This window comes from Rhinopithecus roxellana, chromosome 18 (genome assembly GCF_007565055.1).
Source record: "Rhinopithecus roxellana isolate Shanxi Qingling chromosome 18, ASM756505v1, whole genome shotgun sequence".
Lineage (NCBI taxonomy): Eukaryota > Metazoa > Chordata > Mammalia > Primates > Cercopithecidae > Rhinopithecus > Rhinopithecus roxellana.
Window position 1 is genome coordinate 70,359,524 of NC_044566.1, and position 288,358 is coordinate 70,647,881.

A 288,358-nucleotide genomic window follows, 5' to 3' on the forward strand; every position below is an offset into this window, starting at 1 on the left:
GGAAAGTACTTACTTACTGAATCTTAATTTTGTGAAACATCAGTGATGTGAGATTTATTTATATAATTATGTCTGTAATCCCAGGGATGAGCTAAGTGAGTTTTATCCAGTTTGCTTTCTTTGTAAAATGGTAATGGTTTAGTAGCCCCTAAACAAAATCCACATCTTTCTGACATTTAATCACGTGAATTATTAATCACACAGATTATTCTTGTGATGCATTTGTACCTTTGATAATTGCACTGTTTGGTAGAGAAATTTAGTAGAGTTTAATTTATATTTACAATTAGAATAAAGGGTCATGTTGAAATTTATAGCCAAACTCTCTGGAGGTATCAATTCATATAGATTTCAATATCAATTTCTTTAATGTTTGGATACATTATGACCATTAAACTAAAAATGTAAATAAAATTCACTCACTATTCAGTTACTGAGCACCTACTACGTTTCAAATCCTGTTTTGGCAGCTGGGATTAGAAGAATGTTACCGGTCCTGCCTTCGAGAGTTAAACTAATTTGTACCAACCTTGAGTGCTGAGGCACGTCTGAGTTCAGCTCGCCACCCCTTTCATTTTATGGATGAGGAAACTGAAGCATAAAGAGAATGAGCAACTGTCCCAATGTCAGGTCAGCTTGGAGCTGCCAATTTCATTTTCGTTCCTGGCTTACATCAGCAACGAAAACTAGTTAACAAAATAGCATGGGGTTGCTTTCCTACTATGTGACATTCTGGAAAAGGCAAACCTATGGAGGCAATAAAAGGATCAGTGGTTGCCTAGGGTTAGGGAGAAGGGAGGGATGAATAGGCAGAGCACAGGGAATTTTTACTGCAGTAGTACTGTTCTGTAGAACACTCTAATGGTAGATACATACGAATTTGCCAGAACCAATAACGTGCAACACCAAGAGTGAACCCTAATGTAAACTATGGACTCTGGATGATAATGTGTCAATGGAGGTTCATGGATTGTAATAAATGCACCACTCTGCAAGATGATGGTAGAAAGGAAGGCTGTGAGTAATGGGGTCAACACTATATGGGAACTCTGTACAATTTTGCCATGAACCTAAAACTGCTATAAAAAAATAAAGCCTATTAAAAAATAGCATGGAATTCAATTATAACCAATCATCACTTTAATTTTTTAAAGAATTGGTTGGAATATTCTGTGTTACTTACTTATTTGAGATGGAGTCTTGCCCTGTCTCCCAGGCTGGAGTGTGGTGCAGTCTCAGCTCACTGAAACCTCTGCCTTCCGGGTTGAAGTGATTTTGGTGCCTCAGCATCCTGAGTAGTTGAAGTTACACGCATGCACCACCAAGCCCAGCTAATCTTTGTTTTTAATAGAGATAGGGTTTCACCACGTTGGCCATGCTGGTCCATAACTCCTGACTTAAAGTGATCCACCTGCCTTGGCCTCTTTAAGTGCTGGGATTACAGGTGTGAGTCACTGTGCCCAGCCTGTATTAAACACAGAAGTTTTCAAAATAATCAACAAAAGACTAAATGTTGCAAGCTGAGCACAGTGGCTCACGTCTGTAATTGCATCACTTTGGGAGGCTAAGGCGCAAGAATTGCTTGGGGGCAGAAGTTTGAAACCAGCCTGGGCAACATAGGGATACTCCACCTCTACAAATTTAAAATTTAGCCCGGCATGGTGGTGTGTCCGGAATATGGTGGGCTCTTGGTCTCATTGACTTCACGAATGAAGCCACGGGCCTTGCAGTGAGTGTTACAGCTCTTAAAAGATGGTGTGTCCAGAGTTTGTTCCGTCAGACATTCAGATATGGCTAAAGCTTCTTCCTTCTGGTGGGTGGTTTCGCTGTCAGTATTGAAGCTGCAGACCTTCCCGGTAAGTGTTACAGCTCTTAAAGGCAGCGCGTCTGGAGTTGTTCCTTCTTCCCTGGTGGGTTCAAGGTCTCGTTGGCTTCAGCAGTGAACCTGCAGACCTTCACAGTGTTAAAAAGGCAGCGTGGACCCAATGAGTGAGCAGCAGCGAGATTTATTGCAAAGAATGAAAGAACAAAATCTCCAAACCCTGATAAACACCTGAGCAGGATGCCACTGCTGGTGCCGGCAGCCTGCTTTTATTCCCTTATCTGGCCCCACCCACATCCTGCTGATTGGTCCACTTTACAGAGAGCTGATTGGTCCGTTTTGACAGAGTACTGACTGGCGCCTTTACAATCCTTGAGCTAGACACAGAGTCACAGAGGGCTAGTTAGCTAGATACAGAGTTAGGTAGACACAGAGTACCAATTGGTGTATTTACAAACCTTGAGCTAGATGCAGAGTAGTGATTGGTGTATTTACAAACCCTGAGCTAGATACAGGGTGCTGATTGGTGCATTTACAATCCTTGAGCTAGACACAGAGTCACAGAGTGCTAGTCCTCCACGTCTCCACTAGGTTAGCTAGATACAGAGTACAAATTGGTGTATTCACAAACCCTGAGCTAGACACAGAGTGCTGACTGGTGTATTTACAAACCCTGAGCTAGACACAGAGTGCTGATTGGTGCACATACGATCCTCCGGCTAGATATAAAAGTTATCCAAGTCCCCATTCAGTTCAGGAGCCCAGCTGGCTTCACCCAGTAAATCCTGCACCTGGGCTGCAGGCAGAGCTGCCCGCCAGTCCCCAGCCGCGCCAGCACTCCTCAGCCCTTGGGCTGTCGATGGGACCGGGCGCCATGGAGCAGGGGGCAGTGCCCGTTGGGGAGGCTTAGGCCCCGCGGGAGCCCACCGCAGTGGGAGGAGCTCAAACACGGAGGGCTGCAGGTCCCCAGTCCTGCCTGGCGGGGAGGCAGCTAAGGCCCAGCGAGAATTTGAGTGCGGCACCGGCGGGCCAGCACTGCTGGGGTACCTGGCACCACCTCCGAAGCTGCTGGCCCGGGTGCTAAGTCCCTCACGGCCCTGGGCCGGCCGCTCTGTGTGCGGGGCCCACCGAACCCGCACCGGCGCCGGAACTCACACCCGCCTGGGAAAGCAGCCCGGGTTCCCGCCCGCGCCTCTCCCTCCACACCTCCCCTCAGGCAGAGGGAGGAGGCTCCGGTCTCAGCCAGCCTAGAGAGGGGCTCCCACGGTGCCGTGGCGGGCTGAAGGGCTCCTCAAGCACCGCCAGAGTGGACGCCGAGGCCGAAGGCCGAGGAGGCGCTGAGAGTGAGGGCTGCTAGCACATTGTCACCTCTCAGTGGTGTGTTCCTGTGGAGCAGATATTTAGAAGACTGAGGTGGGAGGATCACTTGAGTCCAGGAGGTCAAGGCTGTAGTGTAAGCTGTGATTGCACCACTGCACTTCAGCCTAGGTGACAGAACAAACCTGTCTAGAATAAGCAAAATAAAAGGAGCAAAGGTTGCAGAAAAGAAGACAGGACAGTTGGCCTTAGAAGGAAGGCGGTCCTACTCTGGAATCACACAGATCTGAATTCAGCCCAGTAGCCACCCCTCCCGCTAACCAGGGACTGAGAGGGGTCTGTCTGGATACAGATTGTTCATCGCCCTCAGTGTGATGGAAGCACTGCAGGAGAAGTGGAAAAGGGGGCCGGGAATCTTGTCTTCCAGTTTCTTCTCCTGGGAGGGGTAACAAAAAAAAAAAGACCAGAAACGGCTGGGATTCTGTTTTTTTTGTTTTTTTTTTAAATAGTTGAATGGGTGACCTTTAAAGATGCTTAGAAGGTAGAACTTCCTCCAAAATAGCTTTATTTTAGCCTTGAAAACACATCCATTTCCTTAAATCCTTTGAGATTTATTTATTTTTTCTTTCTTTCTTTCTTTTTTTGAGACAGGGTCTCACTGTGTCATCCAGGTTGGAGTGCAGTGGTGTAGTCATGGCTCACTGCAGCCTTGATCTCCTGGGCTCAAGTGATCCTCCCACCTCAGCCTCCTGAGTAGCTGGGACCACAGGGTGTGCCACCATGACTGGCTAATTTTTTGCTTTTTGGAGAAATGAGGGTCTCCCTATGTTGTCCAGGCTGGTCTCTAACTGCTGGTCTCAAGTGATCCTCCCACCTTGGCCTCCCAAAGTGCTGGGATTACAGGTGTGAGCCATTGCCTCCTTTCTTTTTTTGATTGAGAATACCCAGTATGCTAGTACTAACGTGGAGTTCCCATGGTCTCTGCAGCATGGCCAAGGCAGCTCCAGGGCCTCCCCTCTGCCTGGATTGCCTGGGACTCATCTAGGAGAGTCTCAAGAAAGAGCCATCTCCCCCATAAGGACTCTGGGTCCATGGGCACCCCCTACAAGCTCATGAGAACTGCAGACTCTCAGGCTCTGCAATCCCCAATCTACAAAGTCAGAATCTGTGTTAAAGGGTGAGCAGCTCTGCTGAGGACTCATCTGGGAGGCTGGCCCAGACCTGTGCACTGCTCGTTGGAAGCAAAGCATGTCATCAAACCAAAGTGGGTCCGTTTGCCTGTGTGCAACAGAAAGCCAAACACTGAGTCACTGGGGTTTGGCTGTGAGAAGGGTTTAGTGTGAGTTGACTGACAAGGAGACAGGGGGCTATGCTCAAAGCTATCTCCCTGAGCTGGGTGCTGGTTTGGGTTTTTATAAGCACAAGGTAAAGAGGTGTGATCTGATGGGATCTTGCAATGAGGTGATGCCAGGAAGCATGATCTGACTGGATCCAGCCATGGAATGTTTGCATCTTAACTCAATCCCAGCTCCTTAAGCACTTAGGTCCGCCAGTGGTTACATGCTTAGTTCATCTGAGCATGCTCAGGTTATGTGATCTTCAACCTGGGAGCCCGTGGCAACTGAAAAACACAGGTTTGTTAAATAAAAGTTGAACCAGATTGGTTTGATGGGTTACCAGCAGAGGCCTTTGGGGGTTGGCTGGAGTAGCACCCCTCTGTGGTGTGCACCTGGAGCACCCTGGAGCACCAATTCACATAGGCCCCAATGACGAGATAGCATTAACCACCAGCTGTCCCGGTAGAAACCCAGCCACTGTGGATGGCCACATCATGGATGGGGAGGTCCCAGGTTTTAACCTGGGCTTCTTTATTGGAAACGACATGCTTCTTCTCACATGACTTTGTGGGCACAGAACCCAAGAGCTGAAACAATTCTTTCCCAAAAGAAGACACTGAGATTATTGGGCGGGAAGGAAGTTTTGGGCTTACTGAAGAAGTCTTGTCTGTATAAAATGACGACTACTTGTGACATCTGCTCTTTCAATTGTTTCCTGTACTCTCTTTGTCAACTTGGAGCACCATAATGCACTTTGATTTATGGCTGCTGTCCTTAAAACCCACTTGAAAATAAGAACTCCCTCTTAACCTGTGTGCAGAACTAGAACCCTGCCCCAATAACAGCTAATACTAATTTTTATTTAGTGCTTGCCAGTCATCTCACAGCTAGGGGTGATGGAAGTGGATTTAACCAATATGCCTTAATGCTACCGTTTATGTGTGTCTGGCACTGTGCTGGATGGTTTCCATTTTATTTCTCATCCTGAAGATAGCCCTGAAAGATATTGTTTATCTTGATTTTTCAGATGAGGAATCAGGGCTCAGAGATGTTAAATAGCTTGCCTGATGTCACAAAGCCAACGTGTGATTGGCTCAGATTTCTAAACCTGCCTCTGTCTGACCCCCGATGCTGTCTGTGTCCTTCCCACTACCCCACACTGCCCTTCCAGCAAAGGTGGCATCCATGTGGAGGCAAGAATTGGGCTCCAATTTGCAGGAAGTGCAGATATGTCGGGGAGAGACTCAGGGTATCAGAGCTGGAAAGAACGGTTCCATTGAGGGTTTTCCAGCTTCACGGTCCATGGACAAGCGTCTGGCTTGCGTGGATAGTGTATGATCCCCTAGATTTGGGAGCGTCTTGTGACCCCCTAGATCTAGGGGTAGTGTGTGTCCCCCTGGATTTAGGGGTAGTACATGACCTCCTGGATTTTTGTACAGATGAAGAAATAGGCCCAGATAGGTGACATGGTTTGCCAATGGCCAGAACCGGTTGGTGAAGGGCTCAGACTCTCTGACTCTCTTCCTTCCTGAGCCAAATACATCATTATCCCTTCCAGAGTATGGACAACTGGCGGTGACTGCTCACTTTGCTTCCAAATCTGGGATTTAAGGCCTGAGTTTTTCATGACCGTGGCATTTGATACACAGATGTGTGGCTTCTGAAACAGAGGCCTCAGCTTTCCTGCTGCTTCATCTACTCCTGAGATAAAGACAGCCTTATGGGCACAGTGGCTCACACCTGTAATCCCAGTACTTTGGGAGGCCAAGGTGGGCGGATCACTTGAGGTCAGGAGTTCGGGACTAACCTGGCCAACATGGTGAAACCCCGTCTCTACTAAAAAAAAAAAAAAAAAAACAAAAACTAAAATCAGTTGAGTGTGGTGGTGTGCGCCTGTAATCCCAGCTACTCAGGAGGCTGAGGCAGAAGAATCACTTGAACCCAGGAGGTGGAGGTTGCAGTGAGTCGAGATCCACCAATGCATTCCCGCCTGGGCAACAGAGTGAGACTGTCTCAAAAAAAGAGACAGCCTTATGGTTTCATTAGAATGGGGAAGGGCAGCAGGGCTGAAGGGAATTACCCAAGACTCGACACACACTTGTTTATGAATCAGAACATTACCCTTCTATGAGACCAAGTCTCATATATGCGTTTTTAAGCTGGTACGGTATTTACTTCCACTTACCTACTGTCTCACGGTCAGGGACCAGCCTCAGATACTCCCTAGCGAAAACATCCCAGGAGAGCATGGCCACCATGACACACCTCAGGTCTTGGTCAGGGACACAGAGGTGGAAAGGGGTGCTGCCTGGGAAGGGCCTCCTCCTCCTGGAACATAGACCCAAGAAGGTCTAGTGAGGCTCCGGAAGTCAAATGTCCCACACGCCCATGTCTGGGTACCCTCCCACGACCGGCATCACTTAGTCACTTTTATATTTAAATTGCCAGAAGCCTGAAAAGTGTAGAAGGGACTTGTCCCAGGTGATTCGCTGGGGATCCCAGTCACAGTCTTTTGCTTTCATCCTCAAAGGCCTACGATGACAAACATAGCCAGGCTCAGCCCCAGCCCACCTGACAGGTAAAGACAGCCACCAGCATGCCGTGGAAGCTCAGATGTCCCTAGTTTACAGAGCTCCAACCCTCTGCTGGGTTTGTACAGGAGCTCATGGTTGAAAGAGGCAGCCTCCATTGGAACAAACACCAATCAGACATTGTGGAAAACAGAGAGCATCCCCTGAGGAATTTTTCGGTGGGGATTCCTACCTAAGGAGATGAATACAGTACTTCTCTCACCTGCACTCCTGAAAGCGTCATATCTGGTTCTGTTCTTCACGATCTAACCCTCCTTCTAATCTGTTCTCCATTTGGCAGCTAGGATGTTCTTTGTTTATAAAAATTGGTTAAAATACACATAACATAACATTTACCGTTTTAACCATTTTTAAGCTGAAGTTCAGTGGTATTAAGAACATTTACATTGTTGTGCAACCAGCACCATGATCCATCTCCAGAACTCCCTTCATCTTCTCAAATAGAAGCTCTGTGCTCATTAAACAACCACTCCCCATTCCTGCCTTCCCCAGCCACCGGCCACCACCGTTCTATTTTCTGTCTCTAGGAACCTGACTGCTCCGGTACCTCACATTAAGTGGAATCTTGCAGTGCTTATCCCTTTGTGACTGGCATAGCATGATGTTCTCAGAGTTTATCCAGTCATAGCATGTGACAGGATTTCCTTTGCTTTTAAGGCTAAATCATATTCCACATTTTGCATATCTGTTCATCCATTGATGGACACTGGTTTTAGAATGTTCTTTGCAAAAACCCTTGTCTGATTGTATGACTGCAGGTAGCATGAGGCCCAAATCTTTAAAAAGCCATCAGGCTGTGCCCCCTTTGCAGGACCATCAGCCTCCCTCTGTCCCAGGCCCCCCGTGTCCTCTCATTCTTCTGGGGTCTGGGCCTGGGAATCTGCTCCCACAGCTCTTCACCTGGTTAACTCCCCGCGCCAGTCCAATCCAAACCCAGGGCCCCATCCAAGTCAGGAGTGCAACCTCCTCTCTCAGTACCCCTCGTGCTTCCTCCCAGCACAGCTCAGACCCGTCATTACACATCTGGTTCTGTGGGGGACCCCTGTTCTGCCAGTGGACTTCAAACCCAATGTTTAGTTCACCCCTGGCAGTCCTGAATGTCTGGAAGACAGGCAGTGCTCCACAGACGTGGATGTGATGGAAGAATAAATGTGGGGAGGAGCACGGAGCTGGAGCCAGGCTAAATTGATTGATTGATTGATTGACAGTCTTGCTCTCTCACCCAGGCTGGAGTGCAGTGGTGCAATCTTGGCTCACTGCAACCTCCACCTCCTGGGTTCAAGCAATTCTCCTGCCTCAGCCTCCCGAGTAGCTGGGACTACAGGCATGCACCACCATGCCCGGCTAATTTTTTTGTTTTTAGTAGAGATGGGGTTTTGCCATGCTGGCCAGGCTGGTCTCGAACTCCTGACCTCAGGTGATCTGCCCACCTCGGCCTCCCGAAGTGCTGGGATTACAAGCGTAAGTCACCATGCCTGGCCATTGCTTGAAGAATTTAGAGAATAAAGCACTAGCGCAGTACCCAGCACAGAGTAGACACTCAGCAACATCGCTGCCCTTCTTTTCTGTTACCCTAAATCCAGTCTGAAGGGAGATATGGGTGAGAACACTTTTGTTCCCATAAGTACCCTGAATTGTATTGACTCACATGTAAGGTGGCATTTCCCTTGGAGAGAACGATGGTGGAAAGGGTCTGGGGCCTTGCGTACCTTATAAGGTCCAGAAACCCTCTTGGCAAGACCTGAACGCCCTACCTCAGCTCCGTCAGCATTACCACCACCTGACCTTGTCCTGAGCCTTACGCCCTGGTGTTAGCTGGGGATGCAGGAGTGCAGGCTTGGGAGCGGGGGTGAAATTCTCCTTAGAACTGGACAACTTGAAGGACACCCAGCAGGAGAAAGCCTCAATATGATTGTGTAAGATCACAGTGGTTCAGGAATCCTTTTTTTCCTACACTGTCCTGAGCAGGCTGAGCTCAGAACCACGAACATCTGCACACACGGGCGGCTGGCTCCGTCCCCGGCCTCCAGGGGCAGTGCCCCAGCCATTATTAGTCATTACTAGAGCAAACATTAGTACAAGTACACACACAATTGCAGAATCATTGCTCTGATTGGAAACACTGGTATGGAGCCTTGCAAACGCTCACCGGGTGAGAGAGAAACTGTGAACTTGTTTGTCTAGGCTCAGATACTTCTTTCAGATCCAGGGCTGACAAAGGAAGGCCCATTATGTGGGACACCTCCCCCAGGATTTCCTCTTCAAATATCAGCTGGGTCAGGTTCCTTCTATGCAAATCATTTGCGCATTTATCCTGCTTTTCATTAACATAATATCTCATGAGCCATCACCCTAGCCTCTCTCCTTGAAACATTTCACAGTCAAACGGAGCTCAGCAGAAAGAGGGGCGATACCAGCGTCTTTGTTAAGGCAGTAATCTTTGTTTGTGTCTCCTCTGCCTGCTATATATTACTGTATGCCATAGCCACATCCAGAATGCTTTATTTTTTCAGTAAAGAACAAAATAAAGCTGAGATGAACTACTCCTGGATTCAGAAGCTCCCAAATCTCAAGGGAGATGTGAATTCTACCTGTCCGCACACAGTACACGATACTATGCTTGTTATCTACGAGACAGGCCAGATACTAGGTAGAACCTAAGAATAAATTGTGCAGGGGATGTGCTCTTTGCAAAAGACACTTATTACTGAGGACACATCTCCTTTTGATGGAGAATTTATTCTGTGCAGGAGGGGACTGAAGTGGGGGTTTCTACACCACCCTCTCTTCTGGGAAAGCATGCTTCATTGCTTTGCCAGGTAGGGTCAGGTGGATGGGGTGGGCACCCCCACAGTCCTATTCTGCTACCGACCACTTCTTCCCAATGCCACCTTTTTACAGTTTCTCACTTGATTTGTGCACAAACACACAAGGACGCTCTTTTGGGGTCTCTATATGGTGATGTCAGCATGTTTCCACTTCATTCTTCCTTTGTACCAGTGCTTAGTAGGGTAACATAGGAGAGAACTCACTCGATATTGTTAAGCTGAATTAATTTCATGTTTTGGGGTGGGAGGTAGGGACTTTCTGACTTCAAAGAGCCTTTGATCCTTTGATTCTTATGTGATACAACATATTAAGATAAAATCTTAGATATGAATACAACCAATCCTGACACACACACACACACACACACACACACACTTGTGCATATATGCAATTTAAAAAAAGACTTCAGACTGGGCGCGGTGGCTCACGCCTGTAATCCCAGCACTTTGGGAGGCTGAGGAGGGCGGATCACGAGGTCAGAAGTTTGAGACCAGTCTGGCCAACAAGGTGAAACCCCATCTCTACTAAAAATACAAAAAATTAGCTGGGCGCAGTGGCGTGCACCCATAGTCCCAGCTACTTGGGAGGCTGAGGCAGGAGAATCGCTTGAACCCAGGAAGTGGTGGTTGCAGTGAGCCAAGATCGTGCCATTGCACTCCAGCCTGGGTGACAGTATGAAACTCCGTATCAAAAAATAAAATAAAATAAAATAAAATAAAATAAAATAAAATAAAATAAAAAAAGACTTCATACTGATACATCATAATGTTAAGAGAGCTGCTTCTGAGAGGCTGGGATTATCATTGGTTTTTAGCTTTTTTATTTTTTCTTTCAAAATGTCTATAGAAGCTTTCATTACTCTTGTAATCAAAAAAGGTTACAAGAGTAATCTTTTATTTTGTTTCTTTTATAAAATAAAATCTTTTTTTTCTCTATAAAAATACCCTGGAAACTGATTCTTAAGTAGTCATCAGACAAATTTTTCAGAGGAATTAATTAACAGCTAGCTTAGAGCAAGGCATTGGAGAAATAGAACACGACATTAATATTCCAGTTTGAGGGAAAGATAGAGTGGTAACAGGGAAGAGGAGAGGAGCATGGTCATTCAGGATAATCTTACCAATGCCATGGGTTTCTTACTGATGCTTATCTGGGACACACACATACACACAGCTGCTTCTTCTGCCACCTCCTAGGTCTGACACTCAGCCCTGAGCAGCCCTCAATCCAAGCAGTTGGAATACCTCCATGCCCAGGCTTTAAGGCCACAATCAAACTAATACTGTCTTAGTTCATTTTGTGCTGCTATACCAGAATACCTAAGACTGGGTAATTTATAAAGAACATAAACTTTCTTCTCACAGCTCTGGAGGCTGAGTAGTTCAAGATCAAGGCACTGTCATCTGGCAAGGGCCTTCTTGCTGAGTCCTCACGTGGCAGAAGATGGAAGGGCAAAAAAGAACCCAACTTCTGCCGTCAAGCCCTTTTAAAACAGTATTAAACTATTCGAAAGAGCAGAGCCCTTGTGACCCAAACACCTCCCAACATTGTTGCATAGGGATTAAGTTTCCAACATACTGGATTTTGAGGGACACATTCAGATCATAGCAGATATTAGCAGTCAAGGTCCAACCAGGAAAATGAAAATATCTCCAAATATTTAAAACGAGGAAAATAAATTTAGGAATTGGCTTCATAAGTGAAGGAAGAGCTAAGAGGCCAACCAGGACCATGAAGCCACTGAGAGATTAGTACCAGCAGGAAGCTACTCCATACACTTGGACTGAGTGTTTCTGGTGAATCTAAGGCTAAAGAAACCACAGGGGTGGGGAGAAATGTCCTGGTTTCTCCCTTCCTTCCTCTGGTCTTGTACCAGCACCTCCTACACCAAACCCGGCTGGCAGTAGCTGCCCCTGAAGCCCACTGTGATACCAAGCAGGGCAGAGGAGGGAGGAGTAGTAGGTCTGAGGGCAGGGAAGCCACAGACTGGACACCACCTATCACTGGGCTAAAGAGCCTGTGAGCTGCCAGCTTGTCTCTTTCCCTCCCACCCTATCCCCCTGCCTGTTAGCACGATGCACTCGAATCATGCCAGGTAATTTGTTGTTGTTGTTGTTGTTGTTGTTGTTGTTGTTGTTATTTTCTGAGATGGAGTCTTGCTCTGTCGCCCAGGCTGGAGTGCAGTGGCCGGATCTCAGCTCACTGCAAGCTCCGCCTCCCGGGTTCACGCCATTCTCCTGCCTCAGCCTCCTGAGTAGCTGGGACTACAGGCGCCCACCACCTCGCCCGGCTAGTTTTTTGTATTTTTTAGTAGAGACGGGGTTTCACCGTGTTAGCCAGGATGGTCTCGATCTCCTGACCTTGTGATCCGCCCACCTCGGCCTCCCAAAGTGCTGGGATTACAGACATGAGCCACTGCGCCCGGCCCATGCCAGGTAATTTTTTCCTAGTCTAATATCACCTGCCAGATTACAAAGATGAAAATATTACATTAGTTAAAAACGACTTTGTAGTCATTTTCATAAACGAGGGAACTGAAGTTTCAGAATGGCAGTCGCTCTCAGCCCTTGCTTCCAAGTTTCACCAAACTGAGAACAACTTCAGGGGCCAGAGAGGATCAGCTTTACAACTGAAGCTCATTTGAAAACTAGTCTGCCCCTGGCAACGTAGGAGCTTTCTTCTCCCTTTCCCAAAGTCACCAACTGAAAGTCCTGATTGCCAGCAGGTCGAGAAGCAGGAAGGGGAAGTCCTCTAACTCAGGAGGGGCATCCCTAAGGGCGGACAGATCCAAGGAACAGGAGAGGAGGGCTGGGGCTGGTGGTGTTTTTTTGGCACAGTGATCTTACCTCTGCCACTGTGGTCCAATAGACAGAGGGTCTCACTAATTAGATTACTACTGCTCCCTTGTAGGGGGGTGCTATGCTTTGAATGTCCATCCCATCCAAAACTCATGTTGAAATTTAATCCCCAAAGGGGCAATATTGAGAGGTGGGGCCTTCACAAGATGACTGGATCATGAGAGGGCTCTACCCTCATGCATGGATTAATCTCTTCATGGACTAGTGAATTAATGGGTTATCATGATAATAGGACTGGCTGCTTTAGAGGAAGTGGAAGAGAGATCTGAACTAGCATGTGAGCTTGCTCAGCCCCTGACATGTGATGCCCTGCACTGCCTGGGGCCTCTGCAGAGAATCCCCAGCAGCAGGAAGGTCCTCACCAGATGCAGCCCCTCGGCCTTGACCTTCTAAACCTTCATGGGCGTAAAAAAGAATTTTCTTTTCTTTATAAATTACCCAGCTTCAGGTGTTCTGTTATAAGCAACAGAAAACAGATTAGGACGAGGAGTGAAAACGGAGGTGAGGCATCCGAAGCTGCCTTTATAATATTTCTGTGAGTGGCACAAATGTGCATAGAAGATCCTATTTTATGAGCCAAGGCAGGAATTAAAGAAATGAAACAGGAGGGAAGCCTCCTCCCACCCACACCTCCACCCTCAACTGTGAAGATAACTTAGGGCATTTGGGGGCTGCCTCAGCATTGAAATTGTAGTCATGATAGAAAAAAAGGCTACCTGGAGCAAACTGAATAGGACAAAATAAACCTACCCATACTTGACAACTGAGAGATAATCTGTTTATCTCTCATAAACCTCATTTAGCCTCATGTTTACATTTATTCCCAGTTCCTTAGATGGTTCTATTTTTGATAGGTAAGTGTAATACAAATGGATCATACATATGTATAGTTTTAAATTCTGCTTTTAAAAATTAACATTATGGCCGGGCGCGGTGGCTCAAGCCTGTAATCCCAGCACTTTGGGAGGCCGAGACGGGCGGATCACGAGGTCAGGAGATCGAGACCATCCTGGCCAACACGGTGAAACCCCGTCTCTACTAAAAAATACAAAAAACTAGCCGGGCGACGTGGCGGGCGCCTGTAGTCCCAGCTACTTGGGAGGCTGAGGCAGGAGAATGGCGTAAACCCAGGAGGCGGGGCTTGCAGTGAGCTGAGATCCGGCCATTGCACTCCAGCCTGGGCGGCAGAGCGAGACTCCGTCTCAAAAAAAAAAAAAAAAAAAAAAAAAAATTAACATTATGTTATATAGCGTATATCAGTAAGTATTCTTCTGAAACATTATATCAGTAGGTTTATAGCTGGTCGTCGAATGGCTGCTCAAAATTTAAATGCAGATTGTAAGACTTGTTCTACACAGTGTAAAAATATGGTCATACCTCTTCCATTAAAGCTGCAATTACTTTTGCACCAACTTGTTTTTTGTTTTTTTTGAGACAGAGTCTTGCCGTGTCACCCTGGCTAGGGTGCAGTAGCATGACCTTGGCTCACTGCAACCTCCACCTCCCAGGTTCAAGCAATTCTCCTACCTCAGTCTCCCGAGTAGCTGGTACTACAGGCATACACCGCCACCCTCAGCTAATTTTTTGTACTTTTAGTAGAGACGGGGTTTCCCCATGTTGGCCAGGCTGGTCTCAAACTCCTGACCTCAAGGGATCCACCCACCTCGGCCTCCCAAAGTACTGGGATTATAGGTGTCAGTCACCGTGCCCAGCCTATATTCTTTTGAAATTAATTGCTGAAGCATCCCAGGCCCTTTGAGCGGAAAGTCTAACTTGTCCCTCTCAAAATTCCGTGTATTTCACCCAAGTTGTCCAAGAATGCTGGATCCTTCCTCATCTCCAAGAGGACTCCAGGTAACAGGCTAGGCGCTCCAGCCTGCAGTTCCCGGTGGTTGCCACGTGGTGTCAGTGTTGAAGAGTAGTCCTGTACACTGCAGCCGGCAATGACCATGCATCCTGGGATGTCCCTCCGCGGCTAGCCCCTTGTAGTTTACATTTCCGTGCTCAGATATTGCCCTCTAAGACACAGTCACTGGGCAAGGCTTTTAGGGGTCGGAGTAGGGGTTGGAGGTACTTCCAAGGTCAGCCATATACTTAATGCTCTGGAATCAATTCCACTACCAATTGTTTGGCCCTTGTGAAATTGGGACATGAAACTTGAATCTCCTTCCTGTAGGATGACTATTTCAAGGTCTTGTTCACTTCCCTCTTACTAGATTTGAATACCCCTTTTGTACGTTTCTAATTTCACATCAGACCTTTCTAATTTCAAATTTGAGAAAGTGGTGATAGGACTGCTGATCCCTTTAGAAAACTCTGAGCTTCTCAGGGAAATCAGCCCACTTCTTCCCCAGCCAACAGCTCTGCAAATCAAGGACTATGTCAGATTTTGCTAAGCCATTCAGGGAAACTAAATGTTTTATGGTTTTTTGTTTGTTTGTTGTTTTTGTTTTGTAAAATGGGTGCCTCCTTGTCCTCTGTTTATGAGACCACTGACACCATTCTTTATAGATTGAAGATCTATTTCAGTGTGATTTTCTATACCTGTCTTGAAATTTCTTTCTAAATAAAAATCTCATCCTCTATGTACCCCCATGACCTGAGAGTTGTTCTATTGCTGGACTTCAAGTTGTTACCATGTTTTAAAAGTCATAATAATAAATAATGCTGACTTTTGGCTTAAAGATGTCAAATTGTCATGTGTTTATTTCTACTCCCTCCTGGTATCTTACTGAAATATATGACAACAACAAAAAAGTAAACAATGTGGGAAATATCTGGCAGAGAGAGATAGTGGGAAAACACACCATTGATAGAGAAGAAACATGGAGACGTTCTGATGTGATAATAATGGCTATGTGGGTTTACTGTGCACCAGCCCTGCTCAATGCCTTTACATGTATGCATCATTTCACCAAAGAATATGAGACAGGCAGAAGCTCCAAGCAGATGGAACTGGACTGCTGGGCACATCATATGGTTTGGCTCTGTGTCCCCGCCGAAATCTCATCTAGAATTGTAACCCCCACGTGTACAGGGAGGGACCTGTAATCCCTATGTGTGGAGGGCGGGAGGTGATTAGATCATAGGGGCGGTTTCCCCTGTGCTGTGCTCTGGATAGTGAGTTCTCACAGGTCTGATACTTTTATAAGGGGTTCTTCCCCTTTCACTTTCTCTTCTCGCTCCTGCTGCCTTGTGAAGAAAGTGCTTGCTTCCCCTTACGCCACGATTATAAGTTTCCTGAGGCCTTCCCAGCTTGCAGAACTGTGAGTCAATTAAACCTCTTTCCTTTATAAATTACCCAGTCTCAGGGAAGTTCTTTATAGTAGTGTGAAAATGGACTAATCCAGCACATCAAGCAACACTCCTGTTTCTCCTTTTTCACACAGGAAAAGAAGAGGAGGGCTCCTCTGAGACCTAATAGGATGCATTTCCCAGCTGAGCCCAGGTGTGCGCTGCTCATGGGGCATCGTGAGGGTGCGGGGAGGGTTTGAAGGGCAAATGTGTCAGTGCGCTTCTGGGACTCCGCTCCAAGCCAGGCACCCAAAGGCAGGGCTGGGGACTCAGACTACCCATGAGGATGAAGCCCAGCTGGGAAATCCAGGTGCTTCAACTCCTCAGAACTCCTTCCAGGGACGTGGGGGCAAGGCGATGCAGCCCCCTGCCCGTCGTCTGGACTCCAGCAGGTGCAGAGTGAGCACGCTGGTTGGAACTGCTTGACAGCAAGCTGTCGCCTGGGCTTCTCTTCCAGGGGCCCCACAGTGCCCCAACCCTCCAGCAGGCGCCTGGACCCACTGCCATGCTGTTTCGCTTGCCAAAATCAGGGGAACTCCTTTTCCTGGCTGGGCCTTTTTTTCTTTCCGGGTGGGCCATGAGGTGAAAACTTTAGGACTCTACGAACTGAGACCAGTCAAGGCTCCTTACGGTTTTGTCTTCACTGCCCTTGATTTTCAGTCCAAAGCCATTTTCAAGGACAACCGGCCATGGCCCCCACTGGCTCAGCGTTCTGCCTGAAGGAGAGCTGCCTTCAGCAGCACATCTCAATTGCCCACCTTTTGGAGGTGGACCAAGGAGTCTTGCCTGCAACCAAATGATAACCTCAAAGTGGACCAGGTGTTTTCTTTAACCTGTTTATAACCTGAGGCGTAAATGATTGGCAGTGGAAGGTTAAGCCGTACCTCCTGTGATGAATTGGGGCAGGTTAAATGGACTGATCTGTTTCTGTTCATCCATAGTAACGTCATGCAGCCTCCCAGCAACATATTTGAACAAGAGTTTTGTAATCATCACATGTAAAATCTTTCTGTTGGAAAAAGGCACCCATATACGTTGGTAGAATATATTTGTTAATTGCTATTTGTTAGCTTCCTCTCTTCTTCAAAATAGAGGGGAAATTATTACTTTGATAATGGGTAGAGGGGTTTCAGGCTTAAAAAGAAGAACTTTCCAAGGGTATTAAGAATAAATACACCAGGGCAGGCCGGGCGCGGTGGCTCAAGCCTGTAATCCCAGCACTTTGGGAGGCCGAGACGGGCGGATCACGAGGTCAGGAGATCGAGACCATCCTGGCTAATACGGTGAAACCCCGTCTCTACTAAAAAAATACAAAAAAACAGCCGGGCGACGAGGCGGGCGCCTGTAGTCCCAGCTACTCGGGAGGCTGAGACAGGAGAATGGCGTCAACCCGGGAGGCGGAGCTTGCAGTGAGCTGAGATCCGGCCACTGCACTCCAGCCTGGGTGACAGAGCAAGACTCCGTCTCAAAAAAAAAAAAAAAAAAAAAAAGAATAAATACACCAGGGCAAAAACTGCTGTCTGCCATCTGCACCCACACATGATGCTAGTTGTTGGGGAGAGTGTGTCCATTTGGAATCAGATGCAATTGCTGAGTGAACTACTGATGCTTGTGTACCATGGCATGTGATACATGGAAACAGACAATAACAACACAGAATCACTGGATGTTTGTGGAGAATCAGCACCTCTAAGGAAAGAAAGTATTTCAAGCCATCAATATCAATACCTGTCCCTACATATTATAGAGTTATTTCAGGAGACAAGAAATAAGACAATTATAAGTAGTAGTCTTAGAAATATCCAAGCATGGCCTGGCACAGTGGCTTACGCCTGTAATCCCAGCACTTTGGGAGGCTGAGGTAGGCGGATCACTTGAGGCCAGGGGTTCGAGACCAGCCTGGCCAACATGGAGAAACCCAGTCTCTACTAAAAATACAAAAATTAGCTGGGCATTGTGGTGCACACCTGTAGTCCCAGCTACTCAGGAGGCTGAGGCAGGAGAATCACTTGAACCTGGGAGGTGAAGGTTGCAGTGAGCTGAGATTGTGCCACTGCACTCCAGCCTGGGCAATAGAGTGAGACTCTGTCTATATATACATAATTTTTGGATATGTATATATCCAAGCAGATATTCCTTCATTAAAGCAAGAGCAGACTTGGAAAAGAGCAATTAGATAAGAAAGAAGCATATTTTAGAAATTAAAAAATTCAAATGGAAACAAAAGATGATATAACCATACAACGAAATACTACTGAGCAATAAAAAGGGAAAAAAATTACTGATTGATACACTCTATGGCATGGGTAAACCTCAAAAACATTATGTTGAGCTAAGGAAGCCAGATGCAAAAAGTGCATGCTATATGGTTTCTTTCACATAAAACTCTAACACAGGCAAAATTAATCCATGATATTAGAGATCGTTCATGATTTCTGGGGAGGGGTAATGAATTGACCAGAAGGAGATGGAAAAACTTTCTGGGGTCATGGAAATGTTCTATATCTTGATTGGATGGCTATACGGGTTATATGTATGCATTCATTACAACTGACTGTGCACTTAAAATTTGTGCATTCTATTATATGAATATTATACAGCTATTTAAGAACATGAATGGACTCTCCTCTCAAAAGCAACAGCAGCAGCAACAACAAAACACCTTTAAGTATACTCTGACTTATAGTAATTCAGCTGAAAACAATTAGTGAACTAGAGGAAAAGGTGATGGAAGTCATGAGAGATGGTGAAATATAAATCCAGTGTCACCATCACTTGTATAATAGGAATTTCATGATGAGAAAATAGGAAAATATGTAATAAATTGTTTCCTGAGTGGAAAAAAAAAAAAAGGTCATTGAATGCCAAGTAGGAATTCTCAAAAACTACCTTCAGCCTGGGCAACACAGCAAGACTTCATTTCTATTAAAAAAAATAGCTGGATGTGGTGGCACACACCTGTAGTCTCAGCTAGTCAGGAAGCTGAGGTGGGAGGATCACTTGAGCCCGGGATAAGCCTGCAGTGGGCTGTGATAGTGCCACTGCACTCCAGCCTGGGTGAATGTATAATGTACGCTATCATCAATAGTGCACAAGAGGTAAGACTCTGTTTCAAAAAAAAAGGAAAAGAAGAGAGACAGAAAAAAAGAAAAACTACCTAAACATAGTCTGATGAAATTTCTCAATTCTATGGTTAAAGAGAAAAATGTATAAGCTTCAAGACAGGAAAAAAAAATTACCCTCATAGAAAAGAGAATCAAACTTGTAACTTACAAACCAAATGCTAGAAGATTGTGAAACCACGCTCCTAGGGTTGCCTCTTGGAAAGAATTGTTAGTAGCATTCCATACCCATTCAAGTTATCTATCCTGTGTCAGGGTAAAAGAAGAAAAGAAGGCACAGACAGTATCCTACTCACATTCCTCCTCTGCTAAAAACAAAACAGCACTAAGAAATCTCAAGAAAGAAATTTTTTAAAGCTTCCAAATAGGCCAGGCACGGTGGCTTACACCTGTAATCCCAGTACTTTGGGAGGCCAAGGTGGGCAGATCAGAAGGTCAGGAGTTTGAGACCAGCCTGGCCAACATAATGAAGCCCTGTCTCTACTAAAAATACAAAAAATTAGCTGGGCCTGGTGGCGCAAGCCTGTAATCCCAGCTACTTGGGAGGCTGAGGCAGGAGAATCATTTGAACCCGGGAGGCAGAGGTTGCTGTGAGCCGAGATTGCACCACTGCACTCCAGCTTGGGCAACAGTGCTAGACTCCAGATAGAAAAAGAAAAGCATTAAAATAATTAATTAAGAAAAGATGAGGACAAAAAACAGTAATAAACAATAAAATCTGTAAAGTTTAAGTAATTATTGGTAACATGGCTGTTTAGTACATTTTAAAGCTTTTTTTGTTCTGTTTTGTTTTGTCTGGAGAGCGAGTCTCGCTCTGTTGCCCAGGCTGGAGTGCAGTAGTGCAATCTCAGCTCACTGCAACCTCTGCCTCTCGGGTTCAAGCGATTCTCATGCCTCAGCCTCTGGAGTAGCTGGGGTCACAGGCATGCGCCACCAAGCCCAGCTAATTTTTTTTGTGTTTTCAGTAGAGACGGGGTTTTACCATGTTGCCCAGGCTGATCTTGAACTCCTGACCTCAAGTGATCCACCTGCCTTGGCCTTCCAAAGGGATGAAATTACAGGCATGAGCCAGTGTACCTGGCCTTTAAAGCTTTCTTAAAGTGGAAGAGTCATCATGTTAAAAAAAAAAAAAAAAAAAAAAAAATGAGAGAGATACCCAGCAGGGGAGGCAGAGAGGAGTTAGAAGTATGTGAACCACCCTTTTTGAAGTCAGGGGAGTTATTGATATTGTTTGATACTTGACACTGATGAAAAATACATGTTCAGATATGTCTGTTAGAATTGAAACAGTATTTTAAAAATCTTTCATTTCCCACTGTAGCAGCACATACACTAAAATTGGAATGACAGAGCATGGCCCCTGAACAGGGACAGCATGCAAATTTATGAAGTGTTCCATAGTTTTGATGACGGGATGAAGAAAATCTGGTATACTTACTCCATGGAATATTTCTCAGCCATAAAAAAACATAAAATCCTGTCATTTGCGGCAACATGAATGGAACTCGAGGACATTCTGTTAAGAGAAATAAGCCAGGAACAGGAAGTTAAACACCACGTGGGATTCATTAGATTCTTATACGGAGTGTGCAGTTCACAATAGTGTTTGCGCTGCTACGAGACTCTAATGCTGCCACTCATCTGACAGGAGGCAGAGCTCAGGCTGTAATGCTCACTGGCCCGCCGCCTGCCTCCTGCTGTGTGGGCCAGTTCCTAACAGGTCACAGAGCGGTACAGGGATCCCTGCTCTAGAACAGTAGTATAATGTACACTTTCATCAATAGTGCACAATAACCATTTCATTGTAACTGCAGCAATACTGCATATTTTAATTTAAAAAAATTAGTGGCCGGGCACGGTGGCTCATGCCTGTAATCCCAGCACTTTGGGAGGTCGAGGTGGGTGGATCATGAAGTCAGGAGATCAAGACCATCCTGGCTAACATGGTGAAACCCCATCTCTACTAAAAATACAAAAAAATGAGCCGGGTGTGGTGGCGGGCGCCTGTAGTCCCAGCTACTCGGGAGGCTGAGGCAGGAGAGTGGCGTGATCCCAGGAGGCGGAGCTTGCAGTGAACCGAGATCGGGCCACTGCACTCCAGCCGGGGTGACAGAGCGAGACTCTGTCTCAAAACAAAACAAAACAAAACAAAACAAATTAGCCAATTTGTTGAAAAGAAGAGTATTTAGGGGTAGCACTTCATCAATGTTGAAGTCGAATATTTTTTCTATATGCTTATTTTTGTCAATTATGATTCCATTTATTTAAAACTGTAGAACACATGGAATTGGGGGAGATAGTTTTTGTTTTTACTATTTATATAACTTCTATAAGTTGCTTTGTAAGTCTTTTACTCATCTTTCTAAGACAGACTTAATATTTTTCTTGTTGATTTTCATAAACTTTTCACATATTAAAGATATTAATTCCTTACCCTATTTCATTCAAATATTCTCCCAGTTTTTCATTTGCCTTTCAATAGTGCCCTTTGACATATTCAGAATGATTCATTTTGGTCTTAAAATTTATTTGTGCTTAGATAAGTTCTTATGCATCTAAAACTCAGATATGCATATTTGCTGGGTTTTGTTTACATTTTACTCTATATTCCATGTGAAATTTTAACCTATATTATGAGATAGGAATTTAACTTTATATCCCCCTAATAAGTCATAATCTGTACAACACTGAAACAGTCCTGAACTCAAATCCTGGCCCAGAGACGAATTCTATTTTTTTTTTTTGGAGACAGTCTCGCTCTGTCACCCAGGCTGGAGTGCAGTGGCGTGATCTTGGCTCACTGTAAGCTCTGCCTCCCGGGTTCTGGCCATTCTCCTGCCTCAGTCTCCCGAGTAGCTGGGACTACAGGCACCCGCCACCACGTCCTGCTACTTTTTTGTATTTTTAGTAGAGACGGGGTTTCACCGTGTTAGCCAGCATGGTGTCAATCTCTTGAGAGCTTGTGATCCGCCCGCCTCAGCCTCCCAAAGTGCTGGGATTACAGGCTTGAGCCACCGTGCCCGGCCGAGATGAATTCTTGTTTGACCTTGGACAAGTTACTTAATCTCTTTAAACGTTGCTTTTATCATCTGTAAAATGGAGATAATAACAGCTACTTTATAGAGTTATAATGATTAAATAATATAATAAATGCAAAATTTCTAATAAGTATCCTGTTGAATAACTGTGAAGAGCCTGAGATTTTACTCTACTTGCCAGCTGACAAGTTAGCCTGCCAGTTTCACAGATGTTGGCAGAAGACATGAGACTCCTGGATCAGAAACAAAGGACTTTATTATTATTTAATGCACAGCAGGCAGCAAAAGTATCACCATATGTGCATCAGTTTTCCTTGACTGCAGTCCCATGGTGGTGAAAGGATGAGTCCAGATACTTACCTAAACATGCAGTGGGTTGCATTATAGGAGAGGAACTCTGAGTTTAGCTTATCCAAATTTTCTAAAGCATTCCGTAAGCATGCCTGCCCTTTGCTCTGTAGGAGCCCCTCTTTCTATTTTCCAAGGATGTTTGCTAAATGAAGAGCCATAAAAAGATAATCTAAAACAAAGGAGAGTTAGTCCCCCACAAGACTTGCAGAAAAGTGAAAGACTCAAGGGGAATTGTCTCCCAACACCTGCATGTAGACAATGTTCAATTAATGGAACTGTGTGTGTTATTATCTACTAAATTACTGTATACATCTGTCTCTGGGCTTTCTATTCTCTTTTATTTTATCAGCACTATGTTTATGTAATCTTATGTTCCATGAGAAAAATCTATGTTAATTAAAAAAATACTTTTATATAAAAGCTGAACAGATGATGAATTTAAATAACGTAGTATATAGCAAAGTTAAACAACTTTGCTTGCTATATATGGTTTTGGTTATGGTAGAAAAATTGGTTCACATGGAAGTCATCCCCCACTTCCTTTTGTGCTCTAAATACATAACAATGATAGACAAAACATCTTTAGCAACATGTGAAAGACATAACTATCTTAAAAACAAGATAAACATGTCTGGGAACCAGAGTCAGGATAGAAACGTGAAGGCATTATTACATAAAACCACAAGTCTACTGGGGTCCAGATCCAGAAGCAGGCAAAATTGGCCACAGGGCTGCCACATTACACTACTATAGGGGCAGCATTCACATTGCTGGGTTTTTTAAAAATATATTTTTATTTTTCTCTTTAGAAAAAACAGGAGAGATACATTGTTATCTATGTGAATAACCTCTCCTGGAGCACAGCTCCACTGGAGGGAGGGATCTGGAAACAGTTTCACTCATAAAGCATCCTAGAAAACAGTGTGACAAAGTTGAGAACGCTGCTGATCCGGACTGTGTTGGTATGGAGCTGCATGTCTGCTGGAGTGAACATTTGTCATTTGTGGCTGCTTAATGTTTTGAGCACTGCCATGGTTTGAACGATGCCTCTGAAACTCATATTGAAATGTAATTGCCACTGTCACACTATTAAGAGGTGATTAGTCATGCAGGCTGTGCTCTCATGAATGGAGCAACGGTATTGCCATGGGAGTGGGTTTGTTACTGTGAGAGTTGGGCCTCCTTCCCCTCTCAGTCTCGCTTGCTCTGGCCTGTTGCCGTGTGATGCCTTCCACGTTATGATGCAGCAAGAAGACCCTCGCCAGATGTGGCCCCCTGGTTTTCGCCTTCCCAGCCTCCATAGCCATGAGCCAAAGAAATATTTTTTCGTTATAAATTACCCAGTCTGTATTCTGTTATACCTGCGGAAACACAGACCAAGACAACCACCTTGCCCTGATTGTGTAATTCTCCATACTGAGTCTTGCCTTCCTATAGCAGAAACCAGAAAATGTGCATTCCAGGAATTCCCCGAAACTAGGCTCCGGGCATGAGACCCTGTCTCGGCCAATCAGGTGTATTCCCACGAGACGCGGACTTGGGTAAGCAAGGTGTTAGGGACTGATTGTGTTCCCCTAAAAATCGTATGTTGAAGCCCTAGTAAAGATAAAGCCTTTAAGTAGGCAATTAAGGCGAAACGAGCACATAAGGATGGGGGCCTAATTCAGCAGGACGAATGTCCTTCCAGGAAGAGGAAGAAGCACGAGGGATGTGGACACACAGAGGAAAGGCCATGTGAGGACACGGCAAGAACGCACCGTCCACAAGCCCAGGAGAGAGGCCTGCCGCCGTGATGGGAACGCTTCCCCCCAGATCCGCACATTGAAACTTCATGGCTAGTGGGACAGTATTAAGAAATGGGGCCTTTTGGAGGTGATTAAGCCCTGAGGGCAAAGTTCTCATGGATTGGACTAGGGCTCTTGAGGGAAAGGGTTCGCCCTGTTCTGTTCTTCTGCTGTGTGAGGACACAGGGTTCATCCCCTCCAGAGGAGGCCAGGCAGAGAGACCAGGCCCTCACCCGAAAACCGAGCCTATTGGTGCCTTGATCCAGGCCATCCAGCCTGCAGAACTGTGATAAATAAATTTCTGGGTTGTTGTTTTTGTTGTTTGTTTTTTGAGATGGAGTCTTGCTCTTGTTGCCAGGCTAGAGTGCAATGGCACAATCTCAGCTCACAGCAACCTCCACCTCCCAAGTTCAAGCGATTTTCCTGCCTCAGCCTCCTGAGTAGCTGGGATTATAGGCATGCGACAACATGCCTGGCTAATTTTATTTTTAGTAGAGATGCGGTTTCGCCATGCTGGTCAGGCTGGTCTCGAACTCCTGACCTCAGGTGATCCACCCACCTTGGCCTCCCAAAGTGGTGGGATTACAGGCATGAGCCACCATGCCTGGCCTAAATTTCTGTTTTTTTAAGCCACACAGTCTGTGCCACATGCTGACAGAGGCATCTATTTATTTGGGGGACAGCAATGGTGCAGAGTTGGGACCTAGTTCTGAATATCATCAGTGAACAAGTAGCAGTGGTGTTTTTGCTAAAACAGACCCTGTGACGTCACTGGGCCCCGTCCCTAGTTGTGTAGCTCCAGAGCTTGGATTTCTAGCCCTGCCAGAGACCCTTGCATTACCTAACATCCTATCATAAGTTCCTTTTCTGCTTAAACACCGCTGTTATTTGCACCTAACACCCCCAATTGATATAGTAATTTTCTGTAGAAGACAGTATTGCAGAAAACCTGACTGCAGTGTCTTAAATATAAGGAAAGTTTGTGTCATGCTCCAGGCATCCTTGACTTGGGCTGGCCAGGTGAGTACAAGGGGTTTTATGAGGGACTCAGGCTCCTTTCTTACCTGCTCTGCTGTCCTCCCTGTGGGACTTCTGTCCTCACGGCCATAAGTTGCCTGTTGCATCTTCTGTATCGGGCGTCAGCAAACTGTGAAGGGGCCAAATGATGATGAACGCTGTGCCCTCACATGGCGAAGAACAGAAAAGGGCAAACCCATTCCCAAGCCCTTGTTTAAGAGCCCTACTCCAATCCATGAAGTGTGGGCCATAGGTCTTTGCTACAGCTACTCACCTCTGCCATTGCAGCATGAAATAGTCACACACATGTTATATAAATGCGCAGAGCTGCGTTCCAAAACTATTTATGAAACTAGGCAGCAGGTGGAACTGGGCCTGTGGGCCACAGTTTGCGGATCCCTGTTCTATATCCAGGAGGAGGAGGAAGCAAGGGCTGGAGGCAGCACCTTCAGCTTAAAGCTTAATGGCCAGAGCTGTGTCACATGACTACCCCTAGCTGCAAAGACAGTTGGATGTCTGAGCATCTATTAACATTTACAGCCTTTGGAGCAGGGCCCCCCAAACATTGTCATGCCATGAGATGCGTAGAAAATAGGGGTACATATTTGATGTTACTTACTGCCAACTGGCTTCGGGGCAATGGCTGGCCCAAGTCCTACCTGGCTGCCGCAAAGGTGGAAGGGATCAATTTATTGGTCACACCTGTAACCCATTTGCAGACACTGATTGGAAAGCTCCACCCTGGAGTCAAACAGGCAAGGAAGAAGGTTGTAGGACAGAACAAGCTCCTTTACATGTGTACAGACTCAGGGACTGTACCTTTAATATTCTTATGGCATGAAAACTCCAGCCACCATGGAAAACCTGGTTTTCATTAAATACATATCCTAAACTTTGATTGCAAAATGCTTCATAAATAGAGCATTCTTAAAATGTTTTTTAACATGGTGTGACACTCTTATTCTGGTACTTCCCAGGAAGTGGGAGTTGACACTTCAAATTGTAGTTTCTCCACCAGAAATAAGGGCTTCTTTTTGCATCCTGTGAGTAATTGTGACAGGGTGACAAGACACCCTAGCACTGGCCAAAACCACAAAGCTCCATATTTTTGGATTAGTGTGGATATTTAAAAAATGTTTCCAATCCCTCACAAAGCTTTTTCTCTGCCCAGGCCCAGCTCTGGCTTTCCCTGGGGCCTCGAGTTCCCCCGTCCTTTTGTGCTCCAGTCCATGCTCTATTTCTACTTTGCTTTACTTCTTGTGACTGAGACACATACGGTGTGATGGCACAGTGGTCTCTAGACTGCCTTTGCCATAACTCCAGGTATATTCCCTGAAACACGTTTAACCATTCTCTCTACCTGGCCCATATGTACTTTGGCTGCAAATAATAGAATATTTTGCTAGTGGCCCTCAAGCAGGAGAATATGTATTGCTTACTTAACAAAAAGTTGGGAGGTAGGCATCCCGAGGGTGGGTTTGGCAACTCAACAATGTTACTGAGACCCCGACTCTTTTCTGCCACCCTCCGTAGGTCAGGTGACTTTTTTCTTCATGGACACAAGCATTGACTTCTCCTGACAACACCCATGAAGGAAAGGGATGTTGTCAAAACCTTTCTCTCCCTGCACCTCTCTTAGAGAAGGAGCCCCCAACATATTTCTCCATATGTCTCACTGCCAGAATTGGGCCACAGCCCAGCCTTAGATTAAACGATGTCAACAAGAGGAGACTGGCCAATCTCAAATCAACCTACACCGCTGAGATCAATCATGGATCAACCTGCATGGCTGAGACTAATCACAAGTCAACCTGCATGGCTAAGACCAATCAAAAATCAACCCGCATGGCTGAGACCAATCACCAATCAACCTGCATGGCTGAGACCAATTACAAGTCAACCTGCATGGCTGAGGCCAATCACAAAGCAGCCTGTATGGCTGACACCAATCACAAGTCAACCTGCATGGCTGAGACCAATTACAAGTCAACCTGCATGGCTGAGGCCAATCACAAGTCAACGTGCATGGCTGAGGCCAATCACAAAACAGCCTGTATGGCTGACACCAATCACAAGTCAACCTGCATGGCTGAGACCAATCACAAGTCAACCTGCATGGCTGAGACCAATCACAAGTCAACCTGCATGGCTGAGACCAATCACAAGTCAACCTGCATGGCTGAGGCCAATCACAAAACAGCCTGTATGGCTGACACCAATCACAAGTCAACCCGCATGGCTGAGCATACTACTGACCAGACAAAAGGGGATTCCAAGAGCAAGAGAAAGGAAGGATGGTTATTGGGTAGAAAACCAATATCACCTGCCATTGTCCCCTCAGCTCTGAGTCCGTTTCCTTGGTGCTTGTTCCTTAGAGTGGCAGAGGTCCTGTCTTCTGTGTCTTTATGATCCCCTCTTAGAATCCACTAGAGTGGCCTGTCCAAAAGAAGATTAAAAAATATGTGTTCTCATGGAATACTACTCAGCAACTAAAAGGACAAATCACTGGCACGTGAAACAACATGGATGAATGTCACCAATGATATTATGCTGAGTGAACACGGCCAGCATACTACTTTTTTGTAGCATAGTGCAAAGAGTATATACTGTGTGATTGCCTTTATATGACGATAGATAGAACAGGCAAAAATAATCCAAGGTGGAAAAAAAATCAGAACCTCTGAGGGGTGTGGAGATTACCTGGGAAAGGAGCCAAGAAAACTTTCTGGGAGAAGGGAAATGTTCTGTTTTGTGTAATGTGTGGATTACAAGGGTATGTCTATTTGTCAAAATCATACTGCTAAGCTGTCAGTGCATTTGAGTGTATGCACCTTTTACAATAATAATTGAGTGCGGGAAGTGGAGAATGAGGGAGCTATAGAGATGAAACAAGAATGACAGAATGTTGCTAATTGTTGGAGCTGGTGGATGAGAACTTGGAACATGGGGTTCACTATCTTCATTCTGTTTATTTTGTATGTCTGAAATTTTCTACAGTTAAAAATTGTTCAAAAAGAATTTCTCCCTTCTCTTTCATGCCACTGGGTTTTCAGTTTGCATCTCCTTTCTCCGAGGCTCTTCTCAGACCTGGATAAGCAGCCTTCTGCTGTCTTCTGACATCACGGGACCAGAACTCGGTATTGTAACCGTGAGCATCTCCATCATCGGACAGGGGGCCCAAGTGCAGGCTCCACAATATGCAATCCGACTCGAGATGGCCACTCTCCCTGTGTGCCTGTTCTCTAGCCCAACAGCCTGCTCAGAGTGGGTGCTCACCAAATGTTTGGTGAATGAATAAATGAATTATGAATTAACAGAAGAATGAAACTAATAAATGATCATTGCAATAACCTGTAAAAAAAACTTAAAAAAAAAAAGTGTATCATAGGCAGGACCCAATTTATATAAATGGATCATGCTCCAAAGATTCATTTGTCACTTGTTGGGATTTCTTGAATTTCTTCTTAGTGGTAAAATTTCCAGATCAGCCACTAAATATGGTGACCTACTTCGAGTGAAAACGTGTAACATCGTTTCAAAGGAAAAAAATGCATTCTCAGATGTACCTCCAGAAAACCAGTCTCTAGTTGAAAGCTACGCATCGCCCTGCAGCCTGGCCTGAAGCTCTGCTTTCTTGCCTTATGCAACCTGGCTGACTGTAGGATGGAATTAAGTAGTCTGTATTTACTGAGAGGCAATTACTCAAAGCAAGGTGGACAATACAGCTCCTGGAGCCTGTCCCGTCCCATGTTCTGTCTCATTTCCCATCACTAAGGGCAGCTTCAGAATTGCTACCTGGGAAAGGGCTCAGGGGCCTTGTCTAGAAGCTGTGCTGGTTTTTATTTAGATCACAGATGTATTTGGAGTTGCTTAGCGGGGGTGGCAGAGGCCCCCTAAGGCACCCCTGGGCACTGTCACTCCTCATACATTGCAGTTGTTATTGCTTTTACAAATATAAATCTTCCACCAGTTAATGGCCTGCCTGGTTAAGGCAAGCTTCGTGCTGTTTTCCACGCCATTAACCCCATCACGGGGGCAGCACTCCATAGCTGTTGTGGAATGGTGATGTCTGGGAGTGAGGCAGCTGAGTGTGGTGCACGCATGGGATCTGCAGGTTCTTCCAGACCCCCAGCAGAACATCACCAGCCACTGCAGGCTGGGAATGGATTGGACCCCTTTGCAGGTGGCTATGGAGGCATCTCCCATGGATATTGAAATAACGCTGTCTAGGACACAGAAGAATGTTTACCCCATGCTATGTGCTAGTGTTTTGATGTACGTGATCTCCTTTTACCTTCACAAACTACCCAGTGAGAATTAGTAGCCCCATTTAACAGATAAGGAAACAGAGGCTTGGAGTGTAGTTCTGCTTGGAGATAAGAAAGTGTACAAACTCACTAAGATATCTAATCCTCAGGGCCAAAGCCCTCAGCACATTGAGGACACTGAATCACTCCTGTCCCCAGGCTCAGTTACTATCATGTTGCAGCTACTTTTTGGATGTCAAAAAATTTCATCCTACAGTCAGCCAGGCTGTATAAGGCAGGAAAGTGGAGCTGCAGGCCAGGCTGCAGGGTGACGCGTAGCCCCCTTACCACACATTCAAGGACACCCAGTGTGTTGGTGTCATATTGCCACTGTCACGAATGAACACAAACCGAGTGGCTGAAAACAACATATATGTATTCTCTTACCGTTCTGGAAGCCAGAAGTTCAAGCTCAGTTTCACTCAGTGAACATTCAGCTGTCAGCCAACTGGTATTTCCGGAAGGCTCTCGGGGGATTCCATTTCCTTGCTTATTCCAACTTCTAGAAGCTGCTGAATTCCTTGGCTGATCCCCCTGCCTTACACCCTTCTACCCCTTGCTTCCCTTGCCCCATCTCTTACTTCTGTAGTCTAATCTCCTCTGCTTCCCTCTCAAGAGGACCCTTGTGATGATGGGGGCGCACGTGGATAGCGCGGGATCTGTACTCAGTCCCATCTGCAAAGTCCATTTTGCTGTATGAGGCAACATTTGAAGTTCTGGGGATTAGGCCAGGGGCATCCTATGGGGGCCCTCACTCAACCGACCACCTTCAGCACCACCGCAAGGATCTGGTGTGGGCAGGCCTAGGAGCAGGGTCAAAATGCCAGGAAGAGAATGCCCTTGGAAATGGAAATATCGATATTCCACTTGTTTAAGGATAGAAGAGAAAAATCATTCCACTGCAACTTGAATGAACTGACCATTTCTATTTTTCCTGTTTCCCTCCCTGTTCTTGGCTAAATGCAGAGGTAATTTTATCTAATTGCAGTGATAGGATTAATATAATTTTCTGTTATGCTTTTTTCACTTAACATCACTTTTTTTTTTTTTTAATGGAGTCTCAGTCTGTCGCCCAGGTTGGAGCACAGTGGTGCAATCTTGGCCCACTGTAACCTCCACCTCCTGGGTCCAAGTGATTCTCCTGCCTCAGCCTCCTGAGTAGCTGGGATTACAGGTGCGTGCCACCACACCCAGCTACTTTTTTTTTCTCGTATTTTTAGTAGAGATGGGGTTTCACCATGTTGGCCAGGCTGGTCTCGAACTCCTGACCTCTGGTGATCCGCCCGTCTCAGTCTCCCAAAGTGCTGGGATTACGGGCGTGAGGCACTGTGCCCGGCCCACATATATTTTAAACTAGTCATAATTGCAACTCAGAACTCATGTTAAATTATTCTTCAATGTAAAAGAGGGTGATTAAGAGGCTTCCTTTAAGCACCAAAGACCCACTAAGGTTAACAGATGTGCACAAGGCTGTACCTGTGTTTCCTAGGCCAGGTCTGTGCCACAATTCTTCCCCCAACACAAGCCCTGCTCCCCACTCTCCTGATGGCTCAATCCCAGGACAGTTTAAGATGCTTTCAGTTGAAAGTCTTAGAAATCTCTCTAACCCTTTGATATCTATTGGGTCCCTCTTGTTTTCTGCTGGATGAAAAGGCCATGCAGGAACCACATTGATGGCAGAGAAGAGAAAATAGATGTGTAAGGGGACACGCTACATAGACACTGGCCTAGGTCTCATTCCAAATGTAGTTCCTAACACGTCGACGCCCAGCAGCTGAGTTATCAGAAGACTCTGGTGATGGCTAGATGTTTAGGTCTTTCCTAGACTGGAAATATTTCTTGCTGAAATAGCAGCTGCATATGCCTCCCACAGAGAAGGAAAAGACAACCAGCAAGAAAAGTCGTCTGAAAGTTGATTCAATTCCTGCGTCCAAAGGTTATTCTGACTCTGCTGTTTCTCTTTTTAAATCCTACAAAGGTAAGGCTGGAGCAAATTTTACCATAATAGAAAAAAAAAAAAAAAAACAACAACAAAAAACCACCCAACCCTTGGGCCTGTGTTTTCAGTAATTAGCTCAATGTGCTAATGAGAGTCTTCAGGGAGAACAGCATTAATTAATGGGTGAATTTCACTTTAATAAATGTATAGGCAATTTTCTAAATGCAGATGGCAGAGTCCGCCCTGATGGCTCTACCTAGAGCCACTCAACGTGGTAAGTGTCGGAGGAAAGTGGTTAATTTGTAAAATGTTTCATGATCCTGATTAGAAGAGAAATAATGCTTGTGTTTGCTTTCCAATGTATTATTCATCTCTTCTCAGCCCAAGAACTCCACATCCTTCCCCACCTCCCAGTGTCCTGAGGCTCTTTGTCACTCCTATTGTCCCGACTCGGGAAGACCTCTCCCGCAGGAGGACTGGGGGCTCTCTATCTCCACCAGTTTCTAATCCGGAGGGAAGCTGAGTGCCTTCGACTTTGTCTCTGAGTAGACAGAAAAGGGCACAATGTTGCCCAAGCAAGATCAATGACACCATTTAAAAGAAAGTGCCTTCTAGGCTAGGAAATGTAATGCCCCAAAGTCATCATTTCTTTAGGAAATAATTTGCTGATAGTTGGTTACAGACTTTTATTTTTATTTATTTATTTTGAGACAGAGTCTCGCTCTGTCGCCCAGGCTGGAGTGCAGTGGCGCAATCTCGACTCAATGCAAGCTCCACCTCCCAGGTTCACGTCATTCTCCGGCTCATTTTTTTGTATTTTTAGTAGAGACGGGATTTCACCGTGTTAGCCAGGATGGTCTCAATCTCCTGACCTTGTGATCCGCCTGCCTCAGCCTCCCAAAGTGCTGGGATTACCGGCGTGAGCCACCGCGCCCGGCCTGGTTACAGACTTTTAAAAACACCAGTCATGATAGGGAGCTAAGAGAAATTCTGTTGTTTTAACCAACCCTCTGAGTCAGTGTTATCTTCCTCCTTCACAGTCAGGCGAACAAGGGACGGGGTGAGAACCTGGGCTGCGATTTGAAAACATATTTCCAGGCTTTCCAGATGGGCTCATCTCAATGTTTGGAGAATTAAATTGGAAAGTACACCACAATTGTTGCTATTGCTTCGGGAAGAAGAGATGAAGGACAAGATCATCCATTTGTACCCGGTGCAAAGAGATTTATTGAGCACTTGCTTGTGCAAACCTATTGAGGGGGAGTTATGTGACAACAAAATCAAACTGCTCTGGATCAACAAACTTTAGCAATTCCATCAAGTCCAGGTTCATTACAACCATTATCTTGACAATAAAATCTCAATCTAACTAATGTATTAGCTGTACTCAAAATAATTGAAAAATCCAGTTAAATGGAAATGCCCTGGCCTGTCACTCGATGTTTTAAGAATCAAAATGGAAACGTGCTCCACATTTGTTGCTGTTGCTTAAGAGACACAAAGATGAAGGTCAAGATGACCTATTTGTGCCTGGGGCAAACTCCATCCTCATTGGGTGTCGGCCGCACTCACCACAGACTCTGTCACCATCACGTACCTTACAAATCTGCATTGATATCAGAATATGACTCAGAGGAATTGCACAATTCTCAAAGCAGATCCCACCCACCTCATCTTCCTATGACATCTTGTCGGGGGAGGCAAATCATCACATTCCAGGGACACTTTTTTATACATAAGGTGGAATTCCCCCCCCCGCTCAGCCCATGATGACTCAAAAACCAAGTTAATCGGGTGTGATATTCTGATAGATTCTAAATGCAGCACAGAAATCCAGCATAACCACAGAATTTATATAGTCTTGAAATCACAATTTTTATTTTTCTTTTTAAGAACCAGAATGAAATTTGGGATTATCAAGTATTCATCACCCAGATGAGAAAACCCAGGCATGGAGGAGTTGAGATATTTGCTCCAAGCCAGGTGGCTACAACAGACTGATGTCCAGACCCAGCTCCTAATCTGCAGCGGCCCCATGACCCAAGAGGGAAAGGAGATTTGCCCACTTGTGTTTTTCTTGCCAGTCTGCTGGTGTGCACGCTTCTGGGACCCGGGCATGAATGCCCTGGCACCATCGCCCTAGGCTTGGCTGGATTCTAGTCTTTGGAGTCAACAGGCTGCTAAATTCAGACAAGTGGAGCAGAGCTAGCAAAATGAAGAACCAGCATTGCCATGTCAGGACGCACCACAGCTTCACCAGATGCAATCCCTGTGTCTGCTGGGGACTCCTTCCTAATTCACCCGTCCTGGGAAGGCAGGAAACAGCAAACGATGTCTCATTTCATAATAAAGCTGAGAAGAGAAATATGTGCCAGTCTCCACTCCATGACATTGGTTATTGGGAGTTGGATAATTTTTGAAAAAGTGAAAAAGTGGATAAGTTTTGAAAAACATGGTGAAACCATGTTGTATTTTTAGTCTCTACTAAAAAAAAATATAAAAATTAGCTGGGCGTGATGGCGGATGCCTGTAATCCCAGCTACTTGGGAGGCTGAGGCAGGGGAATCACTTGAACCCAGGAGGCGGAGGTTGCAGTGAGCCGAGATCGTGCCATTGCACTCCAGTCTGGGTGACAAGAGTGAGACTCCGTTTCAAAAAAAAAAAGGAAGAAGAAGAAAAAAGAAAATTCTTGCTACACTTGCTACAAGTTAGAAGAAACAGTGTGTGAATGGCCAGGAGCATGTTGACGCCTTCTCACTCCAGCCATACCCAGTTCAGGGGCTCTGGCTGGAACCAGGAGTGGCCTCTGCTTTGCTGTTATGAGAAAGTAAGGACCATTGATGGTCAGTGTCATGGGGTCTATTTTGAAAAGTCCCTGGGTCACATGAGCATTGAGAGGAAAACCATTTACAGGTCTACTCCTGGACCATGTTGAAAACTCCCAGGAGAATGCACAAACCCTGCCCACGCCTCCGTTAGTGTACCCAGTTAGTGATTTCCACCCTTCAGCAATTCATCCATTTACTCCATGAGCCTTTAACTGACCACCTTTTCTGTGCCAGGTACTTGGGCTGGGGATAAAATGATGAGGAAAGTGAATGCAATTTCTGTCCTCAAGGAGCATTCAATCCAGTGGTGGAGAGCAAGAAAAATCATCTCCACAGTGAATGGATTAGGTGACTGGTGTTCCCTTTGCCTTGCCTAGCCAATCTAGCCAATATGCCCACGTGGGCACTAACAGGATGGGTCAGCTTAGTTGAGACCAGGAGCGAAATCCATCTAGGCTGGAGGCTTAGACAGCAGAGAGATTCAGAGGGTGACTTCTGGAGTAAGACTGCTCTGGTCACTGTTTTGTCCCTGTCGCTGTCCAGTTTTGTAAGCAGGAGACATGGGCAGGTAACTGAGCATGTCCTGGTCTGTCTTTGCGGTTGTGGAATGTGGGGTAATGTCTCCTTTGTAGGCCTGCTGTGAGCCTCCAGTGAACTGATGCTCTTGCACAGAGCCTGGTACATGGGGAGTGTTGGCTGTTAGCGCACCAAGAGTTCACGGCCGGAAATGCAGTTTGCTGAAAGCAAGATTAACAATAACACTAATCTAAGCAGCACAGAGGGCCTGGGGTGTGTCACGGGAATATATTCATAGTAGCAGAACTTGGCCCGGCATGATGGCTCACACCTGTTATCCCAGCACTTTGGGAGGCCGAGGCGGGTGGATCACCTGAGGTCAGGAGTTTGAGACCAGCCTGGGCAACATGGTGAAACCCCATCTCTACTAAAAATACAAAAATTAGCTGGGTGCCTGTAGTCCCAGCTACTTGGGAGGTTGAGGCAGGAGAATTGCTTCAATCCGGGAGGTGGAGGTTGCAGTGAGCTGAGATCGCACCACTGCACTCCACTCTGTGTGACACAGCAAGACTCCAATTCAAAAAATAATAATAATAATAGCAGAGTTCAAAAATGAGGCTGGTGTCAGGCAGGAAGGTGACACCGGACTGACCAACAGGCAGTTTGCGAGTGCTGTCCTCAGAGCTGGAAGGCGACGTGGCCAACAGCCTGCTGTGAACAGATGTGGCCCTTGACCCCCAGGCTGACCTGAAGGCTCTGATTTGCATTTCCTGAGGCATCAAGATAGGGGTTGCAGCAGAATAGGGAGGCCAGGAGTGTGAAGGGGAGACAGACTTACGTTTAATGCTGTTTTAAGTTTTAAAATCAGAAGGTTAAACTGAAACTTTCCCTCTTGCTCACCTTTAGGAAGAACAAGCTCAATCGAGGTCACATTCACCGTGATGCACCTGTTTTTCAGCCCAACTATTCAGAGGAAGGCAGGACCAAATGTTATTCTCTGTCTTGATTTTCACTAGAAGCATAAGAAGTGAGGATGCCTGTCCTGTGCGTGTGTGTAGGAGAGTTTAAGTTCATAGTAAAACTGCAATTGGAGCCCATTAGGGAGAGATTGGGCTGCTGACACACATGGGAAACAGTGCATTAGCCTATTTCCTTCCCGTAAAGACCTGTAAAAGCCACTGTGATTTTTGCAGAATGAGACTCTTGCAGTCAGTAATCGGTTCGGGCAGCACCAGAAGCCCTGAAATCAACCAGACCGGGTCAAAGAGGCTCTGTGCTGGCTGTAGAATGGGAACTAATTTATCTCAACAGTCACAATGATCAGATGGGGTCATCATCACCTTACTGCTTCTTGAGAGCTCTGCTGTCGCCTGAACTCCTTACATGCTCTGGGGTTTTTGGTGATCTAATGTGTGTGCTTGAGTTTTGTATCCCTTGAGAACACAAATGGCATCTCGTCTCAGCTGGAGAAGGGGAGAGAGGGGAGGGACTGGCCAAGGGGCAGTTTGTGAGTGCTGTCCTCAGAGGTGGAAGGCGATGTGACTTTGGGAGCGCCGTGTGCCACACTGAGGGCCTCACGCATGCCCAGCCATTTACCAGCTGAGTGTACCCAGCTCCTGGCCACGCAGTAGCCTGATGCAGCTTCCCGCTTACTTTATGAAATGAGGATCTCAAAAGAGTGTAATCGTGTGACTATTTATTCCTTATAAATCACTCACTGGCTTGTCTGGGACAGTTCTTTCCCATTGATATCTGAGTTAGAGAAACCCGACAGCTGCTGTGAACAGTCTCTGAGTAATTTGATCCTAAAACAAGAACCCAGAAGCAATCAAAGGCACAGTTCTGTTGGAGAGACAGTGCCTTCCCGTGAACAGCTCAGAAATCACTGACGTAAGTGATGGAAGAAGAATTTCCAGATTCAGACCAACAAGGAATTCTTAACACCTTTGGATGGCACCACTCCAAGCCCAGAACCGCTGCTCAGGAGTCACTCCTATCACGGCATTCCCCGGGGGACCAGGGCACACAGTCCGGCACCGTCTAGTTTGTGATCATCCCGCTCATTCAAGAAGGTTCTATGCAGAGCTTTCCCTCTGTGTGATTTATGGTTTATTATCCTGTTTGGAGCTCCTTTAAATTAAGACAATCCACGCCAGTGTGGCGGTCTCATTGTTGCCTCTGGTCTGTTTACTCCCAGCTCTCTTTAGGGAGGAAAAGGCTGGAAACTGCATCCTAATGGCCCAATTAGTCCTAATGCTGCGTAGTGTTGACTGTTTAGTCACTACCATATTGTGTACAGAACTAATTGTGGTGAAAGCAAATGAATGGTCAGGAAACAAACAGGCTACTAGAAAATAATTATTTGGAGTGTTTCTCTTTAGTGCCTGTGCAGCAGATTTCACTATAGTCAACAGCCTCTAAGCTGCTCGAAATAGTGGTATTTGTCATTTTCATAGAAACTTGATAATGACATTAATTTATCTTAATGGCCTGTTCTATTGTTATAAATAGTAAAATTAGCTTAAATTGTCTTGCTTTTGCTGGTTTTGGATGGCAGAAGAGGGCCCCACAGCAGCCGACGAGTAGATAATTTGGTGTGCTTGACAAATTTCCAATAATTTGTTATGTGGAACATGAGTAATGCTAGTACCATTAATGTTCATTTTCCTCTAAATTCATTACTGCCCTTTTCCCTTTTATCTTTTTTAATGTCTGGGCCATTTTTCTATATTTCAAGTGGAGCCACAGAGCCTATTCATATTCAGCCGGCTATTAACATTCTGCACATAGCGAACATCCTGTAGAAAAACAACTCGTTATGAAATGATGAGCCTGGTTGCTCTATCTGAGAGAAAAGCAGGCAAAATGGGGCTTACTGGTATCAGGGACTGGGTATAATTAAGTCAAATGTAATTTTAAAGAAATTTAAATGTTTTCATTTTATGGCAAAGGTAAAACACACTCCAGGGAGAATCGAAGAAGGTGTAAATGCATTAATAACATTCATTCCTCCCTTTCATATTACTCCTATTTCAACTTCACATGGCATTTTATCAAAGGTCATTATTCAGCGTTCTCTATAAATTTGATTCTAATTAATCCCTAAGAAATATGGTGACTAATTTCATTTCTGTAAGCAGATATGTTGACATAATATCTGGAACAAATGTGAGGACTCTTTCTTACTAGAAAAACCTCTAGAATTTAGTATGTTTACTTTCGGTTCCACATCTTTGTCTTTCATTCATTATGGTTGGGGGAAGCCGCCTCATCAGTTGATTCAGTCTTTCTGCAGTTTCTAAGCATCTCCTCTACTTTCCTTCGTGTTGTCCTATGAAGGCTACCAAACAATAAAGAGGCTGACTACAGCTTTGTATCAATTAAATAATGTATGTAAAACATGTAAATTACGAACAAGAAAACAATGTGTGCAATATCTATCCTGTACAAAGGAATGGACATTGAGACCCAAATTCAGTTTCTTTCTACAGTTTGGGTAGAATGATGTCGAAAGCTCAGGGCTTATCTACATTAATTCTTAGACTGGCACAATCCACCCCACTTTCACTCCAGGTTAAAATGCACATCTAGGGTATAAAGAAAACACAAGCATATGTGGGGAGAAATAGGCATCTTAAGAAAAAAGAGGCCAGGTGTGGTGGGTCACGCCTGTAATCCCAGCACTTTGGGAGGCCGAGGCGGGCGGATCACGAGGTCAGGAGATGGAGACCGTCCTGGCTATCACGGTGAAACCCTGTCTCTACTAAAAATACAAAAAATTAGCCAAGCGTGGTGGCGGGCACCTGTAGTCCCAGCTACTCAGGAGGCTGAGGCAGGAGAACGGCATGAACCCAGGAGGCGGAGCTTGCAGTGAGCTGAGATTGTGCCACTGCACTCCAGCCTGGGTGACAGAGCAAGACTCCATCTCAAAGAAAAAAAAAGAAAAAAGAAAGGTTGACTTTCTTAGGATGCCTTGCTCTCTGAAAAAGGAAGAGTCTCCTTTCTGGAATCGTGCAAAATTCTTCCCAGTATTGTCTGGTCCTATTGGGGAATGCCAAGGAGGAAAGATTAGCTATTTTTCCATTTCTATTTCTATTTCTATTTCTTTACTTTTCTTTTAAGAGATGAGGTCTTGCTATGTTGCTCAGGCTGGTCTCAAACTCCTGGCCTCAAGTGATCCTCCTGCCTTGGCCTCCCAAAGTGCTGGGATTTGAGGTGTGAGCCACCGCACCCCACTGCTGATTTTTTTAAAAGTAGACCTTAGACATTTCCATCAACCTAAAAGTCCCTGGATGGCGACTGTCACACTGAAACAGCAAATCAGCATTTAAAGAACTTTTCTTTTCATGAGACAAAATTATTCTTCTTTTTCCACTAATACAAACAGATTTTAAAAGCAGCCTATTCAATAAAATCACCCAAATGTACTCCTGAGTGTGTACCCAGGCTCTTCAAACCTCAGGGAGGGATGAAGGATAATGTACTAATAATGTAATGTATCAGCGGGGCAATTCATAAAATATTTATCCTAAAGCAGAAAATGTGTCTGTCTGCCTTGTTCATTTGTAAAATAATAGTTTAGGGGAATTAGGTACCAGCTAGATCCCTTAGTCAATGTAGTTGGCTTCACCCAGAGTCCATTAGACTAGGTTATGTATCTGCTAAGGAAGACGCAGCCTGTCAGTGGTGCATAATGGATCATGAAAGATAAATGGAATTAGGCAATTGAATAATTAGAGCGGTGCCTCCCAGAGTGGCTCTAAGTAAAGGGTTGCAGGGATTTCCATTAGAAACCTCCATTTCCATGGTTAGAAATCCATCTGGAAAAATTTGGCTGGGGCTGAAAGTTAGTACCAGGTGGGGAACTGAAGGGAAGGAATCTCCCCAGAGGGACTGTGGTCCTCAAAGGCCACGGCTGGGTGATTTAGGAGTCATGATACTGGAGAGACTCAAGCCCCACCCCGTTCCTCACCTAAATAAGCCTCCCAGGCACGAAAGCACCAGATTTGATGGAAGTGAACATTTCCCAGCTTGGAGGAAGGGTGTTAAGTCTGATCTGCTCCTCTGTCCTCAGGCTTGGAGCACACAGTGATGCCTTCGGGAAAGGCTGGGACAGTGCAGTGTACAATCTACACAACTGTGCGCAGTCACCCTTCAAAGGCCGCATCCCCAACACCTAGCAGAGTGCCTGGCACACAGGAACTGCTCAACAATATCCGATTAATAAACACACAAATTACTATGACCTTTACAGAATTCAGTGAAAAGCAAGAGCAGACAAACTGCAAACGAAGGTATTCCCAGGCTTGGCAGACAAAGTTAGAAGAAGAGCAGCTGCACCTCTGTGCGGATGCCTTATGAGAAGAGAATAAAGTCTCCGGACCATTTTTAAAGACCCCAGAATAAATTTCTCCAGTCACTGGTGTTTACTCAGCAGCTACAATGTACCAGGCTGTTCTAAGTGCTGGGAATACAAAGATGAAAACACAAGGATCCTGCCTTTGTGTGTATGGGAGAGACATCAAGCTGGAGTAGAGGACGGTGCCCAGGGCAGGGGAGCACTAGGCAAGAGCCCCTCAGTCTGCCTCGAGAGCCCCGAGGGCTCTAAGCACACTCGTTTAAAGTAAAACCTGCACCAACATTCAACTGCCTGTGTTCATTCAATGGGATCTAGCTCTATTCTGAAAACTATTAGTGGAGGGGAAGGTTTTTATTCAATATGTGACTACAAATAGAGGGAAAAGCAAAGTCACCTGGCCCCTGGCTTGGCCTCTTATTAGATGTGTCACCTTGGACAAGTCACTGAACATCTTTAAGCTTCAGTTTCCTCAATGTTAAAATGTTAATACGTCGATAATAGCCAACTTACAGGTTCTGGGGTTTAAGCGAGAGATTCTATGCCCGAGCATACTGTGAACTCCACGTGTGCACAGTTTAGTTATGGCCAACACTATTTAAGGGAAATTTGAATAAGTCCATGTAGCCTTTTCTTTTTTTTTTTTTTTTTTTGGACAGAGTCTGGCTCTGTCGCCCAGGCTAGAGTACAGTGGCATGATCTCAGCTCACTGCAACCTCCACCTCCCATGTTCAAGTGATTCTCGTGCCTCAGCCTCCCACGTAGCTGAGACTACAGGTGTGTGCCACCATGCCTGAATAATTTTTGTATTTTTAGTAGAAAGAGGGTTTCACATGTTGGCCAGGCTGGTCTCAAACCCCTGGCCTCAAGTGATCCACCTGCCTCAGCCTCCCAAAGTGTCGGGGTTATAGGCATGAGCCACTGTGCCCGGCCCATGTAGCCTTCATACATGAAATACATGACATGTTATCATCCACCACACACATTTGCATTAGGTCATCGGGCCCTATTTTATAGAGGAGGAAAGTGTGCCTTTAGAAGACCTGGTAATTTGCTCTAATTCAATGGATTGATAATATGGGCGGGACTCAATCTCAGGGCACGGGGCTGTTGGGCAGCGGTTTTGCTTGGCCTGCACAGTGGGGAGGGCCTGGCACAATAGGGTGCAAGCTGGGAACTCATGCGTGGACACACAAGCCTGGTCCACAGGGGAGGTGGGTTTCCACCTGCAAGCTCCTGCTGGTGGAGATGCACCAGGGACAGATATTCCCGAGGAGATGCTGTTAGGGGCTGGTGTGTGACCATCGTGGCTTCAGGGAGCAAGCCTCGGGAGGGCCAATGGCCTCATTACTGTCCACATAGTTGCTTTATTAACAACTTTGTCCAGAGTGGCCCATAAATGGTTCAGCACCTCTTTAGGTCTTGCTCAATACAAAGGTGTGCTTCCACCCTGTTTTCTTCTCCATCTTCCTGATCCTCATCCCTCCTCCCTCTCTCCCAAGCCCACCCCCACCGTGTGCTGGCCCCCGTCTGTCCTGCTGCTTTCACATCCTCACACTAACAACCCTTCCCACTTCTCTATCTCCAGCTGTCTCTTTCCCCCAACTCTTTCATGTCAGCTTAAAGATATGCTCCATCCTCCCAATCCTAAACGTAAATTCCTTAAACAACAGTCTTCCAACCATTCTTTCGGTCCCTCAGCTACCGTAAGAGTCCAGGTTCTTTCTGTCCCCGGCCCTCTATCTCCATCCCCTTCATGCAGGCTCCGTTTCTGCTGTGGTGACTGATGACCTCCTGCCTGGACATCCAGTGTTTTCATGTCCTCAACCCAGCAGTGGGTGCGGGTTGTGTACCTCCTTCTCAGGGTTCTCTTGTCCCTGCAACACCCCCTTATCTTTCCACTTGTCTATCTACACCATCATTGATTCCTCCTCCTGCTCCAGCCCTTGCAAACATGGTTTTCCCTACTTCTTTGTCCCATAGCCTCAATGCTATGCTCATACATATCATATAGGTGATATTGTCCTCTTCACCTGCGATCCTGATACTGAATACGTCCAGGTCAATGAGCGGATCCCACTGCTCTCTATCCCTTTCTGGTAGCATTTTTATCCTTCCCTTCTTCCCTCTTTGTCTCTCTCTTTCTTACAATATTTATTCAGTGCCTGTCATGTGTCTGCTTCTGTGCTTGGCCCTGGATACTGACAAAGACTGACGGGGTCCACCCTAGCTCTGGGCCTGAGTGATCCTCGCCATCTGCTGCCACCTACTCCAGGACATCCCTCCCACAAGGAAACCACCCAGGTACTCTATCCTGAAGCTTTAGAAACAGATCACATTTCACCTCTCCCTCTCACTCCACATCCAATCCATCCCAAGCCCTCTCGTCCTTGTCTCATAAACGTGCTTCATCCTGCAGCCACTGTCCTCTGCTTCCTGCTGTTGTTGCTGGTTATCTTCCCATAACCGGAAATCTGCCAGAGTCACCCAACTGCTTTCTAGCTCGTGCCCCGTGCTCCATTCTGTTTTCCGCACGCCCACAGAATGGTCTTGCTAAAGTGCAAACCGGGCGATTTGTTCTTTCAACATCTGCTGTGCTGGGCGCCGGAGACGCAATAGTGGAGCAGCAGGTGACGCCCCTGCCCTCTGGAGCTTACAGCCCAGGCTGGGTGGGGATGGACACTGCAGTGTTGTGGGGGTCTCAAGGGAGATGTGCTCTATGCTGGGAACTTTCTTTTTTTTTTTTTTTTTTTTTTTTTTTTTGAGACGGAGTCTCGCTGTGTCGCCCGGGCTGGAGTGCAGTGGCCGGATCTCAGCTCACTGAAAGCTTTGCCTCCCGGGTTTATGCCATTCTCCTGCCTCAGCCTCCCGAGTAGCTGGGACTACAGGCGCCCGCCACCTCGCCCGGCTAGTTTTTTGTATTTTTTAGTAGAGACGGGGTTTCACCAGGTTAGCCAGGATGGTCTCGATCTCCTGACCTCGTGATCCGCCCGTCTCGGCCTCCCAAAGTGCTGGGATTACAGGCTTGAGCCACCGCGTCCGGCCTATGCTGGGAACTTTCAATGGCTCCTAACAGTTCAAGCTCAATCTCCTTAAATGATAACCCAGGCCCTTCCTATCCAGTGCCCACCTACATCACCAGTGCCATCTCCCACATCCCCCCTGGTGTCCTTCACACTCACCACACACCGGCTCGCTGTTCCTTGCAGACGTCCTGGGCTCTTTCAAGGCTCCACACTTAGGGGTGCTCTTATCTGCCAGGACGTTCTCTATTCTTTGTTTTTTCTGTTTAAAAATGTTAATTGTGATAAAACATACACAAATAAAATGTACCATCTTGACCATTTTTAAGTGTGCAGTTCAGGCCGAGCATGGTGGCTCATGCCTGTAATCCCAGCACTTCGGGAGGCCAAGGTGCGAGGATCACTTGAGGTCAGGAGTTCAAGACTAGCCTGGCCAACATGGCGAAACCACATCTCTAGTAAAAATACAAAAGTTAGCTGGGTGTGGTGGTACATGCCTATAATCCCAGCTACTGGGGAGGCTGAGGCTGAAGAATTGCTTGAACCCAGAAGGCGGAGGCTGCAGTGAGCCAAGATTGCTCCACTGTACTCCAGCCTCAGCAATAGAGCAAGACTCCATCTCAAAAAAAAAAAAAAAAAAAAGTGTGCAGTTCAGTGGCATTAAGGACATTCCCATTACTGTGCAACCATCATCACCATCCATCTCCAGAACTCTTTCATCTTGCAAAACTGAAACTTGGTACCCATTAAACACTAACTCCCACTCCCTTTCCCCTCAGCCCTTTGCAACCACCACTCTGCTTTCTTTAAAAAAAGAAAATTTTTATTTTTAATTATTTTGGGTACATAATAGGTATATATATTTATGGGTACATGCAATGCTTTGATACGGACATATGATGTGTAATGATCAAATCTGGGTAATTGGGGATATTCATTACCCCAAGCATTTATCATTTCTTTCTGTGAGGAATCTTCCAATTCTACTCTTTTAGTTATTTAAAAATATACAATAGATTACTATGGGCTATAGTCACCCTGTTGTGTATCAAACACTAGATCCTATTCATTCTATCTAACTGTATTTGTGTACCCATTAACCTTCCCCACTTTATTCCCTTCTACTTCCGTCTCTGGATTTGACCACCCTAACTACCTCATGTAAGTGGAATCACACAGTTTTTGTCCTTTTGTGACTGGCTTATTTCACTTAGCATAATGTCCTCAAAGTTTATCCACATTATATCATGTGTCAGAATTTCCTTTCTTTTCAAGGCCGAGTAATATTTCATTATATCTGTATCTATCTCACATTTTGTTTATCTATTCATCCACCAATGGACACTTGGATTGCTTCCATCTGTTGGCTATTGTGAAAAATTCTGCAGTGAACATGGGTGTCCGCATACTTCTTTGAGTCTCTGCTTTCATCTCCTTGAGATATATACCCAGAAGTGGAATTGCTAGATCATATGCTAGTGCTATTTTTTTTTCTTTTTTTTGAGATGGACTCTCGCTCTGTCACCCAGGCTGCAGTGCAGTGGCGCCATATCAGCTCATTGCAAGCTCCGCCTCCCAGGTTCATGCCATTCTCCTGCTTCAGCTTCCTGAGTAGCTGGAACTACAGGCGCCCGCCTCCATGCCCGGCTAATTTTTCGTATTTTTAGTAGGGATTTCACCATGTTAGCCAGGATGGTCTCGATCTCCTGACCTTGTGATCTGCGCGCCTCAGCCTTGCAAACCGCGCCCTGCCGGTAGTGCTATTTTCTGAGGGACTGTCATACTGTTCTCCATAGTGATTGCACCATTTACATCCCTACCAACAGTACACAGGGTTCCCTTTGCTCTGTCATTCCCAACACTTGTTATTTTACATTCTTTTTGATCGTAGTAATCCTAATGGGTGGGAGGTGTGTTTCACGGTGGTTCTACTCATTTTTGACCTCAATCAAATCTCTTCTCTCTTGTTAAAATTCCCCTGATTTCCCCAAGGAGAGTGAGTGTCCCATGACACCTGCCTCCCACTCGGGCACATTTCATGAGGTTCTGTATGTATTTGCTGATCTGATTCCCCTCGGGACCTGGAGTTCCTAGAGGATGGTCTCATTCAGTCAGTGAGGTGTCCTCAGCATTCCAGGCACAAGAACTATTTTGGAAGTGTTTGTTGAATGAATAAAAAGTCTTGTATCACACGTATTTGACACATTTTTGTTTGTTGATTTGCTGGTTTTAAATTTTTATCAAACTATGGCTTACATACGTTAAAGTGCACATATTAAGTGTGCAGCTCTATGAACTTTTTTACATTTCCACTTGTGCAACCATCATCCAGAGCAAGACACAGAACATTTCCAACACCCTAAAAAGTTCCCCAGGCAAATACCTGCCCCACCGCAAAAGTAACTCCTGTTTTGACTTTTAAAAACTCTCAATTGGTATGCCTGCTTTTGAACACCCTACAAATGAAATCACAGAGAATGTACTCCGAAGTGTCTGCGAGATTCACCCACGTGTGTCAGTGACTCACTCGTTTCGATTGCTGAGCTCTGCTCCATTGTCTGAATGTACCACAATTTACTTATTCATTCTCCTGTTGGTAGGTATTTGGATTGTTTCTAGTTTCTTGGCTATGGTGAATAAAGATGCTCTAAATATCTTGTACATGTCATTTGAAAGATATATGCCCTCATTTCTGTTACGTACATGCCTTAGAGTGGATTGTACACAGCTTTAGTAGGTAGTCCCAAACAGTTTTCAAAGCAGGCGAGTAAATTTACAACGCACTCCCCAACAATGAGTTCTGGTTGCTCCCTATCCCCACCAACACTTGGGTAGTGTCCTTCTTTTAATTTCAGTCGTTCTGGTGGTGGAGCACAGCCACCACCAGAACGACTGAAATTAACAAATCATGATCTTGTATCTAATTTCAAACTTCTTTGTAGCAGCATTTTTATTTTTTACCAGCTTTTAAAGAATCACTTGTCAATGATAATTTCTTTGTCTTTCTTTTCTTTTTCTTTTTCTGGTCTCACTCTGTTGTGAGGACTGCAGTGCAGTGGTACAATCCTAACTCACCACAGCCTTGAACTCCTGGGCTCCAGGGATCCTCCTGCCTCAGCCTCTCATGTAGCTCGGACTATAGGCGTGTACCACCATGCCCAGCTAATTTTTTATTTTTTATAGAGATGGAGTCTCACTATGTTGCCCTAGGCTGGTCTTGAACTCCTGGGCTCAAGTCATCCTTCTATGCTGGCCTCCCAAAGTGCTAGGATTATAGGCCTGTAATTGTGTAATTGTGTAACTGACACACCTGGCAGATAATTTCTTCTATTTATTAAGTGCCAGTATATTTACCTCCTTCTGCATTTGAGATACATATTAAACACATTTTTTATGTTAGCTTTTTTTTTTTTTTTTTTTTTTTGAGGCAGTCTTACTCTGTCACCCAGGCTAGAGTGCAGTGGCACTCTACCTCCCAGGTTCAAGCAATTCTCCTGTCTCAGCCACCTGAGTAGCTGGGATTACAGGCATGCACCATCACACCCAACTAATTTTTGTATTTTTGGTAGAGACAGAGTTTCACCATGTTGACCAGGTTGGTCTCGAACTCCTGGCCGCCCAAAGTGCTGGGATTATAGGTGCTGGGACTAAAACAGGACCGCATGTGGGCTATTTTAGCATTTTTAGTAGGGTTGTTAAAGCCTATTTAAACTGTTGGGCTGGAGTTCTCTTCTCACTTTAGCATGAGAGGAGCTACAGCATGGGGCTTGAGAGGCCTGGAGTGAGAATGCTTTGGTGAAAATTCCAGCTCTGCCACAGAGCTGCTGTGTGACTTTGGGCAGATTTATACAAGCTCTTGGTAACTCAGTTTCTTCATTCATAAAATAGAGATAATAACATAACATGCCTTATGAAGTTGTCATTAGTATAAATGAATTATTGCACTTAGAGTAACTCCTGACGCAGAGTTAATTCTCATTAAATATTAGCAGTTATTGTCACCCAGCTTCCCCATGACACTATTAAAAGTCACTTCCTTTCCCATTATTTTCTTATTCCCAGTTAGTCTTAATAATAGTTCCCAAAAAGGTTAGGCATATATAAGGAATCTGTGCTTTATTTTATTCATTATTTTTCCTCTTCTTACACCGATATCATCTACTTTTGTTGATTGTCATTTAACAATATATTTTATAGTTATCTGGGAAGTTTAGTTCTCCTGGTTCTGCTGTTATTTTCCTTCCCAATTGTAATATTCTTAACTGTTTATTCTTCCAGATGGATTTTGATGTGATTTCTGTGGGAATTTTAATTGCTGCAGGAGCTCTTCGGTCTTTAGCATTTTAAATTGTCCTAGACTGAAACAGAGACCAACACCCAACTCTTCAATACTTTCTTTATTTCTCCCACCAGAATTTTGTAATTTTTTTCCATACCAGGTTAATTTCCAAGTATATTCTTTAAAACTTTCGTGAACTGGATTTCCTCCTTCACTGTTCTTAGTTTATCCCTTATATTAGAAAGCGATTGTATTTGTGGATTTATCTTACAGCATGTCAGTTTTGGGAGCCCACTGATTGTCTCTAATAGTTTTCTGCTTGGTGAGAGAGCAAACAGCAGTGGGAAGGACATGGGCTTTGGGGCAGATGGGCCAGGCTGAAACACACCTCCTCTCATGACCTGCATGTAAGACTTCGGGCAAGTTTCCACCTTCCCTGAGACTCAGGGTCCTCACTGGTAAGGGGAGCAGGCAGTTACAGCTAGGGAGGGCTCATGCTGGAACTCTAGAGCTTCTTTCTTAAACATCATACAATCTGCTGGGTATATACCCAAAATAACTGAAAGCAGGATCTCAGAATGGTATTTGAACATCCACATTCATAGCAGCATTATTCACAATAGCCAAGAGGGGAAGGGAACTCAAGTATCCATTGATGGGTGAATGGATAAACAAAATATAATATATACATACAATGAAATACGATTCAGCCTTAAAAAGGAATGAAGCTCTGATATATGCTATAACATGAATGAACCTTGAGGACGTTAAGCTAAGTGAAATAAACCAGTTACAAAGAGCAAATATTATAAAACTTAATATGATATGCCAAGAGTAGCCAAATAGAGACAGAAAGTAGAATGGTGGTTGCCAGTGGCTGGAATCTGGGGAAAAGGAGAGTTATTGTTTAATGAGAACAGACTTTCAGTTTTGCAAGTTGGAAGAGTTCTGGAGATGGATGGTGGTGATGGTTGCACAATCATGTGACTGTACTTAATGTCAATGAAACATCCAGTTCAAGATGATCAAGAAGGTATATTTTATGTTACCATGCATACCATGTGTATTTTACCATAATTAAGAAGAATAATCACTTTTAAAAATTATATAAGCTGGAGTTGCCATTCTGGAAACAGATCCTGAGCAGATGGAGGTTATCAGCGCAGCAAAACTTTCGTATCTCCTGATATGTGATAAAGGGAGTCATATTTGCTCCTTTCTGAAGCTAGCAAGTTGAAGGGAAGAGTATTCCTTCCACAAGCTACACTGGTGAGTAAGTGGGGGATTCCAGGTGAGAGAAAGGGGAGCGCAAAGCTGCACATGCAGAACAACCTTGTTTATAACATTAATAACATTAAATTAGCAGGTAGTATTTATTGAGTCTTTGTGCTAAACAGTTTAAATCATTAATCATTACTTTATTAAGTATCCATAGCAACCCATGAGATAAGAATAACTCCAATTTTCCCAGCAGGAAAACTGAGGTTTAGGGAGGGTTGTGTGTGTGTGTGTGTGTGTGTGTGTGTGTGTGTGTGTGTGTCTGAGAGAGAAAGAGGTAGCAGTCTTATTTTGCTGTTCCTGCAACTGTTCTTTTTCACTCCGCAGAGGATATGGGGTTGGTATTTCTGAGTGAATTCTTACAGTTTTCCAATCAAAGAGGCGAGAATAGATTATTCGCTCCTCAATCCAGTTTGACAGATCGTAGAAGAAGGCTGATGGGCCAGCTTGTTACATGTCCTTTCCTGAAGCAATCACTCTGGCCAGGGGATATGTAATACTATAATTTTCCCAGAGAAAGACAGGAGCCTTTATATACCCTTATCTTGTGCCTAGTTTTAAGGGAGATGCATCTGACCTATTACCATTAAAATGATGGATTTTTAAAAATCTAAAATGCTTTACTCAACATTGTATTCAAGGTCTTACAGTAGTAAGAGAAGAAATATAAATAAAAGATATGTGTTTTGGAGAGGTGAGGTGGCTTGTGTCTATAACCCCAGGCTGAGACAGGAGGATCACTTGAGCCTAGGAGTATGAGGCTACAGTGAGCTATGATCATACCACTGCCCTCCAGCCTGGGAGACAGCATAGACTCTATCAAACAAAAAAAAAAAAAAGGAAAGAAAAGAAAAGTAATGGCTACTGGTGGAAAGTAATAAATAAATCTAAATCTTATGACAGTTGATGTTTTCATTTACACACAAAACTCAAGGGATCTGTGGAAATATTATTAAAATTAATAAAAATTTTGTAAGGTGCCTATGTGTAAGATTGATATGTAAAAAGCAACTAAATCACAAAGTAAATTATAATATACTGTGAGATGAATAAAAACAGAACACAACATACCAATACTGATGGGATGTAGCTAAAGCAGTGCTAAGTGGAAAATTTATAGCTTTTAAAAACCTCTGTTTAAAAAGGAGAAATATTTCAAATTAATGACCTAAACTTCCACCATAAGAAAAAACTATGAACAAAGAACAAACTAAACCCAGAGCAAGCAGAGGAAGAAAACAATAAAGTTTAAGGTGAAAATTAATAAAACAAAGAAACAAATAGTAGAGAAAATCAATGAAACCAAAAGTTGGTTTTTAGTAACAATCAACAAAATGAAAAAACCTTTAGCTAGACTGAGCAAGAAAAAAAGAAAGAAGAGTCAAATTACTGCACGGCCTAGTGAGATTTCTCCCAGGAATACAAGGCTTTTTCAAGATACAAAACCAATCAATATAATACATCATGTTAACAAAATAAAGGACAGAAACCATAGGATAATCATCTCAATCAATGCAGAAAAAGCATTTGACAAAATCTACCACTTGTTCATGATTGAACAAACTAAGACTAGAAGGAAACGTCATGAATCTGATAAGGGGCATCTATGAGAAGCTTCAGCCAACTCCATATTTAGTGGTGAAAGACTGAAGGCTTTCCTCTCAAGAGGAAAAACTTAAGATGTCTATTTTTGCCACTTTCATTCAACATTGTACTGAAGATTCTAGCCAGGACAATTAGAGAAATAAACAAAAATTAGAAAAGGGAAAGACTGAAAATGAAGAAATAAAACTGTCTTTCTTTGCAGATTATATAATCTTGTGTATGGAAAATCTGAGGATCCTCATCCACAGAAAACTATTAGAACTCATAAACAAGTTCAGCAAGATTGCAGGATACAGGATCAATAGACACAAATTGATTGCATTTCTATACAATAGCAAGTGTGTTATTTTTATTTTTGCAATCTCCTTAAATGTTATACAAAATTAGTTTACACACACAGAAAAACACAAAAAAATTTTGTTTTCATGATGCAGTTTCAAGAAGTGTGGGATGGCTAGAAACCCCAGGAGATGTCTCCAGGAAGACCCTGGGGTCTCCACATGGGCCACCTGCACCCTTGACAGAACCAGGGACACAGAGGGGGAGGCTGGGCTTGGGAGGAAGGTGGTGGATGCTTTGGGTCAGTCAGAGGAGCTGGCGATCTGTGGGAGCTCAGCACAGAACTGCTGCTCTGGCTACAGGCCAGGCGAGTGGGAAGCAAGAGAAAAACACCCAGCTTCTTTCCTGAGTGCCACTGACAGAGGAGGGAGAATGCCTCATGCCAGGCAGTGGGAAGGCAGGGCTGTGACTGCCAGGAGAGCCCATCAACCCTCATATCAATGAGGCCCCAAGGCTTCCAGCCAGAGCATCCCAAACCCGACTTCTTAGATGTATTTTCAGTTTTGAAACCTGAACGTTAGAAAAGAGATTGAAAATGGAATCGGATGTTTGATGACATTAAAAATGTAAACATTCATTAACGTATAAAGCACATAAATAAAAGTGCACAGATCACAAATGTGCATCACAAAGTGAATACAGCCATGCAGCCACCACCCGGGCCAAGAAACAAAATCTCTGCAGACCCCCAGAAGCCTGATCTCTCATCCCCCCGCTTCCAGTATCTAATCTTTAAAGTTTTAGAAAATGTCTACTGTAAACAATAATAATAAAAAGAGTAAAACAGTTCCTACACATGGGCCACCTGTCCATTCATGCACCCAGGTACCACCAAGACGCACATTCTCTCAGCAGTCCCCCTGGTCTTTGAAACCATTTCATCCCAGATGCAGCGCCACACTTAGGAGGTATTACATCCGAGCATTAGAGAGTGCCAGAGCTGTGCGGTACTCGGAGAGCCTCCTGTTCAATCCCCTCATTTTTCAAATGCAGAAACCATTATGGAGATTAGTATTAACTTGATGATGATGAGGCTTCTCATGCACCTGTTTCAAGACTTGCCCCCCACCACCGCCACTGAAAGTAAATAAGCAAAGTCTATGAGAGAAAACTCCAAGTTTTAATACACTTTCTTATTCACCACTCCTCTTTTCTTAATTCCTTGTTAGCTGTGGAGCTGGGGTCTGTTAAGGTGTCTTTTAGTCATTCTAAGCAGAGCAAGTCACAGAAAAGGTTGTGGCCTGATAACTGTCTGTGTTGTTGGGTTAAGAATCCCATGTGGGTCAGGGATTATCTGCTGGAAACTTCAGAATCTCCTTTCAGTGAGATCCTTGTAAATCCATCCTGCTCTGTGATTGACAGGGGTTAGAGAGGCATTTTTTCTTGTCGCCAGTACTCCATGCAAATGCTCACTGCTCTTTTGATTTTATAACTGGAGCTCCAAGCTCCTGTCTGGCTCAAGTTTCCAGGGATGATCCCTGAAGCAGGAGTCCATTCTCTGACTGCAGGGGGGCATCCTCACCCTGCACAGACGGGGGTGTCATGTGGAGACCCTGGGTACCCCCTCCTGAGTGCACTCCCTCTCTTGAAGCCTCATGCCAAAACCCCTCCACTCCTGAATACCATCTGTTTGCCTTCTATTTTTATTCCTTTGGTTTTTGTCTTCTTAATTGTCCCAACCTGACTAGCTCAAGGATGCTAGAACTACGTTCTCACCATTGCCAGAAGAATAGACAAACAGAAGACTGAGTTTCACCTAAAGATAGAATGACAATCTCTACTTGTATATTTGTCTCTCTTTCTAGAATGGGTTAGACAGAGCCCCATTTGCCCCTGTGCCCCTGGCTCCTCATGGGCATGGGTCCTGACACTCATTCATTGGGGGCTCCAAGCTCTATCAGCTTGGAGTTTGCCTGGTGCCATCATCTGACTCCTTGACAGGCTGCTGCAAGCTGCCTGGGTGCAGAGCAGTGTCCCTGCCTTCCGCAGGAGGCAGCTGTATCAGCACTGCAGAATTCTCTTCCACACAACATATGGGCAGAGAACAAGCATGAAGAACAATGAAAATAACTCCTTACATCGATTTGCACACTTCTTTCTAGTTTACAAACTATGTTCACATTAGTTATCTCCTTTTAGTTTATGTTTCCTCCGTCACTTTGTCAGGTTGGAAAGGCTATTATTATCCCTTGGTACCGAGGAAGACACTGAGGTTCAGAGGTGAGATGTTTTGCCCAAAGCCCACAGCTAATAGGAGTGAACCCAGAATTGGATCAAGCTTTCTCTTGACTCCAGTTCCAATGCTCTTCTTCCTTTCCCAGTGGGAAACTCAAATTCCCTTAGGTAAGTTCAACCTCTCCCTTGGTGTTTAAGCCCAAATGCTCCCCTTTCCTCCTCCTCCAAGACAGGAGAGCCTCCATGCATTGCTGTGCCCTTGAAGGAAACTCAAAGGCAGCAAAGTTCAAAGAGATCCCAGAGATGACTTGACTCTGTGGTTCCCAGGTCACTTTTACAGATATACTTGAGCCTTGGTGTCGAAGAACACCTCAGGGGCTTTCCTTGGAAGGTACCTTGAACTTCTCACTATCTCAGGAAGCCTTGGTGAGTTGGTGCCCTGCAAAGGTCTCAAGCAGTGTTGAGCTGGAATCAGGTGCTACCAGCTCCCAAGAGTCAACCGTGCATGTCTCTTCCCAACTCTGCATTCAGCAACACCACATTGGCAGCTTGAGTTGGCCATGGTGGGAATATTTACACCATGAAAAGCAGCAAACGTTACTCATCAAGGCTTTCCCTCTCCTGAGGTGGGGGTGGTTTACCAGCATAACACTGGAAAGTCAAGTTCAATCCATGAGTTAGAAGTAAATTAGTGGAATGCCACTGTGGTGACCAATTGAATGGGGCTAGAAAGTTGCATCTTGTTTTTTGTTTGTTTGTTTTCTGAGACGGAGTCTGGCTCTGTCACCAAGCTGGAGTGCAGTGGTGCAATCTCCGCTCACTGCAACCTCTGCCTCCTGGGTTCAAGGGATTCTCCTGCCTCAGCCTCCGAGTAGCTGGGGCTACAGGCATACGTCACCACACCCAGCTAATTTTTGTGTTTTTAGTAGAGACAGGGTTTCACCATCTTGGCCAGGATGGTCTCAATATCTTGACCTTGTGATCTGCCCACCTCAGCCTCCCAAAGTGCTGGGATTACAGGCGTGAGCCACCATGCCCAGCCTTGGTTTGTTTTTTTAAAACAAGGTGTGGCCAAGGAAACGCTGTACATGAAGGGTGCACATAACATGGTTAGAAGGCAGTGTTCTGTGTGTATCTGTTTCAGCTGAGTAACAGAAGACATGCTGGCTCAGAAGTGGAGGATAATTTGCTGTCACAAGAGACTCTGTTCAGTTGTGTTGGCATAGACTATGTGGCCACCCAGAGTCCAAGGCAAGGAAGAGAGGCACTGCCAGTGGTGAGACAGCAGAGTGGGCACACAGCAAACTCCCTAAGATAACCCAGCAACCGCCACTAAGTGCTTGGGGGTGTCATTTGCTGACGTTGACCAGGAAGTCAAGCAGTTGCCCTCTGCCCACAGGAAATCCTGTGGCAACTTGCCATGGTTTGAATGTTTGTCCCCTCCAAGACTCATGTTGAAATCTAATTTTCATTGTAACAGTGTTGAGGGATAGGATCTTTAAGAGGTGACTAGGCCGTGAGGACTCTGACCTTATGAGTGGGATTAATGCCATTAGGAAAGGGCAAATTCAGCCCCTTCCCCTTTTGCCTCCTTGCCCTTCTGCCTTTACTCATCAGAGGACAAAGCATTCCTCCCCTCTGGAGGAGGCAGCATTCAAGGCACCATCTGGAAATCAGAATCGCCTAACCCACTGGAACCTTGGTCTTGGACTTCCCAGTCTCCAGAGCCAATACATTTCTACTCTCTGTAAATTACCCATTCTGTGGTATTCTGTCATGGCAGCACAAATGGATCAAGACACACCTTCAGCTCACAAAGCCCATCCCCATCACTGAGTCATAAAAACTTGTTCAACAGGTGTCCCTCACAGGTGGAAACTTAGGCTCAGAGCATAGGTGCTATGGTTTGTCCCCACCAAAACTCAGGTTTAAATTTGATCCCCAATATGACAATGTTAGGAGGTAGGGCCTAGTGGGAGGTGTCTGGGTCATGGGGGTGAACCCCTCATGAATGACTTTCTGTCATTCTGAAAGTAGTGAGTGAGTTTTGATCTCACGAGACTGGGTTAGTTCTCACAGGAATGGATTCGTTGTCACAAGAGTGTGTTGTTATAAAACCAGGAGGCCCCTTGGTTTTTCCTCTTTGCATGTGTCATTTCTCCTTTGACCTTCTACCATGTTGTGACACAGCATGAAAGCCCTCACCAGACACTGAGCAGATGCTGGTGCCCTGCTTCTTGAACTTTTCAACCTGCAGAACCGTGAGCTAAATAAACCTCTTCTCTTTATAAATTACCCAGTCTCAGGTACTCTGTCATAGCAACAGAAAAGGGACAAAGACAGGAAACAGGGCTATTCAGGGTCAAATTTGGCTCCAAACACTGTCTTCTCAGTTCTCCCCCATGCTGGGTCCGTCTGGATGCCTTTTTCAGGGTTACCTTCTGAGCAGCAGCAATACTTATAAGGCTACCTCTCAGGGAAGAAGAGGGGACAGAGACACCCGGATCGTCTGGAAGTGGGTAATGAGGAATGGTGGCTGAGCTCCATGAGCACACACCAATGCTGGGAGGATGCCACATGTGCCAACCTGGGAAAGAGCTGATGATGCTCAGGCTCAGAGAGGTTAAGTGATGTGTCCAAGCTCACACAGGTAGCTTGTGGCATGGCCAGGATTCAAACCCAAGGTAGCTGGCTCTGAAAATCCACTCTACAGGCTATAGGCAGGAGTGCCGGGAGGTGAGGCACCCAGCCTCACAGGAACCAGGAACCAGGAACCAGGGCTCTAGGCCTAAGGAGAAGTGTCTTCCCTGAAGAAAGGGCATGCATTTGGTCTCCTCTCCTCCTTTTGTTTGTGGTCATCTCAAATGAGATTTCCTTCTCCCTTGGCCTCACCACCCACTTTCTTACACACTGGCCTCCTGTGTGGTAGGTGAGCAGGGGAAGGTGGAGCTAACATTAGCCCTAGAGGCAAGAGCCTGGATCCTGGTTCTGGTTCAGCCCAGCTCTGGGGAAGTCATTTAACTTATCTGAAGTCCGGTTTCCTCACCTGAAAACCAGGGGGTTGAGCAGGTGATTCCTTGCTGAGGTGTCCTCACCTGCAGCATCCAGGACTCTGACACCTCCAAGATCCACAACCCTCTCCTCTTCTCATACCCTCCACCTGCCTACCTCTGCCACCCTCATGGGGGTACAGATGACCTGGCACAAGGCACTGTCACTATCAGCCAAAGCCGGCTAAGGAAGACAATGCCAGCCAGCTAGTGCCGAGACACCCCATTCTGAGGAATGTTGGCACAGTGAACTGCTCTGTAGAATACATCTATTTTCTTGTTCTTAAAATGGTTCCCAGTAGCTGTGTCTTGGGCCGCCAGAAGTGCCCTGCAGGAGATAACTCAGTCCTATATGCTCTTCACTCTTGTTTTGCATGACTTTAAGCAGTAAGTGCCCTCCGACACTCCTTATCTTGAATGTTCCCCACTAGAAACTCCCTGATATAGTTTGTGTATTTGTCCCCTCCAAATCTCATGTTGGAAAGTAATTCCCAGTGTTGGAGGTGGGGCCTGGTGGAAGGTGTTTGGATCATGGGGGTGGCTCATGAGGAGGCCCTCATGAATGGCTTGGGCCATCCCCTTGGTGATAAGTGAGCCCCTGTTCGAGTTCACACGAGATCTGATCAAAAGTGTGTGGCACCTTCCGCCACTCTCCTACTCTGGTGCTTGCTCCTGCTTTTGCCCTGGGAAGTACTTGCTCTCCCTTTGCCTTCTGCCCCGATTGGAAGCTTCCTGAGGCCTCCCCAGAAGCCAGGCAGATGGCAGTATCATACTTCCTGTAAAGCCTGCAGAACCGTGAGCCAATTAAACCTCTTTTCTTTATAAATTACCCAGTCTTAAGTATTTCTTTATAGCAATGTGAGAACAGCCTAATACACCCCTCCACCCACCCAAGGGAGCCCCATGGATGTGATGGAAAGGCATGGCCCTGACACCTTCTTCCCCTGAGTCCTAAGGCACCAGCCAGAATCTTAGTGTTGGAGGCCACCTCCTCCAACCTCGCTCCCATGCAAGAAGAGTCTCTCCTGATGCCCGCTTGGCTTTTTCATGGAGCCTTCTAGAGACACTGGCCTGGTGCCAGAGTGCCTGGAATTGTTGGGACCTGTCTTGGCACTCTGACCCCTAATCTGCCTCCCCACAATGCTCAACACGAGCACCTGCTCAGCCCTCGGTAGTGATGCAGGAAGTGTCAGCTCTCTTCTGCAGGACGGCCTGGAAGCTCATGAAGACAGCCGGTGTGTGCCCTGGGCCGTGGCACGGTCAACGTCTACAGTTTCCTGTTATAGCTCAGATGATGAGGTTTCCACAGCTCCCTTCTGGACACAATCCAGCTTCCCACGTCCACCTCTGGGAGTGCTCACAAGAGCGGGATGTGTTGTACTGAGAACAGAGGAGAGCAGGGGCCACCCTCCCTTCATGTAGACGCCATGCTCCACTGGGTGAATGGAGCTGATGGCTGCACCGGCAGCCAAGTTACACACCAGTTCATGCTGAATTTGTGGCTGTCCAGAATTTCCAACTTTTCCCCATTTTGTTCATATGCAATTAATCCTTTGAGCCTAAATGAGACACTTTACCTTTTAAAAGTCCATCCTTTCTGTTTCAGTATCATCTGACTTTAGTTTTTCGGCCTAGCTTTGTGACATTTTGAAGTAACAAGTCATACAGGACCACCCCCAGGACAGAGTTCTAACCCAGTTTTTACATCACACACACTCTTAGTTGACTCTGAAGTGCTGGAAATTAGGCATTATTTCTCAACTACATCTTAATAGCTCCGAATGCAATAACATCCGTCCCACATCTCAGAAGTTTTTTAGAAAATCTTTTTCACCCCAGGTTTTCTAACGGGAAGGAGCACACATCGGGCAAGTTCCTTTTCCTTCATTTCTACCTCTATAAAATGAAAACGAGAATACTTACTTTGCAGGGTTGTTTTTTGTGAGCATTAGATGAAACAATTCGCTTCCATTTCCACGAGTAAGTTCCTTTTACACCTCCTTGGGGACGGTGGCTTGCACGCAAGCGTACCCTGAACATTTCTTTCAGTTTACATTTGAGACACAACATATGTGTTATAAAAATTCATGTTCACTGTGCAAAAATGATAAAATATGCTGAAATCAACCAAAATCACCCTACTAATCAGATGTGACCACTGTAAACACTTTGAAACATCCTTCCATTCCTTTTGAATGGATAATTGCACATATACTCACACGCACATAGTCTTTCACAACCATTTGTATAATCTGAACAGTTCGTATCCTGTTTTTGCCATTAACATATTCATAAGCATATTTCCATGCCAATAAGCACATTTATAAAATATTTAATTTTTTCACTGTGGTAAAATACGCATAACGTATTTCATGCATAGCATAACACCATTTTAACCATTCTAAAGTACATAGCTGGATGGCATTAAGTGCATTCTCATTGTTGTGAAACCATCACCATCATCCGTCTCCAGAACTTTTGCATCTTCCCAAACTGAAACTCTGTGCCCATTAAACACTAACTCCCCACTCCCCACACCTTTCTCCAGCCCCTGGCTGCCACCATTCTACTGTCTATGAATTTGACTACTCTGGGTGCCTCATATGAGTGGAATCATACAGTATTGTCCTTTGTGACTGACTTATTTCACTTAGTATAAAGTCCTCACAGTTCATTGACGTCACAGCATGTGTCAGAATTGCATTCCTTCTTCATACTGAATCATATTCATTGTACGTATAGACCACATTTGGTTTACCCACTCATCCATCAGTGGAGACTTGGGCTGTTTCCACCTTTTCGCTGTTGTGAATAATGCTGCTGCTGTAAACATGGGTGTGCAAATATCTGTTAAAGTCCCTGCTTTCATGTGTTTATCAGTAGAGACTCAGAAGTGAAACTGCTGGATAATTAGACAATTCTATCTTCAATCTTTTGAGGAACAACAATACCGTTTTCCATGCTGGCTGTACAATTTCACATTTCCTCCAGTAAGGCACAAGGGATCTGATTTCTCCACACTTGTTATTTTCTGTTGTTGCTGATTTTTTGTTTTGTTTTGTTTTTGTTTTTGTTTTTGATGGGGTTTTGCTCTTGTTGCCCAGGCTGGAGGGCAGCGGCACAATCAGTGCTCACTGCAACCTCCACGTCCCAGGTTCAAGGGTCCTCATGCCTCAGCCTCCTGAGTAGCTGGGATTACAGGAGCGCCCCATCACGCCTGGCTAATTTTTGTGTTTTTGGTAGAGACAGGGTTTCACCATGTTGGCCAGGCTATGCTCGACCTCCTGACCTCAAGTGATTCACCTGCCTCGGCCCCACAAAGTTCTGGGATTACAGGTGTGAGCCATGCACCCGGCCTGTTGTTTTGTTTTTAATGGTAGCCATCCTCATGGTGTGAAGTGGTATCTCATGGTTTTTAGTTGCATTTCCCTAATGATCAGTGATGTTGAGCATCTTATCATGTGCTTATTAGACATCTGTATATCCTCTTTGAAGAAATGTCTATTCAACTCCTTTGCCCATTTTTTTCATTGGGTTTTTGTTTGCTGTTGTTATTGTTGCATTATAGAGCTTCTTTGTATATACTGGATATTAATCTCTTATCAGATATATGATTTGCAAATATTTTCTCCCATTATGTGAGTGTCCTTTGATATACAATTTGTTAATTTTAGTGAAATCCAATTTATCTTTTCGTCATTGTTGTTGCCTGTTCTTTCTGTCATATCCAATAAATCATTGCTAGAAAACTTTTTGCCTGGTTTCTTATAAAAGTTTTATAGTTGTTACATTTAGATTTTCGAGTTAACTTTTAAAAAACTATGGTGTTAGGTAAGGGTCCAGCTTCATTCTTTGTCATGTGGACATCCAGTTTTCCCAGCATTTGTTGAAAAGACTGTCTTTTCCCCCATTGAATGGTCTTGGCCCCTTTGTTGAAAATCATCTCACCATATAGGCAAGGGTTTATTTCTGGGCCCCCTATTCTCTTCCGTTGGTCTATATGTCTGTCTTCATGTCAGTACCACAGTTTTGATGACTGTAGCTATGCAGCAAGTTTGAAATCAGGAAGAATGAGACCCTCAACTTTGTTCTGGGCACCTTTAAATTCCATATGAATTTTAGGATGGATATTTCTATTTCTGCAGAAAACATGGTTGGGATTGTGATATTGTATTGAGCCTGTAGACCATTCTGGGTAGTATTGATCTTAACAATACGAAGCCTTTCAATCTATGAACAGAAAATGTCTTTCCATTTATTTATGTCTTTTTAAAGTTCTTTCAGCAATATTCTGTAGTTTTCAGTGTACATGTCTTTCATCTCTTTGATCAAGTTTATTCCTAAACATTTTATTCTTTATAATGCTGTTGTAAATGACATTATTTTAACTTCCTTTTGGGATTGTTCATTGTTAGTGTTTAGAAATGCAACTAGCTTTTGTGTGTTGATTTTGTATCTTGCAACTTTGCTGAATTCAACATGATTTTAATTGCTTCTTAGGTTTTATTCTTATAAATTGAAATGGGGACCCCAGCCAGAGAATACTCTGGACCACACAATATTTTGTCCTCAACCTCCATATCCCAGTCTCCCCATAGTCCAAAGATTCCCTTACCCTGCACTGCCAGAGGGTTAAAGGGTCATTTCCGGGCAGCTCCTTTGTCAGGATTGCTGGCCTCCAAAGCTCCACCTCGCTAACTCTGAGTTTCTTCATTGTCAAATAAGGAGGTCCATCTCTATGTCCTCTTAGGTCTTCTGCAGCACTGAATACCATGTGTTAGCTCACATACCTGAGTTCAGTTTTCATGAGAGTTCGTGATGACTGAGGTATGGTTAATCATTTGTTAAATAGTTGGATTTTTATTCCAGAGAAACACCTACTATACAGAGCACATATGAAACAGGTTTGCATTGCATGAATTATTTTCCCATTTGAAACCCAGAATCTGACTCAAATGGCTTTCCAACCCATATTGTACTGAAGTATCCTGTTTGTTCCATTAACTATTCACAGAGTCAACTGGGGAACCGTTGTTATTAATTTCAATGGAAAGCTAAAATGCAGTTCATTTTCTGTAATTGCAGGCCCACGGTCTAAAGAGCCAGCAAAAGCTTTTAATCTGAGGCTTTTTTAGAGGAGTATGATCAGAATTACATTGAACATCTTTTGAAGGTGCATAATTATCAAAACCTCAATAACATTGACATTCAAAGAGCCCTACAGCATAGAAGCGAAACTCACATGCAGGGAGCAAGGCAAATTACGGTCTGAGTTATCCAGCGAGAGAGAAATGGCCACGGGGAAGGTCGACAATGTTTGCACATCTTGCTTTGCTATTTTATTCCAACTATGAGGCTCTTCATGCCACATGGGAAGGGGACAGACGCACTCCCTTCATATATGTAAGCTGTTTGTGGGCCTCAGAGATCCAACCCTTCTTGCTGCAGCTTCCCTGACCTCCTGCACCAGAAGCCACCGGCTGCAAACACCAAGGACCTGCAAGCGAGGGCAGCCAGTCCATCCAGCCAGCAGAGGGCGCTGGAACGCGGCCCCGTGAACCAGGGACGTCCCAGGCCTGGCGCTGACCACTGGTGGTGTCCGAGCTCCCAGGGTCGTGATGCCCGCCCGGCTGCTCCAGTCCGCAGAGAAAATTAAACGGACACTCCATTGCTACCTTCTTCCCCATGCTCATGAGTCTCACCTTTGGTCAGGGCTGTCACCCTTTAGCCGCAGTTCTGTGAGAGAACCACCTCCTTTTCCCCCATAGAAGGAAGGACAGCGGCAGAGGAGGCCAAGGGAGTGGCTTGCGCAGTGACAAGGGACTGCAAGGCCATCCCCACCACAGTTTCCACAGGTGGCACCACATGTGCACTTCTGCTCAAAACTGAAGCGGGGGGTGACAGCACAATGCTCGGCATGGGGACAGAGACAAAGGAGGCGGGCACCGGGGACAGGGTGTCAGCCTGTATGTGCATATATATGTGTGTGTCTATATACACAGACACACACATATACATATATATACACACACACAGACATACATATATATACACATACATACATATACATACACATACGTGTATATATATATTTTTAGTTAAAATCCAGATTGATGATGCTGGCATCATCATTTACTCCAAATGTCAAAGTCACACGTTATGAGGTGGGTGAGATAGGCCATCCACGCTCACATACCCATTCATCTTCGGCATGTTGCCACTTACAATAATTTGTGTGCACCGGATTTAAGGATTTCATTATTCAGTGTTAACTAAATTAAATTTGGAAAAAATGTATATGTAGCTTTTAAAATATCATTGCAAAGAATCTGTAGGTTGGCAACATTAGTAACGGAAGCACAAGTGAACTCAAAGGAAACGGCAGAGCTCTGGCATCTCTTACTCCTAGGAAGGCCCCTTTATCAGCCACTCGGCGGGAGAAGCAATGATGAGCTCAGCAGATCTGACAGTCTTAGGCCAACCAGCATTTGTTTTAGAAAAGCAAACAAATCTGTCACTTCAAGCAAAAGATGTTGCCACAATAAGTGAGAATGTAATTGTTCCTTTTTTGCCCCCTGGGGGTGGGGGGAAATAAAAGAAAGAAAACAGGAAATCCTTCCTAAAACCAAGTAAAAATAACCATGCATTGAGCATAGCTCTTACCATGAAGTGGCAGGAGACACATCAGAATCGTGGCAGGGCACACGCTCCTTCCAAGTGGCAGGGATTGTCCAGGGAGCAGCTGAGTCAGCAGCAGGGCCTGTCCCACCCAGGCACTATTTCCTTCTTTCTTTTACTGCCACGCCATGTCAGATGGTGACAAGATCACGACGAACAAGAGGCAAAGGTCAGACCAGAAGTCAGAGTCAAAGGCAGGGTCAGCGTGCAGATTTCTGACTCCTTGACCAGTGCTCACAAAGGAATCAAGCCCGCATCCAGTGTGGGCCGTGGCATGGCCTTGGTATTAAACACACGACAGAGCATAGCATGATGGACTCTAAACCCAGAAATCAGACTCCCCCGACAACTTCCAGCCCTGAGACCCAAACTCTCTGTGCCTGTCCTCTCTGATTGTAGAACTGGGAAAGTTAATGGTACTTGCTTTGGAAGCTTGTTGTGAGAAATGAATGGATAAACACATGTGAACGATGCTTGGTGCATACTCAACTTCTAACACACGTTAGCTGTTGTAATCTCATTTTACCACCGAAGCTGAAGAAACTTTTTTCAGGTTGAGATACTGCATTCCTGGAGTCCTTCAAATCTTTAACCAAATTCCAATGTCAAGTTCTCAACTTCCACAGTCTCTGAATCCTGAAGTACACTTGAGATTTTTTGCCAAAATATGCACCTTCAGAGCCAAGAGCAGGAATTAAGAGACCAGTGAAGTTCTCCTGTTTAGACATTACAATGGAAAATTTGAAAGCAAATATCTCAGACAACAAGGATGGCTGAAATACAGTACAAACCAAGAATGCTAATCTTTTTCAAAGTCAAAAAGTAAATTGGGACACCGATTTAGCACAGCTTGCAACCTTGCAAAATTCCTGCTCCACAGAACTGTATATCCTGGCCTCTCCAAAGGTTGCGCAGAGTGTACTTTATTTACATTTTATCCAAGCTTGCTACTTTACAGTGTGGACTTCCCAAAGGGCAGGGCTGTCTCACTCATTTCTGTGTTTGTTGAATGAATGTCGAACATGGCAGTCTACAGCCGTACCACCCTGAACGCGCTCAATCTTGTCTGAATGTTGAATGTGGCGGAGTGATCCTCGTGGTGAAAGAAAATGCAAGAAGAGGTGGGAAGCAATTATTTCCTTGTTTTCAGGATGGGCAGTGTGATCAGGATACTAATGTGAAATGTAACGATGCCAAGTCCTTTTGCAGTGGGCAGGGAAGGGTCACTGAGGTGCCGGTGACTGGTGTGTACTTTTCCACTTGCCAGTTATGTGCAAATGAGTAAGTTGTGAACTCTCAGTGGTTTTCATTTACCCAATGGGAACAGTCTATTTGAAACATACCTCACAAGTCTATTCTGAGGATCAGATGAAATGTTTGTAAAGAATGCAAAAGAGTGCAGAAGTGAAACGGTGTGCTGAGTGCGTGGGTGTTAGACACACGCGTGGTGTTGCTCATCATTTGCCACCCGCACTTCTTGAACATGTACAGAAGGTAAAAGAATCAAGTCTGCCTAGAAATTAGGCCAACATAGGTAAAGGAAAATAAATGACATATTTCTTCTACAGGCTCACTCTGTCCATTTCAAACGGCGGGGCCTGGCTAACGACAGCCTTTTCTCTCATTTCCAAACGTTTTCACTCATTTGTTTCTGCTGTTCTATTTCCATTATGAAAACCTTCAAACAGTCCCTTACTCCCATTTTCTCTTCTTTGTTTCCTGGATGCTTTGAAAGCAGACCCCAGACATCATGTCGTTTCATCCACAGGTACTTGCACATTTTGCCAAACTTTTTGTAAGAGCAGCTGAGAACAACTCTGCGGCCTCAGTGTCCAGTCCTTAGCCCTTTGCCATTGGATTTCCCAGCTCTACCCTGCCATGGAACCTATTCTCTGAAAAGTCACCAAGGATGTAAACCCAGAGGTTGTTTCTCAACCCTCACCCTCTCAATTTCTCTGCAGCTTCAGACACTGCTGAGTCAAAGTCAGCAGGCATCGCACGAACACCACGTGCAGGCGCTGTCAGGTGTGTGGGTGGCTGAACACCCAGGCCCTGGAGGAGCTCTCAGGTGCTGAGGGGCACAGACAGAAGTGGCAGCCAGCGTGTGCTTCCAGGAAAGTGCAAGAACAGTGAGGGGCAGTGGGGCTGCAGGTGCCAGGCAGCCGTGGTGCCGCTGGCATTGGGCTGGGCTTAGAAAGATAAGCGGGGTTTGATGGCTGAGGTCAGATTAGAGAATCGGCAGGACAAGGCATTCCTGGAGGAGCGGCACAGTGTGAGCAGGAGCTGGCTCGTTGGAAAGCTCAGGGTGACGCCTGGGGAATGTGAAGCACTTGTGTGATTAAAGGCACAGGAGAGAACTTGCTGACTGTGTCATATTCACGAAAACACACACCATGCTGAGAGTAAACAAAAGTTTAAGTTCAGAGGAACCTCTAAGAGTAGATTTTTTTCTCCCTTGCAGTCTAAAGGGAGCTGTTTCAATAATTCATTTGTAGTGTGATTATTGGTCATTTCCAGGGATGAGTAATTCTAGACAGAATCTCTCTGTGTCTATAACGTCTGCTTACAGCAATCAAGCAAGGTAGGTATTAACCTCGGGCTGCCTGGCTCTACCCACTGTGCCACACCACTGGCCTCCCTCTCGATCTGGATCATGTGTGCACCAACATACTTCGTGTTTCCCTGTTACAGGACAGAGAGAAAAAGGAGTGGAAGTCAGCCAGCAGGCTGTGCCCCCAGAGTCCATCATACCGACACAGCTTTCTGAGAATGGTCACTATTGAGACAAAAATATCCCATAGTCATGAAGCTTTCCACACATGCACACAAGTCAAAACCCAACATGCCACTGAGAACCTGTGGATGCAGCCTCCGTATGTCTCCTCAGACAGGCCTTCCCCGCACACCTCTCTTACGTGGTTCATTTCCATCCTGTGTTCTCCATTTACCTGGCTTTGTTTCCTCATTGCATTTATCAGCGTCTCAAGTCATGTTACTTCTTGATTATGTCCCTGTGTATCTCTGTGTAAGCACAGAGATAGCAATTACTTCGTCTTAAAAACTGATGAATTCTGAGCCTCTAGAGCCGTGCCTGGCACACAGTAGAGAACACTGGCCAAGTCAAATGAAAAGATGAATTAATAAGTGTTTTGTGTCTTGAGCCTGCCTAATATTCATTTAAATATGAAAAGTAACAAATGAAGAGACATCCCACCTGCCTGGCCTCCTTGTTTCTACACTTTAGCCGGGAAGAGGGACAGAGACAAATTATTACTAAAAAGCAATCACTTACAATTAGACATGCGCAATGGTGGTGACGCCTGGAATGCAGCAGGGAGGTCCCTGTCACGGGAAGCCTTCAAGCAGGAGCTAGATGACCACATCAGAGCGGGCAATCTGTACACCAGAAAAATGGACAAAGAGCTTCCCTTTCTAAGGTTCCATGACTTGGGATCTGCAGGGGAAAAAAGTATGTCTCATGTGGGGACCTGGATGACAAGGACATCATATCCTTTGGAATGACTTACATATGAGAGGTGACAAGGACTGCTTTTCCTTAAACATTTACTAATTATCCATGGAGGGAGTTTTGCTGCTGTGAGCACCCCCCACCCTCCACAGGTGCCCATCTATCTCAGCACGGGCGAGGACTCCAGGAGCAGGAGTTTAGCCCACAGCCACCAAGAGACCAGGCAAGGATCCCAGGCTCCAGCTCTTTAGGACTGAGCCACGCAGAAAGGAACAGGCACAGAGAGGGGTGAATCTACAAAGGGCTCTGGGGTATCCCTTCCCTGGCGGGAGAGGCTAGCAGTCAGGAGAATGGGACTAAACACATCCCATAAGCTAAGACATTCTTGGGTCATTTCTAGAGGTGAGTGAAAGGAGACCTTTCAACGAAACCTAGGTAAATAAAAACTTCATTTTTTTGAGACAGGGTTCCACTCTGTTGCCCAGGCTGGAGTGCTGTGGCTCAGTCACTGCTCATTGCAGCCTCCACCTCTTGGGCTCAATGATCCTCCCACCTCAGCCTCCTGAGTAGCTGGGACTACAGGTGCACACCACCACGGCTGGCAATTTTTTTATTTTTTGCAGAGATGGGGTCTCCCTCTGTTGCTTTGGCTGGTCTTGAACTCCTGGGCACAAGTGATCCTCCCACTTCAGCCTCCCAAAGTGCTAAGATTACAGTTTGAGTCACCTCACCCTATCTCAAAAAAGACTTTATTTTTAATAGCTGCCGCCACCCTCACAACTTTGACATTGGACAAGTAGTTGTTGCTTCTCATCTGTTAGAGTCTAGGCAATAGATGTCTCTAACTTAACCGTTCTTGGTCAGCTTTCAGACAATCTAAAGGAGGCAGTTCTTGTTGAATTCACCCTTAAACTGAAAACTTTTCAAGAAACAAGGCAAATACTGATCCAAGTTTATGAAACAGCCCATCTTGAAAGTGTTATTTGCAGGTGAGTGAAGAGAGCTGAAATGGAAATCTCTAAGTGCTTTTCACTCAGCCAGGGAGCCAAGCCACCTTCTCCTGGTGGGAGGCACACTCTGTGGCACCTGCGGGGATGGTGTGAGTCCTCCAAGTGCTAGTCTTTTTTTTTTTTTTTTTTGAGGCGGAGTCTTTCTCTGTCACCCAGGCTAGAGTGCAGTGGCGGGATCTCGGCTCACTGCAAGCTCCGCCTCCCCAGTTCATGCCATTCTCCTGCCTCAGCCTCCTGAGTAGCTGGGACTACAGGTGCCTGCCACCACGCCCGTTTAATTTTTTGTATTTTTGTTGTTTTTAGTAGAGACGGGGTTTCACGGTGTTAGCCAGGATGGTCTCTAACTCCTGACCTTGTGATCCGCCCGCCTCAGCCTCCCAAAGTGCTGAGATTACAGGCGTGAGCCACCGCGCCAGGCCTAGTCTTTTATTCTTATAGGTGATTAAAGTTTTAGCATTTCTTACTTAGGTAGTTTATAGCTATTAGGCAGTTTATAGCTATTAGGCACTGTGCTTACCTGTACAACTTCACTTCTAAAGAGCTTTTGTGTTGCCATAGAAATTAATTAGTAGTATATTTACACCATAAAACGGCAAAAGAGCTTTCTAATAAATAAGGACGTTAGGGAGCTGAAATCTTTCCCTTAGCAAGGAGACAAGACAGACTTAAGAGAGAAAGCTCAACTCATGAATTCCTAGCCTGTGACCAGGGCAGCAGTTGACCATGTTGGTGTGTGATCTATATGGTTTTGTTGATCACCCAAGGTGGACAAATGAAAGAAAATCTGCGTTGTAAAAGATGAAATTAGGTGCTGTGAAGAAGTGACGCAGAGCCTCTCACTATGTGTTGTGCGTAGTAGGTGCTGGATAAACTGTTTAAATGCTTCCATGGAAAAGCAACATAGCCATCACTCGAATGAGCCTGGGTATTCTACAGTGCTTAAGGAAACTTGGAAACGGTATACTTTAGCATGCACCTGAAACATCTCACTGTCCATTTTTAATGTTGATTACAGATACTTATTGCTTATATAAAGTACCAAGTTAATCTCAACTCTCTTTAAGCTTTCAAATTCCAAATCAATTAAGTCTGAATTAACATGTAACACGGGTGTCAGGCATGATGAAATGGGTGAAGTGCCCACAGAAGCTGAAATTCAGGTTAACTTCAGATTTAATTTTAACCATCCATGTATCTGATTACAGCTTCAAACATGTGAGGAATCATAAAGCAGCAGCCCATTTTCATTTATAAAAGAATGGATATCAAGTTCTGAAGGTACAGCAATAGAATGAACAGACCTCAGGGTCTTCTAGTGAGAAAAGAACCACAGCTAGGATGGAGAGGGGGGATTCAGCTGTTTGAGAACCAGTCACCGTGCACAGTATCTTGAGAAAACAAAACCCTCTGAATCTGCCTTCCAAAATTTCCTCTGGATTTACAACGCAAGTTGCATTTGCTCTGGAAAAGTTGGTGATAATGATCTTTGCTGAACTCCCCTTCCCCCAACCCCTCCCAGAACATGGCAAATTGCTTAAGTTATTTCCAGACTGCTTGGAAATGGGCAATATAATGGTGAAAATGTTGTTGCATCCCAAGCTTTTATAAAGTCTTTCCTTATATCTGGATTGCAACTTCAACTTTCAGATCGTATGGGTCAGCGTGCTGCCATTAATCCCACTCTGGCCTTCAGTTGCCCATGTGTCCTTTGTGGGATGTTACTGGAATGTTAGGAACTATCATAAACTGTGCTTCAATCAGCCTTTCAGTATTTTACATAGCTCTGAAATGAAATCTAACCAAACCCTAACAGTATATAACAATTACAATACTACTAATGAGGAGCGGCTACAACACTGGCCACTAAGTCAGACCTCAGGGTGGTTGGAGTCACGTGGTCTCAGGTCCTTGTACCGTGCAGAGGGGATAGACCTATCATTCAAGTTGAAACTTTATGTTAAATATGCATGAAGAAAAATTCAAGGGTAACTGCAAAGTGAACAGAAACAGAGCTATAATTCAGTAAAAGAAAACAAAGCACAGAGAGGCAGAGCAAATTAATATAGGATGGAAAGAAAACATGTAATAATAATCACAACATAAATGGACAACAACCCTTGGCAAAGTAACAAATTCCAAAAGTAACAGAAAAGAATCTGCTTATATGCTTATATTCATACACTTGTCCACATTGTAATAATGAACTTCGGTTTATCACATGATTACAGTTGAAATGAGGTCACAAATTGGGAGAAGATATTTATGCCTCACATCATCCACTAAGTATTAATATCCAGAATAAAGAATGTCTATACATCAAAAAGAGAAACACAAATAGCCCTTTAGAAAATGGTCAAACAGGTTATCCACCAAAGAAAGGACCTGAAAGACAAGTAAACATGTGAGAAGTTCCTGACTTCACCAGTAAATGGGGAGATGTGAATTGCAGTCACAGTGGGATACCATTTTCACCCTCTTCGGTTTGAGAACACCAAATGTGGGCAAGAATGTAGATCAACAAAACTTACCCAATTCCTAGTGGAAATGTAACATTAGTGCAACCACTTGGGAAATTACCTCATAAAGATGCACCTACTCTAAAACCCAGGAATGCAATTCCTAGAGCAGTGGTTTTCAACTATGGCTGCATGTAACCCCCCTGATCAGGGAACACATAAAACCAAACAAAATTGATGTCCAAGCTCTAGCCCAGACCAACTAAAACAGCAAAGCTCCCCAAAAGATTCCTGTGTGCAGCCAGGATTAAATGAGAATCACTGCCCTGCAGAAACTCTCCACATGCACATGAATACTTGTTTTTGGTGCTCCCACCAGCACTGTTAATGATGAAAAACAAAAAATAACCTAAATGTCAAATAACTAAAATATGGATAGAAAATTGTCATAATCATTGACTAGCAATAAAAACTTGAGCTACATAAACATGCATGAATCTTGCAGCAAAAGTAGTTGCAGACCACCACATATACACATCATTTACATATTTAAAACCACATACACAATACTATATTTGAATGATGCATAAATATGTAGTATAACCATGAAAAACAGTGGGAAGGCGAGAGGGTAGACACAAATGGAGAAGGACGTCGAATGGCAGCGGCCCTGCTTATATTTAAGCTGGGTGGTGGGTACACAAGTGTTCACTGTATTATTTCTGACTTTTGTGTCAGAAAAACTGTTATGAATTAAAAATAGCTAAAGAATGCAAAATGGAGACAACTCTTTTGGGAAACTTTACTACGAATAGCAGAGTCAAGAGAGGGTTATTTATTATTAGAGACAGGGTCTTGCTCTGTTGTCCAGGCTGGAGTGCAGTGGCGCAATTGCAGCTCACTACAGCCTTGACTTCCCAGGTTCAAGCGCTCCTCTCACCTTAGCCTCCCAAAGTGCTGGGATTACAGGCATGAGCCACTGTGCCTGGCTGAGTTTGTTTAAAATGTGAAATATGCCCCTGATATATTTTCTTTTTTTGAGATGGAGTTTTCACTGTCACCCAGGCTGGAGTGCAGTAGTGCAATCTCGGCTCACTGCAACCTCTGCCTCTCGGGTTCATGCGATTCTTGTGCCTCAGCCTCCCGAGTAGCTGGGCTTACAGGCACCCACCAGCACACTCAGTTAATTTTTGTATTTTTTAATAGAGATGAAGTTTCACCATGTTGGACGGGCTGGTCTCAAACTCCTGACCTCAAGTCATCCGCCTGCCTCGGCCTCCCAAAGTGGCTGGGATTACAGGCATGAGCCATCGCGCCTGGACTATTGCCCCTGATACTCTTAACCAAGGATTTCCAGCTACCTTCTACCCACAAGGTGCTCCCTAAGCAGCACCAGAGGCCTCAATTTTCCTGACCAGCTCAAAGATAAACGGAGAGAATAACTCCCACTGCTCAAGCATGGGCTGTGCACACTACTGTAGAGAAACAGGGTAAGTAGTGCAGAGGCCGGGTGGTCGAGGCCAAGTTCAGCAGCCATAAATCACACAGACAGGAGGTATCCTTGACATGAGGACAACAGCATTTTACCTTGGGGATATTGCTCCAAAAACCCATTTGCCAGTCTGATAAGAAAAAACAGCAAATTCCAATAGAGAGCAACTTGCAATATAACTGACCAGCATCAGCATTCTCAGAACGCTCATGAGCAAGGAGTCTGAGAAAATGGCACAGCCAAGAGAAGACGACGACACGATGACTAAACGTACTGTAGACCCCTGGAACAGAAAAAGAAATTAAGCCTCGATTCTAACTTGGCAGTATCTTGAGCTCTTCAGAAGCGACAGAATCTCTGACATTTATTGTCTAATTTTAAAACAGTGTCACAGATGGGGTAATCAAGCATCTACTTGGCAAGTTTTCTTCTTCCTAGCATATAGCCATGACCATAAATGTAACTTAATGGAATCTTTAAAAGGAGCCAGAAAAGGCTTGGCCAGAGAGATTGGTAAAGATTTCTTAAAAGAGTGGTGTCACTTGAGCCAAGTCAGCCCCTGCAGATGCAAAGGGCAGGGGATGTATGTGGGCTGGGGTGGTTTATATAGGAAGAAAGGGTGGAAATGAGGCCACAGGGGAAAGCGGGGAGGCCAAACCACGAAAAGCCTTTTGTGCTGTACCAAGTCTTTTGATTTATACTGCAGACAACATGAACAAATGAAGATTTTTTTTTTTTTTTTTTTTTTGAGACAGAGTCTTGCTCTGTCACCCAGGCTGGAGAGCAGTGGAGCCATCTCAGCTCACTGCAAGCTCCACCTTCTGGGTTCACACCATTCTCCTGCCTCAGCCTCCCAAGTAGCTGAGACTACAGGCGCCGCCACCACGCCCAGCTAAGTGCTTGTATTTTTAGTAGAGACGGGGTTTCACCGTGTTAGCCAGGATGGTCTTTATCTCCTGACCTCATGATCCACCCACCTCAGCCTCCCAAAGTGCTGGGATCACAGGCGTGAGCCACTGTGCCCAGCCAAATGAAGATTTTTAAACAGGGCAAAGATATGATTAGAGCTGGGGTTTAGAAAAGTTACTCTGAAGGCTTAAGAGTTTGGACTGAAAGATGAAGAGACAGGACGTAGGCAAACGCTTGGGAAAGCACAGATTTGAGTTTTGGAGGTGCTGAGATCTAGGTGTCTGTCTCAGGCTATGGACTGTGGGAGCTGTAGACTTAGGTGTCAGTGGTACTCAAAGTCGCAAGGTTAAAGATTGGTACTTAAAACTCTAATTAGGTAGCAAGAGATCAAGGCCAGAAGAAATGCATACACAAAGGCCTACCGAGATTCACCATTAGGAAGGAAAGTGGGGAGTGAAGAGTGAGATAGATGGAGTGTCACTTAAGCCCTCACTCCAGATATGGGAACAATGTGAACCAGCAGAGAAGAAAAAGCTTTACAGTTAGAGGAAACACCCTAAATGTGTGCTGGAGGCAGGAACTGGGGCGGGGCAGTGGCGCGATGTGTGTGTGTGTTCTGGGGAGGCTGCTGGAGCAAGGGAGGGTAAACCGGACCACGGAGTCATCTGGAAAATCCGATTAGGAGTCTGACCACAGAGGCCTCGGTTTGAACTTAACTTGCTAGAAAACTAGGAGACAACTTTGTTTCTTTCAGTCAAAAAAATTTTTTTCCCTCGTAACCATATTAGAAAAGAAAAAGGCCAGGCATGGTGGCTCACCTCTGTAATCCCAGTGCCTTGGGAGGCTGAGGTGGGCGGATCACCTGAGGCCAGCAGTTCGAGACCAGCCTGGCCCACATGGTGAAACCGTCTCTACTAAAACTACAAAAATTAGCCAGACCTGGTGGCGGGCACCTGTAGTTCCAGCTACTCAGGAGGCTGAGGTAGGAGAATTGCTCGAACCAGGGAGGCAGAGGTTGCAGTGAGCCAAGATCGTGCCACTGCACTCCAGCCTGGGCGACAGACTGAGACTCTGTCAAAAAAAAAAAAAAAAAAAAAGGAAAAGAAACTGTGGGGTGAGAATAAGGTGGGTTTGTGATCCTGAGTTTCACACTCGGTATATTATAAGGACAGCGGAGCTAGCAACAAAAATACAGATCACAGACTAAGTTAACAGCTGCTGTTCAAGAAAAGAGACAACGTCACTATTACAGAAAAGATGACTTTTATTTCCATCCTGAATGATTCACACCATTATTTAAACATCTGAAAAATCCTGAAATAATTTAAACTGAAGGCACAGAACAAACCAAAATATTTAACTATCAGAACTAAAAATGAGAAAATCCAAATAGTTCTGTAGTAACAATAAATTATGAACAAGTTTCCATCACCAAATATCACTCTGACCAAAAACGACTGTCTTTTGTCATAAAAGCTACAGCTTAAGCTGATTCCAAGATTTCTATGATAAAAATCAGAGTGAAAAAATTTCTTCTTTCAAAAGACTCATTATGCCACCAGGTTCAATGTAAGTATTTTGTATATAACAAAGTAGCAGTCAGGATATTTGTTGATGGATGGCTGCTCCCCAAGGAACGACACATTCTTACAAACTTTAAAAAAATAGCAAAGTTGGTTACAAAATTCTATTTGGGGAGCAGGGAAAAAACTTGTTCCATGTCAATTAGAATATCAAAGCATTTCAATTATCAAATTGCTTCCAAAGCCAATCATCACACGACAGTAATATACTGTACGGGCCATTCCACCGCATCTTGTTATATGTTGATCGTACAGTGTAGTTAAGGGGTCGAACAAGTCAGTAGCAATGACTGTTGCTGTATCTTATTTATTCCAAATAGATGTTTTTAAAAAATAATTATAAAACTAACTGAAATAATCTGTGACATGCTACAGATACAATAAACCCCAGCAATGCAATTGCTAAGTTTGAAAATAAAGTGGTCATGCTTCATAATATATTGTACTGTAGTATTCTGAAATACATTCTCTGATTATCAATACCATTTATTACAGAGGTCACTTGTAAATTAGCTCAGATTCTGAACTAGGTTTCTAAATGAAACTTTTTTCAAGTATGTATAATATTAATAAGGTAAAGATATTTTTATCTTATTCACTTATTTATGTGTTCTTCAGAGGACAAGTATGTTGAACAAAAGACAAAAAATGGGCTAGTCATAATTTTCAAAAACATTTCAAAAAATATGAAATAGTCTAGTGACTGAGATCTGACTGAAAGATACATCTAAAACCTACATTTCCAATAAAACAGAACTTTTCTGTCTCCTACTTGGAACAACTAAGCTCATAAGAAATAATGGGAAAAATAATTGTTTCTAAAATACACAACAAATACTCCTACCCGAACAAAATAAAAAGGTCTCCCTTTCTCCTACTTAGCTGTGATATATATGTATTTAATAATATGGTTTTATCTTTATTTCGTTTAATTGCATAAATCACAAAAACATTTCTAGCCAAGATTACTGCTAAGAATAACATAACTCTAGAAACAATTTTTTTTTAGCAAAAACTACTTCAAAATTTCCCTACATACCAAAAGATTCCTTTGGAAATAGATTTTTAATGCTTTTGGGCTGTTCAAGTAAGTGCAGCTTTACCATCTCTAACATTAAGTTATAATTATCATCCAAATTTCTTTGTAACTGGATAACATTATCTTTTATTCTCTACTATTCTAATAATAGTATATTATTTAAGAAATCTTAGTGTTGTCAGACTTATTTCTTCATCTTCTATAAGTATTGAGAGATTACAGTAGAAATAAACAAGAAAATCACTTTATAAACAGTATGAAGTTTTGAAATGTTGGCACCAATAAAAAATGGGGAACGGCAGGGTGTGGTGGCTCATGCCTGTAATCCCAGCACTTTGGGAGGCTGAGGCGGGCGGATCACAAGGTCAGGAGATCAAGACCATCCTGGCTAACACGGTGAAACCCCGTCTCTACTAAAAGTACAAAAAATTAGCTGGGCGTAGTGATGCGTGCCTGTAGTACCAGCTACTCGAGAGGCTGAGGCGGGAGAATGGCATGAACCCAGGAGGTGGAGGTTGCAGTGAGCTGAGATCACACCACTGCACTCCAGCCTGGGTGACAGAGCAAGACTCTGTCTCAAAAAAAAAAAGGGGGGGGGCGGGGGAACAGTTATCATCAAAATTTAAAGTATACTCATTCATGGTATTGGTTATGACACTGGCAGTACATGCTGTTGTTACTGGCTTCGCTGACATCAGGTCTGAGGGATACAGGACTCATTCTATGATTCAGTTGCTGAAAACAAAGACCCACCAGAAGGTGTTTACTCCAGCTGGGACACAGTTTGGGTAAACTTTGCTCATTACCGTAGGTAACATTTTAACAACTAAGTTTGAATTCTGAAAATATAAACTCACAAAGGTTAGTGGAAGTTTCCAAGCTAAAAGAAATGTCACTAACTTAGGAAACCATTTAAATAAACAGAGAGGGACAATCTTGGTGGGTTTTGGCCCTGTGTATACCAGCGGTGTCAGCAGCTCCTAAACCACAAACACAATGAAACCAAAGGGTTTTCTTTCAAAAACCTAAAAAAGGAAGATGCAAGATTTGAAACCAATTTCCAAAATCTATACAAGGCTGCCAGGCCAACAAATAACAGTCAGGGTGACTTTGTTCCTCTGCTCCTTCAACATGGGAACTAGTGCAGAGTGGCTCATGCCCACGGTCGACAGCCCATTTACGGCCACAATCATGTCACCACACCTGGACAAAGAGAGACAGATACAGAATGTTACTATTTTCATGGTATTAAAAATATCCCAATTGAGATTTATTTAGCATGAAAAATGCAGTTTCACTTACCACTTAACTGTCAATGATTAGGGTGTATAATCTACTTTGTCTGGGACGGCTGTTAAGCCTATGCTGGCTTTCCCTTGCCAATCAAGGAAACCCCTGTGCCAACGACTCCATAACCAGTCGGTGAATGTCAAGGACAAGCAGAGTAATTTTCACACTAATTTAAGCAAAATATAGAGTAAATACGCTCTCTCTTTAAAAAAATATCAAGTCATGCATTTGAAGGGGGTTGCTTATTATTTTGACTGCTATTTCTCTATTCATTCTTAGAGCTCATACATCTGAGGGTTGAATTAAGTTGGAAATAAGACCCATACTTCCTCTTCTTTCAGCTGTTGACACTCACTGTACTCTAAGCAGAATTATCATGGATGATGAACTGGAAGACCTTTCCAGCCTTATAATTACCATAATTATCCTTATGGTTTCTGGTCTTCTATTTATACCATAAATATGCTATTTTACTGTTGACTACTTCAATTTCTTTTTGGAAGTAGGAGGAATACAAATTATAATTAACAGAGGCCCAGACTGGTTGAGTAACTTAGCTAAGAGAGTGATTAATTCATTTTTCCCTATGCTTTCCTCATTTTTTTTTCATCTTTATCAATATAGGCTGACCTGGAGCATACCACTCCCAATCACCTTTCCACACATTATTTAGATGTCACTTACCCCTTGCAAACAGTGTACATTTTCCATCTGCATAGCATTCTATATAGAGTGTCAACATTTACTGTTTAAGAAATGGTTCTTCCTTCATAAAGCAGGTATTAAGAATTTACAACCAACCACCTCCTCTCTGCTGGTGATGATCTCTTGCCATGACACCTTCTCTTTTCTTCTCCCAGTGCCCGAGCTTTGATAAGACGCTGTACACTGAGCGAGGACTTTTGCGCAGTGGTAGAGGCTGGCAGAGGGGTTAAAGTCCAGGGATCTAGAGCCAGATAGTCCTGGGTCTGAATGCCAGCCAATCACTTTCAGCTATTTCATTGTGGGCAAGTTTCTTAACCTTTCCAAACCTCAGTTATCTTGTTTGTTTTAAAACAGAAATAATAAAGAAACTTACCTCATAGGATTGTTAAGATTACATAATGAATGCACAGCACTTAGCACTGCGCCAGGCATCCTGTAAGCTATGGTACATTCATTCATCAAATATTTATGGAGATCTTACTTTATGTAAGGTATTGTTATGACTGCTAGGGATATACCAATAAATGCAACAAGATCCCTCCCTTATGGAGCTTGCATAAATACGATCTCAGGTAGAGAGGAATGCTATGGAGAAAAACAAAGCAGAGTCATCTAATGACAGGACAGAACCTGAGTAGGCTGTGTGGGAAACTTAGTGCTCAACGTCACATCACATGATGAATGAAATATGTCCGATGAAATACCTCAGGTTCAGTTTCTGTCATCAGATTAATGAAACAGCTATAAGTGACAAGATAGTAAAGGTAACACTTCAGTCTAGATCGGGATTGGCAAATTTTTTTTCTGTAAGGGGTCAGATGGTAAATATTTTAGGCTTCAAGACCCACACAGTCTGTCACGACGACACCAACTCTGCTAGTGTAGTGTGGGAGCCAGAGAGTACATAAACCAGCAAGTGTAGCTGCACTGCAATGAAACTTTATTTTCAAAAACAGATAATGGGCTGGATTTGGTGCTGACCCCTGACCCCTGGTCTAGATCATGTTCGGTGTCATCAACATGAATCACATCATTAATTAAAACAAGACTCACTTTAATCTTCCATCATAATAAGCAGGAGTTCCCAAGACAATAGTTTTAATGAAAAAAGGCTGATTGGTGTGGTTCTCTTCGTATCCACCAACGATACTAAAGCCCCAACTTCCCAAGTAGCTTCTTCGTAAAACTATATCATGGCAGCTATGAAGTGTACTATAAACAAACACAAAAATAAAGAAAACATTAACATGGAGGCTTTTATAGCCGCTTATTTTTGTTATTACCTCACACCATGTTATATTTACCACTCTTGGAAAAAAGAAAAAGGGCTATTAATAAATAGATTATTTTGACAATCCATTTTCTAGCAGAGACACAGTCCTAGGTAGACTCGAATTTCTCCAACGTTTTTTAGTCTTCCCAAGTGAAGACACACACACACACACACACACACACACACACACACACACACACACACACACACACACGTAGAGAACCTGGTTACAAATTACACCTCAGTAACCTGTACAGAAAGGTTATGTACCTATATCTGCTCACTGCATTGTCAACAAAGTCCTCAATTCTACTAATCACTTTCATCTACAAGAGGACTTGTAACGTGGGATGAAAGAGGTCTAGTACTGCCAAGCCCAGCACGCGAATGAAAGAAGAAAAAGACTAGGAGCACAGCTTCCAAAAAGAAGGCAGATCATTATTTCTCTTTTCTGAAGGTCCTGCAGGCTTTTAGTCTACATGAGGAGTTGTTATTTTCTCCTTTCCTTAGGATGTTTTCATTTTAAGGGAGACTCTTACTTCCCAAAATAGAGAAATCAATCTGGAAAACACTAACAAAAAATCTTTTTCTTTTTTTTTTCTGTCATAGACAAGCTGGGTACAGTGTCACGTGCCTGTAGTCCCAGCTACTGGGAGGCTGAGACAGGAAGATGGCTTGAGCCCAGGAGCTTGAGGCTGCAGTGAGCTATGATCATCCCAGCTTGGGTGACAGAGCAAGACCTCATCTTTTTTAAAAAAAGAAAATATATACACATCTATACACACACATGCATATATAAATGTATCATAGACACTGAGAAACTATAGTTAGAATGATACTGCCAGATTGGAGGATGTGTCCAGAGAGGGAGGGGAAAAAAATGTACTTATGTTTCCATAGCTCTATGGATTCGGGAAGAAACAGTGAGTAAAATCTTAAAAACAAAACAAAAAAACAAAAAAACCACACCTAAATGACACAGAAAAAAAAATCTCTTTATAATAAATAAGTATCTTTCATCTTTAGGTGGAACCAGATCTAAATGCATGGAAGGCAAGATTTCCTGTTTTTAATCCATAATAAAATAATAAATATATATAATATAAATAAAATAGTTTTAAAGATCATGTTTTATTATTTCTTAATAAAGCCAATTCTATAAAGCGATGTTTACCATGCCAGACCTTCTCATCTTATCTAGTTTCTTAGCTCACTGATAAGAAAGGCTTCTGGGATGGAACAAGGTCCCATGCACTGGCCTGGATTTAAAGGGACAGTGCTGGTTATTTTCCTAATGCTGCATCTTCTGAAACAAATAGCTTTCTTGTATACACGAACAAATTGCAGTGGAAGAAACCTCCCTTTTCAAGAAAAGCAGAGTAGAGCTGCCACACTATTTGGTGTGAAACCTGCATGTAGGGGCCACCTGTACCCATCGAGGAGGACACATGGCTGTTGAATATAGCTTTGCATTCAACAGAAACCTCCATGCACACATTGAATAGTAGCCTTTTATTGACAGGTATTCTTTCAACACCGGTGGGCTCAAAAATAGATTTTACTATACTGTTATTTCTCATCTAAAATCTTTGCTATTATGCCTGGCACACCAGAAAATGCTCTGAACAAAGAGGTCAATGTGCCAATCCCCAAACTAGACTGGTATAACAGATAAGGAAATTAAAGGAAGCACTAGGGACCAAGTTTCTCCAGGACCCTGTTGCTCTCTGCCTGCTCCATCATTAGAGGTGCAGACGAGTTCCGAGGTCTGCGACGTGCTGCCCGGCCACTGCATGAGTAGACCACTTCTCACCCACTACGCACAAAGAGCCTTGAAGCACTATCTAAACGCTAGTTGTTGTTATGAACGTATCCAAGTCAGGTGGCTCAGAAAATAGCAAATTCTTATTGTTTATTTTTATTTTAAAGAATCAATACTTTTCATACGTGGTCAAGAGTCAAAATGCTTCATAGTTTTAGTATTCTTATGTACAGTAAGAATCTAAATGGATTAGGCAACAACAACAAATAATGATAGGAACACACATTCTTCCTATCTCAAATGTCAAACAACAACAACCGTGGAAAGGAATGCACCCTGGGATGCTACTGGAGGTTCTACGTGCTTCTGTGACCCCAGCGCTGACCAACCACAGCATATCTTGGCTGGTCACACTGATAAAAAACAAAAGTGAAACAGCCATTCTTGAACACTTATGGTTTGGCTTAACAGACTCTTGCATCCAATAAAAATTGAGTTTAAATACTGCCTCTTTTAGGGAGAGTTTAAAAAAATTAAAAAGGTATTAAGAAAGGCTTCTGAGATCGGGGGAGGCCCCAAGATTGGCCTGGTTTTTCTGATGAAAAATGCATGAAGTCTCAGCACATAGCAGAATGAGTGCTGGTAAATGACAGCTTTTCTAAGCAAGAGGCCGGGTTATCCAATCTCATGGCTAGCCCACTGAGGAGCCTTACAGGAATAGACACAACTGCTTTCTTTGTGTACCTTTTAAAATGTAATATCCTAAGAAAAATTATCCTTTTCTTTTGTAGTTTGATTTGATGTTGCTACTTTTATTGAATTAAAGCTTTTTTTTATTCCAACGGGTAAATTTATCATGCTACACACTGATAAGGGTTGCAAGTATGATTATGATTTCCATAAAACAAGAAAGCGCTCAGTACCTTGGAAGCCCAAGCCACATGACCCATGATGGGGACCAACTGGCATCATACTCATTTTCGCTGAAAGTACTTGGCTGCTCCTCGGTGTTCTGAGTCGCCTCCTCAACAATCTGGACCTCAAGTGCTTTAAGGGCAACAGCAGGGGATGCGGCACTGGCTTTCAGCATTGCAACTGCCTCACTGTGACTTAAATTGGTCAAATCAATGCCGTTGATATTCAGCAACACATCACCTATTCAGATGAAGAAACAAGAAAAATGAGCTGAGCCACTGAGTATTCACCTGCAATTCTTTTTGTTTATAAACTAAGCAACAAAAGTTAGTTTCCACAACTCTGATGAGATAAGGTATAATAATAAATGGCATTTATTATTTGTTTGTAAATTTTATAATGAGAAGAAACCCAACACACAGAAAACATTTCATAATTTTAAAATAATGTCATAATACATGGGAAAAAGTGTGGCCTGAGGCAGCTTGACATGATTGGAAGTTCGAATCATCAGTTTAAGTTTAGTTGTGTACAGGCCCTGGGCAGGTTCATTTCTCTTCTTAGAGTTTCAGAGATTTCTACAATTCTGTTCAATCAAAAATCATTTGATCCTTTGCCCTTAGAAATAAATGTTTAATATATTCTGCTTTATATTTACACAGTTCTATACATAAGGACAGCCCTGTATAGTTCATTCAGGGCAAATATCAGAATATGTACAGAGAAGCTATCCCTGGGCCCACACAAAGAAATGAAACTTGTGGTCTGAATGCCTTCCCTGTTTGAGGAAGAAAAGAACTGTTGCTCTGTTAAGTAATATAATAAAAAACAGCAATGGGGATTATATCAAAGGTTAGGAAAGATTAGTTTTGTAGGAAGCAGACATTTGTGCTACAAAGTCTACAGAAATTTATCTCTCCCAATTTATCATCAGCTTTTCAGATTATTACAGCAAATCATTAAAAGAACAAAAAGGAAATAAAATTACCCAATACTACAACTGGACAAATAACCTTTACTTAATAGCAGCTTGAGAAAATAATTCACATACTATTCAATTCACCCATTTAAAGAATATAATTTTAAGGTTTTAGTATATTCACAGTTGTGCAAGCATCACTACAGTAATTTTGAGAACATTTTAATTACTCCCTCTATACCCATCATTCCCCTTCCCCAACCCTAAGCAACTACTAATTTACTTTCTGTCTCTACAGATTTGCCTCTTCTGAACATTTCATGTAAATAGACTCATACATGGTCTTTTATATCTAGCTTCTTTTACTTGAATAATATTTTCAGGGTTCACCCTGTAATTTGTGCCAGTACTTCAGTCCTTTTCACGGCCAAATCATATTTTGTTGTATGGGTAGACCACATTCCATTGATCCATTCATCAGCTGATAGACATTCGAGGTTCTACTTTTTGGCTATTGTGAATAATGCTGCTATGAACACTGGTATACAAGTTTTCATATGAACAGTTGTTTTCATATCTCTAGAAGTGGAATTGCTGGTCACATGGTTAACTATATGAGGAATCAGTTTAACTCTTTGAGGAGCTACCAAACTGTTTTCCAAAAACAGTTGTACCACTTTATATTCCCACCAGCAATTAATGAGAGTTTCCATTGCTCCACATCCTTGCCAGTGTTTATTATTGGCTGTCTTTTTTATTATTGTCATCCTACTGGTTGTGAAGTAGTATCTCACTGTGGTTTTGATTTGCATTTGAGACAGGGTCTCACTCTGATGCCAGGCTGGAGTACAGTGGCATGATCTCATCTCACTGTAGCCTTGACCTCTGGAGCTCAGGTGATCCTCCCACCTCAGCTCCTGAGTAACTGGGATTACTACAGGTTCACACCACCACAGCTGGCTAATTTTTGTATTTTTTGTAGAGACAAGGTTGTGCCATATTGCCCAGACTGTTCTCAAACTCTTGGGCTCAAACGATCCACCTGCCTTGGCCTCCCAAAGTCATGGGATTACAGGTGTGAGCCACCACACCCAGCCTGAGCATCTTTTCATGGGAATACTGGCTATTTATTTATCTTCTTGGAGAAATGTCTATTCAGATTCTTTCCTCATCTTTAGGTTGTGCTTTCTGACTTTTAGAGTTGTAAGAACATATATTCTAGACACAAGCCATTTGTCATATATATAATTTTCAAATGTTTTTCCCATTCTGTGGGTTATTTTTTCATTTGCTTGGTTGTGTTCTTTGCAGCACTAAAGTTTGCAGTTTTAAAGTCCAGTCTGTCTACATTTTCTTTTGTTGCTTTTGCTTATAGTGACATATCTAAGAAACTACTGTCTAATCCAAGGTCATGAGGATTTACATTTGTGTTCTCTTCTAAGAGTTTCAGCTCTTATATTTAGATCTTGAATCCATTATGATTTAATTTGTGTTTATGGTGTGAGGTAGGGGTTCAACTTCATTCCTGGAAAAGTAAGTTTTCAGAGTCACTTTTCTTACCTCATACAAACTAAGTCAATGGAGACTGCTATTTTTACCATGGTAATAGAGGCTAGCTGCAACCCCTATCTATACAAATTATATAGCATTGATAAGGAATATGAAACGGCAAATGCATTTATCCCTAAAATTAATTTTGTCTTCTACTTCACCTCCTCTCTGAGTCCCCTTCTACAGACACTTTATTAAAAGAAACATTTATTTTTCAGTGAGATGGCCCTTTGGAGTATCTAAGTCTGTTTTAATGCTAGAGGATCTTTTCCTAAGATAAAATAATCTAACAGTCTGAGTAACTATTAGCAAATTCTGGTACTGTCGTCAAGGTTCAGCAACTTCCCTTTATATAAGGCATTTTTCTAACCTCATAGAATGCCTTTATGCTTCCATATGCAAGGGACAGTTTAAAGGATTTTAAAAAGTCATGTTTAATAGATACTTTGTAGATACTCTTTTATTTTTTTAAATGTGCATTTAATTCAGAAATAAGATGTGCTAAAATTTTTCAAGATCCCATCTTACCTCTCTTTATTCTGCCATCTCGTGCAAGGCAGCCATGGGGCGGCACACTGGTCACAAAGATGGGCAGTTCACCACTCTTACTTCCCCTGCCCCCAGCAACAGTCATGCCAAGGGACTCATGTGGTTCCTTCTTTACAGTAATGTGTTTTTCTTGGCATGTAACACACTGAGTAAGATCCTAAAACATACAAGAAAAAAATCATTGGAAAATGAATAAAATATAGTTGAAGTGAAGTTATTACTTCAAACTAAGGTAATAACATACAAGGCATTTATACAGTAATTATTTTTTATATTCCTTAATTGCAAATGAAAGTAATATACAGTTCTTAATAAGTCTACTGTGGATCAGTGTCAAATTTTGGACTATGTTATTTTCATATGACTGTTTATGTACCTGAAGAAACTCAGGACTGCTAAAATCCGGCAGTCAAAGTAAAATAAGCACATCATTTGTATAATTTGTTTGAGCTTCATCTTTGATCAGCTGCACTAAAGTAAATGATGCTTTTGAGTTTTAAGATTCTGAAGACAAATCAATTAATTTTACTTCCATCTTTCTCCTCATTTCTTTGAAAGACAAGTTGACAGAATAGCACGAAAGTATAGATTTTGTCAACTGCCAAAAAAGGCCATCGACCTATCTCCTGATTCTCACTGACTAGGACTATGAGTGTTCAAATCATGAAGAAGTTGCAAATCTACCTCCAAAATCTTCATGAAAAGCTAAAAGGATACAAAGTGACTGAATTTTTGAAAAAGTTGATGACAGGGAAATAAATTCCCAATGAATTAATATTCTCCCATTTTTACTGACATTTGTTACTACTATTTATTATTGAGATGCTCCTGAAAGAAAAAGAATTTAAAACATCACGTTTCTTTTGAATTAGAACTCAGTAAAAAATAAGATGTACATATGCAATATTAATATTAAAGTAATAATTAACATTTGGGCTTAGCCTGTGAAAAGCTAATGCCTTTACATGCATTATTTCCTTTAAACTTCACAAAAGTCCTGAAATTATATATTATTACTGACCCCATTTTACAAATGATGAAACAAACTTAGGGAGGTCATGTAACTTGTCCCGAGTCATGTTAATATAGGCAACTGTCCTGGGATTCAAAACTTACGTGTGTTAAAAGTATGTATGATATATATTAATATAAATAGTATTTTGTATATGTCTGTATAGTGTGATAGACTACATGTACATATTGTATATATGCACCCACACAAGAACTATCCCATTAAGTGTACAGTGCAAGATAATGTCTCAGAAGGTTTTAAAACTTATTAACTGTTAAGAGAATGTTGTAGATAATTAACATTGTTAATATAAAAAATAAAAAATACAAATTATGTTTACAGAATTATAACATTTCCTTAAGTCACATTAGTTTAGAGAACTGACATGTATTTAACTGTTAATAATGGCATTTATCAAATCTCTAAATCAGGGCCTGGAATTCTAGGCCTATCTACCCTTCTCCAGATGTAAAATTATACTCTTGAAATTTTACCAAAGGAGCTATCTGTAATAGCAGCATAGTATTCCCAGAAAATGTTATGACCAAGGAGAAAATTTGTAAACATTTTAAGGCAGTCTCCTATCCAAAGGTATGACATTTTTGTCAGCAGCCTTCAAAATTAGACAAACACAACTTTATTCTGAAGACAACTCAGGTAAACTCAACCTTGAGTATATTTATTTAAGCAGGTTCAGTTCTTACATATTTAAGCAGTTAAGTGTGGGTGTTTTATTACTCTAAGTGTCTGAAATGTATGGAACCAAACCAAACTTCAAAGATTATACTCAGTATGCTTCAAGGAACTTCCTAAAACTACATGAATGTTTATCAAAACAGCTACTGGGAAGCTTTGTAGTAGACTAACATATATACTTTATTTTTTTCAGAATGATTATAATTGTCTGGAAAGATTGTTCTGGTGAATTTGCATGTGTTTTCCCTAGGAGACTTTTACTATGCTGTATCAGGATTTGACATAACAAGCAGAGCATGTTAGTAGTAAATAGCTAAATGAACACATTCCATTTCAAGTGGTTTTTCTAACCAGCCAGGTTTGCAGAGTGCTTGGAATAGAATAAGTTCAGCATCACTATTTAGAATACTGTCATATAAAATTAAAGAGAATCAGAATTAGCATAGTTATAACAGAAAAATACATGTGCCCAAAACAAATTGAATTAAGGACAGTTTGCTATATGAATACTGGAATTATTAATTACAGTTTTTCAAACTCTCTTAAAACTATAATACTGTTATATATACCCATATCTCCAATTATAAAATTCAATAACATAAAAGATTCAATTACCAACTTGTACCTTATACTATAGTTTTATATGTATACAAAACTTGTGAAACAAGGACTAGGTATATGAAACAACGCCTATTCAAAAATTCCTATTTAAAACAATTACTCCTTTTCCACAGTCATTATTTAAAGGCAAATTATAGGTTTCCTTCATACATTTTGAGTTTTGCTCAGAAATGAGAATGATGTCTGTGATTATAATTTCTTTTAAGTATTAACTAAACCAAAGACCAGTGACAAGTCTGTACAGAACTTAAGCTCAGAAAACTATATAAACCTGATGGGCCAAAAATACTGTGTCTTTAAGCTATGCTTTCTTAGGGTACCAGAGACAGACTCCAAAGCTAATTATTCACTCAAATGTTGTACTTTCAGGTGACAATAAGAAAGTTTTTGCTTAGTAAAGCAATTTAATTTTACTTAAGGTGAATTACTCTGGTAGCTCACATTTAGCTTTTATTTTCACGTAATTGGGTAAGCATCATTCGCATCATTGTTTTAAAACTCCTGGCCCACTGGAAGTTAAGAGTTCAAATGAGGGATCAAATGAAGTAAATTGTATCAAGAATGCGAAAGTACCATCCTTTCAGATTTTTGGACTGAAAGTGAGGTAGTATCAAAATTCTCAGCTGAGGTAGAATACATTATAAAACCAGTGAAATACTGATTCTGAAGAAACAGTAACAAAGTTTAACATATGGGAATTTTAAATGATTTAGGGTAATATTCTTCTAAGCTTTAACATAAAAAGAAATATGCTATATATGTACCTATCAAAATTCATGATTTATATGTTTAATCTTCACGTATCTAATTCTGGTTCTGTAGGCAACAGGCTCAATTGCCAAGTATACATTTGTCAATCTTGTCTTCATTATGTTTTTTCAATAACTAACTCTTACATTTAAACAAGCAACCCAAGATAATTCCACTTTCAAGTAGGATTAAACAAGCAGAAGATTTCATGCCTCTCGTTTATCACCTGGCAAAGGAAACTTCCCCTCCAAGAAACTATCTCTAGTTCTAAGGAACAACGCAGTCACTCTCCAAGGTAGCAAAACATATACATTTCACATTCCAAACACCTATATTTTTCAACAGAATAACAACCCTCATTTGAATCTTTTTTAAAAAAACTGCTTTACTGAGGTATGAGTGACACACAAAAACCCTTCATTGAAATCTTACCAGCTTGTAATGATGATCCTTTGATGGTGGCATAAAAAAAAAATCCTCACCTTATGTGAGCTTGGTCTGCTGTAATACGGTGGTGGTGTGTGGTGCTGGCTGCTGCTGCTGCTGCTATGATTTCCTGCTTCTCTAATGGTGTTACCAGCCTGGGGTTTCCCTGGTCTAGCAATTGTTAAATTCACTCTCTCCCCACTGGCCTAGAGAAAACACAAATACATTACCACAAGTGACTAATGATGTTTGTCATTTTAAAGATTACACGCAGTGTAACTTTCAATGCACTTCTCAATCACGGTACCAGGGTGTCATCTGGGCAGTGACTGTAAGCACCTGGTGGCAAAAGGAATGAGTTTGTCTCATTAGCTAATATCTTAAAACTGCTGCAGTTGAAGCGCATACACACAAAAAATCTTGGGCATGCCCTCTGCAACCCCACCTCCAAAATGACCTAGGCAAAGTGGTCACACTGCCTGGGTTCTTATCTCCCCATGACTGGTAACTTTTCTTGTAATACTTCTTTGCATCTTCAAGGTTGGCCTTGATATTGCAAGACAGAGCAAAGGAAAGAAAATAAAAGGAAGAACTGCTTTGAAACTTGATTAAAGTCCATTGTGACTTCTGAAATAAATTTCCATGGTGGCTACTTCCAAAATAATAATGAAATTCTGCACAGCTTTGTTTCTGCTGCTATAGCTCTAAGTCAAAACTAGGACATCAGCATCAACATTCTTGAAAAGAATGACTACAGAAATCCTGCATAACAAGACTTTGTATGTATGTGTGTATATATATATAGCATATGTGTGTGAATGTGACACACACATCTCAAGTGTTAAATTATTTTAGAGGTTCATGACTATTGTTTTAAACTTAGAGGCTTGTTAGCTATCATATTTTGAACATACGTTTACATTGGTTTACATTTTTACAAGTTATTTAATGCTTCCTTTTAAAGTATAAGTCTAATTTATTTGATGCTGAGTCTTGGTCATGACCACAATGCCATTTGGCTGTAATTCCTATAGGAAAATATGATAGCCTGCTTTAAAGAAATTGTGGTACAAAGTGGAGACCTCTCCCATGATTATAGTCAATAATGTTAAGAAATCACTTTATTTTCAATTCTTACATTAGAAAATATGTGAGAAACAAGTTTAATGCCTTACTAAAATCATTTACTATTGGTCTCCTTTTAAGACATGGAGTATACGTTATTTTTTTAAAATCCAAAAACAATAAGGCTTTTACTTATTTTCAAAAAGAAACAAATTGAGCAACTTCAGTTTTCCATTATTTGGAGAAAACTATAGCACAAAATACGATGAAACTATAACATCCAAATATAAAATATGATCATGGACAATTTAAAATATATTTTCTACCTGTGTATCTATATTTTTCACATTTTGGTTAGAAATTTAGTTAGAATCATCCAAATGAATGAACTAGATTAGATAATTTAAACATTGCCTGAAATACATATAGTCCATCTATTACTTTGTCTTATTGATCTGGCCTCTCACTTGACTCTTTCAAACAAATGCTACAACTCTATTAGCTTTCTTCTTCCTCCTCCTCCTTTCTCCTCTCCCTCCCACCAATCTCCACTCTTTCAAGATGAGCTGGGTTTTAGTGGTGCAGCTGCTGGCTGATACCCACAGACAGAGGTCCTAATGTTGCCTTTGATCTGAGGAAATTTTTAAGGCATCCAATTTCTTTAAACCTCAAGTCTATGAAATTACACCAATATCAGAATCTCCTCTCAATACAATAAAGAGGGTTGAGACCAGGGTTTTCTCATAGTCTTAAATTTTCATTGTTATTTCCGTGTTGTAAACACATTTTTCAATGACTATCGGCCTACCCTACTTCCTGATGCTCAATTACATAATTCTTGGTTTCCTTTACAGTGTTTTGTTTTGCTAACTTTAAGAAAAACATCTCTTTGTTGCATCCTTATCACTGTAGAAGTTGCTCATACCATTAAATGCTATGGCATGTTGCAGAACGTGTAGATCTTGTCTGGATGACTTTCCAACGTATCTATCTTCATGCTTTTATGAAAAACATGTTCTTCCTCTAATAATGACTATCCTTACTTACGTCACAAAGATGCTATGAGGACAAATTTTATCATGAATTTTAAACACCGCGAATTCCTTAAAAACAACAACAAAGCACTACCGAGATAAGAGTTACTCTTCCCCTATTTATGTAGATCCTGACAGGGAGTTAAGAGACCAGGTAAGTCAGATCCTTGGTAATCACAGCTCTTTTGAGCCTCCCTTTCCTCACTTCTAAAAGGTGGACACTACCATCTGCTACATCTGGCTTAATAATAGAATCCAGGACCCAAATGAGAAATGAATATGAAACAGTAGAGCCTACGCTCTGTAAACAATCATCCCCAAAGTTCACAGGAATACAGTTTTTAGAAAAGACTATCTCCAATGAAGTTATACTAGTGTGGATTTTGAAGAATTCAGGTAGCCATACCTGATTTTCTAATGAAATATAAAATGTCCCCTGAATTCTGATGTTATTGGCCAATGAAAACAAATATTGCTATATGATCATTTCGGCCAAGCCTTTGGAATGAAGGCCAAGAGGGTTTACCTGAATAATCTGGGCAGCAAGCTCCGGAGTTCCATGCTTCAGGTCGTGCCCATTGATGGCTAGTACTCGGTCATTGCTGCTGAGTCTGCCGTCCTGCGCAGCCAACCCCCCTTCCAGCAGGTCAAGAATAAAAACCCCTGGCTCATCTGTCCTTCGCACCAATTTAATGCCAAGCTGTTCACCAGAGTCCCGTTTATGAAGAACCACTTGGAAAACCTCTTCTCGTGGAGAGTTACTATCAGAATGGTTGTGTGCTCGGTTGCCAAAGCGCCTCTCTCGAAGCACAGTAAGATGCAGTGTGTTGCACGGCTGGGAAAGGACAGCTCTGGCATAGTTATGGGACACATTGCTGATATTGTAGTTGTTGACCTAGAAAAAAAGAATTGCGACCAAACTGTGACAACCTTTAATTTTTCCAATTTGTAGGAACGTTTATGTAACATTTCCAAGGGAAACTAAATATTGTGAGAGTGCTAAGTATGGTGAGAATGCTAAACAATCATTATTTACAAAGAAAACCACATTAAAGACATTTAAAAACAGAGTTTCTAATATTAACTTACAATGACTAGCATCAAGGAGAGAATAGTAGCTGGGATCATGGGCTTTAATGACAGTCTTGAATTAGAGTCCTAGGCACTACCATTTACTAACTTAGGCATAAGTTAGTATAAGATAGTATAAGGCATAAGTTAGTATAAGATAACCTTAGGCAAATTACAGAACTTGTCTAGATGAGTCTCCTCATCTGTAAAATGTGTTTTACTTCATGGGATCAGTATGAGAATGAACAGATCAACATGTGCAAGTGCTAATGAAATAAATACTAATTCTAGTGGAACACAAATTTAAGTTTTACTAGATTACAAATTTGCTTTTTCCAAATTAAATACACTTAAGCTAGAGAAAATAAATTGTTATTTTAAGGAAAGTAGCACATTCCAGGTATACAACCTTATTTTAGATAAGTGACTTTTACTTGAAAGAAAACCAGGTTAATTGTAATTTCACTCTAATTCCTCAGCACACAAGTATTAGGCTGGTGCAAAAGTCATTACAGCTTTTACCATTAAAAGTAAAATAGAATGTATATCTAATGCATTATTCAATACTCAGATAACATTTATGTTTCCACCTTTATAACCTTGAAAACAGTATAGTGACTGATCCTTGGATATGTAACAGCACTTAGAAAATACACCTAACTTCAATTATTTCTTTAGTTACAAGAGTGAGCATGATTCTTAGCATTTATCACAATTAGAGTTCTTCTCTGAATAGGTCTGAGATGAAACCAACATCCTCTGACCATCTGTTATCTGACAGGCTCTGAGTTAGGTGCTTATGATCACCTAAAATTCTTACATCTTTTTCACACAAATCCACATTAGGCAAGACTCCCCTCTTCCTATTTACTTAGGATTGATAGTTGTAAATACTACTGTTTTGAATTTTGTTGATTTTGACCTATTAACATCTTTCAGAATGCAATCACCAAATGCATAGATGTCACACACAAACTTGCTTTCTCCCAAGTCTGCAACATCTATGAATTTGGTAGTCATCCAAGTCCTTGGTAAAAGTATTGAATAATACAAGGTCAAACGGAACTTCTGAAGTTCTATTATATTTAGAAAGCAGCTTCTAAAATCCAGGCAGACATAGATACATTAGTTAAACCACCATTTCCAGCTATTTAGCTAAAAAGCTACCTACCTGTAGGTTCACATTTTTCTATCTTATATTCAGACATATCACACATATCACAAATGACTTTACAAAATGTCTGGCTAAAATTCAGCCATGTGTAAACATGCAGCCTCATCACATCTTTGTGAAGGAGGCTGGGGAGTATTCTACAACTGGAAAAATATTTTTCCTCCAGGAATGCATGGTTGCCGGTGAAATTCAGATAAAGCAAATAAAATATTGTTTCTAGATTTTGTAAAAATAACATCAGCATAGCAAACTATCTCATTTTTGAGCTAAATTTTTTTTAATCAATACAATCAACAGCTGTAATTATTTTCCTTCAGAACTGAAAACGCATACATTACTGATGACTTCATTAAACTGAAAATACTTATTCTTAATAATGTTCTAAGTTATATTACTTTTAATAATAATAATGATATTGAGGTAATTTATAATAGCAGTATTTTTTTTCTTCAAAACTGCTCAAAGAGGCTGCATATGAAACTCTTAAGAGTAGCAAAAGGCTCTGAGGACATATGGTTCTTCTTTTCAAAGAGGCTATTTAATAATGTTTGTGTATGTAAATAAATATATATAAATATGGGAAAACCACCAAAGCCACACACACTGCTTATGTATACGGTCTGCAAAAATGAAAATGCAAGCTAGCTCTCTGGTCTGCAAATGAACCATCTTACTGCCTCTTCAAGATTTTCAAACTGGCTCACTGTGTTGTATTTATTCAGCTTATACAAAGTTGGAGGTAACCAAAGAGGCCTCCCTTCCAAGTGTTTACTTTTGAATAACCAAAACTAGTCCGTATGTGGGAAAGGGGAGTGGCTTTACGTATTGGCTCCAACACACCAGTTAAAAGCCAACCAGAAGTCAGGGCCTATAACAGAAGAGACCCTTTGTGAATGCATTAATCAGGTTAGGTGCTCAGACCTTTCTCATCAATTTGAATCATTAAACTAGATGTAAGATTGCCATTAGTGGAGTTATTAGTATACAGGTTACCATAAACAGTAATAATGCAGTGGAATTTCTACAATGTAGACTTTATAACTTTGAATTAATTCCCAAAAACATGGTTGATAATTTCAGATAATTATAATCTTTTGAGGTCTAAAGATTCAGTTGTGTTAATGAACCATTCTCTAAAATAGAAACAAGCCCACTGATGAAATGTATTAGTAAAAAAACTTAAATGAATCTCAGTTATATTCAAAGAAATATAAATAAAAACATTTGTTTTTACTTTTAAAATTAAAAAAGAGAATGAAAAATGTATAAATATGGTAACAATACTGGGCTAGTAGCAAAACACAGAAATAAGTGTACATTTACACTTCAGCTAAAAAGCCCAGAAGAGGGAGAGTCCAAGAGCACTCAGTGGGCTGCAGAAAAGGACTATCTGCCTTTCCTGGTCCTGACCGCCAAAGTGTCAAGACATCTGGGAGGATGAATCTGGGAAATGAGCTATAAGAGTCCCTCTCTGCAAAATCAAGTCAGGAGCTAGGACGTAAATAATACAAGGGGTCCTACAAGTTGTGCCAGCCTGTGCAGCTAGAGTACTAATATCATAAAATGCAGCTAGGATAACTAAATAGCTAGCTATGACTGGATCAGGAATCTGATTTTATATAAGCTGGATTAGTTATATTCCTGTATTCCTCTATTATGTCTAAGTATTTGGCAAAAAAAAAAAAACAAAACACTGTTTGAAAGTTCAGTCTGTCTCAGCCACACTAGGGGTAATGAAGGAAGGCTTTTGGGCTTGATGTTAATTATTTTCAGGAATAATACACCATGAAAAGCAGCATACAAGTGGGAGTGGAAACCAAACCCAAGAATCCCTAGCAGGGTCAATCCTGGCTGCCTTTGTAGCCTCCCCCAGACCCAAGTCTAGAGATTTATTTTCAAGAACTAAAAATCCTAACCAAGTTTTCATTCTAATAAAGGAGATGGCTATTCCCAACAGCATGTTATATTCAAATTCACTCTTTTATTGACTCAGCAAGTATTTTCTGAGCACTTATTATAAGCTATGAGAAATCTGTATCATAATCTGTACCATTAGGGTGGTTGCAATTACCTTAGATCATGCCTACATACGTAAAATGTTCACACAATTCACTGTAACTGATCACGTGCCAAGTGATGAAGAGAAAAGTGATGAATGTCAATAATAACTAATGTAGGAGGAATCAGTATGGGGGAGAATGGCTGAACAAAAGCTTTAAGGACGAAGGTGAACAAACTGGTGCATGAGATGAGGACAGGCTGCAATGTGGGAAAATATGGTGTTTGCAGGAAAGGAAGAAGATTGCTATGTCTGGCTCTTCCACTGGATTGTATATTCCATGAGGACAGGTCAGTATTTTGCTCTGAAATGTACCACCAGCAACTAGTACAGCGCCTAGAACGCTATGAGAAATGAATGAGCTGGTGTGCCTGAAATGAAGAGTTGAGATTAAGAAGGCGGGTTGTAGAAGAGACCACGGAGGACCCTGACTATTAATCAGTCTGGACTTGACCTCCTAGTTGAATCTTTGCAAGGCAAGCAGGGTTACTGATGTATTAACCTGGCAGTGATTGTTTCAAATTGAAGGGAGGAGAGTTGGGAGGCAGAAGTATATGATGGGGTATTCTACTAAATTAGATGTGAAGTAGAGAAGTCCTAGACTCAAAAAGTGGCAGGAAAATGGAAGTAGTGGGTAGATACCAACAGTTCATGGTGAAGGACTGAACCACAAATCCAAGGAGAGAGAGGAATCCCTGTGCTTAGGTTGACAGGAGACACTTTTTCTTGTTCATGAGTATTTCTTCTCTCTCCTAGAAGTTATCCATTTTTAAGCATCAATTAATATCACCTTTGTATGATGAAAATGGTCTAGGCCAGTATTAACATCAACTCCGGTGTTGTAGAACTCTTACCATCCTCCTCCCCTCATCTCAACTTGCCTTCTAATAAAATATATTATCCCACGCTAGTTATTTTTGGAGAATACCTGTTTCTTCTTAAAGATCATCTTCGAAAAGGGCAACCAGTAAGGGGAGCGAAGATTACTGAAAATGCAGAGTTAGAGTGTTTGCTGAGGAGAGTGCATTAGGGAGTTGATAGGAGATGACTGCAAGATTTCTGAATTCTATCTTATAATCTGTGGTATAAATTACGAGTGCTGCACAGTTCCTTCTTCTCTAGATTTTAGTAATCTGTAGAGAAAAGGATAAATCCAACAATGAAGGTAATGAGTGGGAAAACTGGGTGTAAAATAAAACCAATGAGATGATAATTTCAACACGGATGAAGGTGACCCTTGAACAGCCGTTCAAGAAGTCCAAGCAGGGAGAGGCTAGCCAGCCCAGGGAAGAGTCCAGCTAGTTCAGCGAGCCTGAGATCATGTGCCAAGCCACATCACATGCAGGACTGAAAATTAAGATAGGAAGAAAAAATGCTCTGTGTATATGGCAACATAACACAAATTACAGATAAATTCTGATGTTTTGCATATAGAAACAGTAAAACTAACCTATATATAATTTAGGTTCCAAAACAGCACAATTTTCTAAGGTTTAAGTGTTAAGAATAGAACAAAAAGGCACAAGTTAACAGAATAATTAAAACCGATACCTGAAGAATCTGGTCTCCAGCAAGAAGTCTCCCGTCTCTGGCAATGACCCCATCCCGATAGACCTCCTGGATGACAATGTTAATCAATGGTGTTTCGTTGCCACCCACAATGCTGATTCCTAACTGAATGTAAGGATTGGACCGATGAATTTCAATCGTAGTGATTTCTCCTTCTGGTAAACTAAGTGGCTGTTGTGTGGCTGCCAAGTTAAAAATGAGACAGACAAAAACAGATGTTTAAAATAAAAAAAAAAATCCAACAATTTATATTCTGATTATCTTCAGGTAAATATGTCACATTAATACATGATTAACAGCTAAGCAGTATCACGAGATAAGAAACAAAATGACGAAATATCTGTTGTTAAGATTATCTAAAAATTTTCTCTACTAAAAGTGATCAGTAAGTAATAAATAGCTACTATGTATCAGATCACTAGGGACAACACAGTGATTTGATTAAGAAATATGAAAAGAAAGTCATCCAGTCCTCATTGATGAGAGAAAGTTTGGACCACAAAACAACTGTACATAATGCAAGGCAGTACAAAGGAAACACTCGCTCTGTGGCGTAGAAACAGCACAGGTGTTGAGAGAGTAACCACATCAAGCTCCTAAGAAGCGGTGGGTCTTGAACGGATACGTAGGAAATGAAGAAGGCGCATAGTTGCAGCAGGCAGAATTCAAATTTTTAGTAGAGCTTGGAAAAAGAAAATCATTTTTAAAAGGAAGTATCAAAGGCCCACTACCATGATATGCCCAAGATCCATGACTACAGGCCTTCTGTTACTTTCCTAGTGGGTTATAGAGCAGTGGCTGGTACCAGAGGTGTACAATGGTGAGAAGCATGGTCTTGGAGTCAAATACAAACCCAGTCATTTACTGGTTGTATAAACTTGACCAATTGATCTCTCAAGCCTTGTTTTCTTGTTAAAGAAGAAAACAAAACCCAAACTTAAAATGTTACAAGCATCTAAATAGCTAATACATATAAAATGTTTAGCACAGCACCTGACACAGAAAAGCATCTGTGTAGTTCTTGATGTTGACTTATGACAAGAAGCAAACAAGTTTCTGAACACAGACACACAGACAGTAATAACTATGTGAATGACTAGGGAGTTCAGACTGCAACAGAAAAGGGATGGGTTAGAACCATCCGCCTCTGGGGTAAGATTTGTGATTTGTTTCTAAAATGCAAACTGTTAGAATTGTACAACGAAAAGGGTGAATGACGTATATAAATTATATCTCAATAAAGTTTTTTTTTTATTTCTGTTTGTTTTATTTTTATTTTTTAAATTTTTCTTTAAAGAAGAAAAAAGTACATGTTGGGCAAGTAGTGGGAAGAAAGGAAACAGAGATGAAACACACAAGGAGTTGCCGCACACATACTGTCAGCTCCGGCGCTCTCCTCAAAGGCAGGGTTGTCAAGGCCAGGCTCCTCACTCCATGTGGGAAGAGACGCTGAAGTCAAGTGCCGCTCCACAGACACTGCGCCTGTCCCCAAACAGTCTGTTTCTGGAGATAAGGTACCTGCAGGATCTAGTATAGTGGGCCCATTTTCATTCTCAATCTCTGCCTGAGTTCTACTAGTTTTCCTTTTCTCCAGGGCAACTCTCCGATGAGAAGCTCCAGGACATCTAGAAAAAGAATATCAGATGGTTTCCAGATGATTTTGAAAACAAACAAACAAACAAACAAAATAGGGAGGGAGACTAATAGCTCGTACCACAGCAAAAGAGTGGCCACAACTTCCACACAAACAGAACCAGAGGCTAGAAGTACCTATAGGCAGTACCTGGTTCTGATCCTAATCTCCACTCACACTAAGTTCTTACTGCTCCATAGAGCGGATAATCAAGAACAGAAGGTATTAGCATGAACAATGGTTTGGTATGTATCTCAAAGAATATGTCAGTAAAAAATTGTATGCAGGTATATACTTGTCACCAGAAAACACCCTCATAGTCATCTCTGTACTGCAAGAATTATTCTGAAATTCTGATTATATAACCCCTTTACAGGTTAAATGGCTTAACCACAGCAGTGAAATCAGCAGTCTTCTCCCACAAGTGGTTGCATCCTGACTTAGACCTTGATTGTGCCACCATGCTTCTACACTCTTCACAGACACAAGACACGCTCTTAATTAGTGGGTAGTGAGACATCTGAAGCTTTACAACTTACAGGAAGGTACAGGAAAGACCCATGTAATTTATTTTATGATAGACATGGAAAGAAAAATATGCCTCCTAGTTTGTGAAATTAGAATTTCAATAGAATTATTGATATGCTATATAAACTGAAGAACATATTCCAAGTACTTGGGAAACTTACATAAACACCCAGAAATCACAACTGTTAACCTCTTTGTTTCTACTTATTTAAGCAAACAAAAGGAGCAGATGGACGCTTAATTTTTAAACTTACAATCAAGGAAATATTTAAATAAAGGCTCTATATAACAAATATTAAAAATGATGTCAAGGGGCCAGTGCCTTTCCATTGGACACCTTGATTGGACAGTGCCTAATAACGCCTAGTTTGAAGGATGGGAGGAGGACAAGATTAGTGAAGGAAGGCTGGACACACGTAGACTCGAGGCCTACCACGACTACAGATGCCACCTGCTTTGGCTGTAAATAGCTACAGTAGCGCTTGGTAGGATGGGTGACCACAGACCTTATGCCGAGGGTTACAGACCTTATGCCGAGGGTTGCAGACCTTCACTCAACAATATTTTTAAAAATCCAAAATTTCTAACACAATAAAGTACAGAACTCAATTCAGTTAAAACTAAAAGCTGTTGCTTAACTATAAAAGTAATACATTTTCACTCCTGAACTAAAGATTTCTTTTACATCCTGGATTTCAAGTTCTTGAAAGGGATTCACTAGGAAATGTCTTTATTCACCTTTCTCTCATTTCTTGTTTGTTCTACACCTTGTTAAGAAGGGGGACAAATGGTTTTCTCCTCGTGTTGCTGTACAGCACTCCAGGGAATGCTCTTGCAAGGGCCTGACAAGTATTTTTGAAAATTAGATGATGAAAAAAATTACTTTTGTCAAGTAAGCAGGTTTAATTCGAAATATATTTTTAAAATATTTTATTCAAAGAAAAGTTGAGGCAGAAGTTGGACCATAAAAATAATATGGCTGAAAAGACAGGTAAAGATTTAATTTACAAAATCACATCATACACAAATATCTACACAAGACTAGCTTGTCTTCAATGGAAAAAATGAACCAGAAACAGGAACTGAAGAGGAAATACAAACAGATTATGTAGACCTGGGCAGTCTAGGTAACAACTCTATACCTTCGCAAACGAAATAATTATAAGGCCTATCTTATAGTTATTAAACCCAAAAATAACTTTTAAAAGGAAAAGCTAAAGTTGTTAGAGAGATAAAGTAACAGGTATACTTACATTCCCAGTGAGACAGCAAACTGCTAACAGGAACTAAGAAAAATATTAAGAATGATATCATGTAAAAATATGGAAAAATTGTGTCACTCAGCATTAGAAGAGGAAGCACCTTTGGGAAAACCCATATTTAAATGAGATGGACCAGCTGAGTAGATAAGATTGAACAACTCCAGAGAAGGAGATTATGAGACAAAGAGTGGAAACTTAACCAGGGAGATAAGTGTGTCAACAATAACAAAAAGTGACCAATAGTGCAAATGGCCACAGAAATGGCAAATAAAATAAGGACCAAAAAGTGTTGGTTGACTTGGCAATTAGAAGGTAACCTTAGAAAGAACACTTTCACTGATGAGGGCAAAAGCCCAGATTATACGACAAACATTTCTTTTAAGATAATATATGCATTCTACAAAAAACCACAACAGGGCTTAAAGGAAAAAAAGAGTTGGGGTAGACACTCCAAACCTATGTATCAGGGAACGGGAAATGGCTGCTAATGGGTATTGGGTTTCTTTTAGGCGTGCTGAAAATGTTCTAAAAATTGGATTGTGATGATGGTCACATAATTCTGTGAATACACTAAATAGCACTGAATTTAGTGTATTTGTTTAAAGCGAATTTATTTAAAGTGGGCAATTTATAATGAATTTATAAAATAGGTGAATTTTATAATATGTGAAATACACCTCAATAAAGCTATATTTTTAAAAAACTATTAGGGAATGAGTAGATCAGAGCAGGCTTGGACAGAAAAACGCTCATGACTACAGACAACTCAGAGCCATCATCCCTCATGTTGCAAGTACATGGAACTAAAAGAGAAATGAAAAACTCAACATTTGTGGCGTGCCTAATTTGTGCCAATCACTTATGTAACAACCTTTATATACAGTATTTCATTAAATCCTCATAATTACTCTGTTATCCTCATTTAACAAATGGGAAACTTGAGACTTAACCAACTAAGCCAACCTCACATAGCTATTAAACTGCAGAACCATAATCCAAACTCAGATCTGATTTCAAAGGCTTCTAGCTTCTGTTCTTTCCAGTGTATCATACTAAATTCATTCATATGGTATTCTTTTTCTAGGCCTTGGGAAAATATAAATTGAATGTCTTCCAAAAACTTGTACCTAGAAACACAATCACAGAACGTTGGGGCTAGAAGGGTCTTAGTGATCATCAAAAAAGAGAAATCAGAAAAACAAAAACCTATGCATCTTTGGAAATGGAGCATTTAAGAACACAAACTGAAATTGCATTGGGGGAGGTGACTTGGTTTATTCAGGCAGGTGACTCAGTGTAGCAGAAGACTAGTACAGAGGCTATCAAAAATAAATAAAAACAACAGAACAGCATGCGACATCTAATTAGACTGAGGTGGGCACATGCTGAGACCATACAGACGGAAGCGGAGCTCTGAGACAGTGGGCTGCTGAGGCAGTGCAACCTGCCATGGGCTGAGGGCTGCACCTCCTGAGGGAGGGATCTGGACATGTAGGTGTGTTTTTTAATTTTCTTAAAGTATTTAAATCAAAATGCTCTTGCAGCAGCCAAGGCCCAAATAGGGATTTTTCCTTTCCTGCTGAAGGTTATTCTTCTATTTCCACTATTCTGGCTCTCCTCATAAAGGAAAAATTACATATGGACTAACTTGATGTATGCTATAGTGACATCATTACCTGATAACAACTGCATATGAGCTAGTTCACACGAGGAAACACATGGTGTAACAACACACTCTATTACTGTCAGTAGTATTAGCATTAGTAGTGGCGGGGGTGGTAGTGCAGCAGGAACAAAATAAAACAATGCATACTAACCACTGTACAATGCCAGGTATTTAATGACGCTGAAAGAACATGAGCACCTCAGAATCAAGAAAAATGATAAAAATAGCTAGGGAATAAACAAAAGTTCAAGTCATATCAGTGAAAATGGTGAATTAAGAATATCTGAAAAGTCTCTCCTCCATAAAAGCAGTAAGAACACTGGAAGAAACTGTCAGAACCAACCATTTCTGAACTCTGGAAATTAGCCAAAGAATTATAGCAGTTGGGAGAACATTTGTTCAAGAAAAATGGCTGACTCTCAGTAAAAAAAAAGAGCTTTGTGGCATTTGAGTTTACCCTATTCCCATCCTCACCTCCCCAGAATATTGGAAAAGCAACAGCTCACATCACAGTGGAAATCAGGAGGCTGGCTGACACTGGAAGAGCCTTCAAAGACTGTAGAGCCTTCAAAGCCCCATTTCCAGAGATCTGTTATTAAATGACCTGTCTATGCTTCCCCTATTGTGTGCTTGTCTTTTTTCTTCTATTTTTTTTCCCTATACTTGCTTCCTGCATGACTGTGTGTCTGTCTTGACTTGACTTGACTCAGAGCTCACCCAGGGCAAACTTCCTTTTCATTGGGAGCATTTGTTTAGCATTTGTTTAAAAAAAAAAAAAAAAAAATCAGAGGTAATTGCTGAAGATTGTGCCTGCCTGAAGACAAATAAAAGGCTAACCAGAATGTTTAAAAGGAAGAGCCAGGGAATGAAACATCCACAGAGGTTCAGCTATGTTCAGGGCTGCGTGTGTAGGCTAAGGTGGAGCTGTCAGTGGCCTGAGTGTTGAGGCTGCTGCATGTCCCACCATGCACACAGAACCCCTATGAAAGATGGGGAGTTTTTTTTTTTTATCTCAGGCATTTAAAGAATTATTGGTTCAATCATTAGCCTTCCAGTACACAAAATGAGCAGCGATTTTACAGAATTAGTTCATGAGAGTCACGTAGCAAACAAACAACAAACAATAACAAGTCCTCAGGAAGGAGAAGAATCTAGTTATCTGAGTTGCCACATTATATTATTTAAAATGTCCACTGTTCAATACAAAATTAAGAAACACACAAAGAAACAAGTATAGCTCATTCACGGGGGGGGGAAAAAAAAAGCAGCTAACAGAAACTGTCCCTAAGGAAGACCAGGCATTAGCTTTATCAGACAATAACTTACATCAGCTATTTTAGATATGTTCAAACAAGTAAAGGAAACCATACCTAAAGAACTAAAGAAAAATATGAGAATGATGCCTTATCAAAAAGAAAATATCAATAAAGAAACAATAAGTCATAATAAAGAACCAAATAGAAATTCTGGAATTAAAAAGTTTAATGAAAAAGAATGCATGGCTGGGTACTTTAATCCCAGCACTTTGGGAGGCCAAGGTGGGTAGATCACTTGGGGGTCAGGAGTTCAAGACCAGTCTGACCAATGTGATGAAACCCCATCTGTACTAAAAATACAAAATTAGCCAGGTGTGGTGGCACACGCCTGTAATCTCAGCTACTTGGGAGGCTGAGGTAGGATAATCGCTTGAACACGGAAGGCAGAAGTGGCAGTGAGCTGAGATTGCGCCATTGCACTCCGGCCTGTGCGACAAGAGCAAAACTCTGTCTCAAAAAAAAAAAAAGAAAAAAGAATTCACTAGAAGTTCAACAGCAGAAATGAATCAGAAGAAAGAACTGGCAAACTTGCAGATAGGTTAATTGAGATTATCCAGTTTGAGGAACAGGAAAGAAGAAAAAAAGAAAAACAGAACCTCATGGTCTTGTGGGACACTATTAAGAGAATAAACATATACATAATGAGAGTTCCAAAAGGAGAGAGAACGAAAGGAGTAGAAAGAATATTTGAAGAAATAACGGCCAAAATCTTCCCAAATTTGATGAAAAACATTTATCTACACATCCAAGAAGCTTAATAAACTCCAATAGGAAAACTAGAAGATATACACACACTTAGATACCTCCTAATAAAACTGTTGAAAATCAAAGATAAGGAATCTCGAAAACAGTAAGAGAGGAACAGCTCATCACAAGGAAAAGATCCTCAATAGTATCTGCTGATTTCTCTTCAGAAACCATGGAGACCAGAAGGCAGTGGGATGACATACTCAAAGTTCTGAGGAAAGGGGAGACAGAGAAGGAGAGGAAACTCTCAACCAAGAAGTCTATATCCAGCAGACTTCAAAAATAAAAGAGAAATTAAGACATTCCTAGGTAAAAACAAAATGTTTGTTCGTAGCATGCTTAACCTGCAAGAAACACTAAAAGAAGTCCATCAGGCTGATGTGAAAGAACACTAAACAGTAACTCAAGTTCATGTGAAAAATGAAGAGCATCAGTACAGTATTGAAATATTTTATTTGGTTTGTAATTCTTTCACTCTGATTTAAAAGAAAAAATATAAAGCAATAATTCTGTGTTGATGGGCATATAATGTGTTAAGATATAACTTGTATAACAATAATAGCACACAGGAGGGGAGAGAGAATGAAAGTTTTTGTATACTACTTGTGATGGTTAATTTTATGTGTCAACTGAGTGGGCCACGGAGTATCCAGATTAAACATTGTTTCTGGGTGTGTCTGTGAGGCTGTTTCTAGCTGAGAAGAGCATGTGAATCAGTGGACTCGGAAAAGTATAAGGTAGATTGCCCTCCCCAATGTGGCTGCATCATTCAATCCTTTGAGTGCCTGAAGAAAACAGAAGGTGGAGGAAGGAGAAATTCCTTCCTTATTTTCCTGCCTTCCTGCTTCAGTTGTGACATCTCATCTTCTGCCCTCAGACTGGGATCACTGGCTCTCCTGGTTCTAGATCTTCTGACTGACAAGGTCTGAATCATGCTACTGACTTCCCTGGGTTGCCAGCTTGCAGACAGCAGAATGTGTAATTTTTCAGACTCCATAATCACGTCAGCCAATTTCTCATATATTGGTTCTGTTTCCTTAGAGATCCCTGACTAATTCATTAGTGAAAATGAAGCTGGTATTCATTTGAACTAGACTATTACAAACTAGGATGTTAACTGTAAGCCCCAGCGTAACCACTAAGAAAATAATTTTAATTAAAAGAAATGACAGGGGAATTAAAATAGCATATTAAAAATATTTAACACAAATGGAAGAAATGGAGGAAAAAAGAAATAAGACATATAGAAACAAACAGCAAAATGGCAAATGTAAAGCCTACCTTATCAGTAATTACATTAAATTACATGAATTAAGCATCCCAATAAAAAGTCAGTGACTAGCAGAATGGGCTATAAGAAACATAATCCAACTGTCTACAACAGACACACTTCAGATTCCAAGACATAAATAAACCAAAAGACAGAAAAACATAACAAGATACGCCAATTATAAACAGAAATGTACCAAACGGCCCCAAAACACATAAGTAAAAAATGACAAAACAGAGAGAAACAGACAAATCAACAATAAAGCTTTTGATACTTGATTTTCAATACTAATAGAACAACTAGACATGGAACCAGAAAACAGACACTTTAACACTATAAACCAGTTAGACCCAATAGAGATAAGGAGCACTCCATCCATTATTTACACATTATTCCCAAGTACACACAGGACACTTTCCAAGACAGACCATGTGCTAGGCCATTTTTAAAAAGGCATCAAGGCTGGGCATGGTGGCTCATGCCTGTAATCCTAGCTCTTTGGGAGGCCTAGGTGGAGGATCACCTGAGCTCAGGAGTTTGAGACAAGACTGGTGTAATATGGCAGGACCCCATCTCTACTAAAAATACAAAAAAAAAAAATTAGTTGGGTGTGGTGGAGTGCGCCTGTAGTCCCAGCTACTCAGGAGGCTGAGGCACAAGAGTCACTTGAACCCAGGAGGTGGAGGTTGCAGTGAGCCAAGATTGCACCGCTTCACTCTAGCCTGGATGACAGAGTGAGATGATGTCTCCAAAAAAAAAAAAAAAAAAAAAAAAAAGGCCTCAATAAAATTTAAAGGATTGAACAATACACATTATGATTTCCCATTGCAATTAATTCAAAACGGATCAAAAACTGAATTATAAGAGACAAAACTAGAAAACTCTTAGAAGAAAACATACATGTAAATTTTTGTGACCTTGAATTGGGCAATGTTTTCTTAGATACAACACCAAAAGCATAAGCAAACAACAATGAACTTCATAAAAATTAGTTATTGGTTTTTTAAAGGATGTAGGAAAGTGCAAAGACAACTGACAGAACGCGAGAAAATATATGCAAATCATATATCTGATAAGGGCCTAGTATCCAGAACACACAGAAAATTCTTACAACTTAGCAAAAAAGACAAATAATCCAATGTAAAAATGAACTAATGATGTTGAGCATGTCACGTGCTTATTGGCCATTTGAATATCTTTGCAGAAACATCTATTCAAATCCTTTGCCCATTTAAAATTGGATTTATCTTTTCATTTCTAAGAGTTCTTTATATATTCTGGATACCAGACCCTTACCATATACATGACCTGTAAATACATATTATCTGCTTTTTCACACTATACATGAAAAAACAATACCGATAAGAATGTGCTAAACACAAACTTCCTTCCAAGTTAAACTGTGAATTTAAAAGTGCAATCATGCCTCAGCCTACCCTGATCCCCTTTTTTTCTATTTTCCTAGACTATCATCTAAAGCAGGGGTGTGGGCCACAGGGGAAGAAGAATTGTCTTCGTCCACACATAAAATACATTAACACTAAAGATAGCTGATGAGCTTAAAAAAGAAAAAAATAAAAAATCCCAAAAGCCTTCCTGGGTTGCACGTGGCATGGGTTGAACAAACTTGAACTTAAGGTTTCATAACCATCTCATGAACAAGAAAAGGTCTCAGCAAGGAAAGACGCTTCTTTAAAGGTTTTCTATTGTAAACTTTTTATAATGGCATTAAATTGTAATTTTTAAGAGGAAAAGAAAAGTAATTCTGAACTTTGCCATAAACTAGGGCACAAACACACAATTTAGAAACAACAACAATTAGCACTTGCAATTACCAGAGCCTTAAATGTTAAATCGTTAAGGGTGGGTTGGAGATGAGTGGTAGAGGGCAGGAGGAATGCTATATAGCTGATGTTGCTTGGCAGAATTTCAAAGAAACGATTAAAATGTTACATATTTAGTATAACGTGGAATATTTTTCAAAGGCTTTATTTCCCTGTTCAGATAGAGACTGTCCATGTCTCTTAAAATTCGTTTCACTCATATGTAATCAGTTAAAAATAGTAATTTTATTTAAAAATATTCATCTTTCATAAATATTTTATCCGTAGGAGAAAAATGTTTGCTCTTCTCAAATCAAAACACATTTGTTAAGAGCAGAATTTCATTCAAATAGGAAGGTGAACTTAAATGTGAAATTATCAAATTTATGCAAACTACTGCTAATGTTCTATTTCTACCAATAATTAAGAGATTCCTGTAAACCCTAAAAGCTCAAGAGCAAAGGCACATGACAGCCATGCAACTTTTATACAATGACTCATTGTTGCTGATGCTAAAATTCTATGAATTTCAATGAAACTTACAGACTTATGAATTTCTAACAAGTGAGATTTGTATACTGAGAAGCCACAAATAGTCATAGTAATCATATTCTGTGCCTCATAACATCATTCTTTTTGCCAGTTTATGTTGATTTTAGAACATGGCTGCAAATTTTTTTGACTTCCCATCACAAGGTGAAACCTATGTCCCCTTTCCTTAGATATGGCTGGGTTTACGACTGCTTCCAACAGAGAAGGGATGCCAGGCAACTTCAAGGCTAGATCATATGAGGCCATGCAGCCTACTAGACACTGAACCACTAGCCTCTCCAGCTGACAAGTCTCACACACCGAGTCGTTCCCATCAAGGTGCCAGAAATGTGAATGAAGAAACCATCTTGGAAGTAGACTCTCCAGTTACAACTGTTGCAGTCCCTGGCTTTTGGCTCTTTCCCAGTTGTGGCACACATAGAGATAGCAGAGACAAGCCATCCCTGTTGCATCCTGTCTGCATCCTGACTCACATCATCAACAAATGCTTGTTGTTTTATGTCAGTATGTCTGGGGTGGTTAGTTTCTCAGCAATGAATAACTGCAACACAGATCAACAATTTAATTGGACTAACATGAGATGACTGTCAACTTTGGGCAAATAAACTGAAAGACTAAAGACATGGTTCTGTTTCTAAAGAAATCTACAACCCAGCATTAGATTCTAACTTGCAGAGACTACCCAACACCTAGAAAAGCATCTGGCACACAGCAGATTATCAGTATTTGCTGAATAAACAAATGAACTACATTATTTAGGGTTGAATGTTGTATAATATACATTTCTACCTAAATTTCAATATTCTTATTCAAGAGAATAGAGAAAGGTCAGGCTGTTCATCACTATATCTGTCCAAATGGCATATAAAAATCATATTACATTTTATAATTTTTTTACATTTATATACTCAATAATCACTCTTAGCTGTCTGTATCAGGCAAACCACCACCTTTTCCAATCATCCATCTTTTCACTGTATCTTTCATACTACAGGCCTAAGATACTTTGGAAATGATACAATTGGTAACTTCGATATTAATAAGCACACCTGGAAAATGAAACCTTCAACTGGATATAACTGCTTAGCCTTTACTAACATGTAAATGAAAGGGCAGTCAGCAATTCCCAAGGTTTTTAACATTCGCATTATAAATGGTTTGATAAGAAACACTAGCAATACTTCCACTGCAAATTAAATTCTTGAATGCATGTTAATTAAAGGAATATTCCTAAAAATCTGTGAAACTGTTATCTTTCAGCTCTCAAAGTCGTAACTGAACTGACACTTCATTCAGTTCCTCTAACATCTCACAACTGATGTTTATAAAAGTTAGAAAAGAAGCCTATACCCTGAAAAGAACAGATCTACTGAAAGAAGCAGCCTGAAATATTCTTCAGCTGTAACTAGTCCTTACTCAGACTAGTATATTCAAAAGACCAGTATCAGTTTCCAGGAGGCCTCTGCCATCATGTTCAGATTCTATGCTTGCTGGTTACAGAAGATATAAAAAAATGTAACGTTACATTATTATACGCATTTTCAAAAGTCTGTCTATCCTACTCTATCTTACCTCCTAGTTTTAGACAGCACAGTTTAGATTTAAGCACTCTATAAATCTAAATGTTTCTAACATTTTAATAACATCTCGGTTTTCTCCCTTGTTTCTCATGTCTTAATTAAATCTGATGTTTAGAAATAAATATCAACAATTTGTTGATACAGATTGAATGTGTATTTCATGTGCACATGAATGAAACCTTTTATTAGAATAGTAAACAAGAACAGTAAAGCTTGAGTCTAACTATAGCATTAGCTAACTCTAAATTTTTGTGACTCAGTCTCCATATTCATAAAATGAAGGGGATTAGATAATCTCCTTCAAGTCTATGATTTTATGTGTGAGTGTAATAGCAAGCCATTCTATATCAGACTTACACTCTTACATCTAAGTCCAGTATGATGTAGTGTGCATTGTTTTTCACAGCACTCGAGATTACTGCAGATTTATACTGTACAACTGGCTTAACTTGAAATTTAGAAATCAGTATTTATTTCTGCCATTTTATGTGATTCTACACAAATGACTTATACTGTAACTCTTCCTAAGTTAAAGATCAAGTCTTTCACCAAAATCAAATCATAAAACTCACCAAACAGCTAAATAAATTACTTAACCTTTTAAAAAGCTTTTATTAGAACAGAAGTTCCCACTAAATATTTAGTTTTCCAACTCCTAGTTCTTGTTCAGTCTAGTCCCTGAACCCAGAATCTTCACAAGATCTTAGCAAATAAAATCATGTATTTATTTCCATATTGCAACAAAATTATTTTTATTGGCTGCATAATATCCCACTAAGTTTATGTGCATAGTATTTTTTAACCCCTCCCCACTTTTAAATAATAGATTCCAATTTACCAAACTATGCACAATGTTGCACTGAACATATTTACATACAATTTTTTCTTCTTTTAGATTATTTCCTTAGGATAATATGCTAGATAAAAGATATACATTTATACAGCTTTTAAAAACAAACTGCCAAATTGCCTTATAAAAAGAATCTATCATAATATCCTGTCATCCATTTGAATATATTGGTTTCTATTACAGCAGCAGAAACATTAACAGGTATAAAATAGCACTTCCTCACTGTAGTTTTTGTATTCATATTTTTGATAAATAATGTTAAATACTGTTCCATACAGCTTATTTATTGAATCTCTTCTGTACTTGATTGCCCATTTACTTACTAGTGCTTTGGTTTGTTTTGTTTTAAACAAGTTCTTATGTTCATTTCAACCACCTTTTTATACAATCTGGAGTTACTTCTTTCATATGTTTTGCTTACCTGTTTTTGAGATGTGCCTCCAGATCACAGCGTTGCATTACGTCTTTGCACACTGAAGAAAATGGACATAAAACTAACAATTTGTCTAGGAGTTTATGAACTAGAATACTAGACTTCTTGCACAACTTAAAATGAAGTCTTTTCCGGTCCAATGGACAGAAATCTTTCTCTTGTAAAAAGTTTCTGAGGCACTTGTAGCAGAATGTATGTCCACAGGGTGTGTCTAGCGGCTGCAGCAGAGGCTGAAGGCAAATATGGCAGACTAGGTCATCATCCACTTCGTTCTGGTAGTTGTATAAGTGGTTTTCTCTTGTCCAGTGCTGTTGGCCACATTCAAAACACAGGGGGTTTAGAGAAGAGGAGGAGGTCTGTTCCACAGACGACATCTCATCACTTGTTGTTCCCATTTTGAATCAATTCTGCATCCTCATGTGTTAGACTTCCACTTCAGGCTTGGTTTCCTTTAACAAACAGTGATGTATCTGTCGAGGTGTGTTTTTCTAGATAAGTAAAACAAACACATTAAAAAAGGTAATATATATCAATCAAGGTAGGTTAAAAGTATCAATATAATATCACTGGTTAGCTTTTTCTAGAAAAAAATTAAAGGTTCAATCAGGTAATAAATGAGTCATAAGGTGGTCTTGAACTCCTGGACTCAAGCAATCAGCCCTCCCAAAGTGCTAGGATTACTGGTGTGAGCCACTGTGCCTGGACCCCACTGTCAAGTTCTTGATTAAAAAAACAACTTTTGCTGAAAGGTAAAGACACCATATAATATATAGTGTGACATAAGAAACAATCGATTTGTTTTACTGACTGAAATCCTAAATACGTCACTGTTCAATGGTAGTTTTAAAGCCAATTAATAGTGCTAATAGTAATGCTTTTTGAGGTATATAATAAATTTGCATGTCATCCTAAACACGCTTCTTTGCTTCTGATTGAGTTTATGCATTTACAGTACAATAACAAAGATTGTGTCTCTGAAATGTAGTTTCAAGGACAATGCAGAATCAACGAACACAGGAACAGAAAACCAAACACCACATTTTCTCACTCGTAAGTGGGAGCTGAACAATGAGAACACATGGACACAGGGAGGGGAACGTCACACACTGGGGCCTGTCAGGAGATGGGGGGCTAGCAGAGGGATAGCATTAGGAGTAATACCTAATGTAGATGACGGGTTTATGGGTGCAGCAAACCACCATGGCACTTGTCATACCTATGTAACAAACTTGCACGTTCTGCACATGTATCCTAGAACTTAGAGTGTAATAATAATAAATGACCTTTGCTCAGCACTACAGGAAAAAATGAATTTCAAAATATGTATGATTTGAATACTCTCTCCATATGTAACAGATTATAGAAAGATACATCTGCATAGCATATATAAATAGTGCAAACGCTGAAAAGTACAATACTATTTTATTCCACTAAAAGAAAAACACCTGCCAAAATTCAATTAAAGAAATAAGGTATGTTATACATTTCAATTTCATCTCATAGTACTCTGTACTTCGATTTGGGCTCGCTTACTCAGAGCAGCAGTGTGTGTGTGTGTGTGTGTGTGTGTGTGTGTGTGTGTGTGTGTGTGTGTGCGCGCGTCTTTTTTTTTTAAGTTTGATCTGTTGCCCAGGCTGGAGTGCAGTGGCACCATCTTGGCTCACTGCGACCTCTGCCTCCCAGGTTCAAGCTATTCTCCTGCCTCAGCCTCCCGAGCAGCTGGGATTACAGGTGCCTGCCACCACACCTGGCTAATTTTTGTATTATTAGTAGACATGGGGTTTCACCATATTGGCCAGGCAGGTCTCAAACTCCTTACCTCAGGTGATCCACCCGACTTGGCCTCCCAAAGTGCTGGGATTACAGGTTTAAGTCACTGCACCCGGCCCTCCAATATAACTCTTACAACAGCCTCCCCCTAGGGTAGGGTAGTGCGAGCCTAGCCAGGAATGCTCCCCTCACCTAATGGTTTCCATCTTCCTGCTGCTGAAGGATCAGGGATTAAATATTCAACTCCAAAGGCAGGAGCTCTGTATTTCTTCTTCTGTAAATATTTACATAAGAGGCTCTAGAATGTACCAAACATTGAACATCGAGAGAGAAGAGGTAGGGAGAGGACAGTTAAAACCCATCATTAAAATTCAATTTAGTAAGTACTCTAAGAAAGTTATGCACAGGGTGTTATGTGAATATGGAGAGACATGAAAAGAATTGGCATCTAACTCTGGCTTTGTGGCCGGAAATAATTTCAAAAGGGAAAAAAACCATGGGACTGCTGAGTTGTGACAGGAAGTATCAGCCAGAGAGAAAAAACGGACAAGGGCATCTTGGGTGAAAAAAAGCATCGGTTAAGTTGCAGGGGCTTGAGGGTACACAGCACATTCAGGGAATATGAAGCAGGTAAAACTGTGTGGCAAAGAAAACACACTTAGGGGAGGGGAATTCTAGAACTTAGTGCGCCTGCCACAAGAACCTTAAGAGTAGGATTCCATGTTAAGGCTACTAGCATTTCTATTTCAATAACAAAATTCTCCAATCACATATATGTATTTCCTTATTTATTTAAAGTATTCATTGGAAAAACGTTAAAGTAGGCCAGGTGCAGAGGCTCACAGCTGTAATGCCAGCACTTTGGGAGGCTGAGGTGGGAGGACTGCTTGAGTCAGGAGTTCGAGACTAGCCTGGGCAATATGTAGGACCCTGTCTCTACAGAAAAAAAAAAAAAAGTAGTTAGGCATGGTGGCATGCGCCTGCAGTCCCAGCTACTCAGGAGGCCGAGGTGGGAAGATCTCTTGAGCCCAGGAGTTTGAGACCAGCCTGGCAACATGGTGAGACCCTGTCTCTACAAAAAGTAAGAAAATTAGCCAGGCATGGTGGCGCATGCCTGTAATCTCAGTTACTTGGGAGGCTGAGGCAGGAGGATTGCTTGAGCCCAGTACTTTCAGGCTGCAGTGAGCCAAGATTGCATCACTGCACTCCAGCCTGGGCAACGAAGTGAGATCTTGTCTCCATATAAATAAAAATTTTAAAAGAAAAACAACATTAATGTTTCAACAGATTTAACAACTGCCATAAATTAGGAGGTGGTGGCATAGGATTCAGGCGGGACAGGTGGCCTCAGATAAATTGTGTTTTTAAGAACTAATAAAATAATACTAGCAAGGCTGGGCATGGTAGCTCACGCCTGTAATCGCAGCACTTTAAGAGGCTGAGGCGGGTAGATCACTTGAGGTCAGGAGTTCGAGACCAGCCTGGCCAATATGGTGAAACCCCATTGCTACTAAAAATATAAAAATTAGCTGGCCGTGGTGGTGGGTAGCTGTAGTCCCAACTACTTAGGAGGCTGACGCAGGAGAATTGCTTGAGCCTAGGAGGTGGCAGAGGTTGTCGTGAACAGAGATCATGCCACTGCACTCCAGTCGGGTGACAGAGCAAGACTTGGTCTCAGGAAAAAAAAAAAAAGGGCCGGGTGCAGTGGCTCACGCCTGTAATCCCAGCACTTTGGGAGGCCGAGGTGGGTGGATCATGAGGTCAGGAGATCGAGACCATTCTGGCTAATACAGTGAAACCCTGTCTCTACTAAAAATACAAAAAAAAAATCAGCCGGGCACGGTGGCGGGCACCTGTAGTCCCAGCTACTCGAGAGGCTGAGGCAGGAGAATGGCATGAACCCGGGAGGCGGACCTTGCAGTGAGCCGAGATCGCACCACTGCACTCCAGCCTGAGCAACAGAGCAAGACTCCATCTCAAAAAAAATATATATATATAAAAATAAAAAAAAATTAAAAAAAAAAAAAATACTAGCAGCCTGTAAACTCCTATCAATACCAACATCAATAAACCAAACATTTCTTGCATTTTATAATTCATGCTCTTCTCCCGTTAAGCATCATACCTTTTAATATGCCAGTGCTAAGTGCATGAGATTAAGGAAACATCATGTATCTCAGCCAGACAGTCGGGTTCAAGCTAGGTATTTTAATACGGAATTTCTGCAGATTCTTGTTTCCTACCCAATTAACAAGAACTACCAATTAGCAAGAATATTCACTTATTTTTAACTCCTCTTTGTGATAGTGTTTATTCTAATTTTTCTTTTCCTCAAGAAAAATACAATTCTAGCCTCCCACATGATGACTAAGAAAGTATTTAAGACGATTATATTTTAGCTACTTTCTAAATCTCTAAATAACTTCAGTTCTTTATTTTCATTTTATCAAAACACTTTTCATGAGGAAAATTAACATGTTCCCACTTAGTAACAGTGGTCTATCTCAAAGAGTCAACATAAAGAATAAGTATGTATATACACTTATTCTTTATGTTGACTTACATAATTATATATGTATATGTCTATATAAGTATATATGTGTATATATAAGTATACATGCATACGTGTATATAAGCACATATATGTATATATAAGCACATATGTATGTACGTGTATATATAAGCACATATATGTATATACATGTATATATAAGCACATATATATATATACGTGTAAGTATATATACATATATGTATATGTAAGCACATATATGTATACACACATAAGTATATACACACATGTGTATATATAAGTATATACATAATATATGTATATATAAGTATATACATAATATATGTATATATAAGTATATACATAATATATGTATATATAAGTATATACACACATGTATATAAACACATATATGTATCTATATATAAGTATATAAACACATATATGTATATATACTTACATATAATATGTAAGTATATATATTATGTAAGTATATACTTATATGTAATTATATATAAGGCAATATATGTCTATATAAAACATCTATAAGTTCAGATATATATACACGTGTATATATACACATATATACTGCTGTATCCAGCAAATCATAGGCGCAATGTCTTATCTATTATTAACAATAAAGAATCAAATGTTCAGACAGATTTTATTATTTGTGCAAAGCCATATAGCATATAGCTACTTAGTAAGAAAGAAGGAAGATAAACCCAGTTCCTTCTGGCTTAAAATAACACAATAGGAAAGATATTCCATGAAAGCTTTAGAGTATGAGTTTTGCAAGGAGAAAGGCATCCTGACCTCACTTCTCTAAGTCCCAATTCCACCCCTCTTCTGCCAGTTCAGGCAGATCTTTCTCTTTCTGCTCTGTGTGCAAGTTGGCTGTACTGCCTTACACTACTCTCACACCGGGGTCCCTCACTGAACTATCAGCTCTTAAGAGTGAGCCTCCCACAGGGGAGGAGCTCAATAATGTTGAAATACCAACTGGGTGACAATAATGCTTTCTCTTAGCAAGTTTAGGTAACAAAACTACATCTATGCATACAGGAGGATATGCCCACGTTCATATATGCTTGAGTTCAGATACTATATATCTGTGAACAGTGTGAAATATTCAAGTACAAGTTAAATGTCTCAAACATTTCCTAAAATATAAAGTGTAGCATAATGTGCATCTTTTCTAACTGTATAATCTGTTTAACAGTATTGCTGGAATAGTAAAGAGAAGGAAGCTGTTAGCTTGGGTGGGATTATTACAACACATTTAAAATAATATCTTGAAAAATAGCCAGTGCAATAGGAAGACAGTTTACTACCTAATTCCAGTTAAGATTGACATGCTTGATCTTCCTGGTTTAAGGGATAAGAATATCCAAAAGACTCTCGGAAAGAACTATGGTTTTCCACCATCAGTTTGCATACTCCAAAACTATGTATTATTCAGTTCATTTCTCTTGATGTTACTCCTGACTCAGATTTAAAGGGTCTTCACTGGCCCTAACCTAAGAGATCCAGCCCAGGGAAAAACATGATGAGCTAAGAGTTACCACCAAAGGTTAGACAGGAAACAGATGTGGTTCCCTTACCTCATCGGTACCAGGGGTCTAAGAATACCCTCCCTCTCAAGTCCTCCTGGCCCATCTTCCTCATTCCTTAGCTTCAGCTCAAATTCTGCCTCCTCCTACTCTTGAGTGCTCCCCCTTCCCTTCTGTTCCTGCTGCCCTTTGCACCTATTTTCCCTTCAGCAATTCCTACAGTGCATGTTTGCTCATCTGCCTCCCCTCCTCTTTGAGGGTAAAAATAGTCTTTTTAATCTTTTGTATTCCCAATTCTTAAGACATACGAGGCATTTAAAAGATTGTTCTCAGGATCATACATGATCTTGAAATGCAAAAGAGTCCTGATATGTATAACTATATTGATATATGAGGAAATGATGTGCATTTGTGGCACTTCAAAGGAATCAACATATGAACCCAGCCCATTAATTTACAAATGCACAAAGAATAAGGTAATACTCCCTTTAATCTTCAAAGGGGTAAGGGAAAAAAGTTTCCTTACTTGGTATCAACACAAGAAAATTCTCTCATTGTATATGTCACATATCAGCTTTGATAGCTGCTTTTGTATAAAGCAGTGCTGTCAAACTTGTTTGACTTCAGAATCCTTTTATCCACTCTGGACAAGTTTGGCAGTTTCCTTAAAAAACTCACACAACTACCACATAATCCAGCAACTGTACCTTTAAACATTTATCCCAGAGAGGTGAAAACTTACATTCACACAAAAACTTGTGCACGAATGTTTCTAGCAACTTTTATTTGTAATAGCCAGAAACCACAAAACAACTCAGATGTCCTTCCACTGATGAATGGGTAAACAAACTGTGGCACATCTATACCACAGAATTTTACTCAGCAATAAAAAGGAATGAACTATTAATATAAACAACAACCTCTGTGAATCTCCAGAAAATTATGAGCGAAAAAAGCCAATGCTAAAAAGCTGCATACTGTATATTGTTCCATGTACACAACATTCTTGAAATGACAAAATTATAGAAATGGATTAGTAGTTGCCAAGGATCAAGAAGGGTTGGGGCAAATAATAGGGCAACACAAGGGGCTATGTGACAATGGAAATTGTATCAATGCCAATATCCTGGTTGTGATACTGTACTATAGTTCTGCAAAATGCTACTATTGGGGGAAACTGGATAAAGGGTACATGGGATCTCTCTGTATTATTTCTTCTTACAACTGTAAGTGAATCTACAATTATCTCAAAATAAAAAGTGTAATTTAAAAATTACTGAAGTTCCCAAATAGCTTTTATCACTTATTACATTAGTAATAAAAATTCAAATATCCATGTTAATAAAAAAACCCAGTAGGTTAACATTTTTATGGAAAACAATTTTTTTCAAAATAAAAAACATAGTGAGAAGAAATACATTATTTTACATTTTTGTAAATCTGGAGTCTCATATATGTTTCTGTTTTTAATCTTTCATGAGCTCACATGTGAGGTCTGGAAAATTCTACTAGACATTTGTGCAAAAAAGAGTGAGAAAGGCATTGTGAAAATAGTTTTGACCTTGTGGATTCGATGAAAGAAACGGAGGGAAATGACTGATACAGAGCATCGAAGAGGTCTAAAACCCTTCCTTCACAAGAAGTAGCAGTCAATAACCAACAATCTTTTTGGAAAAGCAAAAACTGAAAATGGAAAAATGCTTGATTGAGCCTTGCTATAGGAGTCTGTCTTTCCTGGAATAAAGTTCTTTCCCCAGAGCCTTTTCCTACTGGAAGAAGTGTATCTGGATATTTAGCTGCATAGAAATATTTACCATATCATATGGGAGCTTCACATAAATTTTATTCTATAAACTGGCTATAACTATAATCTATTGGCTTTGCTTAAACAGTAATTAATCACATACACACACAGAGGGAGTTTGAATTTAGCTCTAAAACATGATTCTGTATCTGTTTATATATAACAAAACATTGGTATATTTACCTTTTAGTCTCAGTATTTGCTCATTTTTTTTTTTCTTGATAAGTTTAATCTTTTAAATACTCTATATAAGGGAGGTCAAATTGTGGCTAATAGAAAATTTAAAATCTTAAATGCCCTTCACCTTTTGTTCTCCTAATTTTGAAATTCTCCTAAGCCATGATGAAAAAGGTTTTTTTAGTGCAAAAGGATGAAGGCAAAAACCAAACTGGGTTACCTGCCTAATTCCTACACTGAGACAGTTATACTAAAGTTATACTTTCAAAGTTACACTAAATCGTGTTACCTTAACTTGGAAACAAAATTACATAAAATTATTTCAAAAAGGACATATATTAAATATCACGCTAAACCTTTCCAATAACATCTAGATGAATCTCTGATAATAAGAAAAGACCGTTGTGGAAAGAACTTTACTCCAAAAAGAAAGACTTCTCCAGCACCTCCAACACGTGGGCTTTCTTCAACAGCAACACTCTTTACCAGCCAGCTGAGCTGGGGCAATTTCTTTCTTTCTTTCTTTCTTTTTTTTTTTTGTGAGATGGAGTCTTATTCTGTGGCCCAGGCTGGAGTCCAGTGCTGCGATCTTGGTTTACTGCAAGCTCTGCCTCCCGGGTTCACACCATTCTCCTGCCTCAGCTTCCTGAGTAGCTGGGACTACAGGTGCCCGCCACCATGCCTGGCTAATTTTTTCTGTATTTTTAGTAGAGACAGGGTTTCACCGTGTTAGCTAGGATGGTTTCCAACTCCTGACCTCGTGACCCGCCCTCCTCCGCCTCCCAAAGTGCTGAGATTATAGGCGTAAGCCACTGCGCCCGGCCAAGTTGGGGCAATTTGTAATTACTGGATAATGCCCCAAATTCACAAGTGTCACATAATACATAAAAGTCGAAGGATGACAGGTATGAGAGGAGCCACAGTGTTCACTGGACAGACAAAAATCCCTGCCCTTGTGAAGTTAACATGTGGATGGGATGGGGGAGAGGGTGGAGTGTGGAGGATAGACAATATACAAGAAGAAATGAAATGCAGTATTTTAGATGCTGAAAAGTTTTACAGAGTAAAAGAAAGCAAGGTAGGGAAGTCAAAGGACAGTTATTTTAAATAGCATGATCAAGGAAGAACTCACTGAGAAGGTGGCATTTGAATTTAAAACCAAAAAGAAGTGTAACTAGAAAGCCATGCAGGTATCTGGTGTAAAAATGTTTGTTACAGGCAAATGAAACGATAGTTACAATGGCCCTGAGGCGAGAATGTCCCTGGTGTGTTCAAAGAACAGTAAGGAGGCAAGCACAGATAAAACGAAGAAAGCTCAGAGAAGACAAGACATCAGAATGGTAACTGGGCTTACTAAATCTTGTAGGGCCTTAAAAACTTTGGTTTTTACTCTGAGTCAGATTTTAACAGATCATTGGCTGCTATGCTGAAAATAATCTGAACGGGTCAAAGGCAGGAGCAATTAAAAGCCTACTGAAATATTCTGAGCCATAGATGGTGGTAGATTGGACATGATGAACATAGTCAAGATAGTGAGAAATTACTCAATTTTGGATATATTCTGAAGGTAGAATCAATATGGTTTGCTGATTAATAAAATGTGTTCATGGGCTGATGGGAGGGGGAGAAGTCAAGGGTGACACCAATATTTTTTTTTTAATTATTATTATACTTTAAGTTCTAGGGTACATGTGTACAATGTGTAGGTTTGTTATATATGTATACATGTGCCATGTTGGTGTGCTGCACCCATTAACTCATCATTTACATTATGTGTATCTCCTAATGCTACCCCTCCCCTGTCCCCCCACCCCACAACAGGCCCCGGTGTGTGATGTTCCCCTTCCTGTGTCCAAGTGTTCTCATTTTTCAATTCCCACTTATGAGTGAAAACATGAGGTGTTTGGTTTTCTGTTCTTGTGATAGTTTGCTGAGAATGCTGACACCAAGATTTCTGATCTGAGCAACTGGAAAGATGGGGTTAGTATAACTGAAACGCACAAGTCTGTAAGAGAGCGGGTTTAACGGGTATGCTTAGGTTGGAATATGTAAAAGTTGGACTGCCTGTTAGATTTCTAAGAAGAGACACTGAATAGACAGTTGCACACACAAGTCCAGTACAAAGACGAGGACTGGGAAGATGATATAAATTAGGAGACGCTGGTGTAAAGATGGTACGAAAAGTCATAGGATTGAAAAAGATCCCTAAAAGAGTGTGGATGAGTGTAAGCAGCCAAGAGAAGGGCTGATTCAGGACTCCGCCTTGGCACCTTTCTGGGGGATGAAGAAGACCAGGCAGAGAGGAGTGGTCATTGTGACTGAAAGAAAATTAGGAGAGTATTGTATGGAGAAAGAGATAAAGTGTTCCAAGGAGGAAGAAATAATCAACTGTGTCAAATCCTGTAAGCAAGTAAAATAAGATTAGGACTGAGAATTAAGCACTGGATTTAGAAGCATGAATTCATTGGTGACCTTAATAGTTTTGGTGGAGACACTGGAATGAGTTCAAGTGAGAACTGGAAGGGAGGAGTAAAGAGTATAGACAATTCTTTTGAGAAAATATGCTATATGAAAAGGGGAAATCTTGTATTTTGGTAGGAAGTGAGACAATCAGAGGGGACAGCATTCCACCCCATTAACAAAACATTTTTCACCCCCATGTTTACAGGTTTATGATTTGCATCTATCTACATCCTTAACTCCTTTCTTCTTTCGTCGTATCTCTCCCTCTCCTTTCCAAAAGCTAGTTTCTCCTCCACCTGGGCTCATCCCTTTGGAAGCCTTTGTCATTTATCTCATCTTCCTTCAATCTCTAACTTTCTCCCCATCGTGTACAAAAACATTCATGTCTTATCAACTTTAAAAATAAAAACACATCATTCTTCTACAATGGTTACCCTTTCCCTCACCTCCATTTCACTTCCAATAGTTTTGAAAAATACCATGCTCCAGTTGTCAACTCCTTACCTAAAAGGGCTTCTACCTCCATCAGCCACTGAGACTAGTTTCACTGTGGTTATGAATGTCTAACTGCTAAACCTAATAGCTCGTCTCAGACCCGCACACTACTTTATCTCTCTTCAGTATCACTGACGTCTCTCTACTTGAAACTCTCTGCCGTCTGAAACTTTTTTTTTTTTTTTTTGAGATGACGTTTCACTCTTGTTGCCCAGGCTGGAGTGCAATGTTGCAATCTTGGCTCCCCGTAACTTCCGCCCCCCGGGTTCAAACGATTCTCTTGTCTCAGCCTCCTGAGTAGCTGGGATTACAGGCGCCTACCACCACGCCTGTTTTCTTTTTTTTTTTTAAGTAGGGACAAGGTTTCACCTTGTTGGTCAGGCTGGTTTCAAACTCCTGACCTCAAGTGATCTGCCCACCTCCGCCTTCCAAAGTGCTGGGATTACAGGTGTGAGTCACCACGCCCAGCTTGCTGGCTGAAATGATACCATTCTTGTTCTGGTTCTCATCCTATCTATCACTCTTTTGTAAGAGCTGTCCAATTACTTCCTTTAGACAAACCTCCAAAAAGTCAAATTGTTGGGCCAAAGTGAAAAGAAGTCTTCTGATTTACATTACAAAACTGCCCTCCAAAATGGTGAACAAAATTTGAATTCCCACTAGCAATGTATAAATATGCTAACTTTTTCAAAATTGTTCTAAGCCTAATTTTCTTTTAATATTTATAAATTTTATAGTTGAAAATATTTCATTGTTATTTTAATCTGCATCTTTTTTAGTCCAGCTAAATTAAACATATAATTATTATCCTTAGTTATCTTGTGAAGTGTCTGTTTATAATCTTAGCCCCAGTTTTTTCTTATTGAATTGTACTGTTTTTATCAATTGATCTGAACTCAATATATTAAGACACCAACCCTTTATCACATTATTACAATCACCTCTCCCAAGCCTCCTGTTTGCCTTTTAGCTGTCTACCAGCATAAAGACGCTGTCAGTTTTCATGTAATTGAATCCATCCATTTTCCCCTTTGAGAGTTCTTCCACCACTCTTATCCTCTTCTTCATAATGATGAGATAAAGATTTGCCGCTATTTTCTTCATGTGTATAGTTCATTCATATAATAAAAAATTTTTTATTATCACTTTATTCTGGTTAGTATTCAGTATGAGAATAGATCTAACTTTATTTTTCTCCCAGTTGTTAAAGTATATCTGCCTCACACTTGTGTTAAAAAACTGGGTCTTTATTTCCCTCTAAATGATCTGCTTCCTCATGGCACATCTATATTCCCAGTGTCCCATAACTAGAACCAGAGGATCCCCTATTTCTCTTTCTCACTCCTTGCCTCATTTCCATACCTAGGCACCAAGTTCCCCTTGATTCCACCTCCAGAACGTGGCCTCCCCTTTCTTCCATTCCCACCACCACTCTCAGTTATTTGTTGCATCTACTCTTTTAGCAAACTCAAAAGGTTTTCCAGTCTTTTTTCTGCCCTACCTTCCGTCACAACACTAGTATCCAAAAAGCAATGATACTATTTTCCCTGCCTAAATACTCTTCCGGAGTCCCCAACTGCTTCTACAAAATTAAAGCCAAATTCTTCAACCTTGCAATCAAACCTTCCCAGATCCGACTCTAGTTTCACTTTCTGACACAATTCTACACATTTGTGCTTTGGCCACACCAAATTATTTACAACTTCCTGACCACAGCATCCTCTTCCCTGACTGGAATGTCCTTTCCTACCTTGGAACCCAGGGCGTTCGTTTCCTGCAGAACCCCCACCCATTTGCTGGTCAGCTCAGGCGAACACTCTGCTGTGAAGCTCTTCCCAATCCACCCAAACACAAGCTCTCACTATGTGCCTTCCACCACCACTTATCACAGTTATCATGCACCTCACTGCAGTGGTTTGCAATCACTTGTTTGCATGTGTCTTCCCTACAGACTGAACAGCTGTTAAAAGACAGAAACCAAGTCTTAGTTATTCATCTCTATACCCCCGTGCCTGACATGAGTATGTGGTTAATAATAAACCTGAGGAAAGGGAATATGAATGAAGAAATGAGTCCTCAACTTTTATCTGCCTTACCAATCCTACCAATTTTGCCTCTAGAATTCTTACTCCCACTACCTCTGCTGTAATTCAGGTTCCTGTTACTTCCCAATTATCTTCTAATTGCCTCTAGTTTCACTTCCTCATCACAAAAGGTGATCTCTTAACAAATAACTAAGATTCTATCATATCTGTCTCTATGTCCACCCATAAACCCGAAAACCCTGTGTCCTAGCCAGCTGTCATTTCAAACCATTCATTTAAACCATTCAAGTCTCTCTGTTTTCAATGTTTGTTAGTCTGTCTCTCGTACCTGGATAGTATCTTCCACTTTTTAGTTTCTCTGCCACCTCCCCTAATGGTATCTGCCACTTGTTACTTCATCCTCTTTTCTCCCTGCCCCCCAACAACATACTTAGAGTTGTTGCTACTAATCTGCTGTAGGCTGAGTATTCAGATACTCAAACTTATTAGGAACCATATGCTAAGAGGAAGCCAACACTGAGGCTCAGAAAAGGAACAAGTAGGTGGCCTCAGTGCAGGGTATTAAACACAAGTATCTATAGTGTTCAACCATCTTTTGCATGTACAGCTGACCTTTGAATAACACAGGCTTGAACTGCATGGGTTCACACATATGCGGATTTTTTTCAGTGAATTTATTAGAAAATTATTTGAAGATTCGTGATAATTTGAAAAAACTCACAGACGAACAATATAGCCTAGAGATATTGAAAAAATTAAGAAAAAGGTATGTCAAGAATGCATAAAATATATGCACATTTTGTCATTTACTACCATAAGACATACATAAACTATAAAAAGTTAAAATCCATCAAAATGTATACACACAAAACTGTACATGGCACCATTCACAGTTGAGTGAGATGTAAACAAATATACAGTATTAAATTATAATTGTTTACAGATTCATTATTTATCATTATAAACTTTGTTTTTAACAAAGCCAAATCACTGTTATTTCTAAAACAAATTATAACAGAAAAGATGGTGAACAGGAAAGGATCCCATGGAGGTGTATGTTAAACATACACATACGGCCAACCCTAGACCAATTCCATTTCACAAATTTTATTTTCTTAACTTTTTATCTCTTTTTCTTCATTCTTCCCTTCCTCTGTTTCAATATTACGTTCTTTACTCTTACCCACGTTTTCCAAACAAAATCTTTCACAAAATCTGTAAGAAAATCTCAATCAAGTGATCTGCATATGATTTATGAAAATATACCTTTGTCTAAGGACATCTGTACACAACAAGACAAAGCTGAACATAAAAGGAATGACTCTTTAAGACACTGCAAGGAAATATAATTGAATAGAGCTAACTTAACAAAGAGGCTTTCTTAGTTTACCCCCAATGTTATAACATACAGTTAGATGTCTCTATGTAGACTTTAACCCACCTGCATAAGTGTCTAATAGAAAGTGCTTCTCTGAAGATTGCCTTTCACTAAGTAGGCATTTTCCCCTCAAAAAAAAAAAAAAAAAAAAAAAATAAGGCTTATGTTAGCCTCCCTGTTTTCTCTAGTCTCAATCATAAACTTCTTTATCATTAGATTATTACTAGAGAGAAAAACCTCTAAGGCCTATGCTTACCAGAAATCAATCTGTCCTTTTGTGGATGGCCAACTTCATTGAAATCTATCTTCCTAATTTCACAATAAAAATGGCACTCAAACAGGCCAATACTCTGAGAAACACAGCAGTTTATAAGTCCTGCTATGACATATAGGAGAGGCAGACATCTAATATAAGGATATCTGGGTCAAGTGGAATAAAAGAAGCAAAGTGTTATGCAAGTATGGGGAAAAGAGTAATTTCTATTGCAATAATTTGGAAAAGTTTCTTGGGAAAAGCACACTGGCTCAGAAACAATAGGAGGACTCTCAATGGGCAGTTATGGGGAACAAGGAACAACAGCTTTAAAAATTGGTATTTCAGGAATAGTTGATGCACTCTATGTGGGTATATGCGTGCAAGGGGGTGGATGGACAGAAAAGAGGGTCTGAGGGCTGGACTAGGTACAGAGAGAACGCGAGGGTTCCTGAGTTAAGAAATGATGTGACTAGATCCATGTGTCTGGGTAGGCAACTGTGGCAGCAGAGATATGGCAATAATGAAGGGGGGTACAACAGAAAGTTGCTGCAATGACCAGATGACTGGTAATGAGAGCCTGAACTAAGGTAATCACTACGAACAATCAAAGGAGGAATGGCTTTGAGTAACATTTTAGTATATAAAAGTTTTAAAAGAGAGAAAGAAGCAAGAGGGTAAGAAAGCATAGACATATCAAAGAAAAGAGAATTATAAGGGAACTTTCTTCATATTTCCCATTAAATATACCTATATTCCCTACAATTCAAAAGCAGTTTCTCATAAATATAAGAATTTCCTGGTATCTCCAAAAGCCAAAATTTAATAATCCATTTACTATTTTACTCTATAAACTGTACTGTTGAGAAATAAAATGTCTTTCAATTTACAACAAATGTCCATCATCAGCAGGAGCTGCGGCCTCAGGCCCTAACCTTCTGCTTTGAAAAACTGGGGCACTGTGCTGAACAATCTACAAAGCTTCTTCCAGCTCCTTCCAGCACATCACTTAGGGGAGGAGCGGGTAAGGGTCTCAGCACTGTTTTAAAAGAAAAAAGACACGATCAACACCTGCAGCCCACATCTGGCTGAAATATCAAAGTCCAATTACCTAAAGAAAAACAGTACAGCTAGAAAAAGGTTGAGACCTAGGCCACTAAAATTAGAAGTGAAAAAACAAGAACACAGCACAAGGACAGAATATTAGGATTTTTATTAAACAAAAGGGGATGAGACCGAAGTCACAAAATCATACACAGTCTAAATTAAACAGGGATTAACGCATGGGGTCAATTTTGACATATAAAGGGAATAGATTTGGAGACGGAACTATAATAGCTAACATTTATTTAGAACTTACTTGATATCAGGCACAGTATCAACCAAGATGGAGAATTAACAGATTTAATCCTCGAGATAACCCTGAGTTGGATACTATTCTCACATTCCTCCCCACTTTTCAGACGAGGAAACTGAGAGTAAGGCCTAAGATCTAAAGCTAGTAAGGGATGGAAACATGACTCAAATCAGGCAGCCTGATTCCAGAGCTATAATTTTAAAGCATATACTGTACCTAGTACTTAAAGTGTAGTAAATATGAGCAGGCCGCACAGACTGAAATATATACATACCTATACATACACAGTACATACATACACATACATGTACATATACACATATATGTTTACATAAACAAGTGAATGACAGATCCAAGGGAAAGTTACCCTCTATCGTTAACTTTCCAGAAGAAAACATATATTGCCATCTACATGGGGGCCAAAATGCTAGATGGACCTCATTTCTGTTACACAAAAAATTTGCCACAATTTTGTATTTTCACTTTTAATTTTTACCGTAATAAAATGGAGGCTTCACAATTGACACTACTTTTTATATCCATAAAATTCAAATAATTATGTGCTTCTGTGTTCAGATATCAAAATCAATTCGAATGAACATAAAACTGAATAGCATCTCAAATTCTGAGTTGCCCATCCATCTCTCTCAAAGCTGCTTGGAAAACATTCACTTACATTTGTCATGGGACACAAAATTTGTACAGTGCTTTGAATGCAACCTTTGTATATAAAAGGGTCCATACAGAAATGTTTTAACCAAGCTTGAAGCTCTTCTCCTAGGGCTTTAAGATACAGATACCAAAAGGTGCCTTTGTTTACTCATTGGAACAACACTGTCTTCTAAGACGACTGACCACCACTTTGTAAATTAGTGCCTCAAGATCTGGAATCCCACTTGGTTTTTCTTGCCAATGGCTCTAGGTGATCTGAACAATTTGGGATATAACTGCCTCTATCTTTATCTGCTAGCATCCTCATTGCAATCTGAACTTATGATTCTAGCAAAAGAAATTCACTTATGTTACAGACAATATACAAATGTTCTAACCAGGTAAAGGTCAATTAGCGATCCATATTTACAAAGCTGTAATTAGGAAGTAAGTTAGGGATAGACAATGTAAAGTAAAAAACAAGCAACAACAAAGGTATTTTGTAAGAACAGAATAGCACCTGTACTTTGGCAACTCTTTTACTTTCCTCCAGATTATTTTAATGGAAGGGACGAATTTCAAAGGCACCCCAAAAAGGCAAATATTCAGCAACTTTCTCTCACATCAAACTTTTACACTTTGGATCTCAAACTTAAGAAATATACATCTAAATATTTAAACTTGTGGGTCTTGGCTAACAATGGCAGCAAATATCACCCAAAGAGTATAACGCCAATCCTGAAAATCTTTTGGTTGCTGCTTCCATGGAAACAGCCTAGATGAAGAAAACCTAAGAGTAAAGAATAATACATTTTTTAAAACCACTTTATCTTGTTTTCCCCTATCAGTTAACCAGCATGGCACATAACAGGCACATCAGCTACGTACCAGAAAATCCATGACTCATTCAACAAATATGTGTTGGTTATCTGCTGCATGCCAGGCACTGCATCGGAGGATAGGGTTACTTTGGAGAGCTCACAGAGCTTAGTCTACTACAAAGACATTTCCTAGCCAATAACACAAAACGATCCCATTCTTTGGTCATATTAGGTTTCTGAAATCCAGTGTACATTTTACACTCACATCACTTTTCAGTTGGGACTAGCTACATTTCAAACCCAATGTCAACAAAAGGCTAGTGTCTTGTTTTGGACAACACGGGTACAGATACTCCAATGGGGATGAAAAGCATGCATATCAGGAATTAGTCGTTTCCTCAAAGAATATAAAATCTAACCACTATACAAGCAAAATATATATGGTACAGAAACATAACTGTAGAATTAGTAAGTAAAGAAATCAGTAGGAAGCATTAATATATAAGATACTGGGTGAGCAACTGTGTGTAGAATTCTTTCAGCTGCAAATGATGGAAACCCTGACTGAAAGTGGCTTAAGCAAAAAATAAGATTGGTGTGACTGACTGACTCGGGGCTTTCTCCCAACCCTGCTTCCTCTAGATTGGGTTCATTCTCAGGCTTCATGTGGCAGCTAGTTCCCAGCAGTTTTAGGGGCACAGTGCTAGACCCCATGTTCTGCTTCCACAATATTGCCAACAAATGCCCCAGAATTACATCTTCCTATTTCTAATGGCTGGCTTGGTCATCGGCTACGCTGAACCAATCACGGTAGCCAGGGACATGTGACACTTTAATGGGCCAGACCTGGGTCACTTCTGCAACAAGGCCTCAAGTCAACCTTCCCAGAATCACACAGACTAAATAAAGTGGCTTAACACTGATAAGCCTGATGTATGGCTTATCTTCCTTTAAGCATATTACTTGACTGCTTCAGTTGATAAACAATCTGGAAGAGTCTTATAAAGTCCATTTCCAGTGATTGATTCCTTCACAGCTCAATTTATTCGCTATTACTACATGCTGGACACTATACTAATTGCTTTACAAGCAGTATTTCATTTACTCTTTCCAACAAACCCTATGAAGTAGTTACTATCACCATTACCATTTTATAGATGAGAAAAATGGGGATCCAAGGGATTAAAAACAACTAGGCTATCAGTGATTGGAATGGGATTCAAACTCTGGTTCATCTAATTCCAAAGTCCACATTCAGCAGTACCTGAAATTAAGAAAGTCTTACTGTTCCCTCCCTCTTCCCCGTCATTGAAGAAAAAACAAGGCATTATATAAGCAACATGTGATGCAATTCCACAGAAGCCACATGATTTATATCACTGTCTGCAGACACTGCTGAGTAAACTGACGATAGCCCCAAAGAAAGACAACCGCATTAATAAACTAGAATGATACTTCTCTAAATTCTAACTCCTCAAATAAGGCTACGATTTGGTGTAATTAGCAGTATAGTTAAGTTCTCAAAAATTCTCAGCCACAAGCTCATAAATATCATTGAAGCAGAGAGAAACAAAATAAAGTTTGTAAAATAATATATCATGCAAGGACAATTAAAAGTTCTATTATTAACATTTTCCCAAAATTTTTAAAAAATTTTTATTTTTAGAGACAGGGTCTCAGTTTTGTCATGTGCGGTGGAGTGTAGTGCTATAATCACAGCTCACTGTAGTCTTGAACTCCTGGGCTCAAGCGATCCTCCCACCTCAGCTTCCCGAGTAGCTAGGATTATAGGCATGTTGAACCATTGCACCTGACCTTCCCAACAATTTACTATGAACATTTTCAAACACACTGAAAAGTTCAACATTTTCAGGGTAAACACTTGTATTTTACAAGTCTACCATTAAGATTTAACTATATGTGCTTTGTCACATATCTCCTCATCCTTCCCTGTTTTATCACTTCATGATCTTCAAAGTAAATGCAGAAGTCAGTACACTTCTAAATATGACACAATGCATATCAACTGAAGTTCCCTATTTGTTTACATTTGGCTTTTGAGGTAGAATTTAAACACACAAAAAAACTGTGCAAAACTTTTTTTTTTTTTTTAAGACTGCATTTCGCCATGTTGCCCAGGACTCAAGCAATCATCCTACCTTAGCCTCCCAAGTAGCTGGGATTATAGGCATGTACCACCACACCAAGTAAAATGTGCAAATCTTAAGTCTATATTAATTAAGCTTTTGATAAATGCATACAACTATGGAACCCAAATCCCTATTAAGAGAGCAGAATCATCACTCCAGGTTTTTTTATGCCCTTCCCAGCCAATCTCAACCCCCATTATCTCTAGAGACAACCTCCGGTCTGATGTTCTTTCCATCATAGATGTTTTGACTATTCTAGAGTATCACCTAAATGGGAACATAGAGTACGTACTCTTTTGCATACAGCTTCTCTTACTCAGCATGTTTTTGAGACTTATCTATGCTGTGGTAGATATCAGTAGTCTGTTTCTTTCCATTGCTTGGCAGTATCTCACTGTATCGTGTCCCTTACTGAAGGACAACTGTGCTGTTTCCAGTTCCTGGTGATTATCAACAAGAACTTCTATGAACATATGTTTTCATTTCTCTTGGGTAAATACCTAAGAGTAGAAAGGTTGAGTCCCAGGGAAAGTAGATGCTTAGTTTTGTAAGTGACCACCATACCTTTTCCAAAGTGGTTGTACCATTTGACTTCTCTAACAAGAATGTATAAGCTTTGGTTGCTCCATATCCTTTGTCAACATTTGATGCTGTCTTTTTAATTTCAGCCATTGTGTTATATGTGTGATCAATTAATATTTTAATTACTTTTGAGTTGAATCTACTTGTAAGATACAGCACAAAAATAATTGAGGTACATAAGATATAGGGCAATATTAAGAGAAATTATAATATTATAAATTTTATATATAACTTTAAACTTTTTTCTACTTTCAATAAGTCACATGATTTAAACTACATTTTCATTCAGTGTCTTATGAAATAATTATGCTGTCAAATGTTAGCACTGTTGCTTAGGAAACTGGTATCAAAACACTAACTTTTCTTTCTGTTTATCTTTTACTACTTAATAACACCAACAATTTATGGCTCACTTCACCTACAATTTAAATCAATAATACTAATTGAAAGATATTTGTTAAAAAAGAACGCTGTCAATGTCTTCCTTTAAAATCTAATTCCCATTTGCTATACTAAAAGATTTAGTCACCTTTTCTAACATAATTCCATCTTGGAACTATGCCCTTTAATTAAGTTCTGGGGGACCAAGAATATTATCTGATGCCACTCCTTAAAATAAAAACAAAAACATACCTTGGTACAATTGCACATTCTGAATTAGCTTGTAAAAGCAGCACAACTGTCCTAGAAACAGGCAAATCACTCTTGGATATGTTATGATATTTTTCAATACAGTATGCTTATGCAATCGATGCCATTATAGAACTCAGTAGGTGACAGTCCAAATCAGTAAAGAGACATCTACTGATGACAAAGAAATAGTAACAATAGCCACTTAGGGAAGTCACTAGCGGTGCCGGAAAAGATAAACAGTTTCATGGTGAGATCCCATTTTTTTTTTTTTCCGAGACGGAGTCTCGCTCTGCCGCCCAGGCTGGAGTGCAGTGGCCGGATCTCAGCTCACTGCAAGCTCCGCCTCCTGGGTTCACGCCATTCTCCTGCCTCAGCCTCCCGAGTAGCTGGGACTACAGGCGCCGCCACCTCGCCCGGCTAGTTTTTTGTAGTTTTAGTAGAGACGGGGTTTCACCGTGTTAGCCAGGATGGTCTTGATCTCCTGACCTCGTGATCCGCCCGTCTCGGCCTCCCAAAGTGCTGGGAGTACAGGCTTGAGCCACCGCGCCCGGCCAGATCCCATTTTTTATGCAGTCTCTTACCTGTCAAGGGGCAGCCAACCTGTACATAGTTATTGTTGACTTTTCTACACAAATGTCAACAACGGGGCACAAAATTTTAAGAAACGCTTCCTGACTACCTTAATGTCATTGCACCTTACAATGACAAACTTCAAATTGGTGAAAAAAAAAAAATGACTATTATGTATTCTACCAAAAAGGAGATGTCCAACTGCCATTTTAACACATACCTATCTTACTCATACCACTCTGCAATGCACCAATTTGTTTTGCTGTTTTTCTGAAACGTTTTCCTTCCTTACAAAAGGCCGGGCGCGGTGGCTCACACCTGTAATCCCAGCACTTTGGGAGGCCAAGGCCGGCAGATTACGAGGTCAGGAGATCAAGACCATCCTGGCTAACACTGTGAAACCCCGTCTCTACTAAAAATACAAAAATTAACTGGGCGTGGTGGCGGGCGCCTGTAGTCCCAGCTACTTGGGAGGCTGAGGCAGGAGAATGGCGTGAACCCCAAAGGCGGAGCTTGCAGTGAGCCGAGATCGCGCCACTGCACTCCAGCCTGGGCAACAGAGCGAGACTCTATCTCAAAAAAAAAAAAAAAAGAAAAAGAAAAAAGAAAATATGTTAAAAAAAAAAATTCACAGTATAAAATGAACCACACTTTTTCCATGTTATACTATGGTACCCTCTCAGATGAGGAGAGCAAGCATGGCTAGCAGATCCACACACTGGGCAGAGTCAGCAGTGCACTCCGTGCAAATGGCTCCTCAGCTATCGAGCACACTATGGGTGATCAAAGAAACAGAGGGCAAAGAATAAGAATAAGGAAGGATTTAGTGGAAGTCCTTGGACACTTCAAAGAGCATCACAAATTTCATCCACCGTAAGTTTCACTGTAGATTACACACATGCCCAACAACTAGAAATAGGAGCAAGAGCAAACTATGGAGATATATGGTAGAAGAGATTACACACTTTTTTTTACTCTTATCTGTTTTTCCAGATTTTCTATGAATATCTCTTACCAAATGTTCTACCATTTAATTATTTTATAATATAAAAAGTAAAAAATTCTACTATTCCACAAATTAAACTTAAAAAAGAAAGAAATCTATGGCTCAAAGAGTTGAAACAAAGATGGTAGTCTTTTTTTGTTGCAACCCCTTTTCTTATGCTTGCTCCTAAACTGCCATGTCCTATTGAATTGCATTATTATTAAGTTATTTCTATTTGATTTTTTTTCTTGCCCTGTCTTTTGGTGCTCACCTACTGAATTTTAATGGGGGAAAAACAGACCTTTTCTGAAGAAAATGACAAACAAAATGAATACACAGAACCACGTAGGTAAATATCTCACTAGATAAGGATTACAAGAAGGGTTTGATAAAATCAGAGTTCTTGCTGATAGCCTATTACAGAAGTCAGGGTAATTATATGCTTTTTCCGGGTACAGACTCTACAACACAGAACCAATTACTCTGTAACCCCCTTACCCTTCCAAACATTTCACCACATAAGCTTGAAGACCACTAACCAAAATTAAACACTGAAGAAGTTGAAGCAGCATATAAAGAACGTAACTATTCCTTTCTCTAGGTTTAATAGAGAGATGAATGGCAGACAGGCTGACAGACGGACGGGTGGACAGAGATAGATAATGCAAGCAACAAACAGGTTTTTCCCTTTCAGCCTTTAAAACTGAAACCGGGGTTTCTATAAAATCATTCAACCGCATTAAAACAAAACAATTCCACTGAGTTTCTATCGAAAAATCATCTCATTATGAGTCCAAGAACATGACTGTGGCCATTTACTCCTGGAACCTCTCTCTTCATTGGCCAGCTATGTGGCATAAACTAAAACGATCTTTAAAGTCCTTCTCAGCACGAAGAAAGAAAACAATTATGATTCTATCAAAACTTTAACTTTTCATATAACCCCAGTACAGTAAAGAGTAAGACAGCTTTTGGGATCAAAGAAGTCTGGTTTCCAATCACAGGTAACCATATTATTTTGTCCAAATTGTGTATTACCTCTGAAACTTTCTGAGCTCCAGTCCTTAAATGCAAAATATCGACCTTACAGGGTTACTATGACAATCAACTGCTAAATGAAACTTAAAGTTCCTAGCTCAGAGATAAGCCACAGAGCAGTCACGCAAATGGCAGTTACTACAATGATTAATACTGGCAGTTGCACAATGCTGCCTACTTATAGTTCACAGAAAGAAAAGCAATGTAACACTGAAAATATTAAAACTTTCTAGGGCAATACTCATAAATTACTGAAAACAATTTATCTTTTTTCCCCTCTAGATCTAACATCATATTCTAATTGAACTCAAGGAAAAGACCACCTTTCCCACATCCCCTTTTTAGAAGAACAAAATGGATGACCTGACAATCCTTAAAATGAAAGCTATTCTAAGAGTGTCCACTACAAATATTAAAATTGTAAAGAGACAATCTGCAGACTTGATGAACACTGTAAAATGCACAAAGACATTTCCAATTAGCAAAGAGATATGTTAAACAAATAATTTTTAATTAAGCACAACTTGTACTACAAAATTCCCTGATAATCAAGCTTTTTAGCAGCATTAGTGTACCAATTATGCTTTATTCCATGGTTGTGCTATATTTGCTAGATCAAAGCCACCTAGTAAATATCCTATTTTAAGTTATCATGAAGATGTCCAGATTAATTTTTACTGTGTTCAGCATTGCCTTGAAAAAGGATTAAGCAACAGAGTCATGATTTATAGCGGAAGAAAAAAAAAGGAAAGCTCAAAAAGGCTCAAATAATCATTTTGTCCACAATCATATCCAACAAAGAAAACCTCTGTTTTCCTTAAGGTTACATTAATTAAGGTGGGATCAGCAAACAAAAGGTGATCAAGTTAAATTTCAAAAAAAAATGAGCAAAGTAAAACAAATTTTGCACTATTTTAAATCAAGGTACAGAACAGTATGAGTTTTAAAATAGCTATGTATTAATATATAGATACACACACTAGTTTATACACACAAAACATGCCTGGAAGGATATACAAAAAAACTAATAGCAGTCAACTCTAGGTGAACCAGGTAGTTGGGGTGAAGAGCTCACCTCAGGCTTGTTTTTCATGAAGTATCTATCTGAACACATACACTTTCATGTGTATGGAAGTATATTTATGGCAGGAGCAAGGGAGCATGCACAAAAAGAAATAAAGTAGAAATTAGAAAGCAGTCAAGATCGGTTCTTATATACATGATTAAAAAGCCAAGTACAGAAACAAGATCTTTACATCAAAAATAAGAACAATTTTATGGAGCACTAAAAATGAAGTTGCATGCTCAAGACAATGCTTTTTCTTTACTGCTTCATTTCTGTTTCAAAAGTAAATAAGTAAAACACAAACCTAAATATTAAGTATATTTATTTGCAAAGTTATTTCCTATCATAAAAATGGGAGAAATGTAAGTTATTGCTACATTTAAGAATCTTTTTGCAAGACACATTGTTTACACATTCGATTCAAGCTTACTGAAATGTCCAGTGTTGTAACACATTTCTAAGAATCAGTTTAACATTCAGCTGTAATCACACCAGCACAGAAATAGACAAATTTGTGTTTTCTTGTATTTACTTCCTCTACTGCTGCTTAAGGGAAATCTACTATGGCACTCCTAGTTTCTAAAAACGCACCCCAACGTCAACTGATGAGTCATGGGTCACACTCCAAGTTCTTATGTACCAAAGAAAGCAGGGCACTAAAGTCTTACACATAAATTTTAAAGACTGTCTAATAAGCTCGGTTACAAACCAAGAGTTCTTTATAAGGTAACATAGATGACAGTTTTTAAAGGAGGCATGAAAAACTTCAAAATAAAACTGCAAATTCCACAAAGATTGATAGAATTATTTACTCTTTTTCCGACTCCTAATAACTGGTAGTGTTTTGTTTTTCTTAATTCAGAACATACGAACATAAAGTACTGTTGAAATACTGACAGGTACAAACTCAAGTTTGTAAAAACTCAACAAACTCCCAGCTTCCTGAAAGTCCAAATTATCTGAGAAATAATTTTCTATATGCCTTGTTTTGACTCTTAATTATTTCCAGTTTTCGCTATTTAACCATTTCACTGACTGGGAAACCTCCAGGAGACGGTACAAAAGGGCAGGAAGCAAAGATGACACTGTTTGATTCCTTTGGGCATTATTAGTTAAATTTCCCTGGTGAAGAGACAAATAGCTAAAAGGAAACCTGGAGACCAGCTGTAGATTCTAGTAACCAGCATAACAGACCATTGAGATCTAATCACATCATCTGATTTTCCTCCTAGCATTCGTCATTATCCTTTCCATTAATTGCCTAACTATTTACTGTTGTTTCTCTTCCTGCCCCACAGCACATAAACTCCATGAGAACAGAGATCCCACCTGTCTTGCTCATTGCTATAGTCTCACCATGTAGAACAGTGCCAGGCACTTAACAGGCATTCGATAAACACCCCATGGGAAAGGAAGACATATATGTATTCAGTTATCTTAGGACCTGCAGTCATGAAAAGGCTAAAATTTGTGTTTACTTGAAACTACTCTTTACTCATAACTTCTAATAAATTTTTATTCTGCCTTGTTACAAGACTCTAAGCTTTTATCATTTAAATATGTTATCAAAATAGAGTAATTGTACTGAAATTATAATCTAACTAGACTAGGTTTCTGAGAACAAGAACTTCTATAATTCACTTTTCTATCCCAAATATCTAGAATGGTAGACAACACAGAATAGGCATTCAAATATTTGTTGAAAAAATTATTTTAAAAGAATTATAACTAGTGGAATTAGTAATGTTTATTCTCTATGAATAGTTTATGATTTCCTGCATTTTCCACATTAAGCATGTATTAATTTAAAAAATATACAGTGTGATTTTAAAAAAGAAAATCACATGTATCCCTTATACCTTCATGTAGTTCATAATGTATGCAATAAGGTAAATCAAACAGATGTGCTGCTTAATCCCCAAGAGTAACCAAACAGAAAAACATTCTTTAAAATTGAGATATTGCTAATTTTTAAATTAAATTTAAAATATTACTTTTAAGAATATTAAGCTTTACTGTCCAGAAAGATATCCTTCCATAAATCCTAGTGTAATAAGATTGAGTACTCTTTATTAAACATCAGTCAACTGATGTTTGAGTTTTTTTTTTTTTTTTGGTTGGGGGACAAAGTCTGGCTCTGTCACCCAGGCTAGAGTGCAGTGGTAAAATCTTGGCTCACTGCAACCTCTGCCTCCCAGGTTCAAGCGATTCTCCTGTCTCAGCCTCCAGAGTAGCTGGCACTACAGACGTGTACCACCACGCCCAGCTAATTTTTGTACCGGGGTTTTGCCATTTTGACCAGGCTGGTCTTGAACTCCTGGCCTCATGTAATCCACCTGCCTCAGCCTCCCAAAGTTCTGGGATTACAGGCATGAGCCACTGCAGCTGGCCTGTTTTTTATTAACAGAACCATTTTCTTTTCAAAAGGTTCAAATAACCAAGAGTGATTTTTATTTTTTACTTTTTTAAGAGACGAAGTCTCACTCTGTCACCCAGGCTGGAGTAGAATGCACAATCTTGGCTCACTGCAATCTCTGCCTTCCGGATTCAAGCAGTTCTCCTGCCTCAGCTTCCCAAGTAGCTGGAACTACAGGTGTGCATCACCAGGCCCAACTAAGTTTTGTATTTTCTAGTAGAGATAGAGTTTCATTATATGTTGGCCAGGCTGGTCTCGAGCTCCTGACCTCGGGTGATCTGCCCGCCTTGGCCTCCCAAAGTGCAGGGATTACAGGCATGAGCCACCACGCCTGGCCCAGAGTGATTCTTTTTGAAGACAAAGAATGTTATATTATAAATAAACAACTTAAGAACTACATAATGGTTTGCTTTCCTCCAGCACCAACTTTCAGGTGAGCCCAAACTGTAGAAAGAGAAAATACAGTCACTATCACATTTAGAAAGACTAAAATCATGCAGAGCAACGGTGTTACAGGTAATAATTTTATAGGAAAAAAGTTAATACAACATAAATTAGTTGAAAGTTGACTGATGTTTTTAATAAGAGTACTCAAGATTTTACCATCCTTCTATATTCTGCAAAATGGATTCATTAAGTTTTTAATCCTTTCAAAAAATAGGTACTATACCATTGAAAAAAATCCAGACTCTCAAAATAAATCCTGAATGGTTTCTTAATGTTATTATACTCCATTAAACATAGAAGAGAAATTCAAATGTGCTAACAAATGTACTACATATACCTGGAAAAAGAATAGGTCAGTGTCCCAAAATAGAATTATGTCTATTTTTAGCAAAATCTGAAACTAGTCTATTGAAGTATCAATTAATACATCTCATCTATAATAAAAGCACAAAGCCTAAAATTGAGAAATTCATGAGATTAATAAATATTTCATGTGGGAACTAATTGCTATGGACACTTTTGAAATCTATTAAATAGCCTTCACAGAGTGGTCTTAAAAGGTCATGCACAGCTACTACTGATCAAATGCTTGACAGTAAATGTAGCAGAGGCACAGGACACAACAACATGCACCGCGATACCTGGCCTCTCCCCACCAATTTTTTTTTTTTTTTTTTTTTTGAAATGGAGTCTCGCTCTGTTGCCCAGGCTGGAGTGCAGTGGCGTGATCTCCACTCACTGCAAGCTCCGCCGCCTCCCGGGTTAACGCCATTCTCCTGCCTCAGCCTCCCTAGAAGCTGGGACTACAGGCGCCCGCCACCACGCCAGGCTAATTTTTTTTGTATTTTCAGTAGAGACAGGGGTTTCACCGTTTTTGCCTGGATGGTCTCGATCTCCTGACCTCGTGATCCGCCCACCTCGGCCTCCCAAAGTGCTGGGATTACAGTCGTGAGCCACCACGCCCGACCCTCCCCACCAATTTTATATTTCAGCTTCAGCTAAACCCAGACTACCAACTGTTTCCAAATTGGTATCTTGCAACTATAAGAAATAAAAACAACAGAGAAATTCACACTAGAATATACTATGAAGCTGAGAACTGTATTCTAGCCCAATAACTGACATCAATCCCCCCAATTTAAAATTACTCCATGTATTTCAGACCTTTCCCTCTCTTTGCTATAAGCAGGGTCTCAGCAATACGTACAAAATATTTTGTTTGGAACCTTATCTCACACCATATACAAAATTACCTCCAAATGGACTAAAAACCTAAATGTAAAACTTGAAACTATAAAACTCCTAGAAGAAAACATATGGGAAAAGCTTCATGACACTGGATTTGGCAAGGATTTCTTGGATACGACACTAAAAGCACAGGCAAAAATAGACAAATGGGACTACATTAAAATTAAAACCTTCTGCACATCAAAGGACACATCAACAGAATGAAAAGGAGAAAACAGTTGCAAATCATATCCGATAAGGGGTTAATATCCAGAATATGTGAGGAACTCCTACATCTCAACAATAGTAAGAATAAAAAAATGGGTCAAGAATGTGAACTGCCATTTCTCCAAAAATGATACAGAAATGGCCAACGAGCATATAAGAAGTTCAACATCACTAATTCCAGAAAAACGCAAATCAAAACCACGAGTTATCACCTCATGCGGTGGCTCAAGCCTGTAATCCCAGCACTTTGGGAGGCCGAGACGGGCGGATCACGAGGTCAGGAGATCGAGACCATCCTGGCTAACACGGTGAAACCCCGTCTCTACTAAAAACTACAAAAAACTAGCCGGGCGAGGTGGCGGGCGCCTGTAGTCCCAGCTACTCGGGAGGCTGAGGCAGGAGAATGGCGTAAACCCGGGAGGCGGAGCTTGCAGTGAGCTGAGATCCGGCCACTGCACTCCAGTCCGGGCGACAGAGCGAGACTCCGCCTCAAAAAAAAAAAAAAAAAAAAAAAAAAAAAAAAAAGGCTAATATTAGAAAAGAGCAAGTGTTGGTGAGAACATCGAGCATGTAGAGAAACTGGAATCCTTTTGCACTGATGGTGAGATTGTAAAACAGTGCAACCGCAATGAAAAACAGTAGGAGGTTCCTCAAAAAGTTCGACTACCATGTAATCTAATAATCCCACTTCTGGGTATACATCCAGAAGAATTCAAAGCAGGGTCTCAAAGAGACATTTATACACTCATGCTTATGGCAGCACTATGCCCAAGGAAATTGTGTCACATGCTAGAACATGGATGAACCCTGAGATCATCATCCTACATGAAATAAGCAAGTCACACAAAAAAAGACATATACTGTATGATATCATTTATACGTGGTATCTAAAGTACTCAAATTCTAGAAAGTAGAAGAGTGGTTACCAGGGGCTGGGGACAGGAGGAAATGGGAAGTTGTTTAATGGGTACAGAGCTTCAGTTTCATAAGATGAAAAAGTTTTGGAGATCTGTTGTACTGTAATGTGAATATATTTAACAGTGTACACTTAAAAATAGTTAAGATAGTAAATTTTATGTTTGCCACAATAAAGAGAAAAAGCTGAAGCAACGTAAAATATTATTCTGTTAAACATTCATTATTTAGGTAGAATTTCTTTTACTTCAACCACTGAAAATTCAGCATCCAAACTGAGATATACTGTTAAGTGCAAACCATTTCACCAGATTTCAGTACTTAATATGGGAAAAAAGAATGTCAAAGCACATTAATAATTTTATATTGATGACATATTTTGAACATACTGCTTTAAAATATTGAATTTTAAAAATGTTATGCTTTAAGAACAATAATTAGAGGGGAATGTGGGGTCAATGGGACTGTGTTTGTTTTATAAGGTTAAAGATTGGAGCACATTTATAGGCTGGTGTAAAAAAGAAAGCAGGGAGAAAGAGATTAAACATAGAAAAGAAGGGAGCTAACTGATGAAGCCACTCCTGAAGGAGACTTGAAGAGATAACAGGCACATGTGGAAAAACAGATCTGAGACTTAAGTAGGTAACATGTGGAAAGGGAGAGACAGAAAAATTCTAGAGAAATCACAGATCATCTCATTTCCTCCATGAAATAACCAGACTATCTGCAGACTATATAGAAGAGGTGGAGTTGGATAAAAGGGTTGGTAATGATGAGATTTCGGAATAAATCATGAGCGATGAAGAACAAAACCCTCATTGGGGTTAACAAGACCTGTATGATCAGGCCATGGCCTCAGTCCCTGCCACGGTCCCAGCTCTCTCTCATCTACCTCCTCCCCTCCCTCAAAGTGCTGTCCATCGCTGACTGCCTCCTCTGAGGGTTTACCTGTGTAATACCTACTCAGCCAGATATCTGTTTAAGGACAACTTCCTCGGGAAGTCTTCAGTGATACCCCACTCTGCAGAGACTATGGCAGTTTCCCTTCTCATAACCCAGACAACACCCTATGCCAGCACCATCCAACAGAAAGATCACGTGAGCCACAAGTGTCATTTCAAATGTGCCAGTAGCTATGTTTAAAAAATAAAAAGAAACAAGTGAATGAATTATTATTTTTGAGACAGGGCCTCACTCTTGTTGCCCAGGCTGGAGTACAGTGGCACAATCACAGCTCACTGCAGCCTCAACCTCCTGGGCTCAGGTGATCCTCCCACCTTAGCCTCCCCAGTAGCTGGGGTCACAGGCACATGCCACCACACCTGGCTAATTTTTTGTAGAGACAGGTTTCGCCATGTTGCCCAGGCTAGGCTCAAAATCCTAGGCTTGAGCGATTCTGTTGCCTTGGCCTCCCAAAGTGAGTCACCATGCCTGGTTGAATTATTTTTAATATTTTATTTAACCCAATATATCCAGAATATTATCTTGAATTGCCTCTAGACTGTAAACTCCATGAGGATACCACAGCATTCTTAGCTCAGTGTCAGAGCACTCAGTAGGGACTAAACATTTACAAATTGACTGAGGGGTATGGCGGCAGGGGGTTGAGGGACATTTCCCTGCATTGAGGACCAGCCATTTAATTGGTGATACCAAAGCAATGTGGAGACAGAAGCAGAGTTAATCTGAACAGGGGCGTTATCTGGCAGGTACAGCACAAAAGACAAGTTCAAGGGAGGCAAAGGTGCCAGTGGGAAGCATATTCCAGGTGTTTAACCATGGGCTTCCTAACTGGATAGAGATGCTCTGCAAAGCCAAAAGGTGTCCCTGCAGCAGGAAGGGGAGGGTAAGGTGGAACAGAAGGACTGGCACACTGTTGCTGTGAGGGAGAGGGGGCACTCTAATAGAAAGTGTGGGTACTGAGAGAGCTGGAAAGACAGGAGAAGAGACTGAGGTCCAACGACAGGATATGTAAGTTTAAGCTTTCTAACATGGAAAATCTAGGGAAATGACAAGGTGCCAAATGAATGTTAAGATGCAGTGGAAGCAGGCTGGGTGTGGTGGCTCATGCTGTAATTCCAGCACTCTGGGAGGCCGAGATGGGCAAATCACCTGAGGTAAAGAGTTCGACACCAGGCCAACACGATGAAACACCATCTCTACTAAAAATATAAAAATTATCCGGGTGTGGTGGCAGGTGCTTATAATCCCAGCTACTCGGGAGGCTGAGGCAGGAGAATCGCTTGAACCTGGGAGGTGGAGGCTGCCGTGAGCCGAGATTGCGCCACTGTACTCCAGCCTGGGTGACAGAGCACAAGACTCCGTCTCAAAAAAAAAAAAAAAAAAAAACAGTGGAAGCAAAGGTTACCCAGCTACAAATGATTAACTCCTCGAATGAAAATGTCTTTTAAGAATTTAAATTCTACAAGGGCAGAGACAATCTTTTATGTGCCATCCAAGCCCAGCACTTCTTAGATACTTGTTAAATACAACTCAACTGAAAGTCAAAGTTCAAATGTTAAAAATCACATAGAAGTAAAACTGCCTTTGCAAAAATTACATCAGTGAAAAAATTACAGCAGTGGGGAGATCTTAGCCAATTCTCCTCTTGCTTTTAGCTTTAAAGCTGCCCTTAATTATTCCTGGCCTAAAACCAAGCTAATTTTGGGAGACATTTAGTTTATAGTTTAAATGGTAACAGCCCGTCCCCAAAATTCAACCGCCTTTGTAAAGCTAATGAGGGACCACCAAACTAGGCAACTGAGGAACCTGAATTCAGCTAAGGTGTAGACATAAACAATTGCCAGCCACTATTCCAGAGGTCACAGGATATGCAATGTTCCCAATTACTCCACAGATGTCACTACTGGAGAACCTAAGATTGGCCTTTTGAGATATCTGTTCAGGTTTTTTGGTTGGACCCACTGACCACTCCAGTGGCCTCACCCAGAAGCCACTCAGAGCATAAAAGGACCATTTCCCCACACTGCTATGATTGTGCCCCCAACCAATCAGCAGCAAGCACCCACTGACTAGCCACCCCACCCCTTCCCCCAAACTACCTTTGAAAATAGCCCCCAAATGCTCAGGTAGGCTGATTTGGGTAATAATAAAATTTCAGTCTTCTGTTTAGCAAGATCTATGTGTGCAAAAACTCTTTCTCTATTGCAATGCCCCCGCCTTGATAAACTGGCTCTATCCGGGCAGTAGGCAGGAAGAGCCCACTGGGCAGCTACAGAAGAAAAAGCCACAATACTGAAATAAGATTTAAGTAAAGGTCTCCAAGTTATGTGTTCAGTAATTATTTATTGGTCTAAATGATAAGAGTTCTCACAAACAATTAAGTCTTTAAGATTAACAGCCGAAATCCCAATGGGGAAGGGGGTGGCAGGTATAAATATTTTCCAGACTTACTTTACTTTTTATCTGTAAAACAAACTAATAGCCAAACAGAGCCTTGGAAACTGAGAGGAAATAAAAACACACTCAAAAGTGTTTTTCTGTTCCCTTATTCAACACAATAGTCATCAATACAGAATACTTCTATGTCCAAATGTGGGTTTACCCCCACACCTGATACACAAAGCAGTGGACACCAGCGGGGTGTCCTCTAATTCAATTCAGTTCTGACGCTATCTACCTGGAGATAGCCTCAGATCCCAAAGCTGAGGGCTCAGTTTCCAAGACTGCTCCCCTCTCCACCAGACACCAGTCGCAAGTGCAGGCCTCAGGAAATTCTGACTGGCCTCAATTTGGGGTTCTCATAACCCCTCTTTGGGTTTAATTAACTTGCTAGAGCAGTTCACAGAACTCAAGGATACACTTACTTAGGTTACCAGTTTATTATAAAAGATATTACAAAGGATACAGATGAGATACGCAGGGCTTAGGTTTGGGAAGGGGTGCGGAACATTCATGCCCTCCAGGGGCGTGTTACCCTCCGGGAACCTTCGTGTGATCAGCTATCCAGAAGCTCTCTGAACCCTGTCCTCTTGGGCCTTTTATGAAGACTTCATAACATAGCTATGGTTGGTGAAAATCATTGGCCATTGGTGATCAGCTTCCCCTTCAGCTCCTCTGCCCTCCCTGGAGGTTGGCGGTAGGGCTGACAGTTCTAACCCTCCACTCCATCTTTCCAGTGACCAGGGCCCATCTTAAAGCTACCTAGGCGCTGCCAGCCGTTCAGTCAACTCATCAGCATACAAAGACACTTAGCACTTTGCAGATTCCAAGGAATTTGAGAGTTGTATGCCAGGAAACAGCGATAAAGACCAAACATATATTTTACAACATCACAGAAGCTTTACTATAGCCAAACACATCTTATTTTACATAAGACATAGGCCCTCGAAACTTGGCTATCAACACTTTTTACACTGGCCCCTATTACATACTTTAGAGCAATCTGTTATTTAAAATAATTCTAAGATTACTTTTTAAGAAAAAAAAAGTAAACCCTCACTTGTTTTACATATGAAGGTGGTATGCTTTTAAAGTGGACACACAAGAATTGTTTTATAGTATGTTACTTGTCTATTGCCTATTTTCTATTCCTCATTTCTCCTGCTCAGCCTAATTTTTTAAGAAAAAATAATTTTTCCCTGCATAATTTCTCCACTGAGGTAAAGTGACTGTCAAATTTATCATTCCTCAATCTCCAGGCTGGAAAGATTAAACATATAAGCTATGCTTGCATCCCATCCTTCACAACACTTCTGTTCCTATCTTTCCAGCTATCTTTATCAAGACTTCAGAGGCTCTGCCCTGGTGTTTTACAAATAACCAATAGAGGACAAATTTATGACGTGGCTATTGTCAGTTTACCTCTGAACAAAGCTATATCTCTATAAAATAGTTTAATCATAAGCCATCAATGTTACAGTTCCTGTATCTTCCTATAAGAACATGAAACACTTCAAGCTTCCTCACTGGATCAGTTCTCTTTCCCTTTTCCTCTGACCAATGACTATTTCAAAGATTTGGAGAAGTCTGTGAGCCAAGCCAGATCAAAGCCAATTTGGATCCAATTTGTTCATTAACACATGCTGTCAACAAAAAGAGTCAAACTCTGCAACATATTTGAAGAGATTTATTCTGAGCCAAATATGAGTGACCATGGCCCATGACACAGATCTCAGGAGGTCCTGAGAACACGTGCCCAAGGTGGTGGGGGTGCAGCTTGGTTTTACACATTTTAGGGAGGCGTGAGACATCAATCAAAAAATTTTAAGAAATACATTGGTTCGGTCCAGAAAGGTGGGACAATTGCAGGGCGTGCGGGTGGGGTGGGGGGAGTTGGGGGGAGTGGCATTCCAAGCCACAGGTAAATTTAAATTATTTTCTGGTTGCCAGTTGGTTGAGTTTGTCTAAAGCCCTGGGATCAACAGAAAGGAATGTCTGGGTTAAGACAAAGGATTGTGGAGACTCAAGTTCTTACTTTCAGAGGAAGCCTTCAGGTAGTAGGCTTCAATAGGCTGTAGTAAAATGTTTCTTACCGGACTTAAAGTCTATGTTAATGTTAACGTCAGAGAGGCATAACAGGTCATGTCCGACCCCCACTTCCCAATTGTGGCCTGAAACTGTCTCTCAGGTTAAATTTTAAAAGACCCCTGGCTGAGGAGGAAGTCCATTCATATGGCTGGGAAGAAGGGGGAGCTTAGAATTTTATTTTTGGTTTACAATACATTAATATTTGCTTAAGTACTTAGGGATTCTGCCGTTAGCAAAATAGATAGGATCCCAGCTCTAGGAAGCATACATTCTAAAGGATAGAACCTGTAACACCTGCTTCTTTAAAAGCATACCAACTACAGAACATTTTATTATTGTAAGTTATAAGCACTTACTTGTTAAAAAATTCCTTTGTTGTTTTTTTTTTGAGACACAGTCTAGCTCTGTCACCCAGGCTGGAGCACAGTGGCACAATCTCGGCTTACTGCAATCTCCACCTCCTGGGTTCAAGCGATTTCTCCCACCTCAGGCCCCTGACTAGCTGGGATTACAGGCACCTGCCACCACGCCCAGCTAATTTTTGTATTTTTAGTAGAGACAGGGTTTCACTGTATTGGCCAGGCTGGTCTCGAACTCCTGACCTCGTGATCCGCCCGCCTCGACCTCCCAAAGTGCTAGAATTACAAGTGTGAGCCACTGCGGCTGGTCAAAAAATTCCTCTTAATAACTTCTCAGAAGGCTAATACACAAAATAGCCACCTTTTCCGAATCCAACCAAACAAAGTAACTTACCACAGATTTTCCTACTGCTTTGTATTTTCTGAGGAAAAAAAACACATGCCAGGAAAGCTAAAAGGGATGTGTTTTGTAAAACTCTCAGGCCCTCCAACAGGCTCAATTTAGGTAGGCCTGCCCCAGTCTTCAAATTCTACATGCACGATACATATATATAACTTTTTCAATCAACACTGCTTCCTAGACAGAGGAGAACCTATGAAATGAGACCTGTGATTCTTTTTTAAAAACCTATAAGCATTTGGATAGACGAAGGTGGGCCTGTGAACTATGGCCCTGTAAGCAGGAGGGGAAGTTAAATAGTTCTTCATAATACAATTTAAAGATATTTGAATTTTGGGGTGGCAATCAGAAAGGAAAGAAAGAAGAGGGGGAGAAGGCCGAAGAGCCAACCAGATTACAAGAGCCTGGAGTCCTTCTTTCTTTGATGGTGGCCAAAATGTATTTTAAGGGCAGAAATGCCTAATATTCAATGTCAACACTTCTGACATTGCTCCACTGTGAACCCCTTCATCCTCCCCTTCCTCTAAATCTCCCATAAAGCCTACCACACCCATAAAGGCTTTCTGTGAACTCTTTTTTTTTTCTTTTCTCTTCTTTCCTAGCTCCTGTGAGACACAACTATCCAACAACCGCATCATGGATCTCTCAACCATCCATTTAGCACCTCCTTAGATTGGTCCAAAACTGAACTTATCTCCCCTTCCACACCTCTACCATCAATTGTTTTTAACTGCTTCTTCTCATATCCTCCAACATTTCACTAGCTCATTAATGTCATCATCTAAAGGAACAACTAATATTTACTGAGCACTTGGAATGTGCTAGGTACCCTGCCAAAGGCATTACATGCGTAATTCCTCAAACCCTACTGAACAGGTATGACAATCATTTCCCAAATATTAGGAAATCAAAGTTCTGTCAGGATAGTAATTCTAAGGGTAAGTAATAGAATTAGAAGTTGACCCGTTTTAATTCCACAGCCAGCTTACCCAGTACATGGCAATCAATGCCTGAAATCAAACAACCCAGGATTCATCCTTCCCCTCCTTAAGCCTATCTAGTCACTTACCTGGTCCAGCCTCCTAGTCATACGTGTTAAACGCCATGTCGTTTCTCCTTCCACTACCAGCACACTAGCATTTACTAAGTCCTTACTATGTGGCAATCACTATTCTAAGTAATATACATGTTTTTTCAAGTTCTATCCCCTAAACTCTGAGATGAAAAATCTAAGGAACAAAGAGGTTTCAGTGTATGACAGAGCCTGATTCCACCCCAGGTAATCTGAATAGAGAATCCCTGAGCACTTAACCCCTCCATTATAACAGCCTCCAACTTAGTCTCAATACCACCCATCTGGAAGCCCACCATCCTCCAGATGCTGCAGATATCTTTCTGGAATGCGAATGTTATCATGACATTCTCCTGCTTAAAATTAGCAGCTCAGTATCACTGACTGGATAAAGTCCAAATTTCTTAATCTGGTATACAAAATCCTTCATTTTTCTGTTCAAGTCAATTCAGTAAATATTTTAGTGACCAATGTAAGCAAGAAAAGGTGCCAAGTGCTCTGAAATGAATAATATACATGTCCCTGACTACTACTTCCACCTTGGACACTGGGTCCTTCAGCCAGACAAGCCCATATGCAAAGCTCACAATACAACAGCCCAAAGATACACGCATTTATTTTTAAGTGGCCTGCGTGCTACGTGCCTACAATGTACGATATCCCAAATCAATCTGAAGACTAGGTGCCTATATGACACCTATTCTTACAGGTCTCCAGGCAGAAATGCTCCCTGAGTTCAAATTACTTCAGGGTAACTAGCGGGATAAAGGCATGGATCAGTTTCCAAATGAGAAAACTTCTGGGCAAGAACTAACCCCTGCCATCAATGGCTGGCATGCAGTAGGTACTTTATCAGTGGCTAAATGAATAAATAATGAAAAAATGTCAAAGTTGATGAGAGGACCAGAGAAACAAGATATATGGAGAATGTAACACACAAGTGGCCCGAATTAAAAGTAATGTTATTCTACTTTGGTTCTCATTTGGCCTATTTTTACCCCACGGGAAAACTCACATGTGGGACTTGGACAAGCTTAAAAAGCCAAAACTTTGTTATTCATGGCTCAACAAAGCTTTGACAAGCCAAAAAGGATACCAGATTCCCGCTTCCTTCTTTACCTGCCAAAGTCCATTTTCTAAAGAGGTGTGGGGGTGGGAATCAAATCTAGCAAAGTAAATAAAATTGATCTACTGAGATCCAACTTCATCAGTGCTGCATCGAAGTACATGCAAAAGAAATATCAAAATCTGTCCCGGGAAGAAGGCCAATTTACAAGTACTATGGCCGCAAGAATGTGAAATTCTTAAAGGCAGTTCCAATAAGCTGGAGCTCACAAGTGTTCCTCCTCCTGCACCGCCACCGCTCTTCACTCAACTTTGTTTCTGATTTCTGTGATTTTAAAAAGGATAATGTATACAGCAAAGCTCATGCATAAGTGTACTTTAGCTCCTGGCACAAACGAACGTCTGGGTTCATAAACTCAACGTAAATTGAAATACTAGAAGAAACACTACATGAGTCAAAAGTCCTTGTTTAAAACGTGGCATAAAGCTTTGAAAAGCGAGTGATGTATTTCCTGAACGATGCTTTGTGTGCAACTGGTTCCAAATCAAGATTCATATTTTTAAATTACCCACTGGAATATGTCAAATCTATCTCCCACCCTCTCCAGCCTAAAGAGAAAGGTGAGAATTCACAGGCAACAGGCTAGGGCGGAGGGAACGATCTCTCCCTATCCCTTTGCAGAGGAACAAAACCCGATAAAGGCAGCTAGTGCCACTCGCATTGCCGACACCACACACACACACACAGGAAATTTAAACACTCACCCCACCTCTCCCTTCCCTTAAGAAGCAAACGACGCCAAGATCTGCACCGCGGTGGCCGGAACCAGCAAATGCTAACAGCCGGAGGCCTCCCGCCTCCAGGGCTCCTACAGGCGGCGGGCACCGGGCGCCGACTCTCCCTCCCCGACCAGCCCCACACCGGAGTCCACGCCAGCCCCGCAGCCCGGGCAAGCGAAGACAGCCGCGGACGACCAAAGCTCCGGGGCGAGCTGCGGCGCCGCTCCGGCCGCCTCCCGGGGCGCGGCGCTCCTCCACACCCAGCCGACGCCCGCACCTGAGGCGGCTGCTCGCAGCCGGCGAGAGGGCGCGCAGCGAGGCGGGCAGGGCAAAGTTACTCACTGGGAAAGCGCGGCTGCCCGGGCCGCGCACGGGCTCCTGGCGCCGCTGCCCGGCACCAGCTCCCGCTCTCCGCGGCCCGCTGAGGGAGCGGAGAGCCTGCCCGGCTCCGCTCCGCCGAGAATTGCCGCCGCCGCCACCGCGGATTTCCTGGCAAGAAGCAAACTCCAGCCAAGACTTCACTTCTCAACCGCCCCTGCTGCCTTCCCGGGGGCCAGCGCTAAGGCCGAGCGGCCCAACCCGCAGCCAGGCCAATCGGAGGTAGCACAGGGCGGGAGGTGGGCGGACCAGAGGGCGGCTCCACCTATCCGAGAGCTCGGGAGGCGGGCCAGAAGGGGCCCGTCACTCCTGGGTTAGAGTGAGACCACTCCGCCCTCGCCGCCCGCCTCCCCCACCCGCCCCGGGCTGTCCCCGCCGCCCGCCTGATTCCCCTGCGGAAGCCCCGGGGGCTAGGTGCCTGTGCGCACCCCGGGCCGCCGCCGGGAGTGGCACTGCTGGGGAAGGAGTGAACATTCAGAGGAATGGCGGGGCGGGGTCGGGGGAGTCTAGGAGAACAGGTGGCGCAGGGAAGCAGAAACGTAGTTGCGCAGGACAGCTGGAGTGGGGCAGGGTCGGGGCCGGCGGCTAGGGCAGAAGGGCCTATTCGAGAGGAAGCGCACCTGAGGGAGCGCGGCCAGGGACAGGACGCTGGAAGCTGGGCGGAGAGCGAGTCTGGGTGGCGAAAGGTTGCCGAGGCGGGGGCTGGGCACCTGGGAACAAAGGTGAGGGCGGGTTCCGCAGGTGAGGAGGTTTGAGGAGCCACAGCGGGTAAAGGGAAAAGGAAGTCCACGACGCGCTCTGGGGGGTAGAAGGAATCCTAGGACGAAAAGGATGAGGTGGGAAACAGTTTTTTCCCAAACTCTCACTCCCCCAAGAGAAAGACATTTCTTTCTTGCCCTTTTTTGACCCAGTTGAGAATGCAACTGCAAGGTCCCCGGTGAGACAAATACCGCCTTCAACCCTCGTATTCTGTCGTGACTCATCTTGCACGTGACCCCCTCCCTCGTCAAGGTGTGTTGACCGACTAGAGCCTAAGCCTGTCGTCCCACAAAAGGCCCGGGAGGGCCGGGGTCCCAGGAAGGGCCATCCTGGGTCAACACTGCCCCGGGGGGAGTCGGGCCTCTTTCGCCCTTGCCACTGGGAAGGGAAGTGATTTGGGGGCGGCAGGTAAGGCCCCGCTCCTTCGCCATCACCTGGGGAAAGGTACCAGGGTTGAGCTGGCGCGCCCGCAGGCCTGTCTGGGCCTCGGGGTAAAGCGGCGCTGGCTCCACCCCCTGCCCCTCCCGCCGTGAGTGGCCTCGCCTGGTCGCTCAGGTGAGCCGCCGGGCCGCGAGCCACCGCCCACCCCGTGTCGGGGCGGGGCCTGGGGGCGGAGCCTGATGCCCCGCCCCGCGGCTGGGCCCTGCCGCGCCGCTGCGGCTCCTCCTCCCTCCTTCCGTCCTCCCCGCCTTCCGTCGGTCTGTCCTTCCTTCCTGCTTCGCCTCCACGCCTCGCGCTATGGGACAGAACCCCCGATCCGGCAGCACCACCTGAGGATCCGGAAACAGCCCCAGCGATGGAAGAGGACCAGGAGCTGGAGAGGTAACGGCCGAGGAGGAGGCGGGCGGAGCGGGCCGCGCCCAAGGGGAGCGGGTGGCCGAGGGGCACGCTGCCCGGCCTGGCAGTCGGGGCCTGACTCGGGGCGTAGAGAAGAATCATGGAGAGAGTGGTGGGGAGGAGATATGAATGTTTCAATTGAGAGACTGAGAGGTGCGCTAGCTATTAAGGAGGGAAGACAAGTTGGGAGATCAGACTTAAGTATCCGAACTGCCCATCCCCGTTAGAACAGCAGCGTGTAAAATCACGGCCCAGGCCTCTGCTCCCTGAGGACGGTACTGGTGCCTCTGTCCCTGTAACTACGGCTCACGTTCCTTCTATGTACAGTCTGCTCCTAAAGCCACTCATCTGTGCACTGAGCTCTTTTTCTCCCTCCCGCTTGACTCCTGGACCTTCCATTCTCCTAGTTTCCTTCTCTTGCAAAATGGAAGCCGTAGTTGGGCCTGCACATTGATCATCTGTATCCTCTATTTTTATACTAGAGCAATCGGGATTTTTATGCCTTTCAACCCCCTTTTCATCCTCTAGCAGGACCAATCCTATTCTAATCCTATCCCTCGCTTGTGACTCTACCAAAGAATATTTTTGCAAACACTTAAGTTTGTGTTTTTCTAAGAAAACTCCCCTTGTGGCCAGTGTGGATGGTCAAATGGAGCAGGGAAAAACTGGAGGCAGTAAATTATTCATAGAGTTTGTGGAGGCAGGAAAATGAGAGGCGAATAATTCTATGTAGCTGGAGTAGATTAATAATAATGCGTTGCAATGTGATATAGTAAATGAAAGAAAGCTAGTTACAAAACAATATTCAGTATGATCTCATTTTTATAAAAAATATGTGTGTAGAAAAATATCTGGATTGAAGACCTCAATGGCTGAAGGCGAGAGGAAGACAGCCCTGGAAATGGTCCAGGCAGCTGGAACAGATAGACACTGTGTGACATTTGTATTGCACGAGGAAGACCATACCCTAGGAAATTCTCTACGTTACATGATCATGAAGAACCCGGAAGTGGAATTTTGTGGTTACACTACGACCCATCCTTCAGAGAGCAAAATTAATTTACGTATTCAGACTCGAGGTACCCTTCCAGCTGTTGAGCCATTTCAGAGAGGCCTGAATGAGCTCATGAGTGTCTGCCAACATGTGCTTGACAAGTTTGAGGCCAGCATAAAGGACTATAAGGATCAAAAAGCAAGCAGAAATGAATCCACATTCTAGTCCCTTATGCAGTATACAAGGAGAACTGTCCTCTAGGATATTCTCTTCCTGATGGCGCAGAACCCAGAATTAGAAGTTTGTGGTTACAGCATACTCTGTCCTTCAGAAAGGCGTGATTCTAGCTGTTGACCCCTCGCAGCTGTTGGAACCTCTGCAAAAACCTCTGTATTATTCTAATAAATTCCCTCTTTTATTTAAACTAGTTTGACTGGTTTCTGTTCCATGCAACCAAATGGTCCTTGAGGATGACTTTTTTTTTTTTTTAATTAAGCCAGCATTGAAAATGAGGAAACTGAGCATAGCAGAGACCTAGACAAGAACTGTGATCATGGGAATTAAAAGGAGTATGTATCCATGTCCATAGTTGGGGTGGTGGGAGTAAGGGAAGAGACAAAAACCATTACCCCAGTTAGACTGTTGTTAGTTTAAAAAAAGAAGGAAAGAAAATTGGGTTGGGGACTTGACTTCTTGCTAAACTTTTTGGCTTTTAAAGAATTGCATCATTTGCTGTGGTTGGTACACTGGGCAAGGGTGGGAATAATTTGAAAGAAGTGTGAGAATTCTGGTTTTACATGAGAGTTTTAAGGAGTAAGGCTCCATCTTTGAGCATTTACAGGAAATATACCAGTTTACTGCTTGAATTTCGGGATATTGATACTTAGTCATGATCTAAGTAAGGTAAGATGTTTTGATTATGTTACAGAAGGAGAAAATTGGGATGACCAGATAACATTTTCAGTCCTTAGGTAGGTATAGCCTAGGGTAATGTAGAAGAAGCCCTATTTGAGAGAAGGTAAAGCCAAGGAGAAGGAAAATTCCATGTAGGGGAAATGACTGTTTTGGAAAACACATATCCCATCCACCAGTGCTCTGTGCTTCGGGACCTTGTTTATGCTATCCCCACTTCCTGGGCCAGTCTTACTCCTGCCATACTAAGTCAAAGCTTATTATGTGTCAGGCCCCCCAGCCTAGTTTGGGTACTTCTTTGTGCTTTCATTACACCCTGTGTTTCCTGGCCTTGGTATTTACTATGCTGTTGGTAGTGCTTATTTACCCACTATACCAACTTGCAGGTCAACATGATTCTGGTACCTGGAACTCTGAATTCATGTAAGTAGTTATGGCATGCAGCTTTTCAGTCACTCAAACCTGACCTCTTACACTAGCCTGCTGTAGAGCCTGCATTTCCTATACTCAGTCAACTTCTTTAAAGATATTTCCATATTTTTGAGCACTAGTATGTTCCAGGCCTTGGGGATAGATATATAGGGATAGTGGATGAGACAGAGTAAGTCCTGTTCTCATAAAGCATGTGTTATAATAAGAGCCCCTTAAAAACAAAACAAAACAAAACAAAACAAAACAAAAAAAACATTGTAAGGCTCGCCATAGGGCTCACACCTGGGAAGCCAAGGTGGGAGGATCGCTTGAGCCCAGGAGACAAGCCTGGGCAACATAGGGAGTCCTTGTCTCTACAAAAAAATTTAAAAGCTATCCCGGCATGGTGACACATGCCTGTAGTCCCAGCTACTTGGGAAGCTGAGGCAAGAGGATATCTTGAACCCAGGAGGTTGAGGCTGCAATGAGCCATGACCACACCACTGCATTCCATCCTGGGTGACAGAGTGAGACCCTGTCTCAAAAAATATATATAAAATTAAAAACTTGTAATTCTGTGAAAGCAGCAAATGTAGGGTCAAGATAGAAAACATGAGAAAAGAATCTGCTTTAGGCATGGAAGTTAGGAAAGGTGTTCTAGAGATTACAGGAAGGGAGAGAGCTGGCTGTGTAAAAAGAGAAAATGCATTCTGGGGGTATAGCATGTGCAAAAGTCCTGAAGCAGAAAACTGGTGGCGTGAGGAACTGAAGATACTGAAAGAAGATTTGCATGTTTTTGTAGCACAGTAGACAAGGAGAAGGGCCTGTCCCTCTGGGGTCCATGGGAGGAAGAGACGGGGTAGTAGAGATTTTGGATTTTAAGCACAGTGGGAATGGTGTCTTCATTACTTTGATTACAGTGTGGGGGGAGATGAATTATAGGGAGGCTGGAGTAGTAGCAGAGAGAGACACTATAAAGAGTTGAAGTGGCCTAGAAGGGTAGAAGCTAATGATGGAGAAGAGAAGGTAGGTTTGAGGTATATTTTAGAATTTAATTGGCACAGAATTGGTACACCTCAGGAATTGAATGTGGAAGATGAAGAATCAAAGATGACTGCTGCCTAGCTTTAGGGCCGATTACTGAAATTGAAAAGCTTAAAATGGAAAATAGATTGGGAGGTGGAAAAGATGATAGGAATCAAAAGTTTCATTTTTGAACATTGTAAGCAGTGGCTATGTGAGTAGGAGATCGTGGAAGAGATCTAAGCTGGAGACAAATTTTGTGAGTCCTTGCCATAAAGATGACATAAATTGATTAAAAAAAAAAAAAAATAGAGGGTGACAAAGAAGTGGGCCCAGAACCAAGCCCTAGGCAACTTCAGTATTTAAAGTTTGGGTCAAAGAAGAGTTTTAAAGATAAGAGTATTTGTAAGTTTGGGTCAATGTGATGGTAGGAAAGTGCAAAAGTCGGGTGTGGAAGCCAAGGGTTTCAAATAGGGAATAGAAAAATGTCACCTGAAGTTAACATGGAGGTCACTAGGCAGTAGCAGCATCAGTTGACTGCCTAAGAGGAGTAAACATTACCACTCATACAGAGGAATGGCTTAGTTTGGTTTTCCAATAAAAGAATCACATGAAAACATTGGAAGAGGTGAGTTTAGGCGGGAGCAGGGATGTCATAGGGCAAGGATACAGAATATTCTTTTATGGTGATAGTAAGAAATTCTGGAAAGTCAATGTTTAAGGGCATTAGCCTTTGAACATAAAAGGAAGCTTAAAAAGGATGTGGAAAAGGATTAAAAACTTCTTTCCTCTCCCAAAACTTTGCCTGTGGGAATAGTAAACAGAATTACTTACATGGAGTTTAATTCCTCTGAACCAAGGCCTGTCAGGAGATGAAAACAAAGTTTAATTAGTGGACAGCAAGGTACAGACTGATGATAGCAGATGAAGTACAGTGGGAAACACACCCAGAGGCGACCGCTCACCACATCACGACTTCATTGCACCTAAAAGGATTTAGACTGATCATGTAGCATTCTGTCTTGAATCTCTTTAGGGTGGCCATAAACTCACAGGTTCGTACAAAACACCTGCAGAAGGCAGTTGGGTGAAGGGAAGAAACTGAGAACAGGGTAGGCAGGTTAACCAAGAGTCTTGTATATGTGAAAGGAATCTGCATAAAGTCTGTAGGGACCTGAGGGAAAGCTGAGTTGGTCCAAAAAGGACCAGGGAGACGAATGTGAATCATACTCATACGTACTGTGAAAAGTTAATCCGCATCTGATTTGCACTCCAATAACATTTCATTCTAAATAAACTCATGCCAGTGATCAAGATCAGAAGTTCTCTTCAGCTGTAAAGTACTATGACTTTTAAAAAGCCAATTATTAAATAATATTATATACCAAAAGCTTTTAATATATAGTAATTCTGAGTACTTGCTGGCACTTTCTATTTTCAAAGTACTTTACAAGCTAATTATGTATAAATTGCATATAGCTGTAACATCTAAGTACTCTAATTAGTTGGCATAATGCACAGGTTCACACAGAATCTCTAGAGATGGAAAGGTGTCTACATACAAAGTGGTCTCTTCAGTACTGACCCAAAGAGTATCTTGCGTCTCAAGAGACAGGAAAGCATATCAAGTTCCATGGCCTACCGCCCACCAGCCTTCTTTTAGTTGCCCTTCAACATATTATTCAGATTTTAGATGGTCTCCAGATCACTAGACAAACGTCATCTTTTTGGTTAGCGTTATTTAGAGTCATTCTTTGTAACAACCTTTAAACTGGGCTCTTGGAAGTTTACCCATCTGCTTTCAAGTACTTACTAAGACCCCCAAACCCAGCCTCTTTTTGCTCAAATTCTTAATGTTGCTATTTTATTTTGCTGCTTTATAAACTATCCTGGTACAGTTACTGTGTGTCTGTTTTATTTTTGTTTGTTTGTTTATTTTTTTCTCACTATGAAATTCTTCTCAAACTTGGATTATTAGATCTCTAGTTATTTAACTATACAGTAAGTATGTACCTAATAGTAGCACAGTCCTGAGAAATGGTGGAAATAAGAGACTATGATTCTGTCCTGAAAATCCTTCTGTGGTTTTGGAGAAGACAGACGAGAGCTGTATACATGAAAAAGAGAAACCAATTGTATTGACAATGAAGTGCCCGAATGTGCAGTGTAGAGTATTATGTGATGAATTCAGAATGGGATGGGTGAAGGGCACTACTGAAACTTCGATTCTTTCATGAGCACCCATTCTGTCAGCCAGTGAAGATGGCAAAAGAATTGGTGGCTTATAAAATATTAATAACAGGAATAAATGGTTTTCTTTTTCTCAGTGTAAGAGAGCTGGTAAAGATTCTTGAGCTAGAACTGCCATAAAGTTTTAATTTTTTGTTTTTTGTCCCATGCCCATGTGCAGAATGGGTAAGTGGAAGGAAACTGGAAGACAGCAGTGAGCTGGGGACATTTGTTGTAGTTCAGGTATAATGTAAGGATGGCATACTTGTAGGACAGGAGATAAAAGGATGGATACAAAACAAAAATGCTTAAACAAAAAAAGTAACTTAGAGACAGATTCTATAGAGGGGTAAGAGAAGAGTTGTAGATGACCCCAAAGGCCCCATATCCAGGTTCATTTACCCCTTTGTTTATCCTACCATTCCCTCACAACCAAAAACCGGTAAGGCAGGATTTATCCTTTCTTCTCCCCAACCTGTCCTTACTAATAGGAGTTAGTGGGTGCAACCACCCTTACCTCCTTCCCCAACCCAGATCAGAAGAATTCATGTCTTTTACAAGGATATGAATCCAGGGCTACCAATGTGAAAATTGAGAGTTGAGGGGAGGAGATCAGGGCAGTGAACAGCCTGGTTCTTGTGGTCTGCACTCACCAAGTTGCTTGCTTTACAGAGAATGTTTTCATTAATTCGTTCCATAAATATTGAGCACATACTACATGGAGGCACAGTTTAGGGGCCAGGATATGGCAGTGAACAAGTTGACCCACATGCAGTTTTTTTTTTTTCTGATGGCAGAGTCGGACAATAAAGAAACATGCAAACAAATTTAATTTCAGGTAGTAAAATAATGATGACACTGGAGAAGGAGAAGACACTGAGATTAAGTAGTTAAGGAAGGCCTTTCTGAGGAGGTGACATTTGAGCAGAGAAATACAGGAAGAGAGAGTCCAAGGATAAAAGAGAATGAGCCCAGAATTTTTTTAAAAACCTGAGCTTAGATTATTTAGCAATGAAAGCAAAATTATGAACCTTTCTAGAGGAATAAATTGTGTATTTCAGCCTTGTATGTGTTTGTAACTTTTATTAGTGCCTAAATTTATATCATCTGTCTTTAATCTGTATATGTATTTACCTAACAATTACAGTAAAGGATATGGAACTACTCTGTGGGAAGGAGGATATGTAGGATGTTGGAGGTGTTTTTGGTTGGCTGATATATGTATGTATATTGCAGGGCTTATTTTAATTGAATTTTTTTTTTTTTTTTTTAAGAAAAGTACACTTTTTTTTTCTTTTTTTGAGACAGTTGCACTGTTACCCAGACTGGAATGCAGTGGTGCAATCTCAACTCGCTGCAACCCTGACCTTCCAGGCTCAAGCAGTCCTCCTACCTCAGCCTCCTGAGTAGCTGAGACTACAGGCGTGTGCCACCATGCCTCACTGATTTTATTTTATTTTTTTGTGGAAACAGTCTCACTGTGTTGCCCAGGCTGGTCTCAAACTCCTAGACTCAAGTGATCCTCCCACCTCAGCCTCCCAAAGTGCTAGGATTATAGGCATGAGCCACTGTGCTCAGCCAAAATAGACCTTCTTTAGGAATAGAAGTTGATGTGTGTGGAATCCTGAATATCTTTTCAGTAAAAATAGGCATAGCAAACTGAGGCAATATAACATTGGAGTTAAGAGCTGTTGGACTCACAATGCCTGGGTTTTGATCCTGGCTGTAGACGTTAACCATGAGACCTTGGACATACTGTTTGATCTCTTTGTGCCTGAATTTCTTCTTCTGTAAATTGGGATAACAAGAATACCAATATAGGGCTGTTACAACTGTTAATTTAGATAATATTCAAAGTGCTCGGGACGGTACCTGAACCGTAAAGCATGCGCTCAATCAATGTTAGGTATTAGTGTTATTATTGTAATATCATTGATGTTGAGCAAGCTGGGTTGGTTTATATTCCTTCAAGGTGAAAACTTGGAAACAAAAAACCGTAGTAGCCTGTGTTGTTTTTTTGTCTTCTTCCGTCTATAATATGATTTGAGGACCCCTGTATGGAAGGTTATCAGTCTGTTAAAGCCATAGCTTTTAAGAAAAATACTTTAAAATAGCATTCTCATTAATAGGATATAAAAAAAAATCACAGACAAATTGTGTTTCTCCTCTTTGAAAAAAGAAATTAAGATTCTGATGGAACATTCATAATCTTCCTTAAGCCTTAAGATAAAGGTTAAGCAGAAAGCAAAACAAGTTCTATAACAGATGGATACCTGGCTTGGTGCCAGGTATCTGGACTATTGGTAGGAAGCCAGGGCTCAATCTAGGTCAGTTAGTGGTAAAAACTGCATTAAAAAGACTATATTTATTTATTTCTTGAGATGGAGTCTCACTCTGTTGGCCAGGCTGGAGTGCAGTGGTGCGATCTCAGCTCACTGCAACCTCCGCCTCCCAGGTTCAAGAGATTCTCTTGCCTCAGCCTCCCGAGTAGCTGGGACTACAGGCACCCACCACCACACTCAGCCAATTTTTGTATTTTTAAGTAGAGACGGGGTTTCACCATATTGGACAGGCTGGTCTCAAACTCCTGACCTCGTGATCTGCCTGCCTTGGCCTCCCAAAGTGCTGGGATAGTCACTGTGCCCAGCCTGATTTTTTTTTATCTAGTACTGTTTCTCCGTATATTCCCTGTTCATTACGCAAGGCACTTAGCATATCTCAAAAAGAAAAGCTACCTTGGTGCTTTTCTGAGTTTTACCTTCCTGACTTAAGTCAAACCTCAAAAAAATTATGAATAATGCTCCACCAATTCTATTAAAAGGACTCCAAGAGAAAATCCAACAGCCTGGAGCATCTAATCATGCAGAGACTGAACTAGTTGTCTTAAACAACAGCTTGGGGTTACAATTTTTGTTGTTGTTTTTTTCATGGGTGGGAGAGACTTTCTTTTTCTCTGCCGACCTCTCAAGGCAGTATTGTGTAGAGGCGAAGGGTAGGAACTCTGAAGTCAGAGGGCCTGTTGGCTCCACGCTTCCTATCTTATGAATGTGGGCAAGTGACTTAACCTTTCTGAGCCTCAGTTTCCTTACCTATAAAATTAGGCTAATAATAACATCTACTTCATAGGGCTATTGTGACAAATAAATGAAATAAAGCACTTAGCACAACTTCTAGTACACTTAAATACTCAAACATTAGCTATTGCTATTGATATATATGGTTGTTGTTTAAGCCAGTTAAACTAATGGTCTTCACAGTACAGATTGTGTTGTGTTATCCATAGGAGCCCTCCTGGCTGGCTTGCATGAGCTGCCTGCCTCCCCCACCTGCCCCACCCTGCTCTCTTCCCAAAGCATCACCCGTGACTGCCACACTGGCCTTCTCACTTCTTTTATTCATATAAGCCTAACATTGCCATTTCAGGGCCTTGGCACCTGCCCTTTACTTCCCGAACCTCTCTTCCCCTAAATCTTCACATGGCCTGTCTGTTTCCAAAGTCGTTTGCTCAGAGAGACCATCCTTGACTGGGTATTAGTCCATTGCTGCATAACAGATTATCCCAAAACTTAGTGGCTGAAAGCAACAAATACGTCTCAGTTTCTGTGGGTCAAGAATCTGGGTGGAGCTTAGCTGGGTGATTTTGACTCAGGGTCTCTGACAAGGCTGTAGTCAAGATGTCATCCAGGCTGCAGTCTTGAGGATTGCATGGGAGAGGATTTACCCACAAGCTCACTCATAGGGGGCTGCTTCATGCTGTGGCAGCTGGCTTCCCGCCAGAGCCAGGAAGACAGAGTTAGAACCCAAGACAGAAGCCAGTCTTTTTATGCCCTGCTTTCAGAAGTGGCATCCCATTGCCTCTGCTCTATTCTGTTGGTTAGACATGAATCGGTAAGTCCAGCCCACACTTAAGAGGAGGGGAGTACATGAGGGTCTGAATACTAGGAGGTGGGGATCCTTGGCACCATCTTAGCGGCTGCTTACCCATCCACCTTCTCTAAAGTGGCAGGCACATCCACATACAAACCTCCATCACTCTCTATTCCCATACCTTGCTATATTCCTTCATAGTACTTATTGTCAACTGACATTATATTATATATTTATATATTTATTGTCTAATTCCACTGGAAAAATGTCTCCTTGGTGACAAGGGCTTTGTTCTTGTTTGCTTCTGAACCCCGAGCACTTGAAACTGGGCACACAGTAGGCTTTCATTTATGTTTATTCAGAAAGTGAATGAATATATGCATGATTACATAGCAGTGTCAGAGTATGAGTGCCACAACAGGAAGAAGGACTGATGATTTATAATGACATTTTTTTGTATACTTGTCAGCTGACACTTGCAACTCAGAAAGCCACCACAGTAACAAGCTTCAAGAAGACAAAAAATTCTTGAGTGAGACAAGGAACCATGCCTATCCTGTGGCTTCAGTGGGAGGAGGAGCTGGGGGGAGGCATGGGTAAGCATCATAGAGAGCTTTGATAAAGGTGGTTATGCTTTATATTCTGTTTCATTTTTGTCTTCTCTTTGTCCTCAAGAGCCTCTAACATTACTATCTTCACCACCCTGATCCCATGCTTCATCCGTTATCTTGCCTCTCTATTGGTCTAAAAAGGTAGAGTATCTCCCACTTGAAGTTGATTGATGGACATTTTTACTTTGCAACAGCAGTATGGGCGAGTGATATGGATTTTCCTTGGGATCTTGTCCCCACAGAACTCTAGCAGAGGAAGAGTTTGAGGATTGTTGTTTTGAGTACCGTGAAGTGGAATTTAAAGGATTTGATTCCAAGGTATGCTGTCTTTTCAATTCCAAATAGTACACTCATTTCCTAACCAGCTGTCTCGTAAATCTATGCCATTTACTACAAATAGCATTGCTTTGGAAAAATAACAGAAGGCGCGCGTTTGTTTTTCCAGCAGCTATTTAAGGTCCATTTGTCTTCCCGGTACCAGGAGTGCAAAGATGAATCTCATTTCATGCCTGCCTTCACAGAGTTTGCAATCTGACTAGACCAAAGAGCTGTATAGTATTGCATTCCTGAAGGATAGGTGTCATTTCTTCTAACTCTTTTACCTCATTAAAATTGCAGCACCCCTCCCGCCCCCCCCAGCACTCCTACCTTGTAGTATTTTTTCTATAGCACTTACCTTACAATATATGAGATACATAATTTACCTATTTATTGTATTCATTCTGTATTGCCTTTCCCTCTACTCCTCAAACACACACACTGTAACATAAGCTCCGTGAGAGCAGAGATTTTTGTTTGAATGTTCACTGATGTATCCACAACCCCTGGAACAATGCCTGGCTTGCAGCAGGTGTTCAAAAAATGTTTATGAAATGATTGACTCTGTATTGTTTTTTCATTAAATACCCCAAGAGCTGAACTTGAATTTGAAAAGGGAAATAACTATTCTATAAGCTTCGAATTGAGAACGCCAAATTTGTGGTTGTGTGTCTTCAACTCCATAGTCTGTCACATGTAGATGACAAGAGACTGGGCCTGTCCAGGAGGAGTCAGATCTAGAGGTTCATTTAGGCAAAGGGTGACCAGAGCAGGCAAAGATTGAGTGCCAGAGGAGTAGCCTATGCAGTAGGAACCAAGCAGATCTGATAGATATTGCCAGGTAGATGACTCTAGAGGGGTCACCTCAGCTAAGAATTGGGCATGTTATTATACACTCCTAAGAAGGCAGAGCTTTGTATCTGCAAGGCCAAATTTGGCTGCAATGCATCTCACATTAAGTGAGAACTGACCCCCGCAAGGCGGACAATATTGGTTTTGTGAGCACCTGTTCTACCCATATACCTACTGTGTGATTTCAGATTTGGGGAATTCCCAGACCAATAATACTTCAAAAAAATCTAATAGGGTGAAAGGATGTGGGATTGCTTAAGTTTTATTTTGCGCTTACTTTGTGAAACGGACTTGCCCTCACTTCAGTGAAAAATTACCAGAAATCCCAGTCTTTATTTAGGTGACCTGAAGCACTTGGAGGACAAAACAAAGACTTAAAGCATTCAATAATTTGATATCTGTTGTGCCATTTTTATCTTGTTAGCTCCACAATGAATTGAACAGAGTCTTGGCCTTTTCCCTTGGGTCCTCATGAACATTTGTGTACAACTGTTAATAAATTACATGGGATCTAAGAATAAATTTTCATTGGAACTCTGATTTCAAGTGAAGGATCACCCAACATTGCGATCCCTCATCTAACATTATTTCAGATCCTGAGTTGCTTCTTTGCTCTGCATACTTAAACATAAGTCCTGGTGCTTAGAATACTTAACAAGGGGTTTTTGTTGCTGCTGTTTCCAAAAGTGATTAATATAAAATTGGTAATGTAAAATTAATATAAGCTTCTTTTATCACTTCATTCCCTGAAGATGAGGAGTAAAAGAGTACCATCATCATCTTCTTGTCAAAGTAAATGAGTTGGATTTATATTATTTATCAGACTTTGTAATTAAAGCCGCCTAGATTTGATACTACAGTTTTATTTCTGCTTTTTGTTTATTGGTTTGTTTACATGGGGAAGATTGCAGTTTGTCCTTAAATGGATGGAAAATATTAGGGATTCTAGGGGCTTATGATTAGAAACTTATGATTAGTGTTTTTATATGGCAGAGATTACACTTTGTCCTTAAATGGTTGGAAAACATAAAGGATTCTAGGGGTTTATGATTAGGAACTGTTGTGCTGAAAATGTCTGTCTTTAGAAGTGTTAGCTTACAGGTGTGTCACTGTCTTCTGCCCAGACTTGTAGCAAGCAAGCAGAGGATTCCCTTCCTATTTGCTTGTTCTAATAAGTTGGTCCCCATTGGAGAGCAATGAAAGATCAGAACAAGCCAGAACATGAGGAAGCCAACTAGGCTTATTCCTGGCCAAAAGCAGACAGTCTAACAGACACGTAACTGTGACTGTAAAGTAAGAAGACTGATTTGCCTCACCAGGTAGGAAAACCAGTTTAATCCTCCTTCAAGGCAGATAGTGTCTTTTCCCCTTTATAGAAAACAACCGAGACCTGGGGAAGTTAGGTAACCAGCCTAAGGTTATATGACTAGTAATTAGATAGGAACCCAGGATGGCCTGACTCCATAGACTGCTTTTTTTTGACACATGGTCTCACTCTGTCACCCAGGCTGGAGTGCAGTGGGGTGACCTTGACTCACTGCAGCCTTGACCTCCTGGGCTCAAGCAATCCTCCTACCTCAGCGTCCTGAGTAGCTGGGACCATAGGTGCAAGCCACCAAGCCTGGCTAATTTTTGTATTTTTTGTAGAGATGGGGTTTTGCCATGTTGCCCAGCCTGGTCTTGAACTCTGAGCTCAAGCTATCCACCTGCCTTGGCCTCTCAAAGTGCTGGGATTAGTCATGAGCCACCACTCCTGACCAAACTCATCTTTTAATGGGCATGACGTCATTGATGTTACCTGCCTTGGACTCACATGAAGATAACAGCTTTGCCAGAGCATATGCTCCAAGGAGTTCAGTTTAAGAGACAAAATTGTTGGCCTAGCTGAAACATGTTGGAAATGGAACTGTTCTCTGTAAATTTTAAATGTGAAAAGAATCAAATGAATGAGAGAGTAACTTGTTAAGAACCCAAATAAAGGTTTACTGGTAATATTTAGTTTGTGAAAATACCATTTTTCATATTATTAAACCTTATTAGCATTATCTTTAAATATGTTCATTTTACAAAAAAACTAGCCGGGCGAGATGGCGGGCGCCTGTAGTCCCAGCTACTTGGGAGGCTGAGGCAGGAGAATGGTGTAAACCCGGAGGCGGAGCTTGCAGTGAGCCGAGATCGCGCCACTGCACTCCAGCCTGGGCGACAGAGCTAGACTCCGTCTCAAAAAAAAAAAAAAAATGTTCATTTTAACTTTTTCATCTATATTGTGCCAAAGCAGCACTTGATCATCCTCAAAATATAGAAACTATTATTCACGGATTGAATGAAATAAGGGTATGTGTTATTTGACAGAACTCTGGATATGAAGTTAGAAAGCTCTGGGGTGGAGTCAGCTGTGTCCCTTACTGGTTGACCTCAGATAAGGCAGTCTCCCTGAGACTTGGTTGCTTAACCAACAAAAAGGAAACAGGAACTTTAAGGGTTCGTCTCAGCCTCGGTGAGGTAATATATATTATTCTGTAAGTTGCTGTGCACATGATATTTTAGTTAACATACATAACTATGAATAGTATATCTGTGATTACTATTGAAATTATAACTGTAAAATGATTATTTTAAAAAATTCTTAAAATAACTTAGATTTGTTCAGTGCTTTATAGTTACAAAGTAACTATATATAAATTATATTAAATATATATATTTTTATATGTATATATATAAATTATATTTAATCTGCCTAAGAATATTGAAAAGTTAGTAGAAATATCTTCATTTTAATCACAGAGCTCTGTGACCTTGAATATCACAGAATCACAGAGCTAGTAGGTGCAGAACTGGGACTCATTTTCTCACTGCTGTAGTGTGGCTGCTTTCTTATTCTCTGAAGGTTACTTGATGGTGTCCTAGATTTAAAATTATAAAAGAAGAACTGCATAATCAGTCTTCTAAAAGCATTGAGAGGTGTTTTAGGGATTATATAAAGATAGAACAGTTACTGAGTAAGTCTATTCAGTCTGGATTTTTCAGGTAAGAAATTCTGCTCTGAAGCTTGTGTGTTGCAGATCACAATAATCATAGACACATCACCTAGCATTGGATAGTGTTAGTGTTGGTCCTTACAGTGTTGTCCTCTAAAGGTAATGATCCTGGGCTAAAATATTATAATTGTAATCTGTCTCATCATTTCTCCCTAGGGTGGCCATACATGCCATCTAGGCTTTGAGAGGAAAAAAATAAATATAGGTAATTTTGAGTTAAATTTTCAAAAACCAGGTATTATTTAGTGTTAGGCAAGTTGTTAACTTCTCTAAACCATAATTTCCTTGGCTTTATATCACAAAGTTAAACCAGATGGCCTCTAACATTTGAGAAACTTTTCCCTTATATTTTTTAATAATATAGATTGTATTTAATGGATCTTTACCTGAACATTTTGGTTCAGGTGATTAAAATGAAAATTATAGCAAAAAGATCCTTGAAACTTTTCTAAAAACACTGGGCATATAGGAATTAATATAGTATATGTCCCAATTTCTATCAAGCAAACAGTAAGAGAGAACTGTAAATTTAGGGGTCTAATATTTCAAATGACATGTGAAAGTATGGTCCCAAGCATTTGTACTGAAAATGCAGTGCCCCTTTTTTGGTAAGCGTTAAGAGTGTATTAGACTTTGGGAGGAAGCCAAATTATGCTGTTTGGATAATCAGCATGATCTGTCTCTCAGAATTTTCCCCTGCAGTCTCAATTGGGTACCTATTCTATTTTTAACTTAGTTCTAAACTCTTTGTTAGCATTGCTCCATCCAGTTAAACTGCAGCTGCTGTTCCATTCCCTAAGGATTGTTTATGTTTCAGTGGATGAGATGGTCCTAATATATACGGCTACTTAAAGTATAGTTTTAATTCAGGGACAAGAAAATATTGTGTTTTAAGTTTTTGGTATTTTATAAAACAATGCATAAACATTGGCTCTAGAACATGCTTTCACGTTTTCCTTGTTGGTTATATCATCACATATAATTTATAAGTCTCTGAATGATAAAGTGTGGTTTGCTGGGTTTTGGTTATCTTGCAGCTGGTTTCTGATGCCAAAATCATCGATTATATTACTCTCTGTGGTTTCTTTCTTTTGGCAGCTGATGTGTTGTTGGTATGATAAGTGGTATGATATAAAGGTAAAGGTTGGATTAATCGTAATGGAATTTTCCATGCCTTGGGTTTTTCTCCTATAGAGATTAGTCTCCATGAGCTGCTTCCTTCCTTTCAGTTAATCTCTGCAGCCTTTCTAGTGGTTCCTCCTGTGCTGTTGAATTCAGCATCTGTAAGAATGTGTTTGCATTGTACCAGAGCTCTACAACTTTGGCCAGCTAAGAAGGAAGCATCTCTGGGATCTTTGAATGTCAATATAAAACCTTATTTGCACAGTTGTGCAGTTTTGGCCGACTTGTTCAGTGGATCATCTAAGTTCATCACTGAACTTTTGTAAACATTTTCCTTAAAGGGATGCTGCTCTCAAAGTTAGGTTTATGTGTATGTTTAACCGCTTAACTCTATTAATTACTCCTTTATATAAATATAGAGTTTTCCCCCAAAACACATGTATATATGTTAACTAAGTTTTTTAAATTGTAAAATGGGATTTAAAATTACCTTGTCCTACTTAATTTCATAGCTGTATAAATTGGCACCAGAAAAACAACTTGAAACTTAACGGTGCAGGGTTTAAAGAGTTAAGAATTTAAAGGCCGGGCGCGATGGCTCAAGCCTGTAATCCCAGCACTTTGGGAGGCCGAGACGGGCGGATCACGAGGTCAGGAAATCAAGACCATCCTGGCTAACACGGTGAAACCCCGTCTCTACTAAAAAAAACAAAAAACTAGCCGGGCGAGGTGGCGGGCGCCTGTATTCCCAGCTACTCGGGAGGCTGAGACAGGAGAATGGCGTAAACCCAGGTGTCGGAGCTTGCAGTGAGCTGAGATCCGGCCACTGCACTCCAGCCTGGGCGACAGAGCGAGACTCTATCTCAAAAAAAAAAAAAAAAAAAGTTAAGAATTTACCGGTGGGTTTTAATACATTAATTTTTTTTTTTTTTTTCTTTTTAGAGATAGGATCTTGCTATGTTGACCAGGCTGGCCTCAAACTTTTGAGATCAAGTGATCCTCCCACATCAGCCTCCTGAGTAGCTGGGACTACAAGCATGTGCCACCACACTGGCAAAATTTTTTTGTGTGTAGTATATTTTTGTAGTTAATTATTGATGTAGAAAATACTGTCTATGTATATATGTACTATTTTTTCAAAACCTCTCCCTGCCAGTATGTGGAGGAAACTACCATATCCCTCAAAGCCATGTTTGATGCCTAGAGTGTGAAAGACAGAAAATGCCTGGTGATCAAGATGAGGCCTGGTCTGGCAGTCCCCAGGCAGGCGGAAGGCACAATCACTCTAGAGTGGGCTACACCCTCTATTTCACTGGCTCTTCATCACCTCTTGCCTCTAAGGCAGGACTCTGCCTTGCACTTAGCGGCCGCAGGGCTGTCACTGAACCTGTGATGTTATCTATGGAGTGCAGGCTTTCTCTTCTTCCCATCTCATTGTGTATTGCTGGATTTCTAAGAATTAGAAGTATACGTATGTTTTCTTCCTGGGGTTAAAAATGACTTTATTCAGATGACGACAGGTAAATTATTTTATCTTGAAATAGCATTTTCAAGGGACGAATTGCTAAGTGTGTTTTTAAATGAAAACACTTTAAAGAGCATGAAGTGATGAGATGCCGAAGTCCTACACATTCTAGAACTTTCTTTTATGTTTTTTTTTCTATTCCTTGCTCTTAACTCTTGAGTATAATTTATAATCATTTGATGAATCAGAAACTGAAATCTACAATTGGTGGACAGCTTGTTTTCTTGCAGATTACTGCAGCCTTGACACACTGAAGAAAATAGCTTCAGCAGGCTGACCAGACTTTCTGCTGAATAGGCCATCCTCAGGGCTGAGATCCAAGAACTCTGAGGTATTGTTTAGGACAGACTACAGAGAACTGCAGATGATTTGTATAAAATAAAGCTCTTTTAGGATTAAGAGAGTGATTTACAGACCACGCTTTTGGTGAGGTGGTTTTTCTGGTATGTGGTGTGTTTATCAAAGAACAGTACACCTACCAAAATTCTCCCTCATTTAAAAAAAAAAAACTGTAGAGGCAAACTTTAGAGGCTTGTATTGTATTTTGTACAACTTCTGTGATATTTTTCCTGTCTACATTTTGAACAGCTGTTTGATGAGAGTCTGAATTTTATTTTTTATTTCTACTTTTTGGTCTTCTGCCATTTTTCCTATCCTTTACTAAATTCAAGCAGCTGCCATATTAGCTTTTCTTTGCTGGATATTGGCTCTCTTCCACACCTATCTTTCTAGACTTTAAATCCCTTTTTCTTTTGTAGTTTTGTTTTCATCAGTTTTGTTTTCGAGAGCATCTGTTATCTTAAAGAGATAACAAAATACATTTTACTGAGTAAAAGAACTCAAGAATTATTTGACCTTATATTCTCTGTGTGGATTTTTCCCCCAACTAATATTTCAGAAGAGCGTAGACTGTAATATTTTTAAACCTAACATTTGACCTATCAACAGATCTGCTCTTCCTGTTATTGTATTGTCCATGGGCTTTTCTATTCAGAGTTTACTATTTCCTAATTAACCCTATCACCACCACCCCACAAAGTTACTTTCAGTAAGAGATGCTTTTCTTCATAGCTCATATAAAAATTTACCATGGCACATTTACTCAGGTTTTATAATATGAATTGAAAAAGAATCACTGTATTTTCTGTATCAGGATTTAAGAATAAATATTTATTAAAATACGTGCTGCTTTGAAAATGAAGTCAGTAGACCCTATAGTGAAGTAGGTGTCTTATGAACTGAGAAATAAGTTTTCCCTAGGAGCTAAATGTTAAGAATTAACCCTCATTTTAACCAAAGAAGTGATCTGTCTGTAATAGTAATCCACTCTCAGTGGCCATCTATAAATGGGTAGATGCAGATTTGAGAATGTTGATGTCTAGGTGAGGGGACTTGAGTTTTGTCTTTGCCAGAGCCGTTCTTGTCATGATAAGCACCATTAAATATTGCTGCTCGACTTGCCCCTCTCACTAGACTGAGCTTCTTGAGGACTAGGATCATGCTTGTAATAGAGCTGTAGTGTAAGGGTTAGGATCCTGGGGCCTAGAGTCAGATTGCCTGGGTTCACATCCCAGGCCCTATCATTTATTGGCTATTACGTCCTTAGGTAAGTTTCTTGACCTTATTTTCTCCTTATTTCCTTAGCTATGAAACAGGAGCTACATAAGTTGTGAGGATTAGCTGTAAGGTAAATGGTACATAAGTACTGTTACCATTATAATTTTTCATCATGTCCCAGTGGTGCATGTTAAATGCATATTAGAACTGTATTCAAAGGAGAATTGCCTGGACCCTGGATGAGGAGAGCAGCCCTATATATCACAAATGCATAGATGCCTCTGTCAGTGGAGATCCAGTGCTCAATACAATTCATAACCCAGGAAACACCCTCCTCATGTTTTGACCTGTATCCTTGAATGAAAGGAAACTGTTTAAATATGTGAAGATTGTACCAATGTTGTCTTTCCAGTGGACACTACTTTAGAGTATGGAAAGGTTTTGAGCTGCAGAAAAGTTAAAAAGAGAAAAGACATTAACTTGTCAAATCCTTCATCTTGGCATGAATGCAATAGATCCTTCACTAAGAAAATATTGTTTCCCACTAGTGCTAAGCTTCCATTTTCCTGCTTGTCATGGTATTTCATTTCATGGTTCTGAAAATACTCATGATTTAATACAGTACTTGAAACAGTTGCACTTGGAAACTGAGTAACATTTTACAATCTTAAATCATATTACTCTTATGTTTGTTTATGTGTAGGTCTATGTGGAAATACAAGAAATTTGACACTGATTCGTAGATCATTTTATTATTTTACATTTTGTTTTTCAATACCTTTCGACTATTATGGTTTATAGAACATATAACCTTCCCTCAGTATCCCTGGGGGATTGCTTCCAGGACCCCCATGGATACCAAAACCCACAGATGCTCAAGTCGCTGATATAAAATGGCATAATATTTGCATATAACCTACATGCCTCTTCCTCTATACTTTAAATCATCTCTAGATTGCCTGTAACCTAAGTAATCTATTATTACTAATATTACATTGTACTAGGTATAATCTTGTATTATCTAGTACAATGTAAATTCTATGTAAATAGCTCTTATTCCGTATTGGTTTTTATTTGTGTTATTTTCATTATATTTTTTTTTTTGCTTCTTTAAAAAAAAACTTTCAATCCATGTTTGGTTGAATCCACAGATACAGAGGGCCGACTGTATACTCTTATGCTTACAAAAAATGGGGCACTGCATTTTCAATACAAATGCCTGGGACCATACTTTCACATCTCATGAGAAATACCGAATTCCTAAATTCACAATTCTATCTTAGCGTTTGCTTGACAGCAATTGGGCCATATGCTAAACTTCTGTATTAATTCCTACACATCCAGTGTTTCTATATAAGCCCCAAGTCAAAGTATTTACAAGGCTCTTTTTCCTATAATTTGCAAGGAATGAAACCACTTTTAATTTATGTGAAAATCTTGATTATAACAATATAATTAGGGACTTTATTAAGATCAGTGCAAGAAAATAAGCTTCATGGAATATATGCGGAATATTTCTGCCTTTCCACATTAATCCAAATATTACCGACTCATTAACAGAATAATCAGTGTGTGCAGTAAGTTAATTCTGTTGTTTGATACTTAGCTGACTTTCAGCCAGTTCAAAAATGGGCCTATAAGAAAGGAGCAGTTACATCTATCGATGTGGAGCAAACAGGGAGATTGGGAAAGGCTTGGTGGAGAGGGTAATGTCAGACCTGAGTGTCTGGTGTAAAGGTTGTGAGTGGAGAGTGATTTGGACAGAGGGCATAGCCCAGGCATAACCCCATGCATGTAACAGCAAATGTAGTGTCTAAGCCATGTTAGGCCTCTGGACTGTCAGAGCCAAGGCCCTAGATGTGGTGATCCCAAAGGGCATCTGTGTGGCAAAGCCTTGCAGAGACAGGCTAGTAGCCCTCCTGTGACATCTCACCCTCTCTGTACTGGCATCCTCCACTCCAACATTAGGCACTGTCACCTCAAAACACAATTAGGATCTCCACTAAGAAATGGAGTTCAGAAGATGTTAACATGTGTGAGTGAAGTGGGATTTGCCCACTTATAATATAATGAAGCAAAAGAATAATATTGGAAGCTAAACAAAGGCCATTTATCACTAATCAGTAGCTCACTAAAGGGAAAAGTGTTTTCTAGATCTGAAACTTCGCTGAGATTTTCAGGCAGCCCTAAAGGATCAAAGTCCTCAATCCTGACAGGAAAGATTCCAGCTGTGCCTCATTCTGTGTCCTTGGCCAGTGTCTGTGGTTTCCCAGTGTGCCCTAATGGTTGATGACACTAAGGATACGTGTTGCTGTTGTTCCCCTGTTCGTTTGGCCACTAGAGGGGATTGCTCCCTCAAGAGCCTGAAGCTATTCATTTTTTTATTACATTTATTTGCCCAGTGACATACTATCTTTTTCTCTTTTATCTTCTTTTCACCTCCTTTGTCTTTCCTCTTCTTCCATCTCACCCATCATCATCTATTCTGTCTACAGATGGAGTATTTTTATTTTTAAATCCTTGCATTTGTATCATGTCCCACACGTACCCAGAACCCATTTATTCCCCAGATCTTAACTTAGTACCTACCATGTGCCAGGTATTGAGAAAACTAGGTTGAAAAAGACAAGTTCTGAGATCTTTAGGAGTGTAATCAAGTAAAACATAGCTATCATAGTTCTTCTGCTTCTTATAAAATACAGAACACTTGGATCCAAATCAAATATTTCATTTTATCCTCATAACAACCCTGTGAGGTAATTATTATCATCATTGCAAAAAGCAATCTGCAGTATTTTTGTCTTATTTTTCCACCATTGCTTAAAATACCACTTTCTTCTATCTTTAGTTCATGTGGGCATGAAATCAACAAAGGATCTCATTAATCTTCCTTTCAAACTCACGTTCTTCTATCACTTTCCAGTCTTTTGCCAGCATAAGTTCTTCTTGAAACTTCAGCACCTTTTCTCATGACTGTTTGTTATTTTAGAGATGAATATTGGAACTCCCTCCTCACATTCTCCTAGATAATCCAATATTTGTTTTTAAAGTACGTATATAGCTCTTTATTTTATATGCAGTCCCTAATAGCCTCTTCAGGGAAGAGCCTTGCTCACCGTATAAATCACAGTACCTTGTATTTAGCAAGTGCGTAATATAGATTAGCCAAATTTAACAAAATGTACAGATTAATTTATTGTGCCTCTAGTTTATGTCTGAAAAATTCTTTTCCTTTCCCAAATGACCTCAGTGTTCCTATTGAGTTTTACCTTGTGTTTAAAAACGCTTTTTACAATTTGAATTTTTTTTACCTTTCTTTAGAGCTTATACATGACCCCAGACAATTTAATATTTTACTGAAATTAAATAAGGATATTTCTAAATTTTTGCCTGTGTCTGTAGTCAAAATACTAAGTCATAAAGAACCCAAACTTTGTCCTGTGGTTTCTACAGATCCCTATGACTACTAAACCACTAGTTACTACTGGCAATATGAACCCATAGCAGTTGTTTGCAGATGTTCAGAGTGATCTGATCATCTGTCCATATTTTTTTTATCAATGATCTGACATCAAAGCTTTACCGAAGATCAAGTAGATAGTTCCATTTTTCTCTCTAAGCTTTATTACTCCATTATGGGAAGAAATTTAGATTGCCATCGTAAGGTTTCTTTTACATGTATGTGGATGACTCCACAAGTATAAACATGTTTGCCTTCAGCACTGATAATGTGTTGGGCCTTTTAGATAACTTCCCAGTCAACAGCAGCAAATGATGCTATACTCATTTCTGCCAATTTTCTAAGAAGTCTGTATTCTTGTCACCAAGTCGTGCTTGTTTGAACACACTCAAGAAAAGAATAGTCCTATTAAACAATGTATTGCCTTTTTTGAACCTGTTTTTCTGTCCATCATTTGACAGATACTGTACTATACAGTTAGCTAATCAAAGGTGACTTTTTAAAGACTGAGAGAGACACAAATGAGGAAAGCTTCCAACGTTCAGCCTTGTGTTCCTAGCTTTCCTTCACCATCGCAGGAAGAGGCCTGTAGCTCCCTCTGACTGACTCCATCATTTCTGAGCAGTTATTTGAGATTTAGCTTCTCTGATTTTATTCCTTTAAAATTCCCGTTTTCCTACTTTATGGTTTAATTTATTCCTCTCAATTTCTGGTGCTTTATTTCAGTTGCCTTCAATTTCTTGCTACCCCTTCTGTATACTGGAACAGTTAACCCTCAGTTGATTAAAGTGATTAAAAAGAAACAGACCCAGATAACTCAAAACTAGTTTGTTTGACTTTGGATTTTAAGATGATTTTGTACCAGATTTGCATTCCCACTTGGGTTTTATTTAAGCTGCTATTATGATCAGTTGACATTCCTTAAGCATGTACCAGCTGGCTAATGGAGTGAACAGGCAGGCCTGAGGAAGCTATGCTAGGATGGAAAATTGGCTGGAGATAATACACACACGGATCATTGAAAATTGATTGTGGTTTGTTCCTGTGCCCAGAAAACCGTCTGCTTAATGACTCAGCTCTCTTGGGTCTCCATGGAACTTAGGATTCTAATATAATTAATTGGTTTTACAAAGAAACCTTCAAGATATTGAAAAGAACCAAGTATAAAAACTAGCATACCAAGAACTGTTTATGTCTGAATAATTTTTTAATGGTTCAAGTTCTGTATGTACTTAGTACTTATATATTCTCCTATTTGCTTTTCCTGTATTTTAATTAGTTTACACTTCTTTCATCATCTCATTAAAAACTGTCTTGTTTCATGCATGTTGATGTTTCATAATCTTTGATAATTTAAGTATTTTGCCTCTGTGATAATGTAGAATAGAAACTGGATTTATAATTTCCTTACCCAATAATTCATTAATGAGATTTCTCGAGGAAACAACAGAGGCTACAGTAATGGGGTAGTTGCTGACTTTTTCCCCTTAATTTTGAAGGTAGTGACACTGTTTTAAGGTTGGGATACTTGATTGCTAGAAATTGTTGTTTTCTTCTTTGAAAGTAAAGCTCTGTAGAGGGAGCTTATGCAGGAGAATTTTGGGTGGGAAGTAGCGAATGCTCAACATTCTTAGGACAAAATAGTGATCAGTCAGTCCTCCTTCATTCCTTCCGCCTCTCCAATATCAGCCTATTTCCCAGTTCTCTTTGAATAAATGCAGTAGTGGCACTCTGTTAGGCCTTTTTTCCCCCATTTATTTTAATTTTTGCCTTTTAATGATAAACAATTTCTCCAGGATTTGCTGTGCAGATATTTGTGGAGGAGATAGTCTAATAGAAGGATCAGATGATACCTAGCCTTAAAAACAGAGGTTGGGTTTTGTTTGCTTTGTTCCTCTTCCTCATTGCCCTTCTCTCTGATCGTTAGCAGTGTTACTTGGGCAAGTTAGTCAATGTCTCTGAATATCACTTTCCACATCTGCAAACTGGTGGTAATAACTATGTTATCATGTTTATATAGTATAGTACTTGGTATACTTAAAGCTCTATGTCAACATTAGTTGTTGTTAAACCAATTGCAGATACCTAACTTGGGTAGATCCAAACCATGGGAATGGGTCACTCTGCACCACTTTGACTGTGGACAGCAGCTAAGCCCCCTTTACCAATGGGAACAAGGTAGACCAGCTGACTGAGTGTCCTTCCACCAGTCTCTACTCCTCTTTTATGGTCTTTCATCCTTGGTAAATTTGTTTTACCGCAGGCAGTCTTTCTCATACACATACCTTCTTTTCTCTTTGATTGTACTCGTAAACCAGAAGGCATCCTTAAGCGTGCCAGGTAAAATTAATAACAGTGCTAGAGACGATTTTAAGTAGAATCAAAACTAAAGAAGAGTCACTGTCAAACTTCAAGCTCTTGAAAGCACCTAGAATATGCCTTCAGGGTCTCTGCAAGAATCTTTACTGAGTACCTTCTGCAGATGTATAGCATTTCAGCTGGATTCTGACTCAAGTAAGCTTCTGTAGTCTGGTCCAGAAAGCTAGGCAAACATTTTAACATAGTTTTTATGGGAAAATAGATCCTAGTTTATTTGTAACTGATACATATTTTGTTCATAGTTGGGGAACTGCCCCCAAAAGTTTTTTTCCCAATTATTTTTAACCATTTCTTTTGACAGAAGGAGAGCACATAGGTGGATCTAGGTATGATTTATCTGTTTTTGTTTTAAAACTACCACACTAATTTATGGGAAAGGAAGAGGCATATTTGGAATATGTATACCCTTTAATTTTTTTACTTAAATCTATAAGGGTGAAAAAGGATCTCGGTTTGGAATTAGGATAAATTTTGATTGAACTACTGTAAGAGACAAAGTCCCCAGATCATTTCAGCAGGCCATATCATTATTCTAAAGAACTGGAAGAAGCAGCATATGTGGTCATCAGATGAACATACCTGTTTGTGATTCCATAAGACTGGGCTGCGAAACTTGTGATTGAGGGAGTCAGCATGTCAGTAGATAGGCAAGCGCTTCAGTTCTTCATTGATCCATAGCAGAAGGGCCTTCCCAAGAAGGATCAGAAAATGTCAGGCTGCTGAGTTAACTGAAAAGACATCTTTTAAAGATCTCAATCAGAGTTTATTTAAAAATGAGTTACACAAAAATAAGCAGATGTATTTTTGAAGATGAAGAGGTAGTGAAATAGTTTGAAAGCATAGTATTAAGAATATGGAAGTAAATAACGAGAAACAGATGAAAAAAAGTTGAAATTGTTTTCTTTGGTGGGTAGGGCAGGATAATGTAGAAGACTATTGTATTTTAAATCTTTTAAATAATATTTGTCTTTTTAAACAATGTGCGTGCTTTACTTTGATAAAAATCAACATGAAATAAAACGTTCTTGTAAACAGAATGTTAATATTTGAAGATTGTATAGTGTATGGTAGAGTTATAATAGTGTCATTATAACATTTTAATATAGACTCTATATAATTATCCAGCTTCAAAAATTCATGATTAGATTTATAGTTCTGTTTTTGGACTATATTTGTTTACACCTCTCTTTTTCTTAACTTTGTTATTGATACATCATATTCAAGTCAGGGATGATCATCTTCCTATGTTGCTACCTACCGCACCTTGCACAGTATTTTACACATAGTAAAGTCTCAGAATATGGTTGATAAATATGTTTTCTGTTTTTTTAACCTCTTCACACAAATAATACATGTTCATTGTAGAAAAAATAGAAAATGCAGCAATGCAAACAGAAAAAAAAAATCACCTTAAAACTCATCTTACTGTTTTGATAACATCCCTCCAAATTTTTTTATTATTATTTTTTTATTTTTTAGAGACCAGGTCTTGGTGTGTTGCCCAGGCTGGTCTCAAACTCCTGGCCTCAGGTGATCCTCTCACCTCAGTCTCCCAAAGTACTGGGATTACAGGCATGAGCCACCATACCCAGCCCTCTCCAAATGTTTTTCTATGTAATATATATGTAAATAATTTTGAAATTAAGATTATTCTACACATATTCTTTTGTACCAGCTTTATATACTGAATGTCTGTCCTGTGCCAAAAATTCATTTGTCTTCATTTTTAATGACTGCCTAATCTTCCGCGTATGTGGATATGTCATGATTTATTTAACCAATCTTTTATCAGTAAATATTTAAGTTTTCTGTTTTTTTCTTTGTTAGCAAATAGTTTGAATATCCTTGTACGTATAGTTTTGCATACTTATTTGAATATTTTCATAGGACAAAGTAAAATTTTTAGGTCAACTGGTATATACTATTCTTAAGGTTCTTTATTATGTTGCTGGATTGTCCTCCAGAAATGTAATATCAGCTTCAGTCCCCATTAGTAGAGAAGAAGTTATCCATTTCTCTACCCCCCTCACTAATGGGCAGAAACATTTATCCTTGTTGAGTTCACTGGTATTTTTCTGAATAACAGTGAATTTGAAAAAATATAGATAAATACATATTTGGATGTTCATGTCTTTTGGTTATTCAAATTAATAAGAAAAGAGAATTCTTATATTAAGTTGATTTAACTGTCTCATATCAAAAATATTTTTCCCAGTTTGTAATTTTTTCTCTTCATTGTTGCTTCTCTTTATATTAATAGTTTCTTTTTAATTTATGTGTTCAAAATTGTCAACCGTTTAAAAAAAAATTTGCCCCAACAATCATGCTTCAAAGGTTGGTTCCTTTCCCAAGATCATGGAATGAATTGATTTTCAGAACTTAGTGGGATGACTGCCTCTCAAATCTTTTCCTTTTTCTTATCAGGAAAGCAATAGAAGAACTGCTTAAGGAGGCAAAACGTGGGAAAACTAGAGCTGAAACAATGGGACCCATGGGTTGGTAAGTTCTTTGAGTAATCTGCCTTAAAATGTAAGAAAAAATTCTTAACTGGAGATATAAATATGTAAATCTTTAGCATATAGAGGAAATGGGAAACCTTGGAAGCAGAGGAAGTCACTCAGAGACAAGCGTAGACTAAGACACTGCTGAGAACCGAATGTTGAGAAACTCTAACAACATGAAGAAATGGGCAGCTGGTGCATATGGAGGATATACAGTGTAGGTTCATTGTCCCTTTACTTCACAAGTCCCCAAGAGGTGTTTAGATACTACTGTGCCCAAAGTCATCATCTGTGCAAGAGTAATATTATGTTGGTGTTTATTGTTTAAGAATTTCTAGTTTACTTATAGTCCTTAGTAAATTAAAATTTATTTTAGGAAATTAATTTTAACTGTAAACATTCTGATTATGTGACAATTCAGCCATGCAGAATTAAAGATTACCTTTGCTGATTATGTACAAAATAGAGCTTGTTAAAACTTAATATGGACTGGACACAATGGCTCATGCCTGCCATCCCAGCACTTTGAGAGGCCCAGGTGGGAGGATTGTTTGAGCCCAAGAGTTCGAGACCAGCCTGGGCAACATAGTGAGACTTCATCTCTACCAAAAAAAAAAAAAAAAAGATCCTTCTAGGCACTACTTTAGTGATGCTATTTGCATTTGATGAATATGCTGATTGTGGAATTTTTATCTACAGTTAAAAATGTACTGCAGTGGAATGAGGTGGGTCATTAAAAAGAATAAAATGTAAAAATGTGATAAGAGTAGAAGCTCAACTTCTGAACTTAGCTTGTTGTGTAAATTTGACGTTTAGAACTGCGTACATCGTTTACCTAAAATCCAAGACGAAAATTAAAATAGAGAGAAAAGATAATACCTAAAAATCAAGCAAAATAAAACATGGACCTGATAAACCATTGAGTGGATGACTTAGCTTCATGGAAAGAAACTATTTCAGGTGATCTGGAATTTGACTATATTTCCCAAAGATAAAAAATAACTACAAAGAAATTGTTTGCGGTCACCATATTGTTAGTATTGGTATTGCTATTCTGAAAATTTTATATATTAGGATAAAACAAGTAATACTTGCTGTATATAAATACCAAGATTTAACATGAAAATGTTAAAGAGCTACAAATATAAAATCAGAGAAGTAAAAACCTACCTATAATCCTAAATTCAAATTGGAAACATCAGTATGAGGTTGTGCTAGATTTTCTCTTAAAAAAGAGAGGGAGAGAGAAAAGCTTTTTCTAGCTCTCTTCACAGAAAAGGCCTAGAAACAATGACCACCCACCCAGTAGCAGTGGGCACCCCTAGTGCCAAAATTGTTTTATGTAAATACCATTTCTCACTGAAAGGAGAGAGGAATCCTTAGAGTAAGAACTGATTACAGACCTGAAGTAGTGCCCAGAGTTAGCCAAACTGCAAAGTTAGAGGTCACAGTCCCCAAGACTATCCTTACTTTTTATACTAACTGCAAGTTCAGAGGGTTCCCCCAAACTACCACCCTTAGCTTCAGTAATTCACTGGAAGAACTCACACAATTCACTGAAATCTGTTATATTCGTGGTTACAGTTTATTACAGGGAAAAGATACAAATTAAAATCAGCCAAAATAAGACACAAAGATCCGAGTCTGGGAGGAGTCCAAATGTTAAGCCACTGTTACCCTCTGCTCCGTGAAGAGGACATGCTACCCTCCCAACATCAGTGTGTGATAATAGGCATGGAATATTGCCAAGCAAGGAAGCTCATCTGAGCCTCAGCGTTCAAAGTTTTTATTGAGGTTTCATTACAAAGGTTTGATTGATGGGTGGATGGATGGATTACATGACTGATCTCAGTTTCCAGGTTGACTGATACCACGTAACCCGAAGCTCGCACCCTAAGTCATATGTTAGTCTCTCTGGCATGGCCAGCTTCCACTCTAAGACTCTAAGGTGTAGCCAACTCCACCCTAAACAAAGACATTTCTATCAGGTATGACATAGATTACTTTCTGGAAGCTAAGGCAAAGGCCAGCCCTCTCTTTGGGCCAGATCAAACTCTTCACTACATGGGCAGGAAATGTATAAGAGAAGCTGGAAAATTTTGTCATACTAGAAAGCAAAGAAACTGTCAAAGACCAATGTACTCATGTCAGAAAGACTCAGGACCCACTTGAAAGGTCTCCCACTAGTCAAAGATGAGATAATTTGATTTAAAAAACAAATAAATGATTACAACACCTAAAATATGTTAAAATCTATAAGGTCATAATGATAATCATAATGACAAACCTGGTAGTCCCTTTTATAGAATGCTAGGGAACCAAATCACTATTCACAAAACTGATAAATAGGAAGAGGTAAGCATTTACCCTGTTCCCTGTACAAATTATACTTCAAAGTCACCAATTGATGAAGGAAAACTTTACAGAAGAATTATAACTAATACATTAGAAGGATTATAGAATAATATTATCATCATTTGAGTTTGAACACATTCATCAACCCTTATACCACAGAAAGACGCAAGAAGAGCAAACCACCACCTCTGGGGCATCCTTGTCAAAAAATTGAACCTGAATCTGATCAAGTCTCTAGTTAGAACTACTAGTTTACAAGAAATACAGAGGGCAGAGGAACATGTTAAATGACACCATAAGGCTGCAATCACAAAAATCCAAAATGTGAGAAATGCTACAGGACAAAGAACCCAGTTTCTTTAACAAATGAATTGCAAGGAGAAAAGAAAGAGGAGTATCCTATGAATTAATAGATTTGAGGAACATCAAATAAAATGGGTACCTTGGGCCAGGCACGGTGGCTCAAGCCTGTAATCCCAGCACTTTGGGAGGCCGAGACGGGCGGATCACGAGGTCAGGAGATCGAGACCATCCTGGCTAACACGGTGAAACCCCGTCTCTACTAAAAATACAAAAACTAGCCAGGCGAGGTGGCGGGCGCCTGTAGTCCCAGCTACTCGGGAGGCTGAGGCAGGAGAATGGCGTAAACCCGGGAGGCGGAGCTTGCAGTGAGCTGAGATCCAGCCACTGCACTCCAGTCCGGGCGACAGAGCGAGACTCCGCCTCAAAAAAAAAAAAAAAAAAAAAAAAAAAAAATGGGTACCTTGTTTGTATCTTTATCCAAACTAACTGTAAAAAGTTATGAAACAATTGAGAGTATTTGATGATATTAAGGAACTGATGTTGATTTTTTAGGTGTGATAGTATTGCTGTTATTTTAATTTTTAAAAGCCATTATCTTTTAGAAATGTATTCTGATATATTTATGGATGAAATTATATAATGAAATAATCCAATGTGAGTCAATCTGTATCTATCATGTGTAATCATCTTAGCTTCAGTAAAATACCTAGTAAATAGTAGATATATTATTTTAAAGTGAATACTTAAAAAAAATGCTCAGCTTTAATTTTGAATATTTATATTAATAGATATAACCCACATAAACAAAGCCTCTTTGGGGTGTTCTCAATCATTTTTAGGAGTGTGAGTGTAAAGTACCCTAAGACCACAAAGTTTGAGAATCACTATTACAAGACAATTGAAAAAAATAAGAATGCCAGCAGGAATTCTTGTCTTTTAGACTCATGGGAAAAGTAGGAGGATGATTTTGAAAATCTGGTAAGATAATGTGTATGAAAACACCCAGCACGGTTCCTGGCATGTAGCAGTTAGTTAGTAAATATTAGTTAAATCTGCTCTTCTTTCTAGCCCTCCCCTGTGCTTTACAGAAATAGGGTGCTGCTACTATTGTGAGTCAGATTAGTATAAACTTTTTAGGCACAGAGTGCTTTGGTTTTGGATGTAAGGCTGAATCTTTATCAGGCTGTCAGTGATCATTGGTCCAATCTAATACCTATTGGAAAGACTCAGCATAGAGCTAAAATCATGCAGTTTACAAGTAAGTTAGAAAATATCAATCATAGTTCTTGCTCTGTAAGGAGGGTTCAAGGGGATTGGTTGTTTCTAGCCAGCTCTCCAGATAGACGTCATTTATCCTGACAACTTTAATGCCACTTACTGGCTTATTAGTAAAACTTTCTGATAGTAAAAGAACTAGTGTATCAATGCTAGTTCTGCTCTCCCTGGGGAAAGTTACCATGTGCACCAGCCTGTCTTGAGATTTGTGTGGCCATTGATATACTCTGGGAATAACACCAGTTAGCTTCGCAGTTCCACAGAGTTACTGGGGACTCAGGCTCCTCCCAGTTTTCCAAATCTCCCAGTCATAGGGTGTGACTCTTTTCTACGTAATCTAATATAGTAACAGACATTGAGTCCACATTTCAATTAGCAGAAAGGAAGAAGAGAAAGAAGGCACACCCGTTTCCTTTAAGAAAACTTGCCATGACCGGGCACTGTGGCTCACGCCTATATCCCAGCACTTTGGGAGGCCGAGGTGAGCGGATCACTTGAGGTCAGGAGTTTGAGACCAGCCTGGCCAACCTGGTGAAATCACATGTCTACTAAAAATACAAAAATTAGCGGAATGTGCTGGCGCACGTCTGTAATCCCAGCTACTCGGGAGGCTGAGGCAGGAGAAGTACTTGAACCTGTGAGAGGGAGGTTGCAGTAAGCCGAGATCGTGCCATTGCACTCCAGCCTGGGGGACACAGTGAGACTCCATCTCAAAAAAAGAAAGAAAAGAAAACTTGCCAGAAGTTGCATTTACCATTTCTTTCTTTCTTTTTTTTTTTTTTTTTGCCTTGAGACAGTGTCTTGATCTGTTGCCAGATCTCAGCTCACTGCAACCGTCTGCCTTCTGGGTTCAAGCAATTCTCTGCCTCAGCCTCCTGAGTAGCTGGGATTACAGGCGCCCACCATCACGCCCAGCTAATGTTTATATATTTTTTAGTAGAGACAGGGTTTCACCATCTTGGCCAGACTGGTCTTGAACTCCTGACCTAGTGATCGCCCACCTTGCCCTCTCAAAGTGCTGGGATTACAGGCATGAGCCACCACACCCGGGCTATATGTACCATTTCTCCATGTATCCCATTGGCCAGAATTTATTCTGATGTCTACATCTAGCTGCAAGGACAGAAATTTCATCTTTTTTTCATAGGCAGTTGTGTGGCAGATAAGTATCTGGGGTTCTTTGACTACAGAAAAAAAGGAAGAGCAGATATTGAGGGACAACTAGCAGCTTCTTCCCAGGTGTATGGAAAAGCATGTTGAAAAGGGAGTAAATAAAGGATGCCAGGCAAAGTAAGATACTCCAGATTGTAAGAGGTGGATCCCGGGGAAAACTAAGATGTGAAACTTACACTTTCCCATGAGTCTGCATGACAAGAATTCCTGCTGGCATTGTTATTTCGTTATCTCAATTGTTTTGGAACGGTGGTTCTCAAACATCTTAGGATACTTGGACTCTTACGTTATTGAGAACCTCAAAGAGCTTTTGTTTATGTGGGTTATATATATCAATACCAATGTTTAAAATTAAAGTTGAGCAATTTTTAAGTATTTACTCATTTTTAAATAACAAATCTAATACATGTTAAGATAAATAACATATGAAAAATAACTATATTTGCAAAACAAAATATATTGAGTACAATAATTTTGGAAACCTCCTTGATGTCTGGCTTATAGAAGACATCTGGGTTCTTATATCTGCTTCTGAATTCAATCTGTTGTAATGTGTTATTTTGGCTGAAGTATCTGTAGAAAATACTACCTTACAAAGATATGTATTTTCAAAAGGAAGAAGTATTTCAATAACTTTTTCAGAAAATTGTAGCTATTCTTCTTTGATACTACATCAGAACTTTGCAAGTAATTTCAACAAATAGTAGTTTCTTAATATTCTTTTTAATAATGTGTACTTTTCTTATTCTTTTACAGTAAAAGCCCTTTATATAATATCTTTGTACCTTGGCTGAATCTTCTACTTATTCTTGATTTTGTAACATCATCATTGGTCATCTGGAAAATACTCGTTCACTGAGTTATGAAGCTTCCAAATGTTGACACCTGTCATTATAGAATATTTTTAAAATCACATTTGTAAATATCATCACTAATCTCATCAGATAAGTCTTTTTTAAGTGTCAAGGGAACCTGTCAAGTTCACAGTTTACCAAAATTCTTATTTTCTTTCATCTAGAAGCTCCAATTGCATATTGGCAATGAATACTGTGAGTTGTTTTCCTTGAAGTGACAGGCTCACCCACGTCTGAATAGCCAGCTAGTTCACTTTGCCACTCAGTCACACAAGGACTTTTCCTGGAGGCATCCATCATAATCTCAAGTAGCAGAAGTGCTTTGTATGTATGTCCCGTTTATACACATACATTATTAAAAAGACCAATGCTCAAGGGTCAACATTTAACAGAATTAATAATTCATGCTGTTTAATCAAGGACAGTCTCAAAACTGGCCATTTTTAATGCATGGTGGTAAAGAGTACAGTGACCACTGGTACAGTTTTTCATCACTGCCTTGATTCTTGCCACTGTTTTACTTGTTGCTTTTGCACCATCAGTGCAAATGTCAGCCTTCTGGAGAAAAGCAAATTATATCAAGACTAGAGAAATAGCTTTGACTTTGTAGATTGCCTCATGAGTCTGGAGGACTCTCAGGTTCACGGGTCACACGTTGAGAACTGCTGCTTTAGATAAGTGCCAGCAAGCAAATACAGCAACACAAGGAAAATAACTAGGAGGAGAAAAAAGGAGACAAAGGGTCATTTGTTGAAGATAGGATGTCTACGCATAGTGGTTCAGCACAAGATAAACATTCAAAATCAGTTCCTTGCTTATACAGTCAATAGCCCAGTAGAAAACATACTGAGAAAAAAGGAAATTGTGTGATTATGATTGTGTGATATATTTACATGTAATATACAAACATAATTTTTGGCTGAACCATGTGAAAATTAATTGTAGGCAAGTTGATACTTCAGCCCTAAATTCTTCAGCATGCAGATCTCAAAGACATTCTCATACATAATCACATTGTAATTACCAATGAATGAAATTAATGTATAATTTCATATCATCATCTAACATCCCAAAAATGTCTTTTATAGTGGTTGCTTTTTGTTTGGGATGCAGATTCAGGATCCAGGCAAAAATGTTCCACATTCTGGATTTGCCTGATTATGTTTTCTTGATTAGATTCAGGTTAAACTTGTTTCACAGGAAGGACTTACATAGGTGATGTTTTTATACGTCTTCATTACAACAGGTCAGGAGGACTTAATGTCAGGTTGCCCTTGATAAAGCTGGTGACTACCAGATCTCTCCATTATAAAGGTGCAGTTTTTCAGCTAAGATATTTTTGGGAGGAATGAGATGACAGTATTGCATGCCCAGATATAATAGTCTGTAAATGTATAGTAATTCGTATGAGATTAGTTTAAGACTAAAGACATCAGAGAGAGAATAGAGAATCAGAATAGAGACCGGGGGGAAGAGAGTGGGGAGGAAGGAAGGGAGCGGAGAAGGAAAGAAAATGAAAAAAGAACGGAGACCCACATATGTATATGAACTAACTGTGGAAAAAGGTCATTGTTCATACTGGTGGAGAAAGGGTGGATTATTTAGTAAGTGGTGCTAATACAATTGACTATTCATCTGTAATAATGAAAATTAAAAACTAAACATATAAAATATGAATCTTATAGAAGAAAATACAGGATAATATTTTTATAATATTGGCAAGGATAAGGTAGAAATCTCCCTTAACCAGGCACAAAACCTCGAAGCTATGAATGAGACAATGGCAGGTTCAACAGTGTCATAACAATAGTAAACTTCTACATAGAAAAATGTACCATATGAAAAGTTAACTTGTAAAAAGACAAGTGGTAGACTGGTTGAAATTATTTGCCATATGTAACAGACAAAGGACTAATACTCAATATTGAAAAAGCTTCTACAAATCAGTTTATAAAAAGAAAACCAAATCTGTGTGTGTGTGTGTGTGTGTGTGTGTGTGTGTGTGTGTCTGTGTCTGTGTATATATCAAAACTACAAATGTCCATAAGTAAACATACTAACAGACATTTATTGAGTACTTAGCAGAGCTAGGCACTATTTTAACACTCATGTATCTGTAAACAGAATGACAAAAGATTCCTGCTGTCTTGGAATTTATAATCTAATGGGAGTGGGAGCGCATGCATAGGTATTTACATTCCTCTTAAATAGCACTTAAATTTCACCCATTAGATTGGCAGAAATGAAAAAGGCAAGTAATCCAATGGAGACGAAGGGATGTGGAAAGGGGCGCAGTGTTGTGCTTCAGGCAGTGGTGTGGTTTTCTCTGTGCAGGGCCCTGGGTAAAATGTTGAGTCACAGTTCTCTGTGCCCCTTTACCCAGGATCTCTGCTCCCGGTAATCCCTCTTTCATAGAACTTAATAAATGTGCGCAGACCTAAGTACAGAATTATTGTAGCACATTTTGATAGTAAAAAAAGTGGAAGCAGTCCAAATGTCCAAAGACAGGAAAATGCTTAAATAAACTATGGTACATCCTACTGTTGAATATTTTATAGTCACTAAAAAGAATTGGTCAGCACTATATGAATCCTTGTGAGAAAATATCTACTATGTATGTGAAAAACCGAGTTTGGATCACTGTGTGTAATCCTCTATTGGCCAGGTCAGGGAAGGCCATGGGACCCTGTAACGCATAAAGGTCTGTGAGAAGTTAGGCCTGCTAACAGTGAGCACTAAGGGGAGCACGAGAGGCGGGGAATGCTATCCATTGTGATCCTCTACCAGGGACTCTGTTACAGTAGTATATAACAAATATGTGTTCTATTGATCACTTTTTAATAGTTTTTTTAATGAGAAGATAATCTGGAGAGGTTTTTTAAGATGCAGATCTCCAGCCGGGCGCGGTGGCTCAGGCCAGTAATCCTAGCACTTTGGGAAGCCGAGGCAGGTGGATTGCCCGAGCTCAGGAGTTCAAGACCAGCCTGGGCAACACAGTGAAACCCCATCTCTACTAAAATACAAAAAATCAGCTGAGCGTGGTGGCATGTACCTGTGGTCCCAGCTACTCAGGAGGCTGAGGCAGAAGAATCACTTGAACCCAGGAGGCAGAGGTTGCAGTGAGCCAAGATTGCACCACTGCACTCCAGCCTGGGCAACAGAGCAAGACTCCATCTCAAAAAAATAAAAATAAAAAATACAGATCTCCTTCCCTGCTTCACTCCAGGGCGTTCTGATAGAGAAGTCTAAGATTGGTCCTACAGATTTTTTGTTTGTTTTTGTTTTTGTATTTTAAGCTTACCAGAAGATCTTACCAAATTTGGGAAGCACTGCTCTGAACAGTTGAGCAAGTCAATCCCATAGAAGACTTCACTTCATTAAAAATAAAGTCTGTCTGCTTTCTCTCTCTCTCTCTCTCTCTCTCTCTCTCTCTCTCTCTTTCTCTCTTTCTCTTTCTCTCTCTCTCTCTCTCTCTCTCTCTCTCGTAATGTTTACGTTTTGACTCTTGATCTGTGTTGCTCTGGAAGCAGGAATCTCTGGGTACGTGCCTATTCCAGGGGCAACTGTTTTTTCCTAGCCAGAGTCCAGTCTAGCAGTTGAGCACACCCAAACAGATATGGGCTATGAAAGGAGGTCTGGACCCATGACAACCATGGCTTGCTTCTACTCACTGGTGCTGGGACAAAGGGGACCTGCCCTCCATCTGCTCTTCCATTTATTTAAATAAGTGTATGTGAGAAACTTTTAACCACTAGTCATTAGTTCTCAAATGTATCTGCACATTTGAAATCACCTGGAAACCTTCAAACAATACTGATGCCTCTGCCCTACTATCAGTGATTATGAGCTTAGGGTGTGGCCTGGGCTTTGGAGTTTTAAAGAGATACCCAGCTGATTCTAAAGCTCACACAAATTTGAAAAACAGTTTACTAATCCCTTTTTAAAATTAAAAATAATGATACCAGCCTGCTCTGCAGAATCCAGAACAATCCTACACCTCGGCCAGGGGCAGACAGCTCCTCTGTGCTGAAATAGCACTTAGGTAGCCTGGCCAGTTGTTTAGCCACAAGAGTGCCAAGACCCATCGCTGTGGAGTGGACCTTCTTGGACAGTTCTTAAAAGAGTAGCTATCTGTTGTTCGCTAGTGGCCCCATGGTCTGTTTTTTTCTAAGTATCTAGAAGACCTTTTATTTGCTTTAAAATTTAAAATAGAACTAGAGTGGGTAGTACTATTTTTTCATTTTGGATATTCCATAAGAAATAGATGGTTGAGCAGGTGCCAGAAAGAGATTGCTGAGCTAAAGAAAATGCAAGTGGGATGCCATTTTTATTTTATAAAGCAAGAGACCATTTGGTGCTGTATTCTTCCTTGGATGTATTTCAGTAAAAGAGTCTCTTTAGAAGCTGTTATTGACAGATGCTTTAGGAGAAGCTGAAATACTGGCTATATGACTTCCTTTTAGTCAACATAAAGGAATTTATAAGCATAAATTTCAGAAATTTGTCCAGCTTCATTGTCTACAAAGCTGTTTTTATTCTGGCCACACTCACTTTAGCTTATCTACTGCCCAGTATAATTTCTGAGTCTAGTGCCTGTGGAACTTCAGCCTTATACGTGGAAAAACTTATATTTTGGCAAAATGAGTCCTAAAGATTGAATTGAGAGAAAATGATTCTTGAGTTATCTTAACCCAATTGTTTTAAGGAGAATGACTTTTTTTTTTTTATGCTTTTCTGTTTGGATTGAGAGTCAATCTAGAGATATGGAAGGAAGTCACCCATCTTGTTCTTCCAGTTTATGTCATCAACTGTTGATTATTGGAAAGCAAATAATTTATCCAGCCTTTATCCAGACATGTGTTTACTTATTTATGTAAGTACTCACAGGGCACCAGTAGGTATGTTAAGAGGCCAATCATGGACAGCAGTAAAGAAGACTCAGTCTCCTGGCCTTAAAGTTTTTAATCCACCGGTGGATACAGAAACAAGCAGGCGATCACAGTGTGGCAGCCACGCTGACTGTGCTAGAACAATGACGAGCGGAGCAAGGGCTCACATCTCAGACGATTCATGGAGGAGGCTCTTGGCAATATTTTCAGGCCACAGAGACCCAAAGCCTTTATACATATAGAACATGAGACCCAAAGAGCTTTCCTAAAGCCCTGGCTAGTGAATCGCTGATGGGACTATAAGTTGGCTTTCCTATCTGTCACTTAACACTCCTTGCATGGCATCACTTCTCTCTGTGGATTATTGTCTGATAACATGCCGAAGTGCCAATGCTTACTGCCCCTGCTTCCCACATTCCTTTCATATCCAGTTATGAAAGTGAATGAGAGAGCCCTGAATGTGTTACTGTTAGAGCACATATCTATGTAAATGATTTGCGTTGCTGAAGGAGCTGGAGGCTGAGGATTATAGCCTTGCAAACTGTCTCAGTGTGCTACTATTCACATATCTGCTTCTGAACTTCGACTTCCCCTACCTTCTGCTCCTCTTGGTAGTCTCCAAAGACAGAGACACATAAACAGATAGCTTGGTATATATCTTTGCTACAGAGCTTAGCATAATGCTTTGCATATCTCATATATATATATACACACATATACATACACATACACACATATACAGACAAACACATATGTCAATGATTTTTGATTACTTTTAGGTACAGTGTTGAAGACAGTCATTGAACACCCACTGTGAGCCTCAGGACTGTTGTACACAGAGTAATTAAGGGTTAACAGTTTACTAATAGGGATTATAACACCATAAAAAGCATTTTTCAGGTGGCCACATGCTGAGGCATTTGATTGCCAAATTATAAACTGTAGCACCAGGGGTGGTTATGGTAGTTGTGGCAGCATTAAACAACAAAACGACTTGTAATCAACCACAGCATCAAGATAAAAAATATTCCCCTTGTTTCATGGAGAGTTGGGAATGGAGTTAGGCCTCTGCTTCAGTCTTTCTAGAGGCATTATTCCAGACCTGCATCCGTGTGAGTGCAAAGACATGTACAGAATGGAAGATACGCTATTTGCTAGTATGAGAATGGATTTGTCCATAGAATAAAAGAACAAATTGAAGTGCACTGCATGGAACCTTGCTTCCATGACTCCAAGGTGTCTATTCCCTAACCATAAAAATAATTCTTATTTCCCACTACCTGTTCGATTTCACACATCTCAGAGTCAGGCGTGTTTAAGGGACTCTCCACCTTTGTCCTTGGCCGTGTTGGTGACTCTCCTGGGCTCCTGAGTGGCCAGCTGTTCTTAGCAGACCTGTCACTGTGTGTGCATCGGCTGCTTCGTGCCTGTCCTGGATGAGGAGCCTCAGCCACAGTGTGCTGACAAGCTTTTCACCTGCGGTTTCTTTCTTGACGGCTCTGTTAATTGGCCATCTGGTTAGACTGCAGAGAACCTTTCTCTGCTCCACTTCTTCTGCCCTATTCCAGACTCCCTGGTTCCAATCTGGCTCCACATCTTACTAGCTTGGGATGTGGATAGGCGCTTTACCTTTTTTCTTTTCTTTCCTTTTGGATGACAGCTGTGGAGATGAAATGAGGCAACAAGGTAATTGTGTCTTCAGTGTACCGTCGGCTAGTGATCCTGTGTCACTCTCAGATAGGTCCTATTCAGGAAATATTTTAGAAGCAAAAGGTAGCAGGTCTAAATCTGTGGAAAGTTAGATACTACTACCTCTGTCCTTCCGCAAGAGAGACAAAAAAGATGAAAAGCTTGTAATCCTAGCCCCAGTCAGTCTTCGTCTCTCCAGTGGCAGATTCTTGAAGCATGTGGAACCCTTCATCATAGCTTCTGAGCCCACAGGTTTCAAAGTGAAGGAAATTGCTTTCCTTTTAAAGTTTAACCCAGATAGAATGCCAGAGCTCAAATCTGACAGTGTGTCATGGGTACTTTCCAAAGCAGATTTAACTGGTCTCATGATATTTAGGGTTTATATCCATTTATGTTGTTAGCACCTTAAATCTGGCTCTTATCATGTGAGCTAGCATAACTTTCTGGAAACAAAAATAAACTAAATATAAAAATAACTACCCAGGGTGAGAAAGTCACCCTGCAGGTCGGAGCTAAGATGGGAAAGCAGCTGCCCTGTCCTGTGGCCTCCTCCAGTGCTTCCCCCAGCACACCTTTGGGGCATAGACAGTAACAGACGGTGCAGACACAGCAGGCAGCCGTGGCCTGTGATCTTATGCTCAATTTCAGGGCTCAGATGGTTACCCTAAAGCTGATACAAGAAAAGCCGGGAATAGTGGAGTGTCTAATGCCAGTTTATCATGTCATCTCAAATACTGCGGGGGATCAGGGGAGGCGGGAAATGGCAGTAAGAAATAATTTCCTAATGTGATGAATGAGAAGAGAGAACTTTTCTAAAGAGTTAAAGTACAGAGCATGAGCAGAGGATCCTAAAACTGGAAGGGACTCTAGAGATCACCTACCCACTTCAACCTTTAGTTTTGCATCTGAGGACAGAGGCCTAGAGGGTTTGTGGAACAGTTGGAAATACAAATGATAAGCTCAAAGGTAGTGTGTAGTAGCCTCTTGATCCATGTAGCAATGGAGAATTGAGATAGCCTGGAATCGGAAACTTCTACAAATACAAATCTAACCATTTTAGGTACCAAAACTTAAATTTTAACCCTTTTATTGGATACTTATGTAAAATGTCTCATTAACTTTCAATGATGGCTTACTTTTTTCTTAATCTTTTCTTTCATAGAGATTCTACTCTGTTCTTGATTAACTTATTATCACAGGTGATTTGATGCTTTGGGATATCTTGAGTTGCCATCTAGGAAAAATTCCGGATGTATTAACCTATTTGAGAGCTATGTGTACCCTTTCTCATGAAGAGAGAGTAAAATAATATAGGTCCACCATCCTTTTTCTAAAACCTTTGTATCCAAATAAGTCTCTAATTTTAGATATTTTTACATTTTAGAAAGGTATTACAGCACAAATAGCATGTACTAGATCCCCCACCACCACTACCCTGTACTTGTTCAACATGGTATCATTTCTTCAGCAAAACATGAATGTTTATATTAAACGGGATAAAGACTATATAAATAGCCCAAAGTCTGATCAGATCAAGTTTTGCTGCCAAACAAATTTTGGTGTCATAAAAGTAACTTGGTTTTAATAGGTTTTTAAATTTTGGAATTAGGGATAAGAAATTGTGGACCTGTAGGTAACATTTGTTGCAGTTTGCTGTATGCTAGATACCATGCTAAATGCCATATGCATTATCTCAATAAATCCTCACAATAACTTTATAAGGTAGATATGTCTGTTATTCCCATTTTGCAAGTGGGGGAAATGAATGCAAAGAGTATTTAAGTAACTTGCTTGTGATCACACAGTTAATTAAATAGTAGGTTGTGAACCAAAGCTGAAATTAACCAAGTGCTTTTATGTGTCAGGCATTGTTCTGAGTACTTTACATGTTCTCATTCATTTGATCTGCATGCAACTCTTTAAGATAGTCGCCATTATTATTCCCACTTAACAGCTAAGAGGCAGCAGGGAGATTACATAATATGCCCAAAATCCAGTCTGTTAAGACAGTGTGATTCCAGAGCATGTGTGCCCAGCCACTGTCTCATGTAGTATGATTTCTTAGCAATGAAAACTGACTGTGAGATTCAGCAAAATTAATTTCTACCCTAAAGGCCAGGGAAGCTCTCCCCACTGATTTCCTCAGACCTTGGTTTTGATGTCTCTGTCCTTCCACTTGGATCTATTCTATGCAGATTTTGGAATTTCTTTACACAAAATTATTTACTATATGTACCTTCACATCTGCTTGCAACTACTGTATGTCATTGCCCTGCCCTATTTATTAGTAGAGTGTGAATGAGCACTTGTCATCACTTCGAAAATGTGTACTGGCATGCCTGGGAGATGTCTGACTTTCAAACTGCACCTCCACCCCACCCCAGTAAACCAAGATCTCCTCAAGCCACCTTGACTTTTCACCTAGAATAGAATTCCAGGCATAACCAACATTAAAAAACTGCATCTCTGATGTCAAAAGAGATGTAAATGCCAGTTTTCTTGTGGAATTAGTCTATAAAACCATCTCATTCTCTCGCTAACTCTTTGGGTCACTATGTTGAGTCAGTGGGTTACGCTAGCAGTTGGAAGATAGGTGCAGTCCCCTCTGCCTCTTGGCATCAACGCTGCAGTTAGTTGCAGGGCTTTGCTCACCTCGAGGAAGCATTTGGTTTTAAAGATGATCTGACATTGAAAACAGCAAAATAGAGTGGAGTTCACCAGTAGTTTCCAAAGGTTTTGTTCTGAGACCCTGGATTACCATCACATCTGGGAAAAGTACCTTTCCTTGTTTAATGCAGAGAAGAATTGGCCAGTTTACCACCACTGAGATGGCCCACTTCAGTGAAAAGACCCCAGAATTCTTCTGTTGCTGGACATGTTTCACCAGCTACTCCTACCCCTATATATCCAAGAGATATATGTAGTTCATTTGCCTATAAAAAAGATTTTGCTCCTATACTAAGCACCAGACCACCATTGCCAAAGATGAGCCCTGTAAGCTTTTTACTTTCTGTGATGAAGGGTAGTTTTTCCTGTAGGCTGTCTGTGTTACGCTGTTTTGGAACATGCCAGTATTTAATACTGTTCTGAATCATTGCTGAGTTTGCAACTGCAATGGCTCAGGTGTCTTCACCAAAGCAATACCTGCATTCAGTAGGACCCTGTCAGACCCTGCAGGAGAACTTGGCTTGCCTCTCATCACATGCCTGCCTTCCTGCACAGGGTGTCCTAATGCCAGCGTGCCCCCAGGAGGTAGAAATGTCTTTACCTTGAGACTACTAAGGCAGCATAATGCTGGTGTACCTTTTCTGGAAGCTCCGTGAAGCTCTATAGTTTATACCCCACAGTAGTTGCAGAACTGTTTTTTCTTTATTATTGCCTTTCTTCTTTGCCCCTCATCTCATTCATTGTGGCTTCTAAACTCCAGAGCTGTCACCACCTCCGAATGTTCCCGCTGTTTCTATTGCACTCCACTGTTCTTTTCTAAATTTGGTTTTCTGTTTGTTCTAGTTCATTCCTTTGTCACTTTTCTGGCCTGACCATTAACCAGGCACAGCACACTGGGAGTAACCATTGGCTTTTCTCAGATATTTTCTCTGTCCTTCTAGGCTCAAGAGCTACCTATTTGCAGCAGGAGGTATTTTCTTGTTTTTCTTCCTTCTCCTTCCAGATTCAGTGTCATTTTGGTTTTCTGAGGTGGTCTGGCCTCTGTGAGTGAGGCTGTGCCGATGCCTGACTGTCCCACTTCACCGATACAGTGCTAGTCCACACCGTTCCTGTGCTGGAGTGTAGTTGGCTTGATTTTGAAGTATTGTTTGGGGTTCTCTGTAAATCAAAGTTTTATAGAAAGGTGGCTATTCTACATTCATTTTTGTTTAATACCAGCCACCCTGAATAACATGATTTGGGGAATCAGCATACTCCTAAATTAGCCCATCACATGGCAGACATCTCAAGGCCAAGAGAAATATGAAAGTTCTCATTTGTATAGGGTCTTTTTGAAAATGGAAGATTTATTAACACCTGAAATAGTTTATAAGTACATCTAAGCACAATAATTAGCCATTTCATTGGTTGCAGCCTCTCCTAGGTGAACTTGAATCATGAAGGTACTTAAATGTATCCTGCACAGAAATTCACCAGGGCGGGAGAGTAAAGTGCCCCTCCACAGAGCATAGCCTGGCATCCTGAAATAGAGGTGTAAGAATTACTTTAAGTAAAGGATTATTGCATATTTATGGACTCTTTACATAATTTTTTTTATTCTGTAGTAGATCATTTAGCTTCTGTATTTAAGATACAGCAGAATATACTTTTTAGTTGCCTTGGAAAAGGAACAGTTTTCACTGTCTGGTAATAAAACACAAGACGCAATAAATTTAATCCAAAAGAGGTTATACTCAAATAGGGCACTTACTAGTTCAAAAGAAAATATTAAATGATTCTGTTAGTTCACAGTGTGGTCAATACCTGTACATATGAACTTCAGTAGGAAATTTAGTTCCAGGAAGGAAGAAAGGTTTAGTGTTCCAGGCAGTCTGTCTCAAGAAATCCAATCGTCTTGATATTTTTCCCCCCTGGTACTCAGAGTTTACACTAGGTGGCATGCAAGGAAAGCTAACAAATTCAGAAACTCGATTCTGTGGGAGCAGGATTCTTTGGTACTAATCACGATGGTGGATCCAGCTTTGGAGTTAACCATTTGATTTGTGATACATTTTCTTTTCTTCTCCCCACCCCAGGATGAAATGTCCTCTTGCCAGTACCAACAAAAGATTTCTAATTAACACAATTAAAAACACATTGCCCTCTCATAAAGAGCAAGACCATGAACAAAAAGAGGGCGATAAGGAACCAGCGAAGAGCCAGGCCCAGAAAGAAGAAAACCCGAAGAAACACAGAAGCCATCCTTACAAGCACAGCTTCCGTGCTCGAGGTTCTGCCAGTTACTCCCCGCCGCGAAAGCGGAGCAGCCAGGACAAGTACGAAAAGCGGTCCAACCGGCGGTGAGGCTGGAACCAGGGCCAGCCAGCCCTGCGGGCCTCCGTGCTCCTTCGGGGGTGCGGTGTGCGGAGAAGGCATGAGCTGGCAGGGCAAACACCTGAGAGTGACTTTGACAGTAGGTCCTTTGTTGTTTTTCAAGAGGCTGCCGGCCAAGGGCAAAAAATGACCTAGCAACTCTTGAGGAAACAAGTACAAAGGAGGATGTCTTGGCAAGTTTAAGCTACTTCTGCAGTGTAGTAGACATATGTATTGTTGTTTATCTTGTTTGGAAGTGTTTCAAAATAAACATGTCTAGAATTTAAAATTTTCAGAGATTGTTAAAACTAGTTCCAATTTTTTGTCATTTCTCAAAAAAATAAAATACTTATAAATCCTATATGTTACTTTTTGGGGGTATCAAATTTAAAATTTAGAAATCTTCAGTCCAGTGACCATATTGATGAAAAGCTGTAGCCCTCCAAGGTCTGGGAATGTACTGAGAAACTCTTTGATAGCTCTGCATTTGTTTTCCCTTAGGTGAACAATGTGGGAATCCTCCAAGTGGTTTTGAATTTAATGCTCCACTTCAGTTACCAAAAGTTTAAAAATGGGTTGTGTTGTTTCCTGTGCATTCTCAAACTCATTTATTAGATAGAAGAATTTTTCTATATTTAATTTTTTTAATATATAGGTCTTAAGTGGTGCTTTAAAAAGAACCCTCACAAGTTAAAAATTAAGTTGTTTCAGTGCTAGATTTTACCAGCTAAAGACTTGTGATACCACTATATAGTATAATTGTTCCAGAAATCTTCATTTTAAATAGAAGTGTTTACAATGCCTTTTTTCCCCCAGTATTGGTTTTCAGTACGTGTTTTCACATGCAGTTACAAACCTTTCAAACCTGTATTCCTTCTTTATACTCAGGAAAATGTCACCAAGCACCCTCCTCCCCAGTCAACAAAAGGAAGATGAAGATTCTGTCTCCCTGTTCACCTTCCCCAGTTTTCCACAGTGTCTGAGCATATATGCCTGGCTGTCCCCAGATCATCACCATGCCACATCCCTGTTCCCCACTTCCTGGCAGCCAAGAAAAGCCCTTTCTACATGCTAGAGGGAAATAATCCAAAAAGTTAGCATTAGGGTGTTAGAGGCTAGAATAGACCACTCTGCCACCAAGCTGCTGTGTCACACCCTCAGCCTACTAGGAAGTGACAAACCCAAAGCATTCTTGATCCACCCCTTCTCCTACCCCAGATCCCAGGGACTCATCCTGTGACTTTGTAACCACACTCATTCCTTTCAAACACAGAGGAGGAATTATTGCTTCATCTGACTTTATTCAAATCTAGTTATGTATTAGCCTAAATTATTTGTGTAAAATTTGAAATGTTTTTTATTTAAATATTAGAAATAGCACAAGGTCATGGAGTTTTTAAAAATTGTTGTAATTAAGTAAAAATAAAGCTGAATTGTGTCATTTCTGTATGTATTCTGTATTTATTCTTTTTGTTTGTTTGTTTGTTTGAGACAGAGTCTCACTCTTACCCCCAGGCTGTAGTGCGATGGCAGTATCTCAGCCCACTGCAACCTCCGCCTCCTGGGTTCAAGCGATTCTCCTGCCTCAGCCTCCTGAGTAGCTGGGATTGCAGGTGTGCACCAACATGTGCAGCTCATTTTTGTATTTTTAGTAGAGAGAGGGTTTTGCCATGTTGCCCAGGCTGGTCTCGAACTCCTGAGCTCAGGTGACCTGCCCAGCCTGCCAAAGTACTGGGATTACAGGCATGGGCCACTGCACCCAGCCTTGCATTCTGTATTTATAACACACTGACAAGTTCATTATCCTTTAAAAGGGAATGACTGAAGTGAACATATTAAGGAAAGCTTTTTAGCCTAACTATACTTACCTTTCTTCTTTAAGTTGTGTTAAAGGACAAGTGGCCTACAAAACCATTTTCCCTTTTAAAAGCACTGTTCTATTTCAGAAAAGTTTATTAGAATCTTTAGGCTTCTATCAGGAGCAGCCATGATTTCCTGTCTAAAAATGTCAAGAGAAAATTACCCATTTTTATTCCCTATGTATACAGTAGATGTTAAGGGAGGGATTGGTCACGAGATACATGCACTAGCCACCTCCTGTTTCTGTGGTTAACATACTGGTGCTGCCAAGAGCTCCTATCCGCCTGTGTTACTATCTGATCTCCATTGTAACTATATTTAGAGATCACAAAGCCTGGGATAGAAGTTAGAGAAATTGAATCTTAGTCCTGCCTCTGCTTCTGGCTAGCTTCAGGCCTTATCTGGGTCACTTTTCTGGACTGCATTTTTTTCATCTGCAAACTAAGATGTTTGGAATGATTCTTTAACTTTGAATAGGGAGAGAAAGAAGTGCAAATAGCCCTAAATTTGAGGAACTGTGTTCCATGCTTCCACTAGAAACCATTAAGACTTAAACACAAATGCAACTTGACAGAAATTTTTGTTTTACCTCATATTAGAAAACATAGTCTCTAAGAAATAGAAGCAAAAAGCTATGGTTCCCAGCCATATCTGGTCACCTATTGGTGGCTAGTCTTTCTGAATCGCCCATGTATGAAGGGCAAGGGACTTAGAGTAGGTCTCTGAGTAGGCAGTTTGTAAATTTTTGTTTGGAAACACATGTTATAAATCTCAGTGGGTTTTACTTTAGGGCTTAGCAGGCTAAGCACTAAAGGACGTTTCCTCAGAGCTGATTCTGGAAGATGGCTGTGGAGTTTTGAATTTCCCTGTGGATTTTTTTTTTTTTTTTTTTTTTTTTTTTTTTTTGCTGGGAGGTTGGCGGTGGGGGTGGGGGGCACATCTGCTTCAGATCTATGCGGTAGCATTTATTCTTTCACTGATTATTCAAGTGACTTAGCATGGCACTTATTTTATTTATTTATTTATTTTTTGGGATGGAGTCTCGCTCTGTTGCCCAGGCTAGAGTGCAATGGCATGATCTCGGCTCACTGCAACCTCTGCCTCCCAGGATCAAGCAACTCTCCTGCCTCAGCCTCCCGAGTAGCTGGGATTACAGGCACATGCCACCACACCTGGCTAATTTTGTGTTTATAGTAGAGACAGGGTTTCACCATGTTGGCCAGGCTGGTCTTGAACTCTTGGCCTCAGGTGATCTGTCTGCCTCGGCCTCCCAAAGTGCTGGGATTACAGGCATGAACCACAACACCCAGCCCATGTTTTTACAATTAGTTACATATTCATCATTCCTAGAGGTCATGCCATCACCTTAGAGTCATAAAGAGTATCTGATGGATAAGCAGTGCCTATTTAATAGTCATTATGTGAGGTGGGTTCCTGATGAAATGAAACCTCATCACTTTCCTAAGGCGTGTTCTGTGTCCTGGGATCCAGTACAGGGGACTCTCCTCTCCAGAGGAGGTGACTCTTGGAAACCCATAAATATTCTTCCTATGAGGTGTTGGTAGGGTGTATTGGACCTGTGTGGACAGTAACAGTGATTGTCTGTCACCTGTGGCCAAACACTGTTACATCTTTTACCTGTGTCCATGTAGTTATCCTACAACCCTGTGAAGAAGATGCTACTCACCTTCATTTTATAAATAAGGGAAACTGAGCATAGGTTAAAAAATTTGCCCAAAATCACAGAACTAGGACGTGGCAGAAATGCTAGCTGAAGCCAAGACTGAATCAAAAACCCATACTCTTTCCTCTACTTTATGCCAAACTTAATCCAAACTCAGCTCGCTCAAAACACATGACTGGAGGGTCGTCTCAAGGTATATGTGCTCCATATCTTCCCAATATAAGAGCCTAAAGAACTTTTATAATCACTGCATTTTGCGGGCCAAAATCTACTCCCATAGATCGGAACATGGAAGCCCCAGCAAAGAACATTTGTACAGGGAACTGTTTCCCAAGGGCCAGTGTGGACAGCGATCTGAATCCAAGAGAAAAACTCTCACAACTCTTGTGAAATGGTTAAAGGGCAGCTAATGGAATATAGCTATGGAAAACTAAAACCGCAGGTGAAGCCAGTATTTTAGGATCTTCCATGTTTGAATTTTTTTTTTTCTATCCATAAGAATAGTGAGATTTGGGAGTGAAGAAATCCTTGGAACAGGGCCTCTTTGATACGATAGAAAACATTCTATAATCCAAGGAATTTGAGAAACTCTCTCTCGGAAAGGCATGTCAGCAGATCATAAATTGAGCCTCACCCGTGGCTCTTCTGAATCTGATACTGAGAAGGCTAGTTTGCCAAGTGGAGACTCTTGTTCTCAACATGGAAAAGACTCCCAGCAAGCATGCCCTTTTACACACAGGAACACTTAAAGAGGAAAGTAGATTAAACTGAAGGTAGAATTCAAAGGCAACTTATAAATAAATTTTTATTTGGTAACCCAGGTTATAAATCTCCATGAACATTACCGTGAAAAGGCCCATAATAAACATGGATTTGGGAGCATCATTAATAGTTGATGAGATGAAAGATGGACTATTTCTCCCATCCACATAGTCCTGTAATATTCACCTTTGGTATCAATAACTGATAAATACTCCCTATGTGAGACAAATACCAGATATAACATGTCGTATGAAATGCCTGAGGGGGTGGTTCTCCTCCACATAAATGTATAGTGGTGGTCCCCTGTCCTTCCTAGATTGTTTTTTTTTTCTTATTAATTCCTCAGTGGTAGCTCCCTCAAGTTGAACTAGTATATACTGTCCAATTACAAACCCTATCTACTCCAAATTACACTCATCAGTCTGCTAAATACTCCTTTCAAAGCTCAGTACCAATTTACAAAGAAAACCCCACAAGACTTATTTTTAATCCCATATCCTGCATGAAGAACAGACCATTGGTGTACCCATTCATTCTCTCACTCAGTGAACACTTACAGAGTCAGAGGATTCTGACAAGCACATGCTGGGCCCAGATCTGGACAATTTAACCCTGTTCCCAAAATCTAGGCCATGCTTGTGTCTTCCATATTTAAAGCTACAGAGTATTTTGTTCAGTACAATATTTGCTTCCTGAATTTGTTTTGGCCCTGCCTGCAGTTATTCTGATCTTCCATACTGGTGAAGCAGTTGGTAGTTGTTCATCAGCACAAAAACAGCGCAGATTCCTTCATTTTCATTTTGTTAAAGAGTCAAAATTTTCATTTTGATGAATTCTAAAAACATGCATCTGATGAATCTTAAGAATATGTATGTGCATCTCTAAAATATTAACAGCAGACACAGCAGGCAATGTATAATATATAACCAGCTCATGTAAAACTACTAGAAATACACTAAGAGCACAATAAAAAATTGGTGAAGATGCAATGTTCATGGAAGATAAAATACAACTGTCCAATAAGCATATGAAAAAATGTTCAAATCAACAGTAAACAAAAACAGATGCAAATTAAAACAATTTTTTTACCTTTCAATTTAGCAAAGACTTTGAGGTTTTTGTTTTTGTTTTTGCTGTTGTCATTTTAAGTAATTCTGCTGACAAAGGTGTGGTAATGCAGATACTCAAAAAATTTGTAAGAGGGTACAATGGCTCAGTACTTCCAGAAATATTTAAAATGTTCTCTTTTGTTGACAAAGTACTCCTTCTTCTAAGAGTTTCACAGTTTAGTTTTGTGTTTGGCTTCAGTATTTATCTGTTGCGGGTTGAATTGTGTCTTTCTCAAATTTATATGCCAAAGCCCTAACCTCCAGTAGCTCAGAATGGGACTGTATTTGAAGATTGGGACTGTAAAGAAATAACTAAGGTAAAAGACTGTTAGCATGGCCTTGATGCAATCTGACTGGTGTCCTTATTTAAAAAAAAAAAAAAAAAAAAAGGCCAGGCGAGATGGCTCATACCTGTAATCCCAGCACTTTGGGAGGCTGAGGTGGGCGGATCACCCTAGGTCAGGAGTTTGAGACCAGCCTGACCAACATGGAGAAACCCCGTTTCTACTAAAAATACAAAATTAGCCAGGCATGGTGGCGCGTGCCTGTAATCCCAGCTGCTCAGGAGGCTGAGGCAGGAGAATTGCTTGAACCCAGGAGGCAGAGGTTGCGGTGAGCCAAGATCATGCCTTTGCACTCCAGCCTGGGCATCAAGAGCAAAACTCTGCCTCAAAAAAAGAGAAAAAGAAAAAGATTTGGATACACAAAGAGACACCAGGGACTCATGAATGCAGACGAAAGGCCATGTGAGGATGTAGGGAGAAGGCTTCCATCTGCAAGTCTAGGAGAGAGGCCTCAGGAGAAACCAACCCTGCAGACACCTTGATCTTGGACTTCCAGCCTCCAGAACTGTGAGAAAATAAATCTCTGTTGTTGAAACCACTCAGGTTGTGGTACTTTGCAATGGCAGCCTAAGCAGACAATATAGTATCCTTATCTAGATGTTTGCTAAAACTTTCTTCTGATTTAATCACTGGGCTTTTTGTTCTTGTTTTAATTATTCTGCTTTAGAACTATATGAACAAACAGTAATAATTATATCAATGTAAAAATGAAAATAAATCACAAATGTCTTTTCTTGCATGTTAACTATGTTCATTTCCCCATGTTCCCAATGCATTATGAGATTGGGATGCTCTTTTACAGGATGCAGTATGTACTCTGAATTACTGACCAACAAACTGTTTTTTCTCCCAAAACCAGGACACGACTAGTCTGGAAACCAAGAGGAGGATGTGGCAAATCTCAAAATTAAAATTAATGATTTACTCTCAAAAGCACATGCTCAGTCTCCCTAAATCTCTGAGCTCTGCAGGTCTGTTTTAGGATCCAGTGGAGAAAGGGTACTACCAGGGATCATGAAAGCAATGACACTGAACTGGAAGTTAAGACTGCCACATGACAATCAACCCAAATGCCCATCCATCAACAAGTGGATTAAGAAACTGTGATACACACACACACACACACACACACACATATACATACATGATGGAATACTACTGAGCCATAAAAATGAGTGAATTAATGGCATTTGCAGTGACCTGGATGACATTGGAGACTATTATTTTAAGTGAAATAACTCAGGAATGGAAAACCAAACATCGTGTGTTCTCACTCATAAGTGGGAGCTAAGTTATGAGGCTGCAAAGGCTTAAGAATGACACAACGGACTTTCGGAACTCAGGGGGAAAGAGTGGGAAAGGGGTGAGGGATAAAAGACTACAAACAGAGTACAGTGTATAGTGCTCAGGTGATGGATGCACCAAAAGCTAACACATCACTACTACAGAACTTACTCATGTGACCAAACACTTGGATTAGACTGGGATATTTTTGGAACTCTGTGTGTCTCTCTGTGTATGTACAGTATAGGGGTGGACTGAAATGACCTTCTCTACCCAGTACCTCTTCCTAGCCTTCATTTTGTAATGGAGGCTACCCCAGCCATAGAGGTGGGTATCTGAAAAAGGCTGGGCCAATCAGACAGACTACTCCACACCTGAAGTCAAAAAGAGTTTATCCAAGGATGGGGATATGGGCAAAGGAGGCTAGGCCTATTGATTCTCTCAGGAGTTTGGAACCTGAACAGAAACATACAGAGAGAGAAGGCAGTTGGAGCTGAAGTCACTAGATGTGAGTGTCTACAAGAAATGGTCCTTGTGTTCCTGCTGCTAAGCAACACAGAGAATCCTGCTCTTGTCCTTTCCAAAGCTTGGTTGGGAAGCTTTTCACCAGCATCCTTCCAATAACTTCCCTTTGTGCTTAAATTTATTATGTAGATTTCTATTGCTTGTAGCCAAAGAACCTTCACTACTATAATCACTATGCAAGGATTAAAAGGAAAAAAAAGCTCCTAGATATTTTAAGAAAAATAGCAAGATACGGAATGGTATGTATAACATTACCATTTGTATAAGAAAATAAAATGGTACATCTTTGTATAGATAGGGTAATATGTCTGTATACAGACAGACACATACCTTTTTTTGCATAGAATACCTCTGGACTAATACTTAAGAGACTGTAAACAGAGTGGCGAATGGAGAGCGGAAGGCAGACCTCCGTTTTTGCTATTTCCATTTGAATTTTGAACCATGGGCATTATTTTGAAAATAGTTATTTTAAATAAATGAAGTATATTATGCTGCTCTCATTTGAATGTTTGACCCTCCAAGCCTCATGCTGAAGTTTGATCCCTAATGTTGGATGTGGGGCCTACTGGTTGGGTGTTTGGGTCATGGGGGCAGATCCTTCACGAATCAATTCATGCCATCCCTAGGAGGTGGGTGTGGTGAGTGAATTTTGATTGAGATTTTATTGAATCTATAGATCAAGTTGGAAAGAACTGACACCTAGACAATATTGAGTTTTCCTATCCATGTCCAAAAAATGTCTGTCTATGTATTTTCTTTGATTTCTTTCATTGGAGTTTTAAAGTTTTCTCCTCATATAGGTCTTGTACATATTTTGTCAGATTCATACCTATTTCTCTCTTTCGTTTTTGTTACTAATGTACTAATAAATGGTATTGTGTTTTAATTCCAAATTCCAGTTGTTAGTTATTGGTCTTTAAGAAAACAATTGACTTTTGTATTTAACCTTGAATTCTTCATCCTTGCTGTAATTCCTTATTACTTTCAGGGTTTTTTAAAAATTTATTTCTTCAGATTTTCTACATAGACAATCTATGAACAAAGACAATTTTGTTACTTTCTGACCTGTGTGTGTGTGTGTGTGTGTATATATATATATATATATATATATATATTTTTTTTTTTTTTTTTTTTTTTTTTTTTTTTGAGACAGAGTCTCGCTCTGTTAACCAGATTGGAATGCAGTGGCATGATCTCTGCTCCCTGCAACATTTGCCTCCTGGGTTCAAGTGATTCTCCTGCCTCAGCCTCCTGAGTAGCTGGAATTACAGATGCCCACCACCATGCCCGGCTAATTTTTGCAGTTTTGGTAGAGATGGGGTTTCACCATGTTGGCCAGGCTGGTCTCAAACTCCTGACCTCAGGTGATCCACCCACCTCAGCCTCCCAAAGTACTGGGATTACAGACTGGGATTACCTGACCTCAGATGGGCCATCTCGCCTGGCCTCTGTCTACCTTTTGTTTCCTTGTCTTGTCTTATTGCATTAACTAGAACTTCTTCTACAATGTTAAATAAGAGTAAGTAATAGGGGATATTCTTACCTCCTTCTTGATCTTAGTAGGGAAGTGTAGTCATCTCATAGTATCCATGAGGAATTGATTCCAGGATTCCCTGTGGATACCCAAATCCATAAATACTCAAGTTCCTTGCATAATATGTATAGTATTTACATATAACATATGTACATCCTTCCATATACTTTAAATCATCTCTAAATTACTTATAGTACCTAATACAATGTAAATGGCTATATTTTAAAATTTGCATTTTTTATTGTAATATTATTTTTCATTGTTTTAAAAATATTTTTGATCCACAGTTGGTTGAATCTGCAAATGCAGAACCCACACATTAAGAGGGCTGATTATATCTAGTTTCTCACCATTAAGTATGATGTTTGCTGTAGGTTTTTTTGTAGATTTTTAAAAATCAAGTTGAGGAAGTTCCCCTCTCTAGTAAACTTACAGTTTTTATCATGAATGGTGTTTGATTTTGTCAAATGCCTTTTCTGTATCTATTGACATGATCACATAATTTTTTTTAGCTGTTTAGGTGATGATTGCATTAGTTAATTTTCAAATGTTAAACCAGCCTTACATATCTGTAATAAATATCACTCAATCATGTTGCATAATTCTTACACACTTTTGAATTTGATTTACTAATATTTTGTTGAGGATTTTTACGTCTATGTTCATGAGAGTTATTGATCTATAGTTTTCCTTTCGTGTAATGTCTTTGTCTGTTTGGTATTAGGGTAATACTGGCCTAATGGAATGAGTTAGGAAGTATTCTCTCTGCTTTTGTTTTCTGAAAGAGATTGTAGAGAATTGGTATGATTTCTTCCTTAAATGTTTAGTAGAATTCATCAGTTAACCAACATTGGCCTGGTGCTTTCTGTTTTAGAAGATTATCAATTATTGATTCAACATATTTAATAGATATAGGTCTATTCCAATTATCTATTCTCCTGTGTGAGTTTTGATAGATTATTTCTTTTAAGAAATTGGTCCATTTTATTTCAATTATCAAGTTTGTAGTCATAGAGCTATTCACAATATTTCTTTATTATCTTTCTTTTTTTTTTTTTTTTTTGAGACGGAGTCTGGCTCTGTCGCCGGGGCTGGAGTGCAGTGGCCGGATCTCAGCTCACTGCAAGCTCCGCCTCCCGGGTTCACGCCATTCTCCTGCCTCAGCCTCCCGAGTAGCTGGGACTACAGGCGCCCGCCACCTCGCCCAGCTAGTTTTTTATACTTTTTTAGTAGAGACGGGGTTTCACCGGGTTAGCCAGGATGGTCTCGATCTCCTGACCTTGTGATCCGCCCATCTCGGCCTCCCAAAGTGCTGGGATTACAGGCTTGAGCCACCGCGCCCGGCCTTTATTATCTTTCTAATGTCCATGGGATCAATAGTGATGGCCCTGAATTAGTCAGAGTTCTCCAGAGAAACACAACCAATAAGATAAGATAACACACTTATAGGAATTGGTTATTATTTCTATAACCAATTATAGGAATTGACTAACATGGTTATGGAGGTTGAGAAGTTCTACGATCTGCCATCTGCAAGCTGGAAAACAAGAAAAGCCAAGATGTAATCCAGCCTAAGCTCAAAGGCCTAAGAGCCAGGGGGCCCAGTGGTGTATGTCCAAGTCCAAGTCCAAGTCCAGTCCAAGTCTATTAAGAATTGTTATATCTTTTGAAGAACTGACTTATTTATTATTAGGTAATGTGCCTCTTTATTCTTGATAATTTTCCTTGATCTGAAGTCTGTTTTGTCTGACAGTAACATAGTTACTGGAGCTTTATAGAATTAGCATACTCTTTCTCCATCCTTTACATTTTTTTTTTTTTTTTTTTTTTTGAGACGGAGTCTCGCTCTGTCGCCCAGGCTGGAGTGCAGTGGCGCGATCTCTGCTCACTGCAAGCTCCGCGTCCCGGGTTCACACCATTCTCCTGCCTCAGCTTCCTGAGTAGCTGGGTGGGACTACAGGCGCCCGCCACCTCGCCTGGCTAATTTTTTTTTTTTGTATTTTTAGTAGAGACGGGGTTTCACCATGTTAGCCAGGATGGTCTCTATCTCCTGACCTCGTGATCTGCCCACCTCGGCCTCCCAAAGTGCTGGGATTACAGGTGTGAGCCACCACAGCCGGCCCATCCTTTAACTTTTAATCTATGTGTCTTCATAAAGTGAATTTTCTATAGACAACATAAAGTTGGAGCTTGTGTTTTTTAATCTACTATGAGAATCTCTGTCTTTTAATTGGTTTATTTAAGCCATGTATAGTTAAAGTGATTATTGATATGGTTGGATTAATATCTACCATATTTTTCACTGTTTTCTCTTCATTGTCTCCCTTTCTTTCATCTTCTACTACTTTCTGTCTTCTTGGTTTTAATTGAGCATTTTTCATAATTCTATTTTTCTTCTCTCTTAGCATATCAGTTATAGTTCTTTCATGGTTACCCTTGAGTTTGCAATATACCTTTACAATTAATCTAAGTCCACTTTTAAATAACACTATACTACTTCACACATCATACAAACAGCTTAAAGCAAAATTCTCATTTCCTCACTCTCATTCCTTATAACATTGCTGTCATTTGTTTTGCTTATCTAATAGCTATAATCACAAAATATATCGTTGCTATTGTTATTTTAAATAAACTGTTATACGTTAGCTCACTTCAAATTAAGAAAACTAAAAGACAATTTTGCCTCAGTTATTCTTCCTCTAACACTTTTCTTGTTAATAGTTCTTCAGAGAGAACTTATTTTAACATTTCTGGCTACCTAAATAAATTATTTAAATTTTTGTCTGTCTGAGAAAGTCTTTACTTCTCCTTCACTTTTGAAGAATAACTTGTCTGAATACAGAATTCTAGGTTGGCAGGTTTTTTTCTTTCAATACTTTAAATATTTCACTTCACTCTCTCCTTGGTTGCATGTTTCCTGAAGAGAAGGCTGATATAATTCTCATCCCTGCTCCTCTAAGATTTTATTTTTCTTGATTTTTTTTTTCAAGATTTTCTGTTTATCTTTGATTATCTGCAGTTTGAATATGAGATGATTAGGTCTAGATTTTTTGGGTTTTCATTTTACTTGGTATCCTCTGAGCTTCCTGGATCTGTGGTTTGGTACCTACCATTACTTTTGGATAATTCTGTCCTTATTGCTTCAGAGTTTTTTTGTTCCTTTTTCTCTTTCTTTTCCTTTTTGAATTTTTATTAGGCATATGTGACACCTGTTATAATTGTCCCACAGTTTGTTAATATTCTGCTCCATTTTTACACTTTTTCTTCCTTGTCTTTCAGTTTTGGAAGTTTCTGTTTACTTTTCTTCAGGTTCCCTGGTTCTTTCATTGGCTGTGTCCAGTCAATTAATGGGCCCATCGAAGACATTCTTCAATTCTGTTACAAAATTTTTTTTTTTTTGCTAGCATGTTTTTGATTCTTGCTTAAAGTTTTTATCTTTCTGTTTACATTATCGATCCACTTATGCATATTGCCTTCTTTTTCTATTAGCACCTAAGTGTATTAATCATAGTAGTTTTAAATTTCCAGCATTTCTGTCATACCTGAGTCTGGTTCTGATGCTTGCTCTGTCTCTTCAAACTGTGTTTTGTATATTTTAGTATGCCTTGTATTTTTGGTTAAAATCCAGATTTGATGTATTGGGTAAAAGGAACTGAGGTAAATAGGCCTTTAGACTTATAACAATAGGTGTTATGTTTGTCTGGCTAGGAGTAAAATTGCATTTGTGTTTGTTGTAGCTATAGGCATTGGATACTAAAATTTCCTTAGGTATCCCTATTTTTTGTCTCCTCTGTTTTCTTTGGTTTTCCCTAGAGATGTCTTCTGAAATAAGATCTGAGATATGTATTCCTTTTAGTTGTGTTCCCATTATTATATAGGAGCTCTATTGATGTGGTAGTAAGAGGGGTGTGTGCATTGAGGGGAAGTATTCTATAGTCTTATGATTAGGTCTGTCTTTTAGTGAGCCTGGTCTCTGGGCTGTGACCTTCATAAGTCTATTGATGAGAGCAGTTCTATTTTGACTTGTTTTATCTCCCCATCCCCATCAGACAGGAAAACTAGAGGGTCTGGAGTTGGGCATTTTCTTTCCCCCACACAGAAAACTAGAGCAGGGTGGAGGTGGGTATTCCCTTTCACCCAGGTTGGTAAGGCTCTGGTAAAATTCCAGTTGGTTAGGCTCTGGTAAAGTCAATTTCCTTTAAGGCAGGTCTTGTTAAGAACAGAATGCCCAGGGTGTATTTCAAAATAGCTACTTTTTCTCCTTCCCCACTGGAAGCATAGATTTTTCTCAGATGTTCACTCTGAGAAACTGGGGAGGAATGTGGTGGTAAAACACTCAACAGTGTGTAGGTCCCCCTAAGACTGGGCCCACTGGTGTTTTTAAGTCTTAGATATGTCTATAATGAAACTCCAGAGATACGTCAAATATAGTTTAAATGTAATTGTACTGTGATCGAGCAATCCCACTTCTGGGTGTATATCTAAAAGAATTCAAAGCAGAATCTCAAAGAGATATTTGCACATCCATGTTTATTGCAGCATTATTCACAATAGCCAAGAGGTGGAAGTAACCCAGATATCTGCTGACAGATGAATGGGTAAAGAAGATGTGGTATACACATACGATGAAATATTATGAAGCCTTAAGAAAAGAAGGAAATTTTGTCACTTGGATAAACCTTGAGGACATTATGCTAAGTAAAATAAGCCAGTCACAAAAGGACAAATACTGTATGATTCCACTCATATGAAGTATCTAAAGTAGTCAAAACAGAAAGTAGAAAAAAGGTGCTTTCCAAGGGCTAGGGGAGGTGAGAGAGGGAATTACTGTTTAGTAGGTATAGAGTTTTAGTGTTGCAAGATGGAAAAGTTCTAGCAATCTGTTGCACAACAATGTGCATATACTTAACACTACTATACTGTACATTTAAAAATTGTTAAGATGGTAAATTTTATGTTATATATTTTTACCACAATAAAGAAGGAAAATATGCTAAGATTTTAATGGAGGCTGTTTGGAATATTTGTCTTTCATTGAGGAAGAACTGACATCTTCATTTTGAGTCTTGATCTCCATGAATAATTGTATATCTCTACCTATTTAGGGTTTCTTTATTCTCTTTATATGTTTTATACTTTTCAGTGAAAGGGAGTTTTACATCTTTTTGTCAGATTTTCTGTTACTAGTTCATATTTTTGTCATGTTGTAAATGATAGCTTTTTAGATTCTACTTTCTGAATGTTCACTTCTAGAATATAGAAATACAATTGATTTTTGTGTATTGATTGTATATTCCTACTATTTTGAGAAACTTGCTTGTTAGTTCTAATAGGTTTTTGCATCGATTCCATAGGATTTTCCACATAGATGATCATGTTATCTACAAATAAAGACAGTTTTAATTATTTCTTTTCAATCTAGATGCCTTTTCTTTTCCTTGCCCCATTGCACTGACTACAATTTCAAATATAATATTGATTAGAAGGAGTGAGAATAGACATCATTTTCTTGTTTCTGAACTTAGGAGGAAAGTGTGCAGTATTTCACCAGGAATAAGTTTTTGTAGGTGCCTCTTATCAGTTTGAGGAAGGTCCCTTCTATTCACAGTTTGCTGAGAGTTTTTAAAAATCTGGAATGGATACTAAATTTTGGCAAATGCTTTCTTCTGCATTATTGAGATGGTTATGTGGCTTCTTAACATGATGAATTATATAGATTAATTGTTACATGTTAAACAAACCATGCATTCCTGGAACATGCCTCACTCAGTGTTGATATTTTATTCTTGTTATATATCAATCTTTGTTGGATTTGATTTACTAAAATTTTATTTTAAAATTTTCCATATATGCTCATGGAGGATATTAGTCTGTAGTTTTCTTGTAATATCTTTGTCTGTTTTTGGTAATTGGGTAATGCTGGCATAGAATGAGCAAAATAGTTCCTCTTTTTCAATTTTCTGGAAGAATTTGCATAGAATTTAGGAATATCTCTTCTTTAAATGTATCAATGAAGCCACTTCACCTGGGAATTTTCTTGTGGGAAGATTTTTAAGCATTCAATTTAAAAAATAAATACAGAGACATTTGGGTTATCTATTTCTTCATTAGTGAGGACTGCTCATTTTTTCAATTTATTGGCATAAAGTTATTTATAATTTAATGTGATTATACTTTTAATACTTGTATAATCTGTGGTAATGGCACTTCTCTTGTTCCTGGTATTGACGCTTTATATCTTCTATTTTCCTGATCAATCTGGGCTAGAATGTTACCCATTTTATTGATCTTCTTAAAAAAAGCACATCACCCCAATCCCTGCTTCTATCATCACATTGCCTTCTCCTTTTCTGTAGTCAGATTTTCTCCTGCCTCCCTCTTTTTTCATTTCTTTTGAGATGAGATCTGACTATGTTTCCCAGACTGGTCTCAAACTCCTGGACACAAGCAATCTGCCTGTCTCAGCCTCCCGAGTAGGTGGATCTATAGGCATGAACCACTGCACCTAGCTCTGCCTCCCTCTTCTGCGGACTCTTATGGTTATATTTAGGATCCTTCTGGCTCATCCAAGACAGACCACTCCCACAATCTTCAATCACATCTACAAAGTCCCTTTTGCCATATAGAGTACAATCCACAGGCTTCCAGTCATTATTTGCAGGTCATTGCACTCCACCGCAGCTCTTTTAAATAGTTGCAATGACATTCTATATAGAATTGTGCATCTTGCTTTCTTCACTTGCTTTAGTTTATTAGCACTGATTTGTTTACCATGAATGGGCTTCAGGGTGATAGAAAAGGTTTATTTTATTTTTTATTTTATTTTTATTTTTTAATTTTATTTTTTGAGATGGGGTTTCACTGTTGCCCAGGCTGGAGTGTAGTGGCATGATCTTGGCTCACTGCAGCCTCTACCTCTCAAGTTCAAGCAGTTCTCCCACCTCAGCCTCCCGAGTAACTGAAATTACAGGTGCCCACCACCATGCCCAGCTAATTTTTGCATTTTTAGTAAATACGGAGTTTTGAACTCCTGACCTCAGGTGATCCACCCACCTCAGCCTCCCATAGTGCTCGGATTACAGGTGTGAGCCACTGCACCTGGCCAAAAAGGTTTGTTTTAGGAAGAGAGAAAAAGAAAACAGAGAGGAGGGCAAGAGGGCAGAAAGGGAAGAAAAGGAAAGAAGGAAGGAAGGAAGGAAGGAAGGAAGGAAGGAAGGAAGGAAGGAAGGAAGGAAGGAAGGAAGGAAGGAAGGAAGGAAGGAAGGGAGGAAGGGAGGGAGGAGAAATTCCCAGTGGAAGATAAAAGTATGAATCCTCAGGATGACATGTGAAGACAGAAATCCTAAGAAAGGACATTACACATTCAAGCTGAAGACAATCCTTACCTGATCTAGTAGGAACCAACATGAAAGTAAAGTATAAAACAAGAAATGTAAGTCACAATACTTAGTTATTATGCTAAGCAAACATTTGTTGAGCATCTACTCTGTGGAAGGGATGATATTGGGTCTAAAGGCGGGCATGAGCAAGGGGAAGGGGAAGAGGGAAATGAAAAGATGAATAAGACAAGGTCCCTGCTCTCAGTGCCGGGCATGTGAGGAGACAAGTTGAGGAATGACTAACCAGAAGCAGAACCTAAGTGCTGGGAAAGAGGTTTCCAGGTATCAAAGAGAGAGGGACCATGGCCAGCTCGCAAGAGAAACCTTTAAAAGCTCGCAAAAGAAAGCGGTATTTGATGTGGGGTTTGGATTAAAACTTTTTCAAGGCCGGAATGGTGGCTCATCCCTGTAATACCAGCACTTTGGGAGGCCAAGGCAGGCAGATCATCTGAGGTCAGGAGTTGGCGACCAGCCTGGCCAACATGGTGAAACCCTGTCTCTACTAAAACTACAAAAATTAGCCGGGTGCGGTGGCGGGCACCTGTAATCCCAGCTACTCAGGAGCTGAGGCAGGAGAATCGCTTGAACCCAGTAGGCAGAGGTTGCAGTGAGCCGAAATCACATCACTGCACAGCCTGGATGACAGAGTGAGATCCCGTCTCAAACAAACAAACAAAACCCTGTTTCAAATGTTTACTATGGAAGCATAAACAGAAGGTTGACCATGTATCCTTTCAATCTGAGAAGTACCTAAACGTTGGGTAATGATAATGTCATCACAGGAAGAATGTGAAGATGATCCTCAGTTGTACTAACATTGGGCTGCTTCTTGACAACCTAACAGAAAGAACAGCAGCAACTTCTCAGGGAAAAAGAAGGACGCTAATAGGGGATTAGCAAGATTGGAAGAAAATTGCAGGGGGCGTTTTGTGCGGGATCCACCCAGCTAGCCAGAACTGTTTCCCAGAATTCCTTTCCTGTGTGAATCCAGGTTTGAGTTGGCTACAGGGAAAATATGTGGATGACGTGAAAAGCAAAAGTGCAGTGGCATCCACTAAGCTCTGAAGGTCGGTGCCAGGTAGAGGCATAGCTGTGGCTCATGCATGTGGTTGCTGATGTGCTGGCCTCCTGCTGAATATGGGACAGCAGCTGTTTCCCTCCAGCTCCCATCCGATCTCTTCCTTCAGCTCCTCTGAATTTTGGGACAGGCACAGGTGCAGCTCAGGGAAGAGAATGTCAGCTTCTGTAGGTCACCCATGCTGTCAAGGCAAGAGGTGACGGGAGACAGACACAAGTCCCAGTTTGTCTTCGTGGGTTGCAGTTTGTCCTTGCAAGTCCCAGTTTGTCTTGCTTGTCCTGTTTCTGGCCTGGCTGACCTACAGCAACTTCATGCCCACTCCCAGACAACAAAGGCAAGGACTTTCCCTGGATATTCACAAGCTCCCACAACTGTGAGATGTCCAATCTCTACCCAAGTCTCTTATTTTGTATCACTCATCCCTGTTCTACCTCCCTCGCTGAACCCTGACTTGTGCAGTGCAGCCTGATCCAATGAACCTCTCTGGTGAAAAGGGGTTAGGTATCTTTTTCATTACTTTAGAAAAGGTAAAACCAAGAGATTGCTTACTTTGAAAATATTTACAGAGCTATCAGCAAATATATGGATCTTTTTACTGTTGAAATGCAGATAAAAGCCTCTAACTATCTTCTCCAACCAAATAACTCTTAAGGACCTCAAACTGTGAAATCTAACATGTATTTTTTGATAAACATAGCTACTGGACTTTTTAAAAATATTGTAGAAAAATTCTAGACTTCTAAGAAAATAAAAGAGGTCAACCTACAATCAGAGTATAACATTGGTTTTAGTCTCAAAATATTTCTATTCAGCTAAATCTTTTTTCTCCTCTTTAAAAAGCCACTTGAGAAATCCCATTTGACAAGGGATATTACTACAGTTTGTACTGCTCAACATCAGGGCAAGACTTTTTTCCCCCTTTTGTAAAATCAATTTGAGTTATTTACAATGAACTTAAAAACCATGAACTTTAATGAAAAAGCTTGACAGGTTTGATGTATGATAGACTAAAGTTTAAAAAAAAAAAACAGAAAAAGATTTTTTTTTCTCTTTGGCTGTGGGATAAAAACATGGGTCTAGCTACTCAGAGTCACTTCTCAGAGAGCAATGTAATAGAGTTGCCCAGTGATTATAAAATTTCTACAGAAAACTAGCTAACAAAGGAGATGTAAATGTTTTTCCATCAATGGAATAATGTAGCAGGAGGGGGTTGCGTTTCTCCTAACAAACAGAATCTTTTTGTGTGGTGTGTTTGTCTGCAAGCTAGTTGCTGATTACATTATTTGGTTTATTTTATTGGGGTAGCTCCTCGTAATTATTTTTGGGGAGAACCACAAAATAGATTAAGGTGCAGGACATCCTTGCAGAAGAGGCTGGATTCTGGCCATGGATGGCCTAAAACCCTGGACGTTTTCAATACACAACTTCACGTCCCCCACAGCATTTGCATCCCAGCTCCTTGTTTGCTTAATGCCTTCGCACTAGTTGTAAGCAGTTTCTCAAACATAATCTTTGGCTGAGTGTTTACTTTGACCATGGACTTGATTTAGAAAGAACTCTTTTTTCAAAGCAAATCCATCCACTCTTCCTGTGTCTAAAGGCAAAAGAGAATAATTGTGTCATGGCACCCAGCCCTGTGTGTTTAGAGCTTTGAAATGATCCCAAAATTACTTTTCCCCTTTCATTTATTTTCTTCTTAAATCCTGTTTTACAGTAATCATTCCAATGAATGACTTCACTACATGGTCAGCTAAATGATAGCTTCAGGAGTCTGGCTATTTTAAGTAGTAGAGACTAAATAGCCACTTCTCAGTACAAACCTTTTAAAAAGGTATTTGTTTAATGGATGAGAAATGCCTGGAATATGAATTAAAATGTGCCCAAAGTACAACTGCATTTTTTCTAAAACACTCTTGCGCAAGAAAATGTAAATTTTGTTCCTTGTTTGTACCTTTATTCTAGATTGTATTTGTAAGTGTCTCTTTATATGAAACAAAGAGGAAAAGAGCAGGGCAAATTTAGAAATAAAAACATTTTAATATTATTAGTGACTTCTACCTGATCACTTACTAATTAATTTTAAGTCAGTGACTTTGCAATGTAAATATGAAATCAGTTATATAGTTTGGAGAAACTCTGCACCCTGAATTCTATCCCTTTCACACATTCTTTGACTCTTTTAAGTTTATCCTTTGGCTATAATGAGTTTATTCTTTGGTTGAGTTTAATATTTAGATTGTAGAAAGAAAAAAACTTGGGTCACTCTAAGTTAGTTTGACACTTCCTTTAATTTGGTTGTTCTTGTTCAACTCCAACCCCTCCCGTCCCTGAATGATGACAACAATATCAAACGACAATTGGGATATTGGGTGAGAAAGTGCTTCCTCGTTGGGCTTAGGAAGAGGTGAGCTCAGGAAGTGAGAGCCACATTTTAATCGCTGAATTGATTCACGAGTGCTAGGGTATCTGAGAGGCTGTTGGAGTTGAATACACTGAGATTCAGGAAGACTGAAAATAATTGATGAACTTTGTCACTTAAAATTTGGATTTTAAAATATTTTATTTTTGATGCCACTTTGTTTAGAAAATGTCAGAATGTAGAAAGAATGATGAGAACAGAAAATCATCACCTGGCAGGAATAATTATTTCAGTCAAGAATCATCAGTGATAATCCAACAATCCCATAACTGCCTATGTGTCCAAAAGAAAGGAAATTGGTGTATCAAAGAAACTTCTGCACACCCATGTTTATTGCAGCACTGTTCACAATAGCCAAGATCTGGAATCAACCTAAGCACCCATCAACAGAAGAATCAATAAAGAAAATGTGGTATATACACACATGAAATACTATTCAGCCATGAAAAAGAATGAAATCCTGTCAATTGTGATGACGTGGATGAACCTAGAGGACATTATATTAGGTGAAGTAAGCCAGGCACAGAAGGACAAATACCGCATGTCTCACTCACATGTGGAATTCTAAAAAGCTGATCTGATCTGGGATTTGGGGATTGGTTATGGGATTCAAACAAAGAGGTACAGATTAAAGAGGATGGAACAAAAACAGTTTTTGTTGGAGGGAGTTTTTGTGTGTGTGTAATGAAACCTATGAATTTCACAGTAGTTATGGACTGCTAAACAAAAGATTTTCCAATATACAGGCCAAGCAGGGGAGTAAAAAGAAAAGATGCCTACAGGCAGAGACGCCTGAAGAATTTTTCAAAGAACTTCCCCATCTTCTTGGCCAGCCCCACAGATGCTGTGACAATCACTCGTGGAGTGGGGTGAGGTTAACATACTACTTATGAATCAACAAAAATTCTCTCATAAACAATCACTCGTGGAGTGGGGTGAGGTTAACATACTACTTATGAATCAACAAAAATTCTCTCATAAATAAAAGATGTATGTATGTATCCTCTCATACATAAAAGATACGTAGTTTTTTTGTTTTCGTGTTGTTTTGTTTGTTTTCTAATTGCACCAAACTGTTTCAGTGCACATTTTAACGGAAATGAGTGTGCCTTGCAAATTCATTTATTTTTGGTATGAAAATTGATATTCAAAGTGTATCATCAGGTTTTATATTACCAAAAATATGAGGTTTGTGTAATTTTTAAACTTTCAGGTATCCCCAAATATTTCTGAAAAATGCGTAACTGCTGACACTTTTTCAAATAATTTTTTTTTTTTTTTTTTTTTTGAGAGACAAGGTCTCACTTTGTTGCCAAGGGTGGAGTGCAATGGTGAGATCACAGCTCTCTGCAGCCTTGAACTCCTGGGCTCAAGCAATCCTCCTACTCAGCCTCTTGAGTAGCTGAGACCACAGGTGTGCTCCACCACTCCTGGCTAATTTTTATTTATTTTTATTTTTATTTTTAGAGAAATAACATAGTGGAGGTCTCATTATGTTGCTCCGGCTGGTTCAAGTGATCCTCCTGCCTCCGTCTCCCAAAGCACTGGGATTACAGGTGTAAGCCACCATGCCTGGCCTTCAAATAATTTTTACAATATATTTAAACAAAAGGTTTCTAAGATGTCTGTACTTGTAAACTCATTACTTTATTACATTTTATATCATATATTATAGAAAAATAGTTTTTAAATCTTTATGCTCTCTTGGCATTAAGATATCTCAGTCCTAGCAAGGCAGTTGACATGGAACAGCCAGGCTGAGTCGCAGATGTGCCAGGCAAACCATCTTCTGTGTGTTATTATCCCCTCCGCCTCCAGGACCAATGAGTTTACGCTATGAATTGGAACAAAATGAAATCTGAATTCCAGCTTTAGCACTTCCTAGGAGAACTTGGATGAATGATCTTCCTGAGCCGGTGTTCTCATCTGGACTCTGGAGATAATAATGTTGATTTTTCAGAGTTATTGTGAGGATTAAATAATGCAAATAAAGTATCCAGCATGGAGTCTAATGCAAAGTACAAACACAGTATCAGTTCCTTCCTTTCTTCCTCTTTTCTTATAATCCATGACTAGAACAATTTATATGTCAAATCAGCACATGATAATTTTATTGTTTGGCAGTGGATTTATGAATGATTCTTGCATTAGTAAGACCTGAGTGATTAATTAATTAATTAATTAAAGCAGAACATAGCATGGACAATAATGATAGTATCTTGATGCCTGTATTCCAAGCACTTTGGGAGGCAGAGATGTGAAGATCAATTGAGCCCAGGAATTCAAGACCAGCCTGGGCAACATAGCAAGACCTCATTTCTACAAGAACTAAAGAAAATTAGCCAAGCGTGGTGGCATGTGCCTTTAGTCCCAGCTAATTGGGAGGTTGAGGCAGGAGAATCACTTGAGCACAGGAGTTTGAGGCTGCAGTGAACTATTATTGTGCCACTGTACTCCCAACAGAGAAAGACCCCATCCCTTAAAAGAAAATTTTAAAAAAGTATCTTGACCTCTGGATTATGGTTAGTCAAATTCTGTGTAATTGAGGTCCAATTTAAAAATTATACATGCTCATGTGTCCAACTAGTACTCTTTTGTCCTCAAAGTTTCGCATTTAAGTTGAAATGTTAAAAAGAAAAAATCCTTTTGAAATTTTGCAAAGTGAGGAGTCATAGGGATTTCCATGTAAAAAGCTGATATGGGGGCTGAATGCAGTGACTCATGCCTGTAGTCCCAGCACTTTGGGAGGCCAAGGCGGGCAGATCATGAGGTCAGGAGTTTGAGACCAGCCTGGCCGGCCTGGTGAAACCACATCTCTACTAAAAATACAAAAATTAGCTGGGTATGGTGGCACGTGTCTGTAGTCCCAGCTACTCGAGAGGCTGAGATAGGAGAATCACTTGAACCTGGGAGGTGGAGCTTGCAGTGAGCTGAGATTGCACCACTGAACTCCAGCTTGGGCGACAGAGTAAGACTTCGTCTAAAAAAAACAAACAAGAAAAAAAGCTGATATGGTTAAAAATATACACAAAACTTTCTAAGTGGATCAGTACAAGAAAATTTATTAGCCTGACATAGACATTGAATTTCATCTATTTTTGTAATGCCTCAACCATGAATTCAGTATACAAATAAGATGGAATTACATTTATCCATTCAACAAGTATTTATTTATTTACTTATTTATTTATTTATTTATTTATTTATTTATTTATTTATTTTTGAGACAGAGTCTCACTCTGTTGCCCAGGCAGGAGTATAGTGGCACGATCTTAGCTCACTGCAACCTCTACCTCCTGGGTTCAAGTGATTCTCCTGCCTCAGCCTCCCAACTGAGATTACAGGTGTGGGCTACCATGCCCGGCTAATTTTTGTAGTTTTAGTAGAGATGGGGTTGCACCATGTTGGCCAGGCTGGTCTCCAACTCCTGACCTCAAGTGATCCACTCACCTTGGCCTCCCAAAGTGCTGGGATTACAGGCGTGAGCCACTAGGCCCAGCCAACAAATATTGATTGAGTGCCTACTGTGTGCCAAACTGGTTTTGTAGAGGACAGAGAATAGACCTTTGATTTGGGCAAGATGGAGGGCACTGATAACCTTGATGAGAGTGGTATCTGTGGCAAAGTGAAGACGAAAGCCTGACTGGAGTTGTTGAAAGAGAAAGTAGGAGATAAGGTGTAAGGACAGTAAAACAGGAAACCTGAAAGTTGCTATAAAAGAAAACCAAAATTTTGAGTGGCAGCTGAAAGAAGCGTGGAGTCAGGTGACTCCTTTTTGTTTTTTCAGGTGAGCACTATAACAGCATATATATGGGCTGAAACAGTCCCTCAGAGAAGCAGAAATTGATAATGCAAGAGAAGAAGAGGGGAGTTTCAGAGCCAAGTTCCTAAAAAGATGAGAGAAAGTGGGATTCTGGGACAGCCTGTGGGAATAGAGGAAAGGCAATATATGTGGACACAGGTAGGCCATGCTGAAAGATTTGAAGATAGGAAGGTGAGGTATGTATCATCTGCTTTCATTCTTCAATGAAATATGGAGCTAGATCAACATCAGGGTTGATGTGTGTATGTAGGACGGGGAAGTCTGAGACTGAAGAGAGAATGTGTGAAACTGCCACCTTAGGCAGCAGAAATCTAAGTTGATAAAGACAAAGGATGAGATGGCTGGGCAGTGCCACTTGCCAAAGTGAGAATTGTCTGCACAGCATGTGCCCTCTTAAAGTCACATTCAGCTGCTCAGGCACCAGTCCACAGATGGCAGAAAGCTGGATCTCACCAGTTTGCTTTTCCCTGCAGGCAGTTATAATGGAGGAGTAGGGAGGTCAAGGGTCTAAAGCATAGACTCAGCTGGGCTTGGTGGCTCACACCTGTAATCCCAGCACTTTGGGAGGCCAAGGTGGAAAAATGGCTTGAGCCCAGGGAAACATCGCCAAACCCCATTTCTGCAAAAAATTTAAAAATTAGCCAGGCATGGTTGCATGCATCTGTAGTCACAGCTACCTGGGAGGCTGAGGTAACAGGATCACTTGAGCCTGGGAGTTCAAGGCTGAAGTAAGCCATGATCACACCATTGTACTCCAGCCCGAGTGACAGAGCAAGACCCTGTCTCAGAAAAAAGTAAATAAATAAAATGAAACATCAACTCTACCCTGGAGAAGGACCTGGTGAAAATGATTGACAGAGAGCATTAAAGTCAATAAGTTGGAGGTCTTGCTTGGGTTGAAAATGTTGGGGTGCCCAGTGCACCTGTAAGTGACCTGCTGAAGGGGAGAGGAGCCGTGAGTGGGAAGTGTGATTTAGCAGGTGGTGCAGTTCTTGGTGAGGATGAGGAGAGATCCTGGGAAGTGAAGACAACAAGGAGAGGTCAATGCCTTGTATGTATTATTGACATAGATGCTGGAATTTCTCAGCATGATGCAGTAGTACCTATGGAGAGAAAACCGTGTCTCAAAGGCCATAATCTTCAAGAAATAAGGGACAGGAATGGGGAGATTGGTAGATGACAAGGAGAAGGAGGGGTGGCTGATGACAAAAGCTGCTGGTATGCGTGTCAAAGGAGCTGGGAGTTGGAAGGAAGATGGAGGCAAGAGTCAAGCAGGTCACAAGGAATGTGTGATATACTGTGAGTGGGAGAAGAAAGTCTGCATCCAAGAGAAACAGCAGAGTCTCTTTCTGTCTCCTAGGCTGGAGTGCAGTGGCCGAATCTCGGCTCACTACAACCTCCGCCTCCTGGGTTCAAGTGATTCTCCTGCCTCAGCCTCCTGAGTAGCTGGGACTACAGGCATCCGCCAACACACCCAGCTAATTTTTGTATTTTTAGTAGAGACAGGGTTTCACCATATTGGCCACGATGGTCTCAAACTCCTGACCTTGTGATCCGCCCGCCTCGGCCTCCCAAAGTGCTGGGATTACAGGCATGAGCCACCGTGCTGGGCCATGTGAATCACTTTCATGGGACGTGATTGAGCTTTAAAAAACTAAAAGAGGGCGGAGCAAGATGGCCAAATAGGAACAGCTCCAGTCTCCAACTCCCAGTGCGAGCGACACAGAAGACCGGTGATTTCTGCATTTTCAACTGAGGTACTGGGGTCATCTCAATAGGGAGTGCCGGACAATCGGTGCTGGTCAGCTGCTGCAGCCCGACCAGCGAGAGCTGAAGCAGGGCGAGGCATCGCCTCACCTGGGAAGCGCAAGGGGGAAGGGAATCCCTTTTCCTAGCCAGGGGAAATGAGACACACAACACCTGGAAAATCGGGTAACTCCCACCCCAATACTGCGCTTTAAGCAAACGGGCACACCAGAAGAATATATCCCACACCTGGTCGGGAGGGTCCCACGCCCACGGAGCCTCCCTCATTGCTAACACAGCAGTCTGCGATCTAACTGAAACGGCAGCAGCGAGGATGGGGGAGGGGCGCCCGCCATTGCTGAGGCTTAAGCAGGTAAACAAAGCCGCTGGGAAGCTCGAACTGGGTGGAGCTCACAGCAGCTCAAGGAAACCTGCCTGTCTCTGTAGACTCCACCTCTGGGGACAGGGCACAGATAAAAAACAACAACAAAAAAGCAGCAGAACCTCTGCAGACGCAAACGACTCTGTCTGACAGCTTTGAAGAGAGCAGTGGATCTCCCAACACGGAGGTTGAGATCTGAGAAGGGACAGACTGCCTGCTCAAGCGGGTCCCTGACCCCTGAGTAGCCTAACTGGGAGACATCCCCCACCAGGGGCAGTCTGACACCCCACACCTCACAGGGTGGAGTACACCCCTGAGAGGAAGCTTCCAAAGTAAGAATCAGACAGGTACACTTGCTGTTCAGCAATATTCTATCTTCCGCAACCTCTGCTGCTGATACCCAGGCAAACAGGGTCTGGAGTGGACCTCAAGCAATCTCCAACAGACCTACAGCTGAGGGTCCTGACTGTCAGAAGGAAAACTATCAAACAGGAAGGACACCTATACCAAAACCCCATCAGTACGTCACCATCATCAAAGACCAGAGACAGATAAAACCACAAAGATGGGGAAAAAGCAGGGCAGAAAAGCTGGAAATTCAAAAAATAAGAGTGCATCTCCCCCTGCAAAGGAGCGCAGCCCATCGCCAGCAATGGATCAAAGCTGGTCAGAGAATGACTTTGACAAGATGAGAGAAGAAGGCTTCAGTCCATCAAACTTCTCAGAGCTAAAGGAGGAATTACGTACCCAGCGCAAAGAAACTAAAAATCTTGAAAAAAGAGTGGAAGAATTGACAGCTAGACGAATTAATGCAGAGAAGGTCATAAATGAAATGACAGAGATGAAAACCATGACACGAGAAATACGTGACAAATACACAAGCTTCAGTAACTGACTCGATCAACTGGAAGAAAGAGTATCAGCGATTGAGGATCAAATGAATGAAATGAAGCGAGAAGAGAAACCAAAAGAAAAAAGAAGAAAAAGAAATGAACAAAGCCTGCAAGAAGTATGAGATTATGTAAAAAGACCAAATCTACGTCTGATTGGGGTGCCTGAAAGTGAGGGGAAAAATGGAACCAAGTTGGAAAACACTCTTCAGGATATCATCCAGGAGAACTTCCCCAACCTAGTAGGGCAGGCCAACATTCAAATTCAGGAAATACAGAGAACGCCACAAAGATACTCCTCCAGAAGAGCAACTCCAAGACACATAATTGCCAGATTCACCAAAGTTGAAATGAAGGAAAAAATCTTAAGGGCAGCCAGAGGGAAAGGTCGGGTTACCCACAAAGGGAAGCCCATCAGACTAACAGCAGATCTCTCGGCAGAAACTCTACAAGCCAGAAGAGAGTCGGGGCCAATATTCAACATTCTTAAAGAAAAGAATTTTAAACCCAGAATTTCATATCCAGCCAAACTAAGTTTCATAAGTGAAGGAGAAATAAAATCCTTTACAGATAAGCAAATGCTTAGAGATTTTGTCACCACCAGGCCTGCCTTACAAGAGACCCTGAAGGAAGCCCTAAACATGGAAAGGAACAACCAGTACCAGCCATTGCAAAAACATGCCAAAATGTAAAGACCATCGAGGCTAGGAAGAAACTGCATCAACTAATGAGCAAAATAACCAGTTAATATTATAATGGCAGGATCAAGTTCACACATAACAATATTAACCTTAAATGTAAATGGACTAAATGCTCCAATTAAAAGACACAGACTGGCAAACTGGATAAAGAGTCAAGACCCATCAGTCTGCTGTATTCAGGAGACCCATCTCACATGCAGAGACATACATAGGCTCAAAATAAAGGGATGGAGGAAGACCTACCAAGCAAATGGAGAACAAAAAAAAAAAAAAAGCAGGGGTTGCAATCCTAGTCTCTAATAAAACAGACTTTAAACCATCAAAGATCACAAGAGACAAAGAAGGCCATTACATAATGGTAAAGGGATCAATTCAACAGGAAGAGCTAACTATCCTAAATATATATGCACCCAATACAGGAGCACCCAGATTCATAAAGCAAGTCCTTAGAGACTTACAAAGAGACTTAGACTCCCATACAATAATAATGGGAGACTTCAACACTCCACTGTCAACATTAGACAGATCAACGAGACAGAAAGTTAACAAGGATATCCAGGAATTGAACTCATGTCTGCACCAAGCGGACCTAATAGACATCTATAGAACTCTCCACCCCAAATCAACAGAATATACATTCTTCTCAGCACCACATCGCACTTATTCCAAAATTGACCACATAATTGGAAGTAAAGCACTCCTCAGCAAATGTAAAAGAACAGAAATTATAACAAACTGTTTCTCAGACCACAGTGCAATCAAACTAGAACTCAGGACTAAGAAACTCAATCAAAACTGCTCAACTACATGGAAACTGAACAACCTGCTCCTGAATGGCTACTGGGTACATAACGAAATGAAGGGAAATAAAGATGTTCTTTGAAACCAATGAGAACAAAGATACAACATACCAGAATCTCTGGGACACATTTAAAGCAGTGTGTAGAGGGAAATTTATAGCACTAAATGCCCACAAGAGAAAGCAGGAAAGATCTAAAATTGACACTCTAACATCACAATTAAAAGAACTAGAGAGGCAAGAGCAAACACATTCAAAAGCTAGCAGAAGGCAAGAAATAACTAAGATCAGAGCAGAACTGAAGGAGATAGAGACACAAAAAACCCTCCAAAAAATCAATGAATCCAGGAGTTGGTTTTTTGAAAAGATCAACAAAATTGACAGACCGCTAGCAAGACTAATAAAGAAGAAAAGAGAGAGGAATCAAATAGATGCAATAAAAAATGATAAAGGGGATATCACCACCGACCCCACAGAAATACAAACTACCATCAGAGAATACTATAAACACCTCTACGCAAATCAACTAGAAAATCTAGAAGAAATGGATAATTTCCTGGACACTTACACTCTCCTAAGACTAAACCAGGAAGAAGTTGAATCCCTGAATAGACCAATAGCAGGCTCTGAAATTGAGGCAATAATTAATAGCCTACCCACCAAAAAAAGTCCAGGACCAGATGGATTCACAGCTGAATTCTACCAGAGGTACAAGGAGGAGCTGGTACCATTCCTTCTGAAACTATTCCAATCAATAGAAAAAGAGGGAATCCTCCCTAACTCATTTTATGAGGCCAACATCATCCTGATACCAAAGCCTGGCAGAGACACAACAAAAAAAGAGAATTTTAGAACAATATCCCTGATGAACATCGATGCAAAAATCCTCAATAAAATACTGGCAAACCAGATTCAGCAGCACATCAAAAAGCTTATCCACCATGATCAAGTGGGCTTCATCCCTGGGATGTAAGGCTGGTTCAACATTCGCAAATCAGTAAACGTAATCCAGCATATAAACAGAACCAAAGACAAGAACCACATGATTATCTCAATAGATGCAGAAAAGGCTTTTGACAAAATTCAACAGCCCTTCATGCTAAAAACACTCAATAAATTCGGTACTGATGGAACGTACCTCAAAATAATAAGAGCTATTTATGACAAACCCACAGCCAATATCATACTGAATGGGCAAAAACTGGAAAAATTCCCTTTGAAAACTGGCACAAGACAGGGATGCCCTCTCTCACCACTCCTATTCAACATAGTGTTGGAACTTCTGGCTAGGGCAATCAGGCAAGAGAAAGAAATCAAGGGTATTCAGTTAGGAAAAGAAGAAGTCAAATTGTCCCTGTTTGCAGGTGACATGATTGTATATTTAGAAAACCCCATCGTCTCAGCCCAAAATCTCCTTAAGCTGATGAGCAACTTCAGCAAAGTCTCAGGATACAAAAATCAATGTGTAAAAATCACAAGCATTCTTATACACCAGTAACAGACAAGCAGAGAGCCAAATCATGAATGAACTTCCATTCACAATTGCTTCAAAGAGAATGAAATACCTAGGAATCCAACTTACAAGGGATGTCAAGGACCTCTTCAAGGAGAACTACAAACCACTGCTCAGTGAAATAAAAGAGGACACAAACAAATGGAAGAACATACCATGCTCATGGATAGGAAGAATCAATATCGTGAAAATGGCCATACTGCCCAAGGTTATTTATAGATTCAATGCCATCCCCATCAAGCTACCAATGACTTTCTTCACAGAATTGGAAAAAACTGCTTTAAAGTTCATATGGAACCAAAAAAGAGCCCACATTGCCAAGACAATCCTAAGTCAAAAGGACAAAGCTGGAGGCGTCACGCTACCTGCCTTCAAACTATACCACAAGGCTACAGTAACCAAAACAGCATGGTACTGGTACCAAAACAGAGATATAGACCAATGGAACAGAACAGAGTCCTCAGAAATAATACCACACATCTACAGCCATCTGATCTTTGACAAACCTGAGAGAAACAAGAAATGGGGAAAGGATTCCCTATTTAATAAATGGTGCTGGGAAAATTGGCTAGCCATAAGTAGAAAGCTGAAACTGGATCCTTTCCTTACTCCTTATACGAAAATTAATTCAAGATGGATTAGAGACTTAAATGTTAGACCTAATACCATAAAAACCCTAGAAGAAAATCTAGGTAGTACCATTCAGGACATAGGCATGGGCAAGGACTTCATGTCTAAAACACCAAAAGCAACGGCAGCAAAAGCCAAAATTGACAAATGGGATCTAATTAAACTAAAGAGCTTCTGCACAGCAAAAGAAACTACCATCAGAGTGAAGAGGCAACCTACAGAATGGGAGAAAATTTTTGCAACCTACTCATCTGACAAAGAGCTAATATCCAGAATCTACAAAGAACTCAAACAAATATACAAGAAAAAAACAAACAACCCCATCAAAAAGTGGGCAAAGGATATGAACAGACATTTCTCAAAAGAAGACATTTGTACAGCCAAGAGACACATGAAAAAATGCTCATCATCACTCGCCATCAGAGAAATGCAAATCAAAACCACAATGAGATACCATCTCACACCAGTTAGAACGGCAATCATTAAAAAGTCAGGAAACAACAGGTGTTGGAGAGGATGTGGAGAAATAGGAACACTTTTACACTGTTGGTGGGATTGTAAACTAGTTCAACCATTATGGAAAACAGTATGGCAATTCCTCAAGGATCTAGAACTAGATGTACCATATGACCCAGCCATCCCACTACTGGGTATATACCCAAAGGATTATAAATTATTCTACTACAAAGACACATGCACATGTATGTTTATTGTGGCACTATTCACAATAGCAAAGACTTGGAATCAACCCAAATGTCCATCTGTGACAGACTGGATTAAGAAAATGTGGCACATATACACCATGGAATACTATGCAGCCATAAAAAAGGATGAGTTTGCGTCCTTTGTAGGGACATGGATGCAGCTGGAAACCATCATTCTTAGCAAACTGTCACAAGAACTGAAAACCAAACACCGCATGTTCTCACTCATAGGTGGGAATTGAACAATGAGATCACTTGGACTCGGGAAGGGGAACATCACACACTGGGGCCTATCATGGGGAGGGGGAGGGGGGAGGGATTGCATTGGGAGTTATACATGATATAAATAATGAATTGATGGGGCTGAAGAGTTGATGGGTGCAGCACACCAACATGGCACAAGTATACATATGTAACAAACCTGCATGTTATGCACATGTACCCTAGAACTTAAAGTATAATAATAAAAAAAAAAACTAAAAGAGAATGTATATAAAAGAACAGAAAATATAAGAGCACAATATTGGCTGAGGTTTAGATAAATTTGTTTTGTAAAATTATTTTTTGGTGTGTGTGTGTGTGTACTGGTTATAGACGTAAAATCCATTTCTTATTGTGGGTTGGAGTGAGAAGAGTTTGAAAGCCACAGCATTAGGTGATTATAGGACCCTATGGGGACAAGAATCCCTATGGTGATGAATGGCCTGGGTGGCTTGGAAATGAGAAGGGAAGTGAGGCATGATGGAATTAATGCCATGGATCTAGTAAGGGAAACTGAGTCATGAAGCCCCAGGCTCTGGTGGACTGGTGAGGAAGTGTCTTTCATCTGTGTCCGAGTTTATGTGGCAGCCTTCGCAAGTTATCCCTGATATAGTAAGTAATATATTTGGGTTTTGTCCCTGTTTCCTGGCACAGAGCTCCTAAAACTAAGAACTTCCTGAGTGACTTGGATGTCTTCTGTTATTCATGATAACCTGCTTTGGATCACACCTCAGCTTATACTAATGAGGTGAGTTAGGCTGGGGTCCCTAGGTAGCCTCAAAATGGAGCTGGTCACTGGAAAGATCAAGTGATTGGAGGGTTAGAACTTCCAGCCACACCCACCAAAGTGGTGGGAAGTGGTGGAGGGCAGCTGGAGCTTAAGCCCTATAAAATTTTTTGAACAATAAGGTTTAATGAACTTCCAGATACGTGAATGCTTGGAGGTGCCGGGAAGGTTATGCACCTGGAGAAGGCCTGGAAACTTCGTGCCCTTCCCACATCCTTTCCCTGGGCATCTCTTCCATGTGGCTGTTCACCTGTATTCTTTATAATATCCTTTACAATAAATCAGTTAATGTGTTTCCTCAGTTCTGTGAGCTCTCCTAGCAAATTAACTGAACCTGCAGAGGGGGTCCTGGGAACCCCAACTTATAACCAGTCTGTCAGCAGCACAGGTCCAGTCTGGGAATTGCAGTTGGCATCTGAAGTGAGGACAGTCTTGTAGGACTGAGCCCTTTAACCCGTGGGATCTAATGCTACTTCCTGGTAGGCAGAGTCAGAATTGAATTGAATTATAGTATACCCAGTTGGTGCCTGCTGGAGAATTGCTTGGGGTATGGGGAAAAATGTCCCACGTCTAGTGTCAGCAGGGTTCTGTGTAAGTGTAGAGAAATGAAGCAGTGGTTTTCCTCAGACTAACCGTTTTTCCAATCTATTAAATTCAAGTGTATTAATGCTAATTTCATATGAACTAGTTAGTTATTTTAGCTTGACTAATCAGAACTCACTGTAAAAATATCAGGACCATGAAGTCAATCTCTATAAATAACACATTTTTAAATGACACACCTCCACGTCTTTGCCTGAAATTCTTCTTTAAGCCACAGACAATGATCTCAGCTCCCTATTGGGTTATGATCACAAAGAGGACTAATCAGAACTTGTAGATGGTTCAGGGCGAATTCATCTCCAGTAATGAGGCTTAAAAGAAATAGCATCACCTTTGAAAATGAAAGGCAGAACAGTGTGGAATTTCCTTCTGTCTTTTATGGAATGATCATCACCCTATTAGTGAGGCTTAAAGGTTCCCAAGGGAAATATTGTAAAACATGGAACGTCTAATGAAAAGATTAGCTTCTGTTGCTTCTCCTGAGGTGCTCATCACTGTGAATAGTAGCTCACATTTAGGTATTCTCTTGATGCACTCGAAGGGGCATTCACATACAGCATTTCCTTAGGTTTTCTTTTCTTTTTTTTTTTTTTTTTGAGATGGAGTTTTGCTCTGTCGCCCAGCATGGACTGCAGTGGCATGGTCTCGGTTCACTGCAACCTCCGCCTCCCAGGTTCAAGTGATTCTCCTGCCTGTGCCTCCCGAGTAGCTGGGACTACAAGCATGCACCACCATGCCCAGCTAATTTTTTATATTTTTAGTACAGATGGAGTTTCACCATGTTGGTTAGACTGGTCTCGAACTCCTGACCTCAGGTGATCCACCCACTTCAGCCTCCCAAAGTGCTGGGATTGCAGGCGTGAGCCACCGCGCCCGGCCTCCTCAGGTTTTCATGACCACACTCAGAGACAGGCTTCACAAAAGACTAGAGTGAGGCTCAGATAGATTCTTCCCTCAGTCTGGCAGTCAATACCACTGTCATGCGTCATGTGTCATTTGTCACATGTGAGGCATCGTTCCAGGTAGTGGGAATACGGCAGTGGACAGAGAGAAGTTCCTGCCGACTTCTCAGGACCCGCATTCTGGAGAATGGGGGGCTTGCCTCAGGCTCCCCGGCAAGGCTGCGTTCACCAGACCCAAGCCCTGGCATGTGACTCCCATTATGGAGCTTCTGCCACCCAGCCTCCCTGGCCTTCTTGGGAGAAATGGACAACCAATCCTATGGTTGCTTCTTTGACTTACACAGCACTTTCCCATCTAAGAAGACGTAAGAGGAAAAAACGCATTTCTCTTTATGCGAATAAACCCCCAGAGGTAGGGATTATGGATTAAAATCCTTGCACAGTTTAAAAGTCATTTTCCATGGTGAGGAAATAAGAAAATTGAGATTTGATGGCTCTCTTGCTTTGAGACTACTGTTTTCATCAATTTAATTTTGACTGTATTTGGATACACTATGACATTTATGTGCATTTAGAGCACTTTACAATTCCTCTGTATTTCTATGGCTTTGGTCCCAGACCACTTGCAAACTATCAACTGTGTGTTTCTGACTGACAATCACACACAGAGGCCACTGCAAAGACACAGGGAGGGAAGACAGATACAGACAGAGGACTCCGATCCCATGGTCACGCTTTGCTGTAATATTCTAAAGCAAAAATGTTTCCAGTGACTGTTAAACAAGCATCCCAGAACCAAGCACTCTGTCGAGAACAGGGATTTATAGGTCTGCCTCGAAGCTGGGCAGAGACCTGGGAAAGAGTATTAGACATGCCGACTCAGTTATGTTTTGGCCATTTTCTTCAGTCTGTGCTTAATTAGCACAAACTTCCCCAAAGGACCTCACTAAGGCTTTTCATCCGGGGGAGGGAGGATCAAGAGAGAAACTGGTGGAGGGAAGCCTAGCAGTGAATTGTTCTAACTATATCTCTGTTCAGTGTGGCAAATACATTCTTGAGGCAGGTGCTTGAATTCACAGCCTCTTTAGAGAAAAATTTAGCAGCCCCAGGAATATATTGGTTGAGAAGAAGAAAGGAGGGGCAGGGAAAACACACATCAGCTGCTAGGAGGGAAAAAGCTAATCGTAGAAACTTCTCTGCCAGAGAGAGGTGCAGCTGTCAAAGCAATAAGGTAAATGAGTCTCAGACTAAAATGGATTTCGCAGTAGAACTGTGTTCTCTGATAAATAGGGGAGATTGAACTCCAGCACCATCCCGCTATTCCTTGGTAATGCCCCATTTGGGCGCTGACTGGGTGGTCTTAAGCCCACTGCCACCCTGGCTAACACCAGCCACACCAATCAAGGCCCCGCAGCTGAGACCCTGAGTGACCCGCTTCAGGGGCCTTTTTCAAACTCTGATTCACTCATTTGTGTGGGATGCTTTTTTCGCTACTTTATTTATGGGATTACATAAATGAGCCATTAAAAATGTAAATCTTCAGAACAGTGGAATAATACAGATTTAAACAATAAGCTCGGGGCGGTACAGTACAGAAACCGCCCTGCCCCGGCACTATCACCCCATCGTGACTATGGCAACAATAGGGGGTTCAGGGAAGGACAGAGGGGAGAGAAATAAAACGTCCCCGCACTGGGGCCGTCATTGGCACCAGAGAAAGATTAGGGTGTTTTTTAAAGGAGTGTTAGAACAATAATGAAGATGCGCCATTATAACCAACAAAGGAGCTGGGGCATCCCACACAGTGCGGGTGTCAGACAATCAAGGCACCGCAGATTTGAGAAGTTTATCCCACCTCGTGGCAAAGTATTTAACCCTTCTGTGGCTTTTGCAGAAGCAAAAAAAAAAAATAAAGGAAAAAAGAAAAAAGGAGAAGAGTTAGGGGTGGACTCACTCCTGTCTCCTCATCTAGTTGTGATAGTTTTAGGGTTACATTTTTAAAAAATACTCTGTTTCTGCCTGTGAATTCTATGGGTTCCTCTCCTCTGGGTTAGCAAATTAGCCTGGGAAAAAGCTGCTACCTTTCTGCACTGAGCAGTCCCCGGCTGGCTGGGAACAGGGACGATATGTGGTGGCCAGGGGATCTGACGATATGGTAACCAAGGCAGGGGAGGAGGAGGTGGCAATGGGCCTGCTGGAGAGAACCTGTGGAGGAACCTTACAGGCCCCTTGAGGTCCTCCTGTGCTAGGCTGGGGATGGCTCAGACCATGAGAGCTGTGAAGGTCAGATTTGGAAGAGGAAGACCACATTGAGGGAAGGTAGATTAGATTGGCCGAAAAAGACTGCCTGTAGTATTGATCACTAAAAGAAGTAAGTGTTCTTTTGTTGGTTACATGCTAGGGGTGGGGAATGGGGCCATAAGTGGTTATAGAAATCTGCTTTAAAAGTAAGCAGATGGACCGGGCGCAGTAGTTCATGCCTGTAATCCCTGGCACTTTGGGAGGCTGAGGCTGGTGGATTACCTGAAGTCAGGAGCTTGAGACCAGCCTGGCCAATATGGCGAAACCCCATCTCTACTAAAAATACAAAAATCAGCTGGGTGAGGTGGTGTGCGCCTGTAATCCTAGCTACTCGAGAGGCTGAGATAGGAGAATCGCTTGAACCCAGGAGGCGTAGGTTGCAGTGAGGCAAGATCATGCCACTGCACTCCAACCTGGGAGACAGAGTGAGACTCCATCTCAAAAAAAAAAAAAAAAAAAAAAGTAAGCAGATGGAAACCCATGTACTTTGTAGCACTATCATCATAGCCAAGAGGTGAAGAAACCCAAGTGTCTATCAGCAGATGGGTGAATAACAAAACACAGCATGTGTATACAATGGGGTATTAGCCGCAAGAGGGAAAGAAATGCTAACAGGTGCTATGACGTGGACGAACTTTGAAGACATTAGGTTCAGAGAAATAAGCCAGTCACAAAAGGACCAGTACCATATAATTCCACTTATATGCAGTACCTAGAGCAGTCAACTTCATAGAGACAGAAAACAGAATGATGGTTGCCAGGTTCTGGGAGAAGAGGAGAATGGGCAGTTATTGTTTAATGGGTGCAGAGTTTCAGTTCTGCAAGTTGAAAAGAATTCTAGAGGCGCATGGTGGTGATGGTTGTAAAACGATGTGAATGTACTCAATGCCACGAAACTGTACATTTAAAAATGGTGAAATGATAAATTTTATGTCTATTTTACTCCAATTTTTAAAAAGTTAATAATTGTTTAAAGAGAAGGCAGAGCATACAAAGAAGCATGCCTGTAGTATTGATCACTGAAAGAATTAAGTGTTCCTGTCGGTAACAGGTTAGGCCTTAGGCCCTCCGTGAGAAAGATCTGGGAAGTTGCAGAGCCTTCCCCTAAAGCCACAAGAAGTCAGTGTCCGGACTTCCCTCCAGTTAAGTCAAGTAGGTACCATAAGATTGCAAACTTACGCTTAGCAGAGGAAGCTTTTGCACGAAGGAAGTCGAATGTGGATCCTGGCCTAGGATGAGGGAAAGCTTTTCTGTTGCATCAGACACTGGGGCTCTTCCTGCTCTCTTCCCTCAGCAACGAGTCCTTCAAACTGATGGGCCCTGAGGCCCCTCTGTGGAGTCCTGTGTTGAAAATCCCTGCTCTCTGCTGAGGTCCTGCCTGCTTTGACCATCACCATGCAGCCCTGCTACCTAACAGTTCATTGCATTGGTGAGGATGCCAAGGCATATGCAGCATGGTGGGGATTCGCCAGTGCCTGGCTAGCAGCCTGCAGCTCACTCCAGGAGCTCCTCAGGAGAGGCAGCTGGGACGTGAGAGTGCAGGTGGCCCCAGAAAGAACAGACTTGAGTGTGAGCCCAGGTGAGACTCTCCCACCCTTGATGCCCAGCCCCCTTGTCTGCAGGTGGTGCAATGACCTTTTGCACCCTGTTTCCTCTTACAGGGACCTCATGAGTACCCACAGCCTGGGAAGTCCAGGTGAGCTGGGTTACAAACACAGCTGCCTCTGCTCAGTGGAGATCCAGCAGGTCTGCGCCTGTGTCCCGGTCTTGAGATGGTTTTCCTCCCGAGCTTGTCTTATTGCCTCTCTGGCTATACCCCCAGCCCCAAAGGTAACTTTTGCATCACCTTCCTTCATTTGCTTCTTCCCCCACCATGTTCCCGGAAATGTCTAGCTCCTAAACAAATGGCTTCAGGCTTTACAAGGTATAATCATTTGCTTCTCACAGCTAATCCACACCAGGGAGAAAAGGCCCATTTCATAGCTCCCTCGGGAAATTGTGGGGAGAGAAGCCACAAACCAAATGACCTCCCAACTCACTGAAGGCTTCTAATCACAGAATCTTAGAACTGTAAACCCAATAAAACTCTAAATCCCCCTTTTAACCACTATTCCTAATTTTGAGTATATTCTTCCATATTGGCCAGGTAAACAAATGCACCCTGTGGTCAGGGTGGTTTGTTATTCCTAGATGAAAATGGAAGCCTAATCTATGTGTACTTCTGAATTGGCTCGACTATATAGACGGTCATCCTCACTATCCCCACCACAGTCCACATTCATCAAGCGACTGCTGTGAATCTCTGCCGTGCATGCATCATCTCCTTTTAGCCTTACAACACCTCCTTGGGGTCCATGCTATTACTTTCCACACGAGGAGGCTAAGAACCACCTAAAACTCTAAAACTCTCAAGAGCTATGTCTTCTCTTTCTACCCTGTGCCTCTTCCCACTTGGTGCTTAGCTCTGGGTTTGGCAGTTGTACGTGTTGGGAATGATTGTTTTCATGGTGTAGTCTATTTATTTACTCAGGTCTTCTTGAATGTCTCTCAACATTTCCTCTTTCTTTTTTTTAAAGAGTCAGGGTCTCACTGTCACCCAGGCCGGAGTGCAGTAGTGCAATCATTGCTCACGGTTGCCTCAAACTCCTGGGCTCCAGTGATTCTCCTGTGTCAGCCCCCAGAGTAAGTGGAACTACAGGTATGCACCACCACACCCAGCTAATTTTTTTATTTTTTATCTAGCTATGTTGTCCAGGCTGGTCTTGAATTCCTGGCCTCAAGTGATCTGCCTGCCTCAACCTCCCAAAGTGCTGGGATTGAAGACATGAGCTCCCGTGCCCAGTCCATTTATTTCAGCAATCTGAATTACAAGAGTGATAGATGCTCATCGTCACAATTCAAACAGTGCATAGAAGTGCTAAAGTGGAATTAATAATCTTACCCTACCCCCTTTTAATAGCTATCACCAACTTGGAGCTTATTCTTCCACATTTTTCTATACAAACACATACAGGTGGAGATAGGCTTGTTCATTATTCTTAGATGAATGGAATCCTATCTATAATTCTGTAATTTCAGTTTTTCACTTAAACAATGTATAACATGAATATCCCTCAAGGTCAATTCATATACGAGTGTTTCCTTCATTCTTCTTAATAGCAGCAAAATACCACATAGTATGAATGAACTGTATATATCCCATTGGTAACTGACACACATTAGATTCCCTTTTGGCTATCACAAGCCATGATGCACTCTATACATTTATTTCTGACACACATATTTCTAGAAATGGGATTTCTGTTTCAGAAAGTCAGACCCATTTTAAACTTTAATATTTAGAAAATATTGACAGCTTATGTTTCAAAAATGATATAGTAACTTATAGTCTGATCCTGTAGAGAATACTCATTCCTGTACCACTGCCAGGTACAGGATACCTGTATGGTATCAGTCATTTTTGATAAACAAATGGGCAAAAACTGGAATCTTATTATTGGTTTAATTTGCATTTATCTGATTGCTATGAGATTGAGCAATTTTTTATTTCAGGATCTCTGGTCCCTGCCTGCCACCTGTCACCACCAGGTTCCCACGAGTGTGTAAAGGCTGTGATCTGTGGGTCAAGCTCAGAACAGGAACCTGGGAACATCTAAAAATCATCTGTGAATGTGAAAATGAATTTAGAGCACTTCCCTCTTTACGGCCCTCCAGGAGGAAGAGGTTATGACTGTCTGCTAGATGGGGTTCTCAACATTTGCTACACATTGGAATCATCTGCAGAGCGTTAAAAAATATTGTGTCCTGGGCCCAGCTTCCAGAGCTTCTGATTTCATTGGCCTAGAGTGCAACTGGGTATCAGGAGTTGGTGGAGACTCTGCCACGTGATGTTTATGTGTTTCCAGAGTTGAAAATCACTGTTCTCAATATAATGTAGATGAGTAAGAATTTTCAAAATGTATAGACTCTTCTGATCTTGTATGTCACAGCCACTGACCTGTCAGAGTATAGGACAGATGGGAACAGAGAAGCAAAGGACTAGAGAAAGCATGAAGAGTAGGGAAAACCATGTATTTTTCTGATTCCAGCAGGAAATGGAGAGATATTGGACAATACCCTTCTATTATAGCAGGTGGCACTAGAAATACCTGGGTGCACATCTGTTATGTCCACAGACAGTCTCACTGGGGATAAGAGGTGGCCGTGTGGCTGCTGGAAGGATCCCAGTGAGTGTGCAATGGTGGTTGTTGACAGATGCATACACTCGTCCATTCAACAACTAGTTTTTGAGTGACCACTGTCTTCTTGGCACTTTGCTCAGCCCTGGCTATACAGCAGAGAACAGGCCAGGCAGCGTTCCGTTACCAAGCGTACCTTCTAGTGAGAGAAATGGAGATTACACAAGTAACGACCCATGCTGTTATTTAAGTTACAATGTCCATAAGTGCTATGAAAGGAAGTGTGAAAATTGATCACAGAGTCCATTTCTACACTTCTTCGAGCTCCTGTCTAGCCCTCCATCCCATAATCTCAACCCATCTTGAGCACAGAATAGGACTGGTTAAGTGGCATTGAATTCACAGTCAAATTCTCGTTGTTAGCTGAAGTGAATTTACAAATGAGAATTAGGCTCAAACAGGTGGATTCCTTATTGCTTCCCCAGTGCTCAAGATGGGATAGAGGGCTTTTGGTGCTATGATATGAAGAATGTGTAGAAGTGATATCGTCTGCCAGAGTCCTGCAGTAAGGCTGATGTAGCTGGGCTAACCAAGTGAACTTAAGCTAACAAAACAACGCATTCACAAGTTGAGAATAGTATTATTTATTGCAGCTATGTGTGTACTGAGAAGGTTCTGAGTACAGAAATGTAAGGTGTGGGTGGGGTGGAAAGCTGGGGCATGGGAGGACAGGATCTATGAGAGAGGGAAGCACTAGCTAAGAGGCAAGGCCGCATCAGGAAAAAGAAAACCACTCCAGTTCCACGCTGTGAGCTGCTCTTCCATCTTGCCTGGCTGCTGGCCTTGGCAATATTCCCAATGCGTTCCCGAGGCTTCGCCAGTATGTCAGAAATATAGTCCTTCCCAAGGCTCTTCCCTAAGGCCTCATCAGAACGAGGCCTTTATACCACAGATGACACACACATCACATAGACTGGACATCTCAGAGGGCCCAAGAGATGTTTTCAAATTGCAAAGAGCAAAAGAGAGGCTGTAGTTAGGACTGATCATAGTTCATCCTCAATCGTGTCAATGAGTGCAGGTAAGCCAGGCTATAGAAAACCCAAAGACAGTTTCTACTTGGTTTGAAATGGAATTTTTTCCTTATTAGACATATAAAGGCAGATTGGGAGTCATTTGAGGGCACAGACTGATTAATTTTTTTATTCTATTAACGAAGTAACTTACTTATAATAGGAATGCAATAAATCTTTGCTTTAGGCTTTTGCAACTTGCTTTCATCCACCTAGAGTACTTCCCTCCCTCATTCCTGTCCTCTCTTCCTCTTCAACAATCCAAATTCCACACGGCATCCTCATCCAGTTTTAGCTGAGTAAGGTTCTTCCTCTCCTCACTCAGGCACTCTATTTTGACCACACTCTATCCTGGCAGGTCCCCTGTCACTGGGGCAGGTCTTCTGATTTTGTTGTATCCCCATGGCAGTGCCTGCTCTGGGAATCTCTGGGCTATTTTTTATCTTTTGGCCTCAGTGCCCAGCACTGTGCTACACTGAAATAGTCTTTACATTTCTGAATAAGTGAATGGATGAATGAATGAATGAATGAATGAAGTAATAGCTGTTATGTGTGCATACTTAAAGACAAATTTAAGAATCCCATTGGTTCTTAAGCAATAAGTTGTTGGAGAGTTTACTTTTATTAGTGTTCCCCATCCCATTTTGGCGTCATGTGAATTTTGAATAAATTAATAGATAAAATTACTAGAATAACGCAAAATAACTCCCACTTTATGATATTTACCTTGTGCCAAACTCATCTCTAAGCACTTAAGATATAGAATAGTTTTGGCTGGGCGCAGTGGCTCACGCCTGTAATCCCAGCACTTTGGGAGGCCGAGGCAGGTGCATCAGAGGTCAGGAGATCGAGACTATCCTGGCTAATACGGTGAAACCCCATCTTTACTAAATATACAAAAAATTAGCAGGGCGTGGTGGCAGGTGCCTGTAGTGCCAGCTATTCAGGAGGCCGAGGCAGGAAAATGGCGTGAACCCAGGAGGCAGAGCTTGTAGTGAGTTGAGATCAAGCCACTGCACTCCAGCCTGGGTGACAGAGCGAGACTCCATCTCAAAAAAATAAAAATAAAAATAAATATATAGAATAGTTTCTACTGTAGACTTTATCCCTGACTTACTGTAATCTAGATACATTGTATATGTACACACACACACACACACACTTTCTCTGATGAGTGGAATCTTCATCATTCATTGTTGCTTAACTATATAATATACCTTACCAATTTCCTACACAAATCGAAACCACTATGTGAATTTAAGAACATAAATTTTCCTTCCCAAAATTATAGCTTGTGTTGCTATGATCATTTTTCTATAGAATAGATAACTTCAAAAGAGTGAGAAGACAATTTCCATGGATCCCAAAGAAAGATCATTTCCATCGCTACTGGTCCCACTAATGCTGCTTTTCAACCCTGTTTTCTACGAACTGGGGCTACAAAGGGAGGCTGGAATAACTTGTCCTAACTGTGTGACTAAAGACAAATGTTTTAATTTTATAAGCATGTTTTTACATGTCGAGAGAAATTGAAATGTACAGATGATGAAAATCATCCTTTCAGGTCCTTTTTATTTTCAGGTTAGGGGAGTATGTTTAAGGGACATTAAATTCATAGGGTGAAATTCGTGTTAGCTGAAGTAAATTTACAAATTGAGAATTAGGTGCAAATAGTTTAATTTCCTGGTACTTCCCTAATTCTCAAGCGGGGATAGAAGACTTTTAGAGATATGATATAAGAAAGTGTGTAGAAGAGATATCTTCTGCCAGAGTTTGGGGACTCTGATGATGATGAGAGAGATGATGATGAGGAGGAGGAGGAGGACGATGACCAGTGAGGAGAAGGGGGAGGAGAAGGAGCAGGAAGAAAAGCACCATCAATGGTGCTGCTCATTCACAGGGATGTTATTCATGCATCCTCAGTGCACGGCATCTATGGGTTAACGTGGTGACTAAAGGTCAATTTTTTTAGTACTCGCAATATTGTAAAACTGCAGCGTGTCCTGAAAGGCCTGCCATTTTGTCTTTTATCCCGAATCAGGCATCTTCACCTGGGTAATGCCCTGCAGTCTTGTTCACCTTTCTGGGCCCTGGGCACTTGACAGGCACAACAAGAACGCAGAACTGTCATTTTTAAGACTTTAGCAGGAGGGTTCTGCCCAGAATTTCACTGCTGCTTTCCCAGTGAGTGGCTTGGATGGATGCTTTTTGTTGTTTATCCAAAAAAAAAAAAAAAAAAGAATAAACAAAACCCGGTGACAGCATTGCCTCTTCTTGTGTTCTCTCTCACTATTTTGAGGTAATCAGCATGTTTAAAGTTACCATCAATTCGTCTTCTATATTTTGCCTTCTTCAGAAAAAAGAACTAAAGCCCACTAACTAGTTTAAAAGAGATGACACAAACAAAGCAGGCTTTTTCCTCCTCATGAACTGTGTATATAATTACTTGAATAATGTTGAATTTCACCCATATGCCGGGGAAGGGAAAAAAAAACAGCAAAAATAACTACTGTGAATTCAAACCGCAAATGAATGGAACTGGCCTCATTCATAAATGTCATATGAAGCTTTGGTTTAAAAGGCAAGTCTGTCATTCCAGGGACAGCAGCTGTTGTTATGTTGAACAAAATGGATACAAATGGGTATTATTTTAAAGTGAAATGCTTAATTTCAGGCCTAACAAGCACACTGTCCTCTGTGTAGCCCCGTGTCACACGAGCCATGATCTCCAGTAGAGGGCTTGATTGCACAGGAAATCAAGCTCCCGGGCTGTGGCTGACCGGACCAGCGAACACACTGGCAATGTTTGAGTTACTATGGCAATCACAAAATAGGAAGGCCTTTTCTTCTTTTCCCCATCTCTGCATGCAGCCGCAGCCTGCTCCTGAATAGGCCACATCTGCAAAAAGTTTTAACACGGTACTCAGATAAAGAAAAGGATCCCAAAAATGGGCACTGACCCGTCTCAAAAAATGTTGCAAATTTTACATACAAGAATTGGGGAGCTGGGCCACTTTGCACAGGTTATGTCATAATGCAAACACAAAGGGATAAAAGCGCATGGAGGCTTTGGCTGTCAGATATTGAGAGGAGGGAATGGCAGAAGTAAATGACAGCTTAAATGCAGATGTAAGGAGAAAAGTCAAAGATGGGTGACAGAAAGTTACTGGTCAATGAATAAGGGAGAAATTTCAGACACACACACAAAAAACAGACAAAAGGGTAAAATACAATAAAATCTAGCTATAGAGATTTACTGAGAAAACCCCCCAAAGCATATTTAGCAAATCTTAGAACTATGAAACCCTGTGAAACCAACACATGGCTCTTTAGACAGGGCCTTTGTAGACTGTCTGCGTCCCACCACTGTTTCTACGCAACTTACGGATGGGAGAGGATGTTTCAAACAACGGAGGAGCCTCCGGGAACTGGTGTTTTAGGCACAGCTTGGAAAAATGGATGTTTGCTGATGAAAAAAATATAGAAAGAGAGGTAGAGATGATCCTTGGAGACAGGCCTTTCCTGGAATGGAGACACTGGCTCACAGGAATTCATAAGGAGTTATTTGGGGCTGACACCCCTTCCCCCACCCTATTCTCTTGCCCCCACATTTCTTTAAAATTTGTTACTTAGTCAGATTTTGTTTGTTTCCTCCTCTCTTCCAGGTCGGAAGGTGATTCAGCAGATTTCTGGAGTGGAGCTGCCTGCCCATGCTCTTGCCATCTTTAGGTTGCAGAAGAACAGGCCTCCTTCTCGCTCTGTCCCACCCCTCACCCCCTCCACCGAGCCAAGGGCCGAGGGACCAGGCCTCTGTCTTGAAAAACCCAAGTGTCAAGAAGAAGCAAAAATACTGAAATTAATCTTCACTGCTTTTAACTTAAAGAGCTATTCATGGCGTGAAAGCAGTTGGAAAAGACTTGGGTGGGTAGTGAACTGAGAAGTCACCATTTGCAAGAGTTGAAACTCAGGGAAGAATACTTTTAAATAGCATGAACTCGCCACAAAAAGTCACAGTGCTCAAAGGCGTCCAGAGTCCAGTAAAACTGACACTACATTTCACATTCATTGACTCTTGTTCTTTTGGGGCAGTTTTCGTATGAAGAGAAAGAGACAATGGAAGACAATAGTGCTACCTTATCAAAGTTCATTCATGCAGTTATTTCAAATACTTTTAACTGCTTGTCAATAGGTCTCCCAAGTCTCTGAGATTCTAAACGTTCTGTCACGTTTGTGTACTAACCACTTAAAGTTCTGCTGAAGCTTTGTGCCCCGGACTGCCTCCCCTTTATGTGGGTCAAAATGCAAGGCAAAGCCATTGTGTTAACCGGCCTTCATTAAATTCATTGATTTGACCTGTATTTTAAAGACCAAAAGTCAAACGGAATGGGAAGTTAAAGTTCCCATACAAAATCTTCCCGTGGGCACTTTTTGGCTTCCTTGAACTGTCTGGTGTGTAGGCAAAGGACATTTTAGGGCTGTTTGGAGTCTGGCTTGCTGCTCCACAGCATTTTTGCTTACATCGTATTTTTGGAGAAAAGTTTGGGTTGGTTCTTAATTTTATGCAAGGATGAAACAACTGTAAAGTTGAAGGAAGTCTGTTATCTTGAATTTGATTTTCTTTCCAAGGAAGTGGTTTTGCTCACCTTCTTCAGCAGCTTGACGAAGCTACAGCTGAGGCTGGTCCTGTTGCCCTACGCTGGGCTGTCTGTCCTTGCTCAAAACTTCCTGATCGTGAATTGTCATTTTTCAGTCAGTACGTACCTTTGGACTTGAAGTAAGCTGAAGTTTTCTTTTGGACACATTGAGGAATGGCAGCATTTCAAAGCCCTGTCTTTTTCTCATGAGTGTTTTTATGGCAAAAGTGATCACAAACAGTTCTCATTTAAAGTGTGTGAAGAGTGGGGGCAAGTAAGGAGAAGAAATTATCAATTAAAAGCCAGAAAAGTGACCTTCAGCCACAAGACAACTTCAGCCTGCTGTTCCTCTCTCTCACTTTTACCCTTAAGCATTCTCCCATTTCCATTTTGTCCAGTTAAAAAGAAATGGAAAACTGCCAGCACTTTGGGAGGCCGATGCAGATGGATTTCTTGAGGCCAGGAGTTCGAGACCAGCTGGAAAACATGGAGAAACTCTGTCCCTACTAAAAAATACAAAAATTAGCTGGGCGTGGTGGTGGACACCTGTAATCCCAGCTACTTGGGAGGCTGAGGCAGGAGAATTGCTTGAACCCAGGAGGCAGAGGTTGCAGTGAGCCAAGATCGTGCCATTGCACTCTAGCCTGGGCAACAGACCGAGACTCCGCCTCAAAAAAAAAAAAAACCGTCCATCCATTTCAATGCAGAAGGAGTAAAAATCAAACTGGTGATACCACTTAACACTTACTAGATATCACAGTTCTGATGACTTTTTAAAAACAATTCTATCAACATGATCAGCCAGCGGGGAAGATACCAGACATACTAGTGAGATGTGGTTGAGGAGCCTGAACCCAGTAGATATGAAGTGCCTGAGAAAGGCAGAATCCAGTGAACACTTCGTGACTCTATATCCAACTGAGAAGATGCAGAAAGCCCATTGAGCAAATATATGTGTAGAACTCTCAAAACTCCAGGGACAGAGTTCTTGAAAGTCATGAATAAATGTCTCTTTGCCAGGAAAGTTCATTTCTAATTGTTGCTAGCTACTATTACAATATAATAATATAGCACAATTGTTGAGGGTAAGATTGCTATTCTCATTTTATAAATGAGGAAATTGCAACTCAAAGATCCAGGAACTTCCTAAGGTCACACAGCAAATAGAGAGCAGAATAGAACCTGGATCGGTGTGATCACAAAGTCCACACTCTGAGGAGAACTTCAGGTAAGTTCCTTCCAACCACCAGCTCCTGCATGGTATAAAAGAACACATGAAATTAAGTATTGACATGTGCTTATTGGGGGTTACTGCTGTGAGATACACGATATTTTCCTAAGGCCATCTTTTTTTGTTGGGTTTTTTCGTTCTTTCTTTTTTTTAAATTGTACTTTAAGTTCTAGGGTGCATGTCCACAATGGGCAGATTTGTTACATATGTATACATGTGACATGTTTGTTTGCTGCACCCGTCAACTCATCGTTTACATTAGGTATTTCTCCGAATGCTATCCCTCCCCCAGCTCCCCAGTCCCCGAAAGGCCCCCGTGTGTGACGTTCCCCGCCCTGTGTTCAAGTGTTCTCATTGTTCACTTCCCACCTATGAGTGAGAACATGCAGTGTTTGGTTTTCTGTCCTTGTGATAGTTTGCTGAGAATGATGGTTTCCAGCTTCATCCCTGTCCCTGCAAATGACATGAACTCATCCTTTTTTATGACTGCATGGTATTCAATGGTGTATGTGTGCTACATTTTCTTAATCCAGTCTATCATTGATGGACATTTGGGTCGGTTCCAAGTCTTTGCTATTGTGAATAGTGCCACACTAAATACATGTGTGCATGTGTCTTTATAGCAGCATGATTTATAACCCTTTGGGTATATACCCAGTAATGCGATTGCTGGGTCGAATGGTATTTCTAGTTCTAGAACCTTGAGGAATCGCCACACTGTCTTCTACATGGTTGAACTAATTCACACTCCCAACCAACAGTGTAAAAGCATTCCTATTTCTCCACATCCTCTCCATCATCTGTTGTTTCCTGACTTTTTAATGATTGCCATTCTAACTGGTGTGAGATGGTACCTCATTGTGGTTTTGATTTGCATTTCTTTGATGACCAGTGATGGTGAGCATTTTTTCATGCGTCTGTTGGCTGCATAAATGTCTTCTTTTGAGAAGTGTCTGTTCATATCCTTTGCCCACTTTTTGACGGGGTTGTTTGTTTTTTTCTTATAAATTTGTTTAAGTTCTTTGTAGGTTATGGATACTAGCCCTTTGTCAGATGGGTAGATTGCAAAAATTTTCTCCCATTCTGTAGGTTGCCTTTTTACTCTGACGGTAGTTTCTTTTGCTGCGCAGAAGCTCTTTAGTTTAATTAGATCCCATTTGTCTATTCTGGCTTTTGTTGCCATTGCTTTTGGTGTTTTAGTCATGAAGTCCTTGCCCATGCCTATGTCCTGAATGGTATTGACCAAAGGCTATCTTTTAAAATAGAATAAAAACACGGTTCTTGAGAAAGATTTATTTATTTATTTATTTATTTATTTATTTATTTACAGAGACAGAGTCTCACTCTGTCACCCAGGCTGGAGTGCAGTGGTGCCATCACAGCTCACTGCAGCCTTGAACTCCTGGGGTCAAGCAATCCTCCTATCTTAGCCTCCTGAATAGCTGGGACTGCAGGGATGCACCACCATGCCTGGATAATTTTTATTTCGTATTTTGTACTTTTTGTAGACATGGAGTCTTGCTGTGTTGCCCAGACTGGTCTCGAACTCCTGAGCTCAAATGAGCCTCCCACCTCAGCCTCCCAAAGTGCCAGGATTACAGGCATGAGCCACGGCACCCAGCCAGGAAAGATTTAAATAGGATAAGTCCAGAAGGTAGACCAAGAAAGTGAATGATTGCCTCTATCCTTACCCTCACAGAAATCATACTCACGTATTATGCTCTTGCTAGCTGGTGTTCCCAGGGTGTGCTTGCCAAGGCTGGGATGAGAAGCGGGAAGGTGAGCAAGGACGGATGTGACCATAGGTCCCATCCCATGTCTCCTTGCCCTGCGTCCCCTCTCTGCTGACCTAGGGATTGTGGTCCCTTTAACCCAGCTAGGACAAAACCTACATTGTTGTTATCTTTGATAATTAACATTCTGAGAAGTTACTGCTTTTCTTTCTATTTTCTTTTCCACAGGACGTAATTTTTCATGGAATAGAGATTTGAGTTCAGTATCTAACTTTTGGGGATGGAGAAACTAGAACTCAGTGAACTTTGACTTTTAGTTTATTGCCCTTGTAGAAGGCATATGGCCTTATGTTAAAAAGGCCATTCTTTCCTTCCTTGGGTGAACTCAAATGTTAAGAGAATCTTCAGATTTGTAACAATTTTTTTAAAAAATTATTAATTCAAGAAGCCCAAGGGCTGGGATGATTCCTCTTCAGTTCTAGAGGTTGGAGCTGCCACTCAGGACCAAGGGGTTGAGACCTCCATTTTGGTGGGCCCTGAGGGTAGGGCCACCCTGGCTTGCACAGAGGACAAAGCATCAGCCAAAGAGAATTATTCTCAAACTTTAAAATTTAATGGAATTTGCTGCCAGGTGCGGTGGCTCATGCCTGTAATCCCAACACTTTGGGAGGCCAAGGTGGGAGGATTGCTTGAGCCCAGGAATTTGAGACCAACCTGGGCAACATAGCAAGACGCTGTCTCATAGCAAGACAAACAATAAAAAAAAATTAGCCGAGCGTGGTGGCTCATGCCTGTAGTCCCAGTTACTTGGGAGTCTGAAGTGGGAGGATCACCTGAGCCCAGGAGAGTTCAAGGTTGCAGTGAGCTATGATGACACTACTGCACTCAAGCTGGGATGACAGAGTGAGACTCTGTCTCAGGGAATTTGTCCTGGTAGATTTTAGATTTGTTTGAGCCTCATAATTCCCTCCTTTTTTTCTGATTTCTTCCCTTTGGAATGGACGTGCCTATCCTATACCTATCCCACTATTATATTTTGAAAGGAAACAACTTGTCTAGTTTCACAGGTTCACAGCTGGAGATCTATTTCACTCAGATGAATCATACCTCACCCATATCTGCTTTTTTTGGAGACAGAATTTCACTCTTGTCGCCCAGGCTGGAGTGCAATGGCACGATCTCAGCTCACTGAAACCTCTACCTCCTGGGTTCAAGCAATTCTCCTGCCTCAACCTCTTGAGTAGCTGGGATTACAGGTGCCCACCACCATGCCCAGTTAATTTTTCGTATTTTTAGTAGAGACAGGGTTTTGCCGTGTTGGGCAGGCTGGCCTCAAACTCCCGACCTCAGGTGATCCGCCTGCCCCAGCCTCCCAAAGTGCTGGGATTATAGGCGTCAGCCACCATGCCTGGCCCCATATCTGCTTTAGATGATGTTTAGATGAGATTTTGAACTGAGTTGGTGTGAGAATGAGTTGACTTTTGAGGCTCTTGGGATGGGATGGGTGTATTCTGAATGTAAAAAGGACATGAATTTGGGGGTAAAATGTTATGGGCTGAACTGTGTTCCCTCCAGATTCAGATGCTGAAGTCCTACCCCCAGAATAACTGCCTCCAAATGTGACTATATTTGTAGATAGAGTCTTTAAAGACGTGATTAAGTTAAAATTAGGTCATTAAGGTGGGCACTGATTCAATATGACAGGTGTCCTTACAAGAAGAGGAAATGGGGCCAGGTGCAGTGGCTCACGCCTGTAATCCCAGCACTTTGGGAGGCCGAGGTGGGTTAATCACAAGGTCAGGTGATCGAGACCATCCTGGCTAACACAGTGAAACCACATCTCTACTAAAAATACAAAAAATTAGCCGGGCGTGGTGGCAGGTACCTGTAGTCCCAGCTACTCAGGAGGCTGAGGCAGGAGAATGGCGTGAACCCAGGAGGCAGAGCTTGCAGGGACCGGAGATCGCGCCACTGCACTCCAGCCTGGTCAACAGAGCAAGACGCCGTCTCAAAAAAAAAAAAAAGAAGAAGAGGAAATGGGCCAGGCACGGTAGCTCATGCCTGTAATCTCAGCACTTTGGGAGGCCGAAATGGGCAGATCACCTGAGGTCAAGAGTTCGAGACCAGCCTGGCCAACATGGTGAAACCCCCTCTCTACTAAAAATACAAATATTAGCCAAGCGTGGTGGCAGGTGTCTGTAATCCCAGCTACTCGGGAGGCTGAGGCAGGAGAATCGCTTGAACCCGGAATCACAGGTTGCAGTGAGCTGAGATCATGCCATTTCACTCCAGCCTGGGCGACAGAGCTAGACTCTGTCTTGAAAGTAAATAAATAAATAATAAGAAAGAAGAGGAAATCTGGACACACATGCAGAGAGGGAAAACTGTGAAGATGCAGGAAGAAGACGACCATGTGAGGCAAAGAGAGATGCCTCAGAAGACACCAATTCTGCCAACACCTTGATGTAGGACTTCTGACCTCCGGAACTGTGAGAAAATTAATTTCTGTGGTTTAAGCCACTCACTCTGTGGTACTTTGGTGTGGCAGCTCTAGAAAACTAATATGCTGTGGTTCTGATATTGCAGGCCAACATTAGTTTTTGGTTATGTTCATTGTTCTGGCTGCCGTAAACTATTGCACTCATATTGAGGACCTAAAGACCCTAAGAATTTTTTACCTGATGTGCTCAAGTTGTACATGAGAAAATTTGTTTGGCCTTTGTCCCTTTGGGCCCTTCATTGTTCAATATATTTTTTGAGCACCCACTGTATATTAGGTTGTGAGCAACGTAGTAATAAACATGACAGTTCACATCTTTGTCTTTGAAGAGTTACCATTCCAAAGGGGGAAACTTTTAATAAACAAATATATAATATGGTGTCAAATTACAATCATTGTATGAAAAAGACAAAGCAGGGAGCTCTAGGTTATTATGAGAGACTTAACACATACATCCAATTTAATCCCTCTAGAAACACCACTAAAACCAAAGGAAAGAGGTTTTTTTCTAAGACACAGCCCTGTATAATCCAGGAGAACAGGAGACCAACAAAAGCAATATTTAGAATTGTAATTCGAGAGACAAATATAACAAATGTTGTAAAACTAAGCAAGCTGAATCCCAAATTCAGCTCAATTTCTGTCACAAAACCCTGAAAAGGCACAAGGACTGGGAGCACCAGGTGTCTCTGAAACCAGGGGTGTAGTAGAAGAACTAAAACAAGAAGGACAGGTGAAACCATTTGAGAAGCAGTTCTACCCCAAGACTCCCACACCCACTCCACTCCACTGGGCATCTGCCCTCCTCTGTGAGGAAAGAAGACTGGAGGTTTGCTGTCTTCAGCAGACCTCTGGCAATGAGGACACAGGACAGTGCCATTCTAAGAACAGGAGGATTAGGTGGTTAGTGCTAGTGGAGCAGGAGCTGAAACTGCCGCTGCTCCCCTGCCAACCTCACCCTCACCAGCTGTTTTCTCCCATCCAGTTCCCAGAACACCAGCAGCCAGATCCTTGCCCCACAAGCAGGAGACTAAGAAACCTTAAAGCCCAAGAGGATAAAACCAAGATCGGAACATTGGGTGTTCCTCAACAATAGACCCCTCAAGGCCTGGGAGGGACAACAAGCTTTGAAAGAACTCGGCGGGGCGCGGTGGCTCAAGCCTGTAATCCCAGCACTTTGGGAGGCCGAGATGGGCGGATCACCAGGTCAGGAGATGGAGACCATCCTGGCTAACAAGGTGAAACCCCGTTTCTACTAAAAAATACAAAAAACTAGCCGGGCGAGGTGGCGGGCGCCGGTATTGCCAGCTACTCAGGAGGCTGAGGCAGGAGAATGGCGTGAACCCGGGAGGCGGAGCTTGCATTGAGCTGAGATCCGGCCACTGCACTCCTGCCTGGGCGACAAAGTGAGACTCGTCTCAAAAAAAAAGAATTTTGAATCATTGACAGATATCAAAGGTTAATAGATATCTGAGAACTCAAACAGGAAAGTCACCTGGCATAAAACAGAAATCAAGAAGTGAGAGGAATCCTTAAAAAAAAAATAACAGAGCAAAAACATTATCATTAACGTTCTCAGAAAGGTGAGCAAACTTATACCAATAAAACAAGCACAGACACTAAGGGAACAAATGAAAGGAACAAACAGGAGCTCCTGGAAATTAAAAACATGATAGCAGAAATGAATAACTTCAATAAATGACTGGAAGATTGAGTTGAGGAAATAGTTCAAAAAGTAGAAAAAAAGATAGAAGATATTGAAAATAGAAGTAGAGTACAACTCCAGGTTGCTCAACTCCTGAATAATAGGAGTTTCAGAAAAAGAGAACAGAGATAATACAGGGGACGAAATAATCACTGAAATATTGTAACAAAATTTCCTGGAATTGATGGACATGAATTTACAGAATAAAAAGGTTCACAAAGTGCCTGGTACAATTGATTCATTCATTCAGTCAATATATAGTAAGTGCCTACCATGTGTCAGGTAGTATTTTAGGCTCTAAGGATAAAAGAGTAAACAAAGCAACTGAAAAAAAAAAAAAAGTCCAGGAAAGTTTTAATGACAGATTGGGCAGGGCGAAGGCAGAGAAAGAAGTAAAAGGAGGTTAGATTCTGGCTATAATCTGAGGGTAGGGCCAATAGGATTCGCTGATAAATTAGATGTGGAGTATCAAAGAGAGGAGTTAATGATGACTTAGAGATAACTCCAAGGAAAAACTAGAAAAGAAGGAGTTGTTATTTCAAAGAGAGAAAATTCAGACGCAAGTTTTTGGGTGGGTAGTGAGAGAGATTTGGAACTTGGTTTGGGGCCAAATTTGAGATGTTTATTATGCATCTAGGTAGAAATATCACTAGGCAGTTGTATGTATGAGTCTGGAGTACAAGGGAGAAGTCCAGGCTAGAGATAAAAATTTAGGAATCATGCCTTTCCATGCCCTGCTGCTGCCTGGATCAGTCAAGGACATTCATTCCAATATATGGAAGTATTCTGCTTTGATCTACCATTTTTTTTTTTAGTTGTAAAGAAAAAGTAATCTCAGTATGTTTTTAGATGGGCATAACACTCAACCTGTACATTCACAATTTGAAAAGAATTGCTTGTATTTTTCCTATTCGGTGACACGATATGTCTTACTATTTGCTCATATCAGTATTTGTATCTCTCAATAAAGATTTATAGTTTATTATTTTCTGTATAAATCCTTCATATTTCTCATTAAATTAGTCTTAGGTTCTGTGGTGTGTGTGTGTGTGTGTGTGTTGGGGAAGAGGTTGTTACTAACATAAAGAGATTTGTTTCCCATTGTATCCTCTGATGATTTCTTGGTATAAAAATGCTGTTATTTTTTGTATTTATCTTATATCCTGCCACCTAGGTAAATTATTTCATAAATTTTGATAGTTTTTCAGTTCTTGCATTTTCTAAGTGGAAATTACATTACCTACACATAATAAGTTTTCTTCTTCTTTCTAATACAGTTGACCCTTGAACATCATGGATTTGAACTGCATGGGTCCAATTATACTCAGATTTTTTTCAGTAAGAATTATATCAAGTGTGCCAGCCTCTCCTGCCTCCCCTTCCACCTCTCCACCTCTTTGGCCTCTGCTACTCCGGAGACAGCAAGACTAAGCCCTCTTCTTCCTCCTCCTCAGTTTACTCAACATGAAGATGATGAGAATGAGGACCTTTGTGATGATCTTCCACTTTATAAATGGTAAATGTATTTTCTCTTTCTTATGATTGCCTTAACATTTTCTTTTATCTAGCTTAGTGTATTATAAGAATATAGCATATAATAGCTACAACATACAAAAAATATGTGTTAATCAACTCTGTGGGTTGTTGGTAGGGCTTCCTGTCAATAGTAGGCTATTGGTAAAATTCTGGGGGAGTCAAAAGTGAAACACCACATGTTCTCACTCGTATGTAGCAACTTTAAAAGTTGATCTTATAGAAGTAAAAAGTAAAACAGTCTTAAGATACCAGAGGCTGGGAAGGGTTGGGGGAAGGGAAGGGTGGAGAGAGATGTGTTAAAAGATCCAAAATTACAGTTAAATAGGAAGAATAACTTCTAGTGTTCTATAACACTGTAGGGTGTCTATAGTTAACAGTAATATATTTTATAGTTTCAAGTAGCTAGAAGGAGGATATTGAATGTTCCTAACACAAAGAAATAATAAATGTTGGAAATGATGAATATGCTAATTGCCCTGATCTGATCACCATACATTATATGCGCAGAAACATCACTACATATCTCATGAATGTGTAAAACTACTAATTGTCAATTTTTAAAAATTATACATGAATTTTCTGCTGCATGTGGGGGTGAGTACTCCTAACTCCTGTGTTGTTTGAGGGTCAACTGTGTATATTAGGTTCAGTTCTGACTCTGAAATCATTGCTTTCCACTACACCATTCTCCTTCTTTCTTCCATATGCTTTTTGTAATATCTTCAGAACAATACATGCGTTGTGTGTTTGACACATGAGAAAATAAGGATCTGGCCACAAAAGTTAAGTGATCTATCTCAATTAGGTGCCAATGCATACAAGTACACCAAAACCTCCAGCTGATCGATGTGAATTAAGAGGACCAATAGCCCCTATTGATGACCTTATGAGAGGCTCCAACCAAACAGATTTGTTTTATTGGTTAAATGGTGTAGGAAACACTCATAATTATTGATTATGGGAAAAATTATTTTGTCTTATGGGTAATAAGAGATAGAACATAAATTAGAGTGCTAAAAGAACATTTGGGAGAAATTAAAAATATGTCTATTATTCTTTTTTCAAGCTCTTTGATTCTTCCCTCCTATGATCCTTGACACCTTATTTTTGTGTGTTACAGATCAGCGGAGCACTGGCTTTGTGGAGCTCCCTCCAGTAAGTAGGTCTAGGACTTCAGCCACATTTGCTGTTCATCCCATTTCTTCACAAAAGTGCACAAGACCCTCTAGTGCTTCCGAATCTCCAAATGCCATCTCCATTACACTTCAAAATGCACCCCCAACCTAGGATGATTGGGCTATCCTTCTTAGCTGAAAAAACCAGCAGAAAAACTTGATTTATTTTCTTTATTTCTGTCAACTATTGCTATCACCTAATATGCAGTATGTTTAACACTCTGAAACATGAAACCCTTGAAAGTAAGTAATCCAGGACCCACACCTCCTGTAGCACTGTGCCCTACTCAGCATTAGTCCAGCTAAGTGTGGAAGTGTATGCACATTTGGATCTTTCTAGACATTTTCTGTAAGTACATTAAGAGAAGCATAAGGCAGCCCCATTTGATTGTTAGAAGGCTGGCTGGTTTGCAAGAAAGGGACAGAATATGGAAGAGGCTAGGGCCAGTCCCTGTGAGGCCACCACCAGTATCATCTCTGCCAGATCAAGACACACCACTGCAGCTGTGCCAACTCAAAGCCTCCTCAAGGAGTTCTCCTGGCACAGCACATACCCTGCTTACTGCAGAACATGTGAGGCCCTTGGCCGGGCACAGCAGTTCACACCTGTAATCCCAGTACGTTGGGAGGCCGAGGCGGTCGGATCACCTGAGGTCAGGAATTCGAGACGAGCCTGGCCAACGTGGTGAACCCCATCTTTACTAAAAATACAAAAATTAGCCGGGCATGGTGGTGCGTGCCTGTAATCCAGCTACTCAGGAGGCTGAGACAGGAGAATTGCTTGAATCCAGGAGGTGGAGGTTGCAGTGAGCCGGGATTGGGCCACTGCACTCCAGCACTCTAGCCTTGGCAACAGCGCAAGACTCCATCTCAAAAAAAACAAAAACAAAACAACAACAACAACAAGAAACACACACAAAACCTGTGAGGCCCGTGCTCTGGGGGACTGGCCTTTCCAGGTCTTGAACTTACAGGTAGAACAAGGGGTGACCATAGAAAGACTTGATCCCATTTTAATAACCTGGTTCTCATCTCTTATGACCACAAAGTATGCTCGTCCTTCTACATCGATCTCCGCATTGGTCTGGGACCCTGACTACTGCTAGGGAAGAGATATCGGACTGCCCTTCTAAATGGTATCTATTCTTGCAAGGACAAGGGTGCCTTGTATGAAAGCCCAAGGGTCATTTCTCATCTTTCCTTATGCAAGCAGTTAGTTTTGCAGGACCAGCCATGGTTCCCTGGAGACCCGGCCCACCTTCTGGTAGACTAGAGAACTGGATAAATATCTTTTGCTGGGTCCTGCAGCTTTGACTGAGAGACACACTGACATGGCCACTGTCAATCACTTAAGACCAGTAGATGTTGCCTCAGTGTGTTGGCATCTGCCACCAAGGCCAGATCTAGGGATCTAGTTGCTAACTCAGCAGGCTTCCATTTTTCTACAAGCTTATAGAAATGTTTTGGTTTCTTTTCCTCCTCCTCCTCCTCCTCCTCCAGAATTGGCTTTATTAACAGCAAGAATTCAAGCAGTCTCCCTGGTCTCTCATGCCGTTCAATCCCTGACAGCCTTTCCTGTAAATGCCACCTGATGTTACATGCTCCATCTGGGCCTTTTTTGTCAGGCTCATTTCTTTCTACATCTTCCTCCATTAACTTCAGCAGCTCTTTCATACATGCCACAGTTTTTTTCTGAAGTCGTTGGATGCATTTTTGTAATGACAACATCAACGGTTCCTGCTTCTCTCCATGTTGCCAGATACCTTGTTGGAGTTGTTGATCTGACTTGGGACTTTGTGACATTCACTGAGGCAGAGGTGTATTTCAGCCACAGTTCAAATCCTCTTCTCTGGGACCTGGCCTTGCACCTCTGGAAAAGAGCCACACGTTTTGATCACAGTGGCTGCCACCAAGAGCTGAGGACCACTGCCAAATGGCTGGCCCTTCCCCCCCCCCAAATCTAAAGGCCTCTGCCAGAGCTCCAGAAGCCGGGCGGAGCCTGCCAACAACCATTATCAGCCTGTCTGAGTAGACCCTATCTTCTTATTTGAAGAAAAACCTCACTTTCTTTAGAAATGTTAGATATGTGAAGATGCTTGTCTACAGGATCCCCTTCAAAATATCTAACATCTTCTATGGGACGTTTCCACAATTCACCACCAGAAACACTTGGACCACCTGTGTTTATATATCCTGGACTTTCTCTTTGATACATCTAGGACTGAACAATGGGTTCTCCCAGAAGTTCCAGAAGGAATTCCTACAATTCTCACTTTAAGATGGCGCTCCAGCTGCATCACCTGCAGGCCTGGGCTAGGACGTGTCTTGACTCTCCTTATAACACTGTCTTGGTGGCTCACTGGGTAAGCATGGGGCCAATCCAAGGGGAGTTGCAGGGAAGCTCCAAAAGGTAACTCAGATTTTCTTGGGAGAAGACAGATTCTGAGCAGATTGGAACATACTGTCAACAGTGCCTTCTTCTTCCTGAGCTGATATCTGAATGAGTCCCTGTCTCACAGGAAGACCCTGACCCACCTTGATGTCCCACTCAACTGTAATCCATTGGTCCTTTTTGGGCAATGACTGAGTCCTCTCCTGACTGAGGAAAGGAATGCATCTCAAGCCTCTCCCCCTCAGGCCTTCATTAGCCCCATCCTCTACACCCACCGACTGTGCTCCCACTTCCGCCACGGTATCATCCAGCCTTCCTTACTGCAGGAAACACTGCTGAGGAGTCTAGCGGAGGCAGAGATGCCCTGTGTTGAACACTCCACCGGGCCTGATGTCATTTATGCCACACAACAGCCCTGAGAGGTAGGAAGTGTTATTCCCATTTTATAGAGGAGAAAACTGATGCTCAAACAGGTTAAATAATTTCTCAACTATTGACTGAAGAGCATGGGATACAAGTTCTAGTCCATTGTCTGCAGTCTGTATGCTTCACAGCCTGGCTGTGAGATGTGCTCTTCTGCCTTCAGGAGCCAATTCATCACCTTGGCCAACCCTTTGAGCAGTGCAAACACTGCATCTTTGTCAGCCTCCTCTGCTAGCACAGCCACCCAGTCACCTCTATAACCAATGCCACCAGCTCTTGCAACAGCAAGAAAGACTCTCCTTAGACCAGAGTGTCCCATCCTCAGCACTATTGGCATTTTGAGCCTGATAACTCTTTGTGGGGATGAGGAGTTGTCCTGTGAACTATAGGATGTTTAGCAGCATCCCTAGGCTCTAGTTGTTCTCTGGTTGAGAACAACTGCCCTAAGGTACTCATCCTGTCAGCTCTCTCTGCTTTTGAGTCAAAGTTCCTGAGAAATAAAGGTCTCTGATGCAAAGCCTGTCCCCACTATAGCACTTTGAAACACTACTCTTGCTGGGACAGGCACCTGACCAGGCTCCCTCTCACCATCTGTCTTAGTCCAGTCCAGCTGCTATAACCAAATCTATGCTGGATAGATGATACACGACAGAAATTTATTTGCACACAATTCCGGAGGCTGGATGTACAAGATCAGGGTGTCAGGATGATCGAGTTCTGGTGAGGGCTCTCTTGTAGGTCTCAGATGGCTGTCTTCTTGCTGGGTCCTCAGATGGTAGAAAGAGCATGAGGAAGCTCTCTGCGGTCCCTTTTCTAAGGGCACTAATCTCATTCATGAGAGTTCCACGCTCATAACCTAATCACCTCCCAAAGGCCCCACCTTCTAATACCATCATCTTGGGTATTAGAATTTCAACACATGAATTTTGGTGGACACAGACTTTAAGTTCATTGCACCATCACTGTGCTGGTGCTCTGTGATATACAGCCTCTTCTTGGGGAACTCAGATGGACCCAAGTGGAATTACTTTAATCATTAGTCAGGCTCCCTTTCAACAGAGTGTGTCCCTGAATGCTCCATGCCCCCATCTTCAACATTCATCTTTACCCTCTGATACAGTTTGAATCTGTGTCCCTGCCCAAATCTCATGTGGAATTGTAATCCCCAGTGTTGGAGGTGGGGCCTGATGGGAGGTGACTGGATCATAGTGGGGATTTCTGCCTTTTCATGCTGTTCTTATGATAGAGTTCTTACGAGATCTGGTTGTTTAAAAGTGCGTGGCACCTTTGCCAACTCTCTCCATTCTCCAGCCATGTAAGATGTGCCTGTTTCCCCTTCACCTTCTGCCATGATTGTAAGTTTCCTGAGGCCTCCCCAGAAGTCTAGCAGATGGCCAGCATTATGCTTCCTGTATAGCTTGCAGAACTGTGAGCCAATTAAACCCCTTTTCTTTATAAATTAGCCAGTCTCAGGTATTTATTTATAGCAATGCGAGAGCAGACTAATACACCCTCCCTTTCATGACCCCGGAGCCTGCACTCCCAAATCCTTTGCCATCCAAGGGTGATGACCACATGGATAAGAATGAGCCCTACACTGGAAAGGACTGTGTAGAAACAAAGCCTGTACTCCCCCACAAGTCCCAACCTGCCAGATTCAGGCAACTACCCATGGAAATGCCAAGCAGGGCACCTCTGTGGCCAATCATCCAGGCCCTTTGGAGAGGAGGAACCGCGTGGGCAATCCATCATCAGCTGACGGTGGCGCCGGCTGCTGGCTCCCCATGCCTAGGCTGGTCTCTATGAACATCATTTAGTTTTTAGATTTTCCTAATTAAGAAAGGTTCCCACCAGCAACAGCAAAAATCTTCACCACCTCTTTCATTATCTCAGCTTTTCTTCCCCTTAATTACTATTGAGCTCTTGGCTGATTAAATTAGTTTTTGAGGTCCTTTCTGAAATCTTGGGGAAATTATCTAAAAATCATGAAATCAATTCCCTTACGCTGTTTTAATCCTTTATGCCCTAGGCTCAAAGAGGGATGGGCAGACAAGTGCAGGCCCTCTGAGAAGTGTGCAGCTCTACACTGCTTGCCAGCCTTCTAGGGCCTTTGTGGACCATCTGGGTCAATTTCCTTCCAAGTAAATGAAATGCAAATAAAAATTCCAGCAGTTTTTCAGCTGCCGGCTGCCCAGCTGATTAGCATGACAGAGGCTGGGAGATGAGGCCTGACCCGGTGCACTTCCCCTCATCTCATTAAGTTGTAACTCCACCGCGGCTGCATTCATGGTGTTTATTGACGCTGAAAGGCGTCTTTATCCAAAACTAGCTAAATTCACATTCAGAGTTTTTACTTGGAAGTCTTGCCTGCTCCAGCATCCACATGAAAGTGAACCTATTGTGGCTGACTCATGTGTCCTGCTGATTCTGAAACAATCTGGAGGTTTCTCAAAAATGTTTATTTCACAAGTTTGTATCCTTCCATCCTGCTCCCCCAGCCTCAAAATGCACAGGGACACTCAGTGCAGGAAGAGGTAGGGGTGAGCGTGGGAGGAATTCCTAAAGTCAAGTTCTTAACAGATGCGGGAAAGTGAGGGGTCTGGGAGAAGGATTTTGGCCTGGATGATTCTGAGATCTGTAGGTACACTGAAACCTGCCACAGCTCGTGGGGCCCTGCCAGGCTTTCTCACCTGGGTACTGGCTTCTCAGAGACCTCTGGCCGGGCACACAGCCCCACCAATGGCTGTTCCCCCTGGATTGATTTTCCTTCTTTATAACACATTTGAAGGGCAGTTTCCCTGTATCTGCCTCCATTAACCACACATGAACATATAGCATGACTGTAGCCTTGATTTGCTGTTGGGGTCCTCACTGCTTTGTGGCTTTGCACCAGGGCCTGTTTGCAGGCTGGGGAAAGATTTTGCTCGCGATTGAGGCTGGGAGGTCCCAGGACTATGAGGCCCTCCTCTCATTTTCATCTAACAGAATGCTTCATGGGAGAGAAGAGGTATTTATCTTTGGAAATTGAGAATGAGGGGAAAGGAGATGAAATTCAAGAGGAGAAAGTCATTATTATTTGTGATTCTCTGGTTGCCCCCCAAACGAAACATCATGATCAAAGTGCAATCTCTCTGACCCATTTGGGATTACAGCTGGGAAGAAAGCTTTGAAATCAAACTTAATGAATAACCTGATTGATGAGTGACTTTTTAACATGCAAGTAAAGCTGGATGCTTTTGATAGGTCCTGGTTAGTATTTAGCCAACAGGGTATGCATGGATTTGCATGTCGGAAAAGAGTTGTTTCCTTCAAAATGCATGCCTGACATCTTCAGCCATTCAGAAGACATTTTTTAAACCAGTAAACAGCGTTGGGCCTGTTATGAAGGTTTACCAATCTACAAAACTATCTTAACCATTTGCCCACAGGATCTGCGCTAAGGATGATAATAGTTAACACTTTTGTTGAAATCATTTTCTATACTGGGTTTTCTTTTAGGGCTGGTTTCTGCTCAGGCCTAATTCAGTAGGTTGGCCACTTTGTGAGTTGGCTTAGATTTTCCTGGCTGCTGATAAAAACATTTTGTTCTCTCTTTGGTTGGCCAACAGGAAGGGGTGGGCTCATCAAAGGCTGAGAGTGACTGACCATCCATAAGAACCGTGTGGAGGATCGTCAGCTTGCTCAGCGTGCTTAGCTGCAAGTGAACAGCACATCCCAGAAGGCTTATAACTCTACAAGAGCAAAGGAGAGCACCAGGGTGTGATCTTGGTAAGAGAAAAGGGCTAGCCCAAGGTTTCCAGGCCATCTTCCCGTGACCTGCAATGCAGGACTCTTGGTCTAAGGGTTAACCCCGTGTCTGATGTGTGATTGCAGAATTACAATAGGAGTAGGTAATCCAAGTGAGCTTGCCTGGCTGTTTGTCTGAGTGGATGCTGCCTTCCAGAAAGAAACTAGCCAGTACCCATAACATTAAAGTTACCATGTCATAATGGTGCCATCTTACAGTAAGCCATCCCCCTCATTTGTCATAACAACATAACAATATATAGACAGCCCCATTTCAGTGACCGGGAAGCTGAAGCTTGGCGCATCATTGTGTTGCTTGAGACCACAGAACTGGGGTTAGGAGAAGGTCTAACTGACCCCAGAGCCAATGGTCTTCCTAATACATGTACTATCTCCACAGCACACCATGTGCCACACATTTCCCATTTCCAATCCAAAGATCATGCCCCTCACATAAATCAAACCACAGACCATGGGAGCTACACACAGGACACTCAGCAACCCTCTGACTATACTTCTTCGATGTTGTTTGCCACAGGCTGTTTGTACCACCTGACAAAATTGTCTGCCCAGCCAGAAAGCAGAAGGTAAGATGAGTAGAGGAAAGAACAAATGCCCTAAAATGCCTTTCTCCATTTCCTTGGAGTGTTGCTGCACCCCACTGAGGACATGGTCTGAGCTGAGGCTTCAGAGTTACCCTCAAAGCTGGGCCTTGGCTTTTCTGATCTTCCCTGCAAGCCAAGTTGTCCCAAGAACCCAGTTGGCCAGGCCACAGCTCTGCTACATCCCGCCCTTCCCTTACTATGAAAACCTGGGGCAGATGATCACCTGGCAGTGCAGGCTGGCTCTGAAGTGGTCACTCTCCCCATGGCAGATCAGTGAGAGTCATCCCTTACCATGTCCTTGAAGGGGAGAATCAATTTTGCCCCAGTTTTGATCATGTGAAGCAATTGTGTATTAAATAATAAAGCCAAAATTGTGACAGGCTGCCTGGCATACTGACACCCTACAGTATGCCGGGCACCATATGAAACACTTTGTAACTGTCTTGGGTATTAAACAAGTGGAGGATATCATTACTGAATCCAGCATCCGTTGGTCTGTGGTCAACCTTGCTCTTCCAAGTGTGGTCCACAGATCAACAGCATCAACATTATCTAGGAACTTGTTAGAAAAGCAGAATCGGCCGGGCGCGGTGGCTCAAGCCTGTAATCCCAGCACTTTGGGAGGCCGAGACGGGCGGATCACAAGGTCAGGAGATCGAGACCATCCTGGCGAACACGGTGAAACCCCGTCTCTACTAAAAAATACAAAAACTAGCCGGGCGAGGTGGCGGGCGCCTGTAGTCCCAGCTACTTGGGAGGCTGAGGCGGGAGAATGGCGTAAACCCGGGAGGCGGAGCTTGCAGTGAGCTGAGATCCGGCCACTGCACTCCAGCCTGGGCCACAGAGCGAGACTCTGCCTCAAAAAAAAAAAAAAAAAAAAGAAAAGCAGAATCTTGGGCCCCTCCCCAGCGCTAACCCGTGTTTTAACACGATTAAGAGGTGTATGCACATTAAAGTTTGTATGCACATTAAAGTTTGAGAAACACTGGCGTAGGGTTCTCTTTAAGTCCAGGACCAAGCAGACAGTGTGATTTTTCCCTCAAGATTTTTAATTCAAATGAGACTATACATATATGAGTTCTGCAGCGACTTGGAGCTTCTTGAATGTATGTTTCCTTTGTACCTGCTAAAGAGATTTTTTTTCAAATTTTCTTTTAAAGGTTGCTACCTCTCTCAGGCCTTTGTAATGATAAAGAAGCTTTTATCCAATAACATCTGAGCAAAGGTAGGAACCCAGCATCCTTGAGTGCCTTCAAAGGTGCATTGTGTGATTTATCTCTGGGAGCTGGATATTATGTTTGCTGTTTCTCTGTTACAGGTTAAAAAAAAACAAAAAACAAAAAACAAAAAAAAAAAACTAGACTGAAAGGAACTACTCTCAGTGGCTCTAGCTAGCAAGTGGCAGAGCTGGGATTCAAACCCAGGTCCTCTGACTTTAAAGTTCCCACTCTCCCACCAAATACCAGGATGAGTCAGCTGCCCAGACAAACCAAGTAAATTTAAAATGGGTCGAAATTATAGACATTACTATTCTTTTATGTGGATAAAAATATTCCAAGCACAATTGCGTCTTCATATCCCTAATATACTATCTCATGAAAAGAGCAAGAAGTGGGTTGTTTTATTTTTATCTATAATGCTATTCAGGTGGTTGCTTAAGGGATTTAGAGCTTATGGAAATGGCTGGTTTAGATTCTAATAGAAAAAATATACTCAGAGAGGAGACCTTATATATTCGTGGCTGTCGTTCATTGTCCTAGCTGTCCTGGGACCAGATAGCAGAAATACAGTATAATTGCAGTGACAAAGAGAAGATAGCAAGGCATACATATTAGGGCTAGGGAAGACTTTGGACTGCTTTATCAGCATCATCACCAGGTTTAGACACTACTACATCAGGAAGCATACAAATGTCTCTTGAGTTAGAGGCCAAACAAGCTGAGAGAGAGAATGCCTAGTGACATGCAGCTGTGCTCTTTAAATAGTAATTTAAAAGGTGCCTTTCCTCCAACTGCAGTAGTGCTTTCCTCATCAACCTAACTAGGTTAGGGACTGACTGTGCTCACCCTTGGGAAGTGGGAGTAAATACTATCTCAGAACAATTTATCCTGATGATTTTCAGAAACAACACAGTTTCTGGGCCTGAAGCATATCAATTCCCCAGGGAATTTCTTACAGTCTCACTTCACGGGGCCAGTGAGGATTCCCTTTCAAGCTGGGTTAGCAATCTGTGGATAAATTTTTTTAATCAAGATAACTAACCATATAAAATGAATGTACTGTCATTAAATAAGTAAACAAAAGATGTGTTTCTCTAGGGGGATTATCAGGAAAGTACAGATTTTCCATGCAGGCCCAGTTCAAATTCTACCAAGCAATCAAGAAGCATATTTTCAAACTAACAAATATAATTTGTTGGCGAAAGAGAAAAAGCTTGCTTCCTGACATTTGCCAGACCATGTGCAAAGGATTTTCAGAGCAGAGGTTGAGGTGGAGGTTGCATCCAAGAGGATGACAATTTATTCTTTCATAAAACACCTAAAGACCCTGATTTCACCATTAAAAAAAATTCAGATGAGAAAGTTTCCCCATCCCTCTCAACGCTCCTTTCTCATCATGACCTGTCCTCCACCCCATACCAACCTCTTCTCCAGGGTTCCTATGCCCTCTTCACATCTCCTAGCCACGGGAAGCTCCCCAAAGCAGAGAAACTCTAAACTTGTCCTTCAACAGGACCCAGAATATACTCTCCTCTCTTCTTCCTCACCCCATCAAACCTCCTGTTCATCAGCAATGTAAATCTTAGTTAAGTGCCGAGAAGAAATCAGGCTCACTAAACTAATTCATTCTAAGGTGTGAATGATTGATAGCCCCGTAAATATCCCTTGGAGATTTGCATTTTAAAAGAGGATTTTATGCACCCTACTGAATCTTCATTTGCATGCATTTCAAGCTTGGGAAGAAGATATTTGTTTTGCTTTGTTTACCACATAAGCAACTTGGAACCTGTCTTACCAAAGATCAGATCTTTTTACCATTTATAATGAGTTCATTGGGTGAGTTATTATTTTCATCATCACTTGCCTAATGCTTTGCTGGGCTCTGTCTTGGGTAAAGCACTTGATCCCTGCAAATCTAGAGCTGAACTGAAAGAGATCTGGGTCCATCTTGCTTCACTCTTTCCTCGCCTGAACAGACAGAAAGTCCCCCAAATAACCAGTGCAGCTGCATTTAGGCCACTTCCTAGATGGCACTTAGCGAGATGAGAAATGAGATCTACTCTGATTTTTGTAATAATCTTCCTGCTCCCTGCCTTCTACCTCTTACTAGATTTTGCTATAGCCCCTTAACTCTGAACTGTAGATTCAGCTCCACTTTCAGAACTCCGGGCTTTGGGCACAGGGAATAGAAAGAATCCAGATGAATTTCACTTTGAAGAACAATGCACATTTGGAGTGTTTTCTCATTGCTATCACTCCATTTACTGCACATTTACCGAGAAACACTATGTTAAGTGTTTAAAATCTTTACATCCATCTTGTTGAGGAAATATCACTTCCGCTACTTTACAGATAAGCTATGTTAGACTCAGAGAAGTTAAGTAACTTACCAAAGATACCACAGCTAGTTTAGCAGAGCCGAGATCCAAATCCAGATCTGTCTAACTCCCAACTCCTAACTGCTATGTTGCAGTATATGTACTGGGAGGGACAGCATTGTCTTAGAGTGACTTCACAGGCAGGGCCAACCTCTCTGTTAGGCACAGTGGACACAGTGTCTAGGGCCCACCATACCTTTGTAGCCCCCCTGAAGTGTTTTAATTCCTTTAAAAATCGCAAGAAAAAATTTAACCTTGGGGTCAAAGAAAATGTTTTCATAAATATTAATATATTCATCTTTATACCAACACCATCATAAAACACATTTTAAAATATTTTTATGGTGGAAAAGGTCCACAAAGTCAAAAGTGCCCAAGGCCCATGAAAGTCATACACATCCCTGCTTAGAGGTGAACTGCTCCCCCGACCCCCAGAAGTTTCTGCTGCTCTGCCACCTGCGTCATTGTCAGCTTTGTAAACAGTCACAGAAGAGCAGTGATGTTATTCTATTGTGTCAGAGAGCAACAGATGAATAGAGAAGCTAAGTACATTGGTCAGGGTCATTTCGAGAAACAGAACCAATACGATATACATGCATATATATGTGAAGAGAATTATTGTGGCAATTGGCCAAGAAGTCCTACCTCTGCCATCTGCAGCCTAGACACCCAGGACAGCCAGTTGCACAATTCAGTCCACGGCCTAAGGTCTGAGGACTGGGGGACTGCTGGTATAAGTTCTGGTGTCTAAAGGTCCGAGAACCAAGAACACCAATATCTGAAGGCAGGAGAAGATGGAAGTCCCAATTCAAGAAGAGAAAGGAAATTCCCCCTTCTTCCACCTTTTTCTTCTACTTGGGCCCTCAATGGATTGGATGATGCCCACCACATTGGTGAAGGGGGATCTTCTCTAGTCAGTCTACTAATCTCTTCAGGAAACACCCTCAGAGACACACCCAGAAGATAACATTTTACCAGCTATCTGGGTGTCCCTTAGCTCAGCCAAGCTGACACATAAAATGAACCATCACACTGCGTAATTCACTCAAAGTCATGGGGTCAGAGGCTTGACTCATGTGGTAGGTCCTCGTAGTAGATCACTGGAGCAAGTGAGTTTCAAGGGCTCTCAGATTGGCTTGCACATGATGCCACTGGGTGGAGATTTGGAGAAGACCAATGAGTCTCTGAGTTTAACATACCTTATCCGTAAAGTAGGGGAAGTGATAGTTCCTCAACAGGATGGATGTAAAGATTAAACACTTAACATAGTGTTTCTCAGTCAGTAAATGTGCAGTAAATGGAGTGATAGCAATGAGAAAACACTCCAAATGTGCATTGTTCTTCAAAGTGAAAGAACAACATTTACTCTCCTTTTCCCAACCCAGGCCAGTAAGTTTGTTCTCTTCCATGATCGCTTTAGATACAGTGAACTCCAAGTTTCTCTTCAAAGAATCAGTATGTCAATATGTTCAGCTCCCTTATTCTTTGATACTCCATTTTAAAGTTTAACTTCCTGGTTCTCTTCGCCCCCTTGCTTCTAGTTTCAGTAAACAACTTTCCCGCCAGTTCTAATCAGTAGTTCACATCTGTTCCCTTGGTGACCTGCTTTGACCTGAGTCACCCCTGGTCATCTGATCTGACCTGGATCGTCCTGAGTCACCTGTTCTGTAACCCCTCTTCCCACCAAACTACCTACCCTGCTACTCCAGCTCATACCCCTGCTCTCTTTAAAACAGTGAATCAGAATTAACTTAGACTTTGTAGTCCAAACCTAGCCAACAGCAGAATGACACAGCAGTAGGGGCTACCTGCATCAGGAATAAGAACCCCTTCCCCTCCCTTGTCCAGGTGTGCTCTCGCCATTACTCCATCCATGAGTTGCACCCTTCTATAGATGTAAAATTGCCTTGCTGAGAAAATTAAATTTATGTTTAAGTGCTATTTCTTTGTGGCACTGAGGAACAAGCATTTTGTTTCTAACATCACCCAGACCAGGGGTCTTGCTGCCATGTGCTGTCAAATTATAGACTGGGGCAAGGTGGATGGTTCTGGGCCAGCAGATCTGATATAGTGGCAGGTTGGAAATGCTTCTGCCCTTTCAAGATGCTGGACAGATGAGATTGGTTATCAAACCAGATTCTCCTCTGCTTGGCCACTGGAACCCAACCAGAGAAGGACCCATGAAAGAATCCCTCATGCTTTGGCTTTTTTCAGGGAATCATTCCTTTGATTGTGTCAGCAGCCTGACAGTTTCCTTTGAGAATTCTTGGCCAACATTAAGGGATTTTCATGCAGATAATAAACTCTGGCCTGGAAGAACCCGACTGGAGCCTAACTCTTTTTTTTTTTTTTTTTCTTTCTCTCTCCTTCTTTAAACTAAGGGATATTGCTCAAAGTTAAAATGACAATTGTCAGTGGTGTATAATAAGAGATGCTGAAATAAGGGTGATAATAAAGGTCCTGGGCTTGCTTACTCATGGTCACAGTAAAATTTTTATGCACGTATATACCACCTTACATAAACCTCACTTTAGATATCCTCAAGTGATTGCACATCAAGATCTTGCAAATTGAAAAATATGTTAAGTATACCATGGGGTTGACTTTTTATCAGAATTCCCACATGATTTCTTTCATCAGTTCAGGGTCTTTTAGGGTGCCCATAACCTTGCCTATATTTATGTATTTTATGAACCTACATTTTGGTAAATGAAGTCTTTTCTTTTTTTTGTTTTTTTGTTTTTTTTTTGAGACGAGTCTCACTCTGTCGCCAGGGCTGGAGTGCAGTGGCACGATCTCGGCTCACTGCAAGCTCTGCCTCCCGGGTTCATGCCATTCTCCTGCCTCAGCCTCCCAAGTAGCTGGGACTACAGGTGCCTGCCACCACGCCCAGCTAATTTTTGTATTTTTAGTAGAGATGGGGTTTCACTGTGTTAGCCAGGATGGTCTTGATCTCCTGACCTCGTGATCCTCCTGCCTTGGCCTCCCAAAGTGCTGGGATTACAGGCATGAGCCACCACACCTGGCCGAAGTCTTTTCTAAATGAAACACAAGTGATTTGCTGGTTTCTTGAGGGCCATTTTTAACTCTAAACTATAATAACAATACACATGCTCAAGCAGGATTCATGGAGGCCAAAAAAAATAAAATTAAATAGAGCCTAACATATTTGAAAAAAAGGTAATAGTTCCCTGAAAGGAAAGTTGCCTTTGAGTCACTTTTCCATGTGTAGCACAGATCCAGCCCCTGGTTGCATCCTTTCTATTTTCTTTTTTTTTTTTTTTTTTGAGATGGGGTCTCGCTCTGTCACCCAGGCTGGAGTGCAGTGGCGCGATCTCGGCTCACTGCAAGATCCGCCTCCCGGGTTCAAGCCATTCTCCTGCCTCAGCCTCCCAAGTAGCTGGGACTACAGGTGCCACCACCATGCCTGGCTAATTTTTTTTGTATTTTTAGTAGAGATGGGGTTTCACCATGTTAGCCAGGATGGCCTCAATCTCTTGATGTCTTGATCTGCCCTCCTCGGCCTCCCAAAGTGCTGGGATTACAGGCGTGAGCCACTGCACCTGGCCCATCCTTTCTATTTTCAAAACTTCACAGTTTTTCAGGAGTTGAGGGCAGCCTATAACATAGTGATAAAGACACAGTTACATGAAGAACATACTCCCCTCTCAGACTGCCCACGTTCATTGATTCATTCAACAAACTTTACTGATCACCTACAGAGTGTTAGGTGCTCTGTTAGGTATAGGATTCAACTGTGAAAAAGACATATTAATCTCTGCCCTTGTGCAGACTACATTCTCTCTCTTTTTTTTTTTTTTTTTAAGGCGGAGCTTTGATCTTGTTACCCAGGTTGGAGTGCAATGGTGTGATCTCAGCTCACTGCAACCTCTGCCTCCTGGGTTCAAGCGATTCTCCTGCCTCAGCCTCCCGAGTTGCTGGGATTACAGGCATGTGCCACCATATCCAGCTAATTTTGTATTTTTAGTAGAGATGGGGTTTCTCCATGTTGGTCAGGCTGGTCTTGAACTCCCAACCTCAGGTGATCCACCCACCTCAGCCTCCCAAACTGCTGGAGTTACAGGCGGGGGCCACCGCACCTGGCCTTGTGGACTACATTCTAGTAGATAGATCAATATATATTATTCAAACTGAAAAACAAAGAATAAAGAAAAATGAACAGAGCCTCAGAGACCTTTGGGGCACCGTCAAGCAGAACAACATCTGCATTAGAGTCACAGAGGGAAAGAACAGAGAGAAAGAGGCAAAAAAAAGTGTTTGAAGAAATGATGGCTAAAACTTTCCAAATTTGATTAAAAACATTAATCCACTCATTTAAGAAACCTAACAAATGTTATCACGACATGTAAGCTCTTCTCAGAGTTAAGCCAAAAAGTAGATTATAATTACTTTTCCTTTCTGCACAACTTTTTATGGTATTAGTAACATTCTTTTTCATTTGCCTAGAATATTCTATATACTTATTATTAATTCAACTCCAAACTCTCTGGTCTTTGTTTAAATATATTCTTTTTTTTTTTTTTTGAGACAGAGTTTTGCTCTTCTGCCGAGGCTGGAGTGCAGTGGCGTGATCTCGGCTCACTGCAACCTCCACCTTCCAGTTTCAAGCAATTCTCCTGTCTTAGCCCCGCCGAGTAGCTGGGATTACAGGCACCTGCCACCATGCCCAGTTAATTTTTGTATTTTTAGTACAGACGCGGTTTCACCATGTTGGCCAGGCTGGTCTTGAGCTCCTGACCTCAGGTGATCCACCAGCCTCTGCCTCCCAAAGTGCTGGGATTACAGGCGTGAGCCACCGTGCCAGGCCTAAATCTATTCTCAAGATGTTCAGTTGTCGAAGTGGCTTACAAACATCATTTTGAAAAACCCTGCTAGATCTGCCCTGCTGCAATATGAAGTGGCTGCTCTGCAGGCCTGGTGTACAGCTATCATCCTGAGGCCTTTCTTTTTATCATTTCCCTGAGTCCCTTCCCCTTTTTCTTTTCTTTCTTTCTTTCTGTCCTTTTTTTTTTTTTGACACATGACCTTGCTCTGTCATCCAAGCTGGAGCGCAGTGATGTGTTCATAGCTCACTACAGCCTCAAGCTCCTGGGTTCAAGTGATCCTCCCACCTCAGCCTCCAGAGTAGCTGGGACTACAGGTATGCACCACCATGCCCAGCTACACATACACACACACACACAGAGACAGAGAGAGAGAGAGAGAGAAAGAGAGAGAGAGAGAGAGAGGGTCTCTCTATGTTGCCCAGGTTGGCCTTGAACTGCTAACACCTCAGCCTCTCCAAGCTCTGGGATTACAGGTGTGAGCCACTGCATCCAGCACCTTTCTTTCACTTTTTTTAATGTTACATGTTCTGTTCCTGTATCCCATTATGTACCTTTTACTTGGCTTACTCTCTTATTTTGGTGGAGCACATTCTTCTCGTTGCCCAAGGAAGGATGCATAAGATGGAAAAATTCTGAGATCTGGAATATCGGAAAATTCCTTTATTCTGCCCTCACACTTGATTGAGAGCTTGTTTGGGTATAGAATTCTAGGTTGGAAATGTTTTTTTTCTGGTCTTGTTCCATGTTTACAGTATTTCCTACAGTCTCTTTGAGGGCATTAATTGTATTTTTGAAGTTTTTGGCTCCTACACAGTTCCTATATCCCCAAGGTCTGGTCTTTCATTTTTCTTTTCTGTCTGTGTGTTTTGGTCTCTTTTTTCATTTAGATGCCTTTCCTCAGCACTGTGATAGTTTGCTTATTTGCTTATATTTAACAGTAGAAGTAAAAAGCCAATTAGAATCTCTGAGCATAAGGTTGAAGGTTGTCAGGTCTGAGTTTCCCATGCTGGGCTGCTCTGTCAGCACCTTTAGGTCTCTCATGCTGGTCAGATTCCCTAGAAAACACTCTTCAGGCTGGGTGCAGTGGCTCATACCTGTAATCCTAACACTTTGGGAAGCCGAGGTGGACAGATCACTTGAGGTCAGGAGTTCAAGACCAACCTGGGCTACATGGTGAAACCCCCTCTCAACAAAAAATACAAATTAGCCAGAGTAGTGACACCTGTAGTCTCAGCTCCTCAGGACGTTGAGGCAGAAGGATTGCTTGAGCCCAGGAAACAGGTTACAGGGAGCTGAGATCGCATCACTTCACTCCAGCCTGGGTGATAGAACAAGCCGAGTACAATGGTGTGATCTCTGCTCACTGCAACCTACACCTCCCGGGATCAAGTGATTCTACCTCCTCAGCCTCCCAGGTAGCTGGGACTACAGGCGCATACCACCATACTTGGCTAATTTTTGTATTTTTAGTAGAGACTGGGTTTCACCATGTTGGCCAGGCTGATCTTGAACTCCTGACCTCAAGTGATCTGCCAGCCTTGGCCTTGCAAAGTGCTGGGATTACAGGCAAGAGTCACCCCATCCGGCCTAAAAAGATCCTTTAAATATTCTGCTGGAAGGTCAAATCCTGGTTACATGTATTCTGACATTTCATCTGGTTTCAAGTTAGTACGCATGACTTTGGGTGGACATATTGCCCTCCATCTATACATGTTCCAGATAACAGGCCTCCAGCATCTGCTAGGATTGGGGAGAGGAAGTCCTTGACTCATAGATATGAAGGGAATCAGGTGCTTTGCAGACAGCTTTCAGCAAATCCTTCTTTGTTTAGCACCCCCTTCACTCCCACTTGAAGGCACACCTGGCCCCCCTGGTTGCTGAGATTTGGGGATTCAACTATGTCAGGTGGGCTATTTCTTGGCTTCCCCCATGAGTGGTTGGAGATTCAGCTTCCTTCAGTTGCTAAGTCACCTCTAACTAAATCCTTGGTAAATCCTCCTGATTTGTACTTCCCCAAATTTTGTTGTTCCATCTCCTCTTCCACATTCCCCATCCTTATGAAAAAATCCTTTGCTGTCTTTTTAGAGGGATTTTTAGCAGAGACTGGAATTAGAGTAAATGTTCAGTCAATTTTATTTTCCAAAGTATCTGAATGGTAACCCCAAACTAAAATCAAGCAAGTCACTCAGATATGTAAACCTAGGTATCACGTTCTAGAACCTACCAGGCCTTTAGGAGAGTAGTCACTGTCTTTGTCTGGGGTTTTAAATAAAACAAACTATGGAGAAATACAGAAAATCCTAAAGATACAGAATAAAAATAAGAAGAACTAGAGTGTCTGAGAAGAAGCCTAACACAAATAAGGTTACTTAATAGCAAGGGAGGAGCTTGAAAAAAAAGTTTCAGTCTTTTACAGGCATGAGGTTCTCATGGTAGGAGAGTAGGAATGTGAAGACATGACATTAGCTTGGAAATAGCACTTCAATTTTCTCTGTGCTTAATTTTCAGCATTTGTAAAATAGAGGTGCTACCAGTTCCCTCTTCTTGCTCTGAGTGTTCAATGAGAAAATACATCTCAGGGATTGGCCCCAAAGCAACCTCCAGGACCCCTAAAATTCCTGCCAACCCTCACAGTCAATGATTCAATGACCCCATTAATAGATTTTAATGCAGCATGAAAATTTAGATGGGCTGGTAGAAATGTCCTTTTAAAACTTGTCAAGTCAATAGACAGTATCCTTTTAAGACAATCAGAGTATTTTTTTCCCCTGTATCGGGGGTAATGGAATACATAATTATACAAACCTAAACATAATATTTCAAAACATCGCTCAAGGATATGACTAGAATTTGGGAAACTAAAACACTAAATTCAGATTTCATTCTTCTTTAAATTTATTTTCATGACCACAGTGAAGACTGTCCCTTCCATCATTGTCAGAGGCTTTTGTTCAAATGTTCCAAAGAAGCCATAAGTGGAATTTAACAACTCTTGTCAAATGATGCTACTGCCTCGATCCACACCGTGAATTCAGCAGGAGTTGTTCCTACAGAGTATCAGCAGAGGGGGTTTCATGTGGAGAGCCGGTGGGAGCATATATCAAATGATGAGTTGTGATAAACCCTTTTCTTTTTTTCAGATAGGGTCTCACTCTGTCATGCAGGCTGGTGTGCTGTGGTGCAATCTCAGCTCACAGCAACCTTCACCTCCCAGGCTCAAGTGATCCTCCCACCTCAGCCTCCCGAGTAGCTGGGACTACAGGAACATGCCACCACACCTGACTAATGTTTGTACTTTTTGTAGAGATGAGGTCTCACCATGTTGCACAGGCTGGTCTTGAACTCCTGGGCTCAAGGGATCCACCTGCCTCGGCCTCCCAAAGCACTGCGATTACAAGCATGAGCCACTGCTCCTGGCTGACAAACGATTTTTTAAAAATAAGTCTGGAAATGGTACTGTCTCCATGTCAAAGACAAATTGGAAGTTAGGCATCAGATAAATCAGTATTAGGGGAATCTTGAAACAGCTGTTATGATGTTGTCCTCAAATAATACAACATAGTTCATAGTGGAGGTGTTTGATTTGGAATCTCACCTCCCTCCCTTTCTTTTTTTTTCTTTCTCTCTCTCTCTCTTTTTTTTTTTTTTTTTTTTTTTTTGAGACGGAGTCTTGCTCTGTCGCCCGGGCTGGAGTGCAGTGGCCGGATCTCAGCTCACTGCAAGCTCCGCCTCCCGGGTTTACGCCATTCTCCTGCCTCAGCCTCCCGAGTAGCTGGGACTACAGGCGCCCGCCACCTCGCCCGGCTAGTTTTTTGTATTTTTTTAGTAGAGACGGGGTTTCACCATGTTAGCCAGGTCTCGATCTCCTGACCTCGTGATCCGCCCGTCTCGGCCTCCCAAAGTGCTGGGATTACAGGCTTGAGCCACCGCGCCCGGCCTTTTTTTTTTTTTTTTTTTTTTGAGACAGGGTCTCACTCTGTCCCCCAAGCTGGAGTGAAGTGGTGGGGTCTCAGCTCACTGCAACCTCTGCCTCCCAGGTTCAAGCAGTTCTCCTGCCTCAGCCTCCTGAGTAGCTGGGATTACAGGCACGTGCCACCATGCCGGCTAATTTTTGTATTTTTAGTAGAGATGGGGTTTCACCATGTTGACCAGGCTGGTCTTGAACTCCTGACCTCAGGTGATCCACCCACCTCGGCCTCCCAAAGTGCTGGGATTACAGATGCGAGCCACCGCGCCTGGTCCTTCCTCCCTTTCTTCAGGTTATTAACCTGTGTCTTATTGCAATAGGGTAGAAAGAGCATAACTTGTATTAGAGTCAGACAGATTTGAGTTGAAATTCCAACTCTGCCACCTCTTATGTGGAAAACCTTGGAAAAATTATTTAATCCCTCAGAAGTCACTTAAATTCTAGACAAATTCCTCCCAGAACTTAAAATAAATAAATAAATAAATAAATAAATAAATAAAGCTTTCTGAAATGTAAGAATTTCTAGGTTGTTTTCAGGGGTTTTTTTTTGTTCTTGTTTTTGTTTTTCTTTTTTACCATCACCAACCACAAACAGTCCTACTGCCAAAATCCGTGTACAGGTATCCGTGTGCTAACTAGTTTGTGTATTTCTGTAGAATAATAGAAAGTGAACTGCTGAGTCACATATTTTGAACTGCAAAAGAAGACATAAAAATTTTTCTCCAAAAATTCATTTCAGGTTATTTACCTATTAATTTTGGTTCAGATGCTTTTCTTTCTTTCTTTCTTTCTTTTTTTTTTTTTTTTTTTGAGACGGAGTCTCGCTCTGTCGCCCAGGCTGGAGTGCAGTGGCCGGATCTCAGCTCACTGCAAGCTCCGCCTCCCGGGTTTACACCATTCTCCTGTCTCAGCCTTCCCAGTAGCTGGGACTACAGGCGCCCACCACCTCGCCCGGCTAGTTTTTTGTATTTTTTAGTAGAGACGGGGTTTCACCGTGTTAGCCAGGATGGTCTCTATCTCCTGACCTCGTGATCTGCCCGCCTCGGCCTCCCAAAGTGCTGGGATTACAGGCTTGAGCCACCTCGCCCGGCCTTTTTTTTTTTTTTTTGAGACAGCGTCTCACTCTGTTGCCCAGGCTGGAGTGCAGTGGCGTGATCTCGGCTCACTGCAACCTCCATCTCCCAGGTTCAAGAGATTCTCCTGCCTTAGTATCCTGAGTAGCTGGGACTACAGGCATGCACCACAACGCCCGGCTAATTTTTGTACTTTTAGTAGAGACAGGGATTTCACCATATTGGCCAGGCTGGTCTCGAACTCCTGACCTCGTGATCTGCCCACCTCGGACTCCCAAAGTGCTGGGATTACATGCATGAGCCACTGCACCTGGCCGAGATGCTTTTCATATATAGACATTTTAAACATTTGTGAAATCAGCTGTCACTCTTCTGATAGAATGTTTCTGCCTCTTGTGGCCCACTTAGACCTCCATTAGCAAGATCGCAGACCTATTTACCTATTATGTTTTCTTTTAGCAGTAAGCTGGGTGTTGAAGGATGTTTAAGGATTGCCTTCCTTGCCAGGAAGACAAATGGATACTACTAGACCAGAATGGAACCAGCAATGACTTGGTTCGAATATTCCCTGACTTGACACATTAAGGTTGCAAAATTGATAAGCTCAACAGTTATGTGAGCCAATTTTTGCCCTCTGAGGAGGCACCATGAGAGTCCTCTCTGGAAATACTGTGAAGTGCCTCCTATCTCCCCACCATCTCCACTTCCCTCCCTACTCCCATTTATTTGTTAAATAAATACATTTTAAAACTAAATGAATCAAGATTGATATAATTGACACTTTTTGTGTCTAAATTACGATAGCCTAGTTAATCCTTTTAAAATAGCACAAAAATAAACTCAGATTATGACCTTGTAAAAAGTATAAAAATCTGAGTAGAGTTGTAATTAGTAAAGAACTAATACTGTGGCTAGAAAATTACTACAAACTCAGTCACTTAAAACGACACACATTTACTCTCTTTCAGTTCTAGAGGTCAGAAGTCAAGGTGTCGGCTGGGCCAGTGGCTCACGCCTGTAATCCCAACCCCTTGGGAGGCCGAGGCGGGCGGATCACTTGAGGTCAGCAGTTCAAGACCAGCCTGTCCAACATGGTGAAACTCCGTCTCCACTTAAAATATAAAAATTAGCCAGGCATGGTGGTGGGTGCCTGTAATCCCAGCTACTCGGGAGGCTGAGGTATGAGAATCCCTGGAACCTGAGAGGCGGAGGTTGCAGTGAGCTGAGATCAAGCCACTGGACTCCAGCCTAGGTATCATCAGCATGAGATTCTGTCTCAAAAAAAAAAAAAAAAATTCAAGGTGTCGGCAGGGCTGGTTCCTCCTGGAGGCTCTGGAAAAATCCATCTCCTTGCTTTTTCCAGCTTTTAGAGGCCCCTGCATTCTGTGGCTCCTTCTTCCCACGATTCCAACTTTTTGCTTCCTTGGCTGCTTCTCCTGCTACCGACCCTGACCCACCTGCTGCTTTCTCATAAGGACCCTTGCAGTTACACTGAATCTGCCTGAATAATCCAGAACAATCTCCCCATCATAAGATTCTCAACTCGATCATATCCACAGTGTCCCTTTTACCACGTTAAGGTAACATATTCACAGGAATTAGGACATGGACATCTTTGCAGGGTCACTGTTCAACCCACTACAACCATGAATGGCGCTTTTCTCTAGGAAGTGGGATTGGGACTGTAACTGTCATGTCTGGAGGGGCACAAAGGCACAAGCCATTAGGAAGAAAATAAGGGTTGTCATTAACCAATCAAAGCACACGTGACATCCAGAGGATAGCACCAAACATATCCTGAGCTTCCCTTCAGGCTATATATACAGCTTGTCGCAAATGGATGTTTGGCAGCCCTTCCTCTCCTTGAACCCCCTACCTCTGACCTCCTCCACACAAGTTCCCCTGATCTCTCCCACTCCTCTGCCCATCCCCATTATGCCATCTGAAAGTTGTTCTTGTCTTCATTCTGAATCTGCTAAAACTGACCACTTTTCAAAGCATAATTTTGATATGTTACACTAAATTTACTATGACTAACGGGAAGGAAAGAAAGGGAAAAGGAGGGGAAAAGAACATTACAATTCATCCTTCCATGCAGGGGATTTTCACTATGTTTTACATTTGTCTTTTTTCTTATAATGTTTTTTGTTTTTTGTTTTTGAGACAGAGTCTTGCTCTGTCACCCAGGCTGAAGTGCAATGGTGTGGGCTTAGCTCACTGCAACCTCTGCCTCCCAGGTTCAAGAGATTCTCCTGCCTCAGCCTCTTGACTAGCTGGGACTACAGGCACGTGCCACCACACCCAGCTAATTTTTCTGTTTTTAGTAGAGACAGGGTTTCACTATGTTGGCCAGGCTGGTCTTGAACTTCTGACCTTGTGATCCGCCAGCCTCAGCCTCCCAAAGTGCTGGGATTACAGATGTGAGCCACCGCACCCAGCCTATAATTTTTTTATAAAAGGTTTTAGTGCAAATGATAGTAGTAAAGAACACTTGCAATAAATGGTTAACGTTCTTTCAAATCTAAAGGATTGATATCTGTAATAAGTAAAGAAGAAACATAATTACCAATAAACACACAAAAGTATTCAATCACTGTAGCAGTCAAAGAAATCCAGGCTGGGCACAGTGGCACACATCTGTAATCCCAGTACTTGGGGAGGCTGGGGTGGGAGGATCACTTGAGCCCAGGAGTTGGAGAGCCTGGGCAACATAGTGAGAGACTCCATTTCTACAAAAAAAAATTTTACAAATTAGCCAAGTGTAGTGGCATTTCCTGTAGTCCCAGTGACTCGGGGGGCTGAGGTGGGAAGATCACCTGAGCCTGGGAGGTCACTGGAGGCTGCGGTGAGCCATGATCATGCCATTGCACTTACACTTGGGCAACAGAGTGAGACCCTGTCTCAAAAAACAAAACAAAACAAAACAAAGAAATTCAATACCTAACAATAGTAAGATACACTCTTTAGCTGTTGCTTACAACAGTATAAATATCAGAACAGATTAAGCAAACAGGCAAGCATACAGAGCTGGTGGGAATTAAATCACTACAAGCTTCTGAAAAGGAATACATATTAAATGCCTCAAAATGTATGTATGCATTCACCTGGAAATTCCATTTCTATGAGTATTAGTCTTTAAAACATCATTACAAATTCAAAGAGTCAGAGTCAAGGTGTTTCATTGCAGTCATGTTTGTAATAGTAAAAGTACTGTGGGCAGTCCTATCTATCTGTTCAGGCCGCTATAACAAAATACGGTAAACTGGGTAGTTTATAGACAGTACAACTTGTTTCTCACAATTATGGAGGCTGGGAAGTCCCAGATCCAGGCACTAAGAGATTCTGTGTCTGGTGAAGGCCACTTTCTAATTCGTAGACGACACCTTCTTGCTGTGTCCTCACATGGTGGGAGTGGTGAATGAGCTCCCTTGGGCTTAACTTATAAGGCTCTAATTTCATTCATGAGATCTCTGCTTTCACCATCTAATAAACTTTCAAAAGCCTCCACCTTCTAGTACATCATTCTGGGAGCTATGATTCCAACATATGTATTTTGGGGAACATAAACATTCAAACCGGCCGGGCGCGGTGGCTCAAGCCTGTAATCCCAGCACTTTGGGAGGCCGAGACGGGCGGATCACGAGGTCAGGAGATCGAGACCATCCTGGCTAACACGGTGAAACCCCGTCTCTACTAAAAATACAAAAAAAAAAAAAAATTGCTGGGCGAGGTGGCGGGCGCCTGTAGTCCCAGCTGCTCGGGAGGCTGAGGCAGGAGAATGGTGTGAACCCGGGAGGCAGAGCTTGCAGTGAGCTGAGATCCGGCCACTGCACTCCAGCCTGGGTGACAGAGCGAGACTCCGTCTCAAAAAAAAAAAAAAAAAAAAAAAAAAACATTCAAACCATAGCAAATCTATATGCCAAAAGACAAGGAATTGGTTAAATCATTTATGGTACATCTGTACAATGGAATATTAACCAGACATTAAAGCGCTGTTGTAGAAGTATATTTAATTATATAGGACAAACTCTTTAAAAAAGATTATAAAAGCGTGTGTGTGTGTGTATCTGTATGTGCACAAGGGCTAGAACGATACAAACTATACATATACATATATATACATATATATATATATTTTTTTTTTTGAGAAGGAGTATCGCTTTTGTTGTCCAGACTGCAGTGCAATAGCGCTATCTCAGCTCACCGCAACCTCTGCCTCCCGGATTCAAGCAATTCTCCTGCCTCAGCCTCCCGAGTAGCTGTGATTACAGGCATGTGCCACCACACCCAGCTAATTTTGTATTTTTATTAGAGACGGGTTTCTCCATGTTGGTCAGGCTGGTCTCGAACTCCCAACCTCAGGTGATCCACCCACCTCGGCCTCTCAAAGTGCTGGATTACAGGCATGAGCTACCGTGCCCAGCCTACAAACAATATTTTAAATGGGAGTTTCCCCTAAGAATGAAATTGGGGATTAGGAGTGGTAGGTAAAGTGATGGTAACTTTACTGTATTATTTGAATTTTTCTAATAAGAATGTATTCATAAATCTATTATTAAAATAATTAAGACAATTAAAGAAAACAAAAATATCCTTATAGTATATAATTCCACTTGTTTGAAAATATTTGAAGAAAAAAATGTGGATAATTTGTCTTTTTCCTTATTTATATATTCTAAATTTTTAGTCTACTTTTTTCTACTCTGTATTTTTAAACTTTTCTACTCTTTATTATTTTTCATTTTTCTACTCTATTTACTACTTCCAGCAATTTAAAAATATTTTTAAAAGACTCAGTTTGTCACCTCTCCTGCGAAGCATGAAGTACATACGTATCCTAACATCTACCACTTTCCACTGGGTGATGCCTAAGGAATTATGTAGCTGCTTAAAGACAGAGACGGTCTTATTCATTTTGAGGGGGCAGAGACGGGGGTCTCACTATGTTGTCCAAGCTGGTCTTGAACTCCTGGCCTCAAGTGAACCTTGCACCTCAGCCTTCCCAAATTCTGGGATTACAGGTGTGAACCACCATGCACAGATGTCTTATTCATTTGTGACTTTCAGGGCTTTGATGTCAGTAACTGACATCTAGTAGGTACATGATGCCTATTTTTGAAAGAAAGAGTAAGAAGCACCAAGTACATGTGTAGTCTAACATCTATGCCTTTCCACTGGGACGAGGTATTATAGAAGGAATAATGTACCTGCTTAAGGACAGAGATTCATTTATTTATCTTTGAATCCTCAGGGCTTAGAACAGTATCTGACACTTAGTAGGTACATGATGCCTATTTTGACAGAAAAAGTAAGAAGAACCAGGGGGTAGAAAGGGTGGAGAGAGAAGTCCGTGTCCTGTGCCCTTCCAGCAGCGTAAGGTCCAATCAGGGGGTCTTAGGTGAGTGATGAGAAGTTTCTAGCCCTCAACCTCCTTATCTGCATAATGTGAAGAACAGTACTAATGTGATAAGGTTGTTGTGAGGAAGACAAGAGCCCCTGCCTAGTAGACACTCATTGAGTGTGTAAGTGGTGGTGAGGTGGGTCGTGAAGGCAATTTAATAATGATCTGGCACCAAAGTCCAAGAGAGAGAGTGAGGAGCTCCTTCCAGCCTCTTTTGCAACGGTAAATCTGGGAAACGTGGTTTCTTGTGCAACAAGGAATGACTCTACCAACCGAGCAGGTGAAGAAACCATCATAATGGAATCATTTTAGGGGTCTCACCCTCAGAAGTAGTCAGAGGCTGAAACCATCTCTGTTGACTGGACATTTCAAATCTATCTTGATCTTAGACCTGCCTGGCATCCCCTAGTTGACTCTTCTGATGATTATTTCAAAACTATTCTCAGCCACACTCATCGAGTCAGAGGCTGGAAGTGGGGGTGGGTCAGAAAAAAAAACAACCCTGCTTGAGCTCTCCCTTAATAATACCTGCTGTCTCCTTTGGACAGTTGATGTCAAATACGGGTTCTCTGAAATTTAGAGTCTAAAATGCTATCGGCAGGTCCTTTTCCAACAGGGAATTATCTCCCAAATTCTCCTCACCGTGTAACAACGAGGAGGAGAGACCAATGAGTTCTGAATTTACCAATGGACTTGCACATGATATGAGCAGAAAAAGTAACCTTTGGGTACTCATTTTTTCTAGACAATGGCCCTTGCCTTGACCTTGTGGCTCCTCTATGAAGAAAACTAACTTCGCACAGGGGGACTGGTTCAGCAGAGGCTAGAACGGCCAGATGCCCTTTCTCCCTGCCTCACAGGTCCTGCAGATCCCAAGCTGGCATCTGTCTCCATCTGTTCTCAGATGAAAGGCCATCTTAAGATGTGTTGGGGACTTTGGGCTTGTGGAGGCAGGACTGAGACCCCCCACCCAGTCTTGGAGATGGTGGGTGGGGGACCTGTGTAGAGTGAACTACAGGGCAAGGGGCCTTCCATTTCATGCTGGGAACTCCTGTTTGTGATCACTGCGTGTGGGTTCCTTAGAGATGACATCTGATTGGAATATGAAATACCTATTTTATGGAAGCTCTCAAGGCAGTGCAGCTCTGAGAGAAGGGCTTATGATTCTATCCTTTTAGCCACAAGAACATGCTATGTGGAACCCCTTTCCTACCCTATCTGTCAGGAAGCAAGTTCAGATGCCAGGAGCTGCCAGACAGAGTGGGAAAGTGAGTTGGGGCATTTGTCTCACTTGGACCCCCGCACCCATTCAAGGGGGGCTGAACCTGGGTCAGCTGCCCCGGCGGGTGCAGGTTCCTGACTAGGAGCACTTTAAACAAGTCATCAAAATGGAAAATTGCTCCCCGTTTATATGGATTAAACTTTTAAAATGTGGCCATGTGACCGGGGACCAGAAGATGTGGCACTCTCCTCTCCATGACTGTGTGTTGGAGCTTGGGTGGCCCACAAGCCTGGCCCTGAGCTCTGCCATCCTGCAAATGAGACCGTGAATACCACTTACTATTTTCAGACATCTATGGAACATTTACTCTCTGTCAGTCATGGCCCAAGAATCTTATAAGCATCATTTCATTTTATCAGTCAATAGATAGTGATTGAGAGCTCGTTCATATCAGGCACTGGTATCTAATCCTCACAACAAACAGGTGAGGTGAAAATGATTCCTCCCATTTTACCAACCATGAAACTGAGGTGGCTTGGAGAGAGGTTAACTGATTTGCTCGATGGCCCACAGCCAGTAGGTGGCAGAGCTGCAATTCAAACAACGTCTGTCTCTCTTCAAGGCTGTGCTTATAAGCACTTACCTACCCCTCTCAGAGAATCTTTGACACTGAGTTCCTTCATGGACCAGGGAAAGACTGCGCAGGCTTGTCCCAAAACGAGCTGCTCCATCCGCGAGGGATGAGACCAGGAGTCAGGGAGGAGAGGATCACAGGGCCGGTCCTAACTCACTCTGACCTGGCAAATGGCTTCCCAAAAACCTCAGAGAATTTTTATTTGATGGACAAGATCAGCATTGGTTCCCCCGATGTTTACCAACATCATCCACTTTCCAAACATTCTTTCTTCTTCCGATCTTGGTGCCACCTGGTTGAGAGTATTGCCCAATATTCTTGTAAGCCTCAGGCCCAACCACATTCTGGGTCCACCTCTCCCACTCCCCAAACCAGTCCCCAACAGCACATGGCATCTGGAGTTGGCTTTGCTGCCCTCTCTGTAACAGGTGAGCCCTGGGGAGATGAGGAGGACCCACCCTATTAATCTGCACCTCTCCTCCCACTTCACACCTTGGCCAGCTCAGTCCTTGGGGCCAGGTTTCTGCCTCGCTTTCCTGGGTATAGTCAGATAGCTCTGCCGGTACTGGAAGCCATCTGTGGCTTACCTCCCAATTAATCAGCTCTTGTCCGGGGTCTCAGTCCTACCCCAGTGTCTTCAGCTGCAGGTGGGGATCTTGCTCCAGATGTGATGGGCCACTCGGAATCACCACATTTCCACCCACCCAACTTAGTCTCCACTGGCCTCTCTTTCGAAGGTGTTTGGAAATAAAGAATAAGATTGCCAGACAGGTAAGCTATGCAATTCACACACGGTAGATGCAGACAGAGACCAGGAAACCTCAATGGATCCCAGGCCTGCAGAACCCATGCTAACCTGATTGAATGTGAATTTTAACTTAAGAAAGAAAAGGCCAATGAGAAGACAGGTGGGTTTACAATAAAAGGTTAGAGAAAGAAAATCCCAAGACAAATCCTGGCAGTGCCCATCCAATCTGTGTCTAGGAATAGGGCCATTTGATCAAGAACTTGATGCAGCCACGGCCTTGTAGTAAGGTTATCTTCTAGGAAAAAGTTTGCGTCTGTCCATCTTAGCCTGCTACCATTGTTAACCCATCTAACCAACTTCCTTGCTCCAATTCCAAGCTTGCTAAATAACTTTCTAATAGGAATACTGATAATTCTGGCAAATCTACTTTTTGCATAGCTTAACTAATATGAAACCATGTGTTTATCAGGTCAACTGGACCACTACATTCTAGTTGTAAATCAGTGAGCAGCCATTCTAGTTTTATACATCAGCCTGTCGTGATCTTGTTAAGATGAGTCAGAATACCTAAGTTGGATTAACTCGGGAGGAAAATAAAATTCCTGATTCTTCAAAGCAGAAGACCAGCTACATCCTGGTCACGGGTAGACTCACTTTGGTGGCAATTGCCTTGTAGAAGTTGGTCAGGCTTCCCGTCTGTGAGCTCGTACCACTTATGCCACAAACCTGGACCCTTTAAAGACCGCTAGCCACTGGTTCCAGCCCAAAAGGTCCCCCAGAGCCCTTGGCCATGGTGACTGGGCTGCTGGCCACCCTAAAATGGATTTGCCTGCACGTCTCAGGACGTCACCAACCGGGTGCAGAGGTCACCCAACAGGGCAAAGTGTATCTGTTGAGCCCAGACAGGGTGCTCTCTGGGCACTGGTGCAGCTACTGAGGGTCTTTCCAGGCCCAGCCCTCAGGCTTCCTCATCAGGGCTCATGTCATGAATTATGAACAGTCAGTCCCTCATGGAACAAATAATAATCCCGGAATTACACATTGGTTCAGAGACTCTACTAAGCGTTTTCACATCCTTTCATCTGAGTTTTGTAACAACCCCATGTGAAAGGCTGGTAAGTATTTTTAGATTTGCTTTACAGTGGAGAATACTTAGGCTTAGAGAGGATAAATGACTTGCTCAAGGTCACACTGGTAATAAGTGTCAGGACATGCTCCCGACCACGTATCTGAACAACTGTAACCCCCAGTTTCTTCACCACACCAGAGCAGCTGCTCACACCAGACGGGCCCATGAGAAGGGCGTGAGAGCATCATTGGGTCAGCCCCAAAGGCATGGCAGCCCCTCAGAACAAGTTACAGACACATGTGGCTGCTGCGGGTGCACCAAGGGACCCAGCTGTGTCAACAGCTCTGCGCTGCACCCCCAGCTGATGTGGGAACTTACTTGCTTCTGTCCTCCACCCACAAGCACTCCTGTAAACACATTATCTCCAAGATTTCCTTCAGACAGAATTTCGTATTCAGGCAAGGCTTCCTTAGGCTTCATTTAGCTTGAGTGTCTGGGGCACTCGTGGGGCACTGAGACCTGAGGATAACAATGCTTCCAACAAGTAAAGTGATGATCACTGATTCCACCCAACTCGAGGACAGAACAAAGGAAGATGGCCAGGAACACAGCAAAGCAGCTTTCCAATCACCCTTCACTCACTAAGATCCACAAATACATAAGTGGCCAACCACTGAGTTTCCACTTCCAGTCTCTCCCTCCCTCAGACCTGCAGCCCTTTCACCTTCTCCTAAACCACCACCCCCTAGCCCCACGCCAGCTGCAACTTGGATGTTCTCGTGGGACAGTACAGGCCTCGAGAGATTTTCTCCAGTGATTTGTAATAAACAAAGAGTTTTCACCTGCTGAAACAGGTGACTGCCAGAAGTCACCTAGTGTGACTTGGCGAGTGTTCCAATAGCCCTGGAGGAGCTCATTTGCAGAGGAGAGAATTGAGGCTGGAAAACTGGGGCCGGGACAGAGGACCAGATTCCACAAACAAGGAGAAAGGGCAGGAAGTGGCAAAACTGGGAAGGGAAAGGAAGGGAACAGAAGAGCGGCCCAGTTCCAGATCACCAGCCAACACCTGCACAGCAGTCCCTGCGTCACTTCACAGCCACCGTGCTGTGACTAAATGGAGGAGGGGCACCAGCGTTGTGGGGCCTGGCCAGCTCTGAGGTGCTGGAAGGGAGCAGGTGCTGACCTCATGCTACTGATGCCAGGGTTCCGATCCAGGAGTTTTTCTATTTTGTCCCGGGGAGTCCTCCCAACAGTCCAATCAGAGGAGTATAAGATGTCCATCTTGAAGATAAGGAAACCAAGTCTCGGAGAAATTGCTCAGGGCCACACATGTGTAAGTGACTGGGAAAACACAGATGCAGCCATCTTTTCCGAAGTGCAGGCTGTTTCTGCTCCATGCCTCCATCACAGCTCGTCCCTCAGCCTGAGATGCGTTTCCCATCGTCCACCCAAACACCTTCTCATTGCTTGAGTCTTAGCTCAAGAATCACCTCCCCAAGAAGCTTCTCACATCCTCTTTTGGCCCCCACAGTCCCATGTGGGGACTGCCTGCCTTTCTTTCTTACACACATGCAAGCCTCGCTGTCGGCAGAGATGGTGTCCTACGCAACTCTGCCTTACCTTGGCTTCTAGCACAATGCCAAATGGCTGGCTGGTGAATGAATGATGAAGGTAGTGGTGTGTGAATCTACGCCTCCCAGCTCTAGCTCCCCTGCTAGTACCACGGTCCCTCCAGCCCCGCCTCTTCCCGGTGAGTCTCAAGCACCTGCATCTGGCAGTCCCTTGGAGGAAACAGGTGCCTTTTCACAGCCCCAGCTTCTGAAGGACACCCCACCCCACCCCATGCCAGATAACTAGGCCTCGGGACTTAGATGATCTGGCCTAGAGAGGAGCAACTTTTTGGTCCCCAAGGCTAGCCTCATGCTTGCAACTTCAAGTTTTCTCTTTTAAGGGGCTCAGTGGAAGCCATAGCTGCGCCAGTGGACGTGGAAGTAAAAGCATTCGGGGCTGTGTTTCCAGCTGCCCAGGACGAGTTCCCCACTGCCTTAGGGGTACTTCCACAGAAGGGAAGCAGCTTTATTTTCATTCAAACGCCTTACCAAATCCCTTCGCCACTTCCCTTGCGGATCTACAACCACCCCCTCTACATTCCCAGTGTCTCATGGGGGAAGCCCTTTGTAGGATATTTGGAGCAAGAGAGACCCGTGTTCAAACCCCGGTTTTACCGTTTCCTAGCACTGTGGCCACGCGCAAGAGAACTCACTGAGCCTCTGTGCTCTCATCCGTAAAACGGGGACAATGCTGCCTCCCTCTGGGTCATAGTCTGTCCTGTGCTGCTATGACAGAGTACCACAGACTGGATAATTTATAATGAAGGGGGATTTATTGGCTCATGGTTCTAGAGACTGGGAAGTTTCAAGATTATGGGGCTGGCATCTGGCGAGCACCTTCCTGATGCATCATAACATGATGGAAGGCATCCCATAGGGGAGAGAGAGACTAGTGGAGGCCAAACTGACCCTTTTATAACAAACCCACTCCCGCAAGAATGGCATTAATTCATTAATGAGGATGGTGTCCCCATGGCCCAAAAACTTCCCTTTAGAGACCTCATCTCCCCTCCCAACATCACCACACTGGGGCTCAAGTTTCCAACACCTGAACTGTAGTGAACACGGTTAAGCCATAGCACGCTCTGCAAGGGGCAATTTTCACCTTTAAACATGGATTTAAATGTGGGTAACACCCCAAGCCTGCGGTGGTAGTCAGGCCCTTCCCCGCTTCTTGATGGCCCAGTTCTGGGGTGACTTGGGCCTCCTTCCAGCATCAGAGGGCCCTCTGACATCAGTAACAAACGTGGGCAAGTGAGCGTTTTACCCTGCAAGTGAGCGTTTAAACCTGATGGGCTCCCTCAGTCTGAGGTGATTTCTGTGGTCCTGAGTACACGTGGGGATGAATCAGGCAACCCCTCACAGTTTTAAATTTTTCACTTATGTATTTAGTTCACAATCAGAAACACCAACCTACAAACCTCTATAGGAAAAGGAAAAAAAAAAAAAAGATCTCAAGGTGAAAAAGAAGACTCTGCTCTGAAAAGCCCTTGAGAATTAGATTATAGATGAAAAAAGGCCGATTGTCCCTTGGGAAACGTTCCTTAAAAATTCAACTCACCATTGTGAGCAGGATTTTATCCTAAAGAGTGTTTCATTCCTGGAAAAACTGTGGTTTTTCCAGCTTCATTGCTGAGGATCCGCTTTCCCCATCAGAGCCCTGAGGGGACAGCATCAGCGTCTTCTTCCAGTGACTTTTCCCCCAATACCCGAAGCAGGAAACATCCGAGCCCCAGAGCAAGCCCAGCCTGACTCTGAAGGTCTCTCTGACTGCCCGGCTTTGCCTGTCCAGGGAGCTCCGACCTATGACCTGTGCTCACCGAAAGCATGTGTCAGCGGCAGCTTCCAGTTCTGCCCAATATAGAAACAGTGCCGGGTTTTCCAGCGAGCTGTGAAGTGACTGTTGAGAACGCTTAGCCCCTGGCAGGCGCAGCAGGCCTGCTTCATTCATCGCAGCTCAGACCTTCAAACTGGAGCTCCATCCATCACTGCCTCCTGCCATGCCAAAGTCGAAAACCTGAGCTCCAGGCCCGGCGTTTCCCGGAGTCACATGGACTGCAATCAGCAGGTCCCTTTGTCCCGCGGCCTTTGCAGGAAATGTGGCTTACTCCAACATTTCATTCCCAAATAGAAGTCTAGACTAGGGGGGAAAACTCCATATCTCTATTGATTGTGCCTAATGAAGGGAGGTTAATTTGTGGTCTTTGGCCTTAGCTGTTACTAAAGAAAATGGAGATGGTTCTTTTTCATATTTTGTGATGGATGGCAAAATAAAACATTGACTTCTTTTTTCTTAGGAAATATGACTGCTGAGTCTTAGAATGGCTGGGTGGAATGCGCGAGACTAATTAGTGCTCACTTATGTATTTAGTTCACAATCAGAAACACCAACCTACAAACCTCTATAGGAAAAGGAAAAAAAAAAAAGATCTCAAGGTGAAAAAGAAGACTCTGCTCTGAAAAGCCCTTGAGAATTAGATTATAGATGAAAAAAGGCCGATTGTCCCTTGGGAAACGTTCCTTAAAAATTCAACTCACCATTGTGAGCAGGATTTTATCCTAAAGAGTGTTTCATTCCTTTGCTGAGAAGTTGATTAAAGTAAATGCTGGCTAACTGAAATGAATGCAAGAGCTACGTGGACTCCTGGTTTTTGATGAATTGGTCACTGTGATTGAGTTGCAATGAAAACATCATACCATGCCCTGTGTTGATGGTATTTTGGGAGAATAAAGGAGGAGGGACAGAATTGAGAGCATGGGGGACATTTTGTGGGGAGAAGAGGACTTCGGTGGAAGCAGAAGCAGGTGCAGGTTTCCCCAGATATCTTGGAGGGCATTGAACTTCCCATAGTTCCTGAGATGGGGTGAACAGGCAAGCCATTTCAATCAAGTATTAAAAGAAAGGGTGAGCCTGTAGGCTGCAGGGTTTCAGCATCCTACAATTCCCATCATTCCTGATCATGGTTTCCATTCCAGAGGTGGCCCCCTCGTTCTCTATTGTGTGGTCATTGCTCTCAGTACACATGGCAGACACCACTGGTTGGCCAATTTGACCCCCAGCCCCGATTCCCTTTCCCTGAGCCCCTTCCAGCAAGGGTGGCATGTGACAGAAATCTAGAGGGTGGAGCACCAAATTTAAGTCTGCCCTTTGAGAACTGCTTTCAAACAGATAATTTTTAAACTGTTTCACACCGGGAGAAAAAGACTTGTATTCAGTCACTAATGCTATTTACAAAATCTCAGGCAGAATGATTTTGTACTCATCTATCTCACTTTATACTTTAAAGAGAATAAGTACCCTTCCCCCCAAACCTCCGTGAAACTCCAGCACATTTCCATCTATGTGTTGACGACTAGGATGAATACATTTCCTTCCACATGGATGGAGTTAAATCTCTAGCCCTTATTTTTAACCCAGCACCATTTCTGAATCAATTTCTATGGTGAGAGAATACCTGGACATTTAAATCTATCAAAAAGGAGTAAATGAGCATTTCAGATACATCTATCAAGAAGAAATGCCCCTTCTCCCCCATCATTGTGGGGCTTTGTCAGTCGCCTGTCAGATGAATGTCCGCGTAAGTGTTTATTAATCACTCTTGCGCTCACTGATGGGCCTGAACACTTTGCTCCTCTATGTCTCTGACACGCACCAAGTATGCAATGGGTTTCTTCTGTCTGTCTCTTGAGCACAGTTGCTTACTTTGTTAAAGTTAATTTCCACTCATTTCTGGCTTTGATGGGAAGATTCCTTTATCAATTCAATTCATGTGTGTTGTCTGCAATCAAGGCAATATTGTCTGCTAATGTGAGGTATATTCCATGCTCTCTCTCTATTTTATGCTAACACCGTTCCTCTGCTGGTCCTGCTGGAGAACTGGGAGAAGAGGCTGCCTCCCTGGCTCCATGAGTGACTGAGCCAGCAGCCATTTCCCCCTCTGAGTTCCCTGGCTAGAGAAATGGTGAGCTGCTCTTTTTTCTGGGAGTCATCTGGGTTGGAAAACAAGTCAGTGGGAAAAAGAAGGTAATGGGGCCGTATCATGGATTTGCTATTCCCATTGCTATCTGTAGGAGCAAGCCTTATTCTGAAATCCAACAGCCTTTACACCAGGTCCTTACAGGGGCTCTCCGCCTACTCTTCCTATGTTATCTCTCTGTTTCCACAAAATTCCTATTCTATCCCCAACACAGACTTGTGTGCATCTTCTCACATCGTCCTGTCCAGCTTCTTTCTCTTCCCCACCTTACCCATGCATTGCATCCCAGAGCCCAAGCTCTGCCCTTCCTGAAGGACCATCAAGCCTCCCTCCTCAGAAGCACTCCTCTCTGTCCTGAGGCTGCGAGAGCTCCTCTCTGATGCTCCTGGAAATAAAACATTCATCAAGATGTGTCACTCTCTGTGCTACACTGCCACGGCAGCATCCAGGAGCAGACAGAGCCAAGCACTGGAACCAGGCAGACCCAAAAGTGTGAATATGGCTCAGAAACAGAACTACATGGTCCTGGGCAGACACTAAATCTCTGTGGATGCTTCTTCATAAGTAAAATGAGTCAAATAATCTCTATCTTGTAGAGCTATTGTCAGCATTCACAATAATGTATGTAACCCAATTACTACAGTTCTCAGATAATGTGGGAGCCCAGTAAGTGGTAGCCATTGTTGTAAATCTCAGCTAGATAGCAAGCCTCTACAGGGAGTATGGTGGGGATGATGCTTTTCTGTACTATGGAGGATGGAAAGCTAAACCTGCAAGTCTCAGACTCCCTTGCAAGTAAAGTTCAGATTATACATAAGGTTCTAATAGTTAGATGTATTTGCACAATATCTGAAAGACAGAAGTGAGGGAAGATATATCAAGAACTGTGAATGGTCTGAGGTTTTACTCTACATGCAAACTCACAATTACTTGGCCACAGCATAATAGATACTGGTAGAAGACACAAGATTCCTGGGTTAGAGACAAAGGACTTTATTACTGACAACAATGGCAACATCCCCATTTTCTTTTGCTGGTCCCACAGGGCAAAGTGAAGACGGCCAGCTGAGACCTGCACACAGTGGGTTACATCAAAAAAGAGGAACCCTGAGCTTAGAAAAAGCAAATATTTTAAAATGAACAGTGGGTGTACCCGTCTTTTGTTCTGGAGGGAGACACTGTGGCTGTCTCTATAGCCAAGGCTCTTTGGTACACAAGCATCTTTGAAAACACAGTCCAGAACAAAAGCAGCCAGGGCCTTTGCAAGCTATACAGAAACACAAAAGACCCATGGAAAACTGTCTCCCAACAAGGTCCTCTTCCTGCAGCCAGCTGTTGCTTCTGGCAAGGATAGTCGTGGTGATTTTAGGTTTTCTACAGCCACATTTCAGAGGTCAATCACCAGCTTCATCATGTCAAAGGAAATTATAGAAACTTAAATTCCTAATTCCACAGCCCAGCTATAACTTTCATTTTGAGCTCAATTGTTCCAACTCTCCTCTTTCTTGATTGTGTAGGCTAGTTAGGTGTTACCAAACTTCCTGAAGGCCCAGCCTAGAGTCAGCTGACCCACCCAGAGTTTCTGCTTCCCTACTGACAAATTTAGATAGAGACTAAATACCATCTTCCTTCAAAGCTCCAATATCTTCCACTATAAACTTCTGATGATGGTGAAGATGACAATAATGATGGGGATGAGTAGGAGATAGCAAAAGAGAAAGGAAGAGAATAAAGATGGCAGAATAAATCAGGAAAAAGAAAAGTAAGAATGAGAAGACAATCATTATTTTTCTCATTCTTTCCCCCCAAATTACCACATGTTCTCCAAAGCTCTTGGAGTCTCTATTTACCATATTTATTAAAAGGAGAAGCAGATGTCTTCATTTCTAGAACCCCAGAATCCTCAACCAGAGCTTTTGTTTTTTCTTTGATTCACATTTTGCTCTCATTTCTCTGAGACACAGTGGAGTTTCTTAGCTGCTCTTACATGGGGCTGGTCACATCCTTTGCTGGACTAGAGGAAAGTGGAAAGTTTCCCAGTGGAAAGTTACACAGTACCAAAGCTATTCTCATACCTGCCATAGCATCTCACCAAGATAGAAAGGAAGGAAAAGGTCTATGTCTTTAGCCTAAGCCAGGGTCCCTGGGCCCTTTCTGGAATGGGGCTCTGGCTAACTGGACTACTCCCAGTGAACTTTTGTTCAGTGCATCTGGGACCTTCTGCACAGTTCTGGTCCCCTAATAATGAGCCAAAATGTACATCTCCAGTCCTATGTAGTAACTTCCTGAATTGCATCTCTCAGAAATGCCTTCTGAATTCTTCACCCCTCTGTGTTGCACTGTACTGTTTGGGAGTTTAACTCAGGCCCTGGCATGGGACTTTGCCCTTCCTATGCAATGCCAGTGGCTGGGCCCTGGGGCTTGCATGAAATCACCCATATGATATGTGCGTACGATAATAGCTAACATTTAATGAGCACTTACTATGTGACAGACACAGTCCTAAATGCTCTTATAATTCATTTCAGTCTCCCAACAATTCTATGAAGCAGGCACCATTATGCTTCATATTTTATAGATACAGCAACAGAAGCTCAGAGAAGTTAAACAATTTGCCCAATTCAGAGCCAGGATTTCTTCAGAGACCCCCCTTGAACAATTATGCTATCCTGCTCAAAGCAGAAATTCAATTAAAATTTATTGGATGAATTAGAAGAAGAGTGGCAGAAATTTCTGATTTTACCCATTACTCATTCTTCCCTTCATCTTAGTAGCAACAACCACTATCATCTAAGATTCTAGCTGAGCCTCTGCCTACCTGGCTGGGCTCTTCTCTCTGCCTCAGTTGCCACATCTGTAAAATAAAAATAATAACAATACCTCTTTCAAATATTTCTTAAGTACATGAACTCCTGGTTGAGAAGATTACTAACCAAGAACTGTCCCAAACTATAATATATAACAAGAAATACATATTTTAAATCGCTAAATTGTAATTCATTTTGTTGACTGTGAAGATTAAATAAATTAGGATATATGCTTAACATATAAGTAGTAAGTTCTAGTCAGTTGATTGATTTCAACTGAATGCTATTCTATAAATCTCTCTCAAGAGAGGATTGGGAAACTCCAGAGAAACACCCCCTTCAGACTCAGTCATAAAATAGAATGACATCATATTTTAACAATATAATGAGACCAAGTGTGGTGGCTCATGCCTATAATCCTAGCACTCTTGGAGGCAAAGGTGGAAGGATTGCTGGAACCCAAGATTTTGAGACCAGCCTAGGCAAAGTGGTGAGACTCCATCTCTGTTTAAGAAATTTCTTCTATTAACAAATAATTCTTAAAAATAAAAAATAATTTTTAAAAGGACAATAAATGAACCACT

General features: G+C 41.6%; 3 protein-coding genes and 1 long non-coding RNA gene across 8 annotated transcripts; 3 read left to right on the forward strand and 1 right to left on the reverse strand.

The window, feature by feature from the left end:
* Positions 1-15,961: 15,961 nt before the first annotated feature.
* Positions 15,962-17,309, forward strand: LOC115894524. The gene is made up of 3 exons (XR_004054622.1): positions 15,962-16,020; positions 16,144-16,202; positions 16,709-17,309. It is a non-coding gene; the product is annotated as an uncharacterized LOC115894524 (long non-coding RNA).
* A 56,006-nt stretch (positions 17,310-73,315) lies between these two features.
* LNX2 (ligand of numb-protein X 2) lies at positions 73,316-148,039 on the reverse strand. Of its 3 annotated transcripts, XM_030922023.1 has the most exons (11): positions 147,837-147,933; positions 133,105-133,146; positions 108,781-109,280; positions 96,510-96,757; positions 95,115-95,314; positions 89,786-90,154; positions 87,217-87,366; positions 83,635-83,812; positions 80,645-80,876; positions 77,740-77,898; positions 73,316-75,894 (listed from the first exon to the last, which is right to left on the reverse strand). In XM_030922023.1, the coding sequence occupies exons 3-11, from the start codon at positions 109,185-109,187 to the stop codon at positions 75,759-75,761; spliced, it is 2,079 nt and encodes a 692-aa protein (XP_030777883.1). In that variant the 5' UTR covers positions 109,188-109,280; positions 133,105-133,146; positions 147,837-147,933; the 3' UTR covers positions 73,316-75,758. The 3 variants fall into 3 exon arrangements, with proteins under 3 accessions (XP_030777883.1, XP_010373385.1, XP_030777884.1); XM_010375083.2 differs by lacking the exon at positions 133,105-133,146 and having other exon boundaries at positions 147,837-148,039; XM_030922024.1 differs by lacking the exons at positions 133,105-133,146; positions 147,837-147,933 and adding an exon at positions 147,480-147,498.
* Positions 148,040-148,915: 876 nt separating this feature from the next.
* Positions 148,916-150,889, forward strand: POLR1D (RNA polymerase I and III subunit D). The gene is made up of 2 exons (XM_010375080.2): positions 148,916-149,453; positions 150,312-150,889. Exons 1-2 carry the CDS (start codon positions 149,428-149,430, stop codon positions 150,685-150,687), a joined length of 402 nt encoding a protein of 133 aa, XP_010373382.1. The 5' UTR covers positions 148,916-149,427; the 3' UTR covers positions 150,688-150,889.
* On the forward strand, positions 149,243-195,268 carry LOC104671572 (protein POLR1D). 3 transcript variants are annotated; one of them, XM_030922025.1, is made up of 4 exons: positions 149,315-149,453; positions 159,758-159,833; positions 176,191-176,265; positions 193,548-195,268. In XM_030922025.1, the coding sequence occupies exons 3-4, from the start codon at positions 176,249-176,251 to the stop codon at positions 193,813-193,815; spliced, it is 285 nt and encodes a 94-aa protein (XP_030777885.1). In that variant the 5' UTR covers positions 149,315-149,453; positions 159,758-159,833; positions 176,191-176,248; the 3' UTR covers positions 193,816-195,268. The 3 variants fall into 3 exon arrangements, with proteins under 3 accessions (XP_010373383.1, XP_030777885.1, XP_030777886.1); XM_030922026.1 differs by lacking the exon at positions 149,315-149,453 and adding an exon at positions 159,638-159,656; XM_010375081.2 differs by lacking the exon at positions 159,758-159,833 and having other exon boundaries at positions 149,243-149,453; positions 193,548-195,265.
* The last annotated feature ends 93,090 nt before the right edge of the window (positions 195,269-288,358 follow it).

Bases quoted from the DNA above. Each gene is read 5' to 3' on its own strand.
- LNX2 (XM_010375083.2), bottom strand. From the start codon at position 109,187: ATGGGAACAACAAGTGATGAGATGTCGTCTGTGGAACAGACCTCCTCC. The intron at 90,155-95,114 runs GTATCGGTTTTA...CTTTTTTTCTAG, and splicing joins CTGGAGACCAGATTCTTCAG to GTCAACAACTACAATATCAG. The intron at 80,877-83,634 runs GTAAGATGGGAT...TCATCTGAATAG, and splicing joins AGATGGCAGAATAAAGAGAG to GTGATGTGTTGCTGAATATC.
- LOC104671572 (XM_010375081.2), top strand. From the start codon at position 149,428: ATGGAAGAGGACCAGGAGCTGGAGAG. The intron at 149,454-176,190 runs GTAACGGCCGAG...TTTTCTTATCAG, and splicing joins GAGGACCAGGAGCTGGAGAG to GAAAGCAATAGAAGAACTGC. The intron at 176,266-193,547 runs GTAAGTTCTTTG...TCCCCACCCCAG, and splicing joins ACAATGGGACCCATGGGTTG to GATGAAATGTCCTCTTGCCA.
- POLR1D (XM_010375080.2), top strand. From the start codon at position 149,428: ATGGAAGAGGACCAGGAGCTGGAGAG. The intron at 149,454-150,311 runs GTAACGGCCGAG...ATATGTGTGTAG, and splicing joins GAGGACCAGGAGCTGGAGAG to AAAAATATCTGGATTGAAGA.